Here is a 288,358-nt window from a genome sequence, read left to right as displayed (position 1 = left end):
AAAAGGACGAATCCACAGAGAAACTAAACGCTTTTTCTGGAAACCGGGAACTGAAACCTTTTTGTTGGTTGGTATTGCCTTCTTCAGTCTCAAATAAAATGTTTTTCGCGTAAAAAAGTAGGCGCGCAAAAATAGAGCTTGCGCGCAAGAAAAGAAATTACGCGTAAACAGTGAATCTTGCGCGCAAGTCGAAAAATTTTTTTGCTCGCTTTCGCGCGAAACGCGCAAGATTTATCTTGCGCAGATCCCTATGAGAAACCCCTTTAAAAAACTTACCATTTCTTTTGAGTTCTTCTGCTGGGCACTATTGAGAGCCTTCAGGAGAGGAGCTTCGTGTTCCTGCCACTGAAGTTCCAGCTTTTTCATTTTCTCCTTCGAATTGGCCACCATTGCTTCCAATTTGGCCACATTCTCTTCCGGATTCTCCAGGACAATATTAGTCCTCTCCCGGATACGTTTCTCCTTCCGCAGATTCGAGAGTTTCTCTTCATGTTCAGCTGCTATACTTCTACTGCCCTCAATCTCTTCCACAATTCCTTGCCTTTCACTCACTGCTCCCTCAATTTTCTGTCTCAGCTCCTCAATCTCCTCCTGAAGCACTTCCAGGGGAGTTCTCGGCTTGACAATATCATCCCTAGGACTTTCTTCCTCTTCTTGAGAGGTCAATAATGATGTCCTGGGAGCAGCTTGAGGGATTGCCCCTCGATTGAGGGAAGATTTTCTATGAGAATCGAGGATTTTGCATACATGGGAGGTACTCAATTCTCCCCAAAGTTCCTCGTCATTCTTCACAATGACCGAAGGGAAGAGGGTCTGATGGGGAGCCTGTTCAAAGACACTCACCAGAAAATCTCCAGAACTGAATTTATCGCTGGAATTCTGCCCCTGAGTGGCCTCTGGATTGCACTTGGGAATGTTGAGGTACCTTGGTGAGAAAGTATTTTGGTCTTGGAGTAAGACTCTACAAGGAGGTGGAAGCCAGTGACTGCTGAGACTCTGTAAAATATTCCGGGCAATTTCCTGCTTCACAGAAGTTGGATGATCTGAAAATTTATTGAAAATATAGCCCAATTCATTTAAATCAAGATCAAAAGATCATTTCTCTGTACCTAAAGCTTGACTAGCCGGCACTTTTTCCGCTTCCTTGGGCAGACGTTCGATGAGAAACATAAATACTCGCCTCACTTCTGTTACATTTGTGTACAAAAAAGTCTGATAACCGATATCACCCCGAAATCCTACGCTCTGTGGATAAGAAAGAGATAGAGATGTCAGCAAGTGAATGAATACGCCCTGAAACGCCTAGATAAACCTTGCAGGCTTCTGCGAGATTCGACGTGACGGTGAATCTTTGAGCCATTCCGGGTGGAAGGGACTGTGGTACATCCAGTGATGGTTTTATCAGCATAAGACATTTGGACACAGATGATACCAGCATTTCAGGACTGAAATACGACAGGGAGTGCACCTCATCGTCAATATCACTGGAAATAGAAGCAAAATTGTGCAAAGAGGAACGACCGGAAATACTCAATGAATCCATACCATCCAATTTGTCGGAGAGAATGTATTATAATATTGTCAATCTCATCCATTGCTACAGTTTATCAACACAACCAGCATCTAATTGAGTATACTATCATGTAATTTGCATTATTTAGGAGAAATTTATTGTTAAAATCCAAGAAAAACACAATAAAAACGTCAGAACTCTATTTCTACACTCCACTTTTTCCGCCAGATCGCGCTGTAGTCTTTCGTTAAGTTCTCGCGTGTTGACGTCTAGTCTTTCTTTCCGTCAAAAATTTCCTGAGGAAAATGGTACGTGTTTTTATTTCTTCCAATATTTCAATCATCTTTTCTCTATTTTACAAAATTATTCTATAATTCACAAGTGCAGATGTGAAAGAATAATCTAACGCTGTTATATATTCTAGGCGGCCCATAAAACCTTCAGGGTTAAGCAGAAATTGGCTAAGAAGCTCAAGCAAAACAGACCCATCCCACATTGGATTAGGATGAGGACTGGAAATACAATCCGGTAAGTACCTCTTCTCAGAAGCACTTCTTAACCAGGAACTTGCATAGTGTCTGTAAAAAATCTTCCCAGAAATTAAAAAATGGGACTGCTTTTGGGCAAAACACAAACATAACCTTACTTTCATTCCCGGATTCCAGGTACAATGCCAAGAGGCGTCACTGGAGGCGTACCAAGCTAAAGCTGTAAGCGGAAGCCTCAGAGGGATTCTCGCAGAGGCCGACGAATACTTGTAATAAGGTATATTACAGTCAATAAACTCCAGAAAATAATAAATTCATTCTTTAAAAACTCCCGGCGCCGGCGATTGAAGTCCCTCTGCATGATATAAACATATTTAAAAAGTTTAAAGTATTCTTGGTCATTATTCCATAATCCTAAAAAAAATCAATGCCCTTTCCATTCTGCAACTGCAAAATACTAGTAGGGGAAAGTGGGGCTACTTTGAGCTGAGGAGCTACATTGTTATACGATTTTTTTTTCAAATATTTCTAATTTTGGATTAAACATGATGAAATTTGGATAGACAAAATAATTGTGGATCTAAATAATATATTTGTAAGGACAAGCTTCATTTAGAAATAGGCGAAAAAGTCGTATAACTACTAGCCCCACCTCCACTAAACACTGAGATTTTAGGTTTGTAAATTTGACATTAATTTGTACAAATCTATACTACACTGCGAAAAACGAAAACAATATTAAATTTCGTTCTGTCTGTATACTCTTCAATTTTAACCATTTAACGGTGCTATCACCGAACTATCATTAGGATTTTTCACGCTTTAATTTTAAATTCAATTGAGTATTAAGATTTCTAGAATTTTCTTGAAAATTCTCACAGCCAGGACACATTTTGCAAGAAATTTGTTCAATTTTAAATAGTACCGCGATATTTTTGATTGTGAATGATTCCGGAAAATGTGTGATAGTACTTAAAATGTCTTATAAGTCACTTATCTGTTATTCAGAAGGATCACCAAAGCCAGAAAAAAGATTTGTAGGCAAAGGGCTATTGCAGCGACTCTGATATAATCTTATTGAAAATCTTTGGATGAGTTGAAAAATTCTTGGATGTAAAATATGGTAATTTGAAAATTTTGTTGGAGACTTTATAACAAGGTTTAAAATATTTGTATCTAATATCTAAAATATGCCTATTGTAATCCTCGGATTTTTTCAAAGTGCTCCGATCGAGCTGAAATTCACAGGGTATATGTTTTGAACATCCCTGATGCCGAAAATCATAAGCCGGTAATTTCGGGTCCGGCTGCCGTCCGGCCGTCCGTAGTACGCAATATCTCTGGTTTGGCTAGATATATCTTCATACAGTAGACTCTCTCAAATTCGGGCATATAGGACCGAAATGTCAGCCGAATTATACAGAAATTCGGGCGACAAACTTTTTAAAATGCAACGATTTTTTATTCATGTGCATATAGATATTGAGTTTACACACTCGTATATAACGTAAATTGCATGAAAATCCCTCAATAATGCAAAATCACATCAAAACTAAGACAAACCATGCTAAATTTGAGCATATTTGATTCATTTGATAATCATAATCAAACTTGAAAAATGACAACAAACTTTTTTCAAATGTAACCGCTGCCCGAATTAAAAAGTAGCCCGATCTTAAAAGAGCCGAATTTGCGAGAGTCTACTGTATATTTTTTTTAAATATATCTACGCGCGCATACGACGATTTCTGTGCTATTAGTGTTTTGAAAAACCGGTTCTAAACCGGTTAAAAATCACGTTTTGTAGTTTATCTCGAAATCTAAGCATGCGATTTTGAATTTTTTTATGTTTATGTTGTAGCCCAGAAAATTTAGACCAATTTAAAAAAAAAATTTAAGACATTCGTCCAGCAGTTCTCGAGATATTTCACTTTAAATTAAAGATTTCAATTTTAAGAAAATTTGCTTGGCGGGAAAAAAAGCGGGAGAAGCGGCGTCGGACAAGCTTTCCCCATATATATATATATAGCACTCTCTCACTCTCCCTTTCTCTTACTCTCCCTTTCTCTCACTCTCCCTCACTACATAATGAGTCTATATTCCGCGATGTCTTTCACGGATTTTCGCGGGTCGCGTATTTTTTCACGGATTTTCACTGGGCACGAATTTTCGCGGGGTGCGTAATTTTTCGCGGGGCGCGTATTTTTTCGCGGGACACGAATTTTTTCGCTGATTTTCGCGGGGCGCGATTTTTCCCCCTGATTTTTGCGGGGCGCGAATTTTCGCAGTGCGCGTGTTTTTTCGCAAATTTTCGCGGGGCGCGAATTGTTTCGCTGATTTTCACAGGGCGCGAATTTTTTCGCGGATTTTCACGGGGCGCGATTTTCTCGGGTCGCTGACAGAGGTTCTCAATGAATGTAAAGTTTGAGGCCTCTATCTCTCATAGTTTCCGAGATAATCGACTTTAAACATTTTCATACACTTTTATGCATTTCTAATCCAATTTTCCTCATTAATAACGATAATATGTTACATACGGTTTAAACGAAATTTGCATTATTTATGTATAAATATCGTTCGAGTTTGCCACAATCCAAATTTGCAATGAAGGAATCGCACCTCTATAAGCTGATCTAGACTTATCACTGGTTTTTTTCTGTGAGAATACCAAATTTCTTGGATCTTGCTCAGTTATAAAATTATAAAGATGGCAGAATAGCAGCCTTAAATAAAAAAAATTGCAATTTTTTAGAAATTTGATTCCAAATTGCTGTATAATATGTATCTCTCATCTTTAGTTCCAAATCGAATTTTTAAGCAATCGAAGTTTACTCACGTTAATAATCTCACCTACAATACACTGATCTAGGTTCATCTATTTTATAATGCAATTTATGTTTTGGCTTTTAAAAGGCAGTATAAATGCGCACGTTTCATATAAGGTGAAAGGAACACATATTGACACTTTAAGAACTCGTGTCAGGACCTATTGATACCCTACTCTGTACCATTTGGAATGCGAAATTTAAACACTTATCTTTATCGAAAAATGTAAATTAATGAAAAACGCCACATTACTTACATTTTATTAGATAAATTAAATAAATTTCAACGTTTTGACAAAAGCTTCAATAGGGGTTCCCTGTCGAAGAGGTGTTCATTCTACCCTAATAGATTATTTTCCTTCTAGATTGTTTTTATGCTCTTGTCCTATAACTTTTCCCCTTTTAAAACTTTGGTCCGTAACAAAAGTTGTAACCTATGCCAATGCCTATTCAATGATGTAGGTCTCATCGGTGGACGAGACCACTCTTGCCTATCGTCCTTTCCTAAGCAACTATAAAATGTGTAACATAAATCTAAAATAGTTCAAATATCCTTTTGTGAAATATAGTGTTCATTTTTGGTCATTAAAGATAGTTAAATTGATTAGAGTCGTATAGTGGAAATTTTGTTAATTCGATTACTTGCAACTTTTGCTGTATCTAGAGAAACAATATTATAAAAATTTATTGCAAGCAAAATCAAATTTTGTGTGATAAAATCGACGACTCAGAATATAAGTCGAACAACTCTATTTCTTACAAAAATCGTTTTATTCGCTTTTTGGATACTTCTTTATACCCTCTACCTTCCCTGTGAATATTATCCTTGAAAGATAATTATTTTCAATGTTATAAAGATTTTATATCTCAAAAATCCTATACTTTGCATGTAAAATCTCAGCTTTAAATCTCTCTCCTGTAAAATTTTCCTACTGCGAGTTATTCGTTTCTTATGCTGAGCGGTCGAAATTGCAATTAGTCTTCCAAAACCAGAAACTCATAAGGGTCAACAAATAAAAGGTTAGTAGTGTGTAGGAGTCTTGATAAAAATCTCCCTTTCTCTTCTAAACCTCAATATTGTGAAGATGGAATTAGGCCCTCACGATAATGTGAAGCCCACCCTAATCGACCATAAGTAGGTTCATTCTTTACGTAATACAAAAATCAGAACATCCTTTTTCACTTTTCTAAATTTAGCAAATAAGATATATCGTTTTAACAGCAACAATTTATAAAAACAAACAAAAGCTTTTGTAACTAAACTTTATTCAAATAAATTATTATCTTACAAAGACTGCAGACCGCAAGATTGAGAATTGAGAGGTAATAAATACACAGGTGTTTCGGAGATGGTCATGATGACCGTCGAAGATTTTGAATAGAGTATTTACAAGAGGGTGTGAAAGATCGCGTGCTGTGCTTCGTTGGGGAGACCTTGGTACATTTTGTAAATTTACCAGGCATAGTTGATACCCAGACCGTTGGAGTAGGACATATGGGCGACAGCTGGAGCAGCAGAGTAGGCAACTCCGAGGAGTCCGCCAGCTGGGGCTACGGCTATTTAATAGAAAATAAGAAGTAGTAATAAGAAATAGTCTAGGTATTAAATGTAAGATTAGGATTTTGATATTACCTTTGGCTACAACTGGGGCATGGGCGTAGGCAGCGGGGTAGGCGGCGTGGACGGCAGGGGCGTGGTAGGCGGTGTGAACGGCTGGGGCGTAGGCAGCATGGGCATAGGGTGCGTGGTAAGCGGCTGGGTAGGCAGCGTGAGCAGCAACGGCATAGCCGGGATTGCTGACACGAACATCAGACTTGCTAACTGAGGAGTAGGGTGTGTCGATGGTCTTGGAGTAGGTGGAGATCTAACAAGGAAAAATCCGATTTTGCCAATTTTGGGGCATTTGAGGGAAAGCCTAGTGATTACAAACCTGTCCAAGATTTCCGTATGACCTAAGGATGTTAGCGTGTTGGCTTGTGACGGCCGGTGTCACGAGACCGTGTCCAGCATAGGCTGGATAAGCGGCTGGGACAGGAACGATGGCCTGAGTAAGAGCCACAGCGGCGAACAGAAGCACAATCTGAAGGGATAGATCACAAGATTAGAGATCACTATTAGCACTGTGGTCACCATGGTTATCACTGAACACTGAAACATACCCTGAACATTGTGATAGATTAAGTAAGTTCCAAAAGAAAATGGATAGTTACTGAAGGAAGGTGTTGAGAAAACTGTGTGGTGTATCGATCAATCGAGGCCTTTTATATTGCAAATCCAACAAAATTGCACGCAGAACCGAAATTATGTCATTTTCCCTTTACCACATGGCACTCGCCAAGCCACTGCATCTGTGTGTTGATGTCTTTGGCCGGAGAGATGGAAGTTCACGAGTGGGAGATCAAGTGTATGATCCAGCTTATGACAATTTTAAGGCATTCTGTGTGCACCTGTGTGAAGTGCCCAAGAGTTAAATGGCCTGGGTGGTTGTATTGAAATGCTGAGAGATTTATGATATGCGTAAAGTAATGCAATTCTTCATGCACATAGCGCGAATGTGGTGCATTCGGGCTGAGATGAAAGGGAAAGCTGCAACGAGGTCTTCCCCCGCCGCCCAAAAGCCACTCATGATAAGAGGTATAAGAGTGCAAAGTGCCAAAGTCGAATATACTTGACATTTATCCATGGAAATGCATTAATTATTGCTCAGATTGTTGAACTTAATTAAAATATGCAGAATGCCACAACGAGCACAGAGGTGGGCTATGCGCGCATGTTTTTCACGCGACCTATTGTCTTGGGCTCATATTCCCGGATGCTGCTTGTGCAGTTGGGAAGTGACGGCCAAGTATATTCAAATGATCTCATACAGTAGAATGAAGAAGTGATCAATTGTGGAACGATGTGATGCATGGATTACCAGAAATTATAATAAGCTATTTGAGGGGGCTTTTTATTCTAATTATTTATTCAAAAGTGAACATCTTCATTATACGCAATGGGTGTTGTGAGTAAATTTTTTAAGAATAGGATAAAGTAATATTTTATGTGCATGACCGATTTAGTAAAAGTTTAATATAAGAATAGATACTAAAAACTTAATAAAAAATTAAATTCCCGGGTTTTCAGAGACTCATTACCGAGTCAAACCTGTCTTGAATTTCAGTATAATTTAATCTTGTAGATATGGGGAAATTTCTCAGCATACAACTTTGAAAACTTGTGATAAACAGCTTATACAGTAGACTCTCTCTCAATCGGGAATATGGGGCAAAATCTCATCCGGTTTAGCGATAGAATTGAGCGTCAAAGCCTTTGTAAATTCCACAAAAGGCGCTCAATTATAAAGAATCACGATAAAATAGGAAGAACTACAGCGAATTTGAGCGCATTAGCTTCATAATTAAACGTGAAAATTGTCAACAAAATTTGTCGCCCGATTGAGAAAGAGCCGATTGAGCGAGAGCCTACTGTACATAGGCCGATTTATACTAAGTTTGATTTCTCTTCTAATCGAACTCATAATTTCCCCATGGAATCTCGTTATGAAAGAACTATTAAGAAAAAAGTAAAGGCCACATACTTACAAGTTACAGGAAAGGTTGATTTTTGAGATGTGGAGATTACTGAAGTCGGTATCCGTAACCGTTTGACTTCTATACATACAACATACAAAAAACTGCGATTCTCAAAACTATTCTAAAACACAATTAGGAGTAAATGATAAAGATTGACTTTATTAAGTTTAAAGTTTTCTATTATGGAACTGGAGTATTAAAAATTTATAAAAAAAAATCCTAATCGATACTTTCAAAATGTTTATAAATGGAACGGATAATACGAATTCAATCTGACTCTTTATTATTTTTTCATACATAATAATATACAAATAATTAAATTTTATTGAATAATCTGCGATTCTTTATATTATTATTCTAATTTGATAAAGTCAATTAAAATTTGTATATAATTAGTAAACATTTTTCATAGAAAAAATGTATGGTCATTTCTATTTACTATACGTCAGACTATTAATAGAGTAAAATTTAGAATTTGCAAATGCAAAATTCCGGTTAAATAAATTTGGAAGTTCGGACTCTCATTATCTAGTAATAAGTAATTCTGAAATTCTGGAGTGTATTTGAATTTGGTTTCCTTATTTAATTGGTTTACACCAAATTTTAAGAGAGTTGTCTGAAGTGTAGATTGATTTGTCCGGAATTCCAATTTTTTTTTTTACTCATTGTTCACGTAATAAAAAATAAAATGTTTGAAGTGAAGAAAATAACGCCCAAAATGCGAAAGTTGGTGAAGTGATTGGCCGTTAGTAGGACTACAAACAAAACAGATTCATTCTCCCCAAAGGCCCCTGTCTCCAACCCGACTTGGCGGTAAAGAACCGATAAGGGGTCTTCGTAGTCGTTGTAACTGTCCGCCACGAAGATGGGGACGGACTTGCTACAAGAGAGAAAGAAAAGGTCATCAAATATACACCCCTGCTACCCCCCGACCTCGCGGTGGGGTGGAGCAATCCCTCCGGGGAAGGTAGTGGTCTTAAAGCACCTGGGTGTTTTAACCCAGAAGTTCGAAAACACCTTCTCCGTATTAGCCCTCCGTTGCTCCATTGAGCTGTACTAATGATTTACTATCGAACGGAGGGTGACCGAGGCACATCGAGACATACAGAGGGCTGATCGGGCTGATCTCGGTTCCTTGTGGCGTCCTATATGTTATATGTTTGCCGTGCCTTTTGGCCGGCGATTTCAACGTAATTTATTAGTGACTGACGTCCTATTTATTTATTAATTGATTTATTGATTTACTTATTATAATAATACTGACAACAAGCGACCAAGTCACCCTCTGTGATAAAGATCTGTGATACGATGACCTGAGATACGATTTCAGTGTGTTTGTACTGTTTTATCATTCTAATACGTTGTGTTGTCCCCAGGCCCAACAGTTAAGGTTGGGGGCTGTGGTTTAGTAGCGAATCTCGGAGAATGAGTACTGGCGAAAAAGACACTGCAATGCAGTGCCAGGAGACTGCCGCCCTCACACAAACAAATAGCGCCTACCTTGGCCTAAGAAAGAAGGAAATCCAAAGTATACTTACTTTGCAGTACATAGTGACTTGCGGTTTTCATGGTTCCCCCATTCTAATATTTTTAAACCTTCACGTTGTCAATGTAACCTTCATTTACCCCCTGTTATCACCACCTGCATTTAGTATTTTAGGATATCTGAAAGACCGGAGGCAACCAAAAATCCCGAACGCCAAAATCCCGATAGCCAAAATCCCGAACGCCAAAATTCCAAAAGCCAAGATCTCGAATGTTCAAAATCCTGAAAGGGATGAAATTATAGAGGATAATGTGTAGAAAAATTTCCCAAGACACAAAAAATTTCCCTTTGCCTCCAACAAGCGCGAGTGCAGTCGAAGGAGTACCTATGACACTTTTAAGAATTCGAGATTTTGGCCAATTCGGGATTTTAGCTTTCAGGATTTTGGCGTTCGGGATTTTAATTTTCGTGATTTTGGCTTTCGGGATTTTGACCGGGACCCATGATAATGGTCTCAGAACTATTCTCGTAACGGTTTTCAAGGTCAAAGATTGATCAACTCTAGTGAATGTATTTTTCAGCCGATGGAGTAAATTTTAGTTCATTAGATTTGGCTCCGTTCAGTAATAACCTTTCGAATAGACAAAACCACTCCAAACCCAAACCAAACCTATTGGAAAATCTATCGGAAGCCTGAAGTGCAAGTTCACGTACTCGCCGCTTTGGCGCTGATTGTTCTGCCATTTTGAGTTTTGCGGTATTCTTTACATTTCAATCGTCAACAATATCAACAACGGTGTGCAAACATTTGCTGCAAAAAGTGAATTTTTGTTAGTTTTGTGGAATTACGGGATGACAGAACGTTTGAATTGGAATTTTATTAAAATGTCCTTTCCATTTTTGTTTAGCTTGTCGATTTAAACTTTCGAACTTCTAACGGATTTTTAGGTAAGTTCTCTCTGATATATCTTCGAATCGGTACAGAAAAAAACCTCAACTGGGGAGATCACTCAAATCGGGGAGATTATTACTGAACGAGAAGAATCTCTGAAAATTCTAAACCGTTTCCAACCGTTTCCGAAAATTCTAAACCTTTGTTCTATTTTTTATGTGAACTATAAATCGGTTCTAATAGAGTGCACATCAGTAATTGGCAAAAAATCGAAAATTCAAAAGCTCATTCGAGTTTGATAAATCTCATTATTATACTGATTATTCAGAAAAAAATTTACAAGATTTTATTGTAAGTGTACCAAGATCAGTTTAAATTGTTGTCTCTTTTGAAGGCAGAATTATTATAAATGATTAGGGCTATGTTCTCACGAGATTCAGTAAATTTCTAGTCCATGTCTGTGCTCGAAGGACTTAAATTGACAAGTTTTTTTTTCGTTAAGAGTTGATAATCGAGAACACACCAAAGGTGAAATGAATGTAATTGGGTTCTAAATTATAAAGCAATCAATTTGAATAATAGAGAATCATGTAGTGTTGCATACATTGAATATTTTGAGGTGTCTCTCTCACTTGCAGCGACATTTAAGCAATAATTCTCTATACAAGTATAAGATATCTCCCCAACAATTTATAGCCAATTTTGCATAAGAAAATTTTCATATATCAATGAGACTAGAGCGAAAAATTTATTTAAATAATAATGAATTCTCCCATTGAGATGGGCGGTTACAATATTGTCTCATGGGTATTAAAAATTGAAAAATTTGCAATATACGCGTCTTACAATTTCATAATCGTTGAAAATATAATCATATGTGAGGCTCTGAATTAATGAATCTCTAACGAGATTTTGCATTGAATTTAGAGTAAAGTGTTTGCCGCCAAGCTTTTTTTTCTGCCATCGCGCGCGCGAGCTTTTTTTTCTTCTTTTTGAATGTCTCCTTCATAGACGAAGAAAGACTAATTGCCTTCTGAGTTCAATATATGGGACACCGATTAAATTAAATACACGATTATGTATAATAATAATTATACTGCTGCCAACAGAAAATAATAAATGTATGGTGCACATTGGACTATTGTAAAGTAATTGCTTCATTTCACCTTCTGTGGGTGCAAGACGTCTCTGATTAAAGTGCAAGAACCGCCTGCATGGAGAAAAGAGGCCGAAGAAAAGAATCTCTTTTGAATGCCACGAAGGTGAGGACAAATTGCCTCGAGATTGAGTGCAAGGACTTGGGCATAAAAAAAAGCGTCCAGAAAAATGGGTCATCTCATTTAATTCAAGAGCATCCACAGACTGACATTTCTGCGATGCATTGACCAACGATTCATTTTAATCTTTAGAGGTATAATTAAAATGCCTCCTTTGAGGCAACTTCCACGTGGCATTTATGCAGAGACGCTGGCGGAGACCATCAAATCCGTAGTGACAAAAATGCTGCATGAGAAATGAATTGCGCACTATTAATTAGTAATTGCAGTTTCTTGCTGAGCTACTGCCGGTGATATATTTATTGATTCGGTCGGTAATTGCGGCGACAACTTTTTGGTGGCGGCCACGAGACCCATTAGGCTGGTTACGGTGAGAAACTTATTTAGAAATTGTGATAAGAATCAAAGCGCAAAGACTAATTTAACGTGGAATAGGTTGTAAAAATGTACAAAAATTAAATGCAGTTTTTGTGCAAGCTTTCTCTTTAATTGATTACAACATTATTTGCCCAAATAAATCCAGAAACACAAAAGAAGGATCCACTTTGCCGAGAGATGCTCCTGGGCGATTTCAAATTGACTTAGCAGATTCTTCCAACAAATAACAAATTATATAGTATCTTCCATGCTTTTGGCTTAAGTACCTAAGGGATACTTATGCCAAAGGTAAGATAAGGGCTTAAGTACCTTTGGTACCTAAGGGGTACAACATGACTAGAGGCAGAAGCACAACATTATGCCACGAATACCTCGTTTGGTCCATTTTTAATTCTATGTCAGCAGAATGACTAGAATTTTAATAGGGTGGAGTCAACCCTTTTGGCCATCTAAGATAAAATAACTAAGAAAAGACATTTAAGAATAAATGGTACTTCAACACTCAAAATATGTTCAATTCTAATATTCTAACAGGTTATTACGTCTCTAATAAAATTCATATTAAAACAAATGGCCAAAAGTGAAAAAAGCACAATTGGGGCAATTGTATATTTTTGAATAAAGGCGTCTACACATTGGGAGCAATTTTTGACAAAAATTGCTCCCCAATGTGTAGAGGCCATAAGATTCACCAAAATTCTTAAGAAGTATTTTGAATATATAGATAGATGTTGCTCCAAAATATCTTTATACAACAATTCACTTTAGTGTAACAAAAATTTCACACTTTACGACCATTATACACGGTCCAAAAAAGCGAAACCATTAAAGCTTAAGGGTGGCCAAAAGTAGGGTGGCGGCATTACTTGTGGCCTGTCTTTACATATGTGATGCGGTATCATAGCACTGCAAATGTTTTTAATTTTGAGGTTTTTCCAAAACATTTTGTGACATAGTAAAGTGAAGACAGAGGCCACAAGTAATGCCTCTACCATACTCTACCCTAGTTTCACAGAAATCGAAATACTAAGTCTTAATTAATTAATTAATTAAGACTTATGAAGAAGTACTGACGTCATTGTGACGTTATGCTTTAGAGAAAAATATTTTCCGAAGACTCCGTCCGATGATGGAATGTAATAGGAGATTGATAGAAGCACTGAACTGGACCTCTCTTATTTATCACAATTTTATCCTCTACAATTTCTGCACAGAATAAAATTATGAAAATTTGGAGATCCACCCACCTCCTATGAAAAATACTTTTATATACGACTAATACAAATTTTGTTTACCAGTAAATTTTTATTGTTGATTTTCGGTCAATGAGAAGTGTCAATGGAACGCAGTCGGGGGCGGAATGCGATTCGTATTGGGGATTTCAGGGTGAGCCATCTCCTCTTTGCAGATGATTTGGTTCTTTTTGGATCTTCCGAAGAGAAGCTTCAGCGCGCACTTGACCGATTTGTAAATATTTTTGCCGAAACAGGTATGAAGATGAACGACAAAAAGTCGGAGGTAATGGTGATTTCTCGACAGCCTGTGAAATGCACCATACATGTTGATGGAAAAGCATTGACACAGGTGGAGAAGTTCAAGTATCTCGGGGTGTTATTCACGATTGATGGTAGGTTTCACACCGAGCTATCGTCGCGAATCGGTTAAGCTTCTGCAGTAATGAGGGAGCTTGGCGGAAGCGTGGTGAGGAAGGCCGAGTCCAGCCGTTCGGCTAAGATATCGGTTTTCAAAGCTGTGTTTATTCCGATTCTCACCTATGGTCATGAGATTTGGGTAATGACCGAAAGTATAAGATCGCGAATACAAGCTGCCGAGATAAGGTACCTTCGGGCGGTTAAGGGAATCACTCGTCGAGATCGAGTGAGAAATATGGCCGTTCGTGAGGAAATAGACGAGGAGCTGCTTCTTCGGGTTGAGAGATCACAAGTTCGATGGTATGGGGACATATTCAGCGCATGGATAGAAAAAGATTCCCCAGAAAAGCTATGCAAGCCATTGTGAGAAGGCGTCGACCTCGAGGCAGACCTAGGATAAGGTGGCTGAATCAAATTCAGAATCTTGCCTTGGAACGCCTTGGGATCGAGCCCGAACATCTTCCTGAAGTGGCGGAGAATCGACAAATGGGCTGCTAATTTGGATGTCATGGGCCCGCGACCCCAATAAAGATAAGCGGTTGAAAATGAATGAAAAGTGTCTCGTCCTTAAAGGGTTAAAAAAATCTAACTTATTTGTTGGCGTTTCCAACTTGCTCACTTTCAATGACTTAGGGCCTCGACAGACCTGAGGATTAGCCGAGAGACGGCTTAGCGTAATTATATTCGAAATAATGATTAAACTACATTTCCATAATTTTCCAATAAGTCGTTTCGCGGCTTAAGTCGTAAGTGTGTCTAGGGCATTACAACGGCCTCAGATATGGCTGAATCAATACGTGAGACTTATTAAAATATATCTACGTAGTGAAGTCTAATTTTATTAGAATATTATTAAAATTTATTATTACAAATTTCTGTACCTGCGAGTAGTAGAAGCTGATTAATCTCTGTGGGAGTGGAGCCTCAGTGTATCAGTTAGTAGAGTAATATCTCTATAACTGAAGTTCCGAGTTCAAAACTCGTCAGCTGCAGATTTTTCAGCAGCCGTGTCGAATTAGTCCATGTTAATGATGATATATTATCAAGATTTTTCGTATTTAAAAATTGCATAAATGCAATTACATTTAAGATTTTTATAGTAACCTGAAATAATAGTAAAATTATGATGGCATAACGTTCCATAGAGGAACTTAGGCCTTCTTGCAAGGGGAGTTCGAAAATCAAATGCAGTGAAGCTCATTGGATGCAACACCTTTAATGCCAGAAGTGACCTAAAGGGAGATTTGAACTTGAGACACTTGCATCACATTCCACTTGACCAAACGAGTAACCTAATGATTAAGGCATTCTCACTTTGGACTACATTACTGGTATTTTGAACTACATTAGTAGTTGATCAGTATGAATTCACCCAATAAAATTGTAATCAAGGTTTATGAGAGTATATTTTTCATCAAGAATCGATTATAATTTGTTAACTATAAGTATTATATTATAATATGAAAACAATTTAGTGCTTACAAGTACCAAAAGCACCTGATCTGCATTAATGGCAATTAACTGTTGACATTTACGATGAGAGCAAAATCGTAAATGATCGCGCATAAAGATGTGAAATTATTTCGCAGAAATTAATCGATTGTTTTGGTATAGTAAAAAAAATCAATAGCTTCTCCTGAGAAAAAGTGCTCTGGATCGCCTTGAAAATCCTCAGTGGCGGCAAACTCAAGTGAAATGATTCTGGTACATTGCTTGTAACGGCTGGCAAAAAGTCAGCAAGTGCAAGCATTTCTGGCCATGGTTTTTACTTATGTGGATTATGGGCTGGTCCAGCGTTGGTGACACAATCGTACCGGCTTTTTTTCTGCAATAGTTTATGTCTCTCCCTCCTGACTTTCGCCATGGAGTTCAGCAGAATTTTGAACAGGCAGCCACAAAGAACTAGATGAATGTAGACATTTGGTATATCAAAAGAGATTGATGGCGATCGATCGAGAGTTGCTTTATAATTTTTCGTTGATTGAAAAATTGCACGCCATGGGAATAGAATGTGGGTTCCGTTTAGCATTTATCTCCACCACACTTCAGTCCAAAAGCACTAGTGCGACGAGAACGAAATAGTACCATTAATAAAATTATTATGATATGACAAAGTGACTTGTCTCTCAAGCATCCACATGTCACAGAAATATCAATCTCTGGGCAATTAAAAGGAAATATACTAGAATGAATGAAGAGAGCCGTGGAGAGCACACCAAAATATTTGCCAACTGGTTTACCACATGATGGACCCTGAATCTTGAAATGCATTTCAATGAAGGTATCACACTGTGCCGGTGAGCTTCACGTCTGATTGCCCAAGTAGACGCGAAGCCGCCAATTTTGTGAGATAGTCTCATGCAAAAGTCAAGATCCAGCTAACAAAAGCAAGAAAGCCAAGTGAAGGTCTTTTCTGCATTTTGCAATGGTCATTCGCCAGCCACACGAAAATGTGACCCCGAAAAAGCTTGTTGCTTAAGGGGAACTTTTTGGCGTCATTTCCTCCGTCGAGATTGACACTTTTCTCAACTCTTGTCTCACCCCAAAGTGGCTTTTTCTACAAGTGGCCTAATGTCTAATTTATATGGAGTGAAAAAGCAGCACGCAACGCACAAAATATCAAATTATACTTTCACTAAATCAAAATGCACTGTACCTCTAGTACCGACATTATTCTCTATCGGTATCAGAGTTGTGTGAATGCTATAGAAATTCTTTGTAGATCAATTCAAGCGAATGACTTACAGAAAGGATTGGATTTCAAAGAATGATTACTTTATTACCCTATTAAAAAATCAAAATCATATAATCAACTGTCATTTTAATTATTTAAATATTTTTACGTTCTGTAATAAAAATATTAATAATAATATTCATAGATGTACATAGATCTGTAGAATAATGGGGCTGCACATAATCTATTTTTATTACTGTGGTTTCACACTTATTCATTAAAATTTTAATACGTGTTACATTAATAAATTGTCGCTAATGAGCGTTCAAATGTGTGATTTGTGTCATTAAACACGTAATAATCAGAGTTTTGTCTATTTTTTGGTAGAAAGTTAGACTTGGCACGCAAATATTTGATTAAATTGATCGAGTTTATTGTATTACAAGATTTACTGTAGCTAGCAAACACCAAAAGTTCTAACTTTTTATTTCATTTATAATATCTTCTTTTATTCCGAAAAAAGAAATTTTCACGAATATAAATGGGATATTTTTATAAGATTAATAAAACCATTTTTGTTTCATATTCTATGGAAGACAATCTTTTACACAAGCTTTTAACAAAAAGTAAAACCTTTTGTCTAGAGTGTATTTTTTTTAACCAATGAGCAGTACAACATTAAAGAACAAAAATCTGTAGGGCAGACTGGGGCAAAAAGTCACAAAACGGATATTTTATTTTTTTATAAGCTATACTCGAGCGCTTCAAAAATTTCTAATTAGTGCAGTCTTATGGCCTCTACACATTGGGAGCAATTTTTGTCAAAAATTGCTTTTTTGAAGGAAATTCCCTGCAGCGTTGTAGGGGGAAACGTCAAATTTCTGTCAAAAACGCAATTTTTGACGAAAATTGCTCCCAATGTGTAGACGCCTTTATACGAAATTTACCACTCTACAACTTTGTGAAAGTAGTTTTCCTGTATTTTGTAAGGAAATACGTTTATCGAGCTAATTTCTAAAAGGTAATTTTGTGACTATTCTCAAAAATGCTGGGGCAAATAGTACCAGACATTGGGTATTATCATATTTTGATTCGCTTCATTACGGGCTTCCGTAAATTTGAAAAAATACCTAGAGGACATATTTTCATAGATAATTTATTCATCTACACCTTTGTAAAACACCGTTTTCTCTGCGAGAAAAGTGAGAAAACGAGAAAAGCGCTTTTCAAGCTATTTTAGAAAAACAAACACACAAAAGACTGCAAATCGTTTGATCAATGCAAACAACAAGCGGCGAGATATGATAATGACGTTTCTTTTCGCCGTGAGACATCAGAAATTGCTTCGCTTTTTTGTTACTTTTTGCTCTATACCTTTTGTTACTTTTTACCCCAAGTGGCCATTTTTAATAATAGGATTTCTGGAGAAAAAAACTTTTGTGAAATTCTAAAATAGATAGCGGATTCGTATTCAAAAAATCCAAATTATTTAGAAAATATTTTCCAGTGCATCAATTTTGGAAAATAAGTAGGTAATAATTGATATCTTCTGCAAGGAAAATATTTCAAAAATAGGGCTAAAAATTTCGATATTTTTTATTGTCTGAATTCCTTGTTCGAATTCTAAGAAACTTACGACATTGAAGAAGGTCTATGTAGGCTATCTATAGAAAAAAATTTGAGCCGCTATCTTTTTTACTTTAGCTTAGAAAATAATGAATTTAGAATTTTTCGATTTGCGACTTTTTGCCCCAGTCTTCCCTATTATTCTTTTTTGACCAAAATCAAATTTTATGACTTAATTTTGGATTTCACTGCTTGAATTCGACCAAGATATCATATTATAATACATACACTGAGAGAAATCCAAAAAAGTTAAAATAACATTTGGGAAATGTTAATTTTACCCTGCATTATTGATCCGAAATCGGTGTAAATATTACCCTTTTTAGGTGTATTAGGGGTTAAAGGTGCCCTTTTTCATGTTAATTTTACCCTTAATAAGGTGTAAAATTAACGTTAAAAAATGTTGATATATTTTTACACCTAAAAAGTGTTAAAGTTACGAGGAAAAAAAGTTAATCGCACCCTCTTTTTTTTCCTAAGTGTATATGTCTATTTTTTTTAACCATTTTTTCTAACATATCCTGGCGTTTCGGATGATTTCTGAGAAGTGATGTCTCGCTTATTGTCCGTCTGTGTATTCGTCTGTCTGTTTGATCAATTTGTCCACAGATCTAGAGTTCAAAAGGTTACAGGCACCGCCTGTAAGTCGACTTTCGCATCATGAAAACGTCTTTGACATATTTTTCCCTACTTCCCTACACCTACACCCTTTTCTCTCTAAAACCATGTTTTTTGGCATTGCTCGAAAGGGGATCGTAATTTTTTTTTTCATTTCTGTATATGCTTTATGGAGGTTTTCTAATAACAGATTTTCAAAATCAAAGGTTAAAAAGGCTCCAGAGAGCGTATTTCTCATCAGAAAATGGTCATACTGCTTAGCTTCGTTGGAAAAGTCTTAAATTCTTTGATAAGTCTAAATGCGTTTCAGTCGGCCACGAAGCGGTTATGAATTGATAGTGAATCGAAAAGTAAATTTTGTCCGAAAATCGACTATAGTTATTACTCAGACATTTCCTGTGTTTCCCATATGCTTCTAGCGCGCCGACAAAACTTTTGAGTTTATTAGCTGTTTTCTGTCATTGTAGAATAAATTAGCAAAAAATAATAATACAAAATAAAAGCCAATTTAATAATGAAGAGGCAACCGAGAACCCCAAATTGGCAACCTACGTAGTTTTGAAAATATCTCGTGAAATGTGTACGAAGACAGGAAAAACTTTACACTAAAACTGGTCGCATTTTTCAGAGCTAATGTATTCCTAATATAGGAGCTGCCGCAATTCGAAATTGGCCCGCTTCTCTCAGGTCTGAAAACTAAATATAGGTGCCAAAAATTTGTTGCTTTCTCCAATTTGGCAGACTCTCATGATCTTTTTTTCAACGTGCCCTAAGCTGTCGCATAGCCCTCACCTCTTTTCCATCGAAAATTTGACAGCTTAGTCGAAAATTAGGATCAAAGGAGAACAGCCTATAGGCTTATAAGATCTTATAAGATCAAGAAATACTTCAGGAGTAGACCTGACCGCTCTCCACCAGAAATGAATGTAAGATATTTTTTTTGGTCCTTTAAGACGATTTCAATGCTGTTTCACGTATAGACACGAGGGACCCAGAGTCCTATAATATATTGATCCGAGATCAGTGTCAAAATTACCAATTTTAGGTGTGTTAGGGGTTAAAATTACCTCTCTTCATGTTATTTTTACCCCTAAAAGATGTTAAAAGTTAGTCGTATCTTCTTTCTTTCTCAGTGCAGAGAGAAAAAAAAATCCTGATCAAATTATAATTTTAGAAATTGTATTTTTATAAAACATACTTCTATAAAACATTTTGTTGTTAAATCTGATTACAAGAACTGCCTTGTATATTGGTCTTTGGAGTGCCGAGACTGGACCAGTGCACGGTGTTTATGCAGTTTTTTTTCGGTTACACCAATAATAATAAATAATATGGAGAATAATAGTGCATAAGCGTCCAATTGAGATTGGCGACAAAAAGGGGCAAGTCTTGTGTTCAATTAGAGAAAACCACATGCTGGCTCGAGTCGCTCAATTTCTCACAATATGCACATTTCATGCACCCATTTGTCTGCAACTGCAGAACATTGATTTAGTCATCTTGGACTGATAGACATTTTTTTTCTATGCGGGGTGTACACAATAAAATAAACGATCGTATAAAAGCCACAATTTAATCTGCAAACGCCAATCAATTTTCAGGGCAATAGCAGTGAGATAGTGAATGTTTTTTGTTTGGGACGTCTTGTGATATTGCTAAAAAGGAAAAAATAGTCAATGAGCTTTATCTGTGAGAATTACCACGAAAAATATATCTATTCTGTGGTGCAGGTTCTTGCAAAGGTGGACTATCTCTTAGGTGTATTTATTTGAAGTTTAAATGCACGCAATATTATGTAAGAAATAATTGCTGAAAAATTATTGATGTAGTCGCGAAGACATTGAATTTGAATGTAGAGTAAGGACAACGACCAGCGACTCCACCCTTTTACTTTATCTATAAGCGATAACTAATTTATCCAGCTGATCTTTTCTCCTTTTGCAATAAAATAGTGCCCAAGAGTGGCTCAATAGAGTGGATTTTGAATTCGAAAATGGCAATATTATGTTCATTTCTTGGTGTGCCTTTCCTCCAATTTAACTTGATATAAACATTGGAACACGATTGAATAAAATTATTAGACTCGGACTGGCTTTAGACAATTCCCCCTGCAATGCAATGGATATCTTGTTCTATTGGCTATTTAAAAGTTAATTGAATAATTAACCTGACGTGGCAATTGCATGGGGAAAAATGTAGGCACAAATTGCGGATATTTTATGTTGTTTTGTGGAATTTTTTAGTAAGTCAGAAGATCGATGTGTTCAGTGTGAAAACGAGTTTATTTGATTTTTGAATTATTTACCTTTTAATTTTAAGAGATCACCGATTGAGTGGAGACACATTCTCTTATAATATATTTAAATTCCCGATTGCGTGGCTGTTTAACTGTGAAAATGCGACACAAAAGAAGCGGAAACACACGCATTAACTAAATTATCCGCTCGAAAACATCGACCTTTTATTTTTACATGTAGACTCTTTTTATTGACCGTTGAAAAATAGTGTGGTAATTGGGAGATCTGCATTTAAAGTGAAAATGAGATTAGAGCTTTTTCCAGCATTACAAAGCAGTTTTTGCGATATTCCGCTTTTTATTGAAAATTCTATCCTCCAGATAGAGATATCTTGGTCAATTAATGAAGATGAGTGAGTCAGATCTTGACAAAAGTATTATTATTTGTCCACCTGACTGACTGTACACTAAAATAAGAAGGAAAAAAACATCCATGCGAAAGCATCTCTCAATGGGATATTCCCTCGTTCAGTAAAATTACCGGAATACATGATGGTAACTCATGATATGTGTTAATTGCTGTGGCACGATCTTACTTTTAGATATCATTGTTGTGGATGCTGATAAAATTCTTCTCGTTTGAGTGACGAGGCAATTACCGGTTGCGAGGCATAAAGAGGGTGGTTATTGTGTAAATACACAATTTTCTTTTTTTTAAAGAACATTCTAAAGAAACTTAGATTTTCAAATAAAATGATAGACTGGTAGAATCTTAAATCTTGAATCTTGTGTATGAGAACAAAAATTAAAAATTGAAAATTAGCTGTGATTATGAATAAATCACAACTAGTATCGAATATAAAGTAGCAAATATGAAAAAAACTTATGTTAATTAAATTAAATATTTGAGTTGCTAATCAAATACTTTGTTATTTCATCTTTTATTAACTTTTTTTTATTTCTTGAGAAATTAGAAACGTCAGCATCAATTTGATTTGATGTTATTTCTCCTGAAAGCACGTGTTAAGTTTTAGTATGAACTTCTTCTTTTTTAACACTTAACACAGATTTCTTACATTGTATTAACCGCAAGTGTCTATTAAATGTTATCTGTCTGATGATCTTTATAATCTCATAGAAAAAAATTAAATAGTGACTTCAAATTTCAAATATTATCGCACATCTGTAGGCCAATTAATTTTTGCAATAAATTTCTCAAAGACACGTTATATGAGAAACTGGGGCACCACTAAACACGGGGTAGCACTAAACACTAATTTTTATTTCTAAACTACTTGGACTATCTCGACCATTTCTTCAATGGACAAGCATCTCTATAGTGCCTATAAATTCCTATAGGCCTTGTTCTTAGAAGTAGAATATCTGATTGAAAAATCGCAGTGTTTGGTGCTACCCCATGTTTGGTGGTGCCCCACTTTCCCCTATATGTATATCTAAATACATTTGGCAATGTCAGAATTTCTCGATTTAACAGTGTATTAAAAAAAACAACGGAAATTGTGCACTTAAAAGTCTTGATTATTAATCATTAAACAAAATATCTTTTTTGCATAAAAGATTAATACATTTGAAAACCTCAAATTTCGATTTTGGGACCAACAGGGAAATTGGAAACGGCAATGTCATATGACAAATTTTCGTGGTAAATTCGGGAGGACAATATTAAAGCCCAGTGATAATAGATTGGTCATTGCAAGAACATCTATGATAATCTTAGCAACGATATAAATCGGATTTTTGATTAGTTCTTCTGAATTTGCCAATTTTTTTTTTCAAATTTGTCATGAAATTGTCATACTGTTAGAGAATTTCTCTACAGCGGGTGCAATTCTGAAGTGATTCTAATCACGACTGGTATTTCTAGTCACACTACTAACTATACATTTTTAAGAGAAATAGAAATATTTTAATATCAATCACATTTCTTTAGAGTTAATGTCTTCATTAGTATTGCAGTTGATGTATTGAAAATATTTAAATATTCATATTTCTTCTAATATTGTATAGCAGAGACAATAGAGCTACTAGTCATGGTTAGATGCACTTAAGATTTGCAACTCAGGGTTAACTTATACAGTGCATTGGGATATTTTAGTTTGTGTTATAAAAGGAATATTCAGTAACCCTTATTTTATTAAATACATTCCTTTAAGTGGTTTTCAGACTAGAGAATTAGCCCAGTTCTCGAAGGGCTCAAAATCCTAAAAACAATTTTATTGGCTTTTTAGAATCAAATGGAGAATTTAACCTAAAAATTAATTCTAAGTCAAAATCTTTTAAGAAATCTTTACTGATAAGGATTTTGAAAGGTTAAATCATATGACTCAGTCTTAGGTCTGAAGCCTGTATTACTTATTAACTTATCTGACGTATTATCGATTATCCTCTAGTTCCACATTCTTATATTGACCTAGAATCCTGATCAACGTCATCAGTCCATTGGAGACTGGGTCGACGTCGTCTTCTTGAAGCATCAAATCCATCATGAAGACTTTTCAGATTGTAGTATCCTTGTGAGCCATATGGCTAACCGTTCTTACTGTTGAAATGTGTGCTTAATTTAATTTCTTTTCGGAAGCGCTGCAAACACCTTGTAGGCTCCAGAATAGTTCTTCCTTTCATAAGGGATTAAAAATCTTCCGTGGAACTAACTTTCCGATTAGGAACCGATTAGGACTTCGCAATTTTTTTGCTACAAATTCATGTTTCAGAAGAATATGTGACTACGAACAAGATCATGATTCTTTACAATAACTCTACACATCCCCATATTCGCTTAAACATTTATTTTATTTTATTTATTTTAAAATAAAGCTAATACGGTCCGCCTCTCTTACATTGTTTGATTAGAGAAATTAGCAATAATGAATGAAGCTACAAGCAAAGACATAAAGAGAAATCAAAAATTCAGGATTCATCCTGACCCGGTCTGGTAGAATTTATCAATGCCAACCAGTGTGGGTCTGACATGCAAGGGAAGGGAGTTGAACAGAACAACTCCGTCGACAAAAATAATTCGTGATAGTGGTTAGAGTGAGCTCTTGGCACCAAGAGTCCCCGCATCCTGACCGAGGCCCCAGGAATCAGAAGTGAGGCCAAGTAACACGTCCCCTCCTGATAATCAGGGTTATTTTCTGTTTAATTAAAGCGTTTATTCACAAATTATGGGCTAAGAAAAAATACCTCTTTAGATTATTTATTTCCTATTTTCCGGTAAAGTAGTAAGAGAAGAGCACCAGCCGCACCAGCGATCGGCAGTGTTCCTCGGATCGTCGGCTTAATACCATATTGTTGCTCCAAATTAATTTTTTTTTTTTAATTGTTAGCTACTTTTTACCATTTAACTCTCACAAGAATACAGTGGATTAACTCAGATTTAATTTACAAAACCAATTTTCCCTGAGACACCTGACTAAATTCCTGACGATCCGAGGTACAGAGTGCAAGATTGCAATTACACATATCTTTATTAACCTATTGTAAAAATTAAAAATTCAAAAGCACAGATACAGTTAAAGGGATCACTAATGTATCAATTAGCATTCTTAAAAATACCAAATAATGTTTTGAGGATTATATTTTCAACTAAATATGGAGCATGTCTCTTAACATTCCGATCCGGGGTACTCTTTCCTTATATAATCTAATAATTATGAAAACTAAATCCCTTATCCGAAATTCATCTGTTTGTTCTCTTCAAAACGATTCCTATGATCCCCTTAAAAATACATTTATTTGTAATCGAAATAGAATAAATTAAAATTTGAGTAAAAACTATAACTTTTATTTTAATAAAAATTTCCTGAGTCAGCATTTTTTTAAGAGAAGGGTACCACGAATTGGCATATTAAGAGAAATGACCCATATTTACATAAAAAAATATCTAAAAGCATTTAACTCTTTCTTTGAACTTAAATTTTTAATATTATTATTAATCGTTTCGAGATATTTATTGCAAGGTAATCATTTTTTTACAATGCGTTATATCCCGTGTTGGAAAAATCTGCGAAGTCCATTGTAGACCGCCCAGGAGCGCCTTCCCGTAGTATGGTGAATGCTTCTTCCATGCTCCCGGAGTTGTTGGGCGAGGCGGTGCATTTTTATTACGTTATATCACAGTGAAAATGTCTTTTTCTAAACATTCAGATCTTTGCACCGGGCGGGACTCGAACTCACAACAGTGAATCGAGCCAGGGAATCGATCCGCCCAAGAGTCAACGGTCTTGCCTATTGCGCCACTGATTCCCCAATTTTTAATATTTACAGAAATTTATAAAAAATAGGTATAATTTCGAACATAAACTACATAACACGGATCGTTATGTATCGATCCGATGAAATCAAGTGTATCACGGTTTCATAAATTAAATGTGAACTAACAGAATGCATCCTTGTGATAGCTGATTACAAATTATTTTCAACGTATCAAAAATATTAATTTTACCGACCCAAAGACCCATCTGGTGTATGAAGGTCTCACTAGATTCGTGTTTAGATCAGAATCCAATCCTTTTCCGTCAAAAATCCAGCGCTTTATAAATTGAACTACAAAAGCATTTTTTTTTAATAGTCAGGACACTGAATACTAAATTTCATTGTTTATTTGTGAAAATTCCTACTACAGATATGATAAAAATAATATTCTTGGGGACAATAACTCATAACAGGATCTATTTACATACTAATCCTAAGGGAGCTCCTTCAGCATCTTTTCTTCTAAACATACACTTCTCCAGTCTTACTGTCTGACTTCTTGCCCGTGGACCGGACACTCTCGGCCGGCTTGAACAATCCCGCAATAGTCCCCGTAAAGGTTTCTAATGTTGAATGCGTTGAGTTGGTTGTGGCATTACTGCTTTCTCGAGATAGGGTACCCTTTGTTGCTGTCGCATCAACATTATCCGTATCGCTTTCCGTTAATTCGGTGATAATCACATTCGATGAGCTCTTCGCAAGACTCCTTGGCAAAGTGGCCACCTTCATGCCATTCTCTGTGCTAGTTAGACTTGTTGGGAATACAACAGCTGGAAGAATAGCTGTACTGTTTTTCCCAGTTTCGTCATCAGCTGCAAACGAAGCGAGCTCCGTGATGTTGCTAACGCTAGTGTTGTTGTAGGGCGATGTTCCTGAAAGAACCACAACATGCAAATCTGAGACTTTCATTTTTCTCCATCTACATCTACCACTTTTGTCCACAGGCTGATAGTACCAACCTGATTGCTGAAGATTTGACGACAGGATGGATTTGGCCAAGGCTGTCGTTGCGGGATTGCTTGTGTTAAGGCTGCTGTTTACCGAACCAGATTCCAGCTCTTTGATCGGCGACAGCAATAACGTGCCAACAACGGATACATCAGAGTTCATCGCTGGAGCATACATTGAAGGAGTAGTAGCGAGCTGAAAATGAAAGCAAAGCAAGGTAAGAAGTCTTTTTTCTATTTGTTTCTTGGAGGTTACAAAAGTTTTTTGTAACCTCCAGAGTTTTAAAATTTTGAGCGAATTCTGAGATTGTAAAGCCTTCCATGAATTTCTAAAGTGATTATTCGAGATCAATTGGTACTTTGATTACCTGTTGAGCCATTAAAGCTACTCCAGATGCAACTGATGTCTGATTATTGGATGATGTGGGTGTCATTGCAATCGATAGACGATTTTCTCTGTCCATAACTTCCTTCGTTACATCCGGCGTCGGTATACGCGGTCTATTTCGTGGAGGTGCATTTGAAGCAACTACGCCATTTAGGCTCAATTTGGAACCTACCAGAAAGAAAATCACCCAAAATCAATTAAAGCTCCCTTGTCATTTAATCATTAATTAATAAGTGATACCAAATTTTTACGCATTATGCTAAAATGTTGCTCAACTGGAATTTAAATGATTGTCTCATTCAGACAGTCCAAAAGACTTATCAAGAAGTTATAAAGAGGATGGAACAGGTTTAATACAAAAAAAATGTAAGAAAAATTCCAATGTGTAGTCATGGGTTTAATTTATCAACCATTTGGTATAAAAAAAATGCTGTGAGCATATAGTAAAAATCATCGAATGCGATCATGTAATGATAAATGTGAAATCTTCCTCTGCACCGTCTGCTCTTTTTGTGTGTCCATCATAGAGATTTAAGCGGATATTCGCCAATCAGTGGTCAAATGAAAGTCACAAGGTTGTGCATGGTCCATTGATTTAACTATATCCACTGAGCACATAAGCTCGAATTTGATGGATTGGCGACAAATCAATCCTGTTACACAAGCGTGCAAAATTTCTCAACAACTTTTTTGGGAGATTCCCAGAAACTTCATCCATTTCTATTTGGAATTGACAAAAAGTTGTAATATCTGTTTTTGCTTTGGGTTTCTTGAAAAAAAAACTTGAAATTAAAGGTGTAGATTGTAGGTATGGAGTAAAAACTTGTTTATGTTAGTCAAAAGAGAATCTCTCAACTAAGAAGTTTATTGTTAAAGTTTTTAATACCTAAATAAGTAATTGCGTTATAGAAATCGAAAGTTTTCTCAATGCTTTTTAACATATAAGTAATTAAAGAGCTGTTTCTAGAATACCAACTAGTTGATAATATTGAATTAAGTTTTATTACAAAAATGTAGAACTGGATTTATTTGAGATTCTTTTAGGGTCGAAGAACGCCTATTGGCAATTTCGTGAAAATATTAGGGGAGACTGGGGCAAAAAGTCACAGAACGGATATTTTATTTTTTTACAAGCTTTCCGAGCACCTCCAAAATTTCTAATTAGCACAGTTTTATAGGAAATTTACCGCTCTAGAACTATTTGAAAGTCATTTTCTTCTATTTTGTAAGGAAATATATTTATCGAGCCGTTTTCTAAAAAGTAATTTTGTGATCATTCTCAAAAATGCTGGGGCAAATAGTATCAGGCAAAAGATATTATCAAATTTTGATTCGTTTTATTACGGGATTCCGTAAATTTAAGTAAAATACCTAGATTACATATTTTCATAGGAAATTTATTCTTCTACACCTTTGTAAAACACCGTTTTCTCTATCTGAGCGAGAAAAGCGCATTTTAAGCTAGTTTACAAAGAAAAACACACACAAAAGACTCCAAATCGTTTGACCAATGCAAACAACAAGCGGCGACACATAGCATTGACGTTTCTTTTCACCGTGGGACATCAGAAATTGTTTCTGTTTTTGTTACTTTTTGCTCCATAGCTTTTGTTACTTTTTACCCCAAGTGGTCGTTTTTAATAAAAGGATTTCTGGAGAAAAGAATCTTTGTAAAATTCTGAAATAGATAGCGGATTCGTATTCAAGGAATATCCAGATAATTTGGGAAATATTCACCAGTGCATCAAATTTAATATAATTAGGTAATAATTGATATCTTCTGCATGGAAAATATTTCAAAAATAGGGCTAAAAATATCAATATTTTTTATTTTCTAAATTCCTTGTTCAAATTCTAACAAACTTACGACATTGAAGAAGACCTATGGAGGCTATCTATGGAAAAAATTTGAGCCGCTATCTTATTTATTTTGGAAAATATTGAATTTTGAAATTTTCGATTTGTGACCTTTGCCCCAGCCTCCCCTATAATTTATTTAATGTTCTAACAAAATTCAAGTAACATGACGTATTTTCTTTAATATTTTCCTACAAGAAGAGGTAATGCAAATTTTATATACCAAATAAAACTAAAGTAGGAATAATAGGGAGAAGTGGGGCACCATTAAAATTGGGATTTTTCTTCTATGTTTAAATGGAACTGAGCCATATCATAATGTAATTTATCTTCTCAATCTATATGTGCAGCAAAATTATATCACGATAAGGCTCAATCTTATCTAAAAATAGGTGAAAAACCCCAATTTCAAAGGTGCCCCACTTCTCCCTAGGTACTCTTTTAGTATATAGTCTACTTTCACTTTGTCTTTAATGAATTTGATTTTAATTCTTCATTGACCTTCAATTGAAACCGCAACATGTGCCATGACTTTATGATAGTGACTCACTTTGTTTGATAAGCTGCCTCCCACTGCGACCAGACTTTCTTCCAACGAGTTTCTCATAGAAGCTCATTTTTTGCTGTGCTGGTGCAGTTCCTTGAATTTGCTGCCCCAGGGCTGCTTCAGGACTTGAATAAACAGAATTGTGTCTGTTGCGAGTCATAAGTCCTCCAGATGAATATGCAGTGGATGAACTTCTGGCAGATCCCATTCTCGTTATCTGACGACTGAACCAGTTCTTTCGACGCTCCACCATTGGTGTGTCAACACTTTCGTAATCGGCATAGACATCATCAGGAAGGTGACGATTTTTGCTTGGCACGATATTGGCATAAACTGCATCCGCAGGCTTGACTCTGTAATTCTCAGCTGATCCCTTCGGCTCGTGACGGCGATAGTGTTCAGAGGCTTGAGTGTAAGGTAAATCCTTGGGTACTACCTCTTCCCAATATTGATCCTTGAGCAGTTCAGGGTGTTCTTCGTGCATCTCATCGACAATCATGTAAGACGCCTGAAAAGATCAAATTCACCTGGTGATCATGTAAATAAGGACAGGAATGTTTAGCAATTGACCAAACATGCAACACTGTTTGTATTTGTGTCACATAATTTCCGTGGAAGCAATATTTTCTTGCACTTGAAGCTCAAGCACAACAATTTTTATCGACTAACTTTTTTAATGGACGGTTTAACTAATCATGCGGAATTACTAAGAAAACACATGTGAAAAATTATTTGCATATTGTTTGCCAATATAACAAAATACTGAGGACGGTTCTTCATTGGAAAAATCAGCTGTTATTCAGGGATTAAATGAATATGTGGTAGTCTAACTAATTTGCGTGGTTCCTCTGGCAAATTAACACGATTACGGAGTATTCTTCACAAATTATTGGTACAATGTGTGAAAATTTAAAAATACCACATTGTATTGAAAGATGATCCAATGTTTGTGTAGTTGTCGATTCTCATGAATATCTCGGCTTAATCATAAGATTGCAAATCAAATGAGCGAAAAGCACCAAAGCCACTCTCCATTCACATGATTAGAATCCAAAGAATTGCACTGAGTGATTCATGTAGATTTAATTAGAATGATTTTTCAGCAACAAACATTCATTATCTATAATCAAATAATTTTTTTCAATCATAAAAGAATAACTTTTGTTCTTTGTATTCTTTTCAGAAAATCTTCACAGCTGCAACATTCGATAACTCACCTGAACAAAGACAAGTGCAATTATTACAAAAGTTATATCTTCAAAGTTTCAAAGGAAAACATTTTTTTTAAGATACAAGTGCCATCTGTGACAGTCAGTGCGAAGTGAATACCATTTTTGGTCCTTCGAGCCGTTTTACACAATTTTTATCCTAAAATAAGTGTGATTCCAGTACTGAAATTTTCAAAATAAGACGTAAATCGAGTACGTAAGTAATTAAAAAACAACAATTTAATATTTATGTAATAGCTATTTGCTGCACAGAAATTTTTAATTTTTTTCTTGTGCTGAACATTTATCAATTAGATATTTTTTAATTGGTCAAAAGTGTAGAACCTGCACTATTTTATCCTCAAAGCACATTGAACACTTCGCAAAAAGTAGCTTCAGTGTCAAAACCTCGATCTTCCATCTGAACTACATTTTAACAACTCTGACATTGATAGATTTTTCTATAAGTGACGTTGATTCAAATTTTGCAAGAATAGAAAAAAAAACACGTTAGAGGTTTTCCGAAAGCGAAGAAATAGCAAAAAGCTAAGACTGAAAGAATATCTGTCTATAAATATTTATCTGTATATTTTTGAGATCATACAAAAAAATCAAACACGTGCACGAATTTATCATCAGAGATTATAGAAAAAAGCAGCTGGATGATTCTATGATATTCTTTTTTTTGTGACGAAATCTCCTATCAATTCGTATTTGATACAGTCAAAAATCCAAAACGCTTATTCATTAACAGGTTCGAAGAGTATTTTAATTTTGAATTGTTATTTGCATATTATTTCGTTTTTATTCCTTTCGCTTTCATCTATTTTTTTTCTCGGGGATTTTTTAATCGTCTCGTTAGTGAAGTATGGCCATTTTTGAATCTTTTCATACAGTACAATATTAGACTTTTTTTTTTCATTAAAAATTCAACAATAGCTGGTTTAATGGCACATGAATCACATTAAATTGAGAAAGTCATTGAACATCATTAGAGATAATGACGCATGAAATTATTTTAATTAAATTCACTAATTGCTTGCAGAAATATTTGCACACAAACTGATACTGAAATATTTTTGTTGACTTTTTCGGTACCTTTCACAAGTCATATTTTCTGTGAGATGACAAGTATTTTAAGCGATTTCTTATTTACCTTGATATGTCTATCAATCAACCAGTTCAGCTCAATGTCGTCGTCATCCTCGCCAAAGGGATTAATTAAAACTTCGGCAACTTTCAGCCAGCCAACATAGAAGCAAAACTACAAAGAAAAAAAATAATATCAAGAAAACAAAAGTTTAAAATTTTTCTTTAAGACAATCACCTCAGAGAGTGATTTTTTTCCACAGAAATTACTATACACAGGTTGCAAATTTTGTTTGGATTACCATTAAAATGCCAATATATGGCTGGATGTTTCGAGGAAAAAAAAAGAGAGAACTTCACGGTTCGGCATAGTATTTATTACGTCTGAGCAATTTTAATTGTATGGTACAAATGGTCGAAGAGAAATGACTTAGTATTCCGTCGAGAAGTGATGATTGGTAAAACGTGCAAAAATTTTATTATACAATTTTTTATCACCTGTAAAATGTATTTATTGAAAAGGTTACAAAATATCGCACTCATCGCTTGAGTATTTTTTATTTAGTAGTTGGCAAAAATATTTCAAACGCTCTAAAGAGTTGTCTGGGTGATGGAAAAGCTGTTCCTTACAAGATTAATGAGATGAGAACAGTTAATTTTGCACGTTTTACACTCACTACTGAATAGACACCTTGACACCATGCTATCTGATACAATAAGACTTGATAGGTACATACATTAAATTATAAAATACATTTCTGAGCATTTTGTTATGTCTACCTCGAAATGATAACCAAATTTGATTGCATATGCTTCTAAAAAAAATTTATAACTTTTATTATTGGCCATATTTTAGAATTTATGGCATTTCTGACAATAGAGTCGTAAAAGTGTCAACTTTATTGTCATTTTAAATTCAAAGTATCCGGCTGTTCTTTTACGGTTTCTAACGTAAATTTTACTACCTCTATGCAAGTCTATGAAAATATTACGCTAAGAAAAATTTATGATTTACGAAATTGTAGAAAATATACAAAATGTATTACTTAATACTTCTTTTTCTATTATTCATGTACATAGATATTTTATGTCAAAATCTATTGAAAGATTTTATAAATTACCATTATGCATAGACATTTTGTTTTAGAATATGCAACTAGCTTCTAAAGTCTTGGTGATTGCCCATGGTATTAAATAATTATCTCGGTATTGAAAGGACTCCTGCAGATTAGGTCGTATTTTGGTAAAAATAGTCAGTAAAAATGTAAATTGGTGTGTAATGAAACATTATAGAGAAAGAGAAAATTAACAAGTTTGTGAAGTATTTTAATTTTTTACTGATTTAAATGGACCTTTTTTTACCAAAATCATTTACTGCCCATTTTGAAATATTTATGCCTCCGCCACAGCTTTTATATCAGTAAAATTTCATGAAAGCGAAATTTGCGTCCCCTTCTTTCTATAAAGATTTGAATAAGTCTATCTCACTCTTTCGGACTCCAAATTACACAACTAAATTTAATTTGGTGTGGTGTGATGTTAAAAGGAAGAAGAAGAAGAGTGTGAAAGAATAGAACAGACATATGCAAAACTTGTAAGAAATAAAGGAATGTGAATCTAGACTTTATGAATTTTCCCTGGTCTAAAAGGTGTGCCGGAGCCATTACTGAGCAAATTTATTTTTTTACTTAACAAATTTACTTATCTTTTTCACCAAAAATGTTTTTCCCGTTTAAAATTGTGTAGTAATATTTTATTATTATTATTATTTTTAATTTTAAAGTGAGACTCCAATTCAATAAAACTTTAAAGTTGAAATTCAATTAAAAATAATTTTTACAAAATGTGAATCGGGAAACATGTGTAGCCCCATGCCCCAATTAAACAAAATTGGGTCCATAATAAATACACTAAATTTTTTGCATATTTTTTAAAAGAAGCTGGGAAGTTATATCTACAATTGTTCTGTCTATCTAAACAATGTTACGTCAAGGTCCAATTTCTTTCAAATGCGAAAAAAATCAATATTAAGTCATTTTAGCGTAATTCCACCTCCCCCTAACCTAGTACATATTGTAGTAATTTAAAAAGTCTAATGACTACTATAAATAGACTAATTTTTATCATTAGACAAACCGTGCAGTGACCACGAAATAATCAACCGAGAGCTTCGATCTTAGTTGCTCCTTCTTCTCCCTTGAACTTTTCCGGCTACAAATAATTGCATTACCGTAATACGGGTTTCAGACCTAAGGTTTAGCTATATGGCTTAACTTCTCCAATTTTTTATCAATTACTATTTTTTGGAAAAAAATAACTTAGGATTGGATAATTAAGGACAAATGACCTATTAGGATCTCAAAAAGCTATAGAATTGCTCGCAATTTAAGATTTTGAGACATTTGGGAACTGGGCTAAACCTCTATTCTGAAGCCGACCTAAGACCTTCTTATTGAGCTCAAAAAATATATAATATCCCTGCTGGATCGCTTTCTATTTTTAAAAAGAGATGCATTACATCTCAATTAAATTGCTAAATATTTGAAATACTGATCTAATATTATGTATTAGTTAATAATTTTGAATTAATAAGTCTATCGAATCCCGATGACGTGCGATTCTATAATAATGTGAACAGTTATTATGTTCTGTTGTATAGGAATTGAATTAGTGAATTAAAAACACATACATTTTTATCTTTCATACCTGTTCTGAATTTTGGAATGTTTAAAGGATATTCTATTCATTCAGAACTTTTCCGAAATTCTACTACTTTATATGACAATTGGTATATTTATATTGACTGTATATGAAATGATTTTATTTTAATAATAATAATATTCCTGCACAACATCTTACAAAAGAACTAGACTAGACTGCCTCATAAGCCACACATTGATTCTGCGACTAAGGACTGAAGGTTTAGCCCAGTTCCTGAAGATCTCAAAAATTTGAATAACAAGAAATTTTACTGATTTTTCAAAATTTGCCCTATACAATAATTTCCTCGAAAAACATTCCTGATAAGGAATTAGCGGAGTTAAGCTAAATGGCTGAACCTTAAGTCTGAAACCCATATTACTGTTATTGTTTTCCTAATCTCTGATTGGATACTTAATGAGCTCTGCTCCTAAGGTTAACCTCAGAAGGGAAATTAAGGGTAGAGCGTCTTTAACGTACTGTGTGGACTTGCCTAACGATAACATACTCCACTGAGTATCCTTTGGTTGATCGTTGATATGTCTTATGATGTTTTGTACTATGAACAGTCAGTTATTAAAAAGCAGGAATCGTCTAAGTAAATGGTCTAAATACATCCTTAACGAAAATCCCAGAGTTATCCTTGTTGGGCTTTCCCAAGATGTGTTCTAGTGCTCGTTTTCTAAATTTTCCGTCAATTAATTAATGTCTCGGCCTTTATTTATGTATCTCACAAACTGTAGTTCCTATACAAAGATAGGGCTGATAACCCAAAATGCCGTGAAATCAAGTACACTGAAATCTACTTGGTTTCTAATCAGAAAGTTTTTAATGCTAGGAAAATCATGATGATCTAAAGGAAATACAAACACGGGACACCCTTGTAACATAAAGTACATGCCCTAGCATTTAACTCATTGAATATTGAATTTGCAGATTGCGAAAACTAAATTAGTTAATGCTTAAATTAGTAAAAACTTACTTGAAGGGCTGTAAATAGGGGAAAATAGAGATCAGGATCTTCGTATTTTCCTACAAATCCATCGATATGAGGTACCATCTGACGACCCATTAGGGCTGCTATGAAATATGAGTACAGCACAAGAGTGACGACCTAGAAGAGTGCAAACAAATTTCATAAAATACGCATCATGCAAATTTCACCAGTAAATCAATTTGTCTAGTTAAACATGTCAACTGCTGAGTGATTTGATAATTCAATTAAAGGTGACGATCCGTTTGCATAGCTTGACCCAAAGACGAGAGTCACCACAGTACATGAATTATAACAATCGCATGATTAATTTTCTATATATAGAGACTCTTGCCATTCAAAATAATGAATGTGAGAAAGTTAGGCAAGACAAGTTAGCAAGTATTAAATTACACAACACACTGTGAATAGCGTGGTAGATGATAGAGGTAAATGGAGAGTTGGGGAGTACCCCGTTTGATAAGTCAGTAAAATAATCATCTGTTAGCGTTTCAATGCCACTGATACGCGGTTTCTTCTCTACGTCTTCTCTGATGCGAGAGAGGTGAGAGATTTGCTAATTTAACCTAAATAGGTAAAGTCAAGTGAAAGATTTGTTAGTACCTGTGTATACACCAATGGCACGCAGACGGTGTCATAGCCAATTAGAGCACCTAGGCGTCTTCTAATGTCAGACAACTCTACAAGAAGTGTCTGGACAATATGATCAGATTGAATTAATTGATCTTTCCGCGCACGATTGATGATATTTGTTGCCCATACCAGGGGCATCCAGTATTTGGACATAGGGCTCTTCTGATTCATAATTTCGAAGATCTTCTTCTCACTCTCCAGCATCAGACCAGCATCCACGATGTGCTGCAGAGTTGGGAATCTCCGTTTTACCCTCAGTGATATCCTCTGTAATGTTATCACATATGCCAAACAGGCATATCTCATGATATTCCGTCTCATTAGTCTTCCTTGCTCCTCCTAAAATTTTTTTGTTGTGTGCAAAATAATATCGCACCCTTTATTATGAGGAAGTTTACTCAAAAATTTCAACAATACTTGCATTTCCTGGAATGGCGGCACTTATGAAGAGTGCTAGTGTATCTGGCCACGGTAGCAGTTTGTATTGCTCCCACCATCGTTTCACCACAAGACTCACGTAAAATCCCAGCACAAATGACATTGGGATACTCTCACTCTGTGCCCCAAAATACTGTCGTACTTTCTCAAAAGTCCTACAATGACACATTTAGAGAAAAAAAGTTCAATTAAATGCTAAGAACCACCATGAATGTGACAAACGCATCGGAAAGCACTAACAATAGTGCTTGCAATGCATTTAATTACAAATAATATGGCATAATGGAGACAGAAAAATATTAATACGATTGTGAACAACAATTAACATAAATTCTGGTTGTGTGGCTTTTCAACATTTACTGTGCATCTGTTGATATGAATCAGCGAGAGTGTCACTCAGTACGACGTACAGTGTCTAAAATAGTGATACAATTGGTTGGAATTGTGGCAAGTAGTACATTTTGAAGAACGGATTATGTTGATTTTACTTTCCGCTATATTCTCACAATTAAGAGAATTTCTTGTAATTCAAAAAGCTTTTCTTTAATTTTAATTTTGAATTTAATAAATTGCATCAGTATTTCAAACAAGACACTGTACACTTTCGACCTTTCCTAGTGAGGAAAATATTTTCCGCAACTAAACTATGTGGAAAAATATTAAGAAAAACTTATCAAGTGTTGAGGTACAATTAAATGAACATTAGTCATGAGAGTTCAGTAATAAAAAAAAACTAGCATAACAAACAACAAAATTGCAAATGAAAATTACAAGACATCACTCAAGCTACTTGTGAAATATACTCACACATTTAAGTTGTGCATCAAAATATAAAATACAAATTTCTACAATTGATTTTGATTTATCTAGAAAAGAAACCGTGCTAAAAAAAAATATGCAATTTTTCAGTAGAAGGCATACCTAAAATTATGATAGAAGTACACCTGAATTTTATGCATCATGCTGAAATTATTAAGAACCAATAATAGTTATGATTGGAGAGATCGTCTATTTCTCAAGTAGCTCAGTCTTATTAAACAGTGAGGAGATCACTGAAGTGCCTGTCCTCCTGACATCTTGCACATGCAGTAACGATTTTTATTTAGAGAAAACTTTGTTAATTGGAATTCCAAAGCAAAATCCTTTCACTTCTTCCCCGAATTTATTTTGTACAACTACAGCTGAAGCATATTTACCTCTTCTGATCGTCATTCAGACCATATCTATAGGTGAGATTAATTGCATAATAAATTCCTAGGTAAGCCAGCAACTCACGCCACACCAATTTGTACACGCTGCCTCTCCATCTGGAACATAGAAAACACAAGTCAGTTTATCATTATTCATTTTCAAAACAACTGAGAGTGAAATTCTAGCGCAAGAATTTTCAATCTTTGTTCATTTATTTTTGCATGAAATTTTTTTACAAACGAATATGTTTAGAATGATATTTATGAATCTAGATTAATCAAAAAAATTTCCATCTTTTCCAATTAATGGAAGTTTATCAGTAGTTGTACGATTATTGACTTTGAAAATTTTGTGTTTGATAAAGTATTTCAATGAATAAATTTAAATAAATTGCTTCATTGAGCCAGAAACACTTCTGAATTCACAAGATGAATGGAAAATTTTCAAATATTGAGAATAAATTTGTAATTGAAGTATAGTACTATCTATAGCAGACGAGGTTACCTATATTATATTGAGAAACGCACTCGAATAGAATTACAAGTTTGTAGGTGATTTGAAACTGCAATTGACCAAGTTTAGTAGCTGATATTCTTAATAATTTTAATTATTATGGCCATTATAACATTTCTTATCTTTTGATTAGGCTTTAACTTAGACAAAGTATTTTTCGTAAGTCTCTTGAGTAATAAATGATTATTTGAAGATTATTATTTGATTATTATTGATTTTAAACAAAATCTAAATTTGAATTTTTGAGATTTTCTTTCTGTGTTACATGGCCAAAAAGAAAAAGAAGATCATGATTATGTTCAAGTTCTACCCTGAAGAGTACTTCCTCGTGATATTTTTATATTTCCTATCTATAATAGTGAGGCAATACCAAAATTTCAATTTATTGGTCTGATTCCAAAATACCCTGTCGGACACTGTCAGGAACTGGTTAAAAAAACAAACCGTCTACTTCTTACTAAATTCGTATGAGAAATTCATTTAATTAATTTAAAATTGATTTAATTTTCTCTATAATAAATTTTATTATTTATATTAATCAAAAAACATATTAATAATAAAGTTTGAAAACTTTGCCAACTAAAAGTAATTCTCTGCATCGAGTTTTGTTGTATTTTGCAATCACAAAATGTCTATTAATAATACAATTGTATGTTATGTATAGTCCGGTTAATGTGTTAAAACCTTTCCTGAAAAAATATGCAATTTTTTTTTGGGATAGCCAACTATCCACTCCCAGGTACCCAGAACACGGAGCTTTATGCTCCCGTTTGCTCAATCAACCCTAGACTGACTTTCCTCACGGTATTATCATTTTTCTCATACTACCATGGAGGGAAATGGCATAAAATTTTCAAAAACATAACCGTTAGGGCTTTTGCAGAAGAAATGACTTAACAATTTTACGTTTATTAATTTGAGATTTGTTAGAACAGTTTTCGTTATATCTTGTCAGAACTAAAATATTCGGCACCCGAGAAAACCTTTCCATTCAAAACTCGTCAATAATGATAATAATTAATTTGATCTATTGAATATCCTAACCCAATCATATAACATGTGGTCTGTGGAGAAATAGCCAGAGTTCACATTATACGAATTCTTATGAGAACTTTTCTGCATTTGCTACCGTTACGCGAAATATCTTAAAAGTAGGGAGTAATCTCCTATTATAAGATCCTGATCCCTGTGGAGGGATAAATATACTAGATATTTGTTTAAATACCGTTTTTCTATCATTTCTGTGAGCTGAGTAAAGTAGCTGGCTTCAAATAGTTCGATATAAAAAAAACCAAATGCATGAGGGCGACCCCATTAAGTCCCAAACATTGATAGAACTAACAAATAATAATATTTTCGGTCGGGAATCTAGCTTACCATATTTTCGGACATATTATGACATATTATGTAGAAATCGAAATAGGGGCTTCCACAATGGTTATATTGCTGTTTACAGGCGTTTCGTAATTACACTTATCCATATACGGTTTTAGTAGGCTTTCCGTCTAATAGAGCTCTCTACATACGGCCTCAACTTCTCTTGGAATTACTTACAAAGTTACTCAAACAGTTACTCAGTTACTCAAACGACTGAGTTTGGTTTAACCAGCTTGATTTCATTTAAGAATTAGTTAACTTAGAACTGTAATTAAATGAAATTTTTAATTTTTTTCTCTTTAGATCTTACAATTTTAACAGATACTTTAGCAAATTTAAATTAAATTTTATCTTTAATTGATAGCAGCCAACTAAAGTATCTTAAAGCTCAAACAACTTAAAGTTAGTGGGTAGTTTAGTGAGTTTAGTATAATATTTCGGATTTGATGTTTTTATTTCGTCTCATAAAAAGGTTTGAATTCAAAAATATTTTATTTTCATAATTTGTATCACTGAATTTGCTTTTACAAATTCTAACTCAAATAATGGGACACAAGATAAAAAGTAACAAACCAAAAACTTCAAACTTGATTATCATCTGAAACAAAGGCGACCGAAACTTTAATTTTTAAATATGGATAATTCTCATAACCCCAGGGGCCTCTCGACATTTCATTTTTCCATACGTTTTTGCATAGAGGTACTGAAGACTATTGTCAAGTTTTTTCCTAAGAGAATTGATTTATCAGTCTGATATATTTCGAAATCGAGCATTAAAAGCTATCTAAAAATACATATTTCATAATGTTCGCCAAAATTATACAAGAACTACGAGCAAATTTGTTTAAGTCGCGGTGCGATATCTGCAACATTTTTACAAGGAAAAGTGAAAATAGCTTCACTTTTTATTAGGCTTGGTGAGCCCCTGCATAAACCTTATAAACATTTTTAAAAGTGCAAAGTTTTATGGTTTTTAGCCAATGAATATGGATATTAAAAATATTGTGTCATCCCTTCATATTATTTTTGTTCCAGAAAGTATGAATTTTTAATAATGACCTCTTCAAAATTTATGAAAAAGTAATTAACCGACGCGACGTAACAATTTCCCTAAAACAATAATTCGGTGATTGTCGGATCGGTAAGTTCAGCCCGGAATAAAAAGGCACCAAGAAAGAGAATTAGTAGCCAATATTTTTTTTTAGTTTAATTTTGTTTAACTTATTAGTAAATTAATTGTAAAAAGTAGAACATCGCTGTAGAATTGTTCCTGAAGTGTGTGATTAAGAATACGTGTACTCAATGAAGACATCTCTTTAGCCCACAAGAAAGATAATGCCCCAGGAATCTGACTTGAAGAAGGTGCATAGGGCACCGGAAGCTCTGAGAAGAAATTTTTTTTTTATTTTGGGGGGTGAACTTTCACATCCGACGATCATTGTATTATTGTTTTTGGTGAAAAATTAAGTGTTTCCAGAATAATTTGGAACCGTGGAACACGAATTCCATGTTTGTTTTAAAATCTTCCAAATACTAAAAAATTTACATTACACAATTTTTTTGTTTTAGCACTTTTAAGAACTTTCACATCTTTTAGAAAATAGATCGAAAAGAATATTTCTTTCGTGAAAAGTGAAAATGATCTCTTACAAAGTTTTAGAACACTTATGAGACGATCAGAGCAGAAGTGGTCTCCTTTGTATGCATTTCCCTATTAAAACAGCCCACTTCTGCTCTGAGCGTCTCTTATAAGAATGTGTTGTGTTAATTAGATTTTTCCTAAAAAATATTATGAAATATATGTTTTGTTCTGCGTTTCTATACCTATAAGTTCTAATCGTGCTAGGTATTTTTTCGGATTTTGAAATACCATAAATACTTCAAGTACATTCAATTTTTAAAATTACTTTTCTACTTTTGTTCTTCCTGATATTGTCCCAACATCCTCCATTATTTCCATTGTGAGGCCTTATTGTTCGATTGCTCGCTTTTCGTGTTTCACAGCGCACACAAAAAAATTGCACTAAAGTCTATAAAAATATTTCCCGCTATAAATTTCTCAATAGAAACCAATTTTATGTAACAGAGAAAATATATATAAAAAAGAGCTATAAATATATTTTTTTCGAGTCACAGATAATATTGCAGCAAAAACCCCGACAGTTTATGTATTTCATTCACGATTAAATTACATTAAGCTAATGTGCATGAAATATAAAAAGCAATTTAGGTGTTTTCCCCCTGGTATTGCCACCATAATCCCTGATTTACTTCAAATTAATTTGAAATTCACAAAGTTTCGCATGTCAGTTGTGGTGAGCAAAAAATTGCACGAAAAACGTCGATGAGCTTTTTGTGACTGGTTTATTTTTGCTATTTTTGCCATTGACACTCTAAATAAGAGGGACAAAGTGTCTCAATATGCTGTTTTTCTTCTGAAAGTCCTAAAGAATATATAGGTGCTAATAAAAAGTAAGTTTGTAAAATTTTCCATGAGAACTTCTCAAAGCTTTGCTGGAAAGTCTTTTGGAACAGTTTAATTTTATCATAGAATTCAAGGCTCCTTATTTTATTCAGCAGAGTTGGTTCAAAACTAAAATTTATACAAATTATTGAAATTTTGTCGCTCTACTTTACTGCATGTCACAGTTTTTCCTCTCCCTCTCTTCTGCCTTATTTATTTAAAGCATTACAAAAATTCATTCTTGCCTATTCAGCTTTCATACGTGATACAATACGAAAAATTTCAAAAGCGAATCAATTTACTGGCTCGCTACCTCTTTCAATTTCTATACAATTCATTCCATATGATGGTTGTTACTTTTAGAATTTGTATTAAATTGCACAAATGTTTGTGTGTGGATGTTAAAAAAATCACACAGTTTTAAGTTTTCTAGATAATGTATGTATAGCACATTTCCGGAAATACTGCCCATCAAGTTTTCGTGCTTCCCTCAAATAGCAAACAAGATTGATATCAGCACAAAAAAAAACTATTGCTACTAATGATATATTTAGTGGAAGAAATACATAAAACAGAAAAAAAACAGTGAATATCTTCACGATTTTTCCACAAGTTAATTGAAGATTTGCCATTCTCCTCCGGTGATATCGGAATGGCATTGAATTTTTAGCAGAAATTGCCAGTCACAGAAAATGTTCGGTGGTAGCAAGTATTTCACAGAAAACTTAATTTCTACATTAACTCGTAATTGCAAATGACTTGGAATTTATATGTGGCATAATAATGGATAAATATATTATTTATATCGAATGCTCTCGTCACGGTTCCAAGAGAGGAGCAGCACATGTAATCAATCAATTTATTGGAAAGGTCGATTTTTATATCACCCAACACAACCTAAGGCATTGACTTTAGAAATTATGACATTTAATTATCAAGTTTATCTACACCAACAATTTTCCTGATTCTTAGTTATTGAAACTGCTCAATAGCTACAGATATTCATTTTAATAATATCTGAGTTAAATCATTTTTTCACAATATACTTATTTGTTTAAATTAAGTTTATTGCTGCTAAAGTCGATAAGAAACATATTGCATGATATTCATAACAAAGCAAGTTCATATAGTATTTATTTACTAGTGAGGGTAAACTTAAAAGTTTCAAAAACATTGTTCTACGTTTGTCATGGATTATTATAAAATATTGCTCATTGAACACTTGGTCATAAAAAAATGTTAAACACATCGTATTTAATCAAGTTTAAATTAAATTATTTAATAGCGTATTGATTTTGCTTGAGGGACGAAACGGAATTATTTACATAAAATCAAATCGCTTTTCATTAATTTTTTTCATAGCAGTTTAAACGGTATATTAATTTTTGGAATACAAGATTAGGGAAAGGCTTTCAGGCTTTACGCACACCCTGGCTTTGAACATGTTATATTTTTCCCAAAACCCTTTAATGAATCTGACCTATCTATAGCAATATATTTTAATAGCTAGTCTTAGGTCATGCATTTCCTGAAAAAAATTAAGTCAGATTCACTAAAGGAATATGGGAAAAATGTTGGAATCCAGAAGATGCCTGAGAACGTTTACCAGAAAGTTTTCTATTTTCATAGCTCTTTAGGAACTTACGCCAAGCGCGGAACAAACTTCATAATTGATGATGATTTAAAACATGGATTATGACCTATGTTTGAATTTATTTAATTGTAACTTCAGACAAAATTCAGACAGAAATTGTAACTTCAGACAGTATTTGACTATCATGGTGTTCATGTGCTCTGAGTGTTGTAAAGTGGTAGTATCAGAAATCCCTTGTGACCCGATTTATCCCAATTATCTCCATACCTGAAGAAGTAGACAAACATCTCCGAATCCGAAACGTGCGTCGTGTGAATTTACAATTGAATAAATCTAAACATAGGTCATAATCCGAGTTTTAAATCATTATCAAGTATAACTAACTGACCGTACCATTCCAAACTTCATAATAATCAAGGTGAAATGGAAATGCCAAATTTTCTTTAAGTGTTATTCATTGTTAAAGCTGGTTATGATGACCTTTAAGCCTTCAAATAGGGGAAACTGGGGCACCACCAAACACGAGGTAGCATCGAACATTTCGATTTTTTTAAATTAAATATTGGACATCAAAGGATGAGACCTATATGACTTCCTAGATACTATAGGGGATGCTTGACCCCTGAATGTTCGTCATAGTCCAAGTAAGTTTAAAAATCAAAGTCACTGTTCAATGTAACCCCATGTGTTTGGTGGTGTCCTAGTGTCCCATTTTGAAAATTTCGGAGTTATATAAAGGTGATTGGTCTTGAACCTATTCTTACATGGCTCATACTTCGGTGGCAGCCAAAATCCCGAAAGCCAAAATCCCGAAAGCCAAAATCCCGAACGCCAAAATCCCGAAAAGGCCAAAATCCCGAAAGCCAAAATCCCGAAAGCCAAAATCCCGAATGTTCAAAATCCTGATAGGAATGAAATCATTTGGAGGAAAATGTTTAGAATAATTTCCCAAGACACAGAAGATTTCCCTTTGCCTCCAGCAAGCGCGGGTACAATCGTGGGAGTAGCTATAACACTTTTAAGAATTCGGGATTTTGGCTTTCGGGATTTTGGCCCTTTCGGGATTTTGGCTTTCGGGATTTTGGCATTCGGGATTTTGGCGTTCGGGATTTTGGCTTTCGGGATTTTGACCGGGACCCCTCATACTTAAATTAAACGTAAATTAGACGATAAGAAAAATATTACGACAGAGATAAAAATACATATTGTTTTTTGCTCGCTTCGTATTGATTTTGATAATATTTTCCTAAATTGTCTTAACTAATTTGGATTTTTGGATATGAAATCTTGTCTTGGGTAGTTATTCTGTATAAGTAAGTAATTTTTTCCTTTCCCCCTTACCTACCGCCATATCTAAGGTCTTAGGCCTTAAGGCCTATTTTGATTAATATCCTATTTTGAAAAACCCTTTAAAAAATTAAATACATCCATAAAAATAGATACCAAAATCATCAATTTATAAAATTACTTTTTGACAAATAGTGAGGAAAAATAATAAATAATAAAACAGGGTACCTTATGTATTAATAGCCGTAATGCATAAAGTGATGTTTGTAATGGTTTAATGTAAAGGATTAAATGCGGTAGATAACTTTTTTTTCTTTCAAAATAAACATATTAAACTATAAGGATCTAGTTAATATTAGATGCTCGGTCAGTAGATTATTTTTTGAATAACAAGAAACACGGATTTGACCTAGATCCTTCTCCTCCTTTATTACTCGGACAACGTTTCGGAGCTTTTCGGATACCTGAGGAAGGGGCCAACAAACTCCGAAACGTTGTCCGAGTAATAAAGGAGGAGAAGGATCTAGGTTAAATCCGTGTTTTGTTGTTATTCAAAAAGTATAAGGATCTAGTTCTAAAATATAAATATTTTATCTCTAGAATTTCTAGCACATTTTTTTATTGGATTAGCTTAGAACAAAAACATTTTATCTTGGGATAGGGTCAGAGGAACGTCTGTTCGACAGGGAACCCTTATTGACACTTGTCAAAATGTTGAAAATTATTTAATGTATCTAGTAAAATATAAGTAATATAACGTTTTTTCTGTAATATACCTTTTACTATAAACAGAGATGTTCAAATTTCGTATCCCAAATGGTACAGAGTAGGGTGTCAATAGGTACTGACACGAGTTCTTAGAGTGTCAATAGACGTTCCTTTCACCCTACTGAATAATTTACTTCTTCATGCTTCTTAAAGCTAAGAATTGATGAGTATGCGTTTATATGCTTTAAAAGATAGAGTAGGTAAGTAGTACAATTTATTCGCGTCTTTTCTTTTTAAAGTTACTTAATTTTAATAACCTGTGATAACTAATTTCCCCGTGGTTATCAGTTAAGTGTAATTTAAAGCTTTTATGTCTCGTTTGTTTTTAAAAATATCAAGTCATTAGCTCTATATGTCTCATGAAGTAATAGTTTTGCGGTTTGGATTTTTTTTTATTTTTAGATTTGTACAGAAATTGTGCCATAAGTTGGAATTTCATGTAATTAAATGAGTTTTGTGTCTAAATAGTACAGAGTAAATTACCCACTTTTGGTCGCTTTTACGACAAAGGTGAGTTTCATTTAGTTATAGCTTTGGTTCTTATGGGTAAATCAAGCACAGTATAGCCATGAATTTGCTCATAAATATCTAATGATATGCCCAAGTAAATTTTCTTCGACGTTTCAGAAAATATTAAAAAGAAAAAATTATATTCTTTTTGCTTTTTTACGCATTTTTTTCATGATCTCCGCAACTATTACATTATACTATTTCGATACTTCTCAAAACCTTTAAAAATAGAGAATTTTCATGAAATATTGAAAGAATTGCATAAGAATATTGTATTTCATGTTCGTGCAAAATTTATTCAAAACCCTGAATATTATTTTTATAAGCGAGGAAATATAATGAAACTTAGGGATGTAAGGTTATACCGAAATAATATTAATAAGTGATTTGATTATTCAATAAATTTTAAAGAATTCTTAATTAACAATTTTAAACAATTTTTTTGGATGTTAAATTTATTGTTTCATCCCCTACAATCATAAAATAGAAATATTATTTAAAAATTACTTAAGTTTTCTATGTTATGATGGATATATTAAAATAATATATAACTGATGAAAATATAACAAATATTAAAAAGAAATAAGGTAAAGTGCCCTCAAGTCGACCGGCTCCTCAATTCGACCGGTAGAGTTATTTATTCAATTTATTTATATTTGCACTAATATTTGGCGTATGATCTAACACTAATAGGTCCATTATTCCATAAATAAATACGAATCAGTAACAATTTTATAGAAATTCACTATCAAGCATTCAAATATTGATCACCGGTAGAGTCGAGGAACCGGTCAACTCGAGGGCACTTTACCTTAGTGTTAAATTTTCGTCTATTTATGGGAAGCAATGAGGGATTTCATTTGCAGAAGTGACTAGCACTTCTGAAACATCACTGAAAAACTTGCGAACTTTGTATTTCTTCGATGCCTCATCTTATCAAAAATAAACCCTTTAGGTTTATTAAGGGAGAAATAGTTAGCCTATCCTTAGTCCGTTTCTGTATAGGTTTTCTCTTACATTTTTTATAGTAACTATTTTTGATGTGCTGATATATATTTTTTTAAATAATGCATGTGATGTACGAACTATTCGTGCATTCTTGACAATAATTTCCTTTAGAGTCATCATAAGTTTAATTTTTGTTTATATATACTTTAAATTTTTCAAATTTTTCCATGAATTGTTCACACTTTCGAGCATTGTGCAAAGTTAAAAATTCTCTCCCTGCGTTCTTTTGTATTAACAAAGCGTCATTGATGAGATTCAGTCGTAGATCCCCATTATATAAATCATTTGATGTGATTCCGTATTGAGATATACTCCACCTGCGTTGCGATGCACTTTTTCAAATGAATGGAGCTTTTTGCCTCATATCAATAGTTTCGCTAAAAGTTGACTTAGGGTTTTGAGTAGAATGAAGCAGCTCATAGTACCCAAATTTGAGAATAATAATTTAAGAAGTGGTTTTTTTTTCAAGAGAGGGTAGTGACCGCAGTGGACTTACTTCTTGAGAATTCGCCAGAAACATCCAAAACTACTTCCATTTGGTACTTCACTAGTGTACGAAATTGTCATGGTGTTTGTCGATGATATTGAAAGGCTACAGGTTCAACTTGTATCACACGATTCCTCGTATTTCTCCCTATGTATACACTCATTAATTAATGGAACACACTGACTATCTTTAGATTTTTTTTTATCTTTCTCAATAGACTATTGATTCACGGTTCTAATGAGAATGGGCAATTAATGGCCAGATTAACATGGCGATGAAGTGATTGAATTGACTTGGCATAAGTCAGGTTGCTTCACTAGTATGCATTGAATTGATATGCAATCCAATGTATATATAGAAGGTAATTACAGCCTTTCATACACTCATTTGATGTGAAATGCACACTTTTATCTCTGAACGCACACAGAAAGGCATCCAGCTTCTATGTGCAAAATAATATTAAAATATTCAACGAGAATTTTGCATTCGTTGGTAATGTCCATTCGCGCACTATCTTTTTTTTTCTACACATTTAATATATACAAAGCACAGCTCCAAGGTATTTTTGTGATTTAGAAATTAACAATAGCTTTCGCATGGGGTCCAGGAGAGTCGAAGAAATCGAAAAAAAAAAGAAGGCACTGTCGTATGAATATCAATGTCCACTGCTGAATGCAACCATAAATCTCTGATGAAAGGCACCAATTACTGAGCAAGGAGGTTTTGGCATTATTTTTTTCTCGTCCAACTTGAGCACTCTCTTATTGTAATTCCATATCCATTTCACCTGGTGTGGCACAAAGTGGCAATATTGGATGTTCTTTCTCAAACAGTAAATGTGGCAAGAGACAGGTGGAGACAATATTTTTCACCTCTTTCTCACTCACTCTTTCAATTATCGAGGTCTGTGTTCACATATTGAATCTATTATCTGCACTCAACATGATGCTGTCTTTGAATTAAAAGTTACCACCCGAAGTCACCAATATCACAGTACTGAGGCGATGGTGCACAAGGTGAAATTGCAAGAGGCGCCCCTCTCTGCCCAGAAAATTCCGCCGAATATGAGTAATTTTTGTCACGTGGAATGCACCAGGTAGCCTACCCCGAAAACACCTTTAATCACCGTGATAATGGACAGAGGCAGTGGAAAGTGCAAGCGCTCCGAGTGACCGTGTATTCGCGCGATGTGGCTCCAACTGAACTGATTTGAGAACAAGAATCAAGCAACTTGGATGGGACGACAGACACACAACCTGACCAATACAACCTAAGTGTTAACGTACACGGAGTCAGGTGTGTGTTATTCAGGTGTGAATGCAATTGCTTGAAATATTGAGTCTTGGCTACAGCAATTTATCTCATACACCTGACTGGGATTTCTGATTGATAACATTAATAAAGTGTGGAAAGTAATTTTGAAATTTACTTTAGGGCTTATATAAAACGATATCACATATATTGTGCTCAGAAATTGTGTTCTAAAAATCTCCTATAGGTATATTCATAAGTTCTGGGATAATTCCTCTTTTATCAGACTAAGATTGATCATATTCCCCTCTTGCATCCACGTTCCTATATTTCCACTAAGGTAGACAGCATTCGACTTTCAAAAAATAACGGTTAGGAATATTGTAGAAGAACTGACTCCTACAAATAATGTAGCAAATGTTATCTTTTGGTGATATAATTATCCTGACTTCCACCTGTTAAAAATTAAGTATAATCTCACTCAATAATATAACTAGGGTCAATCCCAATTCAGTTTATTGGAGGTAAGGCTATTTTTATTATCCATCTCGGAGATGAAATTTGGAAACAACATATTTAGAAATTTTCATTCAAATATATGACTAAATGAAAGTTTCGAATTTAAACTCAATTAGGGTTGTAGCATTACTTATGGCCTCTTCACAGAAATTGCCAATTTTGCTGCTGGAACTCAAAGATATCAACTTCCGGTCTTCGGTGACCCATAACAAAAATAAAATTATCTCCAGATGTTTTTTCCTTTTCCCCTCACCTCTCTCCAGACCCTCCAAAACCTTTTTGGCAAACATTTTGTCCACACCTATAACCGTAAAAATTGCAATTTTTGAATTATTGAAAGTTAAAGATCAACCGCTTTGGAAAGCTCATTTTTTAACGGATTTGGTTAAATTTCGATTTTTTAGAAGTATTGAAATTTTGAACCCAGCTGAAATGGTCTTCAATGGTAATGAATATAGATTAAGTAGGGTAAAGTGGTACAAGTTGGACAATAATCAGTGACTCAGAGTCTGCGAGAGCGATCACATGGTCTCTAAATAATTCCTTGTGTTCTGTGATATCTTTGTGATTTGACGATATAAGTTACTATTAGTTATTGCTGCTTTATATTGACATTTTGTTTTGTGGAGTTGAGAACTTGGCTTTCTTCGGACTCACCTGGAGTTTTTTGAAATATACCTTAAAGACTTCTTTTTTTTTTTTCACTAACACAATGGACCAAGTGTCCAATTGTGGTGTTTGTGATAAGCTGGCATCTGACCATCAGCATATAGAGTGTGAATTGTGCGAAGCGAGTTATCACTTGAAATGTATTAATTACACTCATGCAGATTATAAAATTTGGTCAGTGAGGGAGAATATTTTCTACATGTGTGATGGGTGCAAAGATAATAGCAATGTGCAACAGTACAAGGAGCTTAAAAAAATGCTTATGATCATCCAGCAATACACGTATAAAGTAGATGAGTGTGTTCAGAGGCAAACTGGGCAGATTAATACCATTGGACGTGGTGTAACCCTGTACAATGAGAATTGTGGCAAGTTGATTAATGTATCAAATGATACCCGAGATTCTGTGGCCAGTGCGACAAAAAAAATACAGGATCATGTAGGAGAGATTGAAAAAGCGATTGTGAATATCTCTGGAGGGCCTGAAATTCGAGATTGTGCCAAACCTTCTTATGCTGATGTTTTACGGACAGTAGGGAAATCCAAACCGGTGTGTATTATTCGTCCGAAAAATGATGGTCAACAGGAGGAGTCCACAAGGAGTGAAATCAAATCAGTTGTGGATCCAACTAAGATTAGTGTGTCTGGACTGCGTGGTGCAGGCGGTGGTGGTGTTGCTGTGGTGTGTGACGATGCGGACGCACTAGACAAGGTCAAGGAAATTGTAAAGAGGGATTTGAGTGAGCGATATGATGTATCTGCTGCAAAAGTTATGCTGCCAAGGCTTAAACTAACGGGACTCTCCGAAGAATGGGAGCCTGGAAAACTCTTGAATCACTTAGCGATCCAGAATGACCTCTCTTTTGTCCCGGATGATTTGAGAGTGGTAACTTCACGCGCTTTAAGAGGTGGAAGGTACTTCGAGGTTGTGCTTGAGGTTCCTCCCTTAATCTACAAGGACCTGCTTGCTCGTGGAAGAGTGAAGCTTGGATGGGACGTCTGCAGAGTGTTGGATGGTATCGATGTCAGAAGGTGCACCACTTGCTGTGGCTATTCCCACCTGAAGGCGAAATGTCCGGAGGAAAGGAAGATTTGTCTTAGGTGTGCTGGAAACCATGAGCTGAAATTTTGCAAAACTAACCGTATCTGCTGTGTGAATTGTAAAAGAGCATCTGAGAGGGAGGGACGCAGGATTCCTCTGGACCATTATGCTAGCGACAAGCAATGCCCAATCTACTTGAGGTTCCTTAGAAGGATGAGAGACAGGATTGGATTTGTTTAAATCATGAATATGAATAACTTATCCTTTATAGTACAAAATGTGCGCAGTATGAGGGCAAATTTTGATGCCCTCTTATCTCATGTTGCTTCCCTGTCCTCTCCCCCTCCTTCCATTTTATTCCTAACCGAAATCTGGATTAATGATTGGGAATTACCGCATTTTGTGGTCAATGACTACGAGCTTTATGCGAAGTGTAACATCAATTATAGGGCGGGAGGGGTTGCTGTTTATGTCAGAAATTCTATAAAAGTACTTGATTTCATTCAGCATAGTATGGTCTCAGCCGATTGTGCTTCTATTATTTGTGATATCTCTGGCACTAAGTTTTATTTTTTATGTCTTTATAGACTTCACTCATCTAGTGTTGCTCTTTTCCTCGCTGAACTGGAGACGATTTTGCTTTCGATGAGCCATTTTAATAGTGTCTATATTTTAGGTGATTTTAATATTGACTTTTTATCAAATACGCGTGAGAGGGATGATTGTGTTTTCCTCATTTCTTCGTACGGGTTTGATCCCTTGGTGATTGAACCAACTCGTATTGCTGGTACTTCTGTCTCATGCCTTGACAATGTATTTGTTAAACAATTGTCTCCCACAATTGATGACTCCTGTGCAGTTCTTGACTTGGGGATTTCTGATCACTGTTTGTTGCATTGTAAAGTCTCTGTCTCCGTTCATTGCAATTCTCATCCTACTCACCCTGTAATTAGGAGTATTAATTATTCGGACTTAAATGATCGATTACGCCTTGAGTTCTGGCAGGATGTGATTGACACTGAGGATCCATCTATGGGATTCTCCTTATTTGTTGATGGCCTTAAGAAACACATTGAATCCAGCACAGCTGTTCGTCGTGGTAAGGGATCTCCTAAACGCTTAAAGCCATGGATCTCAGAATCCCTCGTTAGACTGATTAATCAAAAGAATTATTTAAGTAAGCTGGCAAAAAGGCATCCAGATGATGAGCGTCTCAAGGAGCGGGTGAAACGCTTGCAATGTGTGGTCAGGTCTAGGATTAGGCAGGAGAAGTCTGACTACTATGCCAATCGTTTTCGCCGGGCAAGGGGGGACGCGAGGAAGCAGTGGTCAATCATAAACGATCTGTTAGGTAGAAGTGTAAATAAAAAGGGGTTAAGGGAGATTATTATTAATGGGAATCCTGTGACTGATGAACGGACCATAGCTGACCATATGAATGAATTTTTTATTAATGCTCCGCATAAAATTATTGAGGAAGTTTGCCGGCTTGATTCCCCACGGGATGTTGTAGTGGAGCCTGCTACTCCTACTATTGGGGCCCAGCCAAGTTTTTTCCTTAGACCTGTAAGTAGTCTTGAAGTGCTCCGTCTTATTAACGAGCTTCCTAATAAGAAGTCTGTGGGTTGTGATGGGATTTCCACTGTATGCCTCAAAAGGGTGGCCCTAAATGTTGTTGATATCCTTGCTATTTTGATCAACCGCTGCATAGATAGGGGTGTCTTTCCCCAGTGCCTCAAGATTGCTACTGTGGTTCCCGTTTTTAAAAAAGGTAATAGGACTGCAGGTGATAACTACCGCCCAATTTCTCTTATGCCGATTCTTTCCAAGTTGTTTGAAAGGGTACTTAGTGGTCGCCTGATGGACTTTCTGTCCATGACTGGTGCATTAAATAATATGCAGTTTGGGTTCAGAAGTGGGCTCAATACTGAGAGGGCGATGGAGGTTGTCCTCAATGAGATATATAATGGTGTTAACGCCAGTGAGAGGGTTTTAGCAGTATTTTTGGACATATCCAAGGCATTTGACACTGTCTCACACAGAATTCTGCTGCACAAACTTGAGTGTTTGGGTGTGAGGGGTCTCGCGTTAGAGCTGTTTACCTCTTACCTTGGAGGAAGAACACAGTCGGTGCGAGTGGGTGATTCCATTAGTGCCCCTGCTGAGGTGAGAGTTGGGGTGCCCCAGGGAACCGTTCTTGGCCCCCTCTTCTTTCTCATTTATATTAATGATCTCCTTGGTTTGAGCGTATCCGGCAAGATAGTAGCTTACGCGGATGATATTGCCTTGATTTGCAAGGGTAATTCATGGGACAGTGTCAATCTTAATGTTTCTCATGACCTTCAGCTGGTCAGAGCGTACATGGTGGATCACCTGATGGCCCTCAGTGTCAAGTCCAGGGCTATACGTTTTTTGCCACCTAGATCTGGCGGTTTAATTTCCGAAATTGTTTGTCATTCACCCTCTTGCACTGGCATTCAATGTTTGGACACATGTATTCCCGTCCCTTTTGTGTCCGGTTACACATATCTTGGGGTGCATATTGATGAAATGCTGTCCTGGAAGGCTCACACTGAGAACATGGCAAATTCACTTCTGCCGTTGATAAGTCGTACATATCGCATTGCCCGTCTTTGCCCGGTGAATGTGCTAAGGGCTATGTACTTCTCCTGCGTGGAGTCCAGGTTACTCTATGGGCTACCTTTTTGGGGGGGCACCTATGCAACTACTCTTGCACCCGTCATTCGAGCCCAGAGATTTGCTATCCGTTCTATCCTCCAGAAGCGCAGAAGTGATTCCTTGTGGCAAGCATTCTTGGACCTTAGGATATTCCCACTCAAATATTTATATGTTTTTAAGACTCTAAAGGTATTTTTTGGGCGTTGTGGATATTTTAGTGTGAGGGGAGGTCGTCAATCGCGCCTGGGCCCGCAGATGAACTTACCTCTTCCTAGGACTGAATTGTTTAGACGTAGTTTTCTCTATCAAGTACCCGCCCTCTTCAATGACCTTCCTAGAGAACTCAGATCCCATACTGCAGGCAATTTTTCCCTCTTTTATCTCCTGAGGAGACATCTGTGGCATTCCTATGCGTCCGAGCGCTGTTAGTATCCCGGTTGTTTGCCCCGTTGCTCCACACTCATGCATCCTGTCTGTAGGACGTCTTATAACCTCTTTAACTACCTGGGGTGTTTTCTATCACATGTTTTTTATTTTTATTTTTATTTTTTTTTTGGCCTGTTTCATGGTGGGTCGCCACTTTTATGGGGTTTTTTCTGGGCCTTCCGCCTCTTTTTTACCCACCAATGTACAGGGGCTAGCTTTTATGATGCAGGCCATAGTTGTCGTCATTATTTTACATTTTTACCCCATGGGACACCCTGCTGATAGGGCCTCTGACTAAGGGTGGCGGAGCGGCTCCTGGGTGCTTGGATCGTGGTGACGCAATTGCCATGGGTAATCTGTTTCCCTTAGATCCTACCTGCACGCTGCCTCTTTTTCTGGCTTAGACAATTCCTAATCCTCCTAATTATAACCCTTTCTTGTCCTTTCATTCCCATATATATGTATATATATTAGTTTCAGCAACACGTGCCTTCTTGGCCAAGCTGAGACTCACACCTCACCATGCTTGTTCCCGATTCCATACAACAACTGCCACTCACATTTTATGGTTTAAAAAATAATTGTATAATTGTTAACATATAACATGTACAAAATTTGGCATATACGATCAGTGATTCAGTGGTTTCTGCCGTTTACCTGATGAGATCGGTAGTGAAGTCGGTCGGCAGCCGCAATCAAGCATAGTGAGAGAATAAATTGAATTGAATTGAAAAATTGAATAATGGTACAATTTGGACAGGGCTTTTTTTCTTGATAAATTTAGTACTTCATTTTTATTTGTATATTTTTAATGCTTTAGTTTTTTAATTTGGTTCCATGTGCTTAAAAACAAATTTTGTACTGTATTTATGAAGAAAAAAGCCATGTCCAACTTGTACGGGCGAATTGTCCAACTTGTAACACTATGTCCAACTTGTATCACTTTACCCTACCGATAATTGAATATTTCTTTTCAGAAATAATATTTTTACTTGACCTTAAATTTGTTCCCGAGCTAGAAGTCAAACAGTAAGACATAACGACTTCCCGTCTTTGATGACCACCACCCCTAAGCCCCCTCCAACTCCAACCCCTCCGGAACCATGTTTCTTTGGTTTATTTCGGGAACGGCACTATAGATTTATTTTATTTTCAGATATGTTTTAGAGATAGCCTAGCCGAATATTACACCTCGCAAAAAAGCGAAAAAATCGTAATTTTTGAATTATTGAAAGTCAATGGTCAATCGTTTCGGAGAGTTTATTTTTGATTGATTTGCTTAAATTTAGATTTTTTGAAAAAGTATTAAAATTTCGAATCCCGCTATGTCAGGCTCAATCGGTAATGAATTTGTTAGGAAATCGATTTTGATTTAATTTTCTCGAATATATTTTTTATTTGAGCGTAGGCATGTTACAAATGTTAAGAACATTCTAACATGCACACTTCTTAACTAATTTTCTGGGTCGAAATTTATTTATGATTGTGAATTAATTTAATCGGTAAGAAATCGTTACCCAAGTAGCAAAATAGCTGCCTTATAGAACCAAGTATTAAACAAGTCTTTTAGTGCACTTTTAAAAGATTTAAAGTGAAAATTTTCTGTAGAAATTCCTATAGGAGCTCTTAAGATCCTTAAGAGTGCGCCACTTTACTTATAGTAATCTCAATGATGGGACCAAGAGCGTTATAAGCAAACAAAAAGATTTTTGGTTCTATAGTGCCGTACTTAAGGAATTCTATAAGACTATATTAAGAAAAAAATGTTTCTTGGGTATACACCTATAAATCATGCGTACTTAATATAGATTCTTCTACAAACTCACATAAAAAACTGTAGAGGAAACTATTTTAAGTGAATTTTGTAAATTCTCTTTTAAGATTTAAAAATTGTAAGTAGGCCCTGAAGAAGGTCCCAATCAAGGATCGAAACGTCAGACAATATAAAAACATTAGACCAATCATCTTGAAAATTTTTTTAGTTTTTTTCTTAATATTCTTCAGATGTTAGTGAAAACTGTGTTAAAAAATCATGAAATAATTTTAACTGCAGTACAAGAAAAAAAAGGGACAGATAATCCTAACCGGCTTATGTAGGTGAGATTCTTAACGTGAGCTAACTCGGAGTGCATGCAAATTCGATTTGATGCTGAAGTAGGGAGACGCCATTCAGTTATCTTGAATCAAATTCGTGAAATTATACAAGTTTTGTATTTGAACCAAAATGTCAAGGATTTGGATGAACTGACAGAAAAGTGTTATATGGGTGAAATGTAGACCAGAATGTTCTCTATAATTTTGCCGTACAACTTGAACTCATCGATTACTCAGACAACTTGAACTCATCGATTACTCAGAAGCCAAGATAAGCGAGGTTTTTTGTTTCTTAACTCATTTTTTCATCCAGAGTGCCCCAAGTTTTCATTTGTTGAACTTCAACTAAATCAAAGAATTGTTGTATTTTGCGGGACTTTCCATTTAAACCCCTATTTTAAGTGTCTTGGTGGAGTAGAGGCAGTCAAATTGGCATCTGAGTGATTTCAAAGCGTTATTATGGGAAAAATCAATTTTTTCACACTTAAACGGCAAAATCGGAGTGATAGCGTAGTCTGAGCGGAAAATGATGTATGGACGAAATGTAGAGACAAATGTGCTCTACAATTATGTTGAAGTAATCATCAAAATCGGTTCAGCGACAGTCGAGATAATTGAGGTTATGTGATATTGAAATTGGTTTTTCGACTGTGGCGCCCCTGGTGTTGGTCCCACGAAGTTCAAATATGCTAGAAAGTTGTAGCATTTGGTGAGATCTTTCGTTTAAGCCCTCATTCATCAAAATCGGTCACATAGAACCGGAGATATGATTTTTTGAATTTCGTGAACTTTGACCCCTCATATCTCCGGTTCTATTGAAACCACAGCGCGCATACGCACCATTTTGGAAACGTCCTAGACTGGACTACAACATACTAAAATTTCATTAACTTGCACAATGCCGTTTTTGAGAAAAGTGACTTTGAATTTCGATGAATTTTGACGCTATCACAGCGCCACCTGTGGTGACTTTTTGAACTTCCATCTGAAAGTGCTCATCGAGACGAAACCAAAAAGGTAAAATTTAGGTCGCTATGTTAATTAGAACCGGAGATAGAGGCCGGTCAATGTTCGAACTTTGACCCCTTATAGCTCGGGTCAGGGGTTATGGATCGACTTAAGGTTTTTTTTGTTTGATAGGTATAATCAACGGCTACAACATACTAAATTTTCAGCCCGATGCACAATGGAATTTTTGAGTTATTTAACTTTTAAGATTTAAAAATTTTCTTTTTAATAATAGCGCCCCTAGCGGTGGTTTTATGAACTTGCGATGTTAGAAGGGGAAGTGGCATTTCATGAGAGCTTTCCAAAAAGCCCTCACTTTTTAAATTCTGATAATTAGAACCGGAGTTATGGCCATTTTAAGAATTTTTTTTTGGACCCTTATAGCTCGGATCAGGGGGGTCGGGGGACCTTAAGTTTGGTATTGATGGAAAGCCCTAAGGCCCAGCTATAACATTCTAAAATTTGAGCCCAATCGATGCCATAGGGGCGGAGCCATTAAGAAAACAAAAAAAGGGGGGTCTTCAAAATGGCGGAAGGAGGGGTGGGGGGTGGGGGGTCAATGCACCAAGTTGCAATTTTCATACGATATATAACCTTTGCCGAAAACCGCAAGTCGATATCTCTTTTAGTTTAGGAGCTATTAAGCTCCAAAGAGCGGCCGGACGGACGGACGGACGGACGGACGGGAACGGTTTTTAGCCATCCATATATTCGTGATCAGGAAGTGTCAAAACACATTCTGGCAAAGTTTGGGCTCCAAAGAGCTCCAAAGAGCGGCCGGCCGGCCGGCCGGGAACGTAAATTAGCCACACCCGGCCGGAACAAATGTTATACAATATTAGATAAATATTATATACGTATAGGGAGAGTAGGCCTACTATAGTCGGGATAGTAGGGCGATTTTAGGCCTACTCTCCATATAAAACACTCTGTCGTTTTACTAGTGGAAGAGACTTTTTGGCAGCATTAGTATTAGTGAGACTGCCATGTCCGTGTGAATCACAAATATTATATTTTTGCACCTGATGAGACAATTTTCGTACATGAAATGTATATCTCAAGCGTCCTTAACTACTTTAATAACTATTTTCGTAAAATTCTTTGCAAAAGAATGAAAAATTTGCACATTTATTGCTACCTGTGGAATATATCAAAGACACTGTAGAACGAATGGTACTTATCTCGGACAATTTCAAGAAACGAATATCTTATATTTATATATGACACATATAATACAAATCGGACTCAGATTTTTGTCAGACTAGTATCATATAAACATGTTATAACTCCGATTTTGTTCCGGCCGGGCATATATATTCGTGATCAGGAAGTGCTGAAACACATTCTGGCAAAGTTTGGGGCCAATCGGAGGACATGAGATTTTGTTAGGATTATAGTAGGTGAGATTGTTAAGAATCTCACCTAAATATTAATTATAGCGATAAATACAGAGCGTTGATTTTTTTTAATTCCAGATATATATAAAACAGAGGATTATGGTCAATTTTAATCCTTTTTTGCCAGTTATAAGTCTTTTATAAATCAATTTAAATAGCAATCATATATTCTAGCAAACACTTTTTTGCGGAACGGAGAGGGTAGTTTGGAAAATTATGAGTCCGATCTTAGAACATGAAAGTTTTTGAAAATTATAGTTTGGGAGATTAAAAAAAATATATATATTACTTGTGACTTTCATAACACAGCTCCATTTTATCTTTTCACTATCTTTTTGAAATTTTACGTGTGTTGCTAAAATGCATCTGCATGAAATCTTATCACCCTAAATCGACTATTAAACTATTAAACTCTTCAAGTCATGAAAATATTACAAAACATCGTTGTTACCTGAACGACCCTTGATATCAAATTAAACAATTAATAAAAACAGCTGAGTGAAAATGCCACATCTTTATTTCTCAGTGAAGTGCACAAAATTATTTCTATAGCGGAAGAACATTTGATTTAGGGTTTGAGACCAGCATTGCCAAGACCATAGGGAGAATGATCGGCAGTGTGACAGTAGTAAGTTCCTTCAGAGGAGTGTGGTGTTTCAAGTTCCAGAGCAAGGACGTTTCTGTATTCGCACTTGGCCTTCTTGAAGGTTTGCCAATCTTGGCATTTGACGAAGAGGACGCTGTTGGGTTTGCAGAGAGCCTCCACGAGCAATTCAACGGACAAATAGTGGGAGCACACATTGGTTTTGCAGCATGGCTGAAGACGTACTTTGCCGTTGGGGAAGAGTGTGACGTGAGCATCGACCTCAACACCGTAGTGGCCGGTATTGGTGTGCAAAGACACCACTTTCTTAGCAACATCTTTGGTGACGTAGTTGACGCCGTCACAGCTGGGAGCTGGATCCAGAGCAAGGAGATAGTGTGGTAAGAGATCGCACTCCTCATTGAGCAATACAGCACCACGAGCAGCAACTTGGGCACCGAAAGAGAAACCGACCAGGTAGCAATCCTGAGGGAGCACGTAACTTCCGTCTATAACGTAGTGCAAGACCTTTTTCACGGTATGGGCTGCATGATCGAAGTTAGCATGAAGGGTGCTGTAGAGCTGTTCAACGTTTGAAGCGAAATCAACAACAACGAGATTACAATCCTGGTAAGCTTGACGAAGCTTCCAGAGTTCAGAAAGGACAGAGTATCCTTCAGCTGGAGGGAATGCTGACACGAACACCATAGTCTTTTTGCCCTTGTGGAAATCTTCGTTAGCGCAGAGGTCACAGAGGTCGGCAAGATGATAAGTGTGTACGGCGTCCTTTCCAAACAGATAGAGTTTGACATCACGTACAGCAGCTCCTGGATAGTAATTCAGAACAGTGGTGTCCACGTTGGCCTCGCCTTAAAAGATTAAAAAAATATGGCTGGTTTAAATTCACCTTCAGACAATTTGAAATGAAATGAAGGTTTTAAAGGACAACTTACAGACTCTTTCCCATCCGTCCTGCAGACAACGCAGCAGTTCCTCATTGTTGAACTTCTGAACTGAATCGGGACATTCAAAGACAACTCCACTGGCGAGAGTTAAGTAAGTGGCAACTGCCACAAAGGCGATTCTAAAACGGAACATTACTGCTTAACGTTTCTTACCTTAATTAAAAATTCAGCAATAATTCACATATTTATACATGAATTTGAACCTGAAGTAAACGTGATGCATATGGCACTTATCAGGTGCACGATCACAAGATCACGCAGAAATTAGAATCACAAACCATTGTTACTAATTCGTTGTTACCAATTAAAACGTATTCCTCTTCTATGCCCACCTCATCGTCAACGTTTGCAATTTCGCTAACATTGGGAAGGTGAAACGTTGAGTAAAATGGTAAACGCCTCAATGTATAGAAATATTTATTTTTGTATTTTTATCCGTTTGGACAAGAGAGACACAACTAACGGTAAATTTTACATAACATTTAATAAATATATATTATATATGAAGTGTGCAAATTTAATACATTCACAATAGTGATCAAACATTCCATTTTAGAACCACTTAATACATATTTATCTCCAACGTCACATAAACTATTATATTGCTCTCAAATGGCTAACCAGAGGTAGATTGTATTTTGAAATTTCATATTCGATATTATACGCAACATTATTGCAGAAAATGCCACTATAGGATTGGAAAAATGCAAATGATACAAGATAGAAGTCAATGATACATTTCAGTTCAGTTATGTTCAATGTACTTAGATTGGAGAAAATGTGAAAATTCCAGCATTTATCAGTATTTAAGACCGCATTGGATTTCGTTCATTAGTTCGGCGGACTTTTGAAGTTGCTTTGTCTCGTCTTCTGTTAGAATTTGACGAACAATGTGACTGACTCCAGTCGCACCGAGAACACACGGCAGAGACAGAAAGACCTCCTTATCTATTCCATGTTCTCCCTGGAAAAGAAATTGAGAGATTTCATTTAGTCATTCGGAGTGAGAGAGATTTAATTTGCAAAGACCTCATTCGAGGGGACAGTCATCGCAGGAAAATATAGTTATATTTTTTTTATAAACAGATTTTGCTTAAAATGCATTTAATGTTCTGGAGAAACCAAATCCTCCTATAAAAATATATGGCACTATAAATATATTTTGATGTTGAATTGGAAGGAGCATATTACGATTTAAATAAATTTAGGGAAATGAGTTGGAACAATTGATTTTTTATTTAAATGAACAGATGGCTAATAAAACAATAAATTGTGGAAAAAAATCATGAAGAAACCTTATTATGATGTAAAAATTGGATAAACTTACTATCTGTATCTACAAAAATCATAATATCGCGAAACTTTCAGTTATGTTTAAATTACAGTATACGATATAACTCCTCGATTTTTTAATAATTACTTATCTGAATTATTAAAAGAATTAAACGATCAAAGAAAATATCCATAGAATTCCTAGATAGCTCAAGAACAAATAAAATAGAGCACTGAATAAATTTATACAAAAATTCTTACTCTGGTTATCAATACGATTAATTTTTTTAGTATTAGGTAATCAAAATTGTAAGTGAAAAAATTTATGAAATAATACAACTCTTCAGAACACATACCTTCTTGCAACCATTGCTAAAGTTTTTGCTTAAACTGAAAGGATCAATTTTCGAAAATGCTACCGTAGATGCGGATGAATTTGTCTTCCGTGAGTGACTTTGCCCCATACTGTTCATAAACTCTTCTTTAATACTTATTATTATTAATCGTGTCGAGTAGCCTCGTGGTGGAAGGATTAGTCAGTCCCCGGGGACTGTCCAGGAGCACCGATTTAATTCTGAAAAGTTCTAAATACACGTGGAAGTTCCTTGCCATGCTCCTTTAATACTAATGTTTAAGAATGGTCCTCTCCGATTAAACATGGTAGATTGGATCGGTAAAGTCACATTAGGGGGAAGAGTCATTCATGGAGGACATAATTGCCCGCATCTATGGTATGTCCAATATTTTTAAATTCTCATTCTCTATTTCAGAGGTGTGCAAGAACCGTTTGAAAAGTGAAAAAAAAACGTCAAAAGAAACTTGTACGTCAATGGTCAAAACGCTACCTGAACAAACTTATATTGACGTTTATTCGGTTTCAACGATTCTTGCACACCTCTGCTCTATTTCTATGAAGAATTAACATGCCATAGCTGGTTTTGAGACCTTTCAAACGATATGTCACATTCTCATCTTGCCCTGTCTTGACCAAAGTTACAAACTGTTGTAACTTGGACAGACTCTTCCTTTTAACATCTTTATTAACCGATTTTGATTATTTTTTCTTGTGTTGGGTTTCTTCATTTAAACTGCGTAGCTTTAAACCAAACAGTGAGAGGCTTATAGATAAGCTTGTAAGTGCTTTCTTAGATAAAATCAGTTTGCTCAACGATAAAAGTTAATCCAAGCTCATTAATTGGGTTTCTTCAATATCTGGAAGAATGAGGTGTCTATTCACCTATCATCCAAAAGAAATTTATATACATATGCCCTAATCAGACTTACGGCTTAAGTCGAGAGATGACTTGGTGGAAAACTGATAGGAATGTAGTTTATTAGTTTAATCATTATTTTGATTATAATTACGTTAAGCCGTTTCTCGGCTTAAGTCGTACGTGTGTCTAGCACATTTATATTCCTTCATTTATATTACATTATTTTATAAGTTTCCTAATGGTATTATATTCACTAAGCTTGTAAAAAGTATGACATGCTCAAGTAAATTAATCTTAGAGGCATGCGGAGCTGCTCGAGCAAAGAATTAAAATCTTTTCTTTATGTAGTTTGTTTTATAAAGTGCTCTACAGTAGTAATGAATAGCTATTTTACGTTCGATATCATATCAAAATTGTTCTTGAAATGAAACCCCAAAGTAAATTAAAATGTCAGGAATTAATTGGTCAAAAAGTCTTGTTAAACATGACGAGGTAATTTTGCTATGACACGCGTGTATGCAATGAGTGCCCTTTGAAATTCAATAGAATTCCTTACCGTGACCAAAGTCGAAACGGCATGAACGTTGTGGGTGTTGCGAAGAAATGCCGATGCCAGTGATGCGACAGACAGTCCAATTGCCCATGAAGTGTACCCCTTCAATTGAATCACCTCGTAGGCGCTCTCAACGACTTTCTTGTGTAGCTCAATCCAATTCTCGTTATCATTGGGTAATCCGACGCTGGGATTAATTTCGCGAAGACGAACACCAGCAATGTTGACTCCTGACCACACGGGCACTGAAGAGTCACCGTGCTCACCTATAATCCAGCCGTGACACGATGTCGGGGCTACACCCAGTCTCTGGGACATCAGAAAGCGGAATCGTGAGGAGTCCAAATTGGTGCCAGAGCCGATGACACGGTTCTTCGGGAGACCACTCAGTTTCCATGCCACGTACGTCAAGATATCCACGGGATTGGATACAATCAGGAGGACGGTGTTGGGACTGTATTCAACCAATTTTGGTATGATACCTTTGAAGATGTCTGTGTTCCTCTGTACCAAATCCAGTCGACTTTCACCTATTCGCTGACGTACACCCGCCGTCACGACGCACAATCGTGATCCCGCCGTAATGGAATAATCTATTTGAATTCAGTTATCGAAGAGAAAGACACACAGTAAATAATTGGCATATGCATTGACTCTGGCTTTCTCTGTCCCCTGCAAATTCTCTCTTCCCTTTTTGCCCAAAACACAAACAGCATTACACATGGCTTTTCCCACAAAATTCTCATTACCTGTACTCGCGTCTATGCGGGCATTTTTCATGAATGCCGTACCATGTTGCAAATCCAACATTTCTCCACGCAATTTATCTTCCATTACATCCACGAGGACAACCTCACTGGAGACACTTTGCGTAAGTATACTGAAGGCGCAGGCCATTCCCACCTGACCGATTCCCACTATAGTCACCTTGTTGCCGGAACTATTTAGTGGCTCCGCGACTTCGGTCATTAATTGGTCTTTCACAGACATGATGACAGTGCTAGAGAAAAAGCACAAAAAAAGGTGTTGAAATTCATTTACAATCCAACCGCACTATTTTTCTCACCATCAATACACTAACTCTACTTTTTTTTTTTAACAAAACAACTAATGCTATATACAACAGTAGCGGTATTATTCATTTACCCAAAATTCATCCTCTTCCAATTTGGAGCAGAGCATTGAAAAAACATAGAAAGGAAAGTGAAAGGATTGCAACAATGATAAAGTTTATTTATTTAGAAGGTAATATTATTGAAGGTTTTGCATCAATTGCAGATTTAACAGAAATTTTCATAATTTTCATTCAATGAATTTAGGGACTAAATCTTAAATTATATCATTATAAGGGTCTCAAATAAGAGTTTAAGGGATAAGGTATTGGATTTGTGACACGGGTGTTCTGTTTTCCACGGTCCTGTGTACAAATGACTTTTCGGAAGGATAGAACCTTGTACCTTTAATACTAAAAAAATTAAAATCGTATTGTTTTTCAGTAAAATCACATTGCGAAAATAACTCATGGGAATAGTATAAGCCGCAGTAGTTCAGCTACATATGCTACGATCGAACTCAAAGAAACAAAAACATATCTTCACCTAAATCACCTCTCTCATATAATGACCTCTACGCGTGAGAAATTTACGTCAAAATTTAGCATTTCGAAATAAATCGCTTCTGATTCACTGGCGATTCCCGAGTGATTTATTTTAAAATTTTAAATTTAGACATAATTTCTCCAAATGGACATACATGGACCACATGAGAACTTTTGGTTTTAGGTGATCGATCCATTGGTATTTTTGGTTTTGGAGTTTGTACAATTTTTTACAACATTTTGGAATTTCGAATTTTCGAGAAAAATACGTAGCATTGTGTACCCGTTTCCCAGTTATATGTTATCGACTTGGAAACCAAATTTTTGGTCTTTGGCGACTTTATGAACATGTTTTTTCGATATATGGTTAAATTCAATTTTATAAAAATATATAAAAAGTCACCGAAAAGATCATTTTCATGAAGACTTTATAATTGATTTGAGTAGGTACATGTTGATCAAAAAGAAGTGAAGACCTTTAACCCTTTCAGGATGGAGAGGGTCAAAAATTGAGGGTTAGAAAAAATAGTTTTTTCTGACTTTTTATAGAAAATCAAGACTTTAGATGGCCTTAGGAAAAATTTTATTTTTGGGTCGCCAGTGACCCAATAGTCCTTAAAGGATTAAGGACGAATGGGACACCGGTGTCCCAATAACGAATACATTTTTTGACTATAGGAAGTTATTATGTCCTCTAAATATTTAGAAAAAATGGTTTTTATTTTAGGGACACCGGTGTTCCTTAAAGGGTTAAAAACAATTAAATTAAAATTGATACTTGACCTTAATAAAAAATTAAAAGAAATGCCTTAATTATGTATAGATAAGTGTATTATGTTTCCTTTAAGTTTAAACCGTACAGACGCATAAGGACCGTTATGGCTCTTTCATTACAATAAATTCGAGAACCAATTAAAAGTTACTACAATGATGTCTCTTATGAAATTCTTGCATATTTTCTTTAAATCTCAAAACTTATTTATAGTAAACTAAAAAGTCTAAGTATAGCCTATCAAATTAAATTGATTTTTGAATTTTGCAAAAAAATCATAATTTTCAAACTATATGAAATTTTCAAGCCTGATCTCCATTCCTTCTGCGAGCCTATTGATAAATTGCGGCAACTTTAAGTGAGATATTTATTTTGGAATCTCTGAAAGGCACCACAAGACTGGTAAAATATTTTCAATTGTTTTGACTTACTATAACTCACAGTACCAACAGAAAAACAAGAATGCTTCGAACAAGCAAACACTTTCCAATTCTCTCCTTTCAAATCAATTTTGGAGTGCCGTTGAATTTGAGTTTAGCAATAGGTTCAATTTAATTAAATAGTGTGTCTAAAAAACATGCTGAGATTCAGCAAATACAAAGTATCTAATTCATAAATTTCAAGTTCACATGCCACAATTCCATTTCAAGATATAAGGCTCGTTAGAGTCTGAAAAGTGCCTCATTGTATTCGTTTTTTTTATGTAAATAGTGATGTAATTGTGTAAATGATGTCTATTATATCGCCCATGTTCATTTAAATTTGCATATCGGTAGATCTGAATAATTTCGTCACTATAATTTCACTGTGGAATGTAAAATTAGAATTATGACTGAGTTAACATATAGCATACACATGTGAGAGAGAATTGAGTGACCTTCAGCGGCTTCACTTTCTATGAAAGTCAAGTACATCAGAAATGTTAAGAATGGGAACAGATGGAGGAGAATTCTAAAGCAAAGAGTCAGGGCATTTGCTTCTGTTTGCACTGGGGGGATATTGTGTGAGAATGAACAAAGAAAATACCAAAGTGTCAGCATCAATGAGATGCCAATAGGGCCAAATATCACTGAAACTATTTCACCAGATTCACATGCCACAATGGGGTGTACCATATGGTCTAATTAGTTGAAAACTAAAATCAAATAGTGGAAATACCTTTTGCTCTATTCACGCAGTGTTCAATATAAGAAATGTAGAACCACTTTGGGAAGAATGGATGAGAAATTTCACTAAATGCAGCTCCTGGAGCGTTTAAAATGTTTGAGTACCGGCGACTCACTGCCAAGAGATACACTTATACCGGCAAACTTAAAGGTGAAATCAATGTCAAGACTGACAAAGTGAATTACAACAGAAAAAAGCACTATTGCGCAAGTCTTCACTCCCTCAAGAAAGTCCACACTTCGCAATCGTCACTCACCAACTCTATCGCGAAATTCCCTCTCGCATCAACTTTACGCGGCAAATTGGACAAGAACCGATGGTGGAGTGTTTATACTACATGGAACGTTTGATTCTTATGTTGATCTCCTTGAACTATTTAAATTAGTTATTAAAAATGCTATTCTATCAAAGTAATATATTTTTTAAAACTTTAATTGCATCAATAAAACCGTGATTAAATATGTAATAATTACTTTTCAATTGCATCAAATAAATAATGATAAGATTGACATTGCATCTGAAGATTGATTTTCTTCATAATGTAGATTTATATTAGATTTTTTTAAATAGATAAATATCTAAACTAAGAAACTATCGGTAGCTTAGCTTTGCGTGATGCTTGAAACCGTAAGTAATGTAAATAAAAAATTTCTCAGTAAGTACACAGAAAATAATATTTCGTAAAATTGTTTGTAAATGTTTATGAATTTCTATTGGGGACTTACGAAATGCTAGTAAGTTGTATAAAAAAGTTCGTAGAAGTTTGTGCTTTTTCACAAACATTGTTTACAAACTTTGTAAAAGAATCAATTTTCGTAAAAATTTGTTAAATGTTTGTGGAAAGAGTACAAACTTTTAAGAACTTTTTTGTGGATTATACGATTTACGAGCATTTCGTATGTCCCAAAAAGAATTTACAAACATTTACGAACAATTTTACAGAATATTGTGTTTTATGTAGTCAGAGCTTTTAGAATAGTTATTTTACCATGCTTATTTTCTCAATATACCTCTTCGTAATCATTTGAACTCTGTTCAAACTTGTCCAAGATTCCAATACCTTTCGAATGAATTTTTTTCTTAATGTTGTTGATTAAAAGTACATTGTGTACGGCTGATAAACTTTCAAGTTTGACAAAAAATAAGAGGAAATTTTTAAGATCATTGTCGTATTTAAGTAAAAATGTTTGCCTAGAAGAAGATAATATTTTTGAGAAAATCTTGACTTGGGATTGAATAAAGGGGCAAATAATCCATTAGATATTGAGAACCCGTTAACATTGCTTATTATTTAGGAATTTAAAACACTTGATAGCGCATTGTACAAAAAAGGTGCCACATGAAAAGGATCCTTGTGAGACATCCTTTTACGAAAATTTAATAATTGTGGGCGTACATCGAAGCATCTAGGATCCATTACCTCTAGTCAGGTTATATATCTTAAAAGCTTTGTATCTTGGTACTATTTAACAACAGAAAACAAAATTTAAAAAAAAAATCCAGTAATGTTAATTTTTATGATAATTCGTTTTGACAGTATTGTGGATGTAGGTGTTGTCAGGAAATGGAATTTCGGTCTTTCTTAGTTGTTCTTCCCTTTATTTTATTTTGCAAGCGTTTCGGTTCTATGGTAGGGACATTCTTCAGGGCATTAAAATTTGGGAGAACTATTGTTGGTTGTTTTTGTAAAAATCACTACTTTGTAGTAATTAAGATTTGTAGTGAAAGATGTAGTATTATCATTTTAAATCCTTTTAGACGAATCACTTTTAGTTAATTTTTGTCTAAATAACGAGAGCTGTGATATTTTCGAGCAGCGATAAAATGCATTTAAGCATATCACAATATTTCGTCATAGTCTATCGATAAATTTGGATAAAACGCAAAGTAACTTCAGCTTCCTCTCCTCCTATACTCATTCAATCCTGCAAATTATTCTCATAATCCAACGATAAGGTGACATGGTATTGCTGGTATTCCATGTATGAGCAATATCTCAGCATATGAACAATTTGAGGAAATAGATGTTGGATATTATGAAATAGTTTCTTACACTGTGGTTGCCCTCTTGAGGGCAAGAGAAACGCCACATGATTATGTTGTCTCTCGTGCTTTGAATAAATTTCATTCTGTGAACAACCCATTTCTATTTTTAACCATCTCCTTCTCTCTAACCCGCAGAGACAACAACACATAATATAATTGGTCGGCCACCACTTTTATACCTGCCTCGAAGTTTGATACCTGGTTCGATATTTAATACCACGTAGCTATTCATCTAACACTTGGGGTGGCCAATGTCCCAAAAAGTCTCAACCAAGAGAAACTATAGCCATGTCGTTTTTTATCCATCTAATGCGTCTCATTTCCTTTTACCTGAATGAATTGTTTCACACAAACATTTTGAAATAAAGAAAGTGTAATGTGTTAAAATGTTATCTCGCAAATTGCTATCTTATCTTTAGTTGATTTTATTAAATTAAAAGGCTAAATTAAGAGACTGATTGTATCTGTCCATGTGTTTGTATGACAAAATTATTCACGTGCACTCTCAAGTGTCTGCATTCACACGAAGGGGCAATTAATCTCTTTCTTCTGTGCGCCTTTCGAGCGACTAATGTGCTACTACTGGTATTTTCTGGCACTCAATTGCATCTTTTGTTCTCACCCAGAACTTGAGTGGATTCTACCACTACAGTCATTGTTCTAACAACTCTTCAGATTCTGCCTCGCAGCATATTTGATCCCTTTAAACATGAAAAATCTCTTATCAGAAAAATTTCATGTGCCGTCGGTTACGCTGAAGCAGCGATGTTTAGTATTGGTTGGAACATTCTGGCTTAAATGCTAATTAGGCTTAATGAAAATATTCAATGAATTTTAATTTCAAATTAATCAGAATTGCTGAATGTTAACAAAGATAGAAACTGTGGAAAAGATATCAGACGGTAAATTGATAATGTGAAAAAATACTAATTGCAAATTCTCAAAACACTTTTAACACTGTTGTGTTTATAGAGATAATATGTTTGGGTTTTGTACACTGAGAAAAAACTAGGTAGTTTTTTTTATACAATTCATGTGTTTATCTAGAAAATCTATGAGAAGACTTCCTATGATATTACTATTTAAGTGATGTATAATATATTTTATAGTTTCTAGTATAGGAAAGCTTCGGACTTCGGACGACTCAAGCTTCGAACAATTCATTTTTTTTTAATATAGGTATTTCAAATGAATTTGGCCCACTATAATATTATATTATTGCCTAAAAGGCATTGTTCTTTCCCTAATTACTTTAATTTGGGCGTGAATAAAAAATCATATTGCAAAATATAATAATAAGTCATTGTAAATTACCATACTTCATTTTTTAAACACTATATAGAACTTTTAAATTTTTAATAAATGCAGATGTTAAGAATTCTTCATTTCATGGATCAAGTGGTAGAGCACTCGCTCTTTGATACAAGTGGTCCAATTTGAGGCGAAAATTGTAAAACTCTGAATAGAAGTTATTTTTTTTTATTTAAACTGGTAAAATTATTGATTCTTTTTAAACTGAACCTTTCGATAACAGTGACATGGACAAAAATATTTTAAAAAGCCAGAATCATGTTTTTAGGAAAAAAAGATCAGAAAAGCATTTTCGAAATTCTATCCAAACATGACGCAAAGACCTTGAATTATACTTTCTAACAGTTTCACAAGGTCGTATGATGATTAGATATCGAAAGCGTATTTCTCTAAGAACTAAGTCAAGTATTATTTTGTTCGAAAAGTTTTGGAATCCTGGATAAATCTGTATCAATTTCAATTTCAGTCCATAATGAACCGATATAATTAATTTTAATCCATAATTCAATTCTATTACTCATGGTGTAACTCATGGTATTTGGTGTTAAGATCGGTTATTAATCTGTAAATATCAAAAATGAGAAAATGGAAAACACAAATGTACGTGAGCCCAATTCTTTATAAATATGATTTGAACAGAGGCAGCCAAAATCCCAAATGTTCTAAATCCTGAAAAGAATGAAATTACATGGAGGATAATATGTGGAATAATTTCTCAAGACACAGAAAAATTCCCTTTGCTTCCAGCAAGCACGGATACAATCGTGGAGCTATGATACTTTTAAGAATTCGACATTTTGATTTTCGAAATTTTGGCGTTCCGGATTTTGGTTTTCGGGACTTTGGCAGGGACCCGATTTGAACAACTAAACAACTCGTTTTCAAAGCATCAAGACAATTTTGTTTGCTAGCATCAAAGTCACGAGTTCGAACATTTCGTAAGGTGGAATGCTTTATCACCACTTTTATTTCTCAGATTGAATAGTTTGTTTAGATTTTTTATAAATCACAAAAATTTGTTTTTTTAAGTTACAAATTTGTGTGATAATAAAATTTTTACTATACAAAAAATTAAGATATAGAACAAACCAATTTAGAATGTGGACAGTTCTCTTAAAAATTGATACAATATCACCTAGTACTCTAGGTCTTCATTACAAGACATCAATATCTGAAATTTTGTGTTGTTCGGAATTCCTGGTTTTACTCTATACGTTTCTAACGTAAATTTAAAGTAAAAACACAAAGAAATACACTTAAATGTTATGCCCTAGACACACTTGCGATTTAAGCCGAGAAACGGCTAAACGTAATTATCCCATCAGTTTCCTTCTAACAAAGCCGTTTATAAGCTTTAGCCGAAAGATGGATTAGTCAGAAACTGGTGGAAATGTAATCTGATCATTATTTCGATTATAATTACGTTAAGACGTCTCTCGGCTTAAGTTGTAGTGTCCAGAGCATAGGTTTTCGTGGTTTTCCTTTTCTCTTTGCCCATTTGAAGCAGTGCAGGCAGTGAGGAAATCTCAAAACTCCTAATTTGAAATTACAGTAGACTCTCGCTAATTCGGCTCTTTTAAGATAGGGCTACTTTTTAATTCGGGCAGCCGTTAAATTTCAAAAAAAGTTTGTTGACATTTTTCAAATTTGATTATGATTATCGAATGAAGCGAATTTGGTCAAATATGGTATGGTTTGTTTTAGTTCTGATGTGTTTTTGCATTATTCAGGGGTTTTCATGAAATTTACCATAAATATGAGTATGTAAACTCAATGTGTATGCAGATGAATAAAAAATCGTTGCATTTCAAACAATTTGACTCCAGAATTTCTCTCTAATTCGGATGACATTTTGGTCCCAAATACCCCAATTTGATAGATTCTACTGTATTCCATTACACCATTGAACCCTTCGGCTTTGTTGTGATTAACAGACGATTTTTACATAAATTTATGTAAATTACTGTATCTTAACTGATACTAAATCTACATGATCTGTTTTTAAGTTCCTATTTCTATATCCGGTAATTAAGTATAATGCGGAAGGAATACTCAAATAAAAAATCTGAAACTTATTTTGCTCCTTTCGTAGTGTTCTTTCAGGTGTATATACCTTTTCATTAGAAAAAACGAATTAAAATCCGCATTTGAAAGCATTTTAAAATAAAATGCCTCGTTTTATATCATTATAAGTAAAGACAAGTAGCTGAGAATTCATTTATACATTTGCACTCTCAACTCAACTAGGTACTAGCACTGCAATATGATACGTCCAGGATACGTATTTCAGGCTTGTTTTATTACACAATTTCTATTTTAATTTATCTAATAAAATTCTTGTCTTTTTTTCTTCAAGTCAGATAAATTACAATATTTATAGGTGTCATAAATTTGTCTATCAGAATAAGAGATTGAAAGTGATAGAACACGTTTTGATGGTGGTATAGTGTCAAGAAGGGTTTTAACTGACCACCCTTTGTGAGATAATAAGGGGTTTGAGTGTTAGAACCGAATCTAATGGGCTTTATATGAAATGATAAAGAGAGATTAAAGATATAGAAATCTCTAGTTGAAAAGATATAATATCTCTGGTTTGGACCCCGTATGTCCCTCCGACTGCCCTGCCACGGATAACCCGCAATGCAATTCCAACTATATAGAAAGTTGATTGTATTGGCTTCCCGCTTTGGCTTCTCTTGGCAGGAAATATATTCATGTCACTCCACAATCTATTCACCAGCCGCGACCATTATAATTGTATGGATTCCCTACGCTTGCGTATGCTTCAATCACCGACAACTATATCTGTGGTGTTCTTTTTACCACCACGCAATTGAGGCAGATACGATGCAGGAACGATCGTTGGTACCATTTACATCGGTCCCGAGAACCGGCTGGAAACTTCGCCATGAGTATAATCACGCTCTCTGGTCTTTTCCCTCCATACATTTATATGGTTGCCACCACTGAGCACTCCTGAAGACCTCCAGCTCAACAGCAATCTTCAGTTCACCTTAACTACTCGTAAGCTCTGGTTCACCGCTCAGTCATTTTCTCTCCCAAGAAGTTTTGAACATTGTTCGTGTTCGCTTGCATTCTCTCTGACGGCCGTTGGGAGGTTGAATGTGAAGAAGACTCGAAGAAAACATTACTAATTCCATTATCAAATAACAGTGGAATATCTCAAAAGGCTCTTCTTTTTTTTTGTACCAAGCGCCTCTCTTCAGGCTTTGTGTGTTTCTTTACTGTTTTTCGAGGGTTAATTAAGTGATTTTTTCCTTGAGGAGTGGACCCAAAAACACAGCGTCAGAAATTGCTTTATTACAATGGTGTTTTGATGGTGAATCCACAAGTGTTGGTTATCTTCTGAAAATAAAAAAAAAGTATATTTATGGTTCATTTATCGAGAATTGACAAATTCTCAGGATTAGCACCTAGTGTGGTGGATTAGGACACTATATATAATATTCTACATATTGTGTTCAAGAGTGCCACATCTAACAACCTATGCCAATTCGGTGAGTGCCCGCAATTGCAATTTGTTTGATGCTATGCAATACAACTCTTATATCGTTTTCGATTTATAAAACTTCTTTGCCGAGAGAATGTTCAGTTTCTTATACTTCTTCTTCTCCACATTTTTATTATTTTTTTGTTTTGTTTTTATTTTTCCTGGGTTGAATAAGAAAAAGTCCACACACACATCAAGGCAGAAACTACATGGGTGGTGGATTCAGGTTTAATTCACATTGCTTCAGCGCTATATTGCCATTGGTGCAAAATAAATGAGAAGAGACTGATCTTACTCTTTGGTTCTTTCGCTCCATAGTTGTGTATAGTCGCATTAATTGTGTCTTCTGTTTTGCCTGGGATGCCTTTGCGGTAGATTATGTGGTTGGGCTGATGTCTACATAAAATTTACATACATGTCAACACCACCATCGAAATAAGAACCTGAACGCGTTCAGGTGAAGGGAGTGACAAAAGGAGGTGACGACCAGGGGGCTCACCAAAAAAAAAAGAAAACGAGAAAAGAAAATCTAATTGAAACATCATAGTTTTGCTCCGAGCGAGACCAAATCTCACGTGAAACTCTTTGAATTTGCTGACTTGAGGTATTTCGTCTCATTTAGCCAAGCGTGAAAAAGCCGCAAGGAATTTCACCTCAGAAAGAATGAGAAGACGTGCCTGCCAAGAACTTAAAAACTCGGACAGAGAGAAAAAAAAACCAAAAGAAAAAGTCTCTAAAAATTCTTCTTCTGGCGGAAGAAATCAATTTCACATTTAGTACTTTCCTGATAATATTATTAGTAGTGATGACATGGTGTCGAACATTTTACATGCCACGGCATGATGTGCTCACTTCTCTTATTTCCATCTGAAAACAATGAGGCTTCGTGTATCATTTTCATGTAACCCGCGGATGCAACATAATTTGAAAATGTTTTTTCAATTCTACACCAACAATCCAGGATGGTGAAGCGACATGTTTCACCTGTTTTATGCTCGTTTTTTCGACCCGTGCATTTCTTGCTGAGCCATCCCGGACCCGCAAAACATAATCCCACCATTGTATTCGGCTGCAATTTTTGGCGGTATATTGAGAATTTCACTGTTCGCAAATTTTATGCGGTTGACCATTTTTTTATGGAATATACAAAATACGCTCTTTGAATAACAGACGAAGCGAAACTCATGGTGAATTCACGGGGGGTGTACAATTGACAAAGTATTGTCGTTTGTTTGAAATTTGGTCGGAAATTCTCGAAATTCCTTCTAAATTGGGGATCGGGGTTGCATTTAATTGGGAAACCTGAATTTCTGAATAAAAATATCCAAATATTTTGATATAAGAGAATAATCCTTTATAAGTCGATTACTGATTCCTAAGAATTTTTTTTAAATTACTTAGTAAGAAGCTTTACAATAAAATTCTCTTCATTGGAAGTTAAATACTCTGAAGCCTTTTAAAATCAAATTAACGATAACAATATGTTATACCGTTTAGATAAAAAAAGTTAAAGCTCATTATTTATTTGAACTGCTCTTCTAGATCGGAAAAATAAAATTACTATAAGCGGCAAATCGAATAGAACAAAACTATTTAAAAAAAAATAGAAAAACTTACTATAAAATTGAAAATTATAAACCTGTGAAGTTTTTGACTAAAATACGAATAGTTGACAGTTGACAATCAGATCAATAAAAAACACATATGTATGATCTATATTCTTCACAATGTAATCTTCAGTGTTTGGATTTTAAAGATTTTTCTGAAATTCAATTAAAATTGTTGTACATATTCGCAAAGAGGAACTATTCAAGAAATAATATCTATCAATCAAATAAGTTTATATTGATATAAGATACTGAAGGATGTAAATCAGAAAGGATTTGCATTTTTTTTAATTTTCAAAAGGAAGTTAGAATTTTAATACAAAGTAATGTACAATAATTAATTAATGAAATTCGAAATGTCTAAGGCCAATCTTGGGGTCAAGAAATATTAGGTGAGATTCTTAACAATCTCACCTACTATAATCCTAACAAAATTTCATGTCGTCCGATCGCGCTCAAACTTGGCCAAAATGTGTTTCGCCACTTCCTGATCACGAATATATGGGGGGCTAAGTTACGTTCCCGGCCGGCCGGCCGGCCGGCCGTCCGGCCGCTCTTTGGAGCTTAATAGCTCCTAAACTAAAAAAGATATCGACTTGCGGTTTTCGGCAAAGGTTAAATATCGTATGAAAATTGCAACTTGGTGCATTGACCCCTCACCCCCCACCCCTCCTTCCGCCATTTTGAAGACCACCCTTTTTTTGTTTTCTCAATAGCTCCGCCCCTATGGCATCGAGCGGGCTCAAATTTTAGTATGTTATAGCTGGGCCTTAGAGCTTTCCATCAGTACCAAACTTAAGGTCCCCCGACCCCCCTGACCCGAGCTATAAGGGTCCAAAAAAATTTTCTTAAAATGGCCATAACTCCGGTTCTAATTGTCAGAATTTAAAAAATGAGGGCTTTTTGGAAAGCTCTCGTGAAATGCCACTTCCCCTTCTAACATCGCAAGTTCATAAAACCACCGCTAGGGGCGCTTTTTTTAAAAAGAAAATTTTTAAATCTTAAAAGTTAAATAACTCAAAAATTCCTTATGCAATCGGGCTGAAATTTTAGTATGTTGTAGCCGTTGATTATACCTATCAAACAAAAAAAACCTTAAGTCGATCCATAACCCCTGACCCGAGCTATAAGGGGTCAAAGTTCGAACATTGACCGGCCTCTATCTCCGGTTCTAATTAACATAGCGACCTAAATTTTACCTTTTTGGTTTCGTCTCGATGAGCACTTTCAGATGGAAGTTCAAAAAGTCACCACAGGTGGCGCTGTGATAGCGTCAAAATTCATCGAAATTCAAAGTCACTTTTCTCAAAAACGGCATTGTGCAAGTTAATGAAATTTTAGTATGTTGTAGTCCAGTCTAGGACGTTTCCAAAATGGTGCGTATGCGCGCTGTGATTTCAATAGAACCGGAGATATGAGGGGTCAAAGTTCACGAAATTCAAAAAATCATATCTCCGGTTCTATGTGACCGATTTTGATGAATGAGGGCTTAAAAGAAAGATCTCACCAAATGCTACAACTTTCTAGAATATTTGAACTTCGTGGGACCAACACCAGGGGCGCCACAGTCAAAAAACAAATTTCAATATCACATAACCTCAATTATCTCGACTGTCGCTTAACCGATTTTGATGATTACTTCAACATAATTGTAGAGCACATTTGTCTCTACATTTCGTCCATACATCATTTTCCGCTCAGACTACGCTATCACTCCGATTTTGCCGTTTAAGTGTGAAAAAATTGATTTATCCAATAATAACGCTTTGAAATCACTCAGATGCCAATTTGACTACCTCTACTCCACCAAGACACTTAAAATAGGGTTTTAAATGGAAAGTCCCACAAAATACAACAATTCTTTGATATAGTTGAAGTTCAACAAATGAACACTTGGGGCACTCTGGATGAAAAAACGAGTTAAGAAACAAAAAACCTCGCTTATCTTGGCTTCTGAGTAATCGATGAGTTCAAGTTCTACGGCAAAATTATAGAGAACATTCTGGTCTACATTTCACCCATATAACACTTTTCTGTCAGTTCATCCAAATCCTCGATATTTTGGTTTAAATACAAAATTTGTATAATTTCACGAATTTGATTCAAGATAACTGAATGGCGTCTCCCAACTTCAGCTCCAAATCGAATTTGCATGCACTCCGAGTTAGCTCACGTTAAGAATCTCACCTACATAAGCCGGTTAGGATTATCTGTCCCTTTTTAGTAGAATTTTAATGTTTTTTTTTTTACATTTTTATTCTGTTTCTGAAATACTCTTCATTATTGTACATTCATAAGACCCTCCAGTAATTCCTTTTTAAAACCACTAACTCTAAAAATTAATTGAAATTGAATAAGTCAAATTGAGTGAGTTAGTGAAAAATTGTTTTTCATCAAAAATTTATTCGTGCTACTTCTACTCAATTTTTTGAATAGCTTGAAAGTATAATCCATTTAAAAATGCAACAATAGTGAAGTTTTATAATTAAAATAATTATTTATTAAACTGGCTTACCAAAATCCAAGGAGTCACCCAACCATCCTTACCACTATTCTCAATTTGCGATTGATTTTTGTTATATTTGGGGCCTATGCTCCTTCAGAAACCAACTGATTCTGAATTTTTGAAGCTGATATTATGAGATCACTATCATAGATGTTTATAATGTGGTTATCAACCCTCTGAGTCGAAATCCTGGGTCTGACAGTAACGTTTTCTATATGTACTTTTTCCCCATTACCATAAATTTTGACGATTTTCTGTATATCCTGACATTATTTTTCATAAAATTAAACAATTGACAACGCATATTCCTTCCGACAGTATCTCTGGACGATTATTCATCTTCTAACTTCGTCTAACTTGCCATTTTAACCTAAATTATAAAGTAAGAAAATAAATTATTATTTATTTATCATCTCTTTGATATGTATAAATTGACTATTGCAAGCTTTAGAAATATACAAACCCCCAATTTGTCTCTTAATTGACTTAAATTCATAATACAACTGGGTTATAGAAGTTGGTTGTACGTATTTGACCATTTTCAGTAAGCTTTATAAATGTGTCAAGAAACTTATGGCCGATGAAAAATGATCAACTTTGGGGAGACAATTATTTTTGAAGTGCACTAAAATTAAATGAGATTTTTTAAATAACATCTATGGAAAACAAGCAACTCATTTCCAAAAAGAAAAATTTTAAAATTGTAGTCGAGATTTTCCACCTGAGCGAAATAGAGCCCGGCTGGTGGATTCCCTTCCCTGTTCGCGGGAAATTCATGTTTCCCGCCTCTCGCTCCAAGCAAGGCCTTTTACCGGTGGTATAGTTCTGTTGTCCGCCGTGTGGGGGATTGTCTGACAGGCGACACTGTCAGTCAGTCGGTAACATGGCCTGGAAGAGTTCGGATGGGGCACAGAGCTGGGTCGCTGCCGGGCAATTGGCCGCGATAAGCCTTGGTCTCCATGGGGAATCTTTCAGGGCAAAAAGCCCGGCTACAAAATGTTATTTTTTCTATAATTTATCCGGTTTCTCGAACATAGATTTGTCAAGAAACTTATGGCCAACATTGCATATTTCATTAGAAAAGAACAGGCAAAATAATATTCATTTCGCGATTTTACGAACTCCAATTGATTTTTATCAATGACTTTATTTTATGTAAGCCCTTTGGTGCAAACCCTCCGCGCTTGCATAAGAAAACATAATTCTGACAATTCGTCGGTTCCGAAGAAGACTATTGTAAGTCTAAAATGCAACTTTTCAGGAGAGAGGTTTAAAGTTTGACAGCTAAAATTTATTTTTATTAATTACACTGGAAATAATATATTTTTAGCTTTCGAAACTATTGTATCACACTTACGCATTGAATATCTTCTGGTTAACGCAACTTTTAAGTTATTTACAGTAAAATTGTGGACTAAAAACTCGATAATCGGGCAGGCTGATTTTCAGTTTTTTTCTTGTAACTTTTCCGGGAATATCTTGATCAATATAAAATTTTGTGGGGATGTAGATCTAAGGTTTCTGCATCCAATGATACCACCTTTTTATACTACTGTAAGTAGACTTACAATAGCCTTCTTCGGAACCGACGAATTGTATTTGTTAATATCCTGTTGATATTGGCTTGTTCTTATTTTTAATTATTGTACAATATTGATTGGGGAATAAAGAAGTCTAAATACAGCAGATTCTCTCAAATTCGATTGAGACCGAAATATTAAGGGAGACCGGAGCAGTATTAGCCACGTATAGTATTAGATAGTAGTACCTTATAGTTTGCCTTCCAAGCAATATTGAGGAAACCACTCTTTATTCCAAATATATACTTCCCTTACTATTCATTGAAATATTTATCAGGCTCATACAAACATTTTTAGTACAAATTATACGCAATCATAAAATTCATTTGGTGGCTAATTCTACCCCGGTCTCCCCAACCCGAATTAGAGAGAAATCCGGGCGTCAAACTGTTTGAAATGCAAGGGATTTTTGTTTATTTGATTTGGATTTTTGATTGCAAATTCTATGAAAATGCCTCAGTATTAAAAATTACAGCATAACTAAAAAATCGTGAAAAATTTTAGTATACCTGCTTTATTTGATAAATTAAACTTGAAAAATGTCAATAGACTTTTTTTTTAAAATTTAACTGCCGCCGGAATTGAAAAGTTGCCCGATCTTAAAAGAACCGAATTAACGAGAATTTACTATATTAATCGTAAATCCCCAATATTTTCATTTACAGTATATTTAATAGTTTTAATCTATAGATTTATAGATCACTAGCCTTACCAAGTGTTTTCCACATTTGTACCTCTCCTTTTTCCCGCATGTGGCGCTGACGACTGTTCTCAATTTTTAATTCTCAAGGTTTTGGCTGAAAAGTTCTACCAATTTTTTTGTTCATCTTTTTTTTAAAATAAATTTTGAAAGAAGTGTTGTTCTTGTGAACAGGCCATTAATATCTTTTAGTTCCAAATTTTTTTTATGACCCCATAATTGGATTTGCTTACCTTTTTGAGCTTCAGAAAAACAATTGTTGTCCGTTTCTGTTGGTCAAAAAATGTTATTTGCGATATGAACACCGAAAATTACTTTGTCACTGAATTCCCGTCCAATTAATCATGTTGTATGTTTGAGGTTAGAAAGAGGTGGAATTTGGTGTTCAATTAGCAAATGCCGAATATAACGCCTTTGATGATTCCCATCGAGGAACATGAGTAATTACAATAGAGGTCTATGTCACAAATTTAATGGACAAAAATGTAATTGCTCATAACAGGTGTGTTACTTTTCACTTGAGAGGCGTGATAAGAAAGGTAAATTAGATTTTTTTTAGTCGTCGAATACACTTTTTTTCTACATCGTAGTACGAAACAGAAAGCCTCAGAAGTGTATGATATGCTTTGGGCTTGAGTTCTCTTTTTTTTGTGCTATCCAGCTATATCATACATGCTATTGTGTACGCGTGGTATATATAGTGTTCTTGCTATATCATGTGCTTTTCAAATATTCATCCCCACACCTCAATGCATCGTGTAAACAACATTGTGATAAAGGGAGAAAATTATTAAAAAGAAAGAAACGTCTACCTCATTCCACATACAAAACTTTTTTGTTCCACACACCTCCTTCAGCGACGCTTCTTGAAACACCCCCTTTATATCGTTTTTCTCCTCCATGCTACATGCACGTATTATTTTCGCACTTTTTCTGGCGCTACAAGCATCCATTGTTTGTCATCAAGGTATCTCACGCCTTACCAGACAAAGCTTCAGAGGAAGTCTCCACTTGTATGCGTGTAATTGCAGCGCGAGGGATTATAATGCATATAGTACTTAGGTGCCGTTAAGTTGATGAAAAATCAGTACGTCATCATTATTTTTTTTATAGTGCATCTTGTCGCAGCTTCTCGCCTATTTTCCACACCTTCCCCTCTTTTATATCCATCTCTGCATCAGCTTCACTAAAGACCCCAACATAGAATTCTTCAGCAAAGTGATCTTGAGTCTCGGAACGGTTCAAATTAATTTCATTATTCGTGCATCAGAAGCCTCAATCTCAGCTCTTTCACCTATTGAAAATTTTTCATCTATGCTGCCCTTCTTCAACTTCACACAATTCGACATGTTTGCCGGAGTCTTGTCGATCATACATCATTTTTCTGGGAAACCACAGATCCACTGTTTACAGGTTTTGGGTTACGGGCAGCTGAGTGTTTGCTAAACTACTTCACAAGTTTTTCAAACATTCGCAAGTGTTTTAGTTTATTCATTGAAAAATACACAAATCTTTTTGTCATCTTCGGAAGAATGAGGCAAATGTTTAGAATTGTCATTAAAACCATCTGTGTTCTTATATGCAGGATGGGCAGGATGGTATTTTTTTTTTAAATTCAAGTGTAGGTTACGATTTATTTATATGACATTCGGGATGTTATGAGTATATTGTGTAAATAAATATAAATCAAATTAAACAACTATGATATTCAACTCGATATCGCTTATATTTCAAGTTGTGAAATTTTTAATATAACTCGTAGGGCAAGATGGGATGATTTGGAATAGTGTCTAATTTAGAACTTTGAGATTTCCCAACATTTTTAGATGGGAAAAGGAAGAAAAACAGCGAAGAAGTACTCTAGAATTTAAAGTCTTGTACTACTTCGTGGTTTTCTTTTTCTCTTGACCATCTGAAACAGTGAGATAATCTCAAAATTCTAAAATAGACGTGATTCCGAAATACCCCATTTTACCCTACACTAATAAAAAAGCTAATTTTGATACATTATGAAAGTAACATATTTTAGTACTATCGAAAATCTGTTTTGGGGATCTTTTCGAATACATAACCACGCATATAAGTTTTAAAACAAAGAAATTCCTTTAAAAAGGATATTTAAAGTTTTCAATAGATCTTTACAGTGATAGATTTCTGGTTGTTATATTTTCCAACTCGTACATTCAAACTTTTTCATACAAGTACCTCAGGGATCTTAAAATAAGAGCAGAATCACATTGATTGTAAAATGCTCACCGTATTTCGTTAATTTACGCATTTTCATTAAAAATGCGTAAATCGATTACCGTATTTCTCGATTACCGTATTACTTTATCTCATACTCGGTGGCACTAGGTAAAAATAATATAAGAAAATTGAAGATTAAAACGAAAATGCGATAAACGGTGAGCAAAAAAACTGTACGATTAATTTCTCTTTTTGCCTACAGTTTATCGAATTTTTGTTTTATTTCTTGAATTTTCTTATATTATTTTCACCTAGTACCACCGAGTATAAGATAAGGCAATGCGGTAATTGAGAATTTGCGTAAGAATTGCAATGAAAATGCTAAATTAACGAAATACGGTGAGGCTACGGCGAGCATTTTATTGTCAATGTGACTCTGCCCTAATTCCGTGGCATATTTTTATGATTCCTTGCAAATTTATAGAAAGCTAACAAACCGATTATCAAAATATGCTAATAAAAAAAACACAAACGTCTAAAGACCCATAATTTATTATAAAACAAATCTTAAAGTGTTTTTAAAGATATATCTCAATAATTTACTTCTAAAACTGACTTTAAATTCTCAAAAACATAAATCAAAATTTATTGTTTAATTAATTTTAAATACCTTCAAAACCTTAAAAGGGTTACATATTATTTTGAATTTCAAAATATGTTTTTTATCCCTTTTATCAAAGTTGCAATATGCTATTATATTATTTCAAAGCTACAAATTAATCTGCAAAAAGTCTAAGATATAAGACTTTTAAATTTGCAATTTTGTGTAATGTTGAAACATATTTAAAGTGCTTCAATTTTCACTAAATTACGGACTAAGAAATAATTCACTGGACTGCCTGTCGCAGCAGTTACTTCTTGACAGAAAATCTCCACCTCGTAATTCTTTTGTGGAAAACAATCTCAAAAAAATTTTCAATTTTCATAAAGGTGTAGGTCATTGTAAAACCAAGAAAATCTGAGAAAATACTGACATCATAATTTTTTTTTAACTTAATGTATTTCAATGAAAATTTTTGAATATAACTTGCTGTAAAAGTAGTAAAATAGGTTCTCAACTATTATTTAGTTCAACTAGAAGAAAATGTATGTGAATATGATTCTGAAAAGCAATAAGGCTTGTTTCGTGTTATTCGGTCAATAAGTTTTTTGTTGTTTCTACAAAATTGCAAAAATGAAAAATGGAGAAAATGCGCTTCAAACTTTTCGATGTTCGCTTGAATTCTCGAAAAACTATATTTCTCTTTCGTCTCTATATCTTTGATAATACTTCGAATTGTCTTTTGAAATTTTTATTAGATAGTTTGGCTATTAATTTAAAAACGTTTATTTTGACCTTGTAATTCGAGTTCTCTCTTTAAATAATTTTGAAGGATAATGTTAAAATTTTAGTAAGAAATTAGGGTAACTGCATGAAATTTCGGCCAGCTAGCAATTTCGTCCACAGCTTTTGTTCCTCAAATTTCTATGAATATACATTTTTCTCGTACTCTAGAAAATATATACACAGTGCAAAAAATAACAAAAAATGTCGCTTCTACGAAAGAGATGATGTAAAAAAACTTTGAGAGAATTCCAAAAGGGCAAGAAACTATGAGAATCAAGGTGGGTGAAATATTACCCAAAGCAACGTTTATATTTTTATTCCTTTTTTATTAAGAACAATTTTAGAGAAAACAAAGATGATAAACTATCTACAATGTTCCAAGCAACACTCCTTAAAAAGAGTAACAATTGTATTCAAACTTAAGACTTACATACAACTATACCGAAATTTGGTGCACTTACCCTATCTGATTTTAAGTTAATCCTGTTTAACAAAGATCCTGGAATTCAGGATCTTTCTCTTTGTTTTAAAGACAAATCCATAGGTTAATGTAAAAAGTTTAAGGAAACAACTAGTTTAGAAACAGTTTATAGGAAAGTAGGGAAAATATATCCCTTCTCAAATCTCCATTAAATACTTTTTACTTGGTGGGCAACTATACAAAGTAAGTAGACTTTTACCCTCGTACTCCGACTGAATACTACTGAGCCTCCAAACTTGTGTGAAATTCCGAACAAGTTTGCTGAAAAGTCATCTCCTGAAATGTATATGTAACAGTGTGGAACGGAAGCCAGGAGCGATTTGTGCATTCTCCTGTGTGGATCATTACCCTCTTTCAGAATCACGTTCAAAACGCCGAGTTCATATATATGAGTAGTCTCTGCAACTAGCGAGTGACTCTCATTACGGGGGATGTTGGAATATGTATGCAATTAAAATTACAATTAATTGTACAGTTGGCACTTTAGCTCATATGCATGATGGCATCTTTGGTGGTGACTCCCTTTTCTGTGATGCTGCAACTACAAGCAAAAAAATGTGTGTACATATCAGAATCATCAATTAGTAATTTTGCCATAAATATGAAACTTACCTATTTCAACTACGAATTTGTACATATTTGCCCTTTATGCTGGTGGAATCGAGCGTTATAGTGCAAATATAAGTAACGGACGGGGTTACAAAAGGCATGTATTTACGAATCCACTCAAAATAAATTACATACAATTGTTCTGGATGTCTACTTGAGGCACACACATATACATTATGTAAAATTCCCTTTTTCATTGCATTTAAAACTGGCTCGTGAGGTTAAAATTCTACCTTAGAGCTGCCCAAACGGAGAGTGAGGCCCCTCTTATAAAGCCATCATATGCCCTCACTCTTCACTCTGTGGCAATTTGGCTGGTGGAGAAGAGAATAAAGTTATTAGTTTGTGTTCCTGCATTGCATGGAAAATCTATGTCCAGACGACGAAGCGATAAGAACTCTTTTTTTTATATAAAAGGGCTACGGTATAATTTAACCAATTAAGAAATCTTTTCATCGGATTTCATGATGAGTTTTTCCAACACACTAAACCACTCTTATAATGTTGGTAAACAATAACTTTTAACTTGACGACAAGCTTAATAATTATTTTTTAATATACTTTTGATTATTCGGACGTTTATATTTACATTAAATGTGCATAAAAATAACGGACAATCAAAATACTATGTACACAGTGTTGTTGTGAAATTTTTACTACTTGTCCCAACTCTAACTGCCAAGAGAGAAAAGAAGATATGTAAGACATTCATAAAGCGGCCATACGGTTGATGAAAAGAAGTTCTTAGGAAAAAAGGTGAAAAAACGCAATAAAACAATTCTATTCCCGTGTGTATTGCTTCAACCATGAGCTAAATGTGGTCAACATTGTTGAATTATGTGTAAGATGAAGATATAGAGCGTGCTCAGTGCTTAAGATTAACCATCATATTATCCAATTAAATTGCTAATGAATTATTATTTTCACGACAATCTAAATTACTTAAGGTTAAGACCTGAGTGGACTACTATAAGGCATGTGGAAAGCATTAAAAGAAGAAGAAATAATGAACATATTCTTTCGTGCTTGTTTGAAAATAAGTTGAATTTTAAAATGATTATATTTTATGTCACATTTAATTATTGAAGTTACATATTTCCAAGTATAACACTTATAGAAGTCATTGATTGCAACCAACGATTAATCTTCTCATATATAGGGAGGGATGGGGTAGTTTTAGAAAGAGCAAGTTTATCTTTCGCGCTTTTTTCCTACACGTTTTTAAGAATGATGACCATAAACTTTTATGTTAATTCACCAGTACCTAAGCCTCATATTTCAAAAATCATTAACTTCATAGTTCTTGCAGTTTAAATTTTAAATTAGTCCTAGAAATACTAAGTAATATAAATCAAGGCCTTTCCGTTATTTCAAGTTTTAAATTAATTTCACATTCGAAGAAAATGCCCTATTTGACCTGAAGTGTTCCTGTGATGAAAACGCTTTGTTTATCACAAATCAATAAAATTGTGGAATTATTATTAGTATTTTTGTAAATCGTAAACCTAACTGCAACTTCCAGTAGGGGAATTCTACAATATGAGAATGTTAGGCTAATTGTGCCAAATTTAATTTGGTTAGTTCTTTTTGACAAGTGTTGCTTGGAATCTTGTAGAGAGTTTTTCGTCTTTATCTTATCTGAAATCATTCTTAATATATTTTAAAATGAATAAAAATATTGACATAGGTTTGGTGGCCTATTTCGGTCACCTTCATTCTCATAGTTCCTTTCCCTTCTGGAATTCTTCCAATGTTGTTTTTACATCATTTTCGTTTATGCGACATTTTTTTGCATTGTAATACAAAAAACTAATAGTATGCAAAAACTAAAAATTCATGGAAATTTGAAGAACAAAAACTGTAGACGAAATTGCAAGCTGGCCAATATTTGGTACACTTACCCTATATGGTAAATTTTCGGTAAATTCGGAAGCAGAACAATTTGTATGTTTTTTAGATAACAATTTTGAAATAGAAAATTGGCTAAGAAATGTGAGTTTTGGAAGGTTCTTGTCATTAGTAACATGCTTACGCGCAAATAAAACGAGATATTCGAGAAACCCAATTCTTTACCGATTGGGACTGATATAGCCGGGTTCAAAATTTAAAAACCTTTCCAAAAATCCAAATTTCACCAAATCGATTAAAAAATGAGCCCTCCAAAGTGACTGTCATTTGACCCTCAATAATTGAAAATGGAAAATTTACCGATCATGTATGTTTGGACGATATGTTCATCTGGACTACACTCAGCTCTTCGTTATCTGGCACTTCGATAACCGGGTGACGGCTACTCAACACCGACGGTTGATGAATTCAAAATTTGTTTTTACTAAACATGCAGTTTCTATAGCATCAATTAATGTGTTGTTTTCGTATTACGAAAGTTTCTTAACAAAATTGATACTTAATTGTGATATAAAATGAAACGTGAACATATCATTCGTGAACATACAATACAGTCAGACAGACAATAAATCAATAGAGCACTAAATAGAAAAACCGTTGACCAGATTCAAAAAACTTAAATGTCATTTTGTCCCCCAATCAGCCGGATAACGAAGAGCTGAGTATGTTTCTAAATCATCCGAAAATCATTGAAAATCTTTGGGTCAATTTTGAGAAAAATCGAAAAAGCATGGTTTTGAAAAAATAAAAACGAAAAAACCTAAAAATTATGTTTTTTTTTCCACTGAGAATCACCGAGTACCAGAAGTTGATATCTTTTAGCGTTTAAGCTTTCTGAGCTGTGACAAGTTGGAAAAAAGCTATGTAATCCGCTCTGCTCTTTTTTTTTAGGAAATACAGTGCCCGCTCTCTAATCCGGATCGCCGTAATCCGGACGAGTTATTGACGGTTACATTTAAAATAATTTTGAGGTCCTGCATGCATGTGTGTTCAGCAATGAAAATGAGTGATGTTTTTGTTTAATAAATGAAGTATAATAGCATAGAATTCTTTATTTATGTATTATTGATCTTTTTTAAAACTTTTATTCTAATTCTACAAAAAAAAACTTGTATTATATTTGCGAGACGTTGAACAAATCCAAAAAAATCCATCTGGATTACGAAGCGGACATCTGTCATATTGTCTCCCAATCAACCGGATTACAAAGCGGGCACTACTAAGTTTTGATTCTGGATATGGGATCTTTCTGAAAAAATAATCTTAAAAATCCAACTTGAAATTCATACCCGAATCTACCTCACCCTTCTCTACAAGAAAGTGAAGTAGGATTAACTTAATACGCACTCTTAGTCCATTTCCATTCATGCGGAGGTATTTTTATGCCTCCTTCTTCTCCAATAAGAGTCTCCACGTTGAATATGTCATATTTTGTAGTTTTCCCCCCACATAATCTCTGATAATAGGAAGTGATGTATTTAGCTTTATGCCCTAAAGAACTTAATTGTTATTTATTCGTGGGGTCTTTAACGAAATTTACAGTGTCATAAACATATTATATTGTTAATTCGCTTTTTACTATAAATCCTCATAACATGATTTAGAATCTCGTAGTCTGGACGTCGACATAATACATGCTAATCCCCGTGCTATTTGTATACTACTTATAATGGCACAAGTCTCTACTAAACAGTTTATTAATTGGTGTATTAATCGGTTTATTTTGCAATATTTCTTCGAGATTAATTTTCCATTACCTTTTGATGGTAAATTATCTACAGGTAGATCTTGTAGCATATGTGGGGAATTTTCTATGGGCTTTTTGACTTAGAAATCCTCATTGCGGATTTCATTAAAATTCTTTTGCGACTGAGACGACAAATGAATTACTTCTAAGCTCCCGAAAACGATTTTGCAGACTTAAACTTTGGCTTTTTCATTGGTGTTTTTTTCAAAAAGGTTTTAGAATACAAGATGAATAGTTAACTAATTTACTCGAAACTAATCTGATCTCGTTGAATTCTTGCAAATACTTCAAGCGGGGTCTCAGCAAAATAACTTTAAAACATTGTAACTGAAACCAACTAAGCCTTTAAGAAATAAATTATAGGAGAATTGAATTTTGGGTTGAAGAAGACATAGATATTTTCCAAACGAATCTCCATTGGAGAATATTTCAGATAGATGATTGATAATTTCCTGACCAATTTGCCGTTTAACATTATTCTGTAGCAAAACGGAAAATACTTTTCGCTCAATTATAAATTGAATGACTTTACTTTAAGAATATAAAGCCAATTGATAACAATTGTTTTTCTGATAAAAGAAGTATCGCAATTAAGAAAAATATACCCTATGAATCACCCTGCTTATGATGTTCTAAGTCATAAACAATTACTTCGATAGACAAAAACTTCAAATTTCTTCTACCATTAACCACATGTGGTGGTGATACTTTTCTCCACTTTTCTCGTAATTTGACTCAATTGCATTTTAAATTTTAAGGGAATGCTATAGCAAAAAATCCATATTTTTAATGTCTCTGCAATTTACTAGAAATAATAATATGAAAATGTTTTCTCTTTCAGGTGGCAAATACTTTTTAATGAATAATAAATTGGGGATTTAGTCGGATACTGCCTGGAAATTCAGGTAAGCTGAAAAAAAAACTCAAATTATATTCTAAACTAAAAACTCTTTCCTCCCATGTGAGCACTATGCATAAGCATTCGTACACATATGTTGTGTGAATTGTCGGAAAAAAAAAACAAGAAGGAAACAAGAGAAAATTGGTAACTTGGGATAATTATAGGATTTTGATATATCTTTATTTCTCTCTGGCGTCCTGTCATTCTTCCACACCACGAAATTGTCCAGAAAAGACTTTGCGTTAAGTTTTGAGGAGGTTTTTTGACCAAAGGGGCAAACCGATCACTTTTGTGAGGTCTGTCATATTGGTTTGGGAAGGAGATAAGACAAAAATAAAAAAAACTGGGATGATCAGTAATATTGCACCCACGCACTATTGCTATTGCCGCCTCCTTTTCTTTATTCTATACCACACATGGATATTGAAAATAAATGCTCTTTGGCAGAGAAACCGATTAAGTGGAAGATGGAAAAAATAAGAAATCAATGATTAATTATGCATTGTTTCATCGATCGAAGAATTCGATACAATGAACGCTTTACGAGATAACACTGCGAGTCCCCATTTCAAATACAATATATTATGTTGAAGTTCTAAAAAAAAAATCACACGAAATGATCCTGTGAATGCTTTTCAATTCAACACTTTCGAGAGGATGATGATGACCTTTTCTTATCCATAATTCGCTTTAGGATTCAATTTTAGTGCCCCCTTTCATTCAATTAATACGAAATTCTTTCTCAATCACGTAATAATTCCTATTCACATCCATGCTGTACAATGTAGTATTACTACAATGATGTACAAAAATGTTACATTAAAAAGTGAGTAATAACATAACATGGATAGGATCTTGCTTCTAAACTCTTTTTAAAAAACGAGGTGGCAAAGCGTTTCAGGCCTTGCGAAGGGCTCGAACTAGTGACTTAGGGGAAACTGGGGCACCACCAAACACGGGGTACCACCAAACACTGCGATTTTTTAATCGGATATTCGACTTCAGAGGATAAGACCTATAGAAATTTAAAGGCACTATAAGGATGCTTGTCCACTGAAGAAATGGTCGAGATAGTGCCAGTAGTTTAGAAATAAAAATCAGTGTTTGGTGGTACCCCGTGTTTGGTGGTGCCCCAGTTTCCCCTATATGTTATACCTCAAAAATACTTTCACGTCGTTTACCGTTTACCGGTTCTCAACCGGTTTGAACTGATTCATAAATCACTCAAAAGAAAATGAATGACATATTGGTTCATAACCGGTTTACAACCGGTTCACAACCGAATTATTGAACCGAATGAATCACTCAAAAGATCGCCTAACATATCTTAGGAGTAACACAACTGAATTTCGGATAAAAAAAAATAGTTATCGGTTATGAATCGGTTTATTATCCGTTCATAATAGATTGGAAACGGTCCAGACTTGTAGAGAATTCAAAAATCTTGAAAATGAGTCTAAATCCCATTGTAGATTGTCGAGTAAATCCATGGAAGAAATGCAGTCTTTTTGAACGGGTACTGAGCTCTGCATGCAGTGTTTAATCCTTTATCCCAATTTCGTTTTCTGCTTTGATACAGAAGTTCAGTTGATGAATCATTTGGGTTACTAGACTAGGTATATGGTTACAGGATATTTCTAAACTTTTTCTTCCTGCTTTAAAGATGTCAAACGACAAAGCATTTCTATGAACATGTTACAAAGTTCTGAACTTCTGAACGTCTGTTCATTTTGCATCGGACGAGACACAATCTCAAAACCGAAAGTTTTGAGCTAGGGATCTCCGCGCTCGAGAGCTTCCGCTCTTACCGCTCTTACCAATTACATCACGAGAACCCCTAAAGTTCTAATGACCTTTGTAAAATTAAACAATGTTTTTTCTTCATCTAGAATCTGAGAGAAATGACTTGATTTTATTAAATTTTTTTTTGATGGAAAACATTTGATTGGATTAACTTTGTAATGTTAAAGTTACATGACCACCATACTTTGAGAGTTTTGGTAACTCATTAAACTGACCAGGACCTGAAACAGATGGGTGCTTTTCCTTTAACACTAGACCTACAAAGACCCGGTCAATTTGACCGGTTTAACATGAATACATATTTAAACAGTACAATGTCACTATCAAACTTTATGAATTTCTTAAAATATGCATGTAATATATTTTTGAGTGTTTCAATTTTAATTTTTTACTCTTTTTCAAGACAAATTTGTTGAGTATCCTACCCTAGCGCGGTTTGTCATTTGACCAAAAAACGACCAAAAACGGTCGGTAGGTTTATTGTTAACTGTCAGCCGTTCAATTGTCAAAGGTTTCAGATGTTTATTATGATTTTATCTATTATGTAGTAGGACAACATGTAACCAAGCTGACGATTTTAACATATAAGATATTCTAAAATAATTGGAGTCTGAGGTTTCAAATCTTTGGCATGACATCTTTTTAAATAGTCTTTAGCACGGTTGTTGGGTGGTAAATTTGGTATTACAAGAATGTAATGATCAGAAATATCTTAGACTTTCTGATTCCTAATGAAATAAGATATTTGCAAAATTAGAGTAGAGAGGATTCAGGTAAAAAGTATCAGTAAAAATCAGACTTAAAAAATGGATGTTAATTTAAAAAATAGAAAAGATTTTTTTGAGTCATTTATAACTTAGAAATAATATGGTTCTAATGGATGATAAATCGTAAAGTAGATTGGCAACTACATCCAAATTTGAGATAATTTCTGCAAACATCTAGGTACCACCAAAATGATTGAGTATAAACCATTTTATGAGAAGTATTATATATTATATATAATACATATGTATGCATTTACAATGTGTAAAAGATTCTCACAGGGTTAATGGATAATAGGAGCAAAGGAAATAATTAAAAGAGATCGTAAAGAATCTCAACTAACGGTATTCATAAATATGGTAATGAATTAAAATAGTAAAATATTCTTGACAAAGAATATGAAGTTATGAGCCATTTTGACATCTCAATTATGGTGTAAAGTGATTCTTGATCGATTTTGTGCTAATTTACCAATGGTTCTATCGACCCTAACAGTTTAAGAAAAAAGAACTTCAGTTCTTCTCTTTCTTTAAGTACAAAATTTTTAACTTCTACCAAAGTACAAGTATATTCTCATAAATCTTGTGTCTCAACTCAACAATATTGTACGACACTGTATACTTTTGAGTGATACGACAGCGATCTTTTTTTTCTCATTTCTCACATGGTTAAATTCTTTGTGATGAAGAAGAAAATTGCGGTCCTCTGACATCTATGCAAGAGTCTCGATATATACACGGTATGTCTTCTAATGAAGCCCGCAATGAGTTTTCAACTTGTCAGCATTTTTATGCACAGTGGCTCTTGATCATGACTACAATCATTAATCATATGTGGCATTAAATGGAAGTGATTGGTAATATGAACTGGTCATTTGAAGTGTTCGTCCATTTGTAGAGATTATCAATAAAGTGCATATATCTTATATATGATAACTGACTGTGCAGTATTTTGTTGAAGTTGAATAATTGCATTTAACAAAGACTGTAATATTAGGTGAGATTCTTAATAATCTTACTCCTTGTCATCAATACGATTTTTCATATCTTGTAATCTGACTCAAACTTCGATAAAGGGTTTTTCGTAATTCCCTGAACAATTGTTGCTTTGTTGTGTTCTTTTCTGGAAAGATAAATTATCATAGGTCATGCTGTTCTGGAAAACCGAGAAAATTTGAATTTGTGATAAATTGACTGCAGCCTTTCGATGGAGTGGTTTCTTCAAGAACTCTCTTTATCCATGTTAGGTATTTGAATAAATGATAGTTCAATTTTTAATTACCATATTTCAAAATATACATATATCAGCAGCGAAAATACAGAATTATTGATAAGAGTCGATAATGTTTTATTTGAAATTTAAATAATATCATAGTCTCTAATAAAAAAGATAATATTACAATTCGAGTTATTCTTCAGAACTCTCATTATAAAGCTTAAATTTACAGAACTTACGTTTAAAACTTTAGTTTCATACCCTAGACACAATTACGACTTAATCCGAGTGGCAGCTAAACGTAATTATAATCAAAATAGATTTGACTATAGTAAGGCCATGTAACTCCGACGATTGCAAAACTCGGATGCCGCGACCGATTTAACTCCGATACATCCACTTAAAATATAATTTATATTTTTATTTCTATAATTAATTACTGAAGTATCATATTATAACTATTCTACTTTAAGAAAAACCAAAAATTATATTTTTATCGGTTTAATAAGTGGGTACAAGAAATATTTTTTAAGCTCGGGTCAGCTGGGTTGTGTACTAAAAATTTAATTTCTGAGAAAATTTTGCTGTTGACAGCTCGTCGCTGGAAAAAGTTTAGTGTTTTTTCTATATAATAAAACATTATTTGCAATCAAAATTATTAATAAAAGTTAGTGTAGTTATTGATCTACAAGGTGAGTAAGAGTTTATTGATAATATATTAATAATTCATACAGAAATAAGTGATTTTTGTGAATGTTTACATTTCGATGCATGTCGGATGCGGTGAAAGTCAATGTTTTGGTTCAGAATTTGCATTGTTCAGGACTCTTTTTCTGTTTCAGATGCCAAAGGGAACAAAAGAAAAGACCTATAAGGACAAGCCCGACTCTAAGGAAGGTATTAGGAATGCCTTGCAGTGTGTACGAGATGGTTCTACCATAGCATATGCATCCAAAACATTTAATGTCCCAAGAACAACACTGCACAACAAATTGACCGGCAAATACCCAGAGGAGTGCCCCAATGGCAGGCCAACAATTCTTTCAAAAGAACAGGAAAAAAGAACTTGTCAAATGGATCCTGGGATGTGCGGATGGCTGGCATCCCATCGGGAAGGAACAAGTTCCGGACAGCGTTAAACTCATCTGTGAGGTCTACAAAATTCCAAACCATTTTACAGCTGGAAGACCCGGAGACGTTTGGTTCAGGAATCTTCTTAAGCGTCATCCAGAGCTCAGCATGCGCAAGCCAAAATCCTTCTCATTGGAAAGAGCTACTGTCACTGCTGAAGACCTCACGGAATGGTTTCTTGGATATTTCACAGAACACAACCTTCTGAGCATTTCACCAGACCGTGTTTTTAATTGCGACGAAAGTGCCTTCTTTTTGACACCGGAAGATGGAAATGTCCTGTCCAGAGAGGTTCACGTGTAGTTCCATCTCTTAAAAATTCAGGACCGAAGCAATGTATCACAGTACTCCTCAGGGTGTCAGCTACTGGCGAACTTGCTCCTCCAATGGCTGTTCATAAAACTGACATTACTCCAAAAATTGCCATTCACAACGCAGAAGGATGGAAAATGGGAACGTCACCACAGAGTAGCTGGATGGATGGGACACTTTTCTATGCTGGTCTTTATTTCCCGAAAATTGTTTTCCAACATTCAGAGGAGTCCATTATCAATAACCAGCACGATCAGGCCACCGACAATAATCCTTCAAATGATCCAGTCATCCCTGGAAACCAACTCTCTGCAACTTCTGAGACTCAACCGATCTTCGACACACTAAAACAATGCTATTTCTGGCCAGGAGAAATTCCAAAACGTCGTCAGAAGAAGAGGGTCAAAGCCAGCAATGTCAAACACCAGTATATTGTATCTTCCGAGGAAATTATCGCGGAACAGGAGGAAAAATTGAGGCAGGATTTACAAAAAAGAAAAAAATTGCTGAACGGAAGTTGACCAGAGAGAGGAACAAAAATATAAGGGCAGAAGAAAAGGAGATAAAACTAAAGGAGAAACACATGGTAAAGGAAAAGGCTCAAATGCCAATTGAAGCTGAAAAGAAAAAACGTGGAAGGAAGTCAGCCAAGAAAACCGAGGAAAAATCAAAGAATTGAGTGCAATCTTAAAATAAATAAAAATATATATAATTAAATAATAAATTAATGAAATGAATTGATGGAATAAAACTCTAAAAAAATGTTTTTGAAATAATATCTTCTCATTTTTATGCATTAAACTTTTCCTTAAAATGAGCATCCGAGTTTGATCGAATTCAACGGAGTTACATAAAAGCGTCGCAGTAACATTCTTGCGCATATATTAATATTATCGTAATTTTATTAATTTTCATCAATATTATTGCTAAAATTCTATTTCTATTATGATTCTAAATTAAACAAAGAATAATTCTATTGATTTGGAATGGCGAAAAAAATATTTCATCAGTCCAAAAACAAGCATTAAAGTCGCACTCAATGAAAAGTATCCGGATTACCTCTCTTTACTATATATTTCTTCATTTTCACACTAACTAAGCCGTTTCTCGGATTAATCTGAGAGATGGATTAGTCATAATCGGAATGTAATCTGTTCATTATTTTGATTATAATTATCTCGGCTTAAGTTGTAAGTGTGTCTAGGGCATTGCTTTACTTTTTGTGGATCAAAATTCTCAAAGTTTTAGATACCGTTCTTTATCAGTTTTAATCTGTTATGTTTTTAAATAACATTTTTTTCCTGTTGTAAAATACATTGGAACTTAGATTTGAAGAGAAAATACCAAGTTCTTAGTTAGAATACCCGCAGATTGAAATAAAAACTTTTAAGATAATTTCAGGATCATACTTAATCCAAATTAATTCATGGAATTTCAGTATTTTATATTTTGAAAGGCCAAACGGACCAAACTGATAAAAATTTATTTGACCAACTTTTCAAAAATATGGTGTTTCACATGTAATGTATCGGTAAATAAAGTTAAATAAAAATATTCTGTAACCCTTAGGTATTAACTCTTTAACCCATGTTCCAAAAAAATCCTATGGCTTAAAAGTGATTTTTTCTGACTTCAATTTTTTTGACCCTCTCGTTCTTAAAGGATTAAAGTTTGAATATATTATATTGGCAGAAAATATTGTTAAGCAATTTGCTTTAAGCCTTTAAAGAGTAGGGGAAAGTGCCCATGCTTTACACGGTCCCAAGCTTTACAATGACTATTTTTTTGTATGTTTTTCAATAAATGTGACTCATCTTTTCTATATTTTAAAAACTAGGGGAAAGTGTCTTGTTTTTAAAATATATTGCGGAGTCTTATTTATTCAGAAACATAGGAAAAATTTAGTCATGGTAAAGCTTGGGACCGTGCAAAGCATGAGCACTTTCCCCTAAATGTTAGACTTTCGTACAGCACGAAATACCGCATAGAACAATTTGTAAGCTTAAGAATTCTCTTAAGACTTCACAAAACATCAGTTCAATAAATCTGCAAAGTACTCTAAAAGTGACTAATTATATTACTACTGGATTATCAAAATTTGAACTTCTGAATTAGTTCACCCTTTATCGCCTATAGACGTTAAAAATCTTAAAGAATTCTCTGAGAAAATTTTAGAATATTCTCAATTGGGAATAAAATATCCATTTCCATTTAGTTCATATATTGAGAATCTCACCCGTCATAAGCTTAATGCTTAATTGACTCTTCTATTTTCAGCTTCACTTTATATCCACATGACTGCATTTTTAATTATTCTTCTCACTCACTTGTTTTCATGATCAGACCTACTGAAAATACAGCAATAACTACTGCTGCATTGAGTCTTCATGAGACTTGCATATTAATTTTATTTGGTCTTCATAGTTGAAGATCAATGTGAAAAACACGGGTTGGAATTTCCTAAAACTATAGCAATAATGGAGCAACTTCTTTGTAACTGCAACAATGTCAATAATTTAAAGTTTTTTATTATACTGAGTCCTCTCGGACAGAATTTATATTTTTCCTGTGCATCTCAGAAAAGTTCTTGTTATTCAACAAAAGTACACATGACATTATCAATTGTAATACAGTGGAATTGTGAATATAATAAAGAATATACAACAAAGGAATTACTTAAAATCATAAGAATTGTATAAGTATGCTTTCGAAATTCTAGGAAAAAGTATATAAGTGCTAATTTACTAATTTATTGCTCGAACTTCAGCAGTGTATGTAATCCCTCGATTTTGAGTTATATATATGTATATTTTTTTTTGACTCCTTACGGCATATTTTGGTAGAATTGTGGAAATCTGAAGTTTCGAGTTTATCCGTCCATTCGTCTGTCCACCCAACCGTTCGTTCGGCCGTTACCATGCCTAGAGGCCAAACAGTAAGAGATAGAGACTTTTGGAACCTTGGGGGTGTACCCCCGTAAGTCGATCCTGGGACTACTCACAAACATTCAAGATTTTAATGGTTTTAGGTAAAGAATATAGATAATAAAATATAGTAATACAGCGTGGTCCAATTGAACTGGAACTAAATTCATGTCGTTGTAACTTTCAAACTAATATTCACAGAGTATCCATATTTTGTATAATGATAGTAATGATAATTCATTTTATTAGCTGAAAGACGACAAACTCATTTGATTTTTGTGCTATAGTGAAAATGCTACTTGAAAGAATTTAGCGTCATAGCTGCAGACAAATAGTTCGTGAAATGCACATATGCCGAAAAACCATGAGATCAAGATTGGAAAAGAACTTCTTTAAAAAGCCCTAAAAATTTCTAAAAGCGCAAGATCTTACCGATCGATGTCCAAGAAAAGTAATGCTCGATAAACCAAAGGAGTAGCTTCACTTATAAATTCTTACAATTTAAAACTTCATCAACAAACAAAACGATGATGCCTATTGGAGGGAAAGGTCATATTATTATAGGAACTTACCGCTTTACACTGGAATTTTTAGACTGTAGCATCAAAGTGAATTGTAATACGTATCAGGAAATTGTCCTAGAATGGGTCCCAATTCCATGAATATTAGAAAATTTTGGTTATAGAGACTAACATTTCCAACAAGTCTCGAAACCGTCACAGAAATCGCGTACCAAACAATATTGGCTACAAAACAGCGTTTTGTTGTTAATTTCGAGCAAATTATTGGCCTCTAGGGTTCGCCGGATGCAAATCCGCTCGACTTCACCGTATGGAGCATTTTGTTGGCCATAGCCAGGACAAAAAAATAGTAAAGTATCAATGAGCTGAAGATAACCTTTTGTTGTGAATATACCCATATTCCGGAAACTCACGTTCAGATAGCGTTCGATGCCTTCATCAGGATCAGAGTTCGTGTCAAAAATGGTTACGTTAAAATTTTAAAATATATTCTTTAACTCTTTAAGGATGATTGGGTCACCGGTGACCCAAAAATGAAATTTTTCCTACGATCTTCTAAAGTTATGTTTTGCTCTAAAAAATCAGAAAAAGTGATTTTTTTTGACCCCCGATTTTTGACCTTCTCGTCCTTAAAGGGTTAATATTGAAAGATTTCCAAATTTTTCTCTAATTATTTTGAATTAAGAAAATGCAGCGTTTTGAAAAAGTAACTGTTTAACTGGGTCACTCTGCATTGGAATTCTGAGCATTTTAAAAAAAATTCATGAGGTGTCAATTTTGATTAAATTCTCCAAAAATCATACGTTAGTGAGTCTTTTCACTGTAATTTAGGTCCGCTAAATAAAAATTCGTTGCCTCTCTGAGGAGTTCCTAAAGAATTATCTCTCTAGAGATTCTTCTTATCAATATTGACCACTTGGGGTTAATATTGGGTTTTCTGCCATTTCTATGTCAGCAAAAGAGATTTTTCTTGAGAAAATTCTGTTAGAGTGAATAGACAAATATTAGAGCCGAAGGAACACATTGTCGGTTGCATCGATCCTTGTTGTATCTGCATTTCTTTTACTTCTGCATTTGGTGCAAGCTACGATACAGACATCTCCTCTTGCATGAAATGCTGACACAAAAAAAAATACAGGTACGACAACAGTCGATACAACCGATGACCTATGAGTTAGTTTAAGAAATCGTATCGTGACCTATTGACACGCTATTTTAGTCTGCAACTGGACCTCTCGCTCTAACCTCCTCCAGTCCTGGCGACTCTCCGTCAGCTCACTCCAAAAACATAGTCTAGGTCGCTGTCCTATCGCAGGTTCCTTGCGAATTTTCGTAACAATCTTGTTTTGACAAGGAGAGGTTGTTAGCCCCTCGCCCAACCCTCTCTAGAAGGACCAAATCCTTTATTTGTTAGCCTCAGGTTTGTAACTTCCCACTGGAGTTAGTTACCCAATGTTCAATTAGTCACCTGAGTGTACCGTGGCCTATCAGGCATCTAGTCCGCTTGAAGGTGAACATAACAATTGAGATGATGAGGCTATGTGTCGCATTACCCTCCATTTAGAGTAAACAGATGTTTCTTCGACCCTATTTATCTTTAAAATAGCAAAATAGTCTGCAACAAGGTTGTAGAAGAATAAATTTCCTATAAAATATGTCAACTGGATATCGCTATCATTTATTAAGACTGTAAGAAAACGAATATGTTACAAATTACCCCATGAATGGTAAAATGTATGTCTAAAAAAGTATATTTTTCGTAGAGATAGAGCCAAATGGTCCCTCACAAGGTTATAGAGCGATAAATTTCCTCCAAACAGAGACTAATTAGACATGTCTTTGGCTTTACTATTACAAAAAAATCATTTTGCAATTTTTTCAAGTTTCGATATCAATTTAATGTCACGAATAGTCTAATAAAGATATTGGTAACTGAGTAAATTTAAAGAATGTATATTTTACAGGCAGATATATGTTTTTAAGTATAAGAATTCTAAGATCATAACTCACAAATAATTAAGTAATTCTTCCAACTGATGTATCCTGAATGTGATTCATGTGGTAAGGTGAGAGGAAAAATATAATTTTAATCACCTTCTCCAACCAGGTAATCACTCAAATTGGGTTCTGTTTCTAATGCACACCTCCCATATTGTTTTGTTTTGTATTATGGGGAAATGATATTCCAAATGCTTCCTTATATGTTCTGATCTGTATGTAATATACATGTTGAGGAAGTTAATGGGAGAAGCATATAAAAACCTTGGCACATAAACATAGATTCATGTCTTCAATACGATGCTGATGATGATGATAGTATTCACTGGAAGTACACTAACGGCCAAAACATTAAATACACCCTTCGTAAGCTTAAATACACGTGATTTGGACCGGGAAAACGCTGTAATATCCAGTTCTATTGACTGAAGTAGTTTCATATATAAACCTAAGAACAGTTTTAAACAAGATTTGAAAAAATACATGAGCTACAAAATTTATAATTTGAGGATCAGTCAAAAATTACCTTTTTGGAAAAAAATGCAAAAGTAGCCCCACATTCTAAAACTGATCTAATCTTTTAATAATCATTTAATATAAGCTAAATACTATTAGTAAATATTATTAAGAGTCAGAAAAACTGAAAATAATACCGAGGGAATATTTTTGGTACGGATTGTGGTCGGTTTCCGGTGTGATGTGTTCTGAAAGGGGTCTATTCTTTGAATATTGAAATTTTCAGCCCAAATTCTACTTTTTCATATATTTTTTATTATTTTTCAAATTACTATTTATTATTGTTGCAATTTCATTTCTTTTACTTCATTATTTTATTTAAATAAACATGAATAAAATCATCAAATTCTGTTTTCCTCAAAGAATTTTCCTTTAGCTTTGATAAGCGCCTCACAAATTCGAGGCATCCTGTTGATCAATTTCTCCAAAATGTTAGAAGGAACTTTGCCCACACATCCTGAAGTGTTTCCACCAAGATTGGAACTGATGTCGCGCCTAATCTCGAACCTTGTGGTCGAGAAAATCCAAGAGAATTGCAATGAGGCTACAATCGGGTGACTGGCGTGGCTAATGCATTCGGTTTATTGGGCGTGGGTTTTCTTTTCAAGAGGATAACGATCCCAAGCATTCCTCAAAGCTTTGTAGAGGTTTCCTTCTTAAGAAAGAGAAACGCAGGGTCCTAAACTACATGCATTAGCCACCCCAATCATCCAATTGTAACCACATCGAAATTTTCTGGAATTTTCTAGACCAGATGGTTCGAGAGAAGGCGCCGACATCAGTTCCAACCTTGGTGGAAACACTTCAGGATATGTGGGCAGAGTTCCTTCTAACATTTTGGAGAAATTGATCAACAGGATGCCCCGAATTTGTGAGGCGCTTATCAAAGCTAAAGGAAAATTCTTTGAGGAAAACAGAATTTGATGATTTTATTCATGTTTATTTAAATAAAATAATGAAGTAAAAGAAATGAAATTGCAACAATAATAAATAGTAATTTGAAAAATAATAAAAAATATATGAAAAAGTAGAATTTGGGAATTTCAATATTCAAAGAATAGACCCCTTTCAGAACACATCACACCGGAAACCGACCACAATCCGTACCAAAAATATTCCCTCGGTATTATTTTCAGTTTTTCTGATTCTTAATAATATGTACTAATAGTATTTAGCTTATATTAAATGATTATTAAAAGATTAGATCAGTTTTAGAATTTGGGGCTACTTTTGCATTTTTTCCAAAAAGCTCATTTTTGACTGATCCTCAAATTATAAATTTTGTAGCTCATGTATTTTCTCAAATCTTGTTTAAAACTGTTCTTAGGTTTATATATGAAACTATTTCAGTCAATAGAACTGGATATTACAGCGTTTTCCCGGTCCAAATCACGTGTATTTAAGCTTACGAAGGGTGTATTTAATGTTTTGGCCGTTAGTGTAAATCCCTAAAAAATGAATAGTTTGGTTTTAGATGAAAAATGTTGTTGCTTTTCATATTTGTTTTAGTAAAATAGAAAAGACCCAGAATCGGTCATTTTCTGTGCCACGGGAGGAATATTATTGTGCGAAGGAAAATGAATGGTGCCGCATGTAACATTTTGAATGGTATTATTGCAAAGCTTTCGAGGTTTATCTGATGGTAATCTAGGGATGAATTTCTGTGAAAAGCTCGTGTGGGTTGAAACACTTGTAGCACAGCGTAAAATATGTAAGACTCTCAGAAGGTTTCTTTTCAGTTCCACACCTCTCCTTCCTCCTCAAAATTGAAACCATTCCAATACATGCAAATCCCCAACATTGTATGGTCTTTACATTGATGAAATAGCGCAATACTGAGATTAATTCTAAGTCAGATAATGAATTGTTTGTCAGTTTATCTCCAGGTTAATTTATTGGGCGGTTTTCTGATGGGGGGGGACGAGATGGGGCACTGAACCCACACGATAATGTGAAGCATTCACCATCCGCAGATGGATCTGAAACACCTTTTGGAGTAAATGCCATTAAGTGCAGGGTCGACTTAATGAATACTGTCGATCACATCTACCTGATTATTCAATTTATTGAAATTGATCACTGGCTCCCTGAATTGATCAAGTTCAGCTGGAATAAGACACTTTTGCATACATATATCTCTTTATTCAATTATACATGTATAAATCCAGATAAATTGATGATGAAGATACTGGTGAGTGACCATAAAAACAGATATATTCTTAAAAGGGACAGATAATCCTAACCGGCTTATGTAGGTGAGATTCTTAACGTGAGCTAACTCGGAGTGCATGCAAATTCGATTTAGAGCTGAAATTGTGAGTCGCCATTCAGTTATCTTGAATCAAATTCGTGAAATTATACAAATTTTGTATTTAAACCAAAATATCAAGGATTTGGATGAACTGACACAAAAGTGATATATGGGTGAAATGTAGACCAGAATGTTCTTTATAATTTTCCCATAGAACATGATCTCATCGATTACTCAGAAGCCAAGATAAGCGAGGTTTTTTGTTTCTTAACTCGTTTTTTCATCCAGAGTGCCCCAAGTAGTCATTTGTTGAACTTCAACTATATCAAAGAATTGTTGTATTTTGTGGGACTTTCCATTTAAAACCATATTTTAAGTGTCTTGGTGGAGTAGAGGCAGTCAAATTGGCATCTGAGGGATTTCAAAGCGTTATTATGGGAAAAATCAATTTTTTCACACTTAAACGGCAAAATCGGAGTGATAGCGTAGTCTGAGTGGAAAATGATGTATGGACGAAATGTAGAGACAAATGTGCTCTACAATTATGGCGAAGTAATCATCAAAATCGGTTCAGCGACAGTCGAGATAATTGAGGTTATGTGATATTGAAATTGATTTTTCGACTGTGGCGCCCCTGGTGTTGGTCCCACAAAGTTCAAATGTTCTAGAAAGTTGTAGAATTTGGTGAGATCTCTCGTTTAAGCCCTCACTCATCAAAATCGGTTACATAGAACCGGAGATATGATTTTTTGAATTTCGTGAACTTTGACCCCTCATATCTCCGGTTCTGTTTTAACCACAGCGCGCATACGCACCATTTTGGAAACGTCCTAGACTGGACTACAACATACTAAAATTTCATTAACTTGCACAATGCCGTTTTTGAGAAAAGTGACTTTGAATTTCGAGGAATTTTGACGCTATCGCAGCGCCACCTGTGGTGAATTTTTGAACTTCCATCTGAAAGTGCTCATCGAGACGAAACCAAAAAGGTAAAATTTAGGTCGCTATGTTAATTAGAACCGGAGATAGAGGCCGGTCAATGTTCGAACTTTGACCCCTTATAGCTCGGGTCAGGGGTTTTAGATCGACTTAAGGTTTTTTTTGTTTGATAGGTATAATCAACGGCTACAACATACTAAAATTTCAGCCCGATGCACAATGGAATTTTTGAGTTATTCAACTTATAAGATTTAAAAATTTTCTTTTTAATAATAGCGCCCCTAGCGGTGGTTTTATGAACTTGCGATGTTAAAAGGGGAAGTGGCATTTCACGAGAGCTTTCCAAAAAGCCCTCACTTTTTAAATTCTGACAATTAGAACCAGAGTTATGGTCATTTTAAGAAATTTTTTTTGGACCCCTATAGCTCGGGTCAGGGGGGTCGGGGGACCTTAAGTTGGGTATTGATGGAAAGCTCTAAGGCCCAGCTATAACATACTAAAATTTGAGCCCGCTCGATGCCATAGGGACGGAGCTATTGAGAAAACAAAAAAAGGGGGGTCTTCAAAATGGCGGAAGGAGGGGTGGGGGGTGGGGGGTCAATGCACCAAGTTGCAATTTTCACCCGATATATAACCTTTGCCGAAAACCGCAAGTCGATATCTTTTTTAGTTTAGGAGCTATTAAGCTCCAAAGAGCGGCCGGCCGGCCGGCCGGCCGGCCAGCCGGCCGGCCGGCCGGGAACGTAAATTAGCCACATATATATTCGTGATCAGGAAGTGCTGAAACACATTTTGGCCAAGTTTGAGCGCGATCGGACGACATGAAATTTTGTTAGGATTATAGTAGGTGAGATTGTTAAGAATCTCACCTAATACATCACTTCTTATAGGTTTATTTACCCGCTGAAAGAGGAGACTAAAGGCGCTGAAACGTTGATCACAAAGATAAATTGTTACTCTTCGAGGAAACAATCGGCATTACCGTCTGGCATCTGATTTGTATTATGCTGATGAATCACTTATTTATATACATATGCTCTCAGTATTTCTCTACTCACCCAAAAAGGGGGTAAGAAAAACGAGACACAGACCCCTGTCTATAGAATCCGAGTGATGGAATTCACAGAGTTTAAAAGGATATTGTATGGCTCGTTTAAATCAGCAAGACTTTATTCCACAGGTCTAGCTATATAGTTGTCTAAGATTTTGCTTTGAGCTTTTAGAATTAGTCAGAAAATGGTACTAACTTAAGCTCTGGGGCTTATAGCAAGGTACAACAGCTTCAAAAATCTCATGAATGGCAAATCCAGACGCCGAGAACTCAATCATTCAAAAGTCAGCAGGTCTTTGGATTTAAATTGCAATAATCCACCACGGAGACTTCCATAAGAATCCCATCTACCACAAGTCAGGGATATTTATCGTGTTATTTTCCAGTTTCTCTCCCTACGAAAATGAATACATTTTGAGAACCGGTTAATCAATATATTCATTTTAATTCATCGACGATGGCAAATATGAACAGGCAAAGTGGATGTGAACAAAATCAAATCCTTACATGACATTATGATATATTTCCAACTAAAGGCTGATTAATCAATTTATTTAAATTGCGATATTCATCGGTTCTTGCAACTGCATACCTTTGCCGCGTTGAAAGATCCTCAATGACACCCAAGTGAAAAGAATAGTTCATCATGATCAATTCAGAGATGATATTTATTCACATCACTCAAAATGACGATTTTACCTTTTTTTTCACTCACCGAGAATTGATTTTCTCAAGATTCTGTTACTGATTTCCACTCAAGGATACTATATTATGTATAGCATTTAACCCCTATTCAGACAAGACCTTTTCTGTGGCCGGAATGCATCTCGCGTATATGCAATAATTGAAAATTTCATTTGCGTGTATACATGAATAACTTCCTCTTGTACATGAAAATTTCCTTACACCATAGATTAATATCTTAATCAGAATTAAATTAAGTAGATATTTACTCACGTGTCAGGCCTCGAGGGCTTTCAGTTCAATTGACTCACAAGAAAATGTTTCAAGAGATCAAATCGAATTTACATACGTGTGTAATATGTCTTCATTGCACATTTGAAAGAGATTCCTTTGAGAGAGCAATTGTCAGGAGGTTTGCAATTGTCCAGAAGTGATGGCATACCAAAATTTTTGTAAGGTAAGGTACTCTCTAGTCGGCCGTTTAACAAGTCGGCCACTATGTGTTCTTCAAGTCGGCCGGTGGAATTATTTATTCATATTATATAATTTTGCAATAATATTCCAGGAGTTTTATAACATCATAAGATCAATAATTGTATAAATAACACAAATGACCGAGAATACAAATGAAATTAGACACAAAACATTAAAAAAATTATTAAAAGTCAGAGGATTCAAATTTACCTTAAGCAATATTGGTCATTTTTCAGCATATTTTGATGTTCTTTATAATATTCACGACATTTTTTCACAAAGAGTTATTCGATTTATTACCTGTTCAGATTACTTTAGCAGTCAAATTTTGAGTTAAACCGCAAGTTGAGAACTTTAACTAACTCACTGTGCAATAAATTTATTTTCATTATTGATAAAAATATTAATTTTCTGTCTTAAATGTGATGGTGTGAAATTTTAAAGCCATGTTCCTCAATTCGGCCGGCTAAATAAAAGAATAAAAAGAATTTTTCCCTTACAATTTTTTGTTTTCTTAAAATTACTATTCTTTAAAGGTTTTCTTTCTTTCTTTCTCAATATCCTTTTCTAGTTCGTAAAAACGTTACGGGCTTTTAAAATTTGAAAAATGGGTGGCCGACTAGAGGAACCCCAGGTGGCCGAGTAGAGAAACGCTTATATTGAAGTGGCCGAATTGAGGAACACTCTACATTTTTAAAACATTTTAATTTTTTAATAATCTAAAATTATTTTATCTCCAAATAAAGTGTACAATCAGATGGACAAAGATCTATACTACAACTTAGGGTGAAAATTTGATCAAAACAGGCAAATTAAATGTCCTTTTACATAAGTTTTTCATAAAACCCATCCTTAAGTGGCCGACATACAGCCCCTTACCTTATTGAGAATTTTAAATTTCAAAAACCTTTCTTTCAAACCTTTTTAATCATTTACTGAGAGTACAACTTATTCGACAATTATCAACCCAGTCGAGTTTTCAGTGACGAGCTTCAAATTTGAAGTTCTAATTCTTATAAAATTTTTAATTTAAATATCTCAGATTGTAATTCTAATTTGAAATTTTACCTTAATTTTTATCTCTTAAGAAGTTATATAGGGGAAACTGGGGCACCACCAAACACGGGGTAGCACCAAACACCAAACACTATTTTTTATTTCTTAACTACTTGGACTATCTCAACAATTTCTTCAGTACACAAGCATCCCTATAGTGCCTATAAATTCCCATAGGTCTTGTCCTTAGAAGTCGAATATTTGATTAAAAATCGCAATGTTTGGTGCTACCCCATGTTTGGTGGTGCCCCAGTTTCCACTAATTTAAATCTACGTGTTTAACTTTATGTGTGTTTTTAAATTAAATATGGATTTTTGGCAAAATTTTATGAAAAAAATTGGCGTATTTTACACCACGTTTTGTCTTGTAAAATCTGTTATGACCAATATGAAAAAATTCTACCGTTCAAGTACGAGTTTAATTTCAGCTAACAGGGAATATTTAGTTTTTTTGACGTTAAATGAATATACTCTGAAAAATCTTGTCCATCAAAAAATATAGTTTTTATGCAGTCTCCAAAAATAGGTTTCCAGCAGCTGAATTTTATTATTAAAATTTTGAAATGAAAATTTCGCAAAGTATAGTTATAGTTATATGCTGAAGAGCTCGAATTAATTTTTTTGTTAAATACTGATAAAAAATCTATAGAGAAAATAAGTCTGCTCAGCCTATGTAACCCCTTATGGCCTCTACACACTAGAGAAATTTATGTCCATATTGAAGCAAATTCCCTACGCTTGTTTAGGAAAAACACTTCAATATGGACATAAATTTCTCTAGTGTGTAGAGGCCATTAAGCAAATCAATTTTTTTTTTAATTTCTCATGTCTCCTAATATTTGCCTCTAAATTTTTAAAAACAGCCAAAAAATTACTTTTATTGGATATCATTCGATATGCACATACCCATTTGTGATATAGAAAACATTCTTTCAACTGAATTGTAGAGTAGTAAATTTTCACTACGAATCTTGAAACGATAAAATATCTAACTTGATACATTTTCCCACAAATATTAAATGTAAAAAAACGTAAATTTCTAACTAAGTAGATCTACACAAAAAACATTATAATTTATATTTTTATATCGTCTAACAAGAAAGAATTATAATTATCGAAATAAACATTATTTTCCTGTCTAGAATCTAAGAATATCTATAATTTCTAGATTGATAAACGTACTTTTAATTCTAGAAAATTTTAATGTTTAACTGTATAAGTAATTATGGAGTTATTGAGAAGTAATGGTAGTGTTTAAAGTTACTGAAGAATTTAATGATTAGAATTATCATGGTGTATAATTATCTTTTGGACCCCTATTAAACAAGAAATGAATAAAATGAAGAGTATGAGAATATTCCGTTTAATAACCTTTCGGTTAATTATACAGAGGGTTAATTTCAATTAGATATGATAATACATTAAATATTGAGAAAATTTTTAATCTTTTGTATTGTCCTCTACTCCCGACATCCTCGATCAAGGGCACAGTGAGGCAAATAAGAGAATATTTAGGACAGAAAGATATTTTTTTCTGACATAAATGGATAATAAAGGTTGATGGAAGTTTCAGCGATACGTGTAGCACTACTACAGGAACCACATTATACTTGCATTGCTGCTTTTATCTTTTCAAATTCTCTCCAAAATCATTCTGTAAAGCTCATGCAACGTCCGGGAAATTTTGCATTCTTCCAGACCAGATGCTTTTCACTCCTGACAGCCTTGTCCTTTAATGTTGTTTTAAAACCATCTCTAACAGAATATTCTCTCTGCTTTTTCACAATTTTTTTTTATTTTCTCGCATCAAGACTTCACATTAAATGCTTTAAATGCTTATTTATTAAAGAATATACAAAGATAATATAGCATAATCTTTGTAACTTTTATGAAAATATTTTCCCAAAACATTCAGTAAATTTGGTAAACGAAAAAATTTTTATTCTTTATATTTAATATAATACTAAGTACAGAAAAACTACGACTTCAAAACACTTAGGGTAAATTAAGCTAATTCAAAACCTGCTCCAAATGGAAATTTTTCGCTACTCCAAATGGAAACGTCAGTGTTTTCATGATTAATACCGTACTAAATTATTATATTTATATATTTTCTATACCAGAGTTTCATTATTTAGTTAATTTTTCTTCAAATAAAGCGAAAATCCATTAATATTCACAAATTTTAATTTGTTAATTTCTCAGAAAAATTAAAAGTGTACCTTTTCATCATCGATTTTTTCATCGATCGACCCAGTTTTCCAATGAAAAACACAATGAGGTGACTGTTGTTTATTCGTTTTGTTTAAAATTTATGTCATATTTCTGGCTAATTTTAGCTAAATTAAGTGCTAATCTTTATTATTAACGGTACGTGAAGTTTTCAAATGAAATAATTATCTATTTCATGAACAAAAAGTGTTTTTCTGAAGTGTCTGCAAATGCTTCAATAGGAAACCCCGGAAATATGATTTACTTTGAGAGATTTTCTCATTGTTTTAGATGGGAAAGGAGAAAAGACCAGGAATAAGAACAAATCCTGCACTCAAGAGCAACTCAACAAGGTTTTGGAAGACTTTCGTCGCGGTTTCACTTACACCGTTTGTCTCCAATTAGAAACTTTCCTTTGTCTCCATTTGGATTAATATGTTTCCACTAGAAGCATTTTACGCTCACGTATTTTTTTTGTATTTAAGAAGTTTTCAAATTATATCTAAAGAATTTTCACTAAACAGTAACATTCTAGAAGAGTCAAGGAGCAAATTTATGTAATTCTCTTCAGAAAAAAATTGAAGTTAATGTTGAATCTTCTGTCAAAGTTAAAGCGCCTGGAAATGGTTTTGAATTAGGACATTAACCCTACCATTTCAGTCAATTTATAAAGAATGCCTTTGATATCGATTCTTATATTCAAAAAGCGTATCACTGTCGCCTTTGAATACCTGGTGGTTCAGTTTTTTTTTTAATTTTGATAATCAATAAAAAAATTCCCCGTGTCCTAAACTACCCTTATCATATACATCCCCCTCTCCCCTATTGTTTAAGAATTTAAGGGCTAAGGAATATTTTTGAAAATTGTATACTACTTAGTTGAAACGCTTCTTCATATTAGTTTATTGCCTTTGTGGATATGAAATTTGTCTCCAACAAGAATGTGTCATGAGAAGTAATTTATTTTATTCTCTTGGAATATCCTTTGTCATCCGAACCAGTACCCAGTACTCATCATCTCCACCGACAAACAGATAATTCACATTAACGACAAATATGTTTTCTTTTGCAGAAATCATCATGTTTTCTGGAATTTCGAGTACACCGAGTCATGAAACATTCCGCGGCGATGATACAATTAATCTCACCACCGATATAGATTTCTGGTCAAATGTTATAGAAGAGAACTTACTAAACTCACCGTTGACTTTCGATGCGAGTGAGGGTGGTCTATGGAATGGAAAGTTCGTTCCTCCGCCACCTAGACCACCCTTTCTCGAAGAAACCGTCTCGTCTGATGGCTTGACCACGTGTGATTTATGCGCCTGGGCATGGCGTGAACGAAATGCATTTCCACTGGATGGACCAATAAATGGTGAGTAATTTTTCAGCAATATTTACCATGTCCTGCAAGATAATAGTGTCCACAGTTTCGCTATTTATCCAAATGACTCTGGATATTTCACGTGAAGAGGTATATCGCAATTACATTTCAAGAAATTTTAATGGGGTGCATGAGTCACATTTGCCATTTCAATGGTGCAGTGAATAGGAAATAATTTGTCTAATAACATCGCATAAAGAAGCAATAATAGAGACAAAAGGTAGATGCTCAAACTTGAGGAGAAATTATTAATACTATTCATCGTTCACTTTTTTTTACAAAATGTATATGTACCACTCATAAAATATTAAGATAGTACACTTTACGTGGTACGAAGAAAAGGAAGTTAGTTAGTTGAGATTCTTTACAATCTCATTCTTAGTTCTTAATTATTGCAATAGTTACATTAACCATAATTTATTTCAAAGAGGATATTAAAATAAAACCATAATTCATAAGAAGTGAGAAATATTTACAAAAGTTGCCATAAATCTATTAAGATTAAGATTTTTATGCACAATTCTTAATGTTACGGAAAAGGTTTCTCTTTTTTAATTTCCTTCTTTTTCGCTCACAAGTATCAAGAGATCTTGAGATCTTCTTGATCCTCATTAGTTAATTTAAAAATATAATTAACAATTAACTGTAGAAATGTATGTGCACTTGAACTATACATTTAAAGAAAAACTCTCTTTAATATATACAAGTTATCGCTCAGAATGACTCTCACATGGGTGCTCTCCTGTCTCTCTATAACGATGCCTTTTTATTATTTCATAAATTCCACAGAATTTCGTGTAAAGATAGGAGAGACCAAACTCAAGCATTTTACATGCGAAGGTAGCATAAAGGAAAAAAAAATAAACTTAGAGAGTTTCGAATTTACTGATATTTGAGATATAACCTGGAGAACATCATCAAAATAAGACAAGTGCTGTCGGCGTCGACAAAAGAATATTAAATTAACATAAAAATAATAGCAACACTGCCTATCAAACAACACTCTGCATACACGCATAAAGTATGTGATCAGTATGTAAATGAAGTGTCGAAAAGATCGATTTTTTAGCTCAACGCCTTGTATAAATCTCATTTCTTTTGGAGGGATCTCATTTCAGCGAGAGGGATTGCATTTAAAAGGAGATGTTTTAATCTCATTTTGAATTTACAATGTGATGAAGTTTTCTCAATTATGGGAAATATTGAGACAAATTTGGGTTATTAATGACATTAAAATTTAGTTTTGATAATGTTTTAATTGAGCCGGATTCTGAAACTGTATTAATTACGTTTGACATGTAAGATAATTTTACAATCAATTAAATGAAAAAAATAGATATTGGTTAAATATTATTGGTAATATAGGAAGTCATCATTCGTTTCCTTTATTACAAAGAATGTATATTATTATGTTATTGAATAAGAATTTACAATTAATTGCAGTCCAATTGCATTTTCTGGTTGACTAACCGAAGGCTTTTAAAGTCTAACCATTCAGAGAATGAAATTGCATTAAGATATTTTATTAGATTAAATTTGAAAGATGCATAACGGCTTACATTGAAATTTACTCTTTTTTATAACATTAAAATTGAATTACTTTTCCAAATTATTGAAAAACAAATACAATATGAAATATTCAATCCAAATTTCTTTATTCTTGTATTTAAACACAATCTTATTCTCACTACTATATAAAAGTTACAAGTCTTCTGTTCCTTTTAAGTAGTTTGAGTATGTATTAATAAATTCTACTCTATTCCACATTATTTCTTTTTAAAGTACTTACTCTGGTATCATACCTGCACATTAAAATTTTAATGCGATTCACTTTGTAATTGTCGGTAATGAGCGTTCTAAAGTGTGATTTGTGTCTTTAAATGGTTTTATATTTAGAATCTGTTGGTCTATTTATTAATAAAGAGGCACACTTTGGCCAAAAAAAATAGATTTCAATTGTCCTTGATTTCACGTTATAAAATTAATGTGAATCATGTTAATCTGTCGCACTAATAGGAGAAACCTTTGCAGCTTCGTACAGAAAATGAAGTCCAAGTTTCAAGATTGTTTAGGGGAAAGTTCCCATGCTTGATACCATTGGAAGCGTCGTAATGACTAAATTTTTCCTATGTTTTTCAATAAACGTGACTCTGCAATATATTTTAAAATCTGACCACTTTCCTATAGTTTTTAAAATTCGGTTGCGATGAGTCACATATATATAGTGAAACATAGAAAATTTAGTCATTACGAAGCTTCTAATGGTATAAAGCATGGGCACTTTCCCCTAACGAATGCCCACACAAGGTGAATTAATTATACCACTATGTTAATAAAAATCTCTTACTTATTAGGTTCGCAATTCCACCTCATAAAATTTCTGAAAATCCTTGGGTTTTCCTCTACAAGGAAAATGAAAATTTACTGGAAATTTTTCAAAGCTGCCCAGGTTTGCTTAGCTACGTACAAAATTTGTTTATCTATACGTATGCCTTATTGTCACCGTAAACACTACACCCTGATACAAAAAATTTTACTTCAGTGTTTAGATGGAACATCCTTCTACACGTTTTAATTGTTTACAGGAGGTATCATTTATTTTAAAATCACTTTCATGCAATTTTCCAAAGAGATGTTTTTGTAACACTGGAAAACCATTTTTTATACTGACAATGCAGACAGACAATTGAGTGTGATTATGAAAGAATCACACCTATTGTATTCATAGGATTTTCTTAATAACTTCCAATCGGTCTTAAAAAATATGTTATGAGCTTAACTGACTCCAAAAATAACCAGCCATAAATTTAAAGTGAAATATAAGAATTCAATATAAAATCAGGGAGAATTGAATGACAAATACTAAAAATGCACCGAATTTGCAATGAAAGAATCACACCTACTATATAAGAAGATTTAGGCTTAATGCTTGATTTAACATAATTAAAATAAAAACATCTGATGAAGTCTCATTTTACTGTGGAAGTGCGTGTTTTTCTTCGAGTTTTCCGAGAAGAATATTTAAAAAAAAAAAAAAAACGAGCAACAAGATTTTACGTTACTGAATAATCTTCTATAACTTGTAATGGTTGTCTATCCGAAAAGATAATTGAAATATGAAGAAAATGCATAAAATATTACACATCAGAATAATTATAGTTTTAGGCCTATTTTTTATTTTCACTTCTTGAATCTAGGGAAAAAGGCCTAGGCTCCCATTTTTTCAGGAAATGAGAGGTGGGCAGGCCATTACAATATATGGTTAGATTCATTAATAAAATAGAAAATATCGATTTTTATGAAGCAGCAAAGATTTTCCCCACTATAAGATTAATTTAAATCAATTTTTGTGGTCCAAGTCTACCTTTTTATCAATTTATAATTTTTTTTGTCAAAAATCAAATTTTTGTTAATTGTAAAAAAAATCGATTTGTACTTCTTTAATTCGGTAAATTGTTGAATCTATGATCATATGTTTATTTATGTTTATATTGATAAATTATTTTTTTTATGACAATTATACTATTAAAAAATAGTGGAATTAGTGTTTAAGTTTGAAAATAATGAAATATTTCTGGGAAAAGTAAAAATTAAGCAACTATAAATAATTTAAAAATCTTAAAACCCAAATAGACTCAGGTGATCCTTGAGAATATTCAGCGCATAAAATTTAGCGACAAAAGATCTAGCAATGAAAATTAATGCAAAAAATCTTTAATCCCCGATCCATATTTTCACTGTAGGTCAAAATCAAATTCCCTTTCCCTTGGCTTTTTTTTTAGATAAGCAATTTCTTTTTTTTATTCTCCGTGGCTTCTCTGTGTTTTTTTCTTTTTTCGAATCTCATGCCTTGTGTACCTCAGGCTTCCCGACAAAGCTAGAAAATCTTAAGACTTGACCACTGAGAAAGGCTCTGGGTCTCATTCAAATTTATAAGATGTATAATTATTATGAATTCATCTTGGTATACTCACTGCTCCCGCATGTCCTTTATTCATTTTATTCAAAGAAATACTTTTACCTTGAAAAAAACAAGGCTCTCAGCACAAATCTGTCCAAAATGAATTTATTTAACAGGTACTTTCACCCAATTTAAAGGTGACAGTGAGAAAATATTGCTTCTGATAGACTTATCAAACCCAGGGAACAACAAATTAATTTATGTAATGGTCAAATGGATTTTCTCTCAAGCAAATCGTTTATCTTTTTCTCTTTACTTGCGTTTAATTTCATGATTACTTCATAAAGAAGTCATTATCGAATCTTAAGCAGAAAATATATTCAAATTGCTTTACCGAGAATTTTACTTCTTCCTCTCAACCACCGAATAATTCGTCGAATAAATTGTCTTTCATGAGTGTTTTAAAAGCTAGTTTCTCATCAGGCTCATCAGAGTTTTCTTTCAATATTTGAAGTGTATAATTTTCAATTTTCTGTTTTCGACGCGAGCAACGACCGTAAAAAATCCAGGCAGTGAATTCTTCGTATAAGATCTCACGTAATTTTCAGGTTTTCTTTAACTATCTACCAATTAATCATTTTCAGCAACACAGTGATGTCCTGAAGAGATTTTTATGGTGAAAAAGCAAAAAGGGGTTCTCTTCATTTTTTTTTTTTGACAACAATATTCTCTAGTCAGGGACAAAGTCTAATATATTTTCTTCAATCGCATCAAGAAAATTTATGCTCAGACATAAAATTAAGAGACTCTGAAGAATCCTGACATCAGTGAACAATAAAGTGAATCATGAAATCTCTGACTTTTCAAAAATACCATCTATAAATAATTTTAACGATGTCGTTCCCCAAAAGAATGCACTTTAAAGTGTGTCAGGTGAAAATCTGACTTTCTGTCCCTCAAACTAGCGAATCTGTTAATTTAGACTTCGAAAGACATGTCTTTTGAGAAAAAAAGAGAACAACACAGAACAAGTCCGAAGAGGCGTGTGAGTGAAAATGGGGGATTAGAATTAAATTGTAAAAGTATCATGAGCTAGTAAACTGGCTGAGATATGTGATTGACGGGGCTTAGGAAAAAAAAACACAGATCATGCCAGTGCTAATGACTTCTTTTAACAAAATAATTTTTAAATGTAGATGGATCAATTAGTGAAAATTAGTCGTTTATGTAATATATCAGTGTATTGGCATGTGTTAAAAATAATCCTCAACCTGAAGTCTGTTTTCTGATGAGCCACTTCTATAGCTTTGGGCATATTGCAGGAGGCACCTTAGAAATAATCCATGGTATTAAAAGGGCAATCAATAAATCAATTAAAATGACATGGTACTATTTGCATTAAAATCGTCGCAGGAGCAACTATTTGTATAATTAAGACAACATATGAGACATGTTAATCGACTCTTGCCCATAAAGTATTATTATTTTCCATTCCATGGAAATAATTTCTCATGCACGATATCCCTCAGCTAATCTCGGCAATCGCACATGAATCGCTAAATTATGAAAACACATCCTCCAAACACAAACCCCCCTTTCCATGTTGAGACTCTTCTTTATGGCTGTTCAATTGATTTGGTGGAATATTTATTACTTACTCAAAATCACATATTTAATTACCATATAAAAACATTATTCCCCTATTATGTATCACTTCTATATGTGATTTTTAGCCCAATATGACATAAATTGGAAACTTGCTCAAACTATTTCTTATTTTATTATTTTATTTTTTATTCTCTTTCGTATTATATAACATTCTTCCACTATGTGGATTTTGCGCCCACCGAGCATCGATTGCCCGCTGAGAAACTCATTTAGTACGCTGTGTCTTTTTGGTTATCACCATAAATTAAAAGTTTGTGGATCATAGCATTAATTTTTCACAAATATCACAGGTTTTTCGTTCAAGTCATATGAATAATAAGCTATTTCCAATGGGGAACCAACAGGTAGATGGTAAAAATGTCCTAATAACCTTTGATAGCTTTGTGGTAGGTGAGATTCTTGAGTATCATTCAAAACCAGTTAAACCAAACATCAGAACAAGATAATAGATTTTTTTTTATAAATTATGTTAGCATTAAAACTACCTAATTTTATGAACTTTATCTCTGATCAAGTATATAGTCGTTATACTAAAGTATTCATAAACCAAGTGAGGAGTATTCGATTCTCAATTCTAAGCAAAAATTTACTTACGACGCTTATCTATCCCTATATCCTTTACTTTGAGGTCGTTCGTAACTTGAATAAGAACAAAAATCACCATGAGAACTATCAAAAAGTAAATCATATTATAAACAGTAAAATAGAAAAAAATAAAGAAAGTTATTGAGAGTGAAATATATATGAAAGAAGCACCTAGAATAGATTAGATTAGTTTACACTTGGGGTGGTTCCTGCACCCAAGCTTCCATTTGCGCCCATTATGCATCGTCAATTAAATTAACCCCTATTAAGGGCAAGATGGTTTTTCGGACAAATTCCGTTAAACAGAGCGGATTTCATCTTGATAGGTCTTCTTCGAACAGTACCGCTTTACTCAGCAGCATCCGTCTGATGTGATTGTTGCATAAGTTAGGGCAGTCGCTCATATACTGAGTGACCGTCCCCTCAGTTTGATGGCATCCTCTGCAGATTATGTTACATTGAACACCCATTCTATTCAGATGTTTGTTTAATCAGTGACCGGTTAGAAGGTTAGCAATCTGCCGGGATCTCCAGTAACTGATTATGTTATTAAGAGTGGGATGCCTAATGACCTAGACACACTTACGACTTTAGCCGACTGACTGTCCTCAGTGGGTGACTTTTCCCCCCTACGGTTCGTAAACTTTTCTTTAATTCTAATGTGTCTGTTCGCCGATCAGACGTGGTAGATAAGATTAGTTTAGACCATCCTTACGTGTTAGAATTAAAGAACAGGCAATAAACTAAGTTCCCATCAGTTTTTCTTTAACTAAGCCGTTTTGTGGTTTAAACCGAGAGTAATATTAGTCAGAAACTGATAATAAAATTGTAATCTGATCATAATTTTGATTATAATGACGTTAAACCATCTCTTCGCTCTGTTTAGATTGTGTCTAGGGCAAAAGAGAGGCATGTAGTCCTCGAGGATATTTGGATGAAGATTTCTGAGAATCTTAATTCCTAATCCTAAATTATCCCATAATTCAAATAACTTCAAATCTGTTAAAATTGCAAAAATTTGTATTGGGTACAATGGAGTAATTTTAAGTAAAATTTAATTTTGAATTTTGAAAGGAGCAAAAAAAAATTACCACCAAATTACTACTTTGCCTATCTGAAACAGTGAGTAATCCTAAAATTTCAAATTATATCCTATTCAAAATTACCCCATTATCCCCTATAACTTCCCTAATACAAAGGAAAATTGTAGTTCTCCTTGTTTTTTTTTGTACTTAAATCTGAGACAAGTGAACCAAAACTATTAAAAGTATAATGATAATAACAGTTCATTTATGAAAAACTCAAATTTAAATTTAGTTTGGTCGAAGAAACATTTATTTGTCCTTTAAGAACTCGTGTCGTGACCTATTGACACTCTTTCTGTACCATTTGGAATGTGAAATTTCAACACCTAATTTAACAGGAAAAAGTAGATCCATGAAAAACATCATATTAGTTACGTATTAATATATACATTTAATAAATTTCAATATTTTTTTATTAAAACTACCAACATGAGAGTACTCTTCACAATAAAAGAAACGCTAAAATGCCTAAAATTGCATCTATATCAGCTTATATTAAGAATTTTTGATAGTAAAGTTTAGAAAAAATCCTTTTCAATTGTACAAGTTTTATTTAATAGATATAATGATAATGTCAATACATTAATGATAAAGTCATACATTATGTTAGAGGGATCCATTTTATGTGATGAAATAAAAGTTTTATTAGTATGATCTAGAAAAGGACTATCAATATTTTTTCTAAAAGTTTCATAATAGTTCATTATCTATTAGTTACTTTAATTTATAAAATCAAAGTAGAATTAGAGACAATTTTAATTTTTAAATCTACATTCATAATGCATAAGAATTTCTGTTAAAAAGATAGGGGAAAGTACTCTCCCTGCAAACGTTCATGCTCCCGAATAATGTGAATTTTCTTTTAGTTTTTCTAAGAGACTTACACATTATTATTAAATATTAAGTAGTTTATTATCAATTGTTGATAATTATATTATAATTAAGTGTAAGTCTTTTAGAAAACATAAAAGAAATTCACATTATTCGAAGGCATGAACGTTCGCAGGGAGAATACTTTCCCCTATACCTTCGCTCCTATCGGATCAAGTATAATGAAATATAATTTTCTTTATTTTGATTTTCATTTTACTTCAAGTATTGAGCTTTGTATGTCATATTGTACTACAATTGTTTTAAGAAGAATTTCAATTCAAAGATAACTTTATGATAATTTTGGCAAGGATTTTGAGTCTCTCGAATTTATTTACATTTTTGTATTTGTGACTCAGTCATCAACCTCTACATTTCTGGATTGTATCAATGCGATGGCATCTGTAAATTGGCTTGATCACAATATCAGCGAATTCCTGCAAAAGAATGTCCCAAAGTGAAAAAAGGTTCCATCCTATAGATTGCAAATAAAATATATACAGAAATAAAAAGGTGAGGAGAAAACGATAGAAGAAGGAGAGAAGGTAATAAAAAAAGACAAGTACAAATTATTTATGAAGCTCAATAGTGACTGAATCTGAAACACCATACAAGAAAAGCCAAGAATGAATGCCGGAGTGTTGATTGGGAAAGAAGAAGTCACACGATTGTTTTCGATAATGCTTCTTATTTCTTTTGTGTGACCTGCGTGCAAAAAAAAACATCCCGAGAAGAAGAACCATCTGAACCCGCGGAGAGAACTAATGTCCTATTGTTACAATGGAAATTCAACATGTAGCATTTTTTGTGGTATCTTGGTGATTCCTTCATTTTTCACCAAATGAACAATTTACCATTTTGGCTCGAAAAGAATTTAAAGTGGCACTATTCAGAAGTCATGCAGATATTCGGGGGATAATTTGTGTGAACAAAGCGTTAATTGTATCTTGAGTTGCGACAGAGAAAAAACTGCCACAAAGAAAAAAAAAGAATCAAAGAAAGATATAGGGATATTTGATGATATTTATTTATATGGTCTGAATTTATCTCTATAGTCTTCCACTCAATGACTCTGCTGACACCCAAATTGGTGAGGTGATTTCAGAAAAGGGAAGTCTCAGTCTGAGATTACGCACAAAACAATACATAAATAATATCCAAGATAATCTGCAGAGAGAGAAAGAGAGAGTAATTTGATCTTCAAGTGGAGATTGTTAACAAATTCACGAGAAATATAGCCACTTTTATCAATTCGCGCACTTTGGAATGTAACCGATGTCTCCCATTGCTCTGTTCTCCGGCCACAGAGATTTGTGACCAGCTGTGTGGTCCAAGGCCAAACCACGAGCATTCTCAGCACAATGCACAGTGGCGATCCCAAAAGAATTGCGGTTGGTGCACTCGGAAGAATAAGTTATACGAATTTGAATGACAAAGATCTTTAAGGTTCACATTTACACATAATATTGCAGGTTATTGTTTCATAAATATATGATTAGTAATTTTATAAATATAAAGCACTCTCTCTATGACGCAAATATCCCGGATCCGAATCTATTTCAAATCCTTAAAAGTTTTTAAGGATTATAGCTGTTAGAATTGCACTAAACTCGACAGGACTTTGAACTAAACATTCAATTTTATATTATTTTGATTTTTCGATACACAATTAGACAGAGAATTTTTTATCTTTGAATCAGATTTTACAGTGCCCGATCTCTAATCCGGATTGCCGTAATCCGGACGAGTTATCGACGGTTACATTTAAAATCATTTTGAGGTTATGTATGCACGAGTATTCAGCAATGAAAATGAATTATCCTATGATGTTTTTAACTAATTAATGAAGTATACTAGCATAGAATTCTCTAATTATGTGTTTTTAAACTCTTTTAAAACTTTTATTCTAATTCTAGAAAAAAACCTTGTATTACATTTTCGAGATGTTGAATAAATTCAAAAAAATCATCCGGATTACGAAGCGGACATCTGTCATATTGTCTCCCAATCATCCGGATTACGAAACGGGCACTGTAGTAAAAAAAAGAAGAGATGGCAAAGCGTCCCAGCTTTGAGGAATATATGAACTCACGAGATGGAGTTCTCCGTGAATTAATTGAGTTTGGACGAAATGTTCACCTGGACCACCTCCAAAGAATATCCAAAAATGAAAGAAGTTGTAGGAACCGTTTTCGAAATGAACCTAGAAAACAAGGTTTTGGAGGAGATTTAAGGGGTACGCGGAAATTAGAGGTCATAATAATGATCCTGGGGTTGAATTTTGAGGGGGGAGGATTCCCGAAGAACGTTCATATCTCTTACTGTTCGGCCCCTAGATAGGTTACAAATTTACGCACAAAAATAAGAATATTTGAAAAAAAGATAGGTCATTTACAGGTACTTTACCGCTTCATTACCGATTGCGATGGAAGCAAACGGATTGGAAATTTCAAGACACTAGTAAAAATATTTTCCTTCAAAAATTTAAGATGGAGATTTTTTATGTTATAGGTATGTTTCGACGAAATATTAGTCTGGACCACCTCTAAAACATATCCAAAAATAAAAGAAATCATAGGAAACTTTTTTTGACAAGGAAAAACATGATTTTGGAGAGAATGGACGGGATACGGGATGGGTAGAAAAAGAAAAAAACGTCTAGAGATATCGTATTTTTATTGGGGGTTACCGAAGACAGAAAGTTGACATGTCTTACCGTTTAAGCTCTAGGACGGTGACAAATTGATAAAAAAAATCTATTATATAACTGCTCTCTCTTTGAGTTTGAACAGTAAAAAAAGGAAAAACTCCTGAGCGATTCTTAATAAATTTATAGCACAATAAATTTAAAAAAAAAAGTTATAATTTCACGACAAATCTACAATATCATTATAAGGCATCTAGACTTAAGCACATTGCATCTGAAACAACAATTCTAAAAATTCAAAAGAAAATATAATTAAAATAATGAGTTCTACTTTTAAATGTGGATTTTAATTTTTTTAATATTATTGATATGTAAAGAAATTTCTAGGTTTGGTAGATTCTCCCATTGACTGGATTAGCAATTGTCGAATAGGTCGTATGCTCCACATATTTCTATGCAAACAAACCAACTAATTATTTATAATTCTAGATATTGGTTTGTGATTTAGTGTTAGAACGATGTGTGAAAGTAAGAATTACTCAGCAAACTCGATTAATCATGGGATTGAATAGTTGATTTGACAATTGATTTATCTGAGTGTACATCTTCGGCACTCTTATACAAATTTCCCAATGCATAGAAGCGAATTAATAGCAGCAGGTCACTCGAGGATGCCAATTTTAGGTGTAGCACTTGCAACTCCTTGTCACATCCCATTATAATTTCCATGTAAAGGGACACACTTCGGGTTGCATGAAATTTTTACACTTCCAACATCAATAGTCCATCGTGCCACGTGAGGTTTTTTTTTTACTTCTTGTTTTAGTTCTTTCGAACAATATTTAATTAAAATTCTTCCAGATAATGAGAGAGAATAGAAGAGATCTTCACTAACGAACGGTTGTTGCGTTATTTAATGAAGAGAATTTATGATTCTCTCTATTTCATTGAATGACAATAAAATCTCATTTTATTGCTTAACATCGTATGGTACGAATGGCAATAAAAGACGTACTAATTGTTTGAATCAGACACTCAAGAGTGATTTTTTGTAGCCCCTTCGATTCATCTCTGACCGGGGAAACATTTTAATTGAATTTTAATATTACTTTCCTTCAATTTTAATAGTCCTTATTATTTACTATACATTCTGTCACTCCGTCTTTATATTTTTGCCTTTTGAACAAAACGTTGCCACTCACTGGAGGATGGGGAAAAAGAGAAGTCGTGAGATGGCAAAATGTAACTTCTACAGAATTTTTATTGATCTTCATTTGAATTTTCAATTATTTGATGTATCATTGGAAACTGTTGGCAAGATTTTATATATTTTGCAATAATGCCCCAAAATCACATTATTCCCTGACTCATTAAATATTTCTTGTTACTTAAGAAGAAGAGTCGTTAAGATATTTATTGCATCATTAATAAATCCATTTGGTTCACCCAAAAAAGGCGCAATAATTGGAAATAAGCATTCACTCAATTGGATGGAATTTGCAATTTTTGCAGAAAGAATTGTTTCTCAACCAATATTGGGATGTTATTTTAAATATTTCGGCAGAGTGTGTGGTGACTAAATAAAAAGTTAAAATAAACGTCCAAGAATTCACCAGAAGATATTGAGGAATTTTTTTTTCAAACTTACCTTTTCTTTTAAAATGCTAAAATGCCAAAAGGGAAAATGGGAATTCCAGAATGCCACAAACGAAACTTTGTCTCTTATGCACTACTCACCTCCTTACCCCCTTTTGACCGAATCTCCGCAGATTTATTTTAAATTCACATTTGCACCGGGTACAAAAGAGCATAAGAAGTGTATTATAAGCAGAAAAGGCCGGAATGGGTATTGCAAAATCAGCATTCGTGATCATCTCATAAACCATTGAGCCAAAATCTCATTCAAACTGAATTGTGTATGTATCTTTTTGAAGGGGACACTCGCGAAAACATTTGCACTTTCTTGATTCTATTTTCCCTCCCTTTTTTGCAATGCATGTAGTTCGACTGAATAATGTATGAAGGAATTTTGATGAATTTTCATCTGCCATATGCCCTTTATTTGTTATTGAACTTTATCTCTCAACTTTGAGCTTATTCCCAGGAAAAATATTGTATAACTTGTTTTCATATCACTTAATATAATAAAACTATGTGATATTTAACAATTGTTTTCTCTAATTGCAGAATCATCCGGTGATTTGGGATGGGCACTTACCTTAATAACTGTGTCACTTCTATCGGCCCTCATAGGTGCTATTGTGATGGTTATATTCTTTAGATGTAGAAGGTAAGATTCTCAATTCACTTTATTATGCTGCAAATTTTCGAAGGTGGAATTTGCTATATTGTCAAAAACTCTGCGGAATTTTGGATAATGAAGTTTTGTTTCAAGGATTAAAAGTAGGGTAAACTGGGGCACCACCAAACACTAATTTTTATTTCTAAACTACTTGGACTATCTCGACCATTCTTGCAGTGAACAAGCATCCCTATGGTGCCTATAAATTCCTATAGGTCTTATCCTCTGATGTCGAATATCCGATTAAAAAATCTCAGTGTTTGGTGGTACCTCGTGTTTGGTGGTGCCCCAGTTTCCCCTATATGTGAACAGTACCAGTGATAAATTTTTTAAATAAACAATAATCATGAGAAAGAAAAAAGGGCAAGAAAATATCTTGCCTTCAAACTTTCTAACCTTTCAATATTGTTTTTTCTTTTCTCCCAAAAAAAAATTCTATTCTATTAACTAATACGCTTAGAGCAAAAACCGGTTATCTTAATAGGGAAATCCATATACAATAGATTGTTTTTAGATGGCAAGAAATGTCGTTAGCACTATTAATTATTGTTAATAGAATATCATTGGTGTCTTGGGAAAAATTTCAAATTTTAAGCTCTGGCACGCTCGAAGACAGGACACTATCCTCTACATATTTTAAATTAATTTAGCAAAAATTAAAATAAAAAAAAGATTTAAATTAAAAAATTGACCTGATTAAAACCGTACTTATATTCCTTTGCACATCGAACACATCGGACACTAACAAGACTATAATTCTTTATGCAATATTGGTAATTCCATTGTAGGGTGACGTGGGGCTACTTTTCGCATATTTCTAAAGGAAACTAGGCTTTAATATAATTATAATTTTGATAGACAAAACAATATTATAGATATAATTTAAATTATGGCAAAGCCCAGTTTTCTTTAGAAAATATGCGGAAAAATCGTAATTTAATGTAGTGTCACCTCCCTGTAAATGTCAAAATTTTAAACTACTTTTGATATAAAATGCTGTGCCAGCCTTATTATTAAAATATTTTTGTATATTAATGCCTAGTTAGAGGCATTTTCTAAATATTTAATTTAATTACAATTCAATTCATGTATTCGTCCTTAATTAAACAATTATTGCGGCAGCCGCCGACTTACCAGAACTGATCTTATCAGATAAACGGCAGCAACCACTGAATCATTGATCGCATAAATCAAAAATTTACAACAGTTTCAGAAATTTCACATAGCATTGCATTACATAGCTTTTTGATATAATTAATAACATTTTAAACCAAAAATTCTTTCGGCAAAGTTGACAATTTCATCTGGGCTTCATTTTAGCTTATCCGTGTAGAAAGTTTTGTTGAAAGATGTTATGAAACCCATCTAATAATTTTTTAAAGTTTTTTAAAGTATTTGAATTTTCAATTAGGGAACGCTATAGATCTAAAATATTTTATAGGCTTAAATTTTTAATCACGAATACAGTTATAAGAAATTTTTGTAATCCTTTTATACAATCATTTTAGATTTCAGTCTTTATAATGCTTTTATTGTAGAATAAGTAATACTATCTTTTATATTTATTATTTATTTTATTATTACAAACAAAGAAAACTTTGAAGTACAAATCAAAGTCTAGTGAACATAATTATGGATTAAGTTTAATGGGATTTTTTTAAGAAATGGAAAAATTTAAATTAAAATTAATTACAATTAAAAATGTCTGCTTTTTAATTCTAATAAATAGTCTGTAGGTCAAGGCAATATCCTTCAATTTTATTGATCAAAAATTCGGTGTGTTGTTTACTAGAGAATATGTCTGAGAAGCTTCAGTCAAAATTTAATCTCAAGTGGTTGAAAATTGTAGGCGTTAAGTTTACAACCATTTAAAAAACAAAAAAAGGTTAAAAAACGCGTTTAACATAAAAATAAAATTCAAATAGTGATATCACGTCCTTTTCTAGAATAGAAGGCATAGCGAGCAGTAGAAAACATGGGGTAGTTATAAACACTGATATTTTTTCTACAAAAGGGGGACTGGAACAGTAGTAAACATCGGGTAGTACGAAACACTGATATTTATTTAATACTCTTTGGACTTATGTCCACCATTTCTGCTTGGACAAAAATCCCTAAAGGGAAAGGTACTCTCCCTTCGAACATTCATGCCTTCGAATAATGTGAATTTTCTTTTATTTTTCATAGAGACTTATACAAAATTATCACATAATTATCAATAATTGATGATAAGCTAACTAATATTTAATAAAAATGTGTAAATCTCTTAAAGAAAATGAAAGAAAATTCACATTATTCAAAGACGTGAACTTTCGAAGGGAGAGTACGTTCCCCTAGTATCTTTGAATTGATATAGGTCTCGTCCACTAAAGTATAATATCTAATTAAAATAAATTGCAGTGTTTACAACTATCCCATGTTAATTGCTGCCCTAGTTTCCCCTACTTGGACTAATGTCCACAATTTCTTTAGTGTATAAAGTTCTCTATAGTACCTATGAATTTATATAGGATTCGTCCTCTGAAGTGTAACATCTAATTATAGACTATATCCCAGTATTTGCAACAACCCCATGTTTACTACAATGCCCTAGTTTCCCCTTATGTATTGTACAATATTGTTAATACAAGATCTATATTTTAAAAGGGGATGGATTAAGTGAAAAGACTTTTCGATGGTTTTGTTTTTAAAGGTTAGAAGCAACGCTAAGACGGCGATGGGCACATTATAAAGGGGACAAGTTTAAATACCAAAAAAATATATTGAATTGAATTGAATAGTACAGTGTACCATAATAAGAAAGGATTCTTTAGAACTTTTTAACGTTGAGTATAATATTTGAATCATGGTAAAATTTCACGGGGGCATGGATACCTCATCTTGTGCATGCATGCAATTTTTTCGCTGTCAAATAAAACAGTTTCATTCTCATCTTATTTATTTTGCACAATATGTCTAAGTGGTTTGAATAAAGAGAGAGAGAGAGGGGTCACATATAAAGTATGAAAAGAAGTAATATCCTGTAGGTAGAAGAGAGAGTCAATAAAATATTGCAGAGTGAATATCCTCACGAAACAAATCACTCGTTGGATGCTGTATAAAATCGACAACAAATTGCAAGATTTCAATTTTTTTGCTTCCTTCTCAACCCAACCATGTCGCAATTATATTTATTTACATGCGACTATAAAATATTGAGCGTTCGGTAGCCTTTGACTTGAAAGTCGCACATTCTGCATTGAGGAAACCCTACGACATGTCAGACACATCTCCTCTCCTTGATTAAGAATTTAATGTGTGATAAAGAGTGTTATATACTCGGAGTGAAACAAAATACCCTCTTTTATACACCACAAAATAGAAGTTTCTCGGGCTTCCTTCTCATCCCAATGGCACTAAGGCTGTAATTATTCCCGTGTTTGTATGGACGGTGTATAATGTGAAAATTTTCTTTTCGTGTTTTCTGAAAAGTCCATTCTATCTCATGGGTGCAATTCTTTCTTTTGGACTTGGGTAAAATGTGTAACTGGAGGTAGATGTAATTGAAAACGATCATTGGTGGATACCAAGGAGAGAGATCAATGGAACATTATCGCGAAGCTACTTAATGTTGCTGGGGTTCATGGTGTATCTTTTGCGAGAAATTACACAATGGAATGATGTTAGAAATGATCTTAATCGATTTGGCTTAGCGGTAATTTGTGTAACCTTTACCTGAACATTCGATACACTCACGCGCATTCCATGCACACATTTAGTATTGTTACCATAAATTAAACCTGTGGCTACAATATTCTTGGTGTAGTCAACACAGAGACGACCAGTGGGATATAATAAGGAGAAGAGATACTTTTCTGTATACATAATAAGGCGCGGCTATTTGATATTGCGATCATTCTTACGCAAGTAATGAACTCTTGTATGTGAAGAGAATATTGTATGGCTATAAATACCATTTATATGGGCATTGAAGATTTTCACCATTATTAGAAATATTCCCAGAGGGACTATCGCCAATAATTACAGCATCCAAAAACAATTTATAAAAAAAAAACATGAGAGGACAGTCAACTCACCAGATAATTTCCCTATTAGGACATTTTGCCTTTCACTTTGCAATAATTTACTGACATGACCAATCTGCTTAATGGCAATGACTCTGAATATGCAGTATCAAATGCAGAGGATATAAGTGTGAATTATGCTGGAGCTTTTCGCCAAATTATCTTGCAAGCAATAAAGTAATTAAGGTTTTTTGTTTCTTGCATTTGATGCAGAGATTGCAGAAAATCATCAAATTATTCATGTGAAAATCTTTTTTATCTCTGATACAATCATAAACTTTATTTTTAATAAAATCATCTTCAGCACAGGTAATTACTTTTAGTGCATTATTTCGAATTGGTTTGTTAGTAAATTAAGTTTTTGTTGAACATAAAATGAAGTGCACGAACTGCGATAATATTTACGATAAGGAAAATTCGAAAGTAAGGTAATACATTGCCATCCTGTTGGTTATTGAGTGTCTTCACTCAAATATTATCTTGTATCCATGAAATGATTGATAATAAGTAAAAAGAATCTATATTACACAATATCCTTAAAATAATATTGACATTGATTATTTATTCGCAATGCATTTGGTTGATTTTTCATTGCTCAAAGTTTAAAGAGAGAAACATAATACAATTATCATTAGATGAACATGTTGCAAGTATATTACTCAATTAAATTTGATATATTTTGAGTGGTCTTGAAATTCCTCACAACCCTTAACCATTTCCAAATTTCTTATCAATTTATTGTTAGATCTTTTAAAAACAAAATAGTTTCCCAGTTCTTTATTCTATTTCGCTTTTACTATACTCAAACTTAAAGAGAGAGCAGCGTATTTTGCTTGTAAATGACTAAATTAAGTAAAATTCTGTAGAGGAAAGCGCGGTACCTTCGGATGACTCAAGCTTCTAACAATTCTAGGGGCCCATCAAGCCTCATAGTTCTTGTATTAATTTCGCGAACATTATGAAATATGTATTTTTTGATAGTTTTTAACGTACAATTTCGAAATTATATCACATTGATAAGTCAGTTCTCCTTAGGAAAAAACTTACCATTAGGTTTCAGTGCTTCTACGCAAAAACGTATGGAAAAATGAATGTCGAGAGGCCCCTGAACAATTCAAATTATCAATATGTTTTAGATTAATTTAGTCCGTTATAATGTTATATTTTAATAGCTGCTACAATGCCTCGAATTTCTAGAAAAGATCTATGTGTAAAATCCATTAAGAATATAGAAAAAAGTTGACCTGTCTCAAACTGGAGTCGTCCGAAGATAGCGAGCTTTCCCCTACTATAATCCTCACAAATTTTAAAATCTAGAATGGGATGGTAGTCTAGTATATCGTCAGTGTCTTAGAATCATTTTCAATTATATAAAATGAAAAAGCAACTTTTATTATACTTTTCACATCATGTTCGAACAATTTTCTTAGCAAATGGGTACAGCCATAAATGTACTCTTTTGATGCATTTTCAAACCTTTTTTGACGTTTTATACTCTTTCATGATAAAAGTTTCATATTAATCGTCAATCTTGCTTAAAATAGTGTTTTGATCTCTTGATTTAGATCTTGAAGATTTTATGAAATCAAAATTTCCACTCATTGTTTTATCGAACATATTGCAAATTCTGTGATATTCTTTCAAAACAAAATCTAAATTCAATTTGTATCGATGATCATGTCATCTATCGTGTGATCAAATAAAGCGGCATAGAAATATTCTACAGAACATTATAAAGTAGATGAAATGAAAATTTCGATATCAGGAATATTTCGATGGTTCAGAATAACTCGAATAACTCGCAAATAGTCTGCTTAGGAGAACGATTTCTAACTGAGATTTTACATGCTAAGCATAAGGTTTCTCAGATTTAAAAAGCAACTTTGAGAATAAATAATTTTGAGCTATAACACTGTGCGACAAAATTTACCTTTTTGTGGGTGTCTTTGACGAGAGTGCCAAAACTTGTTAGAGGGTCATTTAAGGACCTCAAATCTGCAATCTGTTTGTCCGGGTCACCTCTAGATTTTTTTGGAAAAGCATTTTTTGTTTTTTGCTGTTTTATAAAATTCAAAAATTCATATCTCCGGTCCTATTTATCCAGTGGTAGTCACATAAAGCTAAAATGACGCGTAATTTCATCCTCTATAACTTTTGTGAACATATCAAGAACCTACGATGAAAATAATGTGTATTTTTTAAAGATTTTTTGAAAAAGTGCACCCAAAATTATGCATTTTTCTGTGTTTTTTCCAACTTATAATAATTCTCCCACTTAGATTGAACATTTTATAAGCCAACTACTATGCCTAAAAGTGAGTAAATTTAATATTCTTTCATGTCTTTTTAGTTTGAATTTTCTATCTTAATTCGTTTATTCACAATAATTTATTGAAAATAAAATACATTAAAATCTCTTATTATATATAATTATATTAGTATCTTTGTCTAACCTACTGAAGAGCATTTTCTTTTGCACTCTCACTTACACATTTCATATAAAAAGAGGTGCAGTGAAAGAAAGAGACATATATAGAAATAGAGAGAGAAGAATAGTTGTTATCAGTGCCAAACAACTATTCTTCTCTCTCTGTTTCTATATAAGTCTCTTTCTTTCATTTCAGCTCTTTTTATATGGAATATGTCAGTGAGAGTGCAAAAGAGAATGCTCTTCAGTAGGTTAGACAAAGATACCAAATAATTATATATAATAAGAGATTTTAATGCATTTTATTTTCAATAAATTATTGTGAATAAACGAATTAGGATAGAAAATTTAAACCAAAAAGATATGAAAGAATATTAAATTTACTCACTTTTAGGCATAGTAGTTGGCTTATAAAATGCTCTATTAAAGTGGGAAAATTACTAGAAGATGGAAAAAACACAGAAAAATGCACCATTTTAGGTGTCCTTTTTCAAAAAATCTTTAAAAAATATACTTCATTTTCATCGTAGGTTCTTGATATGTTCACAAAAGTTATAGAGGATGAAATTACGCGTCAGTTTAGCTTTATGTGACTACCACCGGATAATTAGAACCGGAGATATGAATTTTTGAATTTTATAAAACAGCAAAAAACAAAAAATGCTTTTCCAAAAAAATCTAGAGGTGACCCGGACAAACAGATTGCAGATTTGAGGTCCTTAAATGACCCTCTAACAAGTTTTGGCACTCTCGTCAAAGACACCCACAACGTGTCGCACAGTGTAATATGCAAGAAGGACGTAAGGGATGCCAAGTAGTACCCAGAAAGCAAAAAAAAAGAATTTTGTAAAAATTCGAGTTGTTCGAGTTTTATTCTGAGCCGATGATTTGTCGACCTAAAAGTTGTGGCAGAGGCATAAAGAATTAAATTTGGAAACACAAAGAAATGAATTTAAAAAAGAATGTAAAAATTTTCACATAACAAAATCTCTGACTTTTGTTTAGTAATTTTTTTATTAATCCTTTAAGAACGATTGGAACACCGGTATCCCATAAAGAAAATAATTTTTCCTAACTACCAAAAGTAATTTTTTTTCTAAAGTTTGTACATAATTGTAAAGTAGAAAGTTGCAGGAATCTATAATAATTTCTCTAGCTACTTGCTTTGTAGTAAATCTTTAAGTTCAAAAATGACGATTTTTTAAGTTCTGAAATTCATAATTGATTTTATATAATTTTTTGATTTTTACATAATTGGAAGTATAAAATTTTTTTTTAAGCAACCGTTTTGGGAATAAAAACTACAGCATTTATACGTAATAATTTTCATTAGAGCAAAAATTATTATTCATTAGTATTGTCAGAAAAATTACATAAATTTTTGGGCTATTTTTGTTTCTATCTTTCATAAAGGCCCAAAATACACAGAATCAGACTCTGTTGGACTTTCCAAGGTTAAATGTAAGACTTATCATTAATTATGTTTATCAGTTTCATTTTTGTTGTTGATTTTCGATCCATAAAAAGTGATTCGTCCTTAAAGGGGTAATACTTTATTTAAGACTTTCCAAACAAGTTTCTTTTCTACGATAATGTTTTCCGATTTTTCACAAAAATTTCAAAAGAAACCTGAAAAAATCTAATTATTTCTTGCAAGGCAGTACAAGTTTTTAATTTCATATGGTCAGAAAATGTGATTCTTTAGAGAATGTTGGATGTGTTCAAAAATGTATCTTGATCAATCTAATGTACTGGACTAGTAGGAAACCATTATCATCACCATCATTATTTTCAACCGCTTATCCCTATTGGGGTCGCGGACTAGTAGGAAACCTTTAGCAAAATTTTATTTTAATTGAGTTGCTGTAGTAAAATGTTTTGCATAATATGACAATAAGCATGCGCCTCCACCCCTTTTATAAACGATGTCTGATGGACAACTTACCATTTCGTCTGATAAAAAATATTTCGCTCAAAAAACGTCTTATCATTTCTTTAAATTAAATTAAGTAAGATTAACTAGGATTTGAAGCAAAAAGTTGATTAAAATCGTCATTTCTTTTATTTCCCTATTAGACTTTCAGATTTTATTTTTATTTTACAATGCTTTTCTTTTAAATTCTGTTTGGCTATAAAAATTCTTATTCAAATTCGAAATAACTTGCAATTTATTTATAAAACATTAAATTTCAATAAGTTTGACTTTCAATACTTCATGATACTTGTTCTTAATTTGTTCTTAGCTATTTCTATGCAAATACCTTTGGTTTACATTAAGTAGTTTTCTCATTAATTTGCATTTGAATCTTCGATTTCGCATTTTTTTTCTGTATATTTCGAGTAATAAAATTTGGAATGTGTATATATTATTTCTTTGTCGATGGATTAATTCAATGGATTGGATTCAATGGACGGATTGATTTACATGAAATTCAGAAGGTCATCAAATAAGTGTATATTTTTTAATATCCATTAAAACTAATTACTTAATTTGTATACTCGGGCATATTGTTGGCTCATCCGTGCTATTTTGTTACCGTCTGGTTTTCATCCGTATTATTGGAAGAGAAGTGTTCTTATATGCAGAATACTTCCCGCAAAACCAATCGTTCGCAATTTATATTTGGGGACACACCTTCGATTATAAATTTTGATACAAACAATGAAATCAATAAATTCGGGTGCTTAAGCATAAATTGGTGGATAATTGGGGAATTTTGGTTTGAATTGTTGGTAAATGTTGCTACCCTGCCAGGAAAATTTTGTGACCAAGAATTGCGCTTCCTGTTGATCAGAGCTAAACATTTATTGGTCAATGCTTCATGGGTAGGCATATCAAGTTCATAAATTTATATTTGAAGATGTTATAATTGACAATATGGCAATTTTTCCCTATATACACATATAAATAATCTGAAATCTTGTAATTTACTGTTTCCTCATGGTGTGCCACCTCTCTTTTTTCCCCTTTCATTGCAGACTTAAAGCAGCCAATGCCGCTGGTAAGTGTAAAATGACTAACTGGGCAAAAATAAATAGTAAAAATATTTTATACAGTATTTGATGTAAGATATTTTATTATCGCACAATTTCATTGAACACTGTCATCATTGCAATTGCGGAAAATACACAAATATATATATATATTGCTATAGAACGATACACTAGGTGGTATGGAGCCTTTAAGTTTGCGATTACACTGAAAGATAGTCCCCTCATATATGACTAACATGTCAGTTACCGTTAAGTAATTGTAGGGAGTAAAAGATACTGGAGTCGAAAGAGAAAGTCTCATTTTGCATTTAAAGTTTTCTTGAATTAGCTTTACTAACAATATAAACTCCAGGGATCTATTTCAAACTTAATTTACAATTTCGTGCTGTTGGTAATTTCATTATTGAGGCAAAATACCATCATTCAGCGGTACAAAAGAGGCACATTTTCCATGATATTAAATTGTTACCATCGTGCCTTCTACTATTTCAATTTCCAATTTGATTTGTTTGCCCAGGCAAAATTTGCAATGTATGGCTTCTCTACGGCAAACGCAAGTAAAAAAAATCGGGTTCTAGGTGGGATATTATATAGGGGAGATGGATGGATGGATTCTTTTCGTTTTGGTGCAACAATAAAGAGACACACAACACTATTTGCCAGGTGGTCGTCAATTGCAGTGGTGGTGTCGTGCACCGCGACAGAATGTGGCAACCAATAGAAGTATGCTGGCTAAACATACGGCGGACAGTGTTCGTGGTTCTCACAGCAATTCAGGACTGTGGACATGGCTGAATACAAGGCGTGTGTCGGTGGGGCCGGATCAGCTCACGCAAACACAATCATCGCCGGCCGAGAATCACTACACCCATATGAATGATGCCTACAGCCCGGTGGAGGTGGACGAGGCTCTCTATGCTGAACTGGATCGAGAGTCTGTTCAATCGGGACAGCCGTCGTACCAAAACACCGCGTACAGTGGCTGTGGCGAGGTATGAGCGTTGTGTACATAGGGGTTTGTCATATAGGAATTCAGTGTTAGGTTCCTGAAATTTTCTATCCCATTATCCAAGGGATTTAATTACGTTAAAGTGATGTACACTTGAGCCGAATTAAGGGTTACCCATATGGCTTTAACTGTTCTAATTTCTCAAGAAGCATTTTTTAGGATTGTACATATATTAAAGCTACTGATCAAATTTAAAAAAAAAAAATCTTGAATTGCTTATTGTTTAGAAATCGATGACTTTCGGGAACTAGGCTTGTTTTAAGTCCTTCAGACCGGTCTTAAGATAACTGGTTATAAACCCGCATTATGCCTTAGATAGATTTACGGCTTAAGCCTAGAGACTACTTAGTGAGAAGATGATGGAAATGTAGTGTAATCATTATATTGATTATAACTACGCTAAGCCGTCCTCGGCTTAAGTTGTAAGGGTGTCCATGTCCAGCACATTACGTTCAGTCTTTCGGAAGACCTATTTGTATCTCACGGACACTTTTAAACTGATCTACTATAAAGCTCCATTCTCTAACTCCTGAAAATAAAAACCAAGATGAACTTGATAAAACTGAGTTACGAAAAGACCCCACGCAATGCGAAATAGTTTTCCAAATAAGAATACAAGGTACAATAGAGTCTCTCAAATCTGAATCTCTCAAATTCAAATGACATTTGGATTCAAAATGTCAATTGTGGGGTTATGTTAAAAAATTCGTATTCTGGATGAATGAAAATAATTTATGTGGTTCTTCCTGAATGTTTGCATACATTATGATCGTATAAAATGAAAAGCAAGTATGTTACCACTAAGACTTGTGAAAAAATACGAGAATTTGATTCAAAATACAATTTAATCTCACATAAATTTCATTAGTTTTGAAAAAATCGTTCGAATTTGGGAGGTGAGAAATGTCAAAAATACCCCCCGAGCGTTCGAATTTAGAAGACTCTACTGTATAGTGATATATTTATGCAGTAAACTATCTACTACAGTTGTTTAGACCCAGGGTAAATCAATTAACCGATCTTATGAGACTAGTACACGGAGTTTGATGCTTCCGTCTCCTAGATCAAAGCGTGTTTATCACTCACGTTCCTTTCATGCTCTATCGGAGGGAATACCACGTGATTATTATAACCGTTGTAATTATGGTGAAGGTGTTGTCCTGAGCCCTGGTATAACCAATTATCCAGTCCTACGGACCCAGAACATGGGGCTCCATGCTCCTATAATGTACGGTCAAAGCAAGATTGACTCCCTCTCCTCACGAATACACTCAATCCTGGCATTATGCACTTTGGGATTATGCACCTGACGAGATTATGCACATACAATTATGCAAGTTGGCCTACCTTAAGGAGTCAATTTGTGAAATTATTTTTGAAATACACCTGAATGTATACTATTTTGTGACGTGAGAAATTTGAAGACATTACCCGTCAAATAATTTCGTCAGATATCTTTAAGATTTCTGCAGAAAATATCTACACCTCTGCCGAAAATCTGCCGAGAAATCTGTAGATATTCCTACGAATTTTATTTGGGCTTGGGACAAAATTCGTCAGAAATTTTTGCAGATTTACTGACGAATCCTGGTGCATACTCTGATGAATTTCTGTAGATATTTTGCCGATTTTCTGTAGATTTTTTTCTACATTCCAGACTTTCCAGACAGCTGTCTCAGAAAAGATGGAATATTTTTCACTGCAGTTTGCAAAATTCATTAGAGTGATTCTTGGTGATATCACAGTGTTTATATAAAATAAAGAATTCTGCGACGTCGTGCTATAAGTAGAGAATAGTGAAGTGATAACACAGTGTTGACCTAAATTTCGTGTTTTTGTATCATTCGATTGGCGATTTTTAAGAAATTAGTATTTTTGCTCGCATCTTTTTAGTTATCTAAAATGTTTAATTGGTAATGCTTGTTAAGCAGAGCACACCATTTTCTTTGTAACTTCTACAGTTTTTTTGATAAATCAACAATATTTTTGTTGAGACAATGGAGACTATGCAGATTTTCTATGCAGAAATTCTGCCGAGAATCTGCAGATTTTCGGCAGAATTTCTGCCGAAAATCTACAGATTTTCTACGCAGAAATTCTGCCGAAAATCTTCCGATTTTCTCTAAATGTACTGGAATATACCGTTACAATTCAAAAAAACCTCCGAGTAAAATCGGCAGGTAGAGCAATGATTTGACGGGTATGCTTTAAAAAAAATCTTCTGCGACTATGCAAATTTTCTCGTTGCATAATGCCATTTTGCTCATTCTTTCGGTCCCGAAAATATGCATAATCCCGAGACTGAGTGTACCCTGTTGCGGTAACGTTTTTTACTGTTCTCAAGTGCTTTTATTTTAAAATTTACTGTTCTCAAGTGCTCCTATATAAACGACTTTTCTTTGTATTGATTCCTGTCACGACTGTTTTGTGGTTTTAGAAAATGACGAAGACTAGGGAAAACAGCGGAGACAGGATGACAGGAAGCAACACAAACAAAAGTCGATAATGCAGAAACACTTGAGGACAAAGTGCCAAAAAATGTTCTTGAGAAACGTTTTCCCTTTTCATTTTTCATTGGAATAGAACCATAAGGTCCCATTTAAGGTAACCCAAATATAAGGTCAAATTCGGTAACTGGTTATTTTTTCAATTCTAAGAATTCTCAATTCGAAAGCCAAAACTTAGACTCGCGAATTTTATCCCTAATCTGGAAACAACTGCTTAATGATAAAGATGAACCTAAATTGACCCACTGAAGAAGACCCATACCAAGGGTTGAAAGCTTTGGAGAAAAACCAGATTCTTTTAATTTGAAAGAGGAATACCCTTCTGACGAACACCGGAAGAATTGAGAGGATAAATATGAAGTTAGAATTAATATTTGATAAAAACTGCACTGCACACATTTATTGTAATAATGACAAACCCCTCGTCATACATTATTTCATTGTGGAAGAACTCTCACGACTATTGAATAAAGTGAAGATATTCTTACAGGCGGACCAAGAAGTCCCAATGGTGTCCTCTGCGCCCAGTAGCGCATACTACTCTGACTTGTCAGTGACTGCCATGCCACCGGAACGCACGTACGAAGTAGTCGGTTTAACTGTGATATCTGCACCACTTCCCAACTGGGAGCCAAGTGACAATCATGGTAATGAGGGCTTCTCGCAAGGGAAACGACCAACACGCCTTGCGGCGATAAATGAGAGCTCAACGGTGCCCTCAGAGTACGTTTGACTGAAAGATGATTCACCATAAGCATAATACGCTCCACCATTGTAAATTTTTCTTCATCATGTAAATGAGAAAAATATTCAACTCTAGGTCCTATTTAATTTATAAATTAGAAACTGTCATGTACAAGATGACACCATCTACTTATAAGATTAGTGCAACCGCCCAAGAACACTTGTCATCAGAGTCCAATATTTGCAAGTATCATTAACCAAGAAAGTGGTGTCTCAACAAATAAGTTAGACACTCAATGTAGAATTTTAGAACGAGATTGAAAGAAGTGAGTTCAGAGTGAAATAAGATAATAAATAAACAGGCAAGACTTTCAAAAAGAAGTATAACAGAGTGAAACATAAAATTTATGGCACATTTTTTTTTTCAAATAGACAATTCCAACATTGATACAACCATTTTATGAATATATTTATTTTGTGCAATAAAACCAGTAGTTTCAATTATAGGGGTAATAATAAGACACTTCATTTGTGAAATATATGTGCATGTTAATATTTGTGGCATATTAAAAATTCTTCTATGTTGTCTTACATTTGTGAGAAAATTTATACGCGTAGCACTTTTTAATTAAGAAATCATCATTCGAGTTTTTCTCTGTAATTAACTCGAGTCTCACCGTTCAAGAATCCATTCTTGAGCAAACATGAGATGAACACTCCAAATCACTTAGTCACAATTTGTCATCCGTGGTTTGTGCTAAAAACACCTGCAAGGGGAAGATAATTTGCCATGTTTTAGGAGCAATGCGAAGTATCTGGTTTGATATCAGCAGTATAGGTTTTGTTTTTTTACTGGTAAGTGTCCGAATTATTTATTTTTATTAATTTTGAAGTATTAAAAAACGATAATAACTTATTTACATAATTTTTTCAACAAAAAGTCTTAGAATACCTAGTAGAATTTTGAAACAAATATTACTTTTACAATGTAATACCAAAACTAAAATCGATAGTTTCTGATTATTTTCCTCATTCGTTGCTATTTGACCATTACCTTTCTGAATTTTGGCTTTCGGGATTTTGATCTTTTCAGGATTTTGGCTTTCGAGATTTAGGCTTTTCGGGATTTTGGCTTTTTTGGATTTTGGAATTCGGGATTTTGGCCCTTTCGGCGTTCTGCATGTTGTCTTTTAGAATTTTGGCTTAACCGGTTTCGCATACTTTCTTAATCTCGTTCTTTCGCACTCTCAATTCGGTTAAGCCAATTTGAATTTCTTGTATTGTTGTTTAAATTAAAAGAAGAAAAAGACTACAAAGGAATGAGATAGACATATGCAAAGCGTGTGAGAAAGAAAAGAATTCGAATTTCGACTTCATGAAGTTTTCCTGATCTAAAAGCTGTGCTCGAGCCATTACAATTATTTTTCAATTTCGTATTTATAATTTTATTATAAGTAAAATGCATTAAAGTATATTATTAATAAAGGAAGAGCACTAGCGATCGGCAGTGTTTCTCAGATCGTCAGGTTATTACCATATTGTTGTATCAATTAAAATGAATTTTTAAAAATTTGGCTACTTTTTACCATTTAACTCTCACTGGAATTAGCTCAGATTTAATTTTTAAAACCAATTTTCCGTGAGACACCTGATCAAATTCGTGACGATCAGAGGTACAGAGTATATAGTTTGCAATTACATCTATTTTTATTAAATTATTTTAAAAATTTAAAATTCAAATGCACAGATATAGTTAAATGGATCACTAATATACCGATTAGCATGCACAAAAATACCAAATAGTATTTTGAGAATTATATTTTCAATTAAATATCGAGCATGTCTCTTAACATTCCGATCCGGTGTGCTCTTCCCTTATACGGAAGAGATTCTCATTAATTCTTTCTAATAATTTTGAACTTGAGTCAAATTCTTTTATAAAGCTATTTTTAAACTTCAAACAAGATTTAACGTCGTTTGAATCTGAAATTGTCGTAATTTATTCCTCACCTAAAAGATTAATTCTTGTATTGTTCCAAAGCCAAAGTTCAAAATTTTAGTTTCAAAGCCTTACCCTAATGGCCTCTACTCACTAGTAGAAATTTCTTTAAAAAATGCCTTTTTTAAAAAAAATCCCCTATCCTTGTAGGCAGAACGTCAGAATTTAAAAAAAGCTAATTTTTGACGAAAATTGCTTTTAGTGTGTAGACACCATAAGAGGCTATAGACTGTAGTCTAGTGCTTAATAATTTATCTTATTATAATAATATTATAATCTCAGCCAAAAGGGGCAAAAAATCTAAATATAACTAGTCAGTTTTCTTTCTCAAACGTTTTTTAATATATAAGCTACTTTTGCACATTCTTCTTCTCAAGAACATCACAATAAATTCAAATTATATTTGATAATAAAAATATGGAATAGATGCAAGAATTAAACATTTTAATTTTTTTTGAAATTTTCGGGATCTAAGAGATATAGGGTGGAATAACCACTTCTCGCCAGTGTCCCACTTTTCGCCACCTATATTGAAATCGCTATTTTTCGCGATTTATGAAATAAATGAGCCGCAAAGTTATTTGTATTTTTACTGCTGCTACGTATAAAGTCGAAAAATAATAATTATTCGTTTTGGATCGACGATTTTGAGCATTTTTAAGAGCAATATTTTAAGCAAGTGCATCGAATCTAATATTTCTTACCAAATATTATTAAGTGTCATCAAATTTTTATCAAGCAAAATATACCTTTTTGGATAAATAATTTGGCTATTGAATATTTAATTACACTTGTGGAATACATGAAATTTGTATTTAGTTAATTAATATTTCATTTTACATTATTTTTATATAAAAATGAAATATATAAACATTCTGGAGTTGATTTTACCACCTGTCGCCATCTCTTTTCAATACGCGACGCTAATTTCACTTCGTAGATTCTCAGTTGTCAAATCTGCATTGTTTACCTTTTACAATAGTCCTATAATTTGATTTTTCAAATAAAAGTTAAGAAAAATCATTTAAAGTGAGTAATAAATAAGGTGATCATAAGGAAAAAAATGCTGAATGTATTTTTTTCATAACATTGCCTAAAATATTCGATTTCGAACCTTTTCAAGTCGGTGGCGAGAAGTGGTTACAAAACTGGCGAAAAGTGGTAAAAAGTGGCGACGAAGTGGTTATTTTTGCATTGTTAATAACAATCAGTTTTTTAAGTAGTTCAGCATTAAATTGTAGGACTATTGTTTTCACGTATCTAGAGCTAATACATCTAAGTAATTTAATGTCAAATTTGAGTTATCTTGTAATGAGGATTTAGAAGTTATAATAAAATGAATCCCTCTTTTTCCTAAACATGGCGATAAGTGGTTACTCCACCCTATCAAAAGCTTTCGAAAAAAAATTCGGTCGAAATTCCCAGTTAATTATTAATTTTTGTGAACGTTTAGGAGAAGAAATTAACCTATAAACAGCTTGCCTCTCAGACGGTTATGACGAAAAATAAATTATTTTAATTCATTTGTCAAAATTCATAAATCATATTTAGAATAGTAATGAATCACTCATTGCAAGTGGCTCTATAAAATGCCAAATATCTTCCCCTTGAAGTTAAACTACTCATATATTAAAAGCTTAGAATAAAACTAATGTTTATGTCCGAAATTAACACAAAAATAGTGCTTTCCTTTCACAACATTCCAAGAAAACAAACACAAAGTGGTGCGAATTTGAGTGAATTCATTCGTAAATGCACTAAAAAGCAAATAATAAATGTTGTGATCGTAAATTACAATTTTAGCCATGCACAAAATTCACATCGAAAGATGCCTGTAGATATGTTTAATTCGCAGAATCGTGTAATATGTTGTATCATGTACCCAATTGAGATAAAATAAAAGACAGACTAGAGACTTTTATTGAGGATAATACTCAACAGACATTCATAAATTATATACACATATCGTCGCTTGAATCAGCAATTGTTCTATGGGACTATGTGAATGAATAATAAATAGAGCAGTTGTTGATTCAAGTGACGATATGGTGACTAAAGAGGACCTAATTTGGACGAAAAATCGCCCAGGTGTATGCAAAGTCGGGAACTACATTTTTTTTTTCAGTGGGAATCTACCGTAGAAATTCCCTGAATATGTTAAGTGCCATAGAGGAATTGTATGGATGAGAATCTACTAACATTCTCTTTAGAAGATTAAATTCGTCTTTTATGCTCCAATTTAAAATTCATTTTGCTCTTTCGGCAGATATGAAAGCAGAGACGTTTTATTGAAATCAAGTTCATATCTTGTGATTCGTTAAACGCTCCTCATCATATTTTTTGTTTGCATTCTAAATGTAGGTATCAAAAATACTACAGCGTGCTAAATGTTATATCTTCAAAATTAATCTAACGATATTCACATAGTCATAAGAATATAACTCTTATATTTTTTTCGCGATTGAGACATTAAAGTCTAGTATAACACCGTGGTGTCTTGTTAAATATTCATGATTGAATTAATTTTGGGTATTGATGCGGCGAGGAAAAAGTAGAAATTGTTTTTCAATAGGTATCGTATAAAACGGAGGTTGAAGATTAGTTGGGATAGAAATGCGAAAGAAAACAGCAGTAATCATCCATTTGTTTTCTTAATTGTATAGATAAGTCACATGAATTCTATTTCTGATTAAATACATTATTTTTCGCGCCTTCCCCAATGTTCTATGTGACTATGTAGTAAGATGAGAAAATTTATAAACAATAGACATTGATATTGAGTTTCTCGTATCGCGCTTCTTATTTTTTTTCCTTTTCGTCAGTCCGCCTTTTGCCTATTAATATCTCCACTGCTCTTGTTAAAATTCACCAATTTATTGCTTGTTTTTCTCACGAGAAAATCATGAGAGAAGTCTTAAATGAAGGTATGTAAATTACGTGGTGAAATGAGCTGTAATTTTTCGATTTTTATTGCATGTTATCAAAAAATACCAAATTTCCAATAAATTCTTTTCAGCCACCGCAATTCTTTGCACTGTGATCATACCCAATAGGTGAGACAGCGAGTAAGTCTAGTTGGTATTAACTATTTATTTTACTGTCAGGACTGATCGTTTTATTTCAAAATTGCACTCTAAAGAGATTACCCTCAATAACCCATATTTTGTGTAGGTAATAGGTTCAGTTGGAGCTGTTCGCGCTGCACTGTTGTTTTCACTCTGAACAAATTTATTAGCTTGAGGAATTTTCAACTGGGTCCGTATTTAGCCCTTAGTAGACTAAAGTTGATCACCTCACAGAACGCTCGATCAAATTTTATTAATGTTTAATCATCGCTATTTTTTAACTATTCATTTCCCAGTAATAAGCACTGGGATGACATGATAATTTATTTTCGATACTATCGACTGTCGATTCTGAAAAATTTAAACGATAACTGCACTTCCTGTAACTAATATAGATATTTATCTACCGTCACATTTTTTTTAAGAATGTCAAAATGAATGAGCCAATAATGCGTAAAAGTCGACATTCACTTAATCTAACAGATATAGCTTTATCGATACTACCAATTCGATATCGTCGAAAAGTTCTCATTCCACCCCTGGTTACTAGTGCCGTCATCTTACCTTGACCGGTCTATCCATGCAGGAAAACCGGTGGCAGCCAAAATCCCGAAAACCAAAATCCCGAACGCCAAAATCCCGAAAAGGCCAAAATCCCGAAAGCTAAAATCCCGAAAGCCAAAATCCCGAATTTTTAAAATCCTGAAAGTGATGAAATTATATGGAGGAAAATGTTTAGAATAATTTCCCAAGGCACAGAAGATTTCCCTTTGCCTCCAGCAAGCGCGAGTGCAATCGTGGGAGTAGCTATGATACTTTTAAGAATTCGGGATTTTGGCTTTCGGGATTTTGGCGTTCGGGATTTTGGCTTTCGGAATTTTTGGCTTTCGGGATTTTGACCGGGACCCCAGGAAAACAGCATAAACCTAGTGTAAGTGCCATATACAATAAATATTGTCTTACATAATTCTCTAAATAAGGTATTATAGAACCAAAATTGTTACAATTTGCTTCTAGCGCTCTTGGTTCCATATGATTCTGTATCTATGGCTACTAAAAGTAAACTGGCACACTCTTAAAAGGCTTAAAAATTTCTACAGGAATTTAGACACAAAATTCTCATCATAAGCCTTTTAAAATTGGATTGAAGGACTTGTTAAAGTCTTGGTTCTATAAGGAACCTATCTATCTTCTTGGGTATAAGCCTACTCCTAATAGTTCAGTAGGAGAATTCTGTAACAGTACGACAATGTCATATGACAAATTTTGAATTTTTATGTTGTAAATTCACTAAAAAGGGACTAAACGAGGGGGAGGTTAACATGACACATAGTTTCTTCCCCTCAAGCCCTATGTTCACCTCTAAGTCGGCTAGATTCCATGTAGCGGTAGGCCCCGGTACACTCAGGTAAGTAATAGAAGATTGGGTAATCAACCCCAGTGGGAAGTCACGAACCTGAGGCTAATGAACAAGGGATCTCATCCTTCTATAGAGGGTTACGAAAAAAAACTCGCAAAGAGCCTGAGATAGGTCGGACTTTTCGATAGCAACCTATGCTACATTTCTGGAGCGAACTGACGGAAAATCGCCAGGAATTGAGAAGGTTAGTGCGAGAGGTCTGGTGCCTTAAAGTAACGTTGCAGCCACCTAAGTAGGGGAGACCGGGGTACAATTAGCCAGGGGCAGAAGTAAACAGTGGATTTTTCTCGGTTCCCTTAAAATGTACCTTGAGCAAAGTATTTTTTAATGAAAGTAGGAACACATCCCCATATTCCCAGAAATATTTATAAGTCTGATCCTGTTATCCTACAATTTAGAAGCATTTTTATAAAATGGGTATAAAACTGCAGTTTTGATGTTTCAGTTTTTGGACCAGCATTTGATTTTCTGAGTTTGTAGTCAAGATTTCATAGTTTTACCTCGTTTCTGGTTTCATAAACCTAATTAAAAAATATTTTTCACTTGGATAATAATTATCTAATTTTTTATATAAGATGAAAAACACTAAAACAGCCCTCGGGGCAGTTGTAGCCACTCTTTCGTGGCCGGATAAAACTATCAATGATTTTTCACTAATACATGGGTAATTGTTAGATGAAAGAGTACTATTGATATTCCAAGCAATATTGCCATTCGGATGAAAAATTTGTGAAATAAATTTTTTCAGGATATTTTCATCAATTTTGCCGCAATTACAAAAATGTCATAAAAAAGTCGGCTAAAGTCTTTTTCATTAGGTTTAAGTTACATATTTAGTATCAGTGGGCTTCAGTGGATCAAGTGAAATAACACTTGGTATTTCCAGTTTTAAAATTTCGTCAGGAAAACTGGTGGCAAATAGCACCCCGAAAGTGGCTAAATCTACCCAGGCCGGGGCAGGTGTAGCCAATGTGTCATACTTTTTTCATTATCCTCTCTAGAAAAAGCCAAGGATTTGAGAGCTCTGAACTATACGGTTTTATACAGCCAATATCTTAATGCTACTTATGAAACATAAAAACATTAGACAAACTTTATCATTTTTTCACAAATCATGCGCGAAAAAAAGCTTCATTTGCTGGGTAATTCTACCCCTGTCTCCCCTAAGTGTATATTTGCTAAAACTATTCAAAAACGTAACTCATTCTAAGACGTTTCTTCTCGCCGTGAGACATCAGAAATTGCTTCGGGCTTTGTTACTTTTTGCTCCATACCTTTTGTTACTTTTTACCCCAAGTGGTCATTTTTAATAAAAAGATTTCTGGAGAAAAGAATCTTTGTAAAATTCTGAAATAGATAGTGGTTTCGTATTCAAAAAATCCAAATTATTTAGGTAATATTTACCAGTGCATCAATTTTGGAAAATAAGTAGGTGAAAATTGATATTTGCTGTAAGGAAAACATTTCAAAAATAGGGCTAAAAATTTCAATATTTTTTTTTTATTTTCTGAAATCCTTGTTCGAATCCTAAGAAACTTACGACTTTGAAGAGGGTCTATAGAGGCCATCTATGGAAAAAAAATTTAAGCCGCTATCTCTTTTATCTTGGAGTATATTGAATTTTCAAATTTTCAATTTGTGACTTTTTGCCACAGGATCTCCTGCTGATGCTTCCCAACGAAACACTTTTTCTTACTGAACAACTAAATTTCTTTCACCAATTCTCAAAATTAATTTAGACAAATTTCTCCTATTTCTGAATTATGGCCTCTACATATTGGAAGAAATTTTTGTCAAAAATTGCTTTTTTGAAGGAAATTCCCTGCAGCGTTGTAGGGGGAAACGTCAAATTTCTGTCAAAAACGCAATTTTTTGACGAAAATTGCTCCCAATGTGTAGACACCTTTACTAAACAATAATTGAGAATGGCCGGCGAACTTCATTCATTCATGCGTTCGTTGCCGTCTTACTGTTAATTCTAAGTTTCAACTCTCAAGATAATACGACGGGAAATTCACTCCATTGGTTAAATGTTTGTTTTTTTTAACAATTATATGTTTTTTCTATCAAAAGTGTTCACAATTTTTAAGAATTGGCCCTGATAAAAAGAACCAAAAAGCATAAAATGGTTCATAAAATCTTAAGAAATCTTGATGATTGCTATAGTAATTTCTGCTGCAGTAGACGATGTGAGATGGGCCTAGTTTAAAAATTGAAGAGTCACCGCTGCGACAACAACTATAAGGAGAAGACACGGTGAAAAGCCCCTTTTCGCGAAAGAATAATATTCTGTTCTACATATATCTCTCTGAACTTTTTTTCTAAATATAAAAATTTGATGTCTGTATGAAAATCAGCACCATCGGCACAGTTAAATTTTCCACATTTACAATCGCATTTATATTATTTTCTTCCTCTCGCTTTTCCTTCATTGCATTGCGTGTAGTGTATTTCTGGATCGTTAGGATTCGTCTGCCACACGCTGATGGCAAACGGCTATAATTGCTGCCGCTGACGGAGGGTAATAACTCCAAGAATGAAAATTCTGGGATTCAGTTTTAAGACGGTCATTGGTGAAAATAGTCTGCGGTTGAGTTGCTCCGGAACTTGAGCTAGACACTTTTCACACTTTTCCCCATTCGAATTTTGTGCATTTTTGCGCGCAGTGATTGGTCTTAAAACCACTCTTTTTTTTTGCTCCCACTGACCCTTAAATATCGTTTTAAGTTCTATTACTTTTAAATTATCTTTTGTGACCACACAGCCCAAATCAACATCCAAAATGCAGGATATTGTAAGTATCATCTGTGCTGAGATTCGTATCAAAATCATTGAACTGGAATAATTCTTTGGGATCATTGACAATTAATGTGAGATCTTTCTTCTATTCAAACCACCCAAAAAAATATATATATAGTCCGATGAACTACCCCCAGAGCAAATTGCTGGTGAGTGAAATTTATTGAACATCTAACCGCTTTGAAATGAATTTATTTATTGATTTGAATAAAACCAGAAGCATACTATAAAAAAATTTTCCACAATCCCCGATAGGCTGGGCTTTCCATTTTGATGGTGAAGTTTTTCTTCTGTTGAAAATTTCAAGTTAAAAGCGGCAATCTGTCTCGTGCCAAAATTAATTTTCTTTACTTACATTTCGGTTGGAAAAACAACTAGACGTATATTTCGTTTCTTCATTTGTGAACAAAATATACTAGAATATCTATTTTCAGTTTCGGTTATAATTTTGTGTCCGGTTTTCTGGCCAAACGATCATTTGTACGAAATTTTATGTGGGTGAAGAAATTTTATTTAACACACAACTCAGTTATAAATACAATATTTGATATGTGTTTGGGCCAATATACAAATATAAAATATATGGAGGCACTCTGTTTAGAATCTGCTTGGAGAATCTCTTTTCTCAAAACTCAAGTGCACTAAGGCATCATCAATTTCACGAAAGTTATGAAAATTTTTATATTTTGCCATCTTTTAAGCTCCGAAATATAAAAATTGCGAATTTTTGCTCATCAAACCAAATCAACCTAGACTAAGATTCATACGAAGTGGTTGGATTTTGCCAGTGGATGGAGGAGCTGAGAATTAAATATTGTGATTCTGTGCCAAAAGGATTTTATTCAGTAAAATATTATCTGTCTCAATTTACGACAAGCTCAACAAAGAATTAGATAAATCGGGACTATTGAGTGTTTCTCAACACCATTCTCAAAGCTCTTGCCTGATTATTTTTGGAAGATTTTGCCTTCAATAATCCCCAGTTAAAATTGAGAAGCCTCTATCTAATCTCGACACTTGAGCCATTTACGTAAAGCACTAAATTAATCGTTTGATTTTATCAAGATCTTGAACATATTTTTGCATACTAAAGGATTTTAGTAATTAACATAATCACAATGACCATAATATACTATTATTGTTAAAGTCTTTATGTTCTCCCACATTTATGCATCTTTATTGCAATTCTTAAAAAAAATCACAAATATACAGCTTTTCTTTTACATAACTTCAGATATTATATTTTATTATAGTAACAATTTAGAAAAAAGAACATAATAAATGGAAAATAAAAACCGTTATGCTTCTAATAAAAATCATGCAGTTGGAGCTCTAAAACAGAAATCCCGTCTACCATTAGAATATCAACTAATGTATTCTATTTTCTGACATTATTTTTACAGAATGTCTCAAGAATATGTGAAGAAAAACTCTAATAATTGTGATTTATTCTGAGAATTGTAATAAAAATTCGCAAACTTGAGCACAAATGAAGGGGTTAGAGAGGGTGATGGTATAAATCTTTTCAAAGTTGAGATCTAGTCATTTTTAAACTAATCTGCAGTTCTTCCGGTGTTCGTCAAAGAATGTCTGTATGTCAAATTAAAATACTCTAAGTTTTTACGATTATTCTAATTTGAGACTAAGATATTCTCTGATGAACACCGGAAGAATGACTGAGATATGGTTTATATATGGTTTTTAAGTTCTAAACCTTCTTAAAGGGTTACGTGGGTCATTCTGTTTTATAGGAATAAATGTGTATAATAGTTAAATATGTCAAGAATATGTTCTGAAAGTTTCCAGTTATTTAAAATAAAATTATAGGAAGTGGGGGAAACGATTTCATTGAAATTTCGCACCCTTATTCTCGATAGGATTATTGAAGTCTTCCTTGATCACAACTTATTTTACAATAAGAAAAGTGCTGTAAAACATATCAAAGACAGGATTTTTTGGTGTAAATTTCTTCCAACTAGGGCAAAGTGCTCTCCCTTCGAACGTTCATGCCTTCGAATAATGTGAATTTCTTTTGTTTTTCGTAAGACATTTACACTAAATTATCACGGAATTATCAATAATTGATGATAAGCCAACTAATATTTAATAGAAATGTGTGAGTCTCTTAGGAAAACTAACAGAAAATTCACATTATTCGAAGGCATGAATGTACTAAGGGAGAGTACTTTCCTCTACCCAAATTTCTTCTTTTTTTTTTCAAAAATCCCAAGTATGAGCTTTCCAAATCTGCTAACAGAAAATAATTTATTGTTGTAGGGTGAAAGGAACACCTATTGACACTTTAAGAACTCGTGTCAGGACCTATTGACACCCTACTCTGTACCATTTGGGGAATACGAAATTTGAACACTTAATCTTTATCGGAAAACGTAGATTCATGAAAAAACACCACATTACATACATTTTATTAGATATATTCAATAAATTTCAACATTTTGACAAAAGTGTCAATAAGGGTTCCATGTCGAAGAGGTGTTCATTCGACCCTACTTCAGATAAATCCTATTAACTCTTTCGCGTCTTTAGGGTCATATATGACCCGGGGAAAAAAGTTTCTTTTTGGCTATTTACATTAATTGAAATCTAACTGGTGTCTTGAGAAAATGAGCCAAGAATCTTACATCCTTCTATTATGATGTCGTGCACGAACAGATAGATTTCAATTAATGTAAATACCCAAAAAAAACTTTTTCCCCGAGTCATGACATTACCCTAAAGACGCGAAAGAGTTAAATAATCTTGTCCATCGCAAAGGTAGATTTTCCAAAGACTTTTGAAAATCTGGACAGGAGGTTGAATTTTTAACTTTTAATTTTTAAATGAAAATTTCAGGAAATATTAAATTTTGATACTTTTGTGTACTTAAAAGTTTTAATTAAAAAAATTATTGTGTTGAAAAAAAAGTATCAGAAAATGTGTTTGCTTTTTAGTCTTCAAGACCCACGTAAACCTATAACAGACCAGTTTTTCTTTTTTGAGAAATTTTGACTTTTAATGATACACAGTAAAAAAATTACAAGGATAATCGTTGGTTTGCTTTCTTACCACGATTATTCTTGTAAAGTTACACAAATTATGTATTTCAACAAAACGTGTAATCTGAAAATGTGTAATTTAAATTTGATGTAATTGTAAACCGTGTAATCAACTGGGAATGATTACACAGTTTTGTATATTTTCTTACATATTTCGAGTAAAATTACACAGTTTTCAAGTAAAAGGTGTACAAATTACACAGTTTTCAGACAAAATGTGTACAAATTACACAAATGTGTATTAGTACACACGATTACATGTTTAATGTAAAATTTACAATGAAAATCATGATAAAGCAGCCAAAAATTTTTTACTGTGTAGCATAAGGGACTTACTCCGTCAAAATCCTAAATTTACAATAGTGCTACTTGCTGTTTAATAAAATTAAGAACGATGTAGGACTGATGTGATAGATAAAGGGACTCTCCGGTGATGGCCAATGGATTTCCTTGTGAGGTGACTTGAGTGAAACCCTGGCCTGCCATCACTGGAGACGGAGAGTCTCCTATCTACCAAAATTAAGAACTTCCAAGAACGGGATTATACCTTTAATCTGAAACATTCATCAATCATCAAATGATAGAAAACTTGTTCTCAAATATTTTTAAACAACTAAGGAAGTGTAGGGGAAGCCTTTCAGGCATCGCATACAATCTTGCTTCTCATTTTTCCCATATTTCTTTAATGAATCTGATCTAAATTTCTCAGGAAATGTGTGACTTAAGATTAGCCATTAAAATAATATATTGCCACTAAGTCAGATTCATTAAAGGAATATGAGAAGATATCAAGTGTTCGAAGCCAGAGTATATGCGAAGCCTGAAAGCCTTCCCTTAGTATAGTTCTTGAGAATACTTGAGCTCCTAAAAAAATATGGCAGTCATATTTCACTGGCTTATAGGGTTCCCAAAATCACGCTGTCTGTTATAAAATTATCGAATTTAAATCTTATTGTTAGACCTCAGGTCTGAAAAGATAGAGATACTAAGGCCAAACCTTGATAAATTTCAGTTGTTTTCCTAGACTTTTGAGATTGGAGAGTAGCTGTAAAACATTTACAATAATTAACCACAATGAAATAGACGCAAAAGAAAGTCAAGTGAATGTATTTAAAGATCTTGGGAGATTTTGCGGGGAAAAAATGAAGATGTTTGCTGAAAAATTATTTTGAACTTCGTCTCCACATTTAGATAATGTTTTGACGTGCAATAATAAAACTTGGGAAAACACTTTTTTCAACACTTTCCATGGAAAAAAATCTTAGCTTTAAAAAAAACCAAAATGCGTTGAATTTTATTTAAATAATGTTAAAGATCTTTTAAACTTCTCAGTTTATTGTACATTTCAATTCTTGACAAGTTTTTCATAGATAAAAGAGTTTTCATATTTTAAGTTTGTGCAGGAAATAGAGTTAATTGAATATCTTTAATTTTTGAAATTAAAATTTCAGAATACTGCCAAAAATAGCCCATAATTTGGTGATTAAACCTATTCATAACTTTCGTGGAAGCTATTTTCAAAAGTGGAATTTCATCAATGCATCAGTCACTCACAACAAATTACTCAGCTGGTTCAATTTCGTCTTACGACAAGCACTAAATTTTTCTCAATAGTTCCTTTTCATCTCAATCATCTTTTTTTATGCCATCCTCCTTCGCTCGATCATCAATATGCCTTAGTTTAAAAGACAGGCTATTCACTTTTACAAAGTTCTTTTTTTTCGCGCTAATTTTTGCAATCATCAACCAGCCGTCAAATTGGAGTAAAGCCAAGTCAATCATCAAGAACATAACACATTTCACTTTTTAACACAACATATATTATTTTACCCACGCCTATATAGTTAAGATTGTGATATATAGGTGAAAATTGTACATCAATTGCTTTCCATATAGTGCTCCAGAAAGCCTTCAACAGCTTCGATGCCCAAAAAACTGGAAGTATTTCCACGGAAACTGTGGCAGAAATCCTGAGACTCATGGGTCAGCCATTTAACAAGAAGATCCTCGAGGAGCTCATTGATGAAGTTGATGAGGACAGTGAGTATAAAATTGCAGTATTTCTTTTTTTTTTAAACGGGCGCGAAAACGCCTCGCAGAGCTTCTGAAACAAGGTTAAAAATACAATTTCACTTGAATAATGGATATTGGAGCGAATTAAAGCCTACATGCGCGGAATATATAGTAAACAAGAGCACATTAGTGTGATATTTTTAGTAACATCAAAATGAATATGTATTTTTTCCTCCCCCTCACCCAGAATCCGGCCGTTTGGAGTTCAACGAATTCGTCCAACTTGCTGCGAAATTCATCGTGGAGGAGGATGCGGAAGCTATGCAGAAGGTATGCTACCTACACATTTCGTTAAAAATAATGAACTTTTATGGTGGACTAAAATTGCAATTTCAATATTTCATTTGGCAAAAAGGAACTCCGAGAGGCGTTCCGTCTGTATGACAAGGAGGGTAATGGCTATATTCCTACCACATGCCTCAGAGAAATCCTCCGTGAATTGGACGATCAGCTCACAGAACATGAATTGGACATCATGATAGAGGAGATTGACTCCGATGGATCTGGAACGGTTGACTTTGATGGTGAGATGCTTGCTTCTTTCATCAAAAAAATGAATTTATTTGTTTTTTACTTCCTCCCCATCAAAGTCATGTCTCTCACTTGTTGCCTTTTAGCCGAATCCTCACAATTCATATTTCTTCAGCAAATTTCTTTGATGTGATCCATACCAAATTTTACTGCAAAAGTTTTTTTTTTTCATTTTAAATCCAAATTTCTGACATCGTAAACTGCTAAATTCACCTTTCCCACGCACTTGATCAACCAGCTGCCTGATACTGATAAAAAAAGAATTTAATCGCTTTTTTATTGATGTTTTATTGATTGATTTATCGGTTGGCTGTCTCAAGAAATTTTCATAGTCTGCATTATTTTAAAAACTCGCCATTAATTAGACAGTTTTATCATGGAAACTTTATTTTTAAATTAGTGGCCAGATTCAAGTTTCTTTAAAACACTTTATATAAATTCTTCTAAATAAGGATGTAAGGTAAAGTGCCCTCGCTCGACCGGTTCCTCGTCTCGACCGGTAGATTTATTTATTCAATTTATTTATATTTGCTATAATATTTTGCGTATGATCTAATATTAATATTGAAATTGAAATTGACCATTAAACATTCAAAAATTTACCCACCGGTCGAATCGAAGAATCCGGTTAAGTGAGGGTACTTTACCTTACTTGGCGGACATAAATTTTTTTTTTTGGAGATAGATTATACGGAGAATACGCTATTAATAAAACATGACAAAAATTATTACTGGTAGATGTGGGTAACTTTACCGTCCGAGGGTGAGTTTCCACCATGCTTTTTGTAAGCTTTTCCTTAATCTTAGCACTTAAAAATGATTTTCCCCGATCCTATCTACCATATCCGATCAATAAAGACCATCCTTAAGAGATAGGATTAAAGAAAAGCTTACTAACAGATAGAAAAGTCAAACCTGGAAGGCAATCATCCGCATCTACGGTATGCAAAACACCTCTGGGTGTGAATTCTGAGATGCGTGAGTTATTCACGTGAGAAATTCACGGCTTCTAGATCGCCTCTTGTAATTGTTTCATGAAGTTTTCATACTAAGTGTCATGTGAAACACTCACAGAACCTTAGAATTAATATGAAACTTTTTGTGAAAGCTTCACAAACTCCTTAAAAAATGAGATCTCAGAGCGGTGAAATTATCACGTGAATAACACACCATCTCAGAATTCATACCCTGATCAGGTTTACCGATTAAAAACTAAGAATTTGACTGACATGAAGTCTGAATCTATATCATAAATACAGTAGACTCTCTCTCAATCGGGAATATGGGGCAAAATGTCATCCGGTTTAGCGATAGAATTGAGCGTCAAAGCTTTTGTAAATTCCACAAAAAGTGCTCAATTATAAAGAATCACGATAAAATAGGAAGAACTACAGAGAATTTGAGCGAATTAGCTTCATAATTAAACGTGAAAATTGTCAACAAAATTTGTCGCCCGATTGAGAAAGAGCCGATTGAGCGAGAGTTTACTGTATATTTATAATAATATTGTTTCTTAATATTAACATCGCATAACTATCGATTGACATTCTCAGAATATCGGTAGATTTTTCATTCAAATCAAATAACTTTGTCGGACGAAGCCCTAGAGAGCGGACTGTTCAACAAAATGGGATAATTTGGAATCGTGTCTAATTTGGAACTTAAGAGATTTCCTAACAGTTTTAAATGACAGAAGGAAAAAACAACGTAGAAGTACTCCCGAATATAAGTCTTGTACTTCCTCCTGGTTTTCTTTTCTCTTTAACCATCTGAATCAGAGACAAATTCTCAAAATTCCAAAAACGACGTAATTCCAAATTACCCATTCTTACCTTAATCCCTATAAATAATAGCATTAACTGATTCTAACCAATTAACGATACCGTGGAGTGGATGATTTGTTCCAAAAAAACGATTTTGATGGTTTTATAATTGCGTTTAGAAAGAAGTCAAAGAAAAGGACTCGAATATGAAACACTTGCTTCATAGAATAAGCGCTCCACCACTTAAACATAAGGCCCTTACATATTGTAAATTTTTTTTATCAAAATGGGGCACTTTAACAAGATTTAAAATGATCCATTGGACTAAAATGAAAAACTTCTGTACGTCTATCACCGACTTAGCATTGTTTGCAATCTCCATGACAAAATCATTGAATTCACAACAATTGAAATACATATATTTTTCGAATTGAATACCATAGAAAGAATAAGATAATTAAAATAACGAAAAAATCTTTTGATTTAAAAATCTATGCTTTTATTTGAAATAAAATTTACTTGAATTTTTAAGATGTCCAACAATCGATATAAAAAGAAAAAAAATGATGGCAAAGCGTCCTCGCTTTGCGGAGTGCTTGAACTCACGAGAAAGAGCTCTCCGTGTATTATCCTACCGATTCAATTGATTCATAAATTAAAAAACACTCCGAAATAGATTTTTTTAAAGAAGAGCTCATTTTAGAATGTTTCAGTACGAATGGCAAGCATAAGGACATATAGATAAATAAATTCGAGGTATATCAATTACGAGTATATTACCGATTAATTACCAATGAAGTCCAATGTAACCGGATTGAAAATTTTAAGATCTTTCAAAAAATCCAAATTTACACAAATTGGTTGGATAATAGGCTGTACAAAATGGTTTAACTTTGAGCTCCGAAAATCCAATATCAAAATATTTTTCGGACATAGGCGCCTATGAATGAAATATTCACCTTGACTATCTAAAAAACATATTCGATATCGAAAAAATCGTAGGAGCCGTTTTCGAAATAAACCAGAAGAACATGGTTTTGGAGGGAAAGAGGGGAGTGTGGGGAAAAGGAAATAGTCTATCCTAGATAATGTGGACTTATAGAAGGGATCGTCGTAGACCGGAACCGTTTGGCTCTTACCGTCTGGCCTCTAGCCCTCAAGGTTTCGAACAAATAAAACAAGGTTTTTGAAAAATATTTGAGAAAAATACATCAATTATGGATACTTCACCGATTAATTACCAAGTAAGTCCGATGCTGCCGGGATAGAAATTTCAAGATCTTTCAAAAGTTATTCAAATTTAAGCAAATCGGTTGAAAAACAGACCCCCAAAATGGTATAACTTTTCCTTCGAAAATTCGAAAGGAAATAATTACCTTGACTATCTTCAAAACATATTCGGAATTGATAAATTTTGTATGGATCGTTTTCGAAATAAATATCGTTTTAGTGGGGAAGGAAGGGGGTCTGGGGGGAGGAAGACTGTCCTAGACAATATTGACTTATGTGAGGCGTCATCTAAGGTCGTAGGTCGATATCTCCAATCGCTTGGCCTCTAGCCGTGTCTGAAGTAGAAAAAGGGGGATTATATTATCGCTATCTCTTTGAGTTCGAGCAGTATTATTTTATTATTTTTCAATAATAACCCATGATTTACAAAATATTGGTGAATCCTTAACCCCACTAACAAATTCATAAAAGTCTGTACTTTTATTTACAAACTTTGTTCGTAACATGATGTCTCCGGGAAGATTTTTATTTATTTACAAACGTTTGTTAATTAACATTTTGTAAAATGTTGCTTTAGTTTTGCCTGACAAACAAAACTGTACGAACAATAACAAAATATTATGAGAAATTTAGCTTAGGTGAAGATAAAAATATTTGTCAAGCGATCAAGCTTTAATCATTTACAAGCCCATTATAAATTTCCAATAATGTTCACAAAATTTTACAAAAAAAATAACAAGCTTTTTTCTACAAAAATTACACTGCTGCAAAATGACCCCTGCTTGAATTCATCATAACTTTACAATATCTCACCAATTTCTTTTCCTTTTTCTTTGCAGAATTCATGGAGATGATGACGGGAGAATAATTTCATCAAATCTTTTCATCTTTATTTTACTATGAGACTTTCTGTTGAAAGTGTTTAAAAAAAAAACTGATCACTTTACTCTTTTTTCCTCATATTTACTTTTCACTAAACTGATTGCATTTCTACACTATTTCTATTTAATTAATTTATTTTTATTTCTCTACGTTTAATACAAGAAAGCCTATTTTATCAATTAAATAAATATGTCAAGTGGAAGTCAATTCAAGTCTTTTAATTACGCCCACCTCTCCATAAAGTCTTGTGTTTTGTCGACCTCCTCTTCTTGCTGAACTGGAAATCTTTAAAGTAATATTTTACAAGATCTTCATGATTTGCGCCGTAATCGTGAATAATTTCTCCTTCGGCCAGGATGCAGAAAAACATAAATATCCCGTAGATGATGAAAATATAAATTCCAGTACTTCTTCTGGCACAATTTCCCGTAACTGCTATTGCAATTGTTTGGGAAATTAGGATTATCACTAAAAAGGTCACCACAGTACTGCCCATTTGACCAAGTTTGCAAGGGATACTTCCATTTCCACTGCTGATCATTTCGTAGATGAAAACTGTTGGAATGTAGATAAGAATATGAAACATAGGCACCCCATAGGACATTGCAAATCCCGTTCGATGGTATCCTTGCTTAGTTAGGGCCAAACTCGAAAGTAGCTCACTGGCGGAACTCCCCCAGGCCAAAATTGTAAGTTTTAGTGTGGCTATTGAAATCTTTGAAACGACTCCCAAGGTGAAGAGAATGCTGTCAATCTCTTCAGAGATGAAATGCAGTGCAGTCATGGATCCCAATAAACTCATTGCCATATAAATAACATGGTATTGCGGCTCACTCTCAACAACAGACGTCATAAAGACAATAATGCTGGCAATTGATCCAATAACCAAGAGGATCAGCCACAGAACAACACCAAATACTTCCAGATCAGAGGCTGTAAGCGAATCAGGTCAAGACATAATAAATTAATTAGTCTTTATGAACTTTAGGGATCATAAATTTGGATTTTTTTTCTTGTTACAAGAATGTAAAAAATCTGGCAGTACTACAAGCTGTATTTAATAAAAATACAATTAAGACATGAAATATTCATTTGTTTGGAAGTTGTAAGTCTTCCAGCTATTTCAGTACACCTTACAAGGAAAATATGATAATAATCATAAAATGAAACATTTCTAGAAATAGAGCTTAAATTATTTCTTTGTCAAGTGAATTAAATTACAAACTTTCACAAATGAATGTTCTAATTTTACTTCATTCTTTGCACTAAATAAAATTGAATTAATTTTAATTCGAGATAAAATATTTCAAAATCACAATAGATCGATCTGTGTTAAATTTAAATCATTAGAGCAGTAAAAACACATGTAAAGCTTTTTCTAAAATTATTCATGAATTTTATTGTAGTAGAAGATCATTTATTTATTGCACAAGTCAGTGAACATGTTTTAATTAAAAATGCATTACATTTAATGAATAAATTAAATATATCAGTACATTAATTTACTTTTAGTGAGCAATAAATCAATTCATTTATGTTTTGCTCATAAATGGAATTCAATAATATGTTTTTCTCACGACCATTCACTTTTTTGTATTCGACATATTTAACTATTAAAAGCTACTTTTACTGATTTTCATAAACAAAGAAAAGGACACAAAATGTAGATCAGTGTTTATTTGAAGAAATACATCAAAATTCTACTTTGTATAATCAACATTTGGCAAAGATACAGAATTTTAAAGATACTAGTAAATTAATTAATGATATATTGCATAGGGGAGAGCAGAGCTAAATCGAACACAATTTTAATTTTCAACTCAGACTAGATTTTAGTTAATTTTTTTTCTTAAGTCTTTATTTCTAGAATCGTAACCAGTAGGGCTATATAATTAAATCCTCGAATTCGAATTACGATCATCCCATTTCGACTACAAAGTTTCTGATCAGTATTTGAAAAATAAACAGTGTTTCCCAGTTATTTTATTTTCTTTTATAATCTATTGCAATTTGTCATAGCTGGATACCTCTCAGAATTTAATTCAAATTTTATACTATTGACTTTTGTATTTACTCCACCTCTTATATTTTCAGAGACTTTTAGAATGAAGTTGGAAAATGAACAAAAATTGAATTTTAACGCTAAACCTACCAAGAGCGGTCACATTGACCTCTTTAAAAGCTTTTTAAAATTAACACATATTTAAACGGTACAATGTCGCTATCAAACTTTATGAATTTCTTAAAATATGCATGCAATATATCTTTTAGTGTTTAAATTTTAATTTTTTTCTCTTTTCCATTTGACCGAGCGCGCTAGGAAAAACCCTTCACAGACCTTCAGACTTGAAGATTAGCCGAGAGATGGCTTAGCGTAATTATATTCGAAATAATGGTTAAACCACAAATAATTTTCCACTAAGCTGTTTCTCGGCTTAAGTCCTAAGTGTGTCAAGAACTAAAACGGTCGGTAGGTTTAGTGTTAAGAAAAATCTTACAGGTTTGGTATATTTTTTAAGTATTAATATTTAATAAATGGAACGGACAATTTAATATAATTTGATTTCCTATTTTATGTTTTTAATCCTTTTCTAATCTTCTTTTGATTTTTTTTTCTTTTTCAATTTTGAAACATTTTCACTTACTTCCTGTTTTGCATTATTAATTTTCCACCCTTTTGTGAAACCGTTGTTCACTATTTTTGTGTATGTAATTTTTAAACAAATTAAAAAAAAGATCTATTTTACTCGTTTAATTTAAATATCTCTTAGAAAAGGAATTTAAGTGATAGAGCTCTCACTTTATTATGCAGTCCCAAGTTCGAATCCTTTACACAGAAAAAAAATGTAAAATTTTTCGTAAATGTTTGTGAATTCTCACTGGGAACTTACGAAATGCTCCTAAATCGTATAACTCATAAAAAGTTCGTAAAGGTTTGTACTTTATCCACAAAACATTGTTGGTTACATGAGCACTTAATGAGAATTTTTTGTTATTTTAGAAACATTTGTTCGTTAATTTTTCTAAGCATACAAAAAATGTTCATAAATTTTGTCATTTGTTCGTAAAGTTTTATCAACAATGTTTGTGAAATAATACAAACCATACAAACTCTTACGAACTTTTTTATAGTTTATGCGATATAAGGGCATTTCGTAAGTTCCCGGTAGGAATTCACAAACATGTACGAACAATTTTATGAATTTTTTTTTTTTCTGTGTATCACTAGAAATTTCTTGGCAGTACAAGTGTACAAATAAGCCGATAATCGCATCTTTGTGTTAGAAAAATAATAATTGCAGCATTTAGAAATCTCGTTTATAAGAAGACCACTTTATTTAAGGACATAGTTTTATTATTTTTTTTATTATTTCTTCTTCCCTATCATCCTTATTTCTTATATATTTCTAATTTACTCTTTTCTCATTCCTCTAAGTATAATATTGCTTTTGAAACTCTCAGTTAGAGAAAAATCTTCTAAAAATTCAAACATTCAAAATTTATCACACAAATACAAATAAATATATTAATATTTAAATAGTTTTAAAAGTAAAAGTTTGATGACAAACATAATTATTTAAAAAAGTCACACCACATCTTGAAAAGGAAAATCTTTAAAACCATTTAGAAATAAGCGGTCAGATCTGCTTTATAATGCACCAACTTTAAAAAGATTGTAATTTTATTCTTTTTCTCGAAACAAAAATGCTGTTCTCTTAATAAATTTATAATAATTACAATATTCAATGGCTGACAAGATCGGAAGTTGATCACTTTCCTCTATAGAAAAATTCTTCCAAAATTTGGAATATATTTACTCTTAAACAGTAAATTTATTATTATTATGAATAAAAAGGTTTGTACATGATATCCCTGTACAATCTAGTCCCACTTTCCTCTAATTTACTATTTTGCTAATAGGATTATGCAATATGTTTTCTCATTAATCTACATTCAAGTGCTTCTGCTGATCATCCTGATCAATAATCTATTTCCTCCACACCATATTTTTGATGCAATTTAATGGGAAATATATTTCACTAAAGTAAACTCACCTTGAAAGAGGAAAGCTATTAATTGCGGAAAAGTGATACAATGAATTACATTGAGAACTTTGCACCATTTCTTTCCTGCCACTGAGTAATCAACCATTGGAATTGTGAGTAGAAGTATCAGGAAAAGTGGTGCTTGAATCACCTCCAAGAACTTTTCGTAATACCAATTGGAAGGTTTGAGCATATCTTCATCCAATGGAGTGATGTTTTCCAGGAAATTTTGCAAGAGTCCCTTGTTAGTGGTTCTTCTCCAGCCAAATGGCAAGCCCTTTCGCTTGTGCCGCCGAACAACAGCTTCAGCCTCAATTTCCAAAGCTTCTTCAGCTATTTCGGCAATTTCAATGCCTTCGGTGTGTTCCTGTTGTTCTGTTAAAAAAACATAATTCATAAAGTGAATCATGGAACTTTTCTGTAAATTTAATTATGCTCACTCTTTGCTTTGTAGTTCTGGATTAAATGATTTCCAATGACCAGTATCAGATAAATTATGTATAAACCATAGAGAATAATTCCTTCTGCCATTGAAAACTTCCTGTCGGAAATGAAAATTGCAAAAAGACAGACACTGATGGCTAGAAAAATTGTATCTCTGTAGTATTGTCGACTGGTCACACGAAATGGTTTCAGGATGACAATGCAGGCAGGAACAACAGAGACATTGAAAGCAGTTGATCCTAGAACTTCTTCAACAAGAGACTCCATAATCTCAGAAAAATCATCCAGAAAAATTGCAAAGATTGCCGGTAAACCAGATCCAATTGCAATTAATGTTGTTCCAGCCAGAGATTCACTAAGGCCCATTCTGTTGGCAACAATATTAACCACAGGAAAGAGAAATCGCTCAGCAATAAGTCCAATGAGAAGAAAAAGTGCCACAAGGAGAAGAATCTTTTTGTATTAAAGATACAAAAAATTAATTGAGATGTATTGGCGGAATATGGTGACATACGACAACCATAAAGATAAGACCTTACCATGAAAATTATCACAGAAATAGACTGCAAACTCGATGATAGTATACCAAAGCAATAAATATATGGTGTGTAGCTTATAAATGTTTCTCTCGATCCACATGATTCAGGATTGTTCATCACAAAGGCGCACTTCAAGTCATTCGGATAGTAATGGACATCGTAACAATCCTCCTGCAAAGAACAAGACATCAAAATCAACTTCGAAAATGCGGTTTAAAATAAGGAAGAAACGTTTTATTTGAATTATATCTTGCAATTTAAAATTCAAACTCGTTCTAAATTAATTGGCAAGACGAGGATACTACAATTTATCAAAACATTTAATTTTTATAACCTACATTATATATAAATATTTAAAAAAAAATGAATTTTTCGTACGAATCGTTTCCCTAAAATAAAATTGATTTTGAAAAATTACTACATTTTGCCAATTATGTACATTATTATATAATGTATTTGTACATATTTAATCACAGTTAAAAAAATACACTTTAAAGAAAATGTTAAATGTTCATGTCATTTATAGATCTCCCGTTTAATCATTTATGATATTTATTAATTCCCAGACGATCTGTTTACCTCATCCACTTCATCTGTTTAATACGGACGATGTGATCTGACCAGTACAAGATTGCATAAATATTACTCCCTCCGTTCCGAAATAAGTCGTACGTTTGGCGAAAAATTAGGGATTAAGGAATGGTTTCAGAGAATGTTTTTGTTATTTGCAAATATCTTGTGTATGAACTATCCTCCATGTTCAGGGATAATATGGGGATCTTATCACGATGGTAAGTTGAGGAACCGATATGTTGAAGTTGTCCATTTTTCGCGTTTTTTGCAAAGAGCTCCGATAGATAGTTAATTACTAAAAAATGGACTGTGATTAACATTACAGGCTAGAATTTATTCTAAATTTTTAGTATGCACAAGTAGAACTCAACAGTTATTACCGATATGACATTTTTTATTGCTCAAATTTTGCAGAATGAGCAATAAAAGAACATCCTTTTTTATGTTTTCGAATATCTGGATGCAAAATGGTGAGAGATAGGGACTTGGGACCTCCAGCGGACCCCCCATAAGTTGACCCTGGGACAATTTATATGTTTCTCTAAAACATATACAGAATTGAAGAAAAAAATCATACGACGTGTTTTCGAGCAATCCCAAAAAACATGATTTTGGAGGGGAAGGGGAGGGGTGGGGGCAAAATAAAGGACATATTAATGGTCCCAGGGTCAACTTATGGGGGGGTCCCCCGAAAGTCCCAAGTCTGTATCTCTGACCATTCTGCACCTATTTTAGATTGAAAATAAAACGCAAAAAATAAGGCATTTTTAAGACATTCGTTCCTCAACATACTATCAAGACTGGACCGCAATTTTAGTTCTGGACATTAGCAATAGTTCCTTGCAAGAGATAATTGTTGATGCAGAAAACATTTAGCAACAAACTTTCCCTTAATTCCAATTTTTCCCAAACGTATGACTTATTTTGGAACAAGAATTTTTCCCAAACGTACGACTTATTTCGGAACGGAGGGAGTATATACCTATTTTTTATTAATTTATCTAAACAATAAGAACTAAAATGTGCAGATATACAGCATCGGAGAAAAGTTTCTTGACAAAGCTTTGATAGATAGATATATAGATTTATAGATAGTTCTTATAGATAGATAGATTTTATAGATAGCTTTGTTCGAAAAATCAGATGAAAAAAAATATTAAAAAAGAAACTTTTTAAAATTTTTCTATTTGAAAATGAATTTTCTGTAATCCATTGACGTTATTTATTTATTTAAAAAATAAATAAATAAATAATTTTATTTTATATAAAAAATAATTGTTTTCTAGAGGTTGATAATTTTTCATTGGCCAAAAGTTTCTTGACACATTTGGAGAAGTCACTCAAAATGGCCAAATACATGCAACTAACTTCTTGTAATCCAGTTTGAAATTTTGAAGTTAAGTCATTTGAGAATAATGAGTGGATTTGCACATTATAAATAATTGTAATTTGATAATTTATAATTTAGGTTAAAATGCCAAATTACAAGATGTCAAAAGAAGAAAAATCATCCAGATTTCCCTTCTTTTTTTTATGAATATGCGTTATCAGTTGTGTAAATTTATAGAAAATCACATGAATAATATCTATTGATTACAGATAATTCATTTGCAAAAAAAAACTTGAAAAGTAATTTTTTCTATCGTTTTTTTTACCTGATCTCAAGAACGAATCTTTAGTCAAGTAAGGGTCTCTCGACATTTCATTTTTCCATACGTTTTTGCCTAGAGACACTGAAGACTGTTGGCAAGTTTTTTCCTAAAGAGAATTGAGTTATCAGTCTGATATATTTCGAAATCCTGCATTAAAAGCTATCTTAAAATACATATTTCATAATGTTCGCCAAAATAATACAAGAACTACAAGCAAATTTGTTTAAGTCACGGTGCAATATCTGCAAATTTTTTACAAGAAAAAGTAAAAAAATAGCTTCACGTTTTATTAGGCTTGATGGGCCCCTGTTGTCAAGAAACTTTTGGTCGATCCTAGATAAATTAAAGGGACAGATAATCCTAACCGGCTTATGTAGGTGAGATTCTTAACGTGAGCTAACTCGGAGTGCATGCAAATTCGATTTGGAGCTGAAGTTGGGAGACGCCATTCAGTTATCTTGAATAAAATTCGTGAAATTATACAAATTTTGTATTTAAACCAAAATATCAAGGATTTGGATGAACTGACAGAAAAGTGTTATATGGGTGAAATGTAGACCAGAATGTTCTTTATAATTTTTCCATAGAACATGATCTCATCGATTACTCAGAAGCCAAGATAATCGAGGTTTTTTGTTTCTTAACTCGTTTTTTCATCCAGAGTTCCCCAGTCATTTGTTGAACTTCAACTATATCAAAGAATTGTTGTATTTTGTGGGACTTTCCATTTAAAACCCTATTTTAAGTGTCTTAGTGGAGTAGAGGCAGTCAAATTGGCATCTGAGTGATTTCAAAGCGTTATTATGGGAAAAATCATTTTTTTCACACTTAAACGGCAAAATCGGAGTGATAGCGTAGTCTGAGCGGAAAATGATGTATGGACGAAATGTAGAGATAAATGTGTTCTACAATTGTGTCGAAGTAATCATCAAAATCGGTTCAGCGACAGTCGAGATAATTGAGGTTATGTGATATTGAAATTCGTTTTTTGACTGTGGCGCCCCTGGTGTTGGTCCCACGAAGTTCAAATGTTCTAGAAAGTTGTAGTATTTGGTGAGATCTTTCGTTTAAGCCCTCATTCATCAAAATCGGTCACATAGAACCGGAGATATGATTTTTTAAATTTTGTGAACTTTGACCCCTCATATCTCCGGTTCTATTGAAACCACAGCGCACATACGCACCATTTTGGAAACGTCCTAGACTGGACTACAACATACTAAAATTTCATTAACTTGCACAATGCCGTTTTTGAGAAAAGTGACTTTGAATTTCGATGAATTTTGACGCTATCACAGCGCCACCTGTAGTGACTTTTTGAACTTCCATCTGAAAGTGCTCATTGAGACGAAACCAAAAAGGTAAAATTTATGTCGATATGTTAATTAGAACCGGAGATAGAGGCCGGTCAATGTTCGAACTTTGACCCCTTATAGCTCGGGTCAGGGGTTATGGATCGACTTAAGGTTTTTTTTGTTTGATAGATATAATCAACGGCTACAACATACTAAAATTTCAGCCCGATCGCATAAGGAATTTTTGAGTTATTTAACTTTTAAGATTTAAAAATTTTCTTTTTAATAATAGTGCCCCTAGCGGTGGTTTTATGAACTTGCGATGTTAGAAGAGGAAGTGGCATTTCACGAGAGCTTTCCAAAAAGCCCTCATTTTTTAAATTCTGACAATTAGAACCGGAGTTATGGCCATTTTAAGAAAATTTTTTTGGACCCTTATAGCTCGGGTCAGGGGGGTCGGGGGACCTTAAGTTTGGTATTGATGGAAAGCTCTAAGGCCCAGCTATAACATACTAAAATTTGAGCTCGCTCGATGCCATAGGGGCGGAGCTATTGAGAAAACAAAAAAAGGGGGGTCTTCAAAATGGCGGAAGAAGGGGTGGGGGGTGGGGGGTCAATGCACCATGTTGCAATTTTCATACGATATTTAACCTTTGCCGAAAACCGCAAGTCGATATCTTTTTTAGTTTAGGAGCTATTAAGCTCCAAAGAGCGGCCGGACGGCCGGCCGGCCGGACGGACGGCCGGCCGGCCGGCCGGCCGGGAACGTAACTTAGCCCCCCATATATTCGTGATCAGGAAGTGGCGAAACACATTTTGGCCAAGTTTGAGCGCGATCGGAGGACATGAAATTTTGTTAGGATTATAGTAGGTGAGATTGTTAAGAATCTCACCTAATACTACAGTTCTAATTACTTTAGACAAAAATGCTAAAAATTTATTTTTATGGTGTATATTTTAAGCAAATCTCTGGAGCATTTTTCTTAAACTGACGATCCCTTCTTGAGTTACCATGTACCACTGAAATATTCAACTAAGCCAGTATTTCTCTTATAAGATTCTGGAATTTTGATATTCTTTGCATTCTTTACGGATGATTTTAAAATACTTGCTTGCATATTGGATTGCTGGCAAATTGGGCTGTGAATTGAATTTTGGGGGTAAAGAGGTAAGTAAGTGAGGTGTAGTAAGTAAATTAGAAAGTAGTTGGTAGTAAGTTTAGAAAACGAATTTCTGATCAATTTTTTTACATTTTTATTGACCAAAATTATTTTTTTTAAGGCAATTTTAAATTGTTTACTGACGATTTGGATTTATTTATCGATCAAATTTTCTAATTTGCTACCGGATGTCCGATGACCGGTGTACCAATCGTTCATAGTGAGGCTTAACCTTTTTGTCTGAATTATTGGTAAAATGAGTGTAATGAACAAAATTAAAAAGATCAAATAGAAACAGAATATTTTTATAATTCACCTATTTTCTATGCTGCTCTGGCTAGATTCGGTGAAAAGATTTCTCCAAACATATACCGCAACATGAAGTAATAATGTTGAAGGGAATTTTTCAGGAATACTCGGATCACCTCACGAGGAACATTTCTTACAGTCGTGGCCAGCCATCGCTCCACATCCACCGCTGTATGACACTCGTAACCCAAAACTCTTAAGGTATTGGCTGTATTATCTGCTGGTGCATATTCGAATAGTTCCGTGCTTACAACAGAACGAGTTCTGAGTCTCTCCAAATCTTCGAGGGCATCGAACCAATCCCTCGTCCTAATGCGACGCGCCTCCGATGCAGCAGTCTCACTTATACAATTTTTCATAGTTTCATTTTCTAATTTTATCACAGAATATTGCTCACTTAATTCGTAAAATTTCACTTCTAACTCGGTGTATTTTTCTTTTGGAACAAAATACTTCTCCAAGAGTTTGCCGAAAAAAGAATTGAGTAAAATTTTCAAAAGTACACAAAACTGTTTCATTTTTAGATTTTTGTATGATTGCACTACACAGGGCAGACCCTTCGCGTTAGATAGTCTGGAAGACAATAATAAACAAGGGGGAATTTTTATACCTTTATGTTGCATGGGGATTGTGTTAGTGAATGAAATGTTACCAGTACTATTGCATTTTGACAACATAATGCATTTAGAAATCCAGAAATAAATAATTTGCAATATGAGGAAAACGAGGAACTTTAAACTCAAAACAATCCATGAACAAACCGTAATATTTAAAGAATGATAATTGATTCTTTGAAATGATTTTCAGAAACAATTCATAACACAGATAACTTAGTAAATACGATTTCTAAAATAGTTTATAATTTGAGATATTTCTTTTCTGTCTTCTTTATCAGATTCTTTTTAGAAAATCACTCATATCAATCATATCAATCACATCTTTTTAATTATTTTTTCCAAATTGTTATAATAAATGAAAATGTATTTTTTTATTGCCAAAAATCACGTGCACAGGAAAAATATATTTCGTAAAATAGTTCGTAAACATTTGTAAATGTCTGGGAATTGCAAAATGCTCGTAAATCGTATAACCCACAAAAAAGTTTGTAAAAGTTTGCACTTTACACAAATACTATTCGTAATATAATCACTTGACGAACATTTTTCTTCTTTTACATACAATTGTTCCTAAATATTTGTAAAAAAGCACAAAAAATATTTTATGAAATTATTCGTAAATGTTTGAGAATTCCTATTGGGGACTTACGAAATGCTCTAGTCGTATAATCCAATTAGTTCGTCAAAGTTTGTATTTTTTCGCAAACATTGTTCGTAATATGATCACTTTTTTTCAAAATCACAAAGAATTTTTTGTACTTTTTCGAACATTTGTTGGTATATTTTTGTTTGTCTAGCAAAAATTTACGAACAAATAACAAAATTCTACGATTTTTTTGTGTTTTTACGAAAATTTACGAACAAATGTTTGTAAAAGTGCAAAAAAATGCTCGTCAAGTGATCATGTTACGAACAGCGTTTGTTAAAAATACAAACTTTTACAAACTTGTTTTTGGGTTATACGATTTACGAGCATTTCGTAAGTCTCCGATAGGAATTCACAAACTTTTACGCACAATTTTACAAAATATTTTTTCTGTGTACAGAAAAATGTTCGTAGAATTTTGTCACTTTTTGTAAAGTTTTGTCAGTCAAACAAAAATGCATGAACAAATTTTTGTAAAAATTTTTATGAAAATGAGCATTTCGTAATTCCCCAGTACGAATTCACAATTAAGAAAAATATTACAAAATTTTTTTTCTGTGTGTTCGAAAATATTTAAACAGAAACAGAGAATATTATAAAAGTTAAAGAAGATTAAAATTAAAGTAGAATACAATTTTTATCTTTTGAATTTTAATTAAATATAAATAGGGTAAGTGAGCCAAATTTCGGCATAGTTGCATGCAAGTGTCAAAGTCTCAAGTTTGAAATGTAATATTTTAAATTCAAATTAATTTTTTTTTAAATCTCTTTTCCTAAAGAGTGTTGCTTGGAACCTTGTAAAGAGTTTACCGTCTTCATTTACTCTAAAATCATTCATAATACATTTTAAAATGAATAAAAATATAGACATAGCTTTGATGCCCTATTTCGGCCACCTTCATTCTCATAGTTCCTTACCCTTCGGGAATCCTTCCAATATTTTTTTCACGTCATCTCGTTTGTCGAAGCTACATTTTTTGTTATTCTTTTGCATTTTATAATCTCTAGAGTACATAAAATCTAAAAGTTCATCGAAATTCGAGGAACAAAAAAGGTGGCCGAAATTGCAAGATGGCCGGAATTTGGCACACTTACCCTATCAGGAATATTCGTAAGTAAAAATATTTATTTCATTGTAGTGATAAAATTATAAAAATGACACTAAAAAACATGCTTGTCAATTAATTCTCATTCTAAAAATGTTTAAACAACTGCCGGATAGGTATATACACTAAACAAAAAAATAAATATTTTCAAAAATTTCTAAGAATTGCTTCCCAATTTCTAGAATTTCAGCATAATTAAAAAAATAAATATAACAAAGTCTTTCATTTTAACATTTTTTACTTATCTCGTAATATTTTATTATCTTAAACCTTAACAAAAAAATAGATAAAAAGACGCAATCACTCATGTGTAATTTACGAGCATAACGCGAATTAATATAGCTTGTGCCGTTCAGACCAAATCATGCTATTAAAATTAAACTAATTAATTGGATTCATATTGCACTTAAAGCACTTTAATTCACCTTTTTAAGGCCATTAGCCTTTCTTGAGGCACAAGATCTTTATCCTATTTTCTTATTAAAATTTTTTTTTAAAAGCTCCACCCAACAAAATTCTTTTTCATTTGAAACTGAAAATCTAAGAATATTTAAATGCATTTTTGATAAAAATTATGAAAAAAAAACATTCACTCACATAAGACAAGATTGTGATGAAGGAATTATGTGCAGCAGTCTCAGGAATAGTATTATTGATGTCCAACAGCATTTTCCAAAAAAAATTTCATAAAACAATTCAGAAGATTTTATTTTTCATCAACCTTCTCCGATCCGTTACAAAATTTTAAATGCACTGTTGATATGTTTTATAAAACCATTCAAAATATTTTTGGGAAACCTCATGAATGATATTGCTGTTGTTAGGTTTGAAAACCCTTCAATGGTTTGACGTGTTGTTTTTCTTGTGCTCATGAAATTCTTTAATTTTTGTGTTTCTATCGTGCTTGGAAGGTAGTTTATCGGCTAAAAGTGACCCCCAGATCTTGGGGGATGTGCAATCAGTGAAATTTCGAGATTTTCATTGCGTGTAATGCGAGTTTTCTTTGCAGTTCTGTGAGTGTTTAGTGCACGATCATTGTGACCTATATCTCAGGTGAGTGGGGCTTCTCTCTGGCCATTTGGGGCCCTGAAGTGGTCTTGACTGACTGTTCAGGAGGTGGTTTTAAGGGGCCAAGCAGTAGGATGAGTTGGCTGCGATCGAGCCCACTGCGTCAGAGCTTCACAAATTCCAGTCGTTCCGGAGGAGTGAAGCTCGATAATGCCACAGAACTCGATCCGGGAGCATGCTACGACAGCTTCTGCAAACACTGGCAGCAGGCTTATGATGTGATTCAGCGTTCAGAGGTAGCTATAATTGGGACATGGGCCAGAAAGGAGGGTATTGTATCTGATAAACTTTTAAAGGGCACAAATGTCCCATCTCACGATGACATCCTGAGTGTGGTGAATCATCTGGATCAGATGGTGACATTTCTGCTGGTGGAACTTATTCACTGCAACAAAGTGTCCCTGCCAAGCCCACCACAGACCTTCAACAGCCAGCAGACACAGAGTCAACCGTCAGCACCTTGCCTTGAGTTCATGCTGAGCAAGAACATTCTCAACAAATTGTTCGACTGGGGCAAGTCCACGGGTCGATATGCCAATGCCGTCCTCCTGGAACAGCTCAAGTTCTACGAGCAACTGGTTAATCATTCGCGCCATCAGTTGCTCGTCCATGAGCCCTTCCTGAGACCTCTGCTGAAAATTCTTGCCTCCAGTCATGGCGAAATCTTCCCCATGGACGTTGCTAAGCGCTTTGTCGTCCTCCTGCATCAGCTCTGCGTTGTCCTAATGCAAAATGTCCACCTCCTGGACTTGTTCTTCGTCTCTGGGCAGACCAGTGAACACGGACAAGCAAAGTAAGTCGTTGCAGGGTTATTCAAAAAATTTGCTGATCACTGATTAATGTTGCTTTAGCTTGTGGTATCTGTGATTCCCAGTGAGAACTCTCTCCAAATGAAATGTATATTAATTTTCAATTAAATTTCTTATTCGTATTCTCCCTTTTATCTTCTTAATTGTTAATAATCCTTCACATTTTAACCCTTTAACGACGAGATACATTTTACGGACTGAAAATCAACAATAAATATTAAACCGAAAAACATAATCAATGATAAATTTTACATCTAACCTTGGAAAATCCAACAGATTCTGATTCGGTGTATTTTGTGCTTCTATGAACGATAGGGACAAAAATAGCCCAGAAATTTAAGTAATTTCTTCTGACTATACCAATGAATAATATTTTTCGCTTTAATGAAAAATATTACGTATGAGTATTATAGTTTTTATTGCCAAAAGGGTTTTGCATAAAAAAATTGGATGTATAAAAAATAAAATCAATTATGAATTTGAAAATTTAAAAATCCGCAATTTTTTACCTTAAAAATTTACTATATAACAAATAGCTAGAGACTCTCAAAAAATATTCTAGATTCCTTCAACCTTCTACTTTACAATTATGTGCAGACATAAGAAAAATAACTTTAGGTAGTCAGGAAAATTATTTTCTTTATGGGACACCGGTGTCCCAATCGTCCTTAAAGGGTTAATACTTAAGTTTTGAAAATCACCATTTTTCTTTCAGCGCCACTAGTGTCAGTAATGTGAAGCTACGATGTTTAAAAGAACTTTAAAAAATCACAAATCACATACGTTCAATGCACAATATATTTACGTATTTTAAATAATATAAATATTTTATTGGTCATTTTTTAAATTTATTCTTATATATTATACTAACATTTTCATAATCAATTTAAAAACTTGATAAGAGTCGTAGGGAATACCACTATTTAAAAAAAAATGATGTTTAGAAGTGGAAATATTCAAATAACCATTATTAAATTTGGTCAGAAAAAAATCAAATTTGATCAGTAGGTACTCTTAACAATTTTATAAACGGAATATAGTTATCATTCAAGTTTTGGCTAAGGGAAAATAGAGAGCTTTTTTTCATTTGACATCCAACTATCTTAGATGTTAAGTATATAAACCGGACAGATTTTTGTAAAAATTATTTTTTTACTGATCAAATTAATTTTTTATGCTTCTGGCACAACTTTTGGATTGGGGAAAATTCAGGTAAATCAAAATAATCATCCTTTTCTTTCTCAAATGTTTTTCATATGATGTCTATTTCATTCTATTGCACCGAAAATTCGATTAAACCAAATTTAATTAAGTATGATGTTCAAAATAAGAAGAAGAGTCCGAAAGAGTGGAGTAGATATATCGTAAAACGTATGAGAAAGAAGTGGATGTGAATTTTGATTTCAAAAAATTTTCCTGATCTCAAAGGTACGCAAGGCCCATTACGACTCCGGATTTAGCTTTTAGATTATAATGCTTCCGGGATACCGTCCAAGTCGATAAAATTTCATGGAATAAAATTTCGCATCTCTTTCTGTCTAAAAACATTTGCATAAATCTATCCTACTCTTTCGGACTCAAAATTGGACTGAACTAAATTTAATTTAGTGTGATTTTTAAAAGAAGAAGAAGAAGAGTATTAAAGAGTAAAATAGACACATGTAAAACTTATAAGAAACGTAGAGATGTGAATTTCGACTTTATGAAATTTTCCTGATCTAAAAGATGTGCAGGAGCCATAGAATTCACGAAATCGAAATTAATGGCTCTGGCACACCTTTTAGATCAAGAAAATTTCGTGTAAATAAAATTCACATTATTTTCTCGTTCATGCGCTTTTCATATGTCTGTCTCACTCCAAATTCGATTGATCTAAATTGAATTTGTTGTGATGTTTAAAGGAAGAAGAAGAGTGTGCAAAAGTGAGATAGACATATGCAAAACCGATGAGAAAGAAAGGGATTCGAATTTCGATTTAATGAAATTTTCCTGATCTAAAAGGTGTGCCGGAGCCATAACGACTCTTAAAAATTTTGCATGTGGCTGGCTCGGTTGTTGTTTCATTTTATCGTACCTTTCTTTTTCTTTTGAACGTCAAAACAAGTTCATTTTAGTTCAATTCAATTTGCGCGCCGAAGAATAAGATAAACATAAGCAATTTGAAAAAAAAATGGATGTGAATTTTTATTTAATGGAATTTTCCTGATCTAAAATGTATGCCAGAGGACATTACTGATCGATTTATTTTACTGAACAAAATTATTTTTTAATGCTCATTTATTTTATTTTTGCCTTTATGAAATAGAATTACGCTGATCAAACCACCTTTTTACTGGCTTAATATTATTTTTAAAAGCTCCAGGACAACTTTTAGATCAAGAAAATTTCATTTAATCAAAATTAGCATGTCTATACAAAGTTTTCCTGATGGCTGTCCCACTTTATCGCGCTATTTTTCTTTTGAACGTCGAAACAAATTTATTTTAGTTCAATTCAGTGCTAAAGATTCCGGCACACCTTTTAGATTAGGAAAAGTTCATAAGATCCAAATTCACATCCTTTTCTTTCTTAAAAATTTAGCACATGTCTATCCTACTCTTTTGCACTCTTCTTCGTCTTTTGAACATCACGCCAAATTCAATTTAGTTCAGTCCAATATTGTGTTCGAAAGAGTGGAGTAGACTAATGCAAATCTCTTGAGAAAGAAAGGGATGTGAATTTCGATTTCATGAAATTTTATGGATCTAAAATTTGTACCGGAGAGACCGGAGGCATTAAAAATAAATATATAAGCAAAACGTTTGAAAAAGAAAAGGATGTGAATTTTGATTTAATGAAATTTTACTTATCTAAAAACTGTGCCGGAGACACTGCTGACCAAGATTTTTTTTTGTTTGGATGTTTTGTTCCTTTTGTTTTTGCTTTTAATAATTAGAATTTCACTGATCAAAGCCATTTTTTCACTGGCTCAATATGCTTTTTTTTTAAACCCAATTTACTAAAATACTGCTAAGAATTTAGTCTTCAAAATATTTCATCGGGAGGGGGCGTAGCCTAAAATTTCTTCAAAGTGTAATTTTGGGATTTATGAATTATTTTTTAAAGTCACAGTAATCTCTTATTTTGAAAAAAAAATCAATTAAAAAAATCACGGAAAATATTATCTAGAACTTTTTAAAATTCATGGCGCTGACAGACCTTTTCAATTTAGTAAAATTCAATCGACTGAAATTTTACCTCTTACTCTTTCAAACTAAAATAAGATATGTTTATCTCTTTCTGTCAAATGAGAAATTTCAATTTTAAATTCAATTTCAAATTCCATTTGATAGAAAGAGATAGCAGTATCTGATTTAAGTTTGAAAGAATAAGAGGTGAAATTTCAATCGATTGAATTTTACTCAATTGAAAAGGTGTTCTAGCACCATAATAATTCACGGAGCGCATAGAGCTTTTCTGCCCTGACCAAATTCTAAAAGCTCGGTAACATTCTATCCGGATCTCAGAAATTTCTACACTGAGAAAAAAAGGGTGCGATTAACTTTTATCCCTCGTAACTTTAACACTTTTTAAGTGTAAAAATATATCAACATTTTTTAATGTTAATTTTACACCTTTTGAGGGTAAAATCAACATGAAGAAAAGGGTAGCTTTAACCCATAATACACCTAAATAGGGTAATATTTACACCGATTTCGGATCAATAATGCAGGGTAAAATTAACATTTTCGGAATGTTATTTTAACTTTTTCAGATTTCTCTCAGTGTACAAAAATATCCATTGGGGTTTTTCGTTCGGAATCTAAGTCACCGTTTATTTTTTTATTACAACGAAGATCATATATTTTTTTTAGCTTCATCATTTTCTCTCTCCTGATCCCCTACATCCATCGAGAGGGCCTCGTAGGGCACAAAGCCCGCGATGCTCTGCTGCTGTGCATGGCTCTATCGCAAAAGAATGAAAATGTCCGGACGTATATCGAACAATATTCCTCAGTGTGCCCAGTTCTGGTAACTGGACTCGGTGGTCTCTATTCCCTCCTGCCCACGACAATCGATACAAATTCAACGACTGATTGGCATCGTATAACGCCAGATGATGTCGCCGAGATGAACGAACTGACGCTTTTTATGAGTTCTCTAGAGTTCTGCAATGCCGTGGTTCAGGTTCGTAAATCTCCCCAAGATTTTACTCAAGACACAGCCCCAACTGTAAAACATTTTCCGTTTTTTTTTGTCGTTTCAGGTGGCTCACGAGGTAATAAAGCACCAATTATTGGATTTCATGTATCAAGGCTTTGTTGTACCTGTTCTGGGTTCAACACTTCTACAGGTAATGTTGCACAAATTTCTCTTTAGTTTTCTCTCCATGTTCTGTGTTGGTGTTATGGGCGCTTTCTGGGTATTTTCTGCCTTCCTGTAAGTCTAATTTATCCCTTTGTGTGCATCTCAAGTTACTCTTTTTCATGTGAGTGAAGTATTTTTTTTTTGTTAGTACAAAACACTCGTAGTGCCTTCAAAGAGTTACATAAAGTCTTTGATCTTGAAAATCCGTCAATATCAAGGGAAATATTTATCTAGCGTGATTCAACGATCGCATATTTTATTTATCTTTGTAGATAAAATGAGGGAATATTTGATAATTGGGTGGAGAAATATTTATTGATATTGAAAAAAAGGTGGCGAAATAGATAAGATTTATGCAAATATGCCATAAAAAGACTTACCTTGCGGCTGGCTCAAATTGCTAAAATGATTTAACACAACTAAATAAATCCATAAAACTGATTTTGAAGAATCACTTTTAATATTTTTTTTTCGAAATATAAAAAAAGTAAGTTCTAAACGAATTTTACACTTAGAAGAATTATTCTATAGGAGTAATGTGATACATCCTCTTGTCTCTTGCATTACAGACACAATAAAAAATTAACTTGAGTGGCCCAGTTAAGTGATCACGGTGCAAAAGAAGGAAGAGAAGTCAATACAATTTTGAAATAATGAACATTAGGCATAAAACACAAAAAAATAACAAACAGAAGTCAATTTCAGTGGCTCAAAAAGTACACAATGCAACTATTTATTATTAATAATGAGTTTCTTTAAGGGGTCTGTTAGGTGAGTGAAAAAAAAAAACAAAAAATAGCAAATTTTTCTCTATTATTTTTTCAACATAATAAAAAAAATTTAATTCAAGCTCTTAGAGGCATACAAAAGTAGAACATTTAAACTATATTTTCTTAAACTTTCATTTAAAAATTCAGCCATTGGGACCTGAGTTTTTGGGGACCATTTTTGAAAAATTACATAGTTTTCGCTGAACAAGATTACTCAAAATAAATATATCCGTGATTCCAAAAACTAAATATTTCTACAACTTTACAAAACGAATCGTGATGTAAAATACGAAAATGGTTGTTTTTTTTTGCATAAAAATTTCCCAAAAATTCTAAAATCCTCTGTTCAAGTACTAGTTTAACTCATCAGCTAACAAGATAGAGTGGAATTATCACTTATGGACGTTACACACTTATAGACAACGTGCAAAAATCTTTAATTCCTACTTAAAACAGATTTCGAAAACTCAAAAAATTATTAGTTTATGATGTGATTAACAATTTTGTGATATTTCGAAATCTTTTTTTAGAGAAGAACTTAGGACACTGAGAAAAAAAAGAGGGTGCGATTAACATTTTTTCCTCGGAACTTTAACACTTTTTAGGTGTAAAAATATATCAACATTTTTTAATGTCAATTTTACACCTTTTTAAGGGTAAAATTAACATGAAAAAGGGTAACTTTAACCCCCAATACACCTAAAAAGGGTAATTACACCGATTTCGGATCAATACTGCAGGGTAAAATAAACATTTCCGGAATGTTATTTTAACTTTTTCGGATTTTTCTCAGTGGATTTTTGCAAGCTGTCTATAAGTGTATAACGTCCTTAAATGTTGACTCAACCCTTTTTTTAGTTTTTAGACGTCAGTTGAGTTATCTTCTGCACCAAAAAGTAAGTAAATTTTCAAAAAAAGGTCTCCGAAAATCAGGTCCTCTAAAAGCTGAGTTTTTAAAATTTCTTAAATGAAAGTGTCAGAGAACATAGTTGAAAAGTTGTACTTTTATGTGATGCTTAAACCCTCAATTTATTTTTTTTATTAATTAGAGAAAAATAGAAAAATGATAATGCTATTTTTCAGTATTTATGGCCCATATAGCCCCTTAAAAGGAAAAATATGTGTTAACAAAGTTTATTTTAAGATACCAATATATTACATGATTCTCTCTTTAAGTTTGAGGCCTAAAGGTTACTAGGTTGGGTATATAATTAAATTAAATTACAGAGAAATTATTGTTATTCTTTTAAGTTAAGGGGTTACCTGGGTTAAGAAGACTAAAAAACATAATACTTTAACGATGTGTTCAGAAGTGTATGATTTAGCAAGGTTTCCGTAGCCATCAATTCCAATCTTTAGGTCTGTAAAAATCTAAACTTAGAGGTCCTGCTTTATCCCTTTAACTCTTTCGAGACCGCAGTATATGCAGCAAGCCAATTTCATTTGAACAAAAATATCTCAGTTCAGAAATAAAAGAATGAATTTGATCCAAATTTGATACTTTTGCAAAGAATGGATCAAATTTCAAACTTTGAATGCACATTTATCATAACAGATGGCAAATTTCATGAAATTTCACGTATTTCCGCCTATTGTAGATGGAGACTACGGTGAAATTTCACAGGACATGTTAATTTGATCCATCCTTTGCAAAAGGATCAAATTTGGATTAACTTGATCCTTTTATTTTTACCAGTGTATAATCATCCGCACAGGGGTGAGCAAGAAGCGTTTGAGACCGAATAAATGTCAAACTAAGTTTGTCCATAGCGTTTTGACTATTGACGCATTATTTTCATTTGGCGTATTTTTTCGGTTTCAAACGGTTTTTGCGTGCTCCTGATCCACAAGAATCGAATTTTTAATGATTCTAAATACAGAGTGTCCTGGGATTATGATCCATATTTACGGGACCGAGAAAAAGCACGCGTAACGGCTTTATGCCTACAAAAATTTCGCATACTTTCAGGAGTCTTTTTGCCGTAAAATATGCAAAATATTATTGGCGCCAATATCTTGGGCTATTTGGGAAATAGGAGAAAAATTGAAATAATCAAAGGTCTACATTCAAAAGGCAGCAAATCACTAGTAGTTATAGTTTTCAAATATAGGTCTTTAACTAGAAATCAATCCCATAAAGTAGGAAATAAACATTTTTGGTCAGTAAATGAGCAGATAATCAGCAAAAAGTTCAAATGGATCAGTAATGCCTGCGGCATATCTTTTAGATCAAGAAGATTTCATGAAATCAAAATTCACATTCCTTCCTCTTTCCAAAAATTTGCATAAGTCTATCTCATTTTTTCCGACTTAAAATTGGACTAAACTAAATTTAATTTGGTGTGATGTTCAAAAGAAGAAGAAGAAGAGTGAGAACGTATAGGATAGCTGCCCAAAATTCAATTTTGGGGCAGTAATAAAATATTAAAAAAAAGTGATAATAATGAATCTCTTTATATCAAACCGAGAATGCTAAGATGATTCATAACTTATTCATTTTCAATTTCACAATAGAAAAGTACGCTCCCTTCGAACGTTCATGCCTTCGAATAATGTGAATTTCCTTTTATTTTTCTTAAGAGACTTATGGCCTCTACACACTCCAGAAATTTATGTCCATATTGAAGCAAATTCCCTACGCTTGTGTAGGAATAACTTCAATATGGACATAAATTTCTCTAGTGTGTAGAGGCCAGAAGTCTCTTAAGAAAAATAAAAGAAATTCATTATAGAGTGATAAGGGCCACCGCCGTCTTAGTATCTTAACTTTTTAAACTCTTTCCGGTTCGTAACACAGTCAGCACAGGAATTAATCGTGATCCTGCAAAAATTATTTTGGATTGTGGATTTTGTAATCATCCTCAAAAATCAGGGGCGGATTGATAACTTTTCGATACTATCGAATCGATAGTATCGATAAATCTGTATCTCTTAGATTTAGTGAATAACGGATTCTTAAACAGTGTGGGACCATTTATTGTACCATTCTTAAAAGAATTTGACTGTTAATAATTTTTTTATATTCTCTACAAGACAAGACGTGCACCTATCATTACAATTTTTCAGGATCGACTGCCGATACTATCGAAAGGAAGTTATCATGTCACCCCAGATATTTATTGATTTTCAATAGTCCCAAAAAACTTGTTTTACCCAGGAGTACCCATATTTCCTCTGGGTACGCAGAGTTCCAAAGAATGCTAAAGACTGAGAAAAAAAGAGGGTGCGATTAACTGTTTTTCCTCATAACTTTAACACTTTTTAGGTGTAAAAATATATCAACATTTTTTAATGTTAATTTTACACCTTTTTAAGGGTAAAAATAACATGAAAAAGGGTAACTTTAACCCCTAATACACCTAAAAGCGTAATATTTACACCGATTTCGGATCAATACTTCAGGGTAAAATAAACATTTCCGGAATGTTATTTCAACTTTTTCGGATTTCTCGGTGAAAGAATGCTAAAGACTTAAGGATCATAGAATAAATCAAGTGATACGAAACTTTCGTAATCCGAAGCTTCAAAGCTTTCCTCTATCACGAATTTCACCCATAAGATAAAAAAAAACTCTTTGAAAGCACTCATTAGTAGATGATTAACTTCACAGAAAGTCATATTTATCACTCACTGATATAGAAATCTAACGACACTCAAAAATAGCCAATGTATTTGACCATTAATTTCCAATCCAGTATTTCAGTGACGTTATCTTCAACTTTATTATATCCGTAGTGTGTTGTCCTTTTACTGTAAAAGAAACCGTGGTGTTGGACTATCACGATTGATGATGGTGAATGGTGTCTTTTTTTCTTGTCACTCGTGTCACAATTTTTATTTTTTGAGAAGAGGAGATGGATTTCATTATGCGGTATCGAAAAAAAGAAAAAAAATCATATTAATTTTTTTGTGTTGAAATAACGAATTCATTGACCTCGTTCCCCAAGGAAGGCCCATTTACTAACACAAAGGAGTCACTTGCAGATATTCAATGGCAGTCCTTTGCAGACAAATATCGAAGCACAAGTATCCACAATGGCGTATTTTGATTTAATCCTTCGTTCTGTCACCGAACCCGGCCTCTTGAGTATTTTCATTAAATTCCTGCTGGATGAGGAGAAATTCGATGGACAGCGAATAATTGATATTCTCGTTGAGAGGATCAATTCAACCGATACAAGGGTAAATGGTTGTCGCGGAATCTTCATCAAAAATTTAAATTGCTAAGGGATTTTATTTTGCGTTGCAGCTCTGTTTGATATCCCTGTCGGTCTTTGATACACTCCTATCGCTCAATAATGAAGAAATTGTTGTGGAATTGGTATTGAAGTATTTAACTCCTTGTCAGCATATTCCAACATCATATCGACATCGAATTAATAAAATTAGTGCTTTGGCTGACTCAGCGGAGAATTTTCTGGATTTGGCGCCGGAAATTATGAAGCATGTGGATAGAACAAAGAAAAATCCGTCCAATGCAAGTGTCACAGAGTCACCAAATAAATCCATGGGCAATTGCCAGTGGAATCACTATAGTTTGCACATAGATGATACACTATATTCAAATTACCATGCATATCTATTTGATGTACGTCACAAAATAATTTTGTGCAGAAATGCCTGTGATCTGTGGGTGAATTCCTACAAATACCAAAATATTTCATCACCCAAGAGGACGCACAACACAGATCATCTCATTGATATCATCAGAAAGTACGTGGCAGATTGCAAAAGTGAGAATTGTGCAGATGAAAAGACAAAACACGACAGCTTGCAGTCGTTGGCTGAAAGTAGTGGATATGAGAGTTTTCGGGAGAGGCCAGATGATGATTTGGCAATTGTAACAAATGGTGATCATACAGAGATTAGCAATACGCGAAAGTTCTGGAAAGAATCCAGGAATTTCAGTGAACCTGAAACTGAGTTAAATTTCTCAGAGGATCTTTTTACACAAGGAACCGCTCATTTAGGTGAGTATTATTTTTATTTATAAATTTATAAACTTGAGATTAAAATGAAATTTTGAATTAAAATTAGGATTTTTTGATCAAAATAAGGGCTGTGATATCATACAATTTTCTTTTTGCTCGGTATATCGTTAGACTTTGAGCTTACGGATAAAAAAAAATGGGGATTTAAGCGGGAAAAACGGATCCCGGTTAAAAACCCAAAAACCAGAATAACTTAAAGCCAATATCTCGAAAAGCTGAAATCCCGAATTCTTAAGTGCCATCAATAAAACTACTCTGATGATTGCACCTGCGGTCGCTGGAATCAAAAGAGAATAATCCGCCATCTAATTTCGTACCTTTCAAGATTTTGGCTTTTGCGATTTTGATCCTTTCATTCAGGATTTTACCTTTCAGGAATTTGGTGTTCGGGATTTTGGTTTTCGGGATTTTGGCGTTCTGGATTTTGGCGTTCGGGATTTTAGCTTTTCGGAATTTTGGTTTTCGGAATTTTGGCATTCGGGATCTTGGTGTTCGGGATTTTAGCTTTTCGGAATTTTGGCGTTCAGGATTTTGCATTTTCGGAATTTTGGCTTTTCTGAATTTTGGCATTCGGGATCTTGGTGTTCGGGATTTTGGTTTTTCGGGATTTTGGCTTTTTGGATTTTGACTGATCAGGATTTTGGCGTTCTGGATTTTGGTTTTTCGGGATTTTGGCTTTTCTTAATTTTGGCATTCGGGATTTTGGCGTTCGGGATTTCGGCTTTTCGGGATTTTGGCTTTTCGGGATTTTGGCTTTTCTGAATTTTGACGTTCGGAATTTTGGCTTTTCTGAATTTTGGCATCCGGGATCTTGGCGTTCGGGATTTTGGTTTTTCGGGATTTTGGTTTTCGGGATTTTGACTTTTCAGGATTTTGGCATTCTGGATTTTGGCGTTCGGGATTTTAGTGTTCGGAACTTTGGCTTTTCCATATTTTGGCGTTCGGGATTTTAGCTTTTCTGGATTTTGGGTTTTTTTTTGGAATTTTTGCGTTCGGGATTTTAGGCCTCTCGATTTTGGCTTTCAGAATTTTGGCCCGCACCGGGGCAAAACAGTAGTAAACGCGAATGATCTACAATTGAAATGGAATTATACTTTAATTATTTTCTTACCTAGGACTTATTAGGATTTAATTTTCTTTTCAAAAACTATTTCTTAACCATAGAAATTAGCTAATTTCCGTTTTTAACTGGAAGTGTCAAAGTTACAATTGTTAAAGGGAACGTGGCTTTTTTAGAAGTGTCTTAGGACTCTTCCCCTTGTTCATATGATTTATTACGGGGCTGTTACATTAGCTTATTTTATTAGTTAGCTTATTAAATATTAAAAATAAGAGATAGTTAACATAATTATAACTCCTTAAAATTATTGAAGAGCGGAAATTTTTCAGGGATCAAATATCCGGCATTAGAAATTTACTGGCGTCGTTGTGAACCTTTTGTAACAGTTGGATCATATTTGATACGCCGAAGCAATACTGCAGATGTCATTAACTGCGCCCCTGCTTTTCGTGAGCTTTTTTTAAATTTTAGAACTTAGAGGTAGTTTTACACTACCCTTAAGAGCCCATAAAGTCTTTAGACCATCCTTGAGTGCTTAAATTAAAAGAAAACTTGCGACAGAAAAAGCGTAAGGGTAAAAAAAAATTCCATTTACGCAATCTAAATAATGAAAAGGGGATGGCAAAGGGTCCAATGCTTTCCGGAATACTCAAACTTTTGACGTAGATGGCATACCTTAAAATTATTTTCACATTATTTACCAACCGGTTCACAATCAGTATAAACTGATTCATAAATTAATCAAAAGATCACCCAAAATAGCTTAAGAGTAATAGAACTGAATTTCGGATAAAAGTTAGTTATCGGCTATGAACCGGTTCAGAATCGATTGGAACCGGTTCAATTTTATCGGAAATTCCAATACCTTTCCAATAAGCCCAAACATGACTCCATTTGATTGGGAAATACTTCTCTAGAGCCTTTTTAACCTTTGAAAATCGCATAATGCATTTTCTAGAAATCATAAAGAACATGGTTTTGGTGGGAAATTGGGGTATGGAAAATGAGGGAAGGTCCCAAGTTTCTTTCTCTAATCCTTTGAGCTCCAGGTGTGGTAACAGATGAACGAAAGGACAGACTGATGGACCGACAGACAAACAGCGTGACGTAAAAAACTCGAAACTTCAGATTTCCAAAATTCTACTAAAATATGACTCCTTTAGGGAGTAAAGGGTCGAAAAATAATTCAAAAACAAGAGATTACAACTGCTCTCGTTGGAATTTGGGATTCGAGCAGTAAAAAATCTTGGTCTTGAACCTGTCGCGGTTCTTTCGGGTGATTAATTATGATCCACTTCTCAAAGGGTTCATCGGTGAATCTTTTAAGCTTTTAACCAGTGAAATGGGATGCTATGCCCTACAATTATTCTTTTTTCTTGAATTTCTTCCTAGGTTCATTTCTAGGTGCAATATTTGGAAAGTTGCAGACATTCACGAGCAACAATTTGTACATAAATCTGCATTTGAGTGGACTGATAAGTCGACTCTCGTGGTATCCATTTCCGCTCATTCAGTCCATTTTTCTGCGTTTCGACATCCCAACAACGACTGATATTCCATCCTTCTATCAAGTGCTTCAGATTCTGAAGCAACAGCTCGACGCTGAACTTCCGGTGGACAATGAGACGCTGGAAATTGTGGAAAATGCCAAAGCATTTCTCCTTGAGCGTGAATATCGTCTAGTCAATCAGAGGAAGAATACAATTGATACGAATGCACAGATAACCGATCATAGCACTTCCGCCACAACGACAGTGAGTCCCATGAGTTCCCTCTATGATCCATTCAAAAGACAAGATTCCACGAGGAAAAGCATACGACAGAGCTTTTCGAGTATATTTCGACGTCCAAGTGCTTCGGGTAAGTTAATAAATTTACTTCTTTTATTTTTGTTTGTTGTATGACATTTTTTTTAATCTTCAGTGTCTTTTTTTTTTATTACTACCCATATTTTTATTTTAAATCCCATTAATTTTCCCCTTTGCTCGAACAATTTCTCTCATTAATACAGATGGTTTTATTTGTCTTGGATCTCATAAGAAAATTTCTCTTTTTTTTATTCTATTTAGCCGTCGCAGGCATAATTCAACTAAAATCATTCTTCCTCGGTAAATACACACATATCATGTTTGGCCTGCTTACAATTTTTTCTTTTTAATGAACTAACACCAAAGCCGACCATTCGTTGTTGTCTAATTAAATATCTTTAAAAAAAAAAAGTAAAAGAAAAATTCTCATTATTTTTCATTGGTGAACTTCCTCAATTCTATCCTTTTGGTGCATGCTGTAAAGTGCCTCACTAACTTTCTCTCCCCCCCAAAATATATGATATTTTGACTGTCAAAGCCAAAGCTCCCTGTGGTTGATGAAGCAGCATGCCAAAAATTATGAGTCAGCTAAAGAGTTATGCTCTGTATATACTCTTTTAGACCTGTATATTGCCAGTTTGGATGTGCCGAGAAGTAGAAAATAATTGCATCAATTAATTCACTAATTTATATAGTTAAAGATTTCTTCCCTCTATCACACTTTCTATCTCTTGATTATTTTATTGGGGAATGAAATAATATTTTGCTGAATTCGACTAATTGGTTGAGCTTACCAAAAACAAATTTTTTTCTCATAATTTTCATTTAACGCCAATTAATCAAACACTAACAAAATATTGTAAATATATTTGGGAAGTGTTTCAGAGTCCATTCATCTTCGATGTTTCGTAAAATGTTCTTCTCTATTTTATTTTTGTGTCACTGTGAGGCAATTGAAATGATAATAAAAAAAAAGACTAGAACTTATATTTCTGGGATGAGCGGAAGTCTTAAAATTTAACAACGTATTTGATTTAGATTGTCTGGAAAATATCCAAAAGAAATATTTTCTGATAAATTTATGTTGACGATATTTCATGCTTCATGTTTCATGCAACTAGTTTCATGTTTCAAGTTTTATGTGTTTCTATTTCTAATTTTATATTTTAAAGTTTTAAATTTTTACATGCATGGTACTTTTATTAAATGACAATTTTCTAGTTTAAATTGTCTACCTGTATTAGTACATTTAACTCGAATAGATGTTTTTTAAAACATAATTATTAAGAATTTTAAGGAGCCTACATGTCGGTATCGAGTAGAAAAAGGATATTTAATCATCTCTTGCGAATGCCTTTCAAATTATGCTTTTTCAAAATTTAGTTTCAAAACAATATATACAGTGGGACCTCGATAGAGTCAACTAATTATTTCCAGGCCTGTTGACTGCATTGGATTCGTTGACTCTATCGGAGTTTGAAAAAAATCAATTAAAATGTAAAATTTTGATATAAAGGTGTATTATTGTATGTTTTTACTAGATAATTGAGAAATTTAACACAATAGTAGAGTATTTTGTTTAATTAAACCATAAATTCTACACCCTCTGGCCCAAAATAGTCGTAATATTGGGCAAAAATTGGAGATTAAGGAATAATTTTACGGAATGTTTTTTAGTAAATATCTTAAGTATAAATTACTCTTAATGTGGTAATTTTGAGGTTCACCCACGATGTTAAGATAAGGAAATGGTGTCCAAAAAATTACTTTTTTAACTTCTTTTTAGAAGAGCTCCGGAAGATATTTAATTGTTGAAAATTCTGATGCAATTAACGTAATTAATTAGAATTTGTTTTAAACTTTTATTGTATAAAAGAAGAGATTGATAGTTGTTCTTTTCGTTATGACGTAACTATGTCTCTAAACTTCACAGAAAGAGCAATAAAACCAAATTTTCTCATTTTCTTGTTCTGAAAAATAGGCGCTAAATGGTTAGAGATATCTATTTGAAGTCTTTAGGTGACCCCCTAATAAGTTAACCTGGGGATTATTAATATGATTCTCATTTCCTCCCTACCCCTCCCCTTCATCTCCAAAATTGTTTTTTTTTTTTTGTTATTACAGAAAAACACGTCATACGGGATCATAGGGAACTTTCACAATCGGTCAAAACGCTTAAAATCACGAAAGGAAATTATTTTGTCGAAAATTGATTACACGATTAATATACGAATTTTATCATAATACTGTTTTTCTTGTGTTAGAAACGTTACATTAATACACCAAAACATTGATTTTAATTTCGAAAAAGTCGTACAATCTTATTAGTTCAATAATAATTTAAAAATTGACTCTACCGGAGTAAATTTGTCTCCAAGTTGACTATCAGAGTCCGTAGAGTAAAGAAATAGCTGTTGACTCTATTGGAAATTGCCTCTATCGGGGGTTAACTCTATCGAGGTCCCACTGTATTTATAAAAGGTTAATAAATTGAAATATTCAAACACATGACTTTGTTGTAAGGTACACCCTAAAACAGGTTAGCAATATTTGTTTAATACAATTGGTTAGTGATCTTGCACATGGGAAAAGTCCATGCTCACGATATGGAATATTAGGTGAAATCTTTCGCTCTTTGTATAACTTCGAACAATAAATTTTTTTTCCAATATTCCTTTCATGAATCTACCCTATATATTTCAAAGGCTAGTCTTAAGTCACACATTTCCTGAAGAAATTAGGTCAGATTCGTTAAAGGAATATGGGAAAAATATGAAGTGTTCGAAGCCATAAAGTGTGCGAAGCCTGAAAGTTTTCCCCTACATAGTTCTTTTCCATTGCGCAATTTTTTAATGCTTATCGATTTACAACTATTTTGAACCAATTCAAATTCGTTTAACAAATTACCTAAAATATCGTAAATATAGTATAATCGATTTTCGGGACAAAATTTATTTACCCGTTTTTAACTGGTTCATTATCGATTTATAAGATATTGAAATCGGATGGTTTAAACTTTTCAAAGACTCAAAGATTTTCCAACATATCCGAGGTTATCCAAATCAATTGGTAAATATACTCTTTTTATCTTAAAAATCTGTAAATCCGAAATGGAGTAGTCGATAGACATTGCGGACAAAATTTTAGAGACAAATCACAGATTTGACCATTAAGGAGGGTGCGTTGAAGCGCCGAAAGCTTTGATGAAGAATTTTGTGTTTTCCTGTCCTGAAAGAATTGCATCCCCTGAGGCCCTCAGGAGGAAGTTCATCTCTTTGATTTACTTTTGTTCGTAACATCATCATTTGACGAGTATTTATTGTTTTTTTTACAAACATTGTTCGTAAAAAACATACATATTCAAAAACGAAAAAAATGTACGACGCGTTTTATAGATATCCCAAAAACCTGTTTTGGAAGGAAAAAATACGCCTGGGGGAAAATGAAGACCATATAAATTGTCCTTGAGTCGATTTAAAAGGGTGGGGGGTTTCGAAGACCTTAAGCCTCTATCTCCAACAGTTTATCCTGTGGTGGTGGTAGCTGGATGGACAAATAACGCGACGTCGTTTCTCTAAAGTAATCTGATTCGAAAATATTTTTAGAAAATTGCGGATAATCGAAATATAGATTATATGTATATATTGCTCTCCAAATCGAGCAATCTAATCGTGCTCATGAGTTCGAGTTTCCGTGAAGATTTTTTTTGCATTTCGTTACTTTTATTGATTTGCCGGCTCCGGCTTAAACTGATTCACCGTTCAATTCAAATGTCATCTTTCATCCACAATCACGTAAAATTAGTACAATTGAATTTCGGAAAAAATCATTTACCGGTTCGTAATTTCTTATTAGGGTGGAATAACCGGCTATCGCCATGTTTAGGAAAAAATTAAATTCATTTAATCATAACTTTTGAATCCTTGTTGCAAGATAAGTCAAATTTGACACAAAGTTACTTAGATGTATTGGCTCTAGATACGTGAAAACAATAATCCTAGAACATAACGCTGGACTACTTAAAAAACTGATTTTTATTAATAATGCAAAAATAACCATTTCGTCGCCACTTTTTACCACTTTTCGCCAGTTTTGTAAAATTTGTAACCACTTCTCGCCACCCACTTGAAAAGAACCACACTCGGTTATTTTAGGCAATGCTATGAAATGAAAAGAATAGGGTGGAATAACCGGCTATCGCCATGTTTAGGAAAAAATTAAATTCATTTAATCATAACTTTTGAATCCTTGTTGCAAGATAAGTCAAATTTGACACAAAGTTACTTAGATGTATTGGCTCTAGATACGTGAAAACAATAATCCTAGAACATAACGCTGGACTACTTAATAAACTGATTTTTATTAATAATGCAAAAATAACCATTTCGTCGCCACTTTTTACCACTTTTCGCCAGTTTTGTAAAATTTGTAACCACTTCTCGCCACCCACTTGAAAAGAACCACACTCGGTTATTTTAGGCAATGCTATGAAATGAAAAGAATACATTCACCATTTCTCTTTCCTTGTGATCACTTTATTATTACTCTCTTTAAATGATTTTTCTTCACTTTTATTTGAGAAATCAAATTATGGGGCTTTTGCAGAAAGTAAACAATGCAGATTTGACAACTGAGAATGTACGAAGTGAAGTTAGCGTCGCCTATTGAAAAGATATGGCGACAGATGGTAAAATCAATTCCAGAATATTACCACTTCTCGCCATGCCTCATTTTTATACAAAAATAATATAAAATGAAATATTAATTGACTAAATACAAATTTTATGTATTCCACAAGTGCAATTAAATATTCAATAGACAAATTATTTACCCAAATAGGTGTTTTTGGCCTGATGAAAATTTGACGACACTTAGTACATTTGGTAAGAGATGTTGGATTCGATGCACTTGCTTAAAATATTGCTCTAAAAAGTGATCAAAATCGTGAATCCAAAACGAATAATTATTATTTTTCGATTCTATGCGTAGAAGCAGAAACAATACAAAAAAAATTGCGACTCATTTATTTCATAAATTGCGAAAAATAGCGATTTCAATGTAAGTGGCGAGAAGTGGGGCACTGGCGAGAACTGGTGATTCCACCCTATTGGATTAAATTTTAATAGGTATAAACAAAAATATTTCCATAACGAATCGGAACTTGCCCAAAATTTTTACCTTTAATCTTAACCCTCTGAGGACGATTGAGTCAAAAACTCAATCAAGTGACTCAAAAACAAATTTTTTCCTACGAGCATCTAAATCTAAAGTTTCGTTTTGCTCTAAAAAGTGAGAAAATAATGATTTTTCTCGGACCCATGATTGTTTAACCTCTCGTCCTTAAAGGGTTTAATTTAAAGGCTTATAAGGTTTAAACCTTATTTGTAAATCCATTAGAAATGTTTCAAAAGCATTTTTGTACAGGGACAAATTATGGGCCTAAACAATCTTTGATCACCAAATATACCCTCTAAAATAAATTTAAAAAAATATCGCTTAAAGCATTTTCGAAAAGTGGAAAATGAAAGTCATGATGTAAATATGATAAAAAGATCAACTTGAAGTCAGTTTCTATACTCTGCTAGTGGTTTTTCTTAAACTAAAATTGACCAAAACCGTTTTTTTTGGTTAACTTCATAAACGGAACCAATGATTCCCTTCATTTAACGCATATGTTTTGAAAATAGTCAAAGCCATAATTTAGTTATAGGTCATATTTCAGTGGTTAGTCCATTATTATACCTGTGAAAAATTTGCGATTTTAATTTTTTTTAGTGAAAAATTTGCGGGTTGTAAGTACAGAATGTTTATTTCTCAATCAAGACTAGATTTTAAAGTTTTTAAGATTGCCAACACAAATGCAGTTACGCCACCACCCTTGTGAATCGACCATTTTTTGTAACTTCAATTTGTAATTAAGGTAAAATGAAGTGATTTGGATGTATTTATAATTCGGAATTTTGAGATTTTCTCACTGTTTCTGATGGGCCTAGAGAAAAAAAGGAATCAAAAAGTTACATGTCCTATTTAAGATCCCGATTCAGTTCTACTTCTTCGTGTTTTTTGCCCATTTAAAATGATAAGAAAAGCCTAAAATTCTAAATTAGAAAAGATTCCAAATTAGTCCATTTTATCTTTCCTCCATTGTACATATTTTGGGTTGATTTTTAAATCAGAAAGTCAATTAAAAGGAGATATATTGCTTAGCAAATTCTTGAACAGAGTGTATAAAACAGTCTTCAGTTCAATTGATGCGCAATGTGTCTAGTCTATAGAACATTTCTCTATTTTTCGCAAAAGATCTAAATAATTGACGTTGCTAAATTCCTTGAATAAACACAAAATTCTATCATTTTATTTCAAGGTCTATAGCATGCAAAAATTCTACGTCTGTTTTCTAAAAGTGTTTATAAATTCAAAGAATTCTCCAGTTGGAATTTAGCAAGAGAGAAAGAGAAAATTTTGCAATTACTTTCGCTCTATAATTATGTTAAGGAAAGATGCAGAATTGAGTTGAATTTATTTGCCAGATCTATTATTGTAATCTTCGAGTTTCCCCAAGAATTTGAAGGTTTTTTTTCTGAATCTTAAAATTAAAAATTGGCTCCCATTCACTTAGATCTCTCAACAAGTGTAACAATTTTTGCAAATTGCGGGAATTATTGGCCTAAAATGAGATTTTTATCCAACATGGATCAGTAAATTGGGTATTTGTTTATTTGATCATTTCTCTATTTTTTTGGGATATGATGAATATAAATACACATTAATTTATTTTTAGAATGAATCAAAAGTAAACTTTTGGGGCTTTACTCTATCAATATGTTTTTTTTTTCTAAAGCAAATAAATTGGACTTCGCGGGCTTAACTAACCAAGTAATTGAAAAGTTATTACAGAAAAATATTTCATTGGTACTCATTGGAAAATTATACTTTCAACTGCCTCATAAAAAATTTCAGTATTGAAGAGTGATGCAATTATGTGTCTTCAGTTACTTTGTATTGCAATTTACTCCAATTTTCTGCATCAATTGTTTAGATGCCAGAAAACTAACGCCAGTATTCACATTAACAATTTATTAAAATGTTCTTCTATGATTGTTGTTGTATTTTTAGTGGCATATTAATTTATTAGAAGTGATTTTTTTTAGATAAAAATAATAACAGAAATATCGTACAACATTGTGTTTAAATGTGAATACGTGCAATATAATTTGTTGTACATAATGTTAGGTTTTTTTTTGTCAAATACACGGATGGTTAATGCGTGTAAACGTTTTTGTAGGGAGTTCATCTGGTAACAGCATAATGATGAAGGAGACCTCAGAGCCTCAATCACTCGATTCGTGGTCTTCAATTAATTCATCCATAGCCACAACTTCCAAGAGCAATGGTCGCACCAAAGACCTAGCAATATGTGCAGTCGTTCTCGATGAATGGCTCAAGGAATTGTCGGCAATTTCTCAGGAGCAGTCAATTCTGATGATTCCGTAATCATCACTAAATCTTTTTTTTAGGAATGTTTTTTACCCTTCAAATCTGTGCTCAAATTGTTCTTAAGCCGCAAGACAAAGTCTTCAGGATACAATTTACTAAAACAAAAAACAAAAATATTGTGACATTATTTTTTAATCAAGCTGATAGTTTGTTTTGTTATTTTATGAATGATTACTTTTAACTATATTTTACATTGTATTTGTACAAAAAAAAACGAAAATCTGTGAAAGAGAAGATATTGCGAGAGATAAAATTAATTTTCATATTTTTATCATGTAAATAACGTATAAAAGAGATTGCATTAAAAATGAATTTTATTAATAGTTTTAACACGTTTGTTTAATATTTTAGCGATAGGTTTTCCTGACATTACTATTTTAAATATTATCAATGGAGGTAATATTTAATTCAATACTTTCATAGATAAAGATTACCCATTCCCAGGGGGATGACATTAGCTCTGAAAAATGCTACCGGTTTTAGTGTAATTTTTTTCCTGTTTTCGTACACATTTCACGCGATATCTCCGAAACTACGTAGGTTGCCAATTTGCGGTTTTCGGTGGCCCATTCCATATTAAATTGGCTTTTATTTTGTATTTGTATTTTTCTGCTAATCCATTCCACAATGACAGAAAACACCGAATAAACTCCAAAGTTTTTTCAGCACGCTAGAAACTTATAAGAAACATAGGAAACGTCATGCCCCTGCCCATTTCAGTGTCCTCTTAAAACAACACTGAGAGAAATCCGAAAAAGTTAAAATAACTTTCCGGAAATGTTTATTTTACCCTGCTTTATTGATCCGAAATCGGTGTAAATATTATACTTTTTAAGTGTATTAGGGGTTAAAGTTACCCTTTTTATGTTAATTTTACACTTAAAAAGGTGTAAAATTAACATTAAAAAATGTTCATATATTTTTACACCTAAAAAGTGTTAAAGTTACGAGGAAAAAAGTGAAGGATAACCTTAGAGAAAATTGCCATAATTAAATCTCATAAGGGCGGTGCTTAAAAGCCCCATTTTTGAATTTAGGTCAGTGATCTTTTAATTCGATTTCGGTTAAAGAATTTTCTTATAACGACTGGGCGTGAAGCGTGATGTCCGAAGAGGTGTGGAGTTCTACAATTTTTCAACTGCTGTGCATTATGCAGAAGATTGGTAAAAATAGACAGTAATGCTTTCAGCAGACTTTAGCTCGGAATAATTTCATAAAATCAAAATTCTCTTCTCTGTCTTTCTCAAAAAATTGGCATAAGTCTATCCCAAAATTTTTCAGTCTCAAAATTGAACTGAACTAATTTAATTTACAGTGATGTTCAAAAGAAGAAGAAGGGTGAAAAGAGTAGGATAGACGTATGCAAAGCTTAAAAAAAGGAAAGGGATTTAAATTTCGCTTTCATGAAATTTTCCTGATCTAAAAGGCGTACCGAAGCCAATCAAATGCATTTTCAGTGCATTAAAACAATTAAATATTTTTGGAAAAGGGAAAATTATAAAGTTATGGCGCCGGCACATCTTTTAAATCGATCAAATTTAATGAAATCAAAATTCACGTTCCTTTCTTTCTCAAAAGATTTGCATAAGTCTGTCCCACTCTTTCAGACTCCAAATTGGACTGAACCAAATTTAATTTGGTGTGATGTTCAAAAGAAAAACAGTCGATAGCAGATGATCGCAGGATAAACAGATACTAAACTTTTAAGAAAGAAAGGGATGTGAATTTTGATTATATGAAATTTTCCTGATCTAAAAAAGTTGTGCCGGAGTCATTCGTATTATTAATCTATAGAGATATATTTTTTATAATGTAATCATGCTGCAAAGTCGTATATCCCGTGTTGGAAGAATGTGCTAATTCAATTTTAGACCGCCCCAGGAGCGCCTTTCCCGTGATGTGGATGCTTCTTCCATGCCCCTGGAATTTTTTAGCAGAGGAGCCCTTATAAACCGCCTTTAAATCTTAAATGTTTTTAAATTATTTCTAATTAGGGAGAGCGGGGGCTATATTGAAAACGCATTTTTCGCTTATTTCTAAAGGAAGCTGGACCTAGCTATAATTTAATTTAGATACGCGATTATTTTATCTATCTCAATTACATTACGATAAAGCCCAGATTTCTTTGGAAAAATGCAAAAAATAAGTAACATTTACAATGTAGCCCCAGCTCAATATAGCCACACCACCCTCTACCGTCACATTTTTTATTGAGTAAAATAGAATGTTTTATTATAACCAACATGGAATATTTCACCGACCATAAATATCTGTGCCTTCTTTATCTATATTTTGCAAGTGGAACTTCTTAAATAAAACTGCCCGAAAATAATTTTTGACCACGCCTTCTTTAATTTGAGTTAAAGCCCATTAAAAAATCTAGCACTTTTCAAAATTTCAAATTTAATTAAGCAACACCAATCAATGCTCTTAAGCATCACCCCGATCTAAAATTTTATGCAAATCTCGTGCTTTGTCTGCTAAAACTCAAACCACGCCTTTAGCAAATCTTGAATCAAACACAAGAATATTAGTAAAACTTTGTTACGGAGTGATACCGAGTGTGGACTTATAAAGGATATAACTGCACTAATTTTTTCTTGATGCTCTCTGTGAGTTGAATGATCTCGATTTGGCTGAATATTAAAAAAAAAAGATGACGGAAAACTAAACCTTTTTTGCCTTTTCCGTTTAATTCTTCTCAGGAAAGATCAAGGTCTCTCTACTTTTACCTTTTCTTCCTTTTTGATCTATTTTGATCGACATCGACGTCCAATATAAAAAAATATATATAAATACCACACTAAAAAATATCTTTAACCCTTTAACGACGAGACAGTTTTCGCTGATCGAAAATTAGCAATAAAAATTATACCGATAAACAAAACTTGTGAAGCGTTTTCAATCTAAACTTTGCAAAGCCAAAAGAGTCTGATTTGGTGTATTTTTTGTCTCTATGAACGATAGGGACAAAAATAGCTCAAAAATTTAAATAATTTTTCTTACGATACCAATGACAAATAATTTTCACTTTTAATGAATGTTTGAGTATTGTAGTTTCTTATTCCAAAACTGTTTTACTTAAAAAAATTGGAAATATAAAAAATAATTAAAATAAATTTTTTTATATGAGAATTTAAAAATTCGTAATTTTTTAGCTTAAAAATTTGCTATATAGCAAATAGCTGTAGACTTTCAAAAATTATCCTAGATTCCTTCAACCTTCTACTTTGCAATTACGTGCAAAAATAAGAAAAAAATACCTTTAGGTAGCCAGGAAAAATTATTTTCTTTATGGGACACCGGTGTTCCAATCGTCCTTAAAGGGTTAAGAGATAAAAATCTGTACCGACTGAGCCGGACTTAACAATTAATAAGGAACTGCGCTATATTTCGGACATGTTGCATAGAAGCCTGAAAGTCCTAACTTTAAAGTGTAATATTCTTAATACAAATTGATTTTTTGTTACGTATTAAAGAGTATTGCTTGGAAACTTAAAATTGGTTTACCATATTTATTTCCTGTGGAAGTGAAGTGGGGTACCTTTGAATTGGAGCAACCTTGAAATTGGGTTTTTTTCTCATATTTTTAAATGAAATAGAGCCTTATCATGATGTAATTTATCTTCACAATTGGTTTGCTTAGCTAAATTATATGATAATATGGTACTGCCGCTATTCAAAGGTACCCCAATTCCCCCTATTTACTTTTGAAATTGATTAAAAATATAAATATTTCTCTGAGTGATATATACCGGACACCAAGTTTCCCAAAGTCCCTTGTTCTTTCGGAACTATTCCAAAGCTTTTCCCGCAGCGTCTCGTTCGTAGAGTCAACGCTCTATTGTTTCTTTAGCGTTTTAGAACCTCTATAAATCGCAAAAAATTATGAAGTTTTTGAAAAAAAAGAAGTGTCCGATATTGCAAGGTGTCTGATATTTCAATGTGTCCGAAATTTAACACAGTTCCCCTAAGTGTTGAATCAATCTCATTTAGCCTCAATTTCTACGATAGAAATTACCTTATTTTAGAGCGTGGCTGATTTAGAAAAAAAAGAATATTGATTTTTAAACACTAAAAAATCTAGATTATTATTGTATAGAAGTCCCCTGTTCTGTTTTGGATTATGTGGGCATGGCTTATTTGATTCCGGGCGGTTTAGTTCTTCCCAAAATTGAAATAACGAACTTGATTCTCATGTAGAATGATGTATTTATTATATAGAATTAACTTATTAAATTTCAATTTCTTTTCGTTATTTTAAATTAAAGTTTAAAGTATGATAAAATTTTACATAGATATGACCTAAAATTACTTTTTGTGAATAAAAAGCAACAAAAATAGTAATGTCAGGTAGAAGCAGTCCCAATATTTCTTTTTTTCAGCGAATTTTGTGTGAAAATCATGTGAGAAAAGAGTCATTAATTATCTCACTGATATTGCCCTCTCGATGAGAGATGCAGAAGAGGCACCTCAAAGGACTTAAGGAATGCTGCAGAGGTTCTATTTATAATCGCTTTAAAGATTGAATGAGAAGAAATATAAAATTTTGTCGTAGAACAAAGCGATCGCGAGACTCGAGTGAGAATCACTGATCTCTCTAGAGAATGACTTTCGAAAATTGCAAATGTGCACTATTTGGTCACAGGGTGAAGCAAGTAAGTGTTACTAACATCTCTCAAAATTCTCTGCAGTTCATACAAATTTAACAATTTTAGTAATAACATTTTCTAAATTTATTTTCAGGCCTAAGATCATTCTTAAATCATTCAGAAAACAAAATATGTTTAGAAATTTTTGATTTTTTTAGTTTCCAGAACACCCTCTTCTAATAAATAAGGGTTCATTTTGGTGGGACAGAAATACAACATGACCAGAATGCTGTACGCAATCGAACGACTAGTACGCTAAAAGTGATTTTCCGTGCAAAAAAGTAGCAGTATTTTGTACATTGATTTTATCCCAGTGATTTATTCTGAAAGTTCTGTGCTGTGAAAGAATATTTAAATCATGATTGTGACTTGGTGAAGTTAATTGGTTTAATTGCAGTGAAATTATGGCAAGTGTGGATAATCTGAATTATTTCTCTGAGAGAGAAACTGAGGAAAATACAACGGATACGGAAGAGGACAGTGGAATAGCTGATGAGTCCGATTCTGTAATTCACCTTAAATGGCCAAAGAGGGATCCTAAGCAAATTCACGGTCAAACACCCATCGGATTGTACGACTATTGGTAAATATTCCCACAAACTATTGAGAAATGTGATAGTCAAAATGTGTTCTAAACATATCAGCCCTGTCCAGAGTAGCACAATATCTAGATGAAAGATAAGAGATTACAATATGTCTTCCTTTAAAGGATTTCTTTTTGCGATTCAGGTGACCAGAAATTGCATTTCGTTGTTCCTCGATAATGACATAGTTTCAATAGTTGGAAGACACCCAAATTCCTTCTCGGTCCACAAACAATCAAATCATTGTAGTATAAAAGTTGTTTTGACTTTGCACTGTTACTATGCTCGAACGTGAAAGTGATTCCTTTATCCATTGCATCACAAAAATCCATAACAAAGCTCGCCATAACAAGGAAGAAAATAATACCAAATTAATAACGTAAGACAAAGACTCAAAGCGCAATTTGATCGGTAAACAAAGTATAAAGAAATTTAATTGAAAATACAAAGGAAGAAAAGTTTATATAATTATTGAAAATGCCATGCAGAACGCTAATGATTCTATTTGTTTTAAATCTATCTCTTCTTAACATAAAAATAAATTAACAAAAGGTGTTAGCTAAGCATATAAGATAGATAAGTTTATTTATAGAAACCTAAAGTCATATTCTCAATCATAACCAGGTTAAACAGTTGTTTTTAGCTTGACATTCCTTACAATCATCTTTAGTTCGTCAATTGCTTGGAAAAATTGAGATATGAACAGTGCCAATTTTTTCTTATAATAGGGAGAAGTGGGCACCTTTGTTTTAGGGCACTTTTGAAATAGACCTTTTCCCTCCTATTTTTAAATAGAACTGGACCTTACCATAACATAATTTAGCTCAATGATACTGTTGTAAGGGTAAATTTAATTACAATAAGGCTCAGTTTCACTTAAAAGTATGAGAAAAATCGTATTTTAAAGGGACCCCAATTCAAAGATGCCCCACTTTCCCTTACACCATTTTCCCTTTATTCAAGACATTTTTTACTCCTACTCACTCAGTGTAACAAAATTATTTCACCACATAGGAGAAAGTTCATTAAGAAGTTACGTACATTACATAAACTAAAAAACAGCATATTTTCTTTAATTATATTTTCAGCATAATGAAAAAAAAATTAATTTGAGCTCTTAAGTGCATAAATAAAAGAACAACAACTAAATTATCATTTCTCAAATTTTTATTTAAAAATTTTGAAAATTTAACCGTTAGGGTCTGATAGATTTATCAAACTAACTGATACTAGGCAATTGTAAGAAGTGGAAGAAACTTCAATAAATCTAAAAAATCATACTTCCTCATAAACCGATGTTTTGAAAGGGTTTTCCTCCTTCCCCAGATATTGAAATTATTGGGAAAGAACTTGTTACAAAGATTGTTGCTTCTTGGATTTCGTACACTTGAAACTTCCATCAATTCTTCTTGATACTCTCTCCACGTTCACAGTGAGATTATTCCGTATGCTAGTCAAGTGACGAATCTTGGTATTGTTTTTAACACTAAACCCACTGATAGTTTTTAGTCATTTTTGATGATATAGGATACTCAACAATTTTTTTTTGGAAAAGATGAGAAATTTAAAATTTAATTACTGAAAAATATGTTACATACATACTTTAAGAAATTCATGAAGTTTGATAGTTACATTGTACCATTTAAATGTGTTAATTTAAAAAAAAAATTAAACCGGTCAATTTGACCGGATCTTGGTAAGTTTAGTGTTAACAAACATTGTCTTAGTCTGTTCATGCTGCCTCATGATCATACCCGATGGTACTGAGTTATCACACCCTATGATACTCACCTGCTTATTTCAAAAGCACTTTTACTACCCATTTTCTCTTATGGAGCTGAGCTCTTCTTCTTAACTGATGATGAAACTATTCATGACTTAACAATTATCTCCAATAATTTCATATAAGGTTTGCACTATAGGTCGTATTTGGTGGTTAAGTTTTTCCATTTGTCCTTCAGATGTGTGCTCTTGATTTTCAACACCATCCGGTAACTAGTGGTTGCCCTGAATACTTGGCTTCCCTTTTGACTAAGGGGGGTTCCATTAGAGTTCGAGGATTCATAGTTCCGAGTATGCAGGATACACTTAAATACTCTCTTTTTGTTGGAAGGGTATTTTTAAACAATTCCCTGCCTCGTGACGGTTATGAACAAGCCGAACAAACAATTCAAAGATATTTTCAGCCTGGGCTTAATTATTAAACTTTTAAGTGTGTAACAATCTTTGCTTTGCTAACATCTTGAATTTTTTTCTCATTCTTATTTTTAATCTTTTTTTCTTACCTTTTCGTCACATTATTCTACGAGTGTTACTGCCTATATAGAGTGTATTATTTAATAAATTCAATTGAATTGCAGAACAAGAATGAGTCTTCAATTCTCTGTTAAATAGGAAAGAACTGTGTGATAGCTTATTTCTTAGTAACTTCCAGATATGATTAAGGAAGAACAACACTTCCGCAAAGTATTTTTTTGTGAGAAATATGACTTTTAGATATATTGCAAATATCTTCCTTGTATTTTTCAAATGAAATGGATAACTTGTTAACTTATAAGGCTTATATGACCAGTAGTTCAGGAATGATGAATTGTACATTAACGTTTATTAAATTTAATATCAATAGAGTATGAAATGAAGACTCAAGGAGACGAGTGGTTGAGAAGAGCACTGACTTTATGATGGTAGTATCCCGAGTTTGCATCCCCTCAGGATTTTTTTCTAGCAACAAAAATCGAGAATACTAGAAAAATCGGGAATTTTTCTAACATTAAAAGAATACAAAAGTAAATCCTATTCTAAGAGATAAAATAATACTGCATATCTAGGAATCTCGCTTACAAAAATGCTTATAATTTTTCGTAAGAATATTTGGCAGCATAGATTAATTTTTCATCAATTTTGATTAATTGGGCAATTTTTACTGTTTTCACTCATTTGATATTACAGGAACAATATTCCAGCCAGTTTAGTTAAAATCGTTGAAATAGTTTGAAAATGCAGGGAAAAGTGCCCATATTTTGTATGATTCCAAGCTTTGTAATGATTAAATTTTTGCTATGTTTCTGAATAAGTGTGACTCCTCAATATATTTTAAAACCTGGGCACTTTCCCCTAGTATTTAAAATATAGGTGCGATGAGTCACATTTATTGAGAAACATGGGAAAAATTTAGTCATTGCGAAGCTTGGGATCGCACGAAGCATGGGCACTGGGCACTTTCCCCTAACACACTTAGCGAGAAAAATTAAATTCATTAACCCAAAAGTAAATCTGTAACTAAAATTGTTCCCCTGTAATGTTAAATTAACTATATAGGATCAAAGGAATACCTCTTCGATAGGGAATCTCTATTGACAGTTTTGTCAAAATCTTAAAAATTAGTATCTAATAAAATATAAATAATATGACGTTTTTTCCTTAGTCTACGTTTTCTGAGAAGGATAGGTATTTAAATTTCATATTCCAAATGGTACAAAGTAGGGCACAATAGGGTGTCAATAAGTCCTGACACGACTTCTTAAAGTGTCAATAAGTTTGCCTTTCACCCTAATCCAGATATATTTTAAGTTTGTTTCGTAAGTTCTCTAATTAACATTTATTGCAATGCAGTAGACTCTCTCTCAATCGGGAAAATGGGGCGAAATATCATCCAGTTTAGCGATAGAATTGAGCGTCAAAGCCTTTGTAAATTCCACAAAAAGTGCTCAATTATAAAGAATCACGATAAAATAGAAAGAATTACAGCGAATTAGCTTCATAATTAAACGTGAAAATTGTCAACAAAATTTGTCGCCCGATTGAAAAAGAGCCGATTGAGTGAGAGTCTACTGTAGCATTTCCACTAAACAAGATCATCTCGAATCCTTCAATGTTTATCTGGAAAAACTATTTTGTCCGGTCTCTCAACTCTGATACAATGTGGCTTGAAATATTACGAGTAAATCACCCACGAACAGGAGAAAAATATTTTTAAATAGAAATGAGTGAATGGCTATTTCGTAATGCCTGTGAAGCAATCACAACAGTTGGTGAGATTGATATTTGAAGTCCAGAAGGGAGAGGATGCAAGTCTTCGGCAGGAAGAGAAGGTTATTCACATTATATAGAAAATTTATTTTCGATGAGTGTCAATGATCATATTAAATCTTCGTTGTTTTATGGTCATTGTCTCCATTTGGGATGATTTCAAAATCACAGATTTTTTTGCCAAGTGCGAGTTTCAATTTTAGGATTTTGATGGTTTGAGTGATGTTATTGAAAAATTGTGTTTCTGCCAAAATGTGCCACTTTAATTGCTGTACCGTGAGTTTGGGGATGGCAATTAAACAATTAATTGGTGAAATGGAGAGAAATTGTGGCTAGGGTGTGGGTGTTTGTTATTTTTTTTTTGCCTTGCACGTGAAAAAAAAATTGGGAAATTTATGGTGCTATTTGGATGATGGAAAATTGTAAATGTGGAAAATTTGTTTAATATTGAGGCGGATTGAGACGTGTGTGGTGGTCACATTTGATTATTTTCGACGGTGAGAAAATTGCCTCACGAAAATACTGAGCATAATGTTTTAATCAGCAAAATTGTACGCTTCAGTCAGTGCACAAACGTCTCGGGAGTCTGTCGTCACGGCGCACTTCGTCGCGACGCGGGATAAGTGATCGCGCGCGGTTTTTTCCATTCTCATTTCAAAGCAATCATCGCACAGAAAATCTGATTTACAGAGAGTAATGCCACGGCGCAGAAATCGCCGCAGGCACAAAGCATGTCCAAATGATGGACAATGGTGCAAAGGTGTGGGTGGAAACCCTTTGGATGATGATGTTAAAAATACGGGAAAATGTGAGAAAAGTGACAAAGAATGTGAATATGAGGAACAGCCAGTAGCTGATGTGCGTCCACATGAAAATCATCCCGAAGCGTCACTCCAACGGGAATCCAATGCCGATGATGAAAATAGAACAACGACACGAACTAATATTATTAGCTGCAAGATCAACACGAACACTAGTTGTGAATTGTGGCAGAGTGCCGAAAATACTCCTCTGGCCATTAGTTTGAAGCATACTTACACGGCGGAACCATTGGGGGAAGAAGATTGCGACGAGACATTGCTACAGCATGTGCGGAATGTGGTGAATTTGTCTGGAGATGAGGCATCCACGGATGGCATGATGGGCCAGCAACAGAGCACCAAGAGATCTGGGAAATTGCACAGAAAATCACCAAATCCCGAACCAATACCACAACCTCCAGCTGAATCCGACGATCCCCATTCCGAGGAATACTATGAAGCGCATTGTGATAGTTTTAAGTGCAGTGGCGATCAGAGTCCCGCGATCACCACTCTCAGTCCGACACACGTCCTCTCGGACAATGACAGTGGTTGTGAATTCAGTGAGAGACTGAGGGAAGACAATGACATTGTCGAGGATGAGACTGAGGAGTTTCACACAACTTTCAACTACAATCCCATCTACAATAGCAATTTAGTGCGCCAGGATAGTGCAAAAAGTGATACAGACCGGGTCAATAGTGCATTCGATGATGGCAAAGGTGCCAACAGTCCAAAGTACGAGTATGATATGATGCCACACATAAATGGGGATAACCCAACCAGTTTGCCGGACATTGTGGGAAATGCTCAAACAAATCTTGCGGAAAAGTAACTATCCATTAAGATCGATGCCCTTCCTCTCTAATAAAACAGATTCCCTTCACAGAAAAAAAATAAACAAATTTAGACTCTAATCTCAATTTAAACAGCCTCGACCGTTTTTTTCTGCATCTCTGACCATCCCCCTTCGACAGCAAACCATGATCCCGATACTGCACAATCTCGCATTTTAAATCTCATAGTATCGGGTATCTCGTGAATTCACTGGCGCAAATTCGACGTCGTCTAAGACAAATTACGTGCGTAAAAGTTTGTTTTTTCACACTTTTTTTTTTCTTTCTCTATGTTTACAACACGGGACGAACTTGGATTATTTCGGTGTAGCTTGCAGATTACGCGTAGATCGTAGAGAATGATTTAAGTGACTAGAGTTCTTGAGAGAGTATGAATGGGAGTTGAGGATTGAATTTCTCTTTATAATCCATAATTTCTCGCAAATGTTTTTACAAACATTGAGAAATTATATATAACCATTTCTTTTAAAGTACTAGAATTCATATTAATTGTTCAAAAAATTTTTGATTATTAAAAATGAAAAATTACGATAAAAATGTAAAATGACGAGGAAAAAGAAATTCAGGAAAATCCATTCTATAAATGCAAATTGGTATCGCTCAAACTGAATAGGGGAAAGTGAGCACCTTTGAAAGTGTGGTACCTTTGAAATTGGAATTTTTCTCCTATGTTTAAGTGGAATTGAGCCATATTAAAATGTGATTTAACTTCTCAATATGTTTGTGAAGCTAAATTATATCATGATAAGGCTCAATTTTGATTAAAAATAGGCGAAAAATGCCAATTTCAAATATTCCCCATAAAGGTGCCACACTCCCCCCTATCAATAAATACTTTCAGAATTGGTACAGTTAGGAGAAATTACCTAATAAATTAATTGATTCTGGTTATTATAAGCATTAATTCGAAAAATAAAGACTACCAAAAATTTCGTTAGAAATTAACATAGCAAAAAACAGCGGTGATTCTAGGCAAAATATTTTAAAGAATCAAGAAAGGTTCTTTATTAAAATATCTTGATTGATTTTTTTTCTTCTTTCTGAATTAAATCCTTAAACCTATTCAAATATTTTTATTCAATAAATCAAAAAGTTATAGATATTGCTCTCGCTGTGTAGTCCACATTAATAAGATAACAGATTTCACATTATACATATATTAAAAAGGAAATAAGGGAAATACGGAATCCCTAATTAAAAGAAGAAAATGCGATAATCGCGATCATCCCTCCTTTATCTATTCTCTCCAATTTTGAGATAAAACTCTAAGCGTTTAATCTTTAAATCGGACTGATTCGTATTTAGCGATAAAGATCTTTGTCTTAAATTCTCAAATTTCCTTAAGGGGTTACCTGTCTAAAAAAGGCTAAAAACAAACCAACATAGTAAATTCAAACTCTTAGGCATACAAAAATTTAATATTTTAACTATTTTTCTGAAATTTGCAATTAATTTTTTTTTAAAAATCCAGCCATTGAGACTTGATTTTTGGAGATTTTTTTTTCTTTTGAAAAAACTTACTTTTCGGTGGACAAGACTTCTCGGGATTGGTTCATGTGACATCCAAAAACTAAATTTTTTTTGTTAACTGATGAGTTAAACTCGTACTTGAACGGTACATCCTTTTAAGTGAAATTTGTATTTTTAAGAGGATTTTATTCAAAAAATATCATTTTCGGCGTATTTAATATCACCTTTCATCTTGTAAAATATGTGGTGCTCATGGCAAAACCAATCAACCGTTTAAATACGAATTTAAATCATCTGTTAACAAAAAAAATCTTGTCCACCGAGAAAAAAGTTTTTTTAGTTCCAAAAAAGCAAGTCTCAATGGCTAAATATTTAAAAATTTAAAATGAAAATTTCAAAAAATATAGTTTAAATGTTGTACTTTTATATGTGTAAGAGCTTATATAAATAATTTTTTCCTTATGCAAAAAAAAAATAAGAAAATATTCTGTTTTTTACTCTTCTTGAGCAATATAACCCATTAAGCCTTTGAACTAAGCATTTCTCCTCCCTAATTTTAAAGTTAGTTAGGAGAATCTCTTAAACCTTAAAATACAGAAAATTTTACAACAGAGTTAGAATAGAATTATTAGCCTTTAAGATAGAATAGGATATATTTAATTTAAAGCTTTAAGCTATTTTATCTCACAATTTATCTCGAGAAATTTTTAAAATTAGGAGTAAACACGTTTTAGTAAGACTTGTGGAATAAAAATCGTCACCAATCGTCAATAAATGATTGCTATCTTTTTATTTTTTTTCCTTTTTCCATATTATTCTATTTATTAATTAATTGCTCGAATAACCTATCCTAAAATGAGAACAACTTGAATAGAAATCCATTAAAAAAATTTGTTCATAAAAATGGTTTGTTTAAACTTGTTAATGCATTTTTTTAGCAAAAACTCACTTGCAGAAAATATGATATCAACTTGAATATAATTATTATATTCAAGTTATATAATTATTAATTATTCTTTTTTACAAATTATATCAAAAATGCAACAATTTTGTTTTAATTCAAAAAATATAGAATTTAATAGTTTCTCTCCTTAGTTTATTTTTTTTAACTCTTATATTTAATTTCATTACTGGGCTATTTCTTCCATTTTGTAAGTTGTTCAGTTTTACAATTTTTTTTTATTCAGTTTAGAATATTTCGTGAAAAATGTCAATTCAGATGCTTCAAACATTTGCATAAGGGCGTTCATTTCTTCCAGTTCTTCATTTATATTGGTTGTGAAGTCTAACATATTTTAAAGGTATTAGTTTAAGATTCAAAAAGATTCGATTGATTTCTGAGAAAATTTACCCTGCAAAATTCGACAGAAAAGGATCAATTAAAAAAAAATGTAAAGGACATCAAAATCTCTGATACTCGCAAAGTATGATAGTTTGAGCAGATCCTTTACCGCCAAATTTTATGGGTAAAATATTCTCGAGGATCAACCTGAGACTATTTGAGGCTTTAGACAACAAGCAGTGAAGTACCTTAGATTTTTTGCGACATAAAGTGTTTATATTAGTCACTGTCACTATTCACATAAATAAGTATCAAGTGACTCACAATTACGTATAATTAAATTCAGTAGAATAGTAATTAAGCAAAACAAAAGGCAATAAATTTCAAACAAAGAAATTAAGATCACAATTTAGGACTTGTTGTAAACATTAATCATAATACATTTCCTAAAGAAATAGTAATTTAATTGATCTGATTATTTTATTCGATTCTTTACTTATTATTACCCTTGAGGGATAATTGAATCATCGATGACCCATGAGAAAATCATTAATTTTATTTACAAAATTTGGAATTTTGAATACAGCGCAATTTTGGATAAATCAATTGAGATATTCAGACTTTGATAATCAGTCAGCCCTTTTCGCCATGTAAGCACTTTTAAGCAGCTAATTTAAGGCATTAAAGGCTAAGTAGTACTTCAACACTCGTAATATGTTCTATTCTTATCTAACGGGCTATTACGTCTCTTAATTATTTAAAATTTATTTAGATTTACTAAAATTCTCGAGACATATCCTAGATATATTGATAGATATTGCTTCAAAGTATCTTTATACAACAATTCCCTTTAGTCTGACAAAAATTTCACACCATACGATACCACTAAAGCTTAAGGGTGGCCAAAAGTACTTACTCTACCCTATTTTATTCTAAAGTAGGTACTGTGAAGATTTTTCAATTGATTTTTCATAAAGTTTTAAGGAAATTGTCCGAACTTTAAGCTAATTTACCCAAAATTCCGCGTTGTTTTACTCAAATTTTATCTGAAACATTATTCATTTTAACAGACATTTTTAAAGAACTCGAGCAAATCTTAAAACTACAATAACCAATTAAAGTCTTAAAATCGTGATTTAAATTGCGGGAAATTTTTAAAGCTTGATTTTCCATTGAAAATTTAAACTTTTAAATGTTATATCTTTTATCACTAATGTAGATTTATTTTAGGCGAAACTCTGGAAAAACCTTGACCTTGCCAAAAAGATGTTCTTTCACAAGTTTAACAACAGTTTTTTATATTAAGTATGGGAGAATATTCTTTTGATAATCTTCATCGAAAGTTATCTGTATTGATTTTAGAAGACTAAAATAGATTAATTTTGAAGTATTCTAATAGCAATTTCTTATCCAAATTAAAAAAAGAAACGCAAGTATAGTTTATATTCTTGAGGTCAGGATTAGTTAAATTTACTATTATAGTTTTAAAATAGTGTTACAATTGAGCGAATGAATGATAAGAGTTTCAATTTCAAAATTCCGTTTGTCAACAAAAACCCCAAAATATTTCTACAGATTTGTTAGGTATTGTCCAATATTACTATTTATTATTACAAAATTCTTGCACAATATTAAAAAATTGAGTACAATTCAAAAAAAAAAGAAAAATGAATAAAAGAAATGAAATTTATGGTATTTTCTTAACACTCGCATCCTTCGAGGCTCTGGATACCATTAATGTGAGACTTTGCACTCCGGGGGTGACTTGGGGTATAAAGTCTAATTCTAGTACATAAGGATGATCTTTAAACCAACATTAGGTGCACATATGGTCGTTAGGCCATTCATAAGTGCTAGGATTAGGAAAAAGCTTAGGCAAAGCAGGGGTATAATAGCACCCCCGCAGTACAAAGTTACCCGCATCTACCATACACACGAGAAAAGCCTTTTTTAATCCATTTAAAATCGTTAAAAGTCCGATTCTTGTGGAGGATTATTTGGGATATTTTATTAAGAAGCCGGATAAATTCCTGAACTAAGATATTCGTGATAAAAAAAACGTGAAATTGGATCGTTGCATTACGTTCCGGAAAGGGTAAATGCACAGTACAAAAGATCTTTTTGAATTTATTATTGATGCTTAATTTGTTTTTCACCTATTCTTACGGCGTTATCACACTTGCACATTAAAGTTTTAATGTGATTCACATTAATTATTGCTTGTGAGCGTCCAAATATGTTATTTGTATCTTTGAGTCACTTAATATTTCGGGTTTTTCTATTGATAAAGAAGTGGACTTGGCCTGCAAAAATAAGTTTAAATTTACCTAAAGCACAAATATTTTTCACATTAAAAAATTAAAGAGAAAATCGTATTAATTTTTCGCATTAATGGTATAAATCAATATATATCAAATTTTGCGGGCCAAGTCTACCTTTTTATCAACAAATAGATCAAATTTTGAATATAAAATGATTCAAACACACAAATTACACATTTGGACTCTCAACAGCGACAATTAATGTGAATCATATTAAAATTTTAATGTGCAAGTGTGATAACACAGTTAGATTTGTCTCATTTATCTTGTTATCATAATTTAAAAAAAAAGAAACTCAGATTAAATTACTTTATTAAGTTTCTTTTTTCTTATATTTCTGTTACAATATTCTCTGTATCTCATCAAAAAAGAAATTTAGGGTACTATTTATGCTTTTATGCAAAAACAAATTCCGTTGTATTTCGTAAAAATTCTATCTTTATATACAAAATGAAATTCAATGTTATAAAATTTCCTCAAGTCTCCTAAATAAATATGGCAATTCGAAAATCCAAAAGATAGTAAACTGTCTCGTAAAGTTACATAGAAAATTTATTTATGATTTTATTAATTGGAAAATTACTGGTTAGTGCTGTAGACAAGTTTATTGGTGTCCTCCCTGGCCATTTAGACGCGCCCTGGACATTGTGAAACCGCAAGAAATGCTACTCTGGGCGGATTCAGATAACTCTTTTAGAGATCCCACTGAGTAAAAATAGATTTATTTTAGTGTTAGAGAAAGCACCAAGGGTATTGCGTTAAATTGTCTCTTTGGTGTCTTTTTTTTTACACTTTTGCGATTCTCTTGGAGCAGACTATACATACAATTTCATCCGCAATTTCACGACACATGGTATTATTTTAATTCAAAAAGTCATGGTGCTTTTCTTGAATGTGGAAGTCTATGACGCACTCCTAAGCAGATAACTTCCGTTGTGTCTTGACGATATTGTGATAAATATTTCGCCACAGTAATTCTCTTTCTTCGGGTGGATTTTATGTTTTTTTTTTTTTAATTCTTCTTTTTTCTTTAGGAGAGGTCTTGTCACGCAGGAGGCACATTTTAGCACCCAATTGGATGCGGCCGAGAAAGAAGTCACCTATGCACAGTCCAAAATAACTGAACTTCAGTTGAGAATAGATGAATTGGAGAGAGATATCGCAAATAAAACCTGGGCTATTGAGAGTGAGTTGTGTGTGGGAAATATTTCCCGCGCAACAAAGTTAAAAATAATCCTGTTTTGGCGTCTTGTACATTAGGACTTCAGGCGGAATTGGTATCGGCCCAGAAAGAAGATGAATGCGTCCGGAGAAAGTTGAGACTGCAGGAGGCGGAAATGGGTGTGATGAAAGATAATGCTGCAGATAGGGAGGATGAACTGATGCGAAAATACAGTGATCTCGAGGTGACTCGCAATGAACTGGAAATTAAATTGAAGGATATTCAGCATTTTACCAGCAATCTCCAAGTTCAACTTGCAGAAGCTCAGAGCAATGCAGACAATGCCCGGAAGGAGAGGGATAGGCTGAAGGATGAACGTGTGGAGGAGCAGAAGCTCGTACAGGACACATTGGATGCAGCACTGACACAGAAGGATCAGTTAGAGGCAAAATTTGAGCATTTACGGAATGTCAATCAAGAACGGGAAGAGCGTCTGATGGAAGATTGCGAATGGAAGGTGAGAGCCATGCAGAAAAAATGCAAGGAACGCCTAGAAGCCATTACCAAGGAGCACCAGCAAGCTATGGAGACCAATACAAAGCTTAAGGCAACAGCTGAACAGTACTTGAAGGAACTCAATCGGCTAAAGACCATAGAATCAGAATGCAATGCCCTGAGGGGTTTAACTTCTGACCAAAGGGACAGCTTAATGTCTGTCTCAGTGCAACTGAGTGAGGTCAAGGCTGAACTAGAGACGGCAAAGCTGCGTGCTGAACAGGAGATTCGCACTGCTCAAAAGATCAAGACTCAGTGCCAAAATGATCTGCTGGATGAACGAAGGAATGCGCACATGAAGCTTGAAGAGACACGCATGCAGATCTCAATGCAATGGGAAAATAAACTCCTGCAGGAGATGATGCGTCTCAAGTACGAACTGGAGTCAATCTACACAGAAGAACGCAAGGAGGCGCTTGAAAAGCTCAAAAAGGACTTTGAGAAAGAACTAGCGGATCTCGTTCAGAAGCACAATAACGTAGAACAGGCTCTGCGGAAAGAGGTAAGCGATTCACCATTTCTCTAGGAATACTCTGATCATTATTTTCTTCCCTACAGATCGCTGATCTCGAAGAAACCCTGAGAGAACGTATCCACGAATTGAGGGAAGTCTCGGCGAAATGTGACAAACAGGCCATAGATGCAAGGATGTATGTTGATCGTTCCGATCGAAATAATCAACTTATTTTAGATCGTGAAATTCAGTATCGCGAGGAAATTGTAGGTGAGTGATTTATGTTTATGTCCAAAAAATAGATTTTATAAAATCTCAGCTAAACACTCCCATGCATTTTGACTAAGCAATATTCATGTGGCAATTATTTTCAAGCAAAACTCGAGGATGAACGTGAAGAGGAGCGAAAGGAGATGGAGAGGCAATTCTCCGAACGGCTTCAATCTGTTTCGGATGAATTTGCACAAGAACTGTACAATAACACAGAAGAATTGGAGCTGAAGCACAAGAAGGCTTTAGGTGAGTCGAAATTTTCTTAACTCTTTTGTCTCTTTTGGGACTCTGAGTACCCAAAGCAGCATATGAATATTCAGTGAAAAACAATGTTTTTTAATTATCCAGAACTGATAAAAATCCTATTCTTGTGGATGATGATTACAAACTTTAAGGATGTCCAAATGTAAGATATTTCTTGTAGGACCTCAATTAATTCCTGAGCTTAGATATTTTTGATTAAAAAATGATGAAATTGGCTTGCAGCATATGCTGCGGTCCGGAAAGAGTTAATATTTAAAGGGAAGGGAGGGCAGGGAGAGTCCTTTGTCCCCTACACGATATTCAAAAAATAAAAAAATGAAGTATCAAACCAAAAACAATTTAAGAATATTAAAATTTGGTTCACCTTATGGACATTTTTACTCAAGGAGATTTTACTGTCTTAAAATGCCTTTTGTTGTATCTTATTAGCCTTCCAGAAAGCCAAAGATCATTTAATTTGGTTTAAAAGTCGATTTGGAATGATTAGCTTTAAAAGGGTTGTACAAAATCTGATTTTTAAAATCTTATAACTTATGTTATGGCTCCGGCACACCTTTTAGATCAAAAAAATTTCATGAATTCGAATTTCGGATCCCTTTCTTTCTCACATGTTTTGCATATGTCTATCTTATTCTCTCGCACTCTTCTTCTCTTAAACATCAGTCCAAATTCAATTTAGCTCAATCGAATTTGCTATGCGAAAGAATGAGATAGTCATATGCAAAACATGTGAGAAAGAAAGGGTTTCGAATTTCGACTTCATGAAATTTTCCTGATCTAAAAGGTGTGCCGGAGCCATTAGAAAAATTTTTTGATCAACTTTTCTCAAACAAAGCTACGATGTCATCTTCGACGAGCTTTTAGGGAATATCTCGCAAGAGCTTTCCACATCAGTCCCCAAAATAATCAAAAAAAAAAACCTTAATATTGAATTCTTGAAAGAATCTTTCAAAAAGTTTGTGGGATTCGTAAAAAGCATTTTGCATTCCATTTTTAAACGATTCCAGCCATTTTTTATCACAGAAAATTCTTCTTGACAGTCTAATTCGTCAAAATCGGTGCAGAAATGAAATTAAAAATATAATTTTCCCAGAAAACAGTTCCAAAGTGGATTTCTTTTTCCTAAAGATTCTGAAATTTATAAAAATTTGGACTCTTTTTGCAAATTTTCAGGAAAACTCTCGTTTTTTGCTTTCGCAAAAATGGTTATTTTGGGGATAATCCTCCAATTTAGCCCCTTTAACTAAAATTCAGGCTATACCCTGAGAGTAACAAAAAAAAAATATTATTTTTTATAAAAAAGAGGTGGTAAAGCTTCCTAGCTTTGCGGAGTGCAGAGTGCTCGAACTCACGAGAAAAAGCTATCCGTGTATTATCTTTTCACATGCTTCTTGTACATACTGATTTACTACCGATTAAATTGATTCTTAAATTCAAAAGACAGTCCTAGATAATGTTGACTTGGAGGGGGGTCGGCGATGACTGAAAGTCGATATCTCTTACCATTTGTCCTCTAGCCATGTCACAAGTTGAAAAAAAGTGGATTATATAACTGCTCTCTTTGAGTTCGAGCCTTAACATTATAATTCATGAACAAATACCAGAATATATTAATTTTGAACGCTTTTCCTATGTATGAGTATTTTATAATTAGGGTAAGATGGGATAATTTGGAATCATATCTATTTTGGAATTTTGAGATTTTTTCACTGTTTCAGATGGCCAAAGAGAAAAATAAAACCACGAAGAAGTACAAGACTTTACATTTGAAAGTACTTCTTTGTTGCTTTTGCTTTTTGTTATCTAAGGAAATCTCGCAGTTTCAAATTAGACATGATTCCAAACTACCCCATCTCATCCTATAACGAAAATTATAAATTTTTGGGAAAATCTTTAAGAATTTTTATTATTATTTATTATTTACAAGAGACATTCTAATCATCAAAAAATTTGTGATTATCGTGCATGAATAGTGTTTTCTCGGCCGTCACGGGATTTAGTCTCGCCCTTTAACTGTGACGTGGTTCCCGGCGGAAGAGAAATTTTTCTCTGACTGTGCACTCGTGAGGGGAATAGAAAAGATTGCCCTAACATTTTTTTGCATTTTTTTTTCTTCCACCACAAGAGCTCATCTTCAATCTCTGCACAGAAAAAATATGTTGTCAAATTGTTCGTAAATGTTTGTGAATTCCTATCGGGGACTTACGAAATTCTCGTAAATCGTAAAACTCACAAAAAAATTCGTAAAAGTTTGTATCTTTTACAAACATTGTTTGTAACATGATGATTTAACCCTTTAAGGACGATTGGGACACCGGTGTCCCATAAAGAAAATAATTTTTCCTGACTACCTAAAGTTATTTTTTTTTAATATTTGTACATAATTGTAAAGTAGAAGGTTGAAGGAATCTAGAATATTTTTTGCAAGTCTCTAACTATTTGCTATATAGTAAATATTTAAGCTAAAAAATGGCGAATTTTTAAATTCTCAAATTCATTATTGATTTTATTTATTTTTTATAGTTTCAATTTTTTTTAAGCAAAACCTTTTTGGCAATAAAAATTACAATACATTGGTATTGTCAGAAAAATTACTTAAATTTTTGGGCTATTTTTGGTCCCTATCGTTCATAGAAGCAGAAAATACACCGAATCAGACTCTGTTGGACTTTCCAAGGTTAAATGTAAAACTTATCATTGATTATGTTTCTCAGTTGATTTTCAGTTCGTAAAAAGTATCTCGTCCTTAAAGGGTTAATTTTAACTTTGCCAGGAATATTTCATTACTTTCAAATTTAACCACTAATACCACAATTTTCTGCTTCCTCTCAGTTTTTTTTAATTATTCTCATCCTGGTTAATCCAGAGCCAGGGGTGCGGCGCATAGCGTTGTCAGGATTAACGGTCACTCGGGATGGAGTCTGAGCTGAACATAAGAGATCAGAGGGATTTCTCGTAGATGCCAAATGTTTTTTGTAAAAATGAGTCTGAACTAAAACATATTAGTAAATCCTTACTAAACATTCGATCTGAATGAAACCCTTAATGCTTTGTTGATGGGAACTAGAGTTTCTCAGGGAAATGGAAGCACTCTTAGAAAAATAATAACTTTTTGTAAGGCTTTCGGATTGGTCTTTTCAAGCCTTCATGAGTGGCTGAAGGGAAGAAAAACCCTTTTTTATTTTATTTTTTTAATTAATTTTTTTGTACATTTTTTTACATTTGCTTGAGCCAATATCAATAGGGCATCCCCAGAGTTTTGTCCACAAAAGAAAAATTTTTAATTAGAAAAAAGCTATCATTAATGCACCTACTGAACTGAATAAAAAAATCTCAAAACCTTTAAATTTAAGTTCATTTTGTAATACGGACTTCAGACCTGAGACTTAGTCATATGGCTTAACAGCTTTAATTATTCAACAATCAAGATTTTTTGGAAAAATTTACCTTAGGATTGGATTATTAAGGACAAATGACCTATTAAATTCAGAAAAAGCAATAAAATTGGTTGCTATTTAAGATTTTGAGATCTTCGGGAACTGGGCTAAACTTCTAATTTGAAGACTGCTTAAGTTTCCTAAATCCTCTAAGGTTCTAAGTAAAAGGGTTTAATGCCGGCTTCAGACTGGAGGTTTAGCTTAGCCCAGTTCCTGAAGGTCCCAAAAATCTAAATAACAAGCAATTTTATTGATTTTTCAAAACCTAATGAATCATTTGCCCTTATAATAATTTTAAACAAGAATTTTCTAAAATATCGCGCCAGATTAGGCATTAGAGGAGTCAAGCCAAATGGCTAAGTCTTAGGTCTAAAGCCCGTATAAGACCTAAAGCTTAGCCATATGGCTTTACTTTTATAATTTCATATCAGTCAAGATTTTTTGGAAAATTTTGACTTAGAATTGGATTATTAAAGCCAAATGATCTATTTAGATCCTGAAGGATCATTTTAATTGCCTATGCTATTAAGGTTTTTGACATCTTCGGAAACTGGACTGAACCTCTAGCCTAAAGATGATTTTGATTATAAATCTCATCACAAGGATCTAACAAATAAATGTTTAAGGGTGAAAATTTAGGCTTGATCTTGACAAACATAAATAATAATAGTTTTTTAATACAGAATCAATTAATACTGATTTCTTTTATACGAAATCATATTGTGGTAGTATATTTTTAGTAATCTGCTTCGTTCTTTTGTCAAAACTCTTTATATGACAAAGAGAATAATTTAAGAAATCAAAGAAGCGTTTGATTAAATGTCTTTTCAACTTCTGTGATTTCCTATAAAACATAAAATTATTTTTAACTATCTTTCAGAGGTGCAACGTGAAAAATTGATGGCAGAAAAGGAAGAAGCTTTGCAGAATCTCGAAGCGAAGCATAAGCAGAAAATATCATGTTTAGAGACTAAAATGAAGTAAGTAATTATCCACTAGAGATGTGAATAACAATTTGATCAATCTTTTTTGTTAAAAAATTTCTCGATTTCACGTACAAAATCCTCATGCTTTGTCGCTTTTACATGCTAAATTCAAAGGAGCTAATAAAAGACCACAAAGAACTTCCGCGGTTATTAGCTTTTTTTCTGAAACGAATGTGACCCTCAACAGTGACAGAATTCTGTGTATTTTTGAGCAGAAGCTTTCAGGCGACTGGTCACATTTTTCTTCGAATGCGATAAGCAAAAATACAAAAGAGATGTTACAGTTTTTTCTTCCTGTGTAGAAAAGATGGAAAAGCGAAAAGAAAAAAACAGCGATGAATAATTAGTTGATGTTCATTGTGTCTCACACCATTAATGAATCATTTCTGTTCAGTGTTTTTCTCTATTTTTTTTCTCTGCCAATTTTTTGCCATGCTAATTGTTGTCTTTTTTCTCATTTTTTTTCTGTTCTGTTGCAAGCTCAAGAATGGAAGTCACGTCACGTCCTGTTGTATCGTTTATTTCATTTATAAAAGCGGCGTGTCCTGTAATTCCAGCCCTTTTCACCCTCTACTTCAGTCATTCCCTGTCCTATGCTCTATCATGCCTTCTCATCACATGTGCTCTAATCCTCTACATCTAGGAGTATGAGAGATTGAGGGATGGGATTAGTTTTGAGCTTTTAATTCATTTTGGGGAGAGCTAGACAAGTTTTGTGTTTTCTTGTGCTTAAGTGAGGATTTTGTATTTGAAGATTTCGAGTTTGTGCATCACATAAAATCATTAGAAAATCATCTTATCATGTGTCCCTTTTTTTCAATTCAACCGTATCTGAAACCTTTCTCTTATCACGCCACCTCAGAGAACTCGAAATTACGCATCAACGCGATTTGAGCGACATGGAGCGCAACTACAGCATAGAACGATCAACTCATGAGCAGCGAGATCATCAGCATGCCCAAGAAATCGATACATTGCACCGAAAGTGTCGTTGTCTGACCAAATTGTGAGTGTCCTTTTTCATCTTTTTGTTAGCGATCGAGAGTATGATCTTTTGAATGGGATCATTAAGGGATTGTAGAGGATCTTATGCCCTAGACAGACTTCCGGTTTTAGCCAAAATGATGGGGATGTTGTCTAATCATTACTTTGATTAAAATTACGTGAAGCCGCAAGTCTGTTCACACATTATATCGCGATACTTACGGCGCCGGCGATTCTTAAATTTTTATATTTTAGAAAATGTCTTATATAATCCGGAAATTAAAATTATCCTTTGAGAAGTTTTTCGTATATATAACGGAGAAGTATATTACTAAAGAAATTTCTAAGTGGTAATAACGAGAGGGTGATATTAGGTGTAAATGAAAATTACGTTCAAAATCCTCGGGTCCACATAATGGTTTTTTGAAGATCCCTAGCCACAAAACATTGAAAAAAATCAGTCTCCAAATCATATAAAAGAAATAATTTTCTTTTAGTCTAAGGGATGCGATTTTTGCACAGAAGTATTGTAGGCTTTAATGTCTCTCTATATGATTATTCAGAAAACGAAATTTAATTCGCATGAACCTAAATGAACCTAGTAACTAAAATCAATTAGAGAACTCATAGGTTATCATTAAGAAGTTATATTGTATTTATCCTTTAAGAAAAGACGTGACAAACGTCCCCCAACTTTGCTAAATGCTCAAATTTACTAAAAAGAACTTTGAGGGCTGTGGGTCAAATCGGAAAAAATAGGTTTCAATCAACCTTTTATCAATAAATAGAACAAAATCTAAATATTAAGTAATTCAAAACAAATCACAATTCAGAACGCTTACCAGCGCAATTTAACGAGAATCACATAAAAATTTCAATGTAAAAGTGTGATAATGATACAGTAAATCTTAGGTCTGAAGATCGAATTAGATTCTATAAAAATTCTATTAGTAGTCTAAATCATAGGGAAAATATCAGTCTTATGAGTTCAATCTTTAAAATTTTTCCACTTTTTGACCGATTCATATAACTAAATTTTTATAACTTATAAATCGCTTTAAAAGGAGAATGGTCAAAAGTATATGGGTGCTGGTCCCGGAATCGCCACAAACGAGATTATGCGCATTTTGTAGGTACTGATATAAGATTGAAAAATTGCCGGAACCCTGGATGATAAACGCTGGGAGTCCTTGTAAAAAAGCCTCTATCCTTCCGAAAAATCGCTGTTTTGACAACGAATTACTCAATAACGGCTAAAGCGATCTTGATGAAATTCGGTATAGGGTCAATGTGTTACTTAAACTTTTTATCCATGCATACCACCCCCTCCCTCCACCCTCCATTCAGATAGCCCCCATACAAAATGAGGCCATTTTACCTTACGACTTCTTTCTGTGAGAAGAGGTACAATGCTGAAATACGACATGCGAACAAGGCTTAAAGAAAAGTTTTTAACCATACATACCTAACCCTTCTGACATCATCCCTTCTGGTAGCCCCCATACAAAATGAGAGCATTTTAACTTATAATTCCTTTCTGAGAGGAGGTAAAAAGCTGAAATTCGTTATGGGAACAAAGCTTAAGGAAGATCCTTTAACTAGCATACCACCCCAACATCCACCTGTCTGATAGTCCCAATATAGAGAGATTTCCTTCACACAAATTATTATTAATCCACTGAATTTCATATTAGTACAACTTCTGTAGACAATAAATCGAGAAGCAACTCCAAAACCTTGATTACAATATCAAAAAAATCACCACTAATGCCAATTAGATTATATGAGAATATGTTTCTATCCTTCAAGTACCAACAGATCTCAATGAGGCGAAAAATGAAATATAAAAATGTGGAAAATAATTGTTAACGTTATTACTTATTCATTTTTTTTTGTCATTCAATCAAACTCGATCAAAAAGTTCTTCGTGAGGATTGATGAAAATACCTCTTCTCAGAAAGGAGTTATAAAGTAAAATGCTCTCATTTTGTATGGGGGCTACCAGAATGGAGGGTGGGGGAGGGGGTGGTATACATGGATAAAAAGATTAAATAATACACTGACCCTATACCGAATTTCATCAAGATCGCTTTAGTCGTTCTTACGTAACTCGTTGTCATAAGAACGATTTTTTCAAAAGGATAGAGGCTTTTTTACAAGGACTCCCTGCGTTTATCGTCCTGGGTCCCGATAATTTTTTTAATCTTATACCAGTATCTGCAAAATGCGCTTAATCTAATTTCTGGATAAAGATGAATCGGTGCCCATATATACTTTTGATTTTGACCATTCTTCCTACTAAGAAATAGTTTTTATGCTCTAGAATTTTTTTCTCCATAGTTTAGAACATTGGTCCCAGAACAAAAGTTGTTACCTATACCAATGTCTATCCATTAACATAGGTCCCGTTCGTGGCGATTCCGGGACCGGATTTGACCATTCTCCTTTACCCAAAATAGTTATTGAAAATATACAATTTTTGTTTTCGGAAAAAATATCGATTCATGATTAAACTGGATTAAGCTTGACGGATTCACAACTATCAAAATCGCTATTAGAAATAATTCAAGATTATTTTCGTATAGGGACAAAAAACGACTAGACTATATTTTCAGAACTTCATCTCTTTCAAGACCGCAGTACAGTATGCAGCAACAAACTAATTTTACGATTTTTTGATCAAAAATATCTTAGGAATTAATCGAGATCCTACAAATATATCCTAGATTTAGACATCCTTATAATTTGTAATCATGAACAGTAATTCGATTTTTATCGGTTCTAACTACCTCCAAAAAATACTTTGCGGGGTACCCAGACCGAAAGACAAGAAAGAGTTAGCGGAAGTGGGGTACCTTTGAAATAGGATATCTTTAAATTTGAGCTTTTTCTCTTATTTTTGAATGGAACTGGTCCCTATCGTGATTATAATTTAGATGCATAAACCAATTGTTTATCCAAATTACATACATTATGATAAGCCTTAATTCCTTTCAATGTACCCCAATTCAAATTTGCCCCACTTCCCCCTAAGCAAAATAAATATTTGTAAAACGATCGAAGTTCTAGTCAATTCTAATCAATTTTTAAATATAAAAATAACATATTTGATCCTCAACAATCCCTTTATTGATGCCAAATCATGCAAGATTTTAGGGGTATGCAATTTTATTTGAGACTCTTTATAATCTTTTGTTACTTTTTTCTCCTGAAAATCCAATATAGATTTGAGGAGATGCGAATGCGCTACGAACGTCGTGATCCTCGTCAAGAGGATGTGCGACAAATTGCCGAACTCAAGGAAAAGGTGGAGCAGCAAGAAAGGGATCTCCATCGACTCACTGAGGCTCTGCGTGAAATGCAGATCACGCAATTTGGCCAAGCAGCTCCATCGACTCCACCACGGAAGCCGGGCCGGAATGCTGCCAGGAAGAATCGCAATAGCGATCTCAAGAACAAAATGACCAATTGTGATGTCATCTATGAAGAGGAGCAAGAGACCGAGCAGTCCGTGGATGCGGCAAATGGTGTTGATCATGACTGAGGCGCGTAATCTATTTTCATATTCAACCTAACATGTAAACTGCCTCTTGGACTTGAGCTTCTCCTAATCGCGTTTTTTGTCTGTCTTTCTTCTTTTTGTATATTGTAAATAAATAAGAATATTATATACGAGGAGAAAGACTTTATTACTTTCCATTTCGACTGTTTTGCTTCAGTGCAGATGGTTTTACTGAAGAATTCCTACGGAAAATTCCCCGTGATCGCTATCGATTGAGGAAATTGAATTAGCAATATTGCTAGAACTCTTTTTTCGAGGGTTTTTGAACAAATAAAATAGCACAAAATTGTGTAAAAAATTTAATTGAGAATCAGTTGTTACAATGGAATTGAGTTTCCTCTTAACTTAAACTTGTAGGAAGATTTCTAGAGAATCTTTAAAATGCAATCCATTCTGCATTGGGATCATGCTGCATTCTTCCGCTAGTTCTGTAGTTCATCGTCTCAGTGGATTCTGTAGATGTTTTATCCGAATCCTCCTTGGAAGTAGTGAGTTTATTGTATGCCTGGATTGCAAATAAACAGAAAATTATTGAATTATTGAAGAAAAATTGCGAAAAATATAAAAATGATATAAAAAAACCCATGACTAATTACGTTAGAAAAGCACCGTGCCAACCTTTTTGCCTGCATTGATAGCAGTTTCCACTCCGGAAGCGATCTTGTCTCCAGCACTTCTCACCACGCTGGCAATGTTAGCAGCTGAGAAGGTATTCGGATCAATATGGATATTGAAGCCCTCACTGCCATTTTTGGGACAGTCATTCTGACTGACAATGCTCAAGTCATAAGGATCAACATTGTAGTTTGAAAGTCGTGCCCTGATCTTGTCCAGATAGATCTTATCGAGAGTCTTAGTGCGCGAAAGAATCGTGGCACTGCGTCTGTGAGCAAAGGCAACTTTCTGACAGGAGAAGATTCCAGCATATTGATGGTAATCCGTCATGAAGACAAGAAATTTGGAAGATCCAGCCACACTCAGTGGGAATCTCACTTTCATCTTTGCCGGAGTGTCTGCGTCAGGAACAGATAGGATACCAGTATAGCTGTATTCGTGTTTGAGAGGAGTCAGTCCAAGAGCAAAGTGCTGAGATGTCTGCTCAATCTGATACTCTCCGGGCTCCTCACCACGAGTAATATTGTACACGACGCAAGTGGATGCGGTTGAAGTCTTCTGGATTACATACCAAACGCCCAAGAACTGAAGGTAGAAAGAAAAATAAGGACTTAAACTCCTTTATCTTTTCAATCTTTTCAGTAATCTTACAACATATTTGAGAATCTGATACAAAAAACTGATATGAATTTTCAACATTCAACAGTTAAATAAATACAAATTAGGGTAAGTGTGCCAAATTCCGGCCAGCTTGCAATTTCGGCCACCCTTTCTGTTCCTCGAATTTCCATGAACTTTTAGATTTTACGTACTCTAGAGATTACACAATGCAAAAGAATAACAAAAAAAATGTAGCTTCGACAAACGAGATGACGTGAAAAAGATATTGAAAGAATTCCCGAAGGGCAAGAAACTATGAGAATAAAGGTGGCCGAAATAGGGCACCAAAGCTATGTCTATATTTTTAATCATTTTAAAATGTATTAAGAATGATTTTAGAGTAAATAAAGACGGTAAACTCTTTACAAGGTTCCAAGCAACACTCTTTAGGAAGAAAAAATTAAAAAAAATCAATTTGAATTTAAAATATTACATTTCAAACTTGAGACTTTGACGCTTGCATGCATTTTGCCGAAATTTGACTCACTTACGCTAATTAAGTTTTGAAATTTAGGAAATTCCTACAATTTTATCAACCATCTTTTCTCAGTTGGATTGAAATACTTGAAACCTTGATTATTTACGTCAGCTTCATTTTTTTTTATTTTAAATGAATTTATTTAAAAAACAATTTATTCAAAGGAAATTGAGTAGGGGAAAGTACTCTGCCTTCGAACGTTCATGCTTTCGAATAAGGTGAGTTTCTCTTATTTTTCCTAAGAGATTCACACAAAATTATCACATAAATAATTCATAATAAGCTAACTAATATTTAGTGGAAATGTATAAGTCTCTTAGGAAAAATAAAAGAAAATTCACATTATTCGAAGGGAGGGTATTTCCCCCTAAATATTTTTTGAAATGCAAATTTATTTTTAAAAAAAAATTATCTTTTTCATATTTGGTGATTGTACGCTTGGAAGAACATTGAAAAGAATTGATGTATAGAGGAAAGCTTTCAGGCTTCGCACACTCCAAGGTTTCGAACAGTTCATGCTTTTTCTGTATTCCTTTAATGAATGTGACGTTATATTTCGAAGAAATGTGTAAGAGTAGTTATTACATCAGTAGAGGGGAATTCTGTAACAGTGTGACAAATGTCATATGACAAAATTAAAAATTTTTATATTCAAAATTCAGAAAAATAGTTGATAAACAGATTCATAAGTTACAAAGAGCTTCATAGAGTTCCTTTTAATGACCATTCGATGCTCATTTGCCTTTAATGTTCTTTCCCCGAATTTATCACGAAAATATGTCATATGACATTGTCATATCATTACAGAATTCCCCTACAGATTCCTTAAAGATTAAAAAGAATATGGGAAAACCATGAACTGTTTGAAGCGTTCAAAGCCACAGTGTGTGCGAAGCCTGATAGCCTTCCCTAATATTTAAATGTTGTATATTTAGAGTATAAATTTGCACGTATATATTATTTACAAAAAATATAAATAATACTACTTTTTTATTAGTTTATTGTACTGAAAATATCGCAAAGTAATAAAACGCTGCTAGCATATTTGCACATTAATATTTTAAGACAATTCACATTAAAACGTCGTTAAAATGCAATAAAATGTGCAATATTTGCATTTCAATCACTTAAATTTTTAGAGCATAATTTATGTATTGATAAAAGTCGGGAGTCGTCCCGCAAAACTTGATTTAAATTAATTTTAATAAAATTAATATGATTTCGCATTAAATTTTATGCATTTATCATTAATTTTAACAATGAATCGTTATAAAATATTAATTGCGTCCATTAAAATTTTATTACAATTCATATTACTTGTCGCTATGTATTCAATTCAGATAATATTAATTTTTCGAAATAATTAATCATCAAATTAAAGATGTAAGTTTTTCATAAACTGTGATGGACTAAGTTCATCAAAATTGGATAAAGCAAATTTATATGATTAATGTCGTTTCTCATTAATTCATGCTCATTAACATGCTAATTTAATGAGAAACCACATTTACGCTATTTAAGTCTCTTTTATAGCAATATGAACCATGTCCGGCTTTTCCTCCCTGAATAAATCAAAGTTTAAGAGTTTACTTTACATCATTAAAAGGTCATAGTAATATAAGTTAATTCATATTAAATTAGTTACAATTAATAAGAAATCGTCTGAAAATGTCAACGCTTAATTAATTTAAATTAATTTAATTTTAAGAGTAAAAATTTATTTTGTTACTGATGGATAACAAAGTTATCCTCAAAAAGTTAATGTTCTAAATATGTTTGTATGAATCATTGTAACAATGTTGATTTTAATGGCTTATTCAACCTGTTAAGAAGTTTTCAATCATTTTGCTCTGGAGGTTAATCAACAACACTAAGACGGCGATAGCCGTAAGCAGGGGGTGGGTTAGTATTGTCTGAATCAAGATAAATATTTAATTATAATACAATACCGAAATATTGTACAGTATGATAGAAGAAGAATGGAAAAAATAACAAATGTGACATCGACGGAATAATTGAACATTTGAATTTCAGAATAAATGCATTTTGTTAGACTTCTTTTATCAAATTCTTAATCTTCAGAATCACTTGATTGTTAAAATACGCAGATGGCTATCACTTCCACAATCTATACAATCAATTACCCCAGACTAGAATAGCTAGCAGATACTCAAGAATCCAATTCGAACAAACTTATATTTCATTGTGTAGAAGCAATAAAACCCGCCATAAGCAACAAAGGCTCTGCTTTGGCAAAATTCCCTCTATTTCGAGACAATAGTCTCCTTCCCAGGACCAGAACCTCTGAGGGTGGTGAAGAAGACTGTCAAGCGAGTATCTTGTAGGACTATTATAGTAACGAATAGGCATGCAAGTAGAGAAAGGGAAAACTCTCTCTCTTCTTGGCGGACCGTCGTGCAGTGCAGACGTGTTTAGGGATAGCTCCTCGCGTACAGTCTGGGGCCCACCCCAGTTAATCGTTCGCAAGCCGGTCCATTCCCCATTTAAATAAAGTATTAATCCGCATTGCCCCCACAATTGAAAATTCAATGCATTCTAAAATGGTCTCAAAAATCTAAACCGACCGGTAATGAACCGGAAATGTAAAATCTGAATTTCGATATAGATAGGCGCAGAAAGAGTTTAAAAGAGTTTCGACATTCCACCTCACAAAATCCCTGGAAATACTTAAATTCTACTCTAGAGAAAAACTAAAATGTAGTGGCGATTTTTACGAAGGTGCTCCAATTAGCTCAGCTACGTAAAAAAAATAGCCACCTATGTAGGCCTTATTTTTACCGTTACAGCTACACCGGAGACAAAAAATGCATATCAAGTGTTTTGATGAAACTCTCATTTACTTGCTTTAACCGTTTGCAGGAGGTATTACGTGTATTAAAATCAATTTTATGCTATTTCTGCTATTTTTGTGACATTTGAAAAATCATTTTTTTCACTGCATTGTATTATAACAGTCAATTAGGTGTGATTCTCTCATAATTACCACACCTATTGTAATCCGATCCAATCCCTAATATACTTTCTATAAGTCCTAATAATTGTTTTAGGTCTGATTCTTACATAATCACACCTATTGTAAACAGCAATTTAGTCAATTTGCTCTGATCGGTCTCAAATTCACAGGAAAAATATTTGAATATTATACTATTTGGATTATGGATATTTTATTATTTGGATATTATGCTTCTTCGGAGATTTTTATATATTTTCGTAGATATCTTTGAGTAGATGAATGAAAAAAAAGTAAGATTTCTATAACGGTAACTTTTGTCGAGATATTTCAATTTTAGACAAAATTGAATTTTTAAACATTTTACGGTTCCGTGGATTTTCGCGAACCGCGGAATTTTCCGTAGATTTCCGCGAACCGCGGAATTTTTCGCGGATTTTTGCGGACTGCCATTTTTGTGCATCTCTCATCGAATTTTTCGTTTACGATACGTTTGAGAGAGAAATCTTCATCATCCGTAAAGGGATAAAAAGTTAGTAACGTTGGGTTAGATATTAGGATGTGTAGGGGCGAAGGAACACCTGTTCGACAGTTAACCCCAATTGGCAATTAGCAAATATGACGTTTTTCATTAATCTTCATTTTCTTATAATGATAGGTGTTCAAATTTTATATTCCAAATGGTATAAAATAGGGTACGAATAGCTCAAGATATGTTTTCTTAAAGTGCCAATATCTGTTCCTTCGATCCTATAAAAAAATATTTACTATTTTAACAGATAAATTTATTTATTATTTTCATTTAACATTTTTAGAACGAGTGGGGCACCTGTGAGCCACAGTTAAAATAATTTTTCTAAATAATCTGAATTTATTTATTTCTCTTATTTTTTCTAATCTAAACTTATCTATTTGAAAATATCTGTCTTCTTAAGAGAACATGTCTTTGATCTTTCGAAATATTTCACATGTAAATTCTTGTAGTAACCACAATTAAAACACGCAGATGGTTAATTTAAGTGTCATTTAATTTCTCTTACTCATACGTCTTATGTCTATATAACATTCTTTGTAGCAAAACTATAAAAATCAGAGATTAAAGTCAACTAAATTCAATTTGATATCAAACAAACAAGTTCGTGATTGACGTGTTTGACGTAATAAATTTACATGTGTAAATTTTTCACCGGAAATGTAAATGATTCTATGAGAAAGAAACTATTTTTCGTATCATTCAATAATAAATAAAATATCTTTTATTTGAAAAATGTCACCTAAAATGTCAAGAAATCATAATTTTAAATTATTATACAAATAGGAGAAAGATTGTTTGACTTATGGACTCTTATTCATTTTTGAATATTAAAAAGGTCAAAATTGCGATTATGATGATGCATTTGCCTTAATTGCAGTTGAATCACTGCTGTTAACATTCGCAGTGCTTTGCATTTTGTTAGTTTGGTTGAAGAATTTAAAGTTAATATTGCGAATCGTAGAGTAAATTCAATTTATTTTATAACTTAGCACCATAGCATGTAGCGTTAACTTGTTAAAACCTTTCCGTGTTTAATGGCAAATAAATAAACTCACCTGGCTCATTTGGAAGTCAGGTGCGGGTTCAACATTGGGGCACTGTCCTGTGTGGTAAGTATGTCCATGGCAAATGGCAAGGCAGGAAGTGAGGAGAAGAACAACTTTCATCAGATTCGCCATTGCTCCCGAGATAATCCAATCACACAAATGTTTGACCTCAAAATCTCCAACACTTTGTAGCTTGAACAAATAACCAAAATCAAACCGTTCGCACTCGAGTCACTTCACCAACTAACTGAACACTCGTTGTTGATCCAATTTATCGGATTAGCGCTGGAAGTGGGAACCAGTAACTCAGCCATACAGTCCAGACTCAAAATTCCTCTCGACTCTTTGTGTATGGCTTTTTCTTCCAAGAAATGCTTGTGTTGTGCAGAATGATGTCATCGAGAAATTTCCCCACTTCTCCAACACACAGCACAGCTTTTGCACTCTCCATCATACAGACATAATCACTAATTGGTTCTCGATCGCTGATAACCTCGCTCTTAACATGATTCAGTGAGATCTTCAAAGCACGATCTCTGGGAGAAAAAAATCCCAAAACATTGATAGAGCTGATGGACGACGCAAAGAGAAAAGAGGGAAGAATTTCAGATGCTAACAATTGCATATTATACAAAAATTTCTGTATGAATAAGGGCATCATTGAGACACTTAATCACCCCTCAAATTGCCCTAAAATTCCATTCTTCAACTATATACTTCAGTAGGATAGACTCTACTACACTCTATTATCTCATAAACCTGTCTACTTCCTCTCAAAGTAAATTATGCTTATTGAGAGAATATTTCTAAACAAGAGGAAGCCGACAAAATTCAATAAGCTTGCGTGAATCATCATCATCGCAGCGAACGTCTCTCCAGCACAAAATCCAATTTACACTAATTCCCAATTTACTCTGAACTTGCTATACAAAAAACTTTTGCTTTCGCTCAAGTCACAAAATGTCTGTAAATTCAACTAAAATTGCATTGAGATACTATTTTAAATCATTTTCTTTTCAGGCCTATACCTTTCGTGTCTCTCGAAATATGAGGAGTAATTTTCTTTTTAGCAAATTCATCAGCATTATTCAATCTTTGACCTCGTTTACTAATTTTTTGTGCGTATTTTTCCCAGAATAGATTTCTAGACAAACAACGTGTTACTGATGAGTAATTTTGTTTAATATTCTTTTCTTCAATTCATTTTCTGCTTGGAATACATTTTTGCCATTTTGGAGCAAAAAAAAATGAAGAGAAAGTTGGTAGCCGTTACTATTTGATTTGCGCGGGAAATCTTTTCGCCGCAATTCGCCAAAATGATCACGCGCATTTAGCCGGGATTTCCTGGAACAGACCAAGATCCATAAGCATCGGTGGTTCAGTGGTAGAATGCTCGCCTGCCACGCGGGCGGCCCGGGTTCGATTCCCGGCCGATGCAATTCTTTTTTTATTTTTGAATTAATATAAAATTTTCTTATTAATTCAACTATTCATTATTAATTTTTAATCTTTCGTCCCTAATGGCATCATGAATTTGTAATGCCTTGATTAATCTTCTACACTTTCTGATCATCCACCATTTAAGGAAGATCTGCGGAATCACTTTCCAAGCAAAATTCCAAATTTACTTTAACAATTTCGTCCTCCCAGAAAAATTTTCTTCTTATATTCTTCTACAGATCTTTCGTAAAGCAGTATTCGCTCAGTCAGTAAAAGAAAGTGTAACCCGCTTATAATTTTTTTATTAAAGTTCAACAGATTATTAAACTAAACGTAATTTAATAGAATTTGGATATCCAGATAAAATCAATAGTAATTGATTGAATAAATTACTAAATTAAAACTTTATGTTGAAGTTCTAAATTCTTGTCAATATTTTACAGCCACGAATCATTCAAAAAAATTGATTCAAGAGAAAAGTACTAAGTCTTAATTTAATACCTTGATTCTAATTATGTAACTATATTACCATACAATACAAAGGTTCAAAATTTAAAATTTTCCCGTGATTATTGTTCGTAAAATTTTTCATCAATTAGATGTACAAAGAATAAAACAGAAAAGTTCAATGAAAACCTCTACCAAACATTAAACGTTGCGAGGATTTACTTATGTTTCCATTCATAAACCGTTTCAATTTCAATTCAATTTCAATTTTCTCACCAAAATCGCATTATTTATATCAAAAAGTATAATTTTTCTATCGTTTCTTTTTTTGTTAAGGTACTCTACTTGAATACATAGATTACAACCATTCCTTCCCATAAGTCTCACTAATAGAAGTATTAATTAGATTTTAACTGCTCGAATTTTATCATAAAACGTGAATAAATTGAATGGATTAAGAATTGCATTGTAGAGGGATGCTATGGGCTTAAAAAAAAAGTCCCAAAAACCGAAAAAATGTTTTTAAATTCAGAATCTTGCAAACAATTATTTTATATCTTAAAATATATTTTTGACGCACTTATCCCGACTTACTTCAGCTTAAGCATTTATTTAAAGCATTCTACCTAACTCTTTCTAACCAATCCAGGTAATGCAATGGGATTGAATTTTTTTTAAAGGATCAAAATTTATTTACGTGTATAAATAATACATTAATGATCTTTTTTAATAGCCTAGAAAACTTATAAAAAAAAATCGCAGTATTATGACTTAGGGGAGACTGGGGCACATGTAATCATTTTCGATACATGCGAATTTGAGGTGATTTTCCAAGGACACCGTGATTTTTTGGAAAATATTTCTTAGCTCATGTTTTACCCTTGGGTATAGGCAATTCGTCGAGGGTAATGCGGATGCTGGAAAACAATTGAGTTTTCCATAAAAATAAAATTTGTGTCCCTGTGCATTTTTCTCTTTTCACAAAATACCTGGGGTAGAAGTAACCACTTTCTGGTGAGGAAGTAAACACCTTTTTTCCCACCCTTGAAATTAACTTTGCACCACTTTCGATTATTTTAATTACTTAAGAGATATATAAAGACTGTATATTTTTCAAAAAATCACGACACTTTTTACAAAGAATAATTAAAATAGCAAAAAAACTAAAAGCATGCATATCAAAGACATTTTTCAATGGATTTTCCCCATATTTTGACATCATGTGACTTTTTATTGAACACAGCGCCACCAATTTTTTTTCGTAATCTATGAATTATAGATATTTCGCATGACGGTCAATTTCCCGCTCTTTTACCTACTCATTTTGTGAAATTGAAATTGCCTGATTACATCTACCCCAAATGCTGTTTTCTGATCAATTATTAATTCTTTTGAAATAATGAGAATCTCAATTTCTCTAGTAAATGCATTAATATAATCCTAAAAGATGTAGGAAAGAACTGGTATTGCTACATTTCGATTATTTTACACAATTTTTAATTTCCAGGTGGAAATCCAAATGATCAAAATAATCGAAATATCAACATTTTCAGGAAAATGATTTTTATTTTTAAAGTATATTAGGATTTTATTGACCAATTTATCTGTGGACATACATCCCCATGGTATCTATGAATGCTTATGGGTTTTATCCTCTGGAGTCTTAAAATTAATGAAAAAAATCACAGTGTTTACAACTACCTCAGATTACTACTGCCCCAGTTCCCCCTACTTACAAATTTTAAGATAAAATAGAAGATAAGATAAAATAAAAAAGTTGTGGACAAAGGATGATTTCTAAGGGATGACTTAATAAAAACTTTTCTAGACTAAAATCCCTTTCATCCCTCATTTCATTTTAAATCCACGAGAAAATTACGAAAACGATTTTATATATCAGTATAATGAACGAATAATAAATCCGGATTGTTCAAATTTCTTGAATTCTGAAGAAGATTGCTGTACCGGCAGAAGTAAAGATTTGAGATTGGAACTCAAATCTTCACGCTTGATTTTTTTTAAGATTTTGAACATTTGGGATTTTGCCTTTCGGGATTTTTGCTTTCAGGATTTTGGCTGCCACCGGTTTTAATAAAATTTGTGTTAGAGGCCCAAAGGTAAAAAAGAAAGAAAACCTTGTATGTTACTAAAAAAGGATTGAAAAAAAAACAATTATCTCAACGTGCATCAGGAGCTTTTATGTATGTGCTCAGACAGAGAACAAATTCGCTTCTTATTCATTATTTTTTATTTTGTTCACGATTCAATCAAAAGAATTAATTGGATCAATGGATAAACTTTTGAATTTATTAAGGAGTAAAAATGTGATTCTTTCACTTTTAAGTCATCATGCTTTAAACCTTTTAATTTTAATTAATCATTTTATTAATCATTAATCAATTAGTTTACTCCTTTAATGAAAGTTCTTATGTTTCCTTAATCACAACTCATTTTACAAGGCAAATCTTCACGAAATATGATGAAAAATACGTCGAAAATGGTAATATTTGTATCTCTCAAAATTTGAAATTTAATTTTGTTTTTTCAAAAATCCTTCGTTTCAGAATATTCTTTAACTCAGTTCAGCACCGAATAATAAGTGCTCTTTTCAAATAGGTTTCCGAAAATCAGACTCCAACAACTGAATCTTTAAAATATTTAAATAAAAAAATCAGAAAATATAATTCAAATACTTTAATGTGCCTAAAAACTTCAATTACATTTTTTTATTATTTTGAAGAAAAGAATAATAAAAGAAGCAGGTTTATCTGGAATCCAAAAAACATATTTCCTCTTAACTTATGAGTTAAACTCGTACTCAAATGGTATAATTTTTTAAAATGAAATTTGGATTTTTGAGAGAATTTTATACAAAATATGCTGATCTTTAGTCTTTTTAGCCTACGTAACTCCTTTAACTCTTTCCGGACCGCAGCATGCTGCAAGCCAATTTCATCATTTTTTAATGAAAAATATCTAAGCTCAGGAATTAATTGAGGTCCTACAAAAAATATCTTACATTTGGACGTCCGTATACTTTGTAATTATTCACAAGAATAGGATTTTTATCAGTTCTGAATAATTAAAAAAAATTGTTTTTCACTGAATATTCATAAGCTGCTTTGGGTACTCAGAGTCCCAAAAGAGACGAAAGAGTTAACCTTTTAAAGACGATTGGGACACCGGTGTTCCATAAAGAAAATAATTTTTCCTGACTACCCAAAGTTATTTTTTTCCTATGTCTGTGCATAATTGTAAAGTAGAAGGTTGAAAGAATTTAGAATATTTTTCGTAAGTCTCTAGCTATTTGCTATGTAGTAAATATTTATGCTCAAAAATGGCGAATTTTTAAATTCTCAATTTTATTTAATTTTTATAGTTCCAATTAAAAAAAAAACCCTTTGGCAAAACTACAATACTCATACCCATACGTAATATTTTTCATTAAAGCGAAAAATATTATTCATTAGTATTGTCAGAAAAATTACTTAATTTTTTGGGCTATTTTTGGTCCCTATCGTTCATAGAAGCACAAAATACACTGAATCAGCCTCTGTTGGACTTTCCAAGGTTAGATGTAAGACTTATCATTGATTATGTTTCTCAGTTTAATTTTTATTGTTGATTTTCAGTCCTTAAAAAGTATCTCGTAGTTAAAGGATTATAAGGGTTTACATTAATATTGACATTTTAAAATATTATATACATATTTTAGTTGAGTCATATTTGGAATCATATTTGATTCCAGATTGTTAATCCTTACTTTTCTATTAGTATTAAATATTTTAATTGCTAGTTGTTTAACTCTTTTGCATCCTTTGGAATTCTAGGCTCCCAAACGAAAAAAATACTCTGGGAAGGACAATTTTTTTTGGATTATTTAAAATCGACAAAAATATTTTTTATGGATGATTGCAAACTAACTAATCAAAGACTAGAATAGTTTTGCAGGATTCTGATTAATTCTTGAGCTTTCATCAAACGTAAAATTGACTCGCTGAATATGTTACGATCCGGATATAGAGTACCTTATGCTCAATTTATCTCAAATTTAGGAGACTCAGTAATAATTATTAATTCAAGCTCATCATAACTTGTTAATCTCAGTTCTTACTTTAATGGCACAGTTCACAATTACTGTGTCAAGCTTCAATGGTTCAACCAGCAATGGACTCTATTTCTGAATATAACAGAAACATTTTGGCCCTTCTAGATACCGTTTCAACGATGAAGTATTAAACTGAGTTGATTAATTGTGCAAAAAATTAAAAATAATAAAAACAAATAAATCATTTAAAAAATTTAAATTAAATCGGAAAAAAGGATGCCAACGGCACGCGGTGTTCCCAAGCGGTCCCCCATCCAAGTACTAACCGCGCCCGATGCTGCTTGACTTCGGTGATCGGACGAGAACCGGTATATTCAGCATGGTATGGTCGTTGGCGAGAACTTTGTAATTGTTTCTTCATCCCTCGCATTGGGATGAAGAAACGATTGCAAAGCTCTCGCCAACGACCATACCATGCTGAATATACCGGTTCTCGTCCGATCACCGAAGTCAAGCAGCATCGGGCGCGGTTAGTACTTGGATGGGGGACCGCTTGGGAACACCGCGTGCCGTTGGCATCTTTTTTTATTCATGAAAAATTATTTTTAAATTCAGCAATAAACGTTAAGTTCAATAATCTCTTGGAACCAAAATATTAATTTATGAAATATAAAAAAAAATGTATAATTGTGTATGAAAATTAGTCGAGTAAACGGTCGCTCACCTGGATGAATGAGATCAATTCTCAATCAAGGTAAAGGTTTCGTTCTAATTCTTTCACAAACTCTTCAAATATATACTCAAACTATTTTGGAAAAGCCTCAGTAGGATTTCAAATAAAGTTTGAGAATAATTAATTAAGTAATAAATGAGACAAACATTTTATAAGAGAAGATTTTTAAGTTTTTTATTCGAAAAATTACGAAATTTACCTTTTTAGAGTATCAAGCGGCACACTGGCCAATAATCTCCACTCTATATGGGCTTAATCTTGAAGTGCAGTCCAATAAGAGAGAACACCAGGCATTTGAGATCCTGGACGAGGTAGTAGAAGCCACGGAGACCTTCTGGATCCTTTGACTGATTTACATCTACCAGGGAACCCGTTTTGGAAGTCGTGAAGGATATATGCTCGTCCCCAATTACAATCTCTAGTTCCTGGAATGGAGAAAAACCCCATTGGATTGGAATAAATTGGAAGAATCTCAAAGAAATCTTACCTGTCTTCCGACACGGTCCGGTGGTGGCCAGGCCGCATCGTCTTCAGCCATAATTTCCGAATCTACGATGATTCTCTTGAGTTCCTCCATCACAGAGTGATGTACATAGGCCTCCTTCCGGATCATCGTGTCGTTCTTGTAGTTGGAATTGTTGGCGTACCTCAATTTCCCGTCCGGACGGAACTCAAATTCCAGAAACTCATGCCCAAACTTTCCCTTGTGCCCTACGTAGTAACGCAAGTAGAAATCCTCTGTAGCCATTTGTCCAAATCACAGAGGAGTGATTTCCGGCGAGATTAGATGAATAAATAGGATATTTGGTGGAGAAAATTAATTTTCAGGAGTTGTTTTGACGTTTTCACTGTTTTCACTCCATGAGTGGCTGCGTATCAATATGGAATGAAGTTGGTTGCGTATCTCTTGAGTACTAAAAAACGACTAAACTTTGTCTTCCGGTGGCTTTCTTCAATTTAAACAACAATTCCTCTTTATCAGCAAAGGTATCGTATTTCGCAATCTAAGCAAATTTTCAAGATTTCACGTGTTCAGCTTAGTTTGTTTTACTTCGAGTTGAAAGAAAGGTTGAAAAATGGCAGCTAAACCTCAAGGCTACGACTTCTTAGTGGAATGTCCTTACAACAAGGTTCATCAACTGGAGAATGGTAGAAGGTTCCAGATTCACCTGATCAAATGCCGTAAGGAATACGAGAAGAAATTCACAGCGGTAAAGGTTCAGTGCCCCTTCAACGCCACCCACAGGGTGAATGAACCGGAACAACGGGTATGATTTTTCTCATTTCTCTCAAAAACATGTTCCGGACAAAGCTGTACCCTTTCTTTGCAGTACCACGTGGAAAACTGCCCGGATAGAGTGATTGTGGACAAGTTCCGCAATCCTATTGTAGACTCCTTGGATGCGCTGCAGCGCAAGGAAGTCAAGATGATCATGGAGGATGATACTGATGATTGGGACAGGGAGCCACCTGTTCCAGCATACGATCCGCAAAAATACTGCGAATCTAGCAATGTAATTCGCCATTGCCGTGGGATGCAGCCTCACGAAAGAAGGGCTTTCAGGCAGCAGGAATTAGTGCGTTTGCGAGGAGCAAAAGCACTAGATCTCGACAACAAATAAGATAAGAGTTCATCTTGGATCTACTCACCACTGAAAAAAATTTAAATGATTCCAGGATGATGCCTAAAAATCTTTTTTTTACTAATTTTTCTGACTTTCTAAAACTCCTAAAACATGAAATTTGATAGAAACTTTCCTTTCCTGAACAAGAAATACTGCAATTACTCCAATAATTTACTCCTAAAAGATAAACCTGTGTTGAAATAATATAGAGGAAGTGTTAATTTGAGAAAAAAATTATTAGAGAATTACTTTTTCAAAATGAAATAAAAATAAAAATTGGATTAACTTTGTTGGTTTCGTATAAAACATGAAACATGTTTGAAGCAGATCTGAAGCATAGGATAGGGTAGGATCAGGATCAGGCTGCGTATAAACTTGTTAGGTAAAATCGGTAAAGTAAAATTAACCCTTTAACGACGAGACACTTTTTACGGACCGAAAATTAACAATAAAAATTAAACCGATAAACAAAATTTGTGAAACGTTTTACATCTTGGCAACATAGTCTGATTCGGTGCATTGTTTACCTCTACGTGCGATAGGGACAAAAATAGCCCGAAACTTGTAGTAATTTTTCTAACAATACCAATGAATAATATTTTTTGTTTTAATAAAAAAAAAAACAAAGTATGAGTAACGTAGTTTTTATTCTCAAAAGGGTTTTGCTTAAAAAAATTGGAAGTACAAAAAATAATTAAAATCATTTTTCAATATGAAAATTTAAAATTTTCGCCATTTTTAAGCTTAAATATTTAGTATATAGCAAATAGCTGGAGACTGGCAAAAAATATCCTAGATTCATTCAACCTTCTGCTTTGCAATTACGTACAAACATAAGGAAAAAATAACTTTAGGTAGTCAGAAAAAAAAATCTTTTTGGGACGGCGGTGTTCCAATCGTCCTTAACTCTTTCGCGTCTTTAGGGTAATGTCATGACTCGGGGAAAAAGTTTTTTTTTGGGTATTTACATTAATTGAAATCTATCTGTTCGTGCACGACATCATAATAGAAGGATGTAAGATTCTTGGCTCATTTTCTCAAGACTTCAGTTAGATTTCAATTAATGTAAATAGCCAAAAAGAAACTTTTTTCCCCGGGTCATATATGACCCTAAAGACGCGAAAGAGTTAAAGGGTTAAACAAAAATGCAAGAAAAATCTTTTAAAAAAAGCAAGGCATACTGGGGTGACATGATAACTTATTTTCGAAGCTATCGACTGTCGGTTCTGAAAAATTTAAACAATAGCTGCACTTCCTGTAACTAATATAAATGTTTATCAACAGTCTCTTCTTTTAAGAATGTCACAATGAATGGTTCAACAATGCGTAATATGTCGACTTTCACTTAATCTAACAGATATATATTTATTTATTGATACTATCGATTCGATAGTATCGAAGAGTTATCATTCCACCCCTGATCAGTGGCGTACCAAGAGATTTTGGCGCCCAGGGCGAGTATTTTTTACAGCGCCTCTTGACCCTCCCACGTAAAATATCTAATGAATTTTTTACAACTATTATTTATGTACAGTCGAGTTCCCCAAATTTGAACTCCTCAAATTTGAACGACGGTTGAATTCAAAATGAAAAATTTTAGGTTATGCGAAGAAAGTTTTGCATGGGAATCTGAGTTAGAACCATTTTTCTCCGGTGTTTCCTTAATATTATGGTATTATATTAACTTCCGCAACAAATTCCATTTATTTCCCAATAAATTAGATTGATATATTCTCTAAAGTTATTTTTCTTAATTTAGGGAAAGTTCATTTCACATCAATTCCGTTACGTTTTTGAAAATATTGTTCAAATTTGAGGAGTAGGAAATGTCATCTATACATACCCCCCAAATGTTCAAATTTAAGGAACTCTAATGTATTATATTGAATGTTCGTCTATTGACAGGATATGTTCACAGGATATATTTTTGAATGATATATCTCATGCTGAAAATTCACAGCCATCATTTTCGGTAATTTTCTCTTTAAATTTCTTTTTAAATATTTTGGAAAATATCTTTGGAAAATGGTTTTTAAGATTTTCTCGAAATCAATTGTACCGATTTCATTTGCGGATCTTTGGAACCTTCACAGATTTTCGTGAATTTTTTGGGAATCTTTGCGGACTGTTTGTTTTGTTAATTTTTCATCCAATTTTCCTTATTTTTAAATGAAATTATGATCATCTGAATCTGAAGCATAAACGGGACTCCAAACGGATGGAAGGTTTGATGCATCTATCTCTCATGATTTCCGAGATAACCGACCTTAAAGTTTATAGTTTACCATTACATTGTGCAACAAAATTTTCTAGTATTTTTTCAAATGATTGATATTTTCGAGTTCCTTAGTGGTCCCTTAAAATATATCACAAAGAAAATCATGGTCTATCACGCAGAGTTTCCGATTGTTATTAATATGAAAATCTTTACGAAATCGGTAGAAATATTTTATTAAATTTGTTTCATTTCAATTTGTAAATTTTAGTATGTTGGTATCTAAGGAAGATTTGTAGAGAATGACATAAGGAAAATGTTCTCAGAACAAACTATTTCCTACTCCTAATTGTTCCTGCGATTATCAAGACTTTCCTCTTTAATCCTTAAATATCTTTTAAATCCAAGGACATGTTTCTTGTGCAGAAATACTCTTGAAAAAAAGATCTAAGGTCTCTGGAGATCATACACCTTATCCTAGGTACACTGACGATTGCTGGTACATTTCCCTTAATTGACCTTCTCTACAAATAATATGTCTAGTATATTTAGCGTTATTTTGGAAATAAAAACCCCCTCAAGTTTGCTCACAAACCGAATTTTCAATGACAGAATTACAGCTTTATAAGCTGATCTAGGTTTATCATTGGCTTTTCCACTCTACAATTTTTCGGCCCCTATTTTGTAGGCCCAATACTTTTAAATATGTCCCTATTAGAGCACCCTTATATTTTAACGCTTTAAAATTTCACCTTCTCAATTTTCGGCGTCTCTATTTTTGGGCGTTCTAATATGTCCCAATTTCTAAATATTCCTAATTTTTTGCGCCACTATTTTTTCTTACTAATTGTTTAGTTTAGCGCCTAGTAGGAGCTCAAATTTTATAAGTGCTTATTTTTAAAGCGCATTTACTTTATAATACTTTAATTTTCTAGTGTCTCTAAGTTTTGGTTGCTTTACGGCGCCCCTAATTTTTACGGCGCCCGGGGCGATCGCCCCCTTCGCCTCCGCCACGGTACGCCTATGATTCTCATAAAAATTAGAAAGTTAAGATATTTTGGATTCATAAAACATGAAACACGCTTGAAACAGATTTGAAAAAAGAACAGAGGATCTCAGGCTGCGTATATTTTCTGAAGAAAAAAGTGAAATAAAAATGTAAAAAAAGCTTTTCCGGCTTTTCCCTTTTTTATTAAAAAAAAAAAAAAAAAACCTTTGAAACACCAAAGAAATTTTGCATAGAAATTTTGCATATCTTTCTTGATAAAAGTACCTCCCTGAATTCTCGATACGGTACAAAATCAACAAGTACTAAAAATAACGGATTGCCGGCAATTCAAAATTCCCTTCGAAAAATATCCCTCAAATCGCGCTACCTGTCGGATTTTTTCAGTACTTCTCAGTGTTTTGTTTTTATTTTTCTGTGCAAAAATGACTGAACAATTGTACACCGCTTTGTCTTCTATCAAGGAATTGCGTTCGAGTGTAGGGCAGATATTTGAATCCTTGGGTGGCGGAGTACGAGCTGAACATGGGGTAGAAGGGAGAGATGCCAAGTATTTGCTAGAACTGCAAGATTTGCTAAATGCCGTTACGATGAATTTGAGGTTAGGGTTTTCACAACAAAAAATATCCAGTTTTATCGCTAATTAATCATTTTATCAGGGATGTTGAGGCGGCTATCAATGTCTTAACACCCCCAGCTGGTCCATTTAATCTGGGCAACTCATCATTCTTATCCCAGGAGACCACACAGGACCGTCAGGCTCTGTATTCGCAACTGGTCAACAGCTACAAATGGATTGATAAAATCCGGGAGCATAGCAATTTGGCAGCTAATCTCTTGAGTCACAATGCCCTCAAACGGTCCTACTCGACGAATTCAACCAAAAGGCGACGTCCTCTGACTTCCAGCCACAATGTTTTGCCTCATCATGTGGATCAGGCTATCTCGCAGATAGATCGCAACTTCACTGACATGACCCTCAAGATTTGGAGGCCCTTTGCTACAAATGTGATCCTCCATGTAAGTTGAAGCATTTTTGTACAAAGAGGGTGATAATTACAAAAATCTCAAATGTTTGGTTTTATAGATTAGCCTCAGCAGAGTCCTGAAAGCTGCAATAGTTTTCAAAGGATTGATGATTGAATGGGTGATTGTCAAAGGATTTGAAGAGGCTTTGGATGATGTTGATGACTTGTGGACAGAATCCAGGCACAAAGTCTTCCAGCAAGTTCGTGATCACACCCATTCAGCTATGCTCCATTTCTACTCGCCAACTCTTCCTGAACTTGCCGTTCGCAGCTTCATGACATGGATTCACAGCTATGTCACCCTCTTTTCTGATCCTTGCAAAAAATGTGGTCTCCATCTTCACAATAGCCTTCCGCCAACTTGGAGAGACTTCAGGACACTGGAACCATTCCATGTTGAGTGCAAACACTAATTTCTGGCCAACGTAACGTCTCAATTTTAATGAAAGGAATAAAAAAAAGGATAATACAAGAATGAAGAATGCTTCGGAGTAAAGTAAGTTCCCATTTTCTTTTTTTTTGTTTAATCTAATCCACTTCGAGTTTCCGGAAACTGCCCTGCATCCCATGAAAAGTCGATCCCATGGAGTCTTTCTGAATGCCACATGCTCGATTTATTGCACCCAGAGAGCCCTCCAGGGCTTCCGGGGGATACATGTCTAATCTCAGGTTCATATGATCATTCTGCAGGATTACTGGTTGCTTGTCCTCCAATTCCTTTTTGAAGAGTTCTACAATCCAAACCAAAAATATCTATAATTCATTTTCTACCAAGAATTAATATACCAACTCACTTATCATCTCTGCCATGGGCATTAATCCTCCATATTCAGCAGGAAGGAGATTGTTGTCAATATAGCGGTTGGCTCTTTCGAGATTTGTACAAAGAATTACGCGCTTCTTGAATTTTTCACTAACAAGAGAAATACCAAAATCCACGGCGAACTTGAGGCTCGAATTGATGTTGAATGCAATTAATTTCTTGTGTCTCATCGGAACGGTTCTTTCTGAAAAAAAAATAAATTTGCAATATCAATAAAAGACCGTTAAAATTTGAAAAAATCTTGAGGGAAATGATACAGTGTAACTTTGTCTAAAGGCACACGGTCGCAGTCGTGGCCGAGTGGACTAAGGCGTCTGACTCGAAATCAGATTCGCTCTGCGAGCGCAGGTTCGAATCCTGCCGGCTGCGAATTTTTTTTCCACCACCCAAAATTAAATCACCTGCATTTTTGGCAATCCTAACAGCTTCCTGTGGTGTAAAGAGTGTTAGGTGCTGTAAACCAATTTTAGCTGCATCGACAACATAGACAAATCCCCTGATTTGATTTTCTTCATCTTCCAGTAAGCTTTCATACGTCAAAGCATGTACTTTGAGCATATCGTAATTCTTATGTTTCTGCAAATTAAAAACCCCCGGCCGATGCATAATTACCCGTCGTCCTAAGTGATCACGCTCTGGCAGTGCAAAGATGTACCTAAAGAAAATATATTCCTCTTAATTATCTCTCGACTCTAAGGTAAATTTTCTTCCCATCTCTCTCTCTTACCCAAGATCCAAGAGATCAGCTATTGCTGGTTCTTTCATGTCCAAATTGGCAAACATCTCGCCATTTCGGACTTTGCGAAGTAACAAATATCTCTCTATACCCTCTTGGGTCATGGGAACGCTGAACTTCTTGTTTCTCAGGAAGCGCAAGATGAAACTGGCATCTGATAAAATAGAATTTGTCCATTAGATTCCAAAAGGAATCTCCTAATTCAAATCATTACTACCCAAACGTGTAGTGAGGATTTTTGGATGCTGAACAAGCCATTTTCTTATCGCTTCAATTGCTGGCTTCCTTATGGTATCTGTCTCGCGGAGTTCTTTTTCAGCGCATTGCTTTAGCTCCTCATCCAGTTGGAAGACATAATCATCAGCAGGTGTTATACCTTTGTTCGTTAACTCCTGCGGCAAAAAAATTGTAGGTAAGTTGGCAAGTATTTTGGGGTCTTAAGGGCTCTTTGTGACTATGCGATCTGGGTTAACCAACTCCCATCGGGTCCGTCTCATATTTAAAAGGTAAATTAAACTAATTCAAAGCCTGCTCCAAATGGAAATTTTTCTCTATTCCAAATCGCTCCTTGGAAATTACAAGGGGCCAACTCAATCTGAGCCATTTTTCAGGAGACGGCATGAAAGATTTAACTTTGTATAAATAATTATCTCAATTAAGTATGTTAATAAAAATAATTTAATTCTTTTCTATTTGTATGAGCATTATTATAAACATCGAAACATACATATTTTTATCTTTCAAAATATGTTTTTTTATGAGTTAGCTCTTTGTCATTCTAAATGATGCGCAAATTTTCATGAAATTAGAATGACACGGGCTCAACTTGCTTGAGTTAGTCCCTTGTTTCACAAAAAATTGAACGATAAATCTATTTTGTGCCCCTTGACTTCAAACAAAACCGCGCAAGCAATCATAAAGAGTAAAATTTTGAAAAACTTTTCTAAAAACGAAATTTATTGACTCATATCATCTGAAATTTTATTAAATTCTCTGTCTGAGTGCATTAAAAACTCAAAATCGCCAAAAAGTGTGTTGGCCCCTTGTAATTTCCAAGGAGCGAAATGGAAACGTCATTGTTTTCATGATAAATACAGTACTAAATTATTATATTTATATATTTTCTATACCACAGTTTCATTATTTAGTTAATTTTGTTCTAAATAAAGCGAAAATCCATTCATATTCACAAATTTTAATTTGTTAATTTTTCAGTAAGAAAAATTAAAAGTCTAGGGGAGGGTGGGGCAGTTTCATCCCTGAATTGCAAAATGGATTTTCAGACCATTTTGCAAAAAGATGATAAACAGAAGTAAAGCTTTGTATTTTCTGTGAATTACAGTTGGGTTTAGGGTTAATAAAAATGATAACAATAATCTTTTAATTTCATTAGTCTATTGTGGATAAATTCATTTCACTTGAAAGGCAGAATGTGTGAAAGTCCCCCATTGCGGGGCAATTTCAAGATAAATATGAGGCAATTTTTGAGAAAGATAAAACGTGTTTATAGGAAACTTGCGATACCACAATTGATTAAAATTACTATTTTGAAGTCTTCTTAGACTCCAAAACATAAAAATATAATCGAAAAAGAATTTCATAACAGAATTTTAACACTAATTAATTATACAGAGAACCTGAAATATTGCCAAAGATTTCCAAGCATATTTCTCATTAATTGAGCAATTTTCTTTAAATTTTTATACGAAAAAAATGTCTTTTGTAGTGCTAAGCTAATTTTGTACATTGTTGGATCATTATATCACCTTATAACATGTGTTTTCTTAGTATAACAGTTTTATAATAGTATTTTAAAATCTTGAATTTTTATAATACTGAAAAAAATGTACAATGTCTTGGTGAAAACATTCTGAAAAGATATTATAACAATTAAATTCATCATTTTTAAATACTTAAAAAACACTGAAAGATTTTTTTAAATTATTTTTTTATCAGCTTTTAGAAAATACTACTTCCCATAATTTCGAATTTTATGGACAAAAACAGCTTCAAAACGTTTTCGATGATCATTTTAAGTTAATTTTGATTGAAAAAGTAAATTGTTAGACACTGGAAACTTCTCCATGTGCTTGCATGAAACTGCCCCTCACGCACTTTCGGAACTCAAATCAAAATTGTCAGAAACGTCTTAGAATTCATTCAACGCTAAATGCCTTATAATAAACATAAAACCACTTGTTATTTAATACAATTATGTTACTTTGATAGATAAGTGCAATAGTTCAGAAATTGTTGTAAATAAAACATTACAAAAAGTTTCATTTTGATGCAGTTTTATAAAATCAATTACAGAATTTAAACGAGAAGCGACACGAAATTAACTATTTTTATGAACATGGGTCTCAGTTATCTCTTCAATAACATAAAGGTTTTATCCCATTTCTTTCAAAGGTATAAGAAGAATATGCAAAAATTGAAACTGCCCCGTCGTTAAACTGCCCCACCCTCCCCTACCTTTTCACCATCGAATTTTTCATCGATCAACCATATTTTCTAATGAGAAACACAATAAGGTGACTGTTGTTTATTCGTTTTGTTTAATATTTATGTCATATTTCTGGCTAATTTTAGTTAAATTAAGTGCTAATCTTTATTGTTAACGGTACATGAAGTTTTTAAATGAAATAATTACCTATTTCGTGAACAAAAAGGGTTTTTCTGAAGTGTCTTTCAATAGGAAACCCCGGAAATATGATTTTTTTTTTGGAGAGATTTTCTTATTGTTTTAGATGAGAAAGGATAAAAGACCAGGAATAAAAACAAATCCTGCACTCAGGAGCAACTCAACAAGGTTTTGGAAGCTTTTCGTCGCGGTTTCAGTTACACTGTTTGTCTCCAATTAGAAAATTTTCCTTGTCTCCATTTGGATTAATATGTTTCCAAAAGAAGTATTTTACACTCGCGTATTTTTCTTGTATTTCAGAAATTTCAAATTATATCTAAAGAATTTTCACTAAACAGTAACATTCTAGAAGAGTCAAGGAGCAAATTTATGTAATTCTCTTCAGAAAAAAAATGAACTTAATATGTTGAATCTTCTGTCAAAGTTAAAGCGTCTGGAAATGGTTTCGAATTAGGACATTTACCCTATACTTAGAAAAATAATCGAGTAAAACTTACTCGAATCGATGTTGAATTAACCCTTTTTCGTTGTGATTTTCGATTAACTATATTTTAGAGTTGATTTTACTTATATTTAGCTGGAATATTCGAAGAGTTGTTTTAACTTTTTTTCGTAAAATTTACATGACAAAAGAGTGTAAATAACTCTTTTTGATACTGAAAATAACTCATTCTAAGAGTTAAAAAAAATTCTTTTTTTAAAGTTAAAATAACTCTTTCAAATCCCAAAATGAATAGATTTTGCAATTTTATGTTTTTTTTTTATTCTATCATTTTCTTTATTAATATTTTCTTAACCTCAAGTTCCGTATGTTCCGAGCGAAATATCACGTATGATGCACGCACATGTCTTCATGAAACACATTTGGGCATATTTCTAGTTGATGTTCCATATGAACTTTGTCATACGAAAATTTTCTTGACTGAAGTATATTCTTAAAACGAAAACACTTAAGCATATACTTCAGTTGAGATAAAATTTTATATCGAAAAAGAGTAATAATTACATCGATATCCGACGTATTAATTTAACTCTCACGAAGAGTTGTTTCAACTCTATTTACTAAAATTTACAATGAGAAAGAGTAACAATTACATCAATATTCGTAGAGTTAATTCAACTCTACCATAGAGTTGTTTTAACTTTTAGGTTTTTTCTTAGTGTAGGGGAGACTGGGGCAAAATTTGTCAAAACGAAAATATCAATATTCACTATTTTCTAAAATAAAAGAGACTGAGGCTTGAAATTTTTATTATAGATAGCCTTCATGAACCTTCTATCACATTCTTCTATCACATTCTTCTATCACATTCTTCTATCACATTCTTTTATCGCATTTTTGTTTTATTTCTTAAATTTTCTTATATTATTTTCACCTAGTGTCACTGAGTATGAGATAAGGTAATATGGTAATTGAGAATTTGCGTAAGACTTGCAATGAAAATGCGTAAATTAACGAAATACGGTGAGCATTTTACTGTCAATGTGATTCTGCCCTAAGGGCCTTGACAGACCTAAGGATTAGTCGAGAGATGGCTTAGCATTACACTAAGTCATCTCTCGGCTTAAGTCGTAAGTATGTCTAGGGCATAACTCTCCAATTTCATATCCGGCAAGATATTTGAGAAATTCGTGGCTTAAGATTGAATATCAAGGGTTGGATCATTTAGTAAAACTGCTTGTATAAAATTTATAGACCATCGGAAACTGGGCTAAACCTCTACTCTGAAATCCGTGTTACCGGGGCAGAAGCTAAACGGTGACAGATATTGGCTTACGTTTCCAGTGTACCTCCCTTCCCCTATTATGTGTTATGGTTATCCCCATTATGGATAAACCCGCAGCTTAAGTTGAGAGCCGGCTTAACATTATTATAATTAAATTACTGATTAGACTATTCCCATTAGTTTTTCACACAGTCATCTCTCGCCTTAAGCCATACGTCTATCTAGGGCATAAGTTAACATTTCCCTAAATACGTTATTTGTTCTTTTTTCCTTAAAAAGATAGGTACCATAAAAATTTAAAAAGCCAATTCGAAGTACTTCCGAGCGCAGAGCAGTTTTAAGGGTTTTACGAGTACTTGGGCGAACATTCAAAACTTTGAAGTGTGTTTTCTTCACTTCTGATTTTTTTATTTTGCAAATTACCGGAAAAGATAGCAGAAAAAACTTAATGTACCGAAATAAAAGTTTAATGTCTTTAGAATTAAATTCTCTTGTTGAACCTAAATGGTTGTAGTAGATCTTTTGTTCGTTTTACACGTTTTACAGTAGGTGACATTCAGAGTTTTCTTCAAAAAAAATTTTTTTTATTAAACTTAAAAAGTTCCGATTTTATGATTTTCTTCGTTTTTTTTCTGTTTAGTCAAGAATTACGTTTCCATTCCAGAATTACAAACTGAACATTTCCCGACAATTTGAATTTGTTTGTAAAAAATTATTTAAGCACTTTAAATATGTATATAAAAATATAAACAGACTTCGGAGATTTTCTCCGAAAGAAGTTTATACTCTCATTTTTGGTATCTGAAGAACTACTTCGGTTTATCTGGGGTGATCCCTGGATGATTCTGCCTCGGGTTGTCCGAGATGTAAAAAAATATATATCAGGAATTTCAAGAAGCTTGGTCATTTCCTTTTCTTCCCAAAAAAATCGCGAAAAATAGTTAATTTTTGGGCTCCTAATTCGGAGAGCCCTCTTAAGTTTGTAAGGACAATTTATTCAAACAAACCTACCTAGGTTTAGTCAATTAATCATTTTGATTTTGTTCAAGGTACGTTTTCAAATTTGAGGTGATTTTCTGGTAATTGGTATTACGTTGGTTGGTATGAATATTATAAATCCAAAAGAGTTCGAGCATTCCGAAAAGAAGCTTTACCATTTCTTTTAATTCATAAGCGTGTGTTGAGTTTAAGCATTTTTCACGAGACTTCTTCAAAAATTAAATTTCATTACTACAGCACCAAATTCATCAATATTGTAGGGTGAAAGGAACGTCTATTGACACTTTAAGAACTCTTGTCAGCACCTATTGACACCCTACTCTGTACCATTTAGGATATGAAATTTGAATATCTCTGTTAATAGTAAAAGGTATATTACAGAAAAAACGTTATATTACTTATATTTTACTAGATACATTAAATAATTTTCAATATTTTGACAAAAGTGTCAATAGGGGTTCCCTGTCGAACAGACGTTCCTCCGACCCTATTCATATGAGTTTTGTTAGACATATTGTATACTTAAGAATGCCAAAATGCAAATTTTTATATACAAAAATATTTTTATTTGAAAAACTAAAAAATAAAACATCATTTTTATATACCTAAACTGACAAATTTACAGGTTTTTTCATTGATTAAAATTTCCTATCAAACCACACAAACTCAAAATCGATTAAAATAAGCCTACACGCCTGTCAAATATGCGATATTATCTTTTTCTTTTACATTGTATCACAAAAGCTTTTTTATTGTGGTTCTAAATCGTGTTTTTATGTATATTATCTTGAGAACCACTTTTGAATCAAAATGTTATCGTTTGATATATTGTAGAACTACTTCAATGGACCAGAAAAACGGGGCTATATTTCATGATCCGCTTACTCGTTTAAAATTCTGTTTTTAAAATCTTTTTGCGCCACTCTAAGGGGATTCTGTAACAATATGACAATGTCATATGACAAATTAAAAAAAAATTAATGTGGTAAATTCGGAAAAATAATCGAAAATCAGAATCATATCAGTTACTGAGAGCTTCAAAGATCTCCTTGTAATAATCATTTGATGCTCCACTGGGCTTTAATGTTATTCTGCACCAAAATTACCACGAAAAAATTTGTCATATGACATTGTCATATCGTGCAAAATTCCCCTACAGATCATATTTAATAGGTTAGGGGAAAGTGCTCTCCCTTCGAACGTTCATGCCTTCGAATAATGTGAATTTTCTTTAAGTTTTCCTAAGAGCCTTAAACACTTCTATTAAATATTAGTTAGCTTATTATCAATTATTGGTAATTATGTAACAATCATGTGAAAATCTCTTAGGAAAAGTAAGAGAAATTCACATTATTCGAAGGGAGAGTATTTTCCCAAACTTATATCTTTGATTTGAAAAGAAATATCAAGATGATTTTTTTAAGAAGTTGGCTTACTCCTGCATATCTTTTTGTTGATCTTGGAAAGGACAATGTGCAGAAATGTATGGGAGCTGGTCCAATCCTTCACCAGAGATAGGAGTAGGTTCATTTTGTAGGTATTGGTCTATCTATGACTTAAAAATTGCCGAGACGCAAGTCAAAAAGGACTGTCAGTCCTTGGAAAATTAGTCAAAGTTAATGTGCGACCTAAGCTTTGAATATATATTTTTAGATTTTATCTAAAAATATATATATTTTGTATATCTTAAGTTGCCAGTGCTGAAGGATGATTTATAAAGGAGAACTCAAGGAATATTTTCCTAGAAGAAACCATACCCCTATCGCTCCGTTTTCTTTGTAGTTATCCAAATTTTCCTCAAATATCCTCGAATGTTCTTTAATTCCATCAAAAGTATTGTGTCCTTTTGTCTCCTTAAAAGAAATATTCTCCTTAATATAGGTGCTAGGGTTGCTGAAGATCATAGGGTTCAAAAGATACAGTTACCAAAGGAATTTTAACAAAAAGCTCAGAGTATAAAATGGCTAAATTAAAAAATTTTTACTCTAAAATTATTATTCAAAGTTTTTTAATAACGGTAACTTTTAGGACCATGTGATCTTCAAATAATGCTAACTCTTTTTCTTTCAAGGAGAATATTTACTGAGGAGAGATTTCCCTACATACAATCCTTTTTATGACTTTGAAGAATACTCAAGGATTTATTAGGTAAATCTGGAAAATTGCAGGGAAAATGAAGAGATAAAGATATAGTTTTGTTCTAGAAAAATCTTGTTTGAGCCCTTCTTTACAAATTGTTTTTTGAAATGACCAACATAAGATAAACTGTTATTGTATAAAAGGAGTTTTGTAAAAAAAATCGTTACATTTCTTAAGGATATGTTTTGTGCTCTAGTGCTTTTCCTACATACTCTTGGGGTTAAGGCCTCTACACATTGAGAGCAATTTTCGTCAAAAATTGCTTTTTTGAAGGAAATTGCACGGAGTGCTGTAGGTGTAAACGTCAAAATTCTGTCAAAAATGCTGTTCTTGATGAAGAAAATTGCTGCCAATGTGTAGAGACCTTTAGTCTCGGAACAAAAGTTGTTACCTTTGCCAATACCTCTTCGTTCGTATAGGTCTCATTCGTGGCGAAAGGTTAGACCATTTTGCCCATTGTCCTTTAGTTTTTTTTTTTCAAATATTCTTGGTAGTTTTCGAAGTTGGTATCAATTTTAATCTGTTTCTAAGAGGACATTGATCCCTGTTCTGAAGACTGCTACGTACGACTATCGTTTTAATTTTAGCAATTTAATTAAGAAAATTTAACCTCATTTCTATTGTAAAAAATGTTATTAAAAAAAACTGGTTTTAGACGTTCTTTTTCAATTTTATATAATTTTTACCAAATTTTTCCTCAAACAGAATTTACAATGAAAGAATCCTACTTTTTCACAAGTTCATCACTAGATTTTGAATAGATTTTTAAAGATTACTCGTTCTTGGAATGAATTTTGTATTTTTTAATTTAATAGAGATGTATTAAAACTGAAATTTGTTAGATTAAAAATGGGTTAAAACTATACTTTAAACGGAATTGAAAATTTTAAAACTTCTCTTAAATTCATTTAGTATTATGTAGAAGTTAGTTGAAAAGTATTTATTAATAGAGTTTGACCTTTGAAAAAACACATTCAACGGACTGAACAAATATATTACCAAAAAAACCGTCCAAGTTTTGATAAAAACACTCATAAATTATATTGTTTTTTTTTAATATTCGTGTACCGAAAATCTTAATAAAAAAGCATGAAACGTGTTTCTAGGTTTTATTGAGTTATAAAGAAGAAGTAGACCTAAAGTTGATATCTCTAATTCAACCTAGATTAACTATACTGACAGAAAAAAAGACAACATAGATTTTGTATTTTGCCTTTATGTCTCTCTTCCAGTCATTATAATTTTATTCTAGGGTTTTTTGTTATGTATTACTAAAAAATTGCAAACACCAATTTAGTATTTTTACGATTCTATCATCAATCATGATATATTCTCATGATTCTAGTATGCTTCAATTTCACTTCTTTCATCTCTCAGTCTTAGTTTAAAATCGATCAAGAAAGCGTCTTAGAATAAAAGTTCAATATCCTCTCTGACCTCTATGATCTTTGAGATGCAAATTCTATTCCTTTTCGGACTTTTCATGAACGTGAACAAGATGTTTTTTTCTTTAAAATATATAGTCTATCTTTGGATCTCTCCAAAACAAAAGTTGTTGCGAAATATTTGTAAAAGAACTTAATATCTTTGCAAAAAAGTAATCTAAGTAAGACTCAAGGCTGAATGTTGATTTCTAAAACTATCAATTGAAATTGGTTGGAAATTCTCATCCATCATAAATCAATAAAAAAACTAAGATTAAAAAAAATAAATCGCACATCATGCTTTTTCCATGTTCTTCGTGTGATGTCTAACGCTAAAATAAAAGAGTCAGGTCAGATGTTCTTGTTCGCCTTGGATACTGCACAGACTGCAGACATAAGGAAGCTTGTCCATAATCACTACTCATGAGAATAATTAAAATAGTAATGAATAATTTAAAGCATTTGCATAAATTTCTAATGCAGTTCAGATGCGAAAGAAAAAAATAGATACCTTGCAATTTTTACATTCTTACCATTTGCTTTTTATTTCATTCTTAAATTTTTTTTCAATATTGCTCTTATTCTTAAGTGTATTTTAAAATCGAAATTATTCTCACTAGGACTTTTCAATTTTTGATACAAACTAACTACACTGTGATCGCTCAATTTAATTTGAATTCAGCAATTTAACGTGTTAAAAAATTGCCCATTAATTTCAATCTTCTTGTAGTTTTTGTAAAAAAAGAAAATCCTGAATATAAAATTAGGTTTAACTTTTTTTGAATCGATAGATAAACTAGCTAATACTTTTTTGCAAAAAATAATTTTTTTTTAATATTTCCTGTCGAGATAATTAAAAAAGTTTATTGATACTGGAATTAGAATCACTGAATGCTAGTTTTGTTTTAATTAACAAAAATTTATAAGTCATTGTAAACAAATATAATTCCTCATATTCTGTCAGGTAAATTCTTGTGCGAAATTAAAAAAAAAGCGATGATTGGAAGATATTTGGTGAAGACGAAGACACTGATACAGGTTACAGCCGATACAGCGCTTCAATAAATGAGGCTGTAAATACAAGGGCTTAGACACTACTAAACTATTTCTGAAAATTGAAAGACAACTATAACGCTTAGAATTTCTCTTTTTTAATAATGAATAATAATTTTAAATCCTTATAATACTATTAAGATTACAAAAAAAAATTACAAAAAAATATATTGTAAAAAAAATATCATTATAATGAAATTGACTATTTAAAATCATTCATAAAACAATAAAAAACTGCTTTCGTTTCTTGTTTAAATTTTGTTTTAAAAACAAATTTTCGAAAATATAATTTCGCTATAAATATAATATTATATATATTTTTCGAAATCTCGAACTTAATCGACTAAAATAGTTAGCAAAATCTTTTCACTGAACATTTGAAGTTATTTTTAATGAAAATAGTTAATTATAGGCTACAGAAAACTCCCTTCCCTTGACTCTGAATGAAACTGCCCCTCTCATACCTTCGGAAATGAAAGCAAAATTATTGGAACTATCTTAAAATTTTCTTAATGATAATAATCTTAATATAATCATGAAACTATGCAATTTTATAAATTCAATTGTAAAACTCAAATGAGAAGCGTTGCGAATTTAATAATATTTGTGAACCATAGGGCTTAGGCACTGCTTTAGAATAATTAAGGTTGTATCCTTTTCTTGTAAAAAGGAGGAGAAAGATATGCAAAAATTGAAACTGCCTCATCGTTAACTGTCCCCACCCAAGCAGCAATTTTTTCTTAAAATAGTCTTATAGAATTCCCTAAGTAAGGCACTATAGAACTAAAAATCTATTTATTTACTTATAACGCTCTTGCTTCCATCACTGAGATTACTATAAGTAAAGTGGCGCACTCTTAAGGATCTTAAGAGCTGCTATAGGAATTTCAACAGAAAATTTTCACTTTAAGTCTTTTAAAAGTGCACTAAAAGACTTGTCTAATACTTGGTTCTATAAGGCAGCTATTTTGCTTCTTGGGCACCCTCTCCTAATACAGTAAAACTGGCTTTAACCCTTTGATAATCAGTGGGTCACTGTAACCCCAAAAACTCTTTTGTTTTTTCTAACTATTTAGGAGAAAACTAAATTTAGATAGGCAAGACATTGATTTCCCAATAGGTAAGCGGTGATTTTCATAATTTGTTAAATCGGTTTATAATCTGGGGTGGAATGATAACTTTTCGACACTATCGAATCGACAGTATCGATAAATCTATATTTGAGACGCTCAGAGCAGAAGTGGACTCTTTTAATAGGGAAATGCATGCAAAGGAGACCGCTTCTGCTCTAAGCGTCTCATTTGTTAGAATAAGTAAATGTCGACCTTTTACGCATTATTGGGACATTTATTGTGACAGTTTTAAAAGAACAACTTTGAGAAACGTTTATATTAGTTACAGGTGCAGCCATTATTTAAATTTTTCAGAATCGATAGTCGATAGTATCGAAAATAAATTATCATGTCACCACTAATTTTCAAAATATAGTTCAGATATATCTCTCTAAACGGGACACTGATATGGCAAGTTTTTTTTTCCTAAAGAGAAATCACTTATCATTCTGATATAGGGGAGACTGGGGAAGTAGTAAACACGGAGTAGCACGAAGCACTGATATTTATGTCTACACTATTTGGAATTATTATTAATTCATATAGGAGAATTAATAATAATTAATAACGTAGGGGAAAGCGCGCTACCTTCGGACGATTTATGCTTCGCACAAATCATTTTTTTTTTCAATGTGTTGTAAATGAATTTGGCCCATTATTATACTTTAATAGCTAGTCAAATGCCTCAAAATTTCAGAAAAGAGCTATGAGCAAAATCCATAAGGAACATAGAGAAAAGATTGAATTGTCCGAAGTTTGAGTCGTCCGAAGGTAGCGCGCATTCGCCTAGGTCTCGTCCTCTGAAGTCTTATTTTAAAAAAATCGCAGTGTTTACAACTACCCCGTGTTTACTGCTGCCCCAGTTTCCCCTATTACAAAATCAGGCATTCAAAACTATCTAAAAATCTTCGCCAAAATTAAAGAAGAATTACGAGAAAATTTGTTAGCTTCACTTTTTATTAGGCTTCATACCTCCTTGGACGCAAATGATCTATTGTAAATGCCAAAAACTTATGAAATATTCTTGGCGTCTGTTAATTCACTTATTAAAAATGTTTATCTCCTAATAAATTATTTAGGAGGATGATACCAAAAAAGAATGGTGAGTCAGTCGTCCATGTCCTTAATGGGTTTGTAGTTCAAAGGGTTAATGATGATCATAAAGATGTTACTGCAGCAACAAGTCAATCAATTGCAAAACTTAATTAATTTTTCAAATAGCAATTCTTGCATATCATTCACAAATTGAATTCACCAAAGAGTCTTTTCATATTCCATCACAATGTGCACAATATTTTGCAATATTTCTAGCAATATAAAGGCGTTACAATATCTCAAATGAATTAGAAATGCCACATTGAACACCAAGTCATCCACTTTAGGTAATAACTCTCCAGCACAAAGAAGGTGCATAAAAGATTTGAAATTGCATAAGGACTATTTGGTTGACTGCGACATAAATCACTTGTGCATTATTTCTTTGGGTTTTTGTCCAAGGAGGGAATTAATGCATCGTATTGAGAGGGATGTAGTTTTTTTTCCTTGTCAATTGCCTTTGCCCACTTTTTGAGAGAATTACATTGCATAATTTTACTGCAGACAGTGTCTGGGACGCGAATGCAATTCGGTGATATAACTTTTGTTGAACCCAAGCAAATGATGCTGAAGTGAGAGCACTTTCGATTTCTTGTGCCCCATTAACACACTGATGGGCTCTTGGGATTTTGCATTGTGAAGGAGAAAGTGTGTCACTTGCAGAAATTTTTGGGTATATATTGGTTGAGGTATTAAAGAAATGAGATACACGATACACTTTGTGAGGAAAAAAAAATAACACTTTTACCTTCATTTTAACTACTCCAATTTCACTCACAACTCACAACACTTTTACTTTCGTCCAAAGTCACTCACTTTTCGTCCCCAATGTCTTTGGCTTTTATTTGAAGAAAAGTGTCGATCTGCACTTGACGGCAGTTGGAGCACAAGTGGCGGCAAAATTGACTCCCAACGTTTCTTTATGGACAACCAATCTGTTTTGGGGTATATCTTTCAGTATAGACGCTCAAAGTACTGGCACAAAGTGGTGTAACACTCTCATAATATGAAGTCTATCTTGCCTCTTTTTGCATATATCCATATTTTTTTTGTCTTAACAAAATTACAGAGTTATTCCAACTGATCATTAAAGTAACAAACTTCAATGATCATTTTGCAGAGAAGCATGAAATTTTGAGTGTTTGACCAGAGACAGAGTGAGAGAGAGAAGTGAATGAATTTTGTGTATAGAAGTAGAAAAATATAGCACACAAAAAGATGTTGGCATACATTGACCTTGTCCTTTATTACGTTTTCTGTGAAATCAACCTTTGGATCCAGCGTCAAAAATATATAATTGCAGAAAAAGAAATTTGCTCGTGTGGTAGAGTTAGATGAGACAATCCCCAAAACAGAATGATTGCCCATGAAAACAAGAAATATACCCTACTTGACCCGCACTTTTTATAAAACATGTTTACTTTAACAATGTGAAACAATTAAATATAGGTAAAATAGCTTTGAGGAAAAACAAAAATAATTTAAGCTTTGATGAAAAAGATCCGCAGACGCGGAACTGATAATGCCTCAAAAAAATAAAATAGTTTAGAGTGAGAGTTTGGTAAGCAAGCTTCTTAAAATCAAATTTCAATAACCTTATAAAGAATTTCTGAAATTCATCATCACCTGACACAAAATTTAAAATAAACACCCAGAAAATTATTTTTAAAAGAAGTTCACGTGCTCAAAATACAAATATTTTAGTGAAAGAAATAAGAGTGAAATATTCTTTATGCACGAATGACGACAATTATAATATTTACATTTGGAATGTAACACAAAATTCTTATTTTTAAATGATGAAACAAACATTATTTATAATGCGAATAAAAATATTTCTTGTGTTAGAAGGAAAACAATGGCAAAGAAAATTCGCAGAATGCCCGAATACTAGAGCTAGAACATGCAAAATTTGAAATTAGATCCATTAGGGTGGAGTAGCCACTTATCGCCATGTTTAGAAAAAAAGAGGAATTAATTTCATTATAACTTTTGAACTCTTATTACAAAATAACTCAAATTTGACACAAAACTACTTACAGTAGACTCTCGCTTATCCGTGAGAGCGGGACCAAATGTCATTACGGATTTTGAGAGTGATACCCAATAAATTGTTTGAAATCCAACGATTTTTTTTGTTTACATTGAAATTTTATGGAGTGAATCCTGACCTGACTGAATCCGACAGTCTCTCTAAACATGCGTACTGTCCAAAAAAGTTACAGTGAGTAAGAATTACAGTAGATAGATCACATTTGCTCAACAAAAAAAAACCCAAAACGGGAACAATGTGTCATCAAAATTTTGAAAATTCAACTGCCTCACGGATTTTTTTATGTCACCCGGAAAAAGAGTCCACGGATAAGCGAGAGTCCACTGTAGATGCATTGGCTCTAGATTCGTGGAAACAATAGTCCTAGAATTTAACGCTGGACTACTTAAAAAACATATTTTTATTAACAATGCAAAAATAACCACTTCGTCGCCACTTTTCACCACTTTTCGCCAGTTTTGTAACCACTTCTCGCCACCCACTTCAAAAAGTCCAAACTGGATTATTTTAGGCAATGTTATAAAAAGAATACATTCCGCATTTCTTTTTCCTCGTGATCACCCTATTATTACTCACTTTAAACGATTTTCTTCCACTTTTCTTTGAGAAATCAAATTATAGGTCTATTGCAGAAAGTAAACAATGCAAATGAGAATCTACGAAGTGAAGTTAACGTCGCCTATTGAAAACAGATGGCGACAGGTGGTAAAATCAATTCCAGAAGATAACCACTTTTCGCCATGCCTCATTTTTATATAAAAATGATATCATTTTTATATAAAAATGATATAAAATGAAATATTAATGAACTAAATATAAATTTTATGTATTCCACAAGTGTAATTAAATATTCAATAGACATTAGCCGTACTCACTATGGCGCTGTTATCTTGTAATATCGTTATCTCGTTATCTCGTTATGTTCTCGTAATGTATTTTATAAATGAAAAATTATAACAAGATAACAGATTACGGAGATTACGAGATAACAACGCCATAGTGAGTACGGCTATTATTTATCCAAAAGATATTTTTTGCTTGATGTAAATTTGATGACACTATTTGGTAAGAAATATTGGATTTGATGCACTTGCTTAAAATATTACTCTAAAAAATGCTTAAAATCGTAAATCCAAAAAGAATAATTATTATTTTTCAACTATATATGTAGCAGCAGTAAAAATACAAAGATCTTTGCGGCTCATTTATTTCACAAATCGCGAAATATAGGGATTTCAATATAAGTGGCGAGAAGTGGAGCACTGGCGAGAAGTGGTGATTCCACCCTATAGATTAATAAATAATTATTTCGAAAAGAATAAATTAATGTAACGCGTACTCTGTATACTTAATATGTTGCTCCTGACATATACAATCTGCGAAGATCCTTTCTATCGCTTTTATCTGAAAATTGGTCACCAACGCTAAGACGACGGTGGACGCTTGTAGCATCTCTTCACATTCCCATGCTACCACACTATGCTTTCAAGAAATTTGTGTCTCAAAAGTCAAATAAATAAATACAAATAAAAAAAATCTATTGAGACATAAATGACGGACAGAAAATTGGCATCCCATTAAATTTGTTAAAATTGGCCTTCATCCTCTTTCCTGATTTGAATTCTGATTACCAATTTATTTTCTTGGATAGGTACTCTATCTAAATCAATAGAGTTTGTAATAACCCAGCGAGCACACTTAGTGGAAAAAAGTAGCGTTTTCAGCATATTTTTGCTGAATCGACTAGAAAAAATTTGCTGACTGATCAGCAGTTGTCGAACAAAAAGTGCTAACCAAATATATGGAAATGACACTGAATCGCCAAATTTGTTTTAAGGTAAGCAGAATTCAGCTGAAAATACATATGTTTTCAGCTGAATTGCAATCGGTTAGCATTTGGTGCTCGCTGGGAAATTAATGTAAAGAATTTAAATTCAGTGACCGTTAAGACGAGTGTTTGACAGCGGCTTAATAATAATTTTCTTTTCAAAAAAAAATCATCTATTAATCTGTAAGAAACTAAATCCAGTTTTTGAACATTCTATCTCAAGTATTTCTAGTGACTGAATGGGTTAAAGAGAGTTGACTTCGGCGCACAAAGTACGCGCGGATTCACGCAATCCCTTGCCTTTCTGGGGCTATTTTAAGGCTTTTTGTACTGCATCTCGTTCATAGAAATGGTGATCCTTTGTTTTATGCTCAGGCATTTTCACAACCTATGCATCACAAAATCTAAAAATTTACAACATTTCGAGAAAAAAGACACCTGTCCAAAATAACAAACATCACCTCACAAGGCAAATCTCACTCTAGATCTAATAAAGAAATTACTATTAACGTGAATTAACACAATATTCAATGAATATTTTATAATATTACTTAAAAATATCGAAGAAACATTATCAGTACTTCACCACAGCTAAATAAGATTGAAATAAACACGAAATTCTGTAATATTTTTCATAAAAAACTGCTCACACTTAAAATTTTCAACAAAGAAGTTTTAAATCAAATTATATTCAAAATTTAACGAATTTAGTGTTAATATCTCCTAAAAAAAATAAATATTTAGATAGAATACATTTTGCATTAAATATCGGAAGAAAATTCCATAAGTTTAATCAATTTATTTGAAGTGTCCAAAATTACAAGCAGTCCCCCCTGATTTATATTTTCTAAAAATTTATTAAATTCTCTTTCTAAGTGCATTATAATTGCAAAATCGCAAAAAAATGAGTTAGACCCTTGTAATTTCCAAAGAGCGATATGCAAATCTATTTACATACATTTAAACATATCTAAAATAGATTTTAAAGAATTTCAGCTAAAGCAATTGTGGAAGTATTCTACTCTTCATAAATTTTACACTATCCCCTTAAAAAATGCAACTGATTATCGCTTATAGAAAGAGCAGGAAGAGGTAACCTGAGAAATCAAATATTGTATACTTGTAAACAAAAGAAAATTACAAAGTAAAGACGTCACATATTTTTTTTTACTATTCTTTGTATACATGATTATCATATCTACATACAGAAGGTATGTAAAAAGAAATACTACTGTATTAATGTATGAGGGAGGTGAGGTTACTTTGAAAACGCGATTTTTCGCAAATTTCTTAAGGACTTAGTCGTAATTTAATTTAGATCCATAATTTTTGGTGTAACCTAATTACATTAAAACCCAGCTTTTTTTTTATAAATATGAGACCACACAAATATTTTACTATCAGAAAGTATAGGGCTTAAAAAATAATACCAATTTGCAAAATATAGTATTTAATCGGTGTTTGCGACTTGTGAGGAATAAAGATGAAGACTATCTACAAGTAAATATCGACGTGTTACACATAGATGCATTTCTATATCATGCTCTTTAAAATTCGAGCAATAAAAGTGTTTAAGACATTTTCTTCCTGTACAACGTTATAGTGAAAAGACTTACTTTGGATACTTAAAATGTGATAAATCGCAAAAGACAAGAACCAAGGACGCTTAAATAGTTTTAAATGTATATGTTTTTCAGTCTTAAATGAACATTTTCTGAGCAATTTTTGCTAAGTACCACGGATCATTAACAATTTAAAGGCATTATAACTAAATTACAAAGTTTTAAAAGTTTTTCATTCATTAACTGGAAAAGCAACTGTTTTTACAGATAGAGGCATATATTTCCGATGAGATTTATAAACATTGATCAGGCTATGGAATTTTCGTTGTTTTGTAAGAAGACGTCATATTGTAAAATTACTTTTCACACAGAAATAAATTAATATTTCTCTTTCATCAGAGGTCGAGTGGTAAAATGGTAGAAAAATATATATGATTTCACTTTACCTAATTTTTGATTAATTAGCAGATTAATAAACAGTTTAAAAACTTGGTATTTAATCAAACACAATTTCGTACAAGAATATTTCCAAGGTGAAAGGTTTTTCCTAAATAAACTAGAAATGAGAATACGATTCTCACATATTATTGAATAATTCAGCAATAAAGTGATAAATAAAATGAATATTATTGATGAAGACTGTCTAATGTAAATAACTGCGTGAGATTAACATACGTTGTAAATGATGAATAAGAATGTCCAATACATACCTATTTCACAATAAAAATCTAAATTATTATTGTGTTTGCTAAAACACCTGTAAGATGAATAAAAAAAGTATAACTTGTTGCAATTTTTTCTTCTACAATGGATTTTTTCGTGTTTTTACAAACTGATTTTGGGATTTCTTTACTTAATTTATTGAAGTAAATCCCGCAAGCAAATTCAAATCCTATTTTTCATTTTACATCGGATAAATGCTGTTTTGAACGTAAAAGATTACTATTTTGAGATAAAAATGTATCTAATATTGAAATTTTCCTTTTCAAAAAAAATATAGTCGTAAATTGAACCGTTTTCATTTTATTAACAAAAACTTTTATATTCTTCAAGCTTAAAAAACTAAAATTTTAATATAATGTAAATGAATATTTATTGTCTTGACCAATTCATTGTCTTGTCTTACCAATTTTTAAAATTTAGTCAAACTCAGATACGAGAAAATGTAATTCTTTTAGTGTTCAAAGCTATCTTAGAATTCTAGAGCTACCAAAACATAGAATGGTGATAAAAGACAAAACAAAACAAGTTAAATTAAAATTCTGGTTCATACTTATTCATAATCGATTGAAATCGGTTCAGGCTTATCAAGAATTCCAATTTGGATTTGTCTCCAATCCAAACTTTTATTTTAAAGAATATTAATTGGAAAATTTCTATGAAAATCTTCAACTCAATATAAAAAAAAAAAACTTTTTTTTACTTTGATCCAAAAAATTCCTTTTGATTAAAAAATACATGAAAATAGGAAATTTAGAACAGTTGCCAGACCCACTCATAGGAAAGTAGCATTCTTTTAAAGGCATTTTCCACTATTTTATTAAAGAATCCAAGTGGCCATCTTTAACTGTTTGACCACCAGCTCGAAAAATTATATATAGAGTAAGTGTGTCAAATTCCGGCCAGCTTGCAATTTCGGCCACCTTTTTTGTTCCTCGAATTTCCATGAATTTTTAGTTTTTACATGCTCTAGAGATTATACAATGCAAAAGAATAACAAAAAATATAGCTTCGACAAACGAGATGACGTGAAAAAGGCATTAGAAGAATTCCTGAAGGGCAAGGAACTATGAGAATGAAGGTGGCCGAAATAGGGCACCAAAGCTATGTCTACATTTTTATTCATTTTAAAATGTATTAAGAATGATTTTAGAGTAAATAAATAAAGACGATAAACTGTCTACAAGGTTCTAAGCAACACTCCTTAAGTAGAAGGAATAAAAAAATCAATTTCTATTAAAGATATTACATTTCAAACTTGAGACTTTGGCGCTTGCATGCAACTATGCCGAAATTTGGCACACTTACCCTATCGCTCTCTCTTTAGAGTTTCAGTAATAATTAAAAAACTACAAAATATTAATGGTTTCCATTAGCAAATTAATTTCGCTTATCCAAATCCAAATTAAATATTAAACCCATTTAATTTTTATGTAAATCTGGATGATGCTTTAACATAAATAATTCGAAAGGGCGTGGCCTATTTTATTCGCCATTTGGAACTAACTAAAAACATAAATAAATAAAATGAATCAAATTATTCTCATCGTGGCATCAGCCAAGCTTCTGAAATAGTAGATAAAAATTATTCTAATCCTTACTCTAAAGGTAAAATGATCTTTAAAGATGTTCGAATGGCAAAAAGAGGACCAGGTCACAGCTAGTGCTCATTGGATGTAAGTTTGCTCCTATTCCCTAATCGTATATTGTAAAACAGGACTTTTAGGAGATATTTAAACGTGATACACTCTGCCAAGTAATTACGTTCAGTTTCATTTTTTATTAAAATATCCATCACTTCAAAAGAAAATTTATTCAAGTGATTCGAATAATAAAAATATCGTAATACATTAAATTCAAGAGCCTTTTCAGAGGCGACGAAATATTGCAACATACTTGCTCCCTTTGTTGCGAGACACCTTAATGCCTTCCTCACTTGACTCGTACAATTTCTCAACAAGTGGATCATCAGTCTGCGAATAAAAACGTCCATTGAATATTTTTTCACTGAATAAAATTCAGTTTAAACAAACTAATCTCACCAACTGATCAAGAGGAATCCTTTGAAAATTTGGATGTTCCATTATATATTTGACCATCCATTCATGAAGATCCTCTACATCGGTTATTGTATAGATCATCCCTCCACTTCTCAGGAAGTAACTGTATTCCGTGAGGAGAGATGAATTGATGATTCTCCATTTGTGTTTGGCCTTCTTGAAATGTGGATCGGGATACAGGAAAAACATCTTTGTCAATTGACCCTTGTGAAAATAATTGGGCAAGTATTTCATGGCATTTGTGCGGATACAAGCTATATTCTGATAGCTGCCTGGTTCATTGACTCGCAGAGCCTTGATCTTATCCATTACGTAATCTGACACTTTAACCCTTATTTCCATTCCAAGGGCGTATTTATTAGGATAAGTCTTTCCGAGTTCAACTTGAATAAAAAAGGAGATATTATAAGTTTTCCAGATTATTGTGTTGTTTTAAGACTTTAAGCCACGCCCCTTCAAAGGTTATGACCAACTAAAGCTGAAATATTCGCGTTTCCGCAATGTCTAGCTGAATAAAAATTATAGGTCCATCTCAAGGAGCAAAAAAGTTGTCTTACAAGTCTCTTAGTGCACTCCTAAAGACTTAAAGTGAGAATTGTCGGTTGAAATTCCTCTAGAAGCTTTTAAAATCCTTAAGAGTGCGCCACTTTACTTATAGTAGTCTCAGTGATGGAACCAAGAACGTTACAAGCAAATAAAAAGATTTCTGGTTCTATAATGCCTTACTTAGGGAATTCTACAAGACTATATTAAGAAAAAATTGCTTCTTGGGATATCTTGGAAACTTTCATATTTTAATCTTTCAAATTAATTTTTATTTTCTGAGTTGTCTCTCTGTAATTTTAAATGGTGGGCAAATTTTCCTATAATAAGAATGGCAAAGGATCAACTTGCTTAAATTTTCCCCTGTCTCATAATAATGTAAATGATAAATCTATTTTGTGCTCCTTTATTTCAAACAAATTGCGCAAAACTTCAAAAAAGTAAGGTCTTGAAAAAATATTACTAATTATACTAAATTTCGGACAGTTTGCAATTTCGACCACTTCTTTTGTTCATTTTAATGCAATTTTAGTTTTTTCATGAGATTTTACATGCATAAAAAAACAAAAAACTGTCGCTTCGACGAACGAGATGGTATGAAAAAAACTGAAAGAATTCTGGAAGCGCAACGACCTGCCGAAATATTACCCAAAGCTATTTCTATATTTTTATTCATTTTAAAATGTATAAAAAACGAAACGAAATAAAAAACGATAAACTAATATTCATTTTTGCTACATTTTAATATTAGGTAATAGTATTAAAATTATCAATTCAAAAAAGTCAGTTAGCTATGAAAACGAGAAAAAGGCAAGTGTTCTTTATAAAAAACTCATCAAAATACAACACATTACTACTCCAATCTTTTATTTCACCTTATCGGATGCTCTGAACTGAATTAATTTGCAATTATTATCTTGGATTTGTCTGCAGGTATTTAATTCATAACAGCATCGGTCAGAATTGACAATGAATCAGGAAGTAAATGTATTAGCTCTATTTTAAAAATAGATAGATTGCGAATAGAGTTAGATGAGTTAATGGGTGATGAGACTGCCTAGGCTCCTTAGTTTACCTATCCAACGTAACTCCAAAAATGTTTAAAATAATAATAAAAATTTTAAAGAAAAATATCTTGAAACTTTACTGTTCTAAGATCTTCCTTAATTAAGTATTTATAGAAACATAACTTTAAAATAAAATCTGTGGCATAAAATATTAAAAGAAGTTACATAAACATTAAGCGATCAACTTCTCCCAAAAAATACCACCAACATTAAACGCTCAATTAAACCTGTTGTTCAGAAACTCTGACAAAGTAATCGAACAAATAATTCTTGCAGAGTAAATTTATTCCTTCTGATAAATTTGATAATAATTTTTTTTATTATATAAATTCAAAGTTGAATTTGAAAATACTGTTTATCGCGTTTTTTTTTTAATCTTCTGACACATAAAATTGAAACGGTAAGAGATATCGACTATGAACTTTTCCCAACAAATCTTCGCGTTCCAGACGATTTCTGAGAAATGATATCATGCTGTTTTTTCGTATGTACGTCCGTTCAGCTGTCGCCAGCTCTAGAGAGAGGCCAAACGATAAGAGATAGCGACTTGACGCCTTCGGTGGAACCCCCATAAGTTGACCCAATAATCGTTGACGTGCTCCTCATTTTCCTTCCACCCCTCTCTTTACCCTCCAAAACCAATTTTTTGGGATTGCTCGAAAACGCATCGTGCGATTTTTTTTTTTCATTTTTGGATATGTTTTAAAGGTTAACCAGGCGGACATTTCATCCCAATACGAAAACACCGTTTAATCATTCCTAATAATGGTTTTTGAAAATCAAAGGTTAAAAAAGCTCTGGAGGGTGTATTCTTGGAAAGGTCTTGGAATTTGTGGCAAGGCTGATCCTGTTCCAATCGATTATTATAAACCGATTTATAATCTATAAACAATTTTTATCAGAAAATCAATCGTGTTACTCCTAGGGCAATGTTTTGAGAGGTTTATAAACGGGTTCAAGTCGATTGTGAACCGATAAACGGTATTTGATACAAAAGTACTTTTAAAGTATAGCATGTAAATTACGAGTTCGAGCACTTCGCAAAGCCTGGGACGCTTTGTCACCCCTTTTTCTATATCATACTTTCAGGAATTTTTCTCCTAACATTCAGTGAATTTAATTTATGCAATATTATAAATCCCTTAGAGGGCGTGACCTATTTTATGAGCAAAGATTTATTTACTCTGCCCACATTTAAATTTATGAAAGTAAGGTAAAATGGAAGTGCCCTGAAGTGGACCGGTGGAATAAATTGTTCAATTTATATTTGCAATTTGCAATATACAATTGTCTTAGCACCATAAAGTAAATTACAGTGGGACCTCGATAGAGTCAACTAATTATTTCCAGGCCTGTTGACTCCATTGGATTCGGTGACTCTATTGGAGTCTAAAAAAATCAATTAAAATGTGAAATTTTGATATAAAGGGGTATTATTTTATGTTTGTGTTAGAACATTGATAAATTCAACACGATAGTAGAATATTTTATTTAATTAACCCATAAATTCTACACCGTCTACCCCAAAAAAGTCGTATGTTTGGGCAAAAGTTGGAGATTAAAGAATTATTTTACGGAATGTTTTCATTATTAGTAAATATCTTTCTTAAGTATAAATTACTTTCCATGTGGTAATATTGAGGCCCACCCACGATGTTAAGATGAGAAAATGGTGTCTTAAAGATTTCTTTTTTTTTTTTACTTTTTTTTATAAAAGCTCCGGTAGATGCTTAATTATTGAAAATTCTGATGCAATTAAAGTTATTATCTAGAATTTCTTTTAAACTTTTAGCGCATTAAAGAAGAGACCAATAGTTCTTTTCGTTATGTCATAACTATGGTTCTAAACTTCACAAGAAGAACAAGAAAACTATTTTTTCTCATTTTCTTCATGTTCTGTAATATAGGCGCTAAATGATTAGAGATATCAACTTGGAGTCTTCAGACGACCCCCTAATAAGTCAACCTGAGGTATTAATAATATGACTCTCATTTCATCCCCACCCCTCCCCTTCGCCATTCAAAATCGTATTTTTTGTGGTTAGGGTAAATTAAGCTAATTCAAAACCTGCTCCAAATGGAAATTTTTCGCTACTCACAGTACTAAATTGCTATATTTATATATTTTCTATACCTCAGTTACATTATTTAGTTAACTTTGCTCTAAATAAAGCGAAAATCCATTCATATTCACAAATTTTAATGTGTTAATTTCTCAGAAAAATTAAAAGTGTACATTTTCACAATTGAATTTTTCATAGATCGACCATGTTTTCTAATGAAAAACACAATGAGGTGACTGTTGTTTATTCGTTTTGTTTAACATTTATGTAATATTCCTGGCTAATTTTAGTTAAATGAGTTAAATTAAATGCTAATCTTAGTGTTAACGGTACGTGAAGTTTTCAAATAAAATAATTACCTATTTGGTGAACAAAAAGGGTTTTTCTGAAGTGTCTGTGAATGCTTCAATAGTAAACCCCGGAAATATGATTTTTTTGGAGAGATTTTCTTATTGTTTTAGATGACAAAGGAGAAAAGACCAGGAATAAGAACAAATTCTGCACTCAAGAGCAACTCAACAAGGTTTTGGAAGTCTGTCGTCGTGGTTTCACTTACACTGTTTGTCTACAATTAGAAACTTTCCCTTGTCTCCATTTGGATTAATTTGTTTCCAATTGAAGCACTTTACACTCGCGTATTTTTCTTGTATTTAAGAAGTTTTCTAATTATATCTAAAGAATTTTCACTAAACAGTAACATTCTAGAAGAGTCAAGGAGCAAATTCATGTAATTCTCTTCAGAAAAAATATGAACTTAATTTGTTGAATCTTCTGTCAAACTTAAAGTGTCTGGAAATGGTTTTGAAGTAGGACATTCACCCTACAAGAAAACACGTCACAGGGTTAATTTTTTTTGGATGATGAAGGGGAGAGGTGGGGGACATTCAAAGACTCCAAGTCAATATTTTTAACCATTCATCACTTAAATATTAAATGTACAAAAAGCCGTTTTCTGCTTATGAATTTTAATTCTCTGTTGCTTATTTTTTTTATCCAAGTTTTCTTTTGAAATATCAATACTTTAAATTAAAAATTTAATATTAAATAAATTTGTACTTTTTCTTTAGATGGGAATTATTTTTTATGCTTTATCATGTAAGTTTTTTAAAGAAGTTCTATAAAAAGTGCGAATAAATTTATGAAAAGTTTCTTTACTAAGAATATACTCAAAAAAATCTAGCATCTTGTACGATTTTCTTTTTGGTTTTTAAGTTAATTTTTTTTTGTTTGTTCCATAATATTATTCACATCCAAAATTTTTTATGGCTCAAAATTCCTTATATTGCGATCATAGGCTTAATCAAAAAATCTTAAGAAAGGAAGAAGACAAAAGAACTTTCCATCGGTGAAAAAGCTAAAATCACGAAAAGAAAATTATTTTGTTGGAAAATGATTACATGGTTAATATACGAAGTTTATCATAATATTACCAAGTCCTTACATACTCGTAAATATTTTTACGTGTGTTCAAAGTGTTACGTTGATACATGAAAAGACTGGTTTTAATTTCGAAAAGATCATAATAATAAATAATAAAGAAAAGTTGACTCTATCGGAGTCAATTTGGGTCCAAGTTTACTCTATCGGAGTCCGTAGAGTAAAAAAATAGCCGTTGACTCTATAGGAGATTGACTCTACCGGGGGTTGACTCTATCGAGGTCCCACTGTATTTCATAAATTATGACAAATCAGAGAATTTCATTAAAATTGACCTAAAACATTTTAATAATAAATTAAATAAATTATTCCACCGGTTAGCTTGAGGGTACTACTGAGGGCACTTTATCTTAATTGGTTTTCAGAGTAATCTTTATTTTTTAAATAAAAAGGAATAAAACTGATTTGGTCAGATTTATAGGGGAAAGTGGTCTGTCTTTGAATGCGGCAGCATAATTTTCCAAAGCAAAAATCCTATTGTCCAAACAATGGTCAATACAACTAATTATTTTCTATTAAGGCAGACCATTTTCCCCTACTGACCAAAAATAGGAGAATAAGGACATGACTTAAAATTATTTTGCTGGATATTATTTAGGAGCGTTAGGAGCAAAATACTACTTTCTTGTAAAACAGGATTAAAAGGAAGTCCTTCTCTATAAGCTACTGTAGTAAATCATAAGTGTACTTACTAAGGAAACCCCCGTAGCCACATCCAATGTCTAGGAATTCCACTTGCTGTGCCCCAATGTTCGGGTACAAATCCTTCCACACCATATCATCTGGATGGTATGGACTGCAAAGTAAAGAGTAAAATACATTATTAACGCCTGCAATATACACTTCTTCTGATGCAATTGGCATTGATTCCACTGCACAAGTTCAATTAGTTTTCTGCATGCAATTATCTTGTTTTCTATTGCAAAATGACAACATTCCATGTGTATTAAAAGGTGTAAACACGTGTACTTACTAATCGAATGTGTGATCAGAATGTGGATTAGAATGTGCCCTCTGCCTATAATAGCGCTTTTGTGGCAATCTAGCTATTTCCGTGGTATTTTCTTGCATTTTTTACAATATTTTTGCGAACTTTTGTTGAATGAAAATACTACGCGACTCGCGATGCGTGCGTTCCGGAACGTTTTCCGGAAAATTCACGTGCTGCCTCGGCTGCTTCTGTCAATTCATTCATAACCTCGCGCGTAGTAAATCGAATGTAAACAAACAGGGCTGTTTTCGCGGGAGAAATAAAAAGGTGATTTTATTCAGTTTTAATGTACGATGGAATCCCAATCTCTATATAAGTAAGTTCTTAGAGATGTCTGCAATTATATTAAATTGTTGGTTGTACAATAATTAGCGAAATATCTTTGGTAGACTCATTCATCCCGTCAAGTACTATCGAGATCATTTGAATCAAGAAGTTCGACCGGATGCCAGAAAATTCTTGGAGTATCGCCCAATATCTGTAAATGTGAATTCCATTGGGACAGCTGATGGGTCAGCTGTTGTGAAGTATGGTGAGACGACAGTTGTGTGTGGAATAAAGGCAGAATTGGCAGTACCAAAGGCAACAGATCCAGATTCTGGCTATGTGGTGCCTAATGTTGAACTTACACCACTTTGCTCTCCAAAATATCGTCCGGGACCACCTACGGATGAGGCACAGGTGTTCAGTAAGAATCTCATGGACATCCTGATCAATTCAAATTGTATAAACACAAAGGATTTGTGCATTGAGAAAGAGAAGCTCGTTTGGGTATTGTACTGCGATGTTTCCTGTTTCAACTATGATGGATCCCTTCTGGATGCTGCGACTCTGGCACTTATGGGAGCCCTTCATACTTGCACTCTTCCCAAAGTTATCTACGATTCCAACACGCAAACGTACAAAGTTGATGATGAGAATAGATGGAAGCTGAATGTGAAATCCCTTCCAGTCTCAACGACATTCATGGTATTTGATGATAGTACCGTTGTTGTGGATCCCACGGCTGAGGAAGAGGAGTTGTCCAGCAGCTTGACCACTGTGACATCATGTAATTCCGAAATCTGCTTCATGTACAAATCTGGAGCAAGTTCTGTGGACACCAAGCAGCTGGATCTCTTTATTGAACTCGCAAAATCCCAAGAAGTCAAAGTATCATCGCTCCTTAGGTCAGTTCTTGAATCACCCAATAAATCAACCACTTGAAGTCACACAGATTTTTTTTATTGTCAAACAATCTTCTATCTACAATTTACCAATAAACATTTTTTCTTCATCATCTCCGGAATTTTACAAACAATTTTAGGCACTTTTTCTCCTCACTTTGTTCTCTGTGTTATATAATATATTTTTATTTAATTGAAATCTGAGTGCGATTCTAAGTTGGGAAACAAGATGCAAGAAAATTGAATAAGGTATCTTGTAAAACAACTTTCTTATAATTATAATATAGCAGGTAAGTTCCAGGCTATCAAAAAGTTAGACTAAGAAACTCTTCTATTTGTGGATTCAACTTTTCTTCTTTTAGCTGATTTAAGAATTTTCAAACAAGTGAAAAGTAACACTGTGAAGCTATTGCTCAAATTGTAATTTGATAGTTTGGATATTTTTCTACAAATTGAACGATTTTCGGTGTAACTAGAGTTTACCATACATTTTACAAAAGGTAGTACTGAATCCGATAAAATAGGCCACGCCCCCTCTTAGAAGTTATGTATTCTTATGCCCTAGACACAATTAAGCTGTCTACACATTAGACAAATTATTGAAACAATAGCATTTCAAAGTGACATTGAAAAGAAACTTCAATATTGAAGCGAATATTGAAACCAATATTTCAATAATTGCCTATACACACTGAACAAATTGACTTCAATATTAAAACTTCAATATTAAAAACACCAGTCTAGTCAGGGATTCACAGATCTTCTGGGATTTTCTTCCGTATTTTGTCAAGAACACCCAAAAATAACCAAGATGGTCAGAGGATTCCTGGAGCTTCCACCAGGAAATCCTAGATCTTCTGGGATTTTCTTGTATATTATGTCCCATGTGCTCTGGGATTTCCTAAAGAAAGCTCAAGAAGTCCTCTGACCACAGAATGTATCTGAAGTGCTTTGGGCATAATGAACCAGAAAATCCCAGAAGATCTGGGATTTCCTGGGGGAAGCCCCAGGAATCCTCTGACCACAGAATGTATCTGAAGTGCTTTGGGCATAATGAACAAGAAAATCCCAGAAGTTCTGAGATTTTCTGGAGGAAGCAAGTGATTAGTGCTGACGAAGTTGGGTTCTTGAGGAGATTGATCAAAATATAAACCAAATTCAAAGAATCTGGAATTTTCTGGAGAAAGCAGGAGAGATGTGTCTCGACTTGGATTTTGATCTTGGATGTGTTTTCATTCATGAATAAGGAAAATCCAGCAGTTCTGTGATGTTCTGAAGGACGTAGATTTCTGACCATTAAAAAATATTGAAGGAAATATCAAATCAATTTGATATTTAGAATTTCTTTGAAATTTTATTTCAATGTGACTTTGAAATTTTTTATTGACATAATTTGGCCTAGTTTGTAGCCATTCAAAATAATGAAAATATTGAATAAAATGTTCCATATTGAAACAAATATTTCAATATTTGCCTACACACTGAACAATTTTCTTCAATATTGAAACATTTCTGTCAATAAATCTTTGAAATGTGGAGGCAATCCTTGTCAATATTTGACATTGAAAAGAAATATTTTAATATATTATGTCTAATGTATAGCCAGCTTTACGACTTAAATCGAGAGACAGCTTGACGGAATTGTAATCAAAATAATGATTTGACTAAATTCCCATTAGTTCCTTACTAACTAAGCCATTTCCCGGCTTAAGCCGTGAGACGGATAAGATAGAAACTGATGGAAATGTAATCTGATCATTATTTTGATTATAATTACGTTAAGCTGTCTCTCGGCTTAAGTCGTAAGTGGTCTAGGGTATTATATTTCTGTTCTGATCATTTCTGTGAATAAATGTCAAGGAAATCGACTTTATACCTTTATTCAAACGAAATACTAAGGACAAGGGTTCATATATGCGTACTTATAAAAAAGGTAGCGGAAAGTAGGGCAGTTTCACACAGCATAATCTTCAACTTTGTCATAGTTTAATAAGGCAAGAAACATTTGATCGATAAAAAATCAATTTTATTCAGCAAAATATTATGTTTTGATCAGTTAAAAAAGTAAATCTTTATTAAAGTTGATCATTTTCCATCGGTCAAAAGTTTCTTGACACTCTTGTAAAACTTACTCAAAATGATCAAATACGTACAACTAACTTCTTTTCCAGCTTTAATTAAACAGAAAATAGGGTGAAAGGAACGTCTATTGACACTTTAAGAACTCGTGTCAGCACCTATTGACACGCCTACTCTGTACCATTTGAGATACGAAATTTGAACATCTCTATTTATAGTAAAAGGTATATTACAGAAAAAACGATATATTACTTATATTTTACTAGATACATTAAATAATTTTCAACATTTTGACAAGTGTCAATAGGGGTTCCCTGTCGAACAGACGTTCCTCCGACCCTACATTATTTTATTAATTTATATTTTCTTTTATATGCTTAACCCTTTAAGAAGGACAAGGGCTCAAGAGGTAATTACGCGTATTTGACTATTTTGAGTAAGTTTTACAAGAGTGTCAAGAAACTTTTGACCGATGAAAAATGATCCGAAAAGTCATGGACGTCATAGACAAAAAGAAGCTGGTATTGTAAAAAATATTTTTTCCCTTGTTTAGAATACTTTTTTTTAAGCATATGAAGATTAACTTAGTTTGCGTAAATAAAAAAAATGGAACTACAGTGCCTGCTCTCTAATCCGGATCGCCGTAATCCGGACGAGTTATCGACGGTTAGATTTAAAATCATTTTGAGAGGTATGCACGAGTATTCAGCAAGGAAAATGGTTTATCCTGTGATGTTTTTGTTTAATAAATGAAGTATAATAGCATAGAATTCTCTAATTATGTTTTTTTAAGCTTCTTTAAAACTTTTATTCTAATTCTAGAAAAAAACTCGTAATATATTTTCGAGATGTTGAACAAATTCAAAAAAATCATCTGGATTACAAAGCGGGCACTGTATACTTTAAGCTGCAGTTACGATATAAAATTGGATAAGATTTCTCCGGGTTCTTTCTTAAAGTTAATTTATTTTATTACAGCTTCTAAAGTGGGCGTGGCCTAAACCTTCAATGGGCGGGGCTTAAACAATATACCTAATACTACCTCTTCGCTAAAAATGGTAATTGCATACAAGCTTTCGAGCAACAAATTTCCCCATTACATTAGACAATTTCGTAAAAATGAATATAATTTGAATATCTAAATAACATTATGAATATAATTATACTTAAATACAATTAGAGGATTGTAGGATTTTTTTTTTAAATATTCTTCTTCTTCACTATTTAACGGTAATTATTTTTTCATGTAGGGCAATCACAGTTGATATAAAATATATTAAAAAGTTTTTTTTTTCTTTCACACACTAACACATAATATCGTCAAAATAATGAACATGAAAAAATTATTGCAGGAATAAAAATAAAAATAAATTCGCATAAAGAAAATAAAATAATACTTGATAGTGTGATCAAAGTGACAATGATAAAATGAATAAAAAAAATATGATAAAGTAGATGAAAAAGGGGTTTTTCGGACTCTGTACAATTAATTTGTCGGACCTTTTTAGGGTTTCATTTTTACCCAGTTCCGTGTTTCCCAGACTCAAATAGGCCCTTCTTGAAGAAGGCTGAGAACTCTACGAGACTCTGCTTGGTAACACCACAACCCCCAGCACCCTCATAGATCGGACACTGAGGGATCTTTGCACAAACTACAAGGAGTCGCCGGAGGTATGCCTCGAGATACCTCCTTCGGGATTTAGCCACACTCTCGCTCTTTGACCCAAAAATCTCACGTCTCGGAAATGGTATATCCTTAACCTTCTCCCCATAGAGATTCTTCATGCTGTTATGCAACTCACGGAAGCGACTGTAGCGTCGCAGGAGAGTCCATCGGCCATCTGGGAGGCATACTTTCACCTCATACTCATAGTGTGTCTGTTTCCCTGCTCCGCGCATTATAAAAGTCGGGATACTTACGTAATTTTCAGCATCCTGCTGTGGATACGGTGCCTCTATAGACGACAGGGATTGGGCTATGGTACTAGTACCATAGAGAGAATTCTCATAGAGTCCCAATGGTGCAATATTGGACGAATTTGCACAGTCATCGCTCCCATTGAGACTCTCAGGGACATCATTGTGCTCCTCAGGTTGCTGAATGGCATCCAATTCCGTCTTGAGTTGCTGTTTCTGCTTCTGCAGCTCCTGCAACTGAAATATCAACTCATCCAACTCCTGCTTATCACTACAATCAGTTTCCAGAGTCTTCATGATATGAGCCTTTTGCGAAGCAATTTGCTCACGTAATTTCTGCAACTGAATTGCTGTATCAGATCCATTGGAATTATCACAGGAAATGCAAGACAATTGATCTTCCTCACATTGTCTCATCAGATCCTTAGGAGACTTTTCCTGTGTCTTATTAGTATCTACACTGACACCACTGTCACACATAATGCCATGCCTCGGAAAGGGTTCACACGTTTTCGAATCTGGCGTAAAGAGCAATTGGGAAGGAATTGAACAATTTGATGTTGCTGTATGATATGTTTCAGAGGTATCCATTGTCTTGGAACCATCGGACGCATTAACCATGTCAGTCTGTGCATCGGCATCAGTAGTCTTCTTCAAGTTAAGTGACATGCTGCAAAAAGTTAATTTAATTCATAAATTTTTGCTGCAAAAAAAAACATGCTGCAAAAAAATCTCTCACCTCTGCTTCTTTAAATTGAGTACTTCAATATCAATATGAGATCTTTCAAATAAGAGTGCTTGATTTTCAGCATCTAAATCAGTCAACTTTCCATCTAACATCTTCATCTTTTTATCACTTTCGCTTAGAATTTGGTCTTTCTCCATTAAAGCTTTTTCCATTTTGTCAATTTCGTCTTTCTGCAAATTGAAAAATTAACATCTAATATTTAGGCATCTTATTTTTTTTATTTATTCATATTATTTCGAAATCTGTACAAATTTCATAAAAAGCTTTTGTGAAAATCACGAGAAAAAGCAATCCGTGTTATTACCTTTACGCAGTAGTACAAAAAGTGGTACATTAGTGGTTAAACTTTGATCTTCGAAAATTCGATATCGAATTGGTTTTCAGACGTAAACGACCAAGGACGAAATATTCGCCTTGAATACCTCTAAAAAATATTCGAAAATGAAAAAATTCGAGGAGCCGTTTTCGAAATAAACCAAAAACATGGTTTTGGAGGAGTAGGAGGGGGTTGGGACGGGAAAAGAAAAAAGACTGTCCTAGATAATGTTGACTTATGAGGGGGGTCGTCGAAGACTAAAAGTCGATATCTCTTACCGTTTGGCGTCTAGACGTGTCACAAGCTTTCCAACAAATTAAAAATATTGTTGAAAAATATTTGAGAAAGATACATCATTTACGGGTACTATACCGATTCATGACCGATTAAGTCCGCATGCGGTCGGGTTGGAAATTTCAAGATCTTTCAAAAAAAATCCAAATTTAAACAAATTGGTTGAAAAAGAGACAATCCACCCTTTTTTTCCCCATTATACATATGATTAGGCGCTTTTATTAATATCGTGCCGTATAGTTTAAAAAAGTAAACATTTCAGACGTAAATTAGAATTTCAATTAAGCAATTATGTAGTACACAATTTCTTTTTTTCTAATATTGATGTACATATTTCACTGGGGTGTCCATCACCAAAAATTAAGGAAAGAAAAAACATTGAATATTCTTATAGTCTTCTATTTTAAAAGATGAAGAATAAATGAAATTTTAAGATTTATTTCTTCATAAATTTTAAGTCAACTGGCTTAGAATTTGAAAATAATAATAATACAAATATCTTTACAATACTCCAGGGCTGCATGCACGCCAGGCCCACCAAGAGAAGGTAGGGCAAGTCCAAAAAGAAGGCATACTATAAGTATGCACATTCCCTCTACACCTACCCCCTTCCCCCCCAAAGAACATAGGCACACACAGCCCTGGAGAATTCACGTGATCAAATCAGCTTATTTATAATTATTATCGCATTCATCGGATATTTGGTCTGAACTTGAAGAGGAAGTTTCATCTGAAAAGTCCATTATATCAGAAGGCTTGGGATCGGTGGAAAGGGAGAAAGCAGGAGAAGGGAGATGAAGGTTGGGACGTGAAGGGGTAAGGGGACTGTTATCAAAACCTTTGAATTGATGTAGTATATCAGCAGAGATTGTTTGACGTGTGAGTGAATATTTTTTCTGTGAACTGTTTGTTGGTGAACTTGTTAATGAATAATCTGTTTTTTGTGAATGGGTTTCTTTCAAAGGAGAAACATTTCCGGTTGGAGTATTTAGAATAGATTTTTCTAAAGAGACAATCCAAAGTAGTTAAACTTTAATTTTCAGATATAGGTGTCCAAGGACGAAATATTCGCCTTGACTACCTCTAAAACATATTCAAAAATGATGGTCGTTGAAGACCGAAAGTCGATATCCCTCACCGTTTGGCCTCTAGACGTGTCACAAGCTTTCCAACAAATAAGAAAAACATTTTTGAAAAATATTTAAGAATGGTTACTCAATTACGAAAGATTTAGTGCTTAATACGAAAGAAAGTGCATAAAATTTAATATAAATTAACTTAAGGGGGTTTCCTGAATAGGAGACTAAAAATTCCTTGTGTTTCGCGATTTTTTTTAAAGGAAAAAGAAACAACGTTCAGCTAAAGCCGAAAGGTGACTTAACGTATTTATAAACAAAATAATGATTCCATAAGTTATTATTTCCATAAGCTTTCCATTAAGTTGTCTGTCGGCTTAAGACGTAAATCTATCTGGTGCATAAGTCTTTCTCCATTTGAGTCGATCAATACAGTAATTTTTATTCTTTTAAATTTAAAAAAAATCGTAAAATGAAATCGAGTAAAAGCATTTAAAAATTTTGGGTTTTCAAACAAGCGCTCGCAAATTGCTCGAGTTTGCAAATCGCAAACTCGTTCGACGCTCTTTTGCTTTTGTCTTTGTATCTTTGAAAATACTTCAAATTATTTATTTATTTGTGCATTTGACTTTTGAGACACAAATTTCTAGAAAGCATAGTGTCATAGCATAGGAAAGTGAAGAGAAGTCACGAGTGTCCACCGCCGTCTTATCGTTGGTGACCAACGTCCAGAGCAAAACGATGGAAAAGCTTTTTCACAGGTCGTTTAAGTAAGTAGCAATATAAATTAAGTGTACAGGACAGGAGTTACAATAATTTCGCATTCAGAGTTAAAAAAGACATAAAAAAAAGGTTCAAGACGCGAAAAAAAATCGAATAAACCGCTGTTTCTGCTCTCTGGGTACTCGTTCTAGAGAGTCATTCCCGAGATAAAGTGAGCTGTGAAGAATGAGACTCCCCGACACTTCTCCTCATCAATCAATATTGCCAAAGAAACCCATTGTCTTTTTGAAAGATCACGTTTTCATGAGTCAGAACCTCGGGGTAGAATTTATTCAGTGGATTGTTATAGTTTGCCTTCCAATGAATATTGAGCCAATCACTATTTATTCAGAATAAAAAGACCTCCTCCCTATTCGCAAAGAAAAATATCCTTTGCTAACTAATCGGTCCCGGTCTCCCCTACATAACATTAAAAAATATATTATTGTTTAGGCATTTTCATTGAAATTGAAAAGGCTGTCGTGTACGCACGAATAGTACTGAGCGCGTGGATCATAAAAAATTCTAGGCTAATCGCATCTATGCGGCGTGTCCAAATCACCTATTTCATGAAGTAAAATTAATTGAATTTCGCGTAGGATAGCATTATGACTATCAATCTAATTCAAGAGGGAAACATCTAATTAAATTGCATAGCAGCACTGAATTACAATAAATAAATTCCTTATCAAATTTTGATCTCTTCTTTGTGCAATTATTTTACACCTCACTTTAGTGTGAGACTTTCTTTCTTCACCGTTTATGCTCACTTTCATGTTCATTGGAAATATAAAGCTAACTTTTATACAATGGGTGACAAAGCATCTTAGCTTTGCGAAATGCTAGAAGTCTTGATGTTTTAAAATTTGATGCTATACCTCAAATCTAGTTTCACATCATTTACGTATGTTAATAAAGTTTTTAAGAGGTCCAATTCATGGGGAAAGAAAGCAGTATTGTAACTCATGAACGAATTTGTCCATTTTGCAGTTTTTCCTACTATTGGAGATATTTTTTAACGTTTTTTGAACCTTTTCTTAGATTCTTCAAAATTTGCCAAAAATTTCTCGCGTGGATTAAAACAATTAAATTTCGAATAAATATTAATTCGGATTAATAGGGATCTATCACCGGTATAGACTTTCCAAGACCTTTTAAATTTAAATGAAGCAAAACCTGCCCAAAAGCATTAAAAAATTATGGTTTCTAAAGCCTCTTTAGCTTCTGACCTTGAAAAAAAAACTATTATAAATGTTTCAAAGATATTTTACTGCTAGAACTCAAAAAGAGGGGAGTATGTAGGAGAAAGTGCCCATGCTTTACACGCTCCCAAGCTTTATAATTACTAAATTTTTCCTATGTTTTTCAATAAATGTGACTCATTTTACCCATATTTTAAAAACTAGGGGAAAGTGTCGTGTTTTTAAAATATAACGTGGGGTCACATTCATTCACGAACATAGGAAAAATTTAGTCATTATGAAGCTTGGGACCGTGTAAAGCATGGGCAGTTTTCCCTATATTATTCGCTTTTTTTGAATTTGTCTCCGATCGGGAGCTTTAACGGTAAGAGATAGTAACTTCCGGTTTTCGATGACCTCTAATGAAATAAAGATTATCCCCAGACGTATTTCTTTGTATGTTTGTTTTTTTTTTCGATTGATGGTCCACAGGTGAACATTTCGCCCATATGCATGATCGAAAATGTTCGAAAGTCAAAATTTAACCACTCTCGACTGGTGGGCCAGTTTTTCAACCGATTTGGTTAAATTTGGATTTTTTGGAAAGGTCTTAAAATTTCCAAATCGGTCCCAATCGTTAACGAATCGGTAAAGTATATATACCCAATTGGTGAATCTTTCTATAATATTTTATTTTTATTTGTCCAAAAGTTTGTTTCCGGTCTAAAGATCAATTGGTAAGAGATATCGACTTTCGATCTGCGGTGACCCTCCCCACCCCGCCAAAACAATATTTTTCGGTTCATTTCGAAAACAGCTTGTATGATTTTTTTTAAGTTTTTAATACGTTTTGGAGGTAGAATTGAGGACCAGTTTTTAAAATTCTCACTCGCATCCGTCTGTTTTTAAGATTCAAAAGTTAAAAATGCTCTAGAAAGCGTATACTTCTCAACCGAATGGTATCATATTTGGGCTCGTTGGAAAGGTCTTGGAATCCTTGACAAGCTTAAACGTTAATCGAAAATATGGTCGATCGGTGAAAAATTCGATGGTGAAAAGGTACACTTTTAATTTTTCTGAAAAATTAACAAATTAAAATATGTGAATATGAATGGATTTTCGCTTTATTTGTAGCAAAATTAACTAAATAATGAAGCTGTGGTATAGAAAATATATAAATACAATAATTTAGTACTGTATTTATCATGAAAACAGTGACGTTTCCATTTGGAGTAGCGAAAAATTTCCATTTGAAGCAGGTTTTGAATTAGCTTAATTTACCCTAAATAAAATATTCTACTATCGTGTTAAATTTATCAATTATCTTGTACAAACATAAAATCATACGCCTTTATATCAAAATTTCACATTCTAATTGATTTTTTCAGACTCCGATAGTCACCGAATCCAATGGAGTCAACAGGCCTGGAAATAATTAGTTGACTCTATCGAGGTCCCACTGTATATCACTCCTAAGCTATTTTCGGCGATCTTTTGAGTGATTCAATATGTTCAATAAATCGGTTGTGAACTGGTAAACGGCAAATTATGCCAAAATACATTTTGAAGTATAGCGTCAAAGTAACGTGTTCGAGCATTCCGTTAAGCTGGATCGCTTTTTCACTCCTTTTTCAAGAAAAATTGCAAATTTGTTTTAAAAAAAATTCAGACTTACATTTTTCTTCACAGTTTCTTTGAGAAATTGTGCTGCAGAATTATCTAAATTCTGTGTCACACTCAACAGTAAATTACTCGTGTCTTCTGGCTGAGGATTATCTTCCAGCATCTTAATGTCATGCTGCAATAGAGAAAGCAATAAACTTTTGCTCTTTTAACGTACGTGATATGCTTTAAAAATTAAATGCAAGTGAGAATGAGAAAATAAACAAATAGTAAAAAAAAATGAAATAATACCTCATCTAATTTACCACAATCAGATAACTCTTGCAGTTCTCTGGCTACATATTCAAAAAAGTCTCGCTTTTTCGAATCGAGCTGGGCCTGCAAGGCGCATTTTTGTCTTATTATAATTTCCATCTAATTAAGGGAGAAATTAAAAAAAAAAGAAGAGAAAAATAAAAAGGGAAATAAGTGAATGATAAAATTGATTAGGGGTTAATGAGATTCACCTGAACCTCCTCATTGCTTTTTTCCCACAGCAACATTTCCCGACGTGCATTGAGCTCTTGCTCACGACAGTGAAAAATTGCTTCTTGGCTCTTCTTCTCCTGAATGAGTTCATTGAGTTCTCTGGACAATTTGGCCACCTTCATTCGATGCTGATGGTGCATTTGACTCCGTTCGGCATTTAATTGCTTAAGGGCACTGCCAATTGTTTCGAGTATCTTGCGATTTTCCTCCTGCACCTCTGCATCATCTCGGCAAACCATTTCTTGAGGGCAATAGATCTTCTCGCGCTTGACACTGAACATGGATTCATCGTCACTCATGAAGCTACTATTGAGATTCTCCCGGGATGCCGCAATCAGGGACAATCGTGATAGATCGAGTCGTGATCTATTTAGGTCCATTCTCAGCTTTGCCGCTTCGGCTGGATTGTTGTACCTGAACATATTGGTTCGGCCCAGGAGCAGAATGTCTCCCTGGGAGATCCTCGTGGGTTCTTCTATTAGATTTGCATTGAGCCAACACTGAGCGGGTAATGTTGGCCAGATGGTTGCAATTCCATCCGAAAGGATGATCCTGCAGTGTTCCGGGTGAATTCCCATGCCTGTTAGCACAATATCCTGTGGATTGTCATTCTCATCTGTTCCTATGGTAGTCTCGCCCTCCTTCAGGCTGTACAGAGTAACACCTGTGCTGATATCGTCGTGAATCCCAATCAGATGAGGCATTTCCGAGTCCAAGATGACCCCGTAGCCTGATTTTCGCAGACCTAGAGATTTCTGTTCTCGGAGAATCATCTGGGCCTCTCGCCATTTTTCTGTCCATTCCTCCGTGAGCACCTTCTCCTGGGCTTCTTTTTTCTGCAAATCCTGCAACACTTTCGACGTAAGCTCCTCAACATTATCCACCGTCAGCATTGCACGTAGCTTCATGATCTCCTCGCGCAATTCCCGGATCAACTTGACATTAGGATCAATGTTGATTGTGGGTTTGTTGATGATATTCTTCGCTCGATTGGCATACCTGAGAGTACTCAGAGTCTCACCGTAATTGCAATCAGCCGGGGAGATGGCAGCAATCATGATGGTTTTGCTATTGCCGCCCAGAGAATCCTTCAGTAGCCACGTGAGCACGGAATCCCGATAGGGAATATAGAGGATTCTCTTGTTATTCGTGGGATTTGTTTGTTCAGCCAGGGCAGAAATTACACTGCCCAGTGTCACGAGGGATTTATTGATATGAGCCCCTTCCTTGAGTCTCTGACCCGTTGCTCCTGTTGCATTTGCCCGTTCACTCCCTGCGAGATCTACCAGGTGAATCTTACTCACAGTCTCACTCGGCATGTCATCCGTGAAGCCCGCCTGGACGAATGTGATGGTGAAAATGGCATGACTTCGACTGCTAGTGTCATTCATATTGGTACTGGCCGTAGTACGCAGGATATTCCCTTTGGTAATGCATTCTTTGATCTCCTCATAGTCACTCACGGGATGCTGTGACAGATTCTCCACATACGGCCCCGTGGTTTTATGCTCCCTGACCCGAAGGCCATGTGTCGAGGAATGTGATCCCAGGAGATCCTTCACTCGTTCATTGTAGATTTCCAGATAACTCACATGGGTCTTGTAGCCAGTTCCAGCTTCCTGACCAACTTTCATGCGGGCAAAGAGAGACTTGCAGATTCTGGGAATGAGTCCCAGATTTTCTGCATTTCCCATCATCGTAAAAGTCTTACCACTTCCCGTCTGTCCATAGGCAAAAACGCAACAATTGTACCCTATTCATAGAAGAAAAAAAGGTATTTCAGCAATGCCAATTGGGTAAGATGTCAAGTTAATGTACCTTGAAATGCGCAGTTAATTACATCAGTACCCAAATCTTCATAAACTTCTTCTTGGGACACATAATGTTCATCCTTATGGTCAAAGGACCAATATGAATAATCAAATGTGAACTCATTGTAATTATCCTTGGACAGGGGATCCCTACAAACAGCCCCATTGCTGGCAGGAGTCCTTGGCTTGACCAATCTCGTCATTTTTCCATCCATCTGGACAATGGAATTGGCCCCCATGTCGAGTTCCCTACCACAAAAAAATTGCCCAATAATTTTTAATCTTTCACTCTGTGCCAAGCCTGATAGCAAGACACTTGAGAGATCCACAAATGCGTGAAGTGTGAGATTATTAATTCTTACACTCTTATCCCATCTACAATTGAAAAATTTCCCATCTCTCTCACCAAAGAGGGGGAGGAAGTTCAGTGATACGCGAAGACTGACGTCATTATTAACTGTATAACTTGCAGATTTTACCCACCTAGAATTAAACGGTCGCACCCGTACAGCTACAATCACTTTCAGAGAACTCATCTTTGCACTTTTTCACCAAATATATCACCTATGTTCTCAAAATTCTTCTCATTTTAAGTATTTTTCCTCTAATCACTCACCAAACAAAAGCACCCCAGCCTCTTGGAAATATTTTGACACTGAACTGCCGATGCTATCGCCACCTCGCAACGTCTAGCTAAACAAAATCCAATTCCGGAAAACAAAATCAAAGGCAACTGCTTCTCTATTCTCAATCTCAAATTTTATTTTCCAGAAATTCCAATTGCAGAAAAATGGTATACAATATGAATAAAATATGTAAATTACTTCTTCCTTCCACCACGTTCCTTGAGTGCCAAGAGAACCGTGGCACCACTCAAGAGATTGTAGTACGCCAATGAATTGGAATCCTTGAAGAACATTCCTTCATAGGAAATTTTCTGCTTAGCCGGTGGCATTCCCGTCTCATCTTGCAGTTTCCCCTTCATGGCCGCAATGGTATCCGTAAGGGCTAGGGTAATGGACACCGTCTGTCCATTGAGACGCCATTCTGACTTCTCAGTCATACTCGGCACCTGCACCTGAATGGTGATTGGACCCTTATGACGCTGCAAGAATTGCGCCTCAGGGACCAGATGATCTTCAGTGCGAGACTTCTTGCTGGGTGGTTCATCCTCCACAGGCGGCTGCATAGGTGGAGGCTGCTGTGGTGCCTCCATGAGAGGAGGTCCTGGCATTGGAGCACCCTGTGGTGGACCCATCTGAGGCAGAAATCCCACTTGGAACGGTGTTGCTGCAAAGGATTAATAATTGTCAATTTTAATTAAAAATAAGGGTCCTGGTTTAAATTCTGAAAAACTAAAATCCCGATCGCCAAAATTCTGAAAAACAAAATCCCGAAAAGCTAAAATTCCGAAAGGGCTAAAATTTCGGATGCTATCCCAAAATTCAAAATCCAAAATTCCGAAAGCCACAATCCCGAAAAGTACAAAATCCAGAACACAAAAATTCTGAAAGGGCCAAAATCTCGAAAGATAGATTCTCTAACACCAGCCTGAGAAGACCAAAATCCCGAAATCCAGAATTCCGAAAACCAAAATTCCCAAAAGCAAAAATCCCGAAAGCTAAATTATCGAACGCCAATTTACCAAAAAGCTAAAATTCAGAAAGCCAAAATCTTGAAAGCTAGTTTCTCGAACATCAAAATCCCGAAAAGACTAAAATACCGAGAAGCCAAAATAATATACAGTGCTGTCTCGCTATATGCACAGTTTGGGTACTTTTTTTGACAGTTCTCTCTCTGATGTAAACAAATTGATTTTGAATGCAACCGACACAAAAACTGTGCATATAGAGACAGCACTGTACCAAAAGCCAAAATCCCGAAAGCTACATTCTCGGACGCCAAATTTCCGAAAGTCAAAATCCCGAACACCAAAATTTCGGACGCTAAGAACCCGAAAACCAATATTCTGAAAAGCCAAAATTCCGAATGCAAAACTCTCGAAAGGACCAAAGTTTCGGACGCTAAAATTCCAAAATCCCGAAAAGGCCAATATTTGGAAAAGCTAAAATGCCGAACGCAAAATTCCGAAAGCCAAAATCCCGGATATCAAAATACAGAAAGCCAAAATCTCATATTTTTAAAGGTACAGTAGACTCTCTCTCAATTTTGGGCATTTGGGACAAAATGTCATCTGATTTATCGATAGATTTGGGCGTCGAAGCCTTTGTAAATTCCACAAAAAGTGGTCAATTATAAAGAATCACGATAAAATAGAAAGAACTACAGCGAATTTGAGCAAATTAGCTTCATAATTAAACGTGAAAATTGTCAACAAAATTTTTCGCCCGATTGAAAAAGAGCCGATTGAGCGAGAGTCTACTCCACGGGTTGCAGCCGTGAACCCGTGCTTGCTGGAGGCCAAGGTACATTTTTTGTGTTTTTTTTTGGGAAATGCTTCCACATATTATCCTGAAAGGGTTTTGACCATTCGAGGTTTTGGCCGGCCCCGAAAAATAAATTTATGGTGACTTTTTAAAAGCCCTGAACAAATTATAATTCTGATTTTGTTAAATTTTCAAATGAATTTGTTATGGCTCTATTTTTATTTTTTGAGGTTATTAAAAGATAGCAGGACTTTCCGGTTTCTTTAAGCTCGGTTGCCAAATATTCAATATTAATATTATTCTCTGTGACTACTATAAAAATTTAAAACATTTTGAAATAAAATAGAAAGTGTCTGGCATGCATTTTATTTTAGCTAAGACACACTTAGGGAGATTATAACAAATAGTAGAGAAAATTTAGCTAAGACACGAACAACTAGCGAAATTTTCCTGAGATTCATCACCGCATAGCCCAATAGAGTGCATTTTGAAATTTTCCCGTTTAAAAAGCTCAATTTTACGACTTAATCCGAAAGACGGGTTAACGTAATTAAATCAAAAAAAAAATTGGTTGATTAAATTTCCATCTGTTACCTTCTAACTAAGCCGTTTCTCATCTGAAACTGATCAAAATGTAATCTGATTATTATTTTGATTATAATTACGATAAACCGTCTCTCGGCTTAATCATAAGTGTATCTAGGGTATAAGATCTGTGAGAACGTTTTTGTACCTTTATCAAAATCCATCAAAATCGTTAAAATTATTGTAGCAAAGGATTATCTTTCGAATTGTGACTCTGTGAAAGGAATATATAGACAATCCATTATGGACAAGATAAAACATTTAACTTGATGCTTTGTCCCAAACCTTCCCGATATGGGGCACTATAGGACGCAAAAGGTGATATTTGGAACGCATTTTTCTCGCATAATTTGCATTATTGGAGCACCTTAATTAATTTTAAACACTAGATTAAAAATATTTCTGATAGAAATAAAAATGTTTCATCTTTAATTTCATACTTAGAAATTAATATCAATTTTATTTGTACAGTAGAGTCATTTATTGCCAATCGATTATTTAAAGTATTTTCTTATTATTTTCCATCTACCTTTCTTTGCTTTTTTATTCTAAATATTGCAATCATGATCATCAAATTCCTCAGGAGAGTAGATTATCTTAACACTTTTAGTTTTGAACTCATTGGCGGATTCCTGTTTGATTTTACGACAACTGCATGGTACATGTTTTTTTCCTTATTTCTCTGAAAAAGCTCTCGCCTTGCCTTTTCTGGAGAACTTGTGAGAATTGTAGAGGATATTTGCTCGAGAAATTTTCGAGAAAATAGTTTTTAACGAGATTGGGCAAAGATCGAATATCCTCTGAGAAGGAATTATTGATTCCCAAGACATTATTGATGATTTAATTGTCCTTGTACTTAGAGAAATCTGCTCCACTGGTAAACTTTGCACAAGAGGGAAATTTCCAGTATAGAAACTGGGCATTACTCTCCATTTTGACAATAAACAATTGCATACCACCTACAATCTTGTCAAAAATCAACGTCCCATTCATCCCCTTTCAGGTGTCCCAAACATCCCCACGTGTGTAAAAAACAAGAGCGTATAATCTCTGAAACTTTTATAAAAATATGTTCCCAGATTACACTGCTACCTAATGAGATAAAAAAGTTTTGATTATATATCGCTGATATAAAATACAAAGAGGAAAACTGAGACGTCAAAATATACAATTTTTATCAATTTTTAAAAAAGTGTTCATAGAATTAAAACAATAAAACTGATGATATCCATTCTTTTAGTCAAGATACATCTCAATATTGCCTACGCTTAAATAGTGGTTAAATCCCATTTATTAAAAAAAAAAATGAAAAAATTGCCTTGTCCCACACTACGCCTGTCACAAACCTTCCCGGTCTCCCCTATTTAGAATCAATAAAAATCTTATTCTTATTAAAATAATTAATTCTTCACCTAGATATTTTCGATCAAAAAATCATAAAAGTGACTCATTTTCTTTTATTTCAGTTTGGAGATTAAGTTAAGTACCAATTCAAGTTCATCCATCACAGTTTTTTTTATTTCTAAAATTTAAAGACAAGCATCTTAATAATTGCAAAAAATTAATAGAAAAATAAAAAATGTAATAATCAATTAAAAAAAAATTAATAATACAAAAAAGAGCAGAAAAAGATGCCAACGGCACGCGGTGTTCCCAAGCGGTCCCCCATCCAAGTACTAACCGCGCCCGATGCTGCTTGACTTCGGTGATCGGACGAGAACCGGTATATTCAGCATGGTATGGTCGTTGGCGAGAGCTCTAAAATAGTTTCTTCATCTCAATGCGATTATTTTTGATTTTTTGATCTTCAAATTGATTTTTTTTTAATTTAAAAAAAAAACCACCCTTGTTCTTTGCTTTCAAAATCGTTCTAAAATCCTAGCTATAGGGAAGTGGGTGGGGCACCTTTGAAATTGGAATTTTTCAACTATGTTTAACCCTTTAAGCACGATTGGAACACCGGTGTCCTATAAAGAAAATAATTTTTCCTGACTACCTAAAGTTATTTTTTCCTTATGTCCGTACATAATTGTAAAGTAGAAGGTGGAAGGAGTCTAGAATATTTTTTGCAAGTTTCTAGCTATTTGCTATGTAGTAAATATTTAAGCTCAAAAATGGCAAATTTTTAAATTCTCAAATTCATAACTGATTTTATTTATTTTTTATACAGTAGACTCTCGCTCAATCGGCTCTTTCTCAATCGGGCGACAAATTTTGTTGACAATTTTCACGTGTAATTATGAAGCTAATTTGCTCAAATCCGCTGTAGTTCTTCCTATTTTATCATGATTCTTTATAATTGAGCGCTTTTTGTGGAATTTACAAAGGTTTTGACGCTCAATTCTATCGCTAAACCAGATGATATTTTGCCCCATATTCCCGATTGAGAGAGAGTCTACTGTACTTTCAATTTATTTTAAGCAAAACCCATAAGGCAATAAAAACTACAATACTCATACGTAATATTTTTCATTAAAGCGAAAAATATTATTCATTGGTATTGGCAGAAAAATTACTTAAATTTTTGGGTTATTTTTGTCACCATCGTTCATAGAAGCGCAAAATACACCGAATCAGACTCTGTTGCACTTTCCAAGGTTAGATATAAAACTTATCATTGATAATGTTTCTCAGTTCAATTTTTATTGTTGATTTTCAGTCCATAAAAAGTGTCTCGTCGTTAAAGGGTTAAGAAAACCACCCTTGTTCTTTGCTTTCAAAATCGTTCTAAAATCCTAGCTAGGAGGAAGTGGGGCACTTTTTAAATTGGTATTTTTCACCCATGTTTAAATCGAACTGAGCCCCATTTTCCCCTAAACTCTTGCTGATCATGGTAAAAAAAAAAAAATAAACGGAAACTTACGCATCATCGGCGGCGGCCGCATTGGCATCATCATGACGGGAACAGGGTTGGGATGCGGATGTGGCATGGGAGGTGCCTGATGAGCCATAACTGCTGGTGGCTTTGGGGGTACAACAATCGTCGGCTGGGATGCCGGAGGCTGCGATGACATCGTAATCGAAGCTTTTGAGGCAATGCTAGTGGCTGAAGTCACAGGTTTAGGTCCAATTTTCTCCTTCTCCTCATCCGGCAGGAGTCCCTTGACCTTGTGAATCTGATGAATCTGATCCTCCAGTGTGATATTGGCCCGAGCAGCCCTTGTAGCTGCCTCAACACTCGACGTATGACCATCCCATGTCACTCTGTCATCCTTCTTGGTTTCCTCCTCACCCAATTTTTTGCCAATCATCGTCTCCTCATCACCAATACCAAAGATATCTGTACGACGCTCTGCCAGTTGCTTCAAACTCGCCTCAATGGCCGTTCCTGCTGCATAGACATTGTCCTGCGTGAGTTTCTCCACAGTATGCTTATCCCTCTGTTCCACCCAACGTGGATCCAGTAGACCAATTCGCATGTGTTCAGCCACCTTGGAGGCCGGAATCTTCTCGCCTGTGATGGGCGAAATGAGGAAATCATCGGTGATTGGAGCTGGTTTGGGCACCGTGTGAGCCTGCTTGGGATCATACTTTTTGACCACCACCTTATCGTGCGTCGGCGGAAGTGGAGCAGCCACAGAAGGTTGACCCTTAGCTGCACCACGGTCATCTTCATCACTGGATGCCTCATCCATATCCTGCACCTGATTGTTATCCTTAGTATTGGTATATTTGATACTCGTACGATCCTCCATTGTGGACAACTTAACGCCCGCTGCTGGTGCACTGGACTCCTCATCTGACTCAATTTGCATCTCAATGTCATCATCCTCGTGAATCCGTTCTTCCATCAGGACACGAGCCCCGACTTCATCGGGTGTCGTTGGCGGTGGAAAATTGCCCGTTTCATAGGGTTGATAATCAACAATTTCCACCACGACAAAATCATGCCAATCAATCTGGGCATAAGCCACTCTTTCCCGCTCAACTTTCTCCTCTTCCCGCTTCCTCTGCGCCTCCTGGTATTTAATCCAATTCGCTCGATACTTTGCACTCTCCAGTACGACATTCAGGCTACTTTTCCCTGGGGCTGCCTCAGCCTTTAGCTTATTCATGAGATCCTTTGGTGGAATGAGGATTTTTGTGTACTGCTCCAGGAGCTTCGTGAAGTACTGAAAGAGCGAATGCTGTGGCCGGAGAAAGTCAAATTGGTAATTTCTCTGTTCGCGATTCATCAAATTCGTGAGGAATTGCCGACCATTTCGGGCTACAAATTGAGCTGTTAACTTGACAATGTCCAGATCTAGGGCAGAAATTGATGGGGGATCAGCTATAAATTCAAATTCAGCCGGAGGATCTTTCGGTACAAATTGCTGCTCAGCCACTTGCTTCAGCAATTCCTGCTGCTTCTGATGTGCCGACGAACTCACAGACAACTTCTGGATGCCAGCTGGCAAATGAGCTGTCGGATCACTGGGACCCTTACCATCCCGAAATTCCACAACCTTGTGCTGGTAGTAGGCATGATAGGGATCTCCGGCATTGAGAAAATTAAACTTGGGATTTCCAATTTCATTCTGCCTAATCCTCGCTTCAAATTCTGGACCATTTCTTGCAACAAAACTCGCAGTTTTATCAACAATATCTGTACAATGCATTTAAGGACAAATATACAAAAGAATTTCATAAGAAAAAAGCCTGAAAATCAAAACGTTTGCAAAAGTTTGGTATCATTTGGTCAAAAGGATACTTCTAACCTCCGGTGGAGGGTAGATTATTCCAATAATTGGTCCAGAAAGTGTTCTATTCTCTTCCTTAGGACCATCTTCAGCAGCTGGTGGATTTTCCGCTTCAATTGAAGGCATTTTTCACAACACAATTCACCAAAAATATTTTCATAAACACAAGAATGTTTTGAGGAGAGAAAAATGTGACAACTACTAGCGCCAAAAATTATGAGGTGGCGAATCCGTGAAATTTCAGTGATGACATACCCGGCCGGCTATTCGTACTGACTTCACAGATCGTACTATGAGTATATACAGTGTATTTATGTGAGGAAAGTACTAATTTCCACACTTACTATATGTATATGCTATGTATTTACGTGAAAGATATACAAATTTAAATATATACTGCAGTTATACGCTGTATCTCTACGTAAAAAATACAATGTTGAAGAAATACCCGGTATATATCGTGTATAAACTTTGTATTTCTGGTTCAAAGTCCTATAACTACACAGACCTGCTCTGTCGGTGTGCCTATCGGCCATTTTCTTTCTAGTTGACAAAGTAGTGACATCCCGTCAAATAATATCTGCAGATATCTTTAAGATTTCTGTAGAGAAAATCTACACCTCTACAGAATATCTGCAGATAAATTCTGTAGATATTCTTACGAATTTTATTTGGGCTTGGGACAAAATTCGTCAGAATATTTCGGCAGATTTATGACGAATCTCTGATGAATTTCTGTAGATATTCTGTAGATTTTTTCTACATTCCAGACAAGATGTGTCAGAAGAGATGGAAAAATTTTTCACTGAAGTTTGCAAAATTCTATAGAGTTATTCTTAGTGATATCACGGTGTTTATATAAAATAAAGAATTCTGCGACGCCGTGTTACAAGTAGAGAAAAGTGAAGTGAAAACTTTAAACAGAGTGTCGACCAAAATTTCGTGTTTTTGTATCATTTGATTGGTGATTTTTAAGTAATTAGTATTTTTGCTCGCAGTTTTTTTACTTATCTAAAATGTGTACTCGGTAATGCTTGTTAAGCAGAGCATACAATTTTCTTTATAACTTCTACAGTTTCTTCATAAATCAACAATATTTTTGTGAAGTAATGGAGGTTATGCAGATTTTCTAGGGAGAAATTCTGCCGAGAATCTGCAGATTTTCTCTGAATGTACTAGAATATACCGTTAAAATTCAAAAAACCTCAGAGTAAAATCGGCAGGTAGAGCAATGATTTGACGGGTAAAGAATTCTGCGACGCCGTGTTACAAGTAGAGAAAAGTGAAGTGAAAACTTTAAACAGAGTGTCGACCAAAATTTCGTGTTTTTGTATCATTCGATTGGCGATTTTTAAGAAATTAGTATTTTTGCTCGCAGTTTTTTTACTTATCTAAAATGTGTACTCGGTAATGCTTGTTAAGCAGAGCATACAATTTTCTTTATAACTTCTACAGTTTCTTCATAAATCAACAATATTTTTGTGAAGTAATGGAGGTTATGCAAATTTTCTAGGGAGAAATTCTGCCGAGAATCTGCAGATTTTCTCTGAATGTACTAGAATATACCGTTAAAATTCAAAAAACCTCCGAGTAAAATCGGCAGGTAGAGCAATGATTTGACGGGATGTCTGATGGTGACAGAAGTGTGTCGCTTAGTGGAAAAGGGTAAGTTTTCCGTAATTTATTAACTATATTTTCAGTGAATTCAATCAAAAGGGACCCTCTCAAGACCACGTCCACAAAAAATAATCTGGGGATAAGTGTACCCGGGAGTTTTCGTCAATTTTGAGGAGAAACAAAGTGCGTAATTTTTAATGAAAAAAAGTGTTCAAGCTTCTTTAGGTTCGTTCCGGAAACCACTCACAATCA

General features: G+C 33.7%; 20 protein-coding genes, 1 long non-coding RNA gene and 5 other non-coding genes across 66 annotated transcripts in view; 11 read left to right on the top strand and 15 right to left on the bottom strand.

Moving 5' to 3' along the window:
• Positions 1 to 1,751, bottom strand: part of LOC129797883 (coiled-coil domain-containing protein 22 homolog) — a 5,041-nt gene extending 3,290 nt beyond the window's left edge. Inside the window, exons 1-4 of the mRNA XM_055840752.1 lie at positions 1,546 to 1,751; positions 1,313 to 1,484; positions 1,110 to 1,245; positions 277 to 1,043 (exon numbers count right to left, since the gene is read on the bottom strand). Coding sequence (XP_055696727.1) covers positions 277 to 1,043; positions 1,110 to 1,245; positions 1,313 to 1,484; positions 1,546 to 1,595 — 1,125 coding nt within the window. The 5' untranslated portion in view covers positions 1,596 to 1,751. The remainder of the gene's footprint in view (positions 1 to 276; positions 1,044 to 1,109; positions 1,246 to 1,312; positions 1,485 to 1,545) is intronic.
• A 4-nt stretch (positions 1,752 to 1,755) lies between these two features.
• LOC129797889 (60S ribosomal protein L39) lies at positions 1,756 to 2,314 on the top strand. Its single transcript, XM_055840760.1, has 3 exons — positions 1,756 to 1,821; positions 1,938 to 2,041; positions 2,179 to 2,314. Exons 1-3 carry the CDS (start codon positions 1,819 to 1,821, stop codon positions 2,225 to 2,227), a joined length of 156 nt encoding a protein of 51 aa, XP_055696735.1. The 5' UTR covers positions 1,756 to 1,818; the 3' UTR covers positions 2,228 to 2,314.
• A 3,761-nt stretch (positions 2,315 to 6,075) lies between these two features.
• LOC129797881 (pupal cuticle protein C1B-like) lies at positions 6,076 to 7,110 on the bottom strand. The gene is made up of 4 exons (XM_055840750.1): positions 6,987 to 7,110; positions 6,758 to 6,907; positions 6,460 to 6,691; positions 6,076 to 6,383 (listed from the first exon to the last, which is right to left on the bottom strand). Exons 1-4 carry the CDS (start codon positions 6,993 to 6,995, stop codon positions 6,280 to 6,282), a joined length of 495 nt encoding a protein of 164 aa, XP_055696725.1. The 5' UTR covers positions 6,996 to 7,110; the 3' UTR covers positions 6,076 to 6,279.
• An 18,731-nt stretch (positions 7,111 to 25,841) lies between these two features.
• Positions 25,842 to 48,722, bottom strand: LOC129797874 (bestrophin-3). 8 transcript variants are annotated; one of them, XM_055840738.1, is made up of 11 exons: positions 47,526 to 48,722; positions 37,514 to 37,624; positions 37,239 to 37,280; positions 36,301 to 36,472; positions 35,850 to 36,218; positions 35,235 to 35,366; positions 31,620 to 31,727; positions 29,259 to 29,763; positions 26,832 to 27,019; positions 26,476 to 26,659; positions 25,842 to 26,412 (listed from the first exon to the last, which is right to left on the bottom strand). In XM_055840738.1, the coding sequence occupies exons 1-11, from the start codon at positions 47,594 to 47,596 to the stop codon at positions 25,979 to 25,981; spliced, it is 2,316 nt and encodes a 771-aa protein (XP_055696713.1). In that variant the 5' UTR covers positions 47,597 to 48,722; the 3' UTR covers positions 25,842 to 25,978. The 8 variants fall into 8 exon arrangements, with proteins under 8 accessions (XP_055696713.1, XP_055696714.1, XP_055696712.1 ...); XM_055840739.1 differs by having other exon boundaries at positions 25,842 to 26,388; XM_055840737.1 differs by having other exon boundaries at positions 25,842 to 26,388; positions 26,446 to 26,659; positions 47,526 to 48,710.
• Positions 48,723 to 59,100: 10,378 nt separating this feature from the next.
• On the bottom strand, positions 59,101 to 60,442 carry LOC129797877 (uncharacterized). The gene is made up of 2 exons (XM_055840746.1): positions 60,138 to 60,442; positions 59,101 to 60,053 (listed from the first exon to the last, which is right to left on the bottom strand). The coding sequence occupies exons 1-2, from the start codon at positions 60,280 to 60,282 to the stop codon at positions 59,170 to 59,172; spliced, it is 1,029 nt and encodes a 342-aa protein (XP_055696721.1). The 5' UTR covers positions 60,283 to 60,442; the 3' UTR covers positions 59,101 to 59,169.
• Positions 60,443 to 60,549: 107 nt separating this feature from the next.
• LOC129797876 (L-lactate dehydrogenase) lies at positions 60,550 to 64,534 on the bottom strand. Its single transcript, XM_055840745.1, has 4 exons — positions 64,335 to 64,534; positions 63,938 to 64,188; positions 63,192 to 63,781; positions 60,550 to 61,113 (listed from the first exon to the last, which is right to left on the bottom strand). The coding sequence occupies exons 1-4, from the start codon at positions 64,379 to 64,381 to the stop codon at positions 60,949 to 60,951; spliced, it is 1,053 nt and encodes a 350-aa protein (XP_055696720.1). The 5' UTR covers positions 64,382 to 64,534; the 3' UTR covers positions 60,550 to 60,948.
• Positions 64,535 to 73,062: 8,528 nt separating this feature from the next.
• On the top strand, positions 73,063 to 137,675 carry LOC129797878 (uncharacterized). Of its 3 annotated transcripts, none has more exons than XM_055840749.1 (7): positions 73,063 to 73,599; positions 89,146 to 89,209; positions 110,132 to 110,434; positions 123,387 to 123,489; positions 132,973 to 132,995; positions 133,651 to 133,979; positions 136,977 to 137,039. In XM_055840749.1, exons 3-7 carry the CDS (start codon positions 110,140 to 110,142, stop codon positions 136,977 to 136,979), a joined length of 753 nt encoding a protein of 250 aa, XP_055696724.1. In that variant the 5' UTR covers positions 73,063 to 73,599; positions 89,146 to 89,209; positions 110,132 to 110,139; the 3' UTR covers positions 136,980 to 137,039. The 3 variants fall into 3 exon arrangements, with proteins under 3 accessions (XP_055696724.1, XP_055696723.1, XP_055696722.1); XM_055840748.1 differs by having other exon boundaries at positions 73,067 to 73,599; positions 136,994 to 137,675; XM_055840747.1 differs by having other exon boundaries at positions 73,068 to 73,599; positions 136,982 to 137,675.
• LOC129797880 (uncharacterized) lies at positions 83,990 to 88,520 on the bottom strand. The gene is made up of 3 exons (XR_008751369.1): positions 88,315 to 88,520; positions 84,653 to 84,963; positions 83,990 to 84,581 (listed from the first exon to the last, which is right to left on the bottom strand). It is a non-coding gene; the product is annotated as an uncharacterized LOC129797880 (long non-coding RNA).
• Positions 137,676 to 146,120: 8,445 nt separating the features above from the next.
• On the top strand, positions 146,121 to 156,212 carry LOC129810488 (troponin C). The gene is made up of 6 exons (XM_055861035.1): positions 146,121 to 146,465; positions 146,589 to 146,619; positions 151,423 to 151,566; positions 151,787 to 151,869; positions 151,955 to 152,123; positions 155,963 to 156,212. Exons 1-6 carry the CDS (start codon positions 146,454 to 146,456, stop codon positions 155,989 to 155,991), a joined length of 468 nt encoding a protein of 155 aa, XP_055717010.1. The 5' UTR covers positions 146,121 to 146,453; the 3' UTR covers positions 155,992 to 156,212.
• Positions 156,213 to 157,400: 1,188 nt separating this feature from the next.
• On the bottom strand, positions 157,401 to 166,372 carry LOC129810468 (mitochondrial sodium/calcium exchanger protein-like). The gene is made up of 4 exons (XM_055861014.1): positions 166,031 to 166,372; positions 161,035 to 161,205; positions 160,492 to 160,948; positions 157,401 to 160,426 (listed from the first exon to the last, which is right to left on the bottom strand). The coding sequence occupies exons 2-4, from the start codon at positions 161,149 to 161,151 to the stop codon at positions 160,026 to 160,028; spliced, it is 975 nt and encodes a 324-aa protein (XP_055716989.1). The 5' UTR covers positions 161,152 to 161,205; positions 166,031 to 166,372; the 3' UTR covers positions 157,401 to 160,025.
• A 2,838-nt stretch (positions 166,373 to 169,210) lies between these two features.
• Positions 169,211 to 191,072, top strand: LOC129810445 (FHIP family protein GK23746). Of its 22 annotated transcripts, none has more exons than XM_055860937.1 (11): positions 169,215 to 169,303; positions 169,402 to 169,445; positions 169,520 to 169,696; positions 169,757 to 170,253; positions 174,124 to 174,436; positions 174,516 to 174,602; positions 179,371 to 179,568; positions 179,636 to 180,356; positions 182,830 to 183,297; positions 183,507 to 183,545; positions 190,531 to 191,072. In XM_055860937.1, exons 3-11 carry the CDS (start codon positions 169,535 to 169,537, stop codon positions 190,737 to 190,739), a joined length of 2,694 nt encoding a protein of 897 aa, XP_055716912.1. In that variant the 5' UTR covers positions 169,215 to 169,303; positions 169,402 to 169,445; positions 169,520 to 169,534; the 3' UTR covers positions 190,740 to 191,072. The 22 variants fall into 22 exon arrangements, with proteins under 22 accessions (XP_055716916.1, XP_055716910.1, XP_055716912.1 ...); XM_055860939.1 differs by having other exon boundaries at positions 169,509 to 169,696; XM_055860944.1 differs by having other exon boundaries at positions 169,225 to 169,303; positions 179,395 to 179,568.
• A 3,962-nt stretch (positions 191,073 to 195,034) lies between these two features.
• On the top strand, positions 195,035 to 218,534 carry LOC129810452 (trichohyalin-like). 10 transcript variants are annotated; one of them, XM_055860977.1, is made up of 9 exons: positions 195,049 to 195,400; positions 195,553 to 195,977; positions 207,772 to 207,923; positions 207,998 to 208,956; positions 209,013 to 209,178; positions 209,284 to 209,427; positions 213,763 to 213,862; positions 214,731 to 214,874; positions 218,078 to 218,534. In XM_055860977.1, the coding sequence occupies exons 2-9, from the start codon at positions 195,799 to 195,801 to the stop codon at positions 218,394 to 218,396; spliced, it is 2,163 nt and encodes a 720-aa protein (XP_055716952.1). In that variant the 5' UTR covers positions 195,049 to 195,400; positions 195,553 to 195,798; the 3' UTR covers positions 218,397 to 218,534. The 10 variants fall into 10 exon arrangements, with proteins under 10 accessions (XP_055716960.1, XP_055716955.1, XP_055716954.1 ...); XM_055860978.1 differs by having other exon boundaries at positions 195,489 to 195,977; XM_055860980.1 differs by lacking the exon at positions 214,731 to 214,874 and having other exon boundaries at positions 195,043 to 195,400.
• Positions 218,535 to 218,700: 166 nt separating this feature from the next.
• LOC129810475 (apolipoprotein D-like) lies at positions 218,701 to 225,613 on the bottom strand. The gene is made up of 3 exons (XM_055861022.1): positions 224,729 to 225,613; positions 219,033 to 219,614; positions 218,701 to 218,919 (listed from the first exon to the last, which is right to left on the bottom strand). The coding sequence occupies exons 1-3, from the start codon at positions 224,849 to 224,851 to the stop codon at positions 218,791 to 218,793; spliced, it is 834 nt and encodes a 277-aa protein (XP_055716997.1). The 5' UTR covers positions 224,852 to 225,613; the 3' UTR covers positions 218,701 to 218,790.
• Positions 225,614 to 226,086: 473 nt separating this feature from the next.
• Trnag-gcc (transfer RNA glycine (anticodon GCC)) lies at positions 226,087 to 226,157 on the top strand. Its single transcript has one exon. It is a non-coding gene; the product is annotated as a tRNA-Gly (tRNA).
• A 4,774-nt stretch (positions 226,158 to 230,931) lies between these two features.
• On the bottom strand, positions 230,932 to 231,050 carry LOC129800133 (5S ribosomal RNA). Its single transcript, XR_008751605.1, has one exon. It is a non-coding gene; the product is annotated as a 5S ribosomal RNA (ribosomal RNA).
• A 63-nt stretch (positions 231,051 to 231,113) lies between these two features.
• On the top strand, positions 231,114 to 231,232 carry LOC129800123 (5S ribosomal RNA). The gene has a single exon (XR_008751597.1). It is a non-coding gene; the product is annotated as a 5S ribosomal RNA (ribosomal RNA).
• A 302-nt stretch (positions 231,233 to 231,534) lies between these two features.
• On the bottom strand, positions 231,535 to 232,276 carry LOC129810489 (protein mago nashi). The gene is made up of 2 exons (XM_055861036.1): positions 231,875 to 232,276; positions 231,535 to 231,812 (listed from the first exon to the last, which is right to left on the bottom strand). Exons 1-2 carry the CDS (start codon positions 232,133 to 232,135, stop codon positions 231,630 to 231,632), a joined length of 444 nt encoding a protein of 147 aa, XP_055717011.1. The 5' UTR covers positions 232,136 to 232,276; the 3' UTR covers positions 231,535 to 231,629.
• A 187-nt stretch (positions 232,277 to 232,463) lies between these two features.
• On the top strand, positions 232,464 to 233,298 carry LOC129810487 (gametocyte-specific factor 1 homolog). Its single transcript, XM_055861034.1, has 2 exons — positions 232,464 to 232,655; positions 232,719 to 233,298. Exons 1-2 carry the CDS (start codon positions 232,464 to 232,466, stop codon positions 233,007 to 233,009), a joined length of 483 nt encoding a protein of 160 aa, XP_055717009.1. The 3' UTR covers positions 233,010 to 233,298.
• A 3,008-nt stretch (positions 233,299 to 236,306) lies between these two features.
• LOC129810472 (mediator of RNA polymerase II transcription subunit 27) lies at positions 236,307 to 237,773 on the top strand. Its single transcript, XM_055861018.1, has 3 exons — positions 236,307 to 236,834; positions 236,893 to 237,253; positions 237,321 to 237,773. The coding sequence occupies exons 1-3, from the start codon at positions 236,659 to 236,661 to the stop codon at positions 237,672 to 237,674; spliced, it is 891 nt and encodes a 296-aa protein (XP_055716993.1). The 5' UTR covers positions 236,307 to 236,658; the 3' UTR covers positions 237,675 to 237,773.
• LOC129810467 (clavesin-1-like) lies at positions 237,675 to 252,060 on the bottom strand. The gene is made up of 6 exons (XM_055861013.1): positions 251,762 to 252,060; positions 239,038 to 239,212; positions 238,812 to 238,974; positions 238,486 to 238,739; positions 238,056 to 238,268; positions 237,675 to 237,992 (listed from the first exon to the last, which is right to left on the bottom strand). The coding sequence occupies exons 1-6, from the start codon at positions 251,765 to 251,767 to the stop codon at positions 237,790 to 237,792; spliced, it is 1,014 nt and encodes a 337-aa protein (XP_055716988.1). The 5' UTR covers positions 251,768 to 252,060; the 3' UTR covers positions 237,675 to 237,789.
• Trnas-cga (transfer RNA serine (anticodon CGA)) lies at positions 238,371 to 238,453 on the top strand. The gene has a single exon. It is a non-coding gene; the product is annotated as a tRNA-Ser (tRNA).
• Positions 252,061 to 258,936: 6,876 nt separating the features above from the next.
• Positions 258,937 to 265,417, bottom strand: LOC129810479 (tRNA (guanine-N(7)-)-methyltransferase). Its single transcript, XM_055861026.1, has 4 exons — positions 265,320 to 265,417; positions 265,039 to 265,142; positions 259,219 to 259,619; positions 258,937 to 259,149 (listed from the first exon to the last, which is right to left on the bottom strand). Exons 1-4 carry the CDS (start codon positions 265,415 to 265,417, stop codon positions 259,045 to 259,047), a joined length of 708 nt encoding a protein of 235 aa, XP_055717001.1. The 3' UTR covers positions 258,937 to 259,044.
• A 125-nt stretch (positions 265,418 to 265,542) lies between these two features.
• Positions 265,543 to 266,616, top strand: LOC129810473 (exosome complex component RRP43-like). Its single transcript, XM_055861019.1, has 2 exons — positions 265,543 to 265,653; positions 265,727 to 266,616. Exons 1-2 carry the CDS (start codon positions 265,631 to 265,633, stop codon positions 266,541 to 266,543), a joined length of 840 nt encoding a protein of 279 aa, XP_055716994.1. The 5' UTR covers positions 265,543 to 265,630; the 3' UTR covers positions 266,544 to 266,616.
• Positions 266,617 to 269,531: 2,915 nt separating this feature from the next.
• Positions 269,532 to 279,509, bottom strand: LOC129810441 (kinesin-like protein Klp98A). Of its 2 annotated transcripts, XM_055860928.1 has the most exons (7): positions 279,322 to 279,509; positions 278,846 to 279,087; positions 277,006 to 278,780; positions 276,791 to 276,913; positions 276,552 to 276,674; positions 271,239 to 271,417; positions 269,532 to 271,169 (listed from the first exon to the last, which is right to left on the bottom strand). In XM_055860928.1, exons 1-7 carry the CDS (start codon positions 279,372 to 279,374, stop codon positions 270,101 to 270,103), a joined length of 3,564 nt encoding a protein of 1,187 aa, XP_055716903.1. In that variant the 5' UTR covers positions 279,375 to 279,509; the 3' UTR covers positions 269,532 to 270,100. The 2 variants fall into 2 exon arrangements, with proteins under 2 accessions (XP_055716903.1, XP_055716904.1); XM_055860929.1 differs by lacking the exon at positions 276,791 to 276,913.
• A 66-nt stretch (positions 279,510 to 279,575) lies between these two features.
• On the bottom strand, positions 279,576 to 286,751 carry LOC129810450 (splicing factor 3A subunit 1). Its single transcript, XM_055860974.1, has 3 exons — positions 286,501 to 286,751; positions 284,674 to 286,395; positions 279,576 to 280,128 (listed from the first exon to the last, which is right to left on the bottom strand). Exons 1-3 carry the CDS (start codon positions 286,613 to 286,615, stop codon positions 279,659 to 279,661), a joined length of 2,307 nt encoding a protein of 768 aa, XP_055716949.1. The 5' UTR covers positions 286,616 to 286,751; the 3' UTR covers positions 279,576 to 279,658.
• LOC129800111 (5S ribosomal RNA) lies at positions 283,443 to 283,561 on the bottom strand. The gene has a single exon (XR_008751586.1). It is a non-coding gene; the product is annotated as a 5S ribosomal RNA (ribosomal RNA).
• Positions 286,752 to 288,358: the final 1,607 nt, after the last annotated feature.

This window comes from Phlebotomus papatasi, chromosome 1 (genome assembly GCF_024763615.1).
Source record: "Phlebotomus papatasi isolate M1 chromosome 1, Ppap_2.1, whole genome shotgun sequence".
Taxonomy (NCBI): Eukaryota; Metazoa; Arthropoda; class Insecta; order Diptera; family Psychodidae; genus Phlebotomus; species Phlebotomus papatasi.
The sequence above is the reverse complement of the archived record's forward strand: the minus strand, read 5'-3'. Positions and strand labels throughout refer to the sequence as shown.

Bases quoted from the DNA above. Each gene is read 5' to 3' on its own strand.
- LOC129797889 (XM_055840760.1), top strand. The intron at 2,042-2,178 runs GTAAGTACCTCT...CCCGGATTCCAG, and splicing joins AGGACTGGAAATACAATCCG to GTACAATGCCAAGAGGCGTC.
- LOC129797881 (XM_055840750.1), bottom strand. The intron at 6,692-6,757 runs GTTTGTAATCAC...TTTCCTTGTTAG, and splicing joins CATACGGAAATCTTGGACAG to ATCTCCACCTACTCCAAGAC. The intron at 6,384-6,459 runs GTAATATCAAAA...TCTATTAAATAG, and splicing joins TGCCCCAGTTGTAGCCAAAG to CCGTAGCCCCAGCTGGCGGA.
- LOC129797874 (XM_055840737.1), bottom strand. From the start codon at position 47,596: ATGACAATTTCGTACACTAGTGAAGTACCAAATGGAAGTAGTTTTGGA. The intron at 35,367-35,849 runs GTACTAACAAAT...GCACTCTTCTAG, and splicing joins TGCCATTGGTGTATACACAG to GTCGTCACTCTTGTGCTGTA. The intron at 29,764-31,619 runs GTAAATAAGAAA...TGATCTTTTCAG, and splicing joins TGATTGATAGACATATCAAG to GCGTCTTACATGATTGTCGA.
- LOC129797877 (XM_055840746.1), bottom strand. From the start codon at position 60,282: ATGTTCCGTTTTAGAATCGCCTTTGTGGCAGTTGCCACTTACTTAACT. The intron at 60,054-60,137 runs GTAAGTTGTCCT...TAATCTTTTAAG, and splicing joins GGACGGATGGGAAAGAGTCT to GCGAGGCCAACGTGGACACC.
- LOC129797876 (XM_055840745.1), bottom strand. From the start codon at position 64,381: ATGTTTTTTCAATGCTCTGCTCCAAATTGGAAGAGGATGAATTTTGG. The intron at 63,782-63,937 runs GTAATGAGAATT...GAATTCAAATAG, and splicing joins CCGCATAGACGCGAGTACAG to ATTATTCCATTACGGCGGGA. The intron at 61,114-63,191 runs GTAAGGAATTCT...TTTCTTTTCCAG, and splicing joins CCGTTTCGACTTTGGTCACG to GGAGAACATGGAATAGATAA.
- LOC129797878 (XM_055840747.1), top strand. From the start codon at position 110,140: ATGTTTTCTGGAATTTCGAGTACACCGAGTCATGAAACATTCCGCGGC. The intron at 110,435-123,386 runs GTGAGTAATTTT...CTCTAATTGCAG, and splicing joins ACTGGATGGACCAATAAATG to AATCATCCGGTGATTTGGGA. The intron at 133,980-136,981 runs GTATGAGCGTTG...AATAAAGTGAAG, and splicing joins CGTACAGTGGCTGTGGCGAG to ATATTCTTACAGGCGGACCA.
- LOC129810488 (XM_055861035.1), top strand. The intron at 146,620-151,422 runs GTGAGTGAAATT...CTTTCCATATAG, and splicing joins ACCCCCAGAGCAAATTGCTG to TGCTCCAGAAAGCCTTCAAC. The intron at 152,124-155,962 runs GTGAGATGCTTG...TTTTCTTTGCAG, and splicing joins TGGAACGGTTGACTTTGATG to AATTCATGGAGATGATGACG.
- LOC129810468 (XM_055861014.1), bottom strand. From the start codon at position 161,151: ATGAACAATCCTGAATCATGTGGATCGAGAGAAACATTTATAAGCTAC. The intron at 160,949-161,034 runs GTAAGGTCTTAT...TAATACAAAAAG, and splicing joins TTTCTGTGATAATTTTCATG to ATTCTTCTCCTTGTGGCACT. The intron at 160,427-160,491 runs GTGAGCATAATT...TTTTTTTAACAG, and splicing joins CCAGAACTACAAAGCAAAGA to AACAACAGGAACACACCGAA.
- LOC129810445 (XM_055860935.1), top strand. From the start codon at position 169,535: ATGAGTTGGCTGCGATCGAGCCCACTGCGTCAGAGCTTCACAAATTCC. The intron at 174,603-179,370 runs GTAATGTTGCAC...AGTCACTTGCAG, and splicing joins TGGGTTCAACACTTCTACAG to ATATTCAATGGCAGTCCTTT. The intron at 183,298-183,506 runs GTAAGTTAATAA...TATTCTATTTAG, and splicing joins TCGACGTCCAAGTGCTTCGG to CCGTCGCAGGCATAATTCAA.
- LOC129810452 (XM_055860977.1), top strand. From the start codon at position 195,799: ATGGCAAGTGTGGATAATCTGAATTATTTCTCTGAGAGAGAAACTGAG. The intron at 195,978-207,771 runs GTAAATATTCCC...TTTTTTCTTTAG, and splicing joins ATCGGATTGTACGACTATTG to GAGAGGTCTTGTCACGCAGG. The intron at 213,863-214,730 runs GTAAGTAATTAT...ACGCCACCTCAG, and splicing joins TGTTTAGAGACTAAAATGAA to AGAACTCGAAATTACGCATC.
- LOC129810475 (XM_055861022.1), bottom strand. From the start codon at position 224,851: ATGGCGAATCTGATGAAAGTTGTTCTTCTCCTCACTTCCTGCCTTGCC. The intron at 219,615-224,728 runs GTGAGTTTATTT...TTCTACCTTCAG, and splicing joins CTGACTTCCAAATGAGCCAG to TTCTTGGGCGTTTGGTATGT. The intron at 218,920-219,032 runs GTTGGCACGGTG...TTTGCAATCCAG, and splicing joins CTATCAATGCAGGCAAAAAG to GCATACAATAAACTCACTAC.
- LOC129810489 (XM_055861036.1), bottom strand. From the start codon at position 232,135: ATGGCTACAGAGGATTTCTACTTGCGTTACTACGTAGGGCACAAGGGA. The intron at 231,813-231,874 runs GTAAGATTTCTT...TCTCCATTCCAG, and splicing joins CGGACCGTGTCGGAAGACAG to GAACTAGAGATTGTAATTGG.
- LOC129810487 (XM_055861034.1), top strand. From the start codon at position 232,464: ATGGCAGCTAAACCTCAAGGCTACGACTTCTTAGTGGAATGTCCTTAC. The intron at 232,656-232,718 runs GTATGATTTTTC...CTTTCTTTGCAG, and splicing joins TGAATGAACCGGAACAACGG to TACCACGTGGAAAACTGCCC.
- LOC129810472 (XM_055861018.1), top strand. From the start codon at position 236,659: ATGACTGAACAATTGTACACCGCTTTGTCTTCTATCAAGGAATTGCGT. The intron at 236,835-236,892 runs GTTAGGGTTTTC...TCATTTTATCAG, and splicing joins GCCGTTACGATGAATTTGAG to GGATGTTGAGGCGGCTATCA. The intron at 237,254-237,320 runs GTAAGTTGAAGC...TTGGTTTTATAG, and splicing joins CTACAAATGTGATCCTCCAT to ATTAGCCTCAGCAGAGTCCT.
- LOC129810467 (XM_055861013.1), bottom strand. The intron at 238,975-239,037 runs GTAGTAATGATT...CTATTTTATCAG, and splicing joins AATCCTCACTACACGTTTGG to ATGCCAGTTTCATCTTGCGC. The intron at 238,740-238,811 runs GTAAGAGAGAGA...TATTTTCTTTAG, and splicing joins GCTGATCTCTTGGATCTTGG to GTACATCTTTGCACTGCCAG.
- LOC129810479 (XM_055861026.1), bottom strand. From the start codon at position 265,417: ATGCAAGAAAATACCACGGAAATAGCTAGATTGCCACAAAAGCGCTAT. The intron at 259,620-265,038 runs GTAAGTACACTT...TTTTTATTCAAG, and splicing joins TGGCTACGGGGGTTTCCTTA to TTGAACTCGGAAAGACTTAT. The intron at 259,150-259,218 runs GTGAGATTAGTT...TTTTATTCGCAG, and splicing joins GGATTCCTCTTGATCAGTTG to ACTGATGATCCACTTGTTGA.
- LOC129810473 (XM_055861019.1), top strand. From the start codon at position 265,631: ATGGAATCCCAATCTCTATATAA. The intron at 265,654-265,726 runs GTAAGTTCTTAG...TATCTTTGGTAG, and splicing joins GAATCCCAATCTCTATATAA to ACTCATTCATCCCGTCAAGT.
- LOC129810441 (XM_055860928.1), bottom strand. From the start codon at position 279,374: ATGAGTTCTCTGAAAGTGATTGTAGCTGTACGGGTGCGACCGTTTAAT. The intron at 271,418-276,551 runs GTAAGTCTGAAT...TTCAATTTGCAG, and splicing joins AAGAAACTGTGAAGAAAAAT to AAAGACGAAATTGACAAAAT. The intron at 271,170-271,238 runs GTGAGAGATTTT...AACTTTTTGCAG, and splicing joins CTCAATTTAAAGAAGCAGAG to CATGTCACTTAACTTGAAGA.
- LOC129810450 (XM_055860974.1), bottom strand. From the start codon at position 286,615: ATGCCTTCAATTGAAGCGGAAAATCCACCAGCTGCTGAAGATGGTCCT. The intron at 286,396-286,500 runs GTATCCTTTTGA...TGCATTGTACAG, and splicing joins CCCTCCACCGGAGGTTAGAA to ATATTGTTGATAAAACTGCG. The intron at 280,129-284,673 runs GTAAGTTTCCGT...AATCCTTTGCAG, and splicing joins GCGGCCGCCGCCGATGATGC to CAACACCGTTCCAAGTGGGA.